Genomic DNA, 243,939 nt, shown 5'->3' on the forward strand with positions numbered 1-243,939 from the left:
GAGCTGGAAGGGGGAGAGGGGCAGTACAGTAAAAAAACAATACCCATAAAATGAAAGACCAAAGAACTTTGGATAGTGGTTTAAAGTTTAAAGCACAAGCCTGAACAAAGGCCAGCCAGTGGAGACATGTCTAGCCGCCTGTGGGGAAGAACCAGCCTTACTGCATTCTTTCCTGCCCACTAGAGATACAGTTGCTAGGAAACTGGCCCCTCTCCCCTGGGACAGCCAAACAAGGGAAGCCAGACCATTAATGATTTGGGGGCCTTCCTATAGCCAATCAATTCAAAATGCAACATCCCCTTTTGTGTTTTGACCAATAGATGCTTGCCAGGCAGGAATTCCCCTGCTTTGGGCACACTGGGAGGGACCAGATTCTTTTTTTTTATTATTAAATTTTTATTTTTTATATTAATTATAGTTTATTCATTTTGTATCCCAGCTGTAGCCTCCTCCCTCATTCCCTCCCAATCTCACCCTTCCTCCTTCATCTCCTCCCATGCCCCTCTCCAAGTCCACTGATAGGAGAGGTCCTCTTCCCCTTCCATCTGACCCTAGTCTATCAGGTCTCATCAAGACTGGCTGCATTGTCCTCCTCTGTGGCCTAGCAAGGCTCCTCCCTTGGGGGGTGTGGTCAAAGAGCCCACCACTGGGTTCATGTCAGAGATAGTCCCTGTCACCCTTACTAGGGAGCCCACTTGGATACTGAGCTGCCATCTACATCTGAGCAGGGGTTCTAGGTTTTATCCATGAATGGGACCAGACTCTTTAAATTACCTACCTAACCTGAGTATGAGACTCTCAGCTCTCAACCACTTTGGCGGTAAGAGCATGTGAGCCCAAGCTAGCTTTTAATAAAAAGATCCTCATGTGTTTTGCAATGAGCTCAACTCCTGGTGGTCTTTTGGGGTCTCACGAATTGGGCACAACAGTATCATGTGCTCAAGAAAATAAAAACTTAAATTTGAAAGGTTTTATTTACAACAAATAAGGCCAAGGTCATAAACTGAAAAGCCTGCTGATTTTCATGTACTTTGTTAAATTCTTATATGTAGTGAATCATTCTCTCTATACCTCGAGTCAGTATTATTGATCCTATTTTATGGGTCAGGAAATTAAAGCACACAGAGAACATACCATGTAGGTTGTGGTACTGAAGATAGGTCAACCAAAGGGTAACAGGGTTTTAATTAGGGAGGATGGTGTTTAATTAGGGAGGATGGTGTCTTAGTTAAGGTTTCTATTGCTGTGAAGGGATACCATACCACGGGTACTCTTATAAAGGAAAACATTTAATTGGGGTTGACTTACAGGTTCAGAGGCTTAGTCAACATGGCAGGAAGCATGATGGCATGCAGGCAGACATAGTGCTAGAGAAGGAGCTGAGAGTTCTACAACTGGATCCACAGGTTGAAGGAAGAGAGAATGAGCCACTGGGCCTGGTTTGAGCTTCTAAAACCTCCCAATAAAGAAAGGGAAGAAAGGGAATGCATATACAAAATAAACCTCTTAGGTCAAAAAAAAAAAAAGCAAGACCAAAGGTATTAGAAGAAGAACAGAGCATGAAGATATGGCTGCACAAACCAGATCATAAAAGATGACTGCTCTACTGTTCTTGACTGAGTCCATTCTACATAGCCAGAATTACACTCGGTGCTGATATTACAATTAACAGTCATTAGAACTACTTGATTACTATTGATTTCTTTGTCATGCTTATTGACACTGCAAAGCAGTCTGGTAATGAAGTGAAGGGGTTTATCCTTGATGTCTGATGAGGCAGCAGAATGTTCATTCAGTATCAGATGCCAAATTTCATGAGACAGATTGCCAAATGCAGAATTTGTCCCTACCCAAAAGTAGATAAATATCTTCCTAATATGTTTTTTTTTTACTTTGAATATATAAAAAGGGTAATAATGAGAAACAAAATGAATATGAAACCGAATTTGAGAAGAAATATCTGCAATGAAAGCTCTGCTTTGCACATCACCCCATTTACCCATGGCAGAAGACCCTCTCTCTGACATAATGACTGGACTTGTAAGGGCAATATTTGAAGAACTCAGTGTTTCTTCAAACAGTCATGGAACACTGAAACCTGAGCTAACTGTAGCAGTCCTTAGAAGTCTCATAATCAAGTTGGCCTGATTTGGGATTAAATAACCTCAGTGCATTAAGGCAAGATCTATTAGTTATTTTTTGTTGTTTCTGTGAGAAAAATGCCCAGCAAAATCAACTTAAAGACGGAACAGCTTATTTTGACTCACAGTTTAAGAAATAATATAGTCAGTCATGGTGCAGAAGGCGTTGTGACAAAACTGTGAAGTGGTTGGTGACCTTGGGTTCACGGTCAGGAAGCAGAAAAGGCAATGCTAACCCCTCATTTCCTCCTTTTTATTCAGTTTGGGAGTCCACCTAGTGAAATAATGCCATCCATATTCAGGGAGGGTCACACCTCTTCAGTTAAACCTCTCAGGAAATACTCACGGACGTGCTAACGGCACTTTTCTTAGGTGATTCTAAATACAGTCAGCTTGACAATGAAGATTAGCCTTCACACAATGGCTGTGTATTTCTGACACATCATATATATGTGTCAGGCACATCATATATATATGTTTTCTTAGTGGAAAGAGCTGACAAGAGATAAAATCGTACTCTGTGAGGAAGACACACCTCACATTTGATTCCTGAAGACTGAAGAAGGTAGTTACAAGTGGCTGAGAAATATAAAAATAAGTCTGACAGGGCTAACTGATGTAAAGGAAGTCTCCAGAAAGGAGATTCTCGAAAGATTCACAAAAAATAAAAAATGTCTACTTAACAATCACCTTGGGAATGAACTCAGCACAGGAGTCTGTTTGTATCCTTTGTGTCTTCTTCCTTCCTTTCCAAACCTCAATAGCATCAGAAAGAAGCACAAAAGCTTGGATGAGAAAATCAGCGTGTGGGGAGAACACAAAGATGAAGGCAGAAGCCAACCGTGTCCATCCTGCTTGTCTGCTGGCTGCAAAGAGGACCGTGCTGGGAGAAGGGACTTCATCTAACATTGAATCGAGCTCCGCTGGGGTGAACACGTTGTGCTTGGCAACCCTGGTTTATTCTCTGCTACTCGGTTTGTTTCTTGAAAAAGATGGTAAGACATGCCAGCCTAAGTGTGAATGAAAAAACTATGGCGCCCACCCAGGTTCTGACTAAAGCAAGAGGGAAATGATTTTTCATCAAATGTCTGAAAGGGAGCTGAAGGAGACAATGTAAGGTTGTGTTTATGTTACGTGTCTTGAGTCATATTTACATCACATGTCATGAGTCATGTTTTCCACAGAGGTATGAATCTCACAAACTAGTCTGTTTTGGCCTGTCCTCCTCTCTGTCTCTCTGTTTCTCTCCTTCACTTAATCCATCATTGAAAGTATGTCAGTTTGACCTTGTCTGTCTGTTGTATGACTCTGAAACTGTGCCTGTGTGGATCTCTTGGACCTGTGTCTGTCTTAACAAAGGGCTTTGCTCTCTCCTATTGACCAGCACAGAAGTTACAATCTGGGGAAGGAATCAGGGATAGACACTTTACAGAAATATTTAACAGAGTTTTACAAGGTATTAAGTAACTGACTCCAAGTGGCCAGATAACAAACAAACACAATCACATCATGTCCAAATGCTGCTTTCAACATTCATGGTGGATATTCATTACAGAAAGCCGCTTCCTGCCTACTTTCTGTGTCTATCACAGCACCCATGCAAATACACAAACATTAGGGTCGGGACATAGAAAAACACATAATTTTAAATTACAGTTTTGCCTTAGTTTATGTTGTGAAAGTTGCTTACTTGGGAAATCCGACACAAATAAGGTTGATTTTTGCATTGTTCTCTTAAAAGCAAATTAGATGGGCTGGATGTGCAGTAGGACAGCAGTCTTAAGTCTTAAGTGACCCCAAACTGAATTTCTGGAAAGTATCATAATTCTCTCCCTCATGACACTTTCTGTGCTGTTAAATAAAGGAGAAAGTAAAGCTCTTTGCTAAAGACAGACACAAGGACACAGATACACAGACATTCTGTCTATGAGGTCCAGCAAATGTTTCAGTCTGTTATAATGCAAGAGATATTCCTCCTCCATAAAAATGAATCACCACAAAAAAGAATTGAAAACTCATATTAAAACATGCCAAGATTGCTACACAAAGTGTTCAGCACAAACTTTCACCCTCTCTTAGTTCCTTTTGTTGCAGAACAGAGAACACCTACATTAAGAGCTTAGCCAAATCGTGCCTTGAACTTAGGAAAAGTTCAATAAATAAAAACTACTGTTACTTTAACCTGGCTCTTGAACATTGGTGAGGGTCAGGTCACTCAGAATGACGTCCGCGTTTCTGCTTCATACGCTGTCCTTCCTAGTGCTTCACAAAGAACTCTATTATGCATTCTCTTTCACTTCAGACCTTCTATTTGCAGACACAAAACTGCTTTCCAAACATAAAGAATAAGAAGTTACACTTGTACATTCCAAATGCTGCAGAAAGTTAAATATTTGCAAAGCTCAAGATGGTGTATAAAACAATTCATTGAGACAGGCCCTATGAGAAGAGTTTGTGGGGGTTTCAATGACAATGGCTCCCATAGGCTCGTATATGAGAACGATTGGTTTCCAGTTGGTAGAATTGTTTGGGAAGGATTAGGGAGGGTGGGCTCATTAGAAGAGGTGCGTCACTGGAGGTGGGCTCTGGGATTTCAAAAGCCCACACCATTCCCGGTTAGCCCCCGTTTCTCTGCCGCTTGCTTGTGGGTCAGAGGTAAGCTGTCAACTCCTGCTCCAGCACCATGCCTGTCTGTCTGCTGCCATGCTCCCTGACATGATGATCATGAACCCTAACCATCTGGAACTGTTAGACTGAGTAAACATTTTTTTATAATTTGTCTTTGTCATGGTACCTCATCACAGCAATAAAGAAGTAACTAAAGCAATGATTGGCAGGCTTTAGAACCTGTGGGCATGAGAAGAGGTCCAGTAGGAAGGGCTGGAGTAACGCCAAGCATACTCCGAACCTGTTTATTGGCTGCCTGTGATGTCATTCAAATGAGGTAACACCACTTCCTGAGGCAGCTAAGCTCCATTTTCTCCTTTAAACTAAATGGAAATGGAACTAGCTCTGGGAGGACATAAGCTGACATGAGGGTACCATTGCTTAGGAGGAAGAAAATGTTTTAGAATCCTGTGGAAAGTCAGAAAGATGAAGAAAAGAGTAAAAAGACATTCTTGTAAATATTGGGGTGAATGACTACAAGGAGCTGCTGAAGAGCCTTCAAGGCTCGGACTTAGGAGAAAAGTACTTACATAATTCATCGTGGGAGACTTTTCTCTCTGGAACCTTCTGGAAAGAAAGGGAGATACAAAACAAGGCCATGCTATTGTGACCTTCTCAGGTAAGTACTTGACAAGAGTGTTCACTTCCCTCACAAGTCACTGGCCTCATTTCCACACGCGTGAGGCTGAACACCCCAGAGCAGTAGACAGAGAAGGCAGATTGTTCCATGAACATGATCACAAGGTCCAGAACTACATGATAAACTTTCCTGGCAGAGTGAGTTCATCCAGGGACAGCATGACAAGCTTCAAGCCTCTCAAGTGCAACTTTTTAAATACTTTGTTCTACAAACCAAAGGACTATGTACTAGTGGTTCATTTTTTGTTTGTTGTTTGTTTTGTGTTTTTATGTATATGAGTGCTCTATATGCATGTAAAGTACCCTGCGTGCCAGAAGAGAGCTTTGGATCCCAGTATAAATGGTTGTGAGCCACTATGTGGTTGCTGGGAATTGAACTCAGGACCTCTAGAAGAGCAGCTCTTAACTGCTGAACCATCTCTCCAACCATCGTAGACATTTTCAACACTGAATTAGTTCCTGTTTGGGGACGCACACTGAGAAAATGGAGAAGCAAACCAAAAACAAATAATTCTCTTTCTACAGAGAAGATGACTCCATCTAACATACACTGCTGTAAAAAGGGTAGCATGGGCAGCATCAGCCAGGATGCCTGGATGCACTGTATTTGAACATCCGTTGTGCACTAGGTCTTGTAGAATAAGCTGAGGCCTGTGGCTATAGACTCCATCAGGTAGGCTGGCCTTCTGATGCAAGTACAGAACGCCTCAAAATCAGCTGATGTGGCTTCATTTCGGTGGAAAAGAAGAAGATGAACTTATGTGAAGACAGTAAGAACTCACAAGCCCAATATTTCTAGACGTGATATGTTTGAACTTAAGAACACTAAACACAGGTTGAATTTTGAGAATGAACCACCAAAAAAAAAAAATGTGTGAAAACATTAGATCTAATTAGGTCTAGACAGTGGTTTCCTGCTGAGTTTGGATGCGATTCCAGCTCTCTTGTTCTGTTAGTGTCTGTGGTCTGTGGCTCTTCAGAGTGATCCAGGTGCTCGGAAAGGTTTCTGTCAAGGAAGCAACCAGCTCTCCAGATGGACTGTTTCCTGTAGTTCAATTGGTAACAGTTACTCCCAGGGTTTTTGGGTTGTTTTGGTTTTTTTTCCATCATATAAATTAAAATCTTTTGGTATGCCATGCATACCTTGTTTTCCCAGTGGCATCATTATCAAGTGGTAAAAAACTGAAATATAAAAATACTTGAGTTTTTATTTTATTTTCTCATTTTAGGAAATTTCTGTTGTGGAATGCTTGCTTGATTAATCAAAAGTTACAGACTTGTTCTCCCTTGACTTTGCAGAAAAATGTTAATGATCCAATAGGTGTTTAACATAGAGAGAGCTGAGATGTATAAGGTTCCCTAAGGACATGGCACAATTTTTAGCATTCATTTTTACTTATTCTATGAATGCTACTGTTTATGACATTATAATTTTGATTTGTAGTTTTTCAGGTTTGTCCTAACAGCTATTTATTTTTAAATCATAATTCATAGAAAAACCAAATGCCTTCCTTTATAAAATACACACACACACACACACACACACACATATATATATATATATATAGTCTAAGGTCTGGTGCACAGCTCATAACTATTTATCTTATAAATAGTCTTTGTAGAAGCAGAAACAGCTTCTGATGTAGACTTTCTGATACAATGCAGAGTTATTTCTATGCAAAAAAAAAAAAATGGGACAGTAAGTCTTCAGTATCTTTAGAATAAACATTGGGAAAACATTTTCAAAAGCTCCCCTTGCCTGAACTCCTCATGAACTAACAGAAGGGATGGCTGTGCTAGTAGGCATGGAATTCCAGCCTCTGTAAGTGAATACTACTTGAAACAGAGTGTGGGTCTCAGGCACAAGGCAAAGTGATAGACCCGAAGCTCAGAAGGTGTGTTTAGAAGAAATGGAGATCCATATGGCAGAATTGGAGAAATGGGTTTTCCCTGATCCAGTTGGGCAGATGATTGCTGAAGAATAATTTTTGAATCATTGTTTTATGGTGTGACGGTTCGAATAGGGATGTCCCCCATAGATTCATGTGTTTGAATGCTTAGCCATAGAGAATGGCACTATTAGGAGGTGTGGCCTTATTGGAGGAGCTATGGCCTTGTTAGAGGAAGTGTATCACTGTGGAGGCGGGGCTTTGAAGTCATAAATGCTCAGTCTCCACCCAGTGAGGAACACAGTTCCCTTCTGCTGCCTGCGGATCAAGATGCAGAACTCTTGTCTCCTCCAGCACCACGTCTCCCTGCACACAGCAATGTGTCCCACCCTGAGGAGAATGGACCAAACCTCTGGAAGTGTAGGCCAGCCCCAGTGAAATGCTTTCCTTTTGTAAAAGTTGCCTTGGTTATGGTGTCTCTCCACAGCAATGGAAACCCTAAAACACATGGTTCCAACCTTCTTGGTTCCACACAATGCAACATAACTTAAAATGCCAGATGAGTGACGTCGATCTGTTATTATATAATTCCTCTGTGCAGCAGAGGGGCCTGCCCACCATCTTCCTTGAGATTTCCCGGAGAGTGTGGTGATCTATATGCAGTACTACGCTTCTATATGGAATTTTTAAATATTGCGTGAAATTGCTATAATGTACATATGCAAGCCAGTGTGGTAAAGATCTGTGACCATTGGTGTTTTTATTGTAAATTCTGAGAGCGCTTATTGGACTTTACTATAATATTTTTTAACTTACTGTTTTCAGACTATTTTGGATTAAAATCTATTATACTACTATAAAAATGGAGCAAGCCTTTATATAATTCTGGAAAAGATTATCAGGAGTTCTGGTCTCAGCAATGTACAAATAATCTATCTGTCCTTTAAAGTTATTTGGATTTTTTTGCATTTTCATGGGTCCATTAAAGAACAAACTACAATAGGAGATGCTGAGTGAGTGCTTATCCATGCTCTAAAATTTTGGCAGTGCCAAATATTATATTAATTACTTTTCTTGTTTCCAGTAACCAAATACCAGACAGAATCAGCTTCTACAAGAAATGATTTGTTTTGGATCACAGTTTCAATGATGTTAGTCCAGAATAGAAAGGACAGAACAAAGCAAAAATTATACCACAGCAGGCCTAAAGCAAAGAAAGATACTGCAGAAGTGACCAAAGCAAGATATAACACCAAAGACAGCCTCATTTACCCACTTCCTCTGTGTTCCAGACTTATATTTTACCACTTCTCAATTATGCCATCAAGATATTAATTCATCATATCAGAGCCCTCACTATCCAGTCCTTGGGGAAAACCCGATAGCAGCACTGAGAGGTGTGCTTTACTAACACCCTAAAAGTTGCTTAAGCCAGTGATATCAGCAATCAAAGTTAAATACCCCAACTTCTAAACCTATGCTTTGCTTGCTTCAGTATTTCATATTTTCTGTTTTCTCAAAGAACATGTCTCCCCGGGGTCCGAGTATTGTTCAATGTTCCTGAATAAACTGCATTGAAAAAAAAAAAAAAAAAAAGAACATGTCTCCCACTCTTTAATGAAAGCTGGCCATCTACAAAGATGTAACATGGTCTGACACTTAGGTCACATGAGGAATCATTAAATAACCAATAGATGCCTCAAATACTGTGAGCTTTGTTTCTTAGACATCCTTGCAGTCTTCCAAGAAAAGTAATTAGACTACAAAGGGAGAGGGTGAAGAGCAGTTAACAAATAATAACAGATCTTGCAAGGAAGCAGAGCTGACCTCAGCCTTTCCAATTGTGTGGTTAACATAAGGTCCTGGCAGACAGCATGAAGAAAGTCATAGTGGATATACAGAGATGACTGGGGAAAAGCCCATCCAAAAGCATGTCTTGCTAGCTCCAAGTTCTGCATGGAAAAGAGCTGGTGCAGCATCGTATCCTGAGTCTACAAGTGAACAGCCTGGCTGAATTCTCATTGAGAGTGATAATCTGGAGACACAGTGTGGGCTTTGCTAGGACAATAAGGGATCCAAAGAAGTGAAGAACTGTGATTCCACATGAAGGGCTTTGAGATCTATAAACGCTGCTCCTCTGAGTGCTGTCAGCAGTGGCTGTCTGTAGTACTGGGACGCTCACTATACATTATAAGAGAACCCACTGTTTGTGCCTGGAATAACAGGCACTGACAAACCTGACGCACCGGATAGACTGGGCTCTTAATCTCACTCTCACTAAGGAACATAGTGTTTGCTCTCTTCCTCTGCCATTCTTTGAAGATTATTCACCCCGTATCAGTTGCCCTGAAAGCTATTTTATTCTATTCCTTCTTTCCAAAGGCCAACAGTGAAAATATCTGCCTCCAAGCATTAGCTAGCCCCTTCCCCTATTAACTACCTCCTTGCCCTGTTCCTACCTAGTATTAATTTTTATTTGTAAATACAAAAGAATTTATTTTAAACTGCCTTTTCTTCTGAGCCCCACCCAATCCATGGAGATCATTTTGTCCTTGCCCCAGCAGGTCTAAAATTCCATTCCCAGGGATGCCATAGATAAGCTCTGTGGGAAGGGGAGAATGAGCTTGGCAAACACGTAGAAGCTAATTCCTTTATTAGATAATAAAAGAAAAAGTGTATATATTACCCTTATGAAAAGAATTGTTTTATACCTTCATCTTCCCTCTTAGAAGACTTTAAAAATTAAAAATAATCAAGATGCTTCAGATTACTGAATGGATATGAGGCCAAGATGAGGTCACCGTCTGGTAGCAAGAAGTTTTACAGCATAAGCGTTCAGTCAGTTGCCTTGTTATGAGAGTTAGAAAACAATCCTATGCCTTCTCCTAGGTTTTAAACCCAATGGCTTAGTTGGGTGGGGTAATATTCTCCTAACAACAAAATTCCTGTAGCATGTCTATCATATATACATTCTATTTCCTTAATATAAGGCACATGAAGGAAGGTATGTATAGCTTTTCTCATCACCTCAACACAACACCTAGCAAAAGGAGTTTGTGAGATGCTGGATTTGTTTTGGCTCATGGCTGCAGTGAACACAGATCATCATAGTGGGCATGATATGACATCAGTGCTCAGCCCCTAAAAGTAGGAACTTGTGGCTTCTTCATATGGTGGCCAAAGAAGAAGTAGAGATCAGGACTGGAAACAAAAAATGAGATTTTTTTTTTCCAACTTGACACAGGCAGGATCATCCAGAAAAAGAGAACTTCCATTAAGAAAATAGCTCATTCAAATTGGTAGACAAGCCTGTAGAGCATTTTCTTAATTAATGATTGCTGTAACAAGGCTCAGCCCAGTGTAAGTGGTACCATCCCTGGGCATAGGTCCTGAGTTGTATAAGGAAGCAGATAGAATAAGCCATAGGAAATAAGCCAGGAAGCAGTGTTTCTTCATGGCCTCCGCTGCACTTCCTGCTTGCCTTGACTTCCCTTATGATAGGCCATAAACTATAAACTGAAATAAACTCTTTTCCTCCCCAAGTTGTTTTTGTTTGTGGTATTTTATGTATATTTTATAATGTTCATGTTTTGTATTTTACATCAATATATATCAGACTAAAACATCTCCAAAAACAGCCTCACCATCAAGACACCAGTTAAGGACATTTTGTACTTAAACTATTACATTAAATGTATTTGGACCTACCATCTTTTTTTTTTTTTTTTTTTTTTTTTTTTTTTTTTTTTCCTATCCAGCTCTATTCCAGGATTCAGACCTAAACTATTGTGGCTTTTTCTTTCCATTTCTGGAGTCCGTCAATATTATTAAATATCAGACAGTACTTTGTTTACTCTTTCAGACATTCCAGGAAGACTGCCTGGAAGAAACCAGTCACCTTATGTTTTGATCTTTGAAAATCCTTCCATATCAAAGGAAGCTATAAACAGGGCCAGGCATACTTCACCACTTTTCTCCTACCCATATTTTGGCACAGACAAACACTTAGACTTAGGCCAAAATCATCCATATTTTAAAAGCTCAATATTGCATCTTCTCCCTGCTTCTTTTATACAACTCAAAAGACTGATGCCTCTTCTGTTTTCTTTCTTTTTGTTTCCGTTTCCTTTTCTTTCATGATTTCTCTAAATGTTCAAAGAACACAAAGGAAGTTCCTACACATAGCATGTTTTTTTCCCCTTTTTAATGTGTTTTGTATGTATGTATATGTAAATGTGGTGTGTGTTTATGTGTGAGTGGTGGTGGTAGTGGTATGTGGGTGTGTCCACATGCCCATGCACACAGGGAAGCCAGAGTAAAAAGTCAGATGTACTGCTGATATTTCACTTTCTCCCTTGCTTCTTTGAGTCAGGGTCCCTCTCCCAAACCTTGAGCTAGACAAGCAGCCAGGAAACTCCACCTACCTTCCTGTCTCTGCCACCCACTGTGCTGGCGTTACAGGTGCATGGCACCTGGCTTTTTTCATGAGTTCTGGGAATCTGAGTTCCCAAATCTTCATGTGTAAACAGAACGTACTCTTACTCACTGAGATATCTCCCCAGTCCCAATTTTTTTCTATGTCAAGATGCCATTTAGCAGTTAACAAAGTAAATAGTGGCATTTCAACAGGGAGTCTTAAACAGAGGGTTGACTGTCTAAGGTTTGGAGTCTAGAGCCAAGGGTTGGCAGTCTAGGAGTTCAGGACCTTTCAAACAATGAACAAAGAATTGAACACCCAGGAACAAAGAAAGAAAGACTGTGAGAGAGTGAAAGTAAGCAATAACTTGAAAGCAGAAAGCATCCTCTGCAACAGGTCAAAAATATTCAGAAAAATACTAAAATCACACAGACTTAATTGAGTTATCATTTCCTAAATAATACATGCGGGAAAATGCTTCATGCAGTACTTGCCTTGTGCCAGTCAGCATGGGTGATCTAGGAATGATTTAAAGTGCATTGGACGGTATCTATACATTACATGTCACATAAAGGTCTTGAACATTTGCAGACGCTCGTATCTGCGGGCCTTCAAACCAGACCGAGGGACAACTGCATTTTCAAGGTTTTAACTTCTAAAAAAGATTTGCTTTGAAGGAAGAATTTTACCATATTGATGTCTGTGATGTATATACATAAGTGAACTCATATATAGTCTAGATCAATCCTCCATGTCTTAATTTTACAAATGAAGACCCTAAGAGGAAATGCTTCTCCCAAGCCCTCATGGATGTGTAGCCAACCAAGGACTGAACCTGGAGCCTCTAAAGCTCTTTCTACCCTCCTTTAACACTTGTTCTTTTTTTTCACTAAATCAGTAACTCAAAGAATCACCGAAGTGTCTGTTCATGCTTTTTTTTCGTTAGAAAAACTAAACTTTAATACTCAGATCATTTTACAATGAAAATAGGTATCCAGAGACAGGTGTGAAATGTTTACAACTGTACAAAAGACATATACAAATCCCTGGTAGGCAGTTGCATCAGGTCAAGCCCTGCTGAGACCCTGGGCTGCCAGGGTCACCTTTGGTCCCCTCAACCTCATGAGGGAGGGCATGTACAAGCGGAGAAAGCCCTCTGAGCCAGTGCTTTTTTTTTTTTTTTTTTAAAGAAGAAATAAAAAAGGTAAGTCTAACAGGCACTAAAATTATGAAGTAACTTTTTTGGTTTGCATTCAAAATGTAATACTGAATCCAAAAAAAGTATCTTAATCACACAAAAAAACTAACCCATATTAAAATATAAAAAAATAAGCCTAAATTCCCCAGAGAAATGGCTGGGGCTCAGTAGCCTGTGGATGCTGGTGCTGGATGGAGCATATCCTTCAGTACCTGCTCAGATCGCTTAGCATAGCCAGCAAAATTTGTCCTCTGGCCTGGTGAAAAGCAGCAGCACAGACAGCACTTAGGACACATTGGTCATGGGCTTGTACTTCTTGAAGCGTGTCCACTGGCCTGTGGTGTAGTTCATCTCGAACACTGTGTCCACTAACATTGTGGTGCTGCCCTGGCCGTCTGCCTTGGGCAGATCCTCTGTGTGCTCGCTGAGCTTGATCTGGATCACATCTCCCTGCTCCGGGCATGGGTTCTCTCGAGAACCAGCCATGAAGCCCAGGATGAGGGCCTTCTCTGGCCGAGTGACCTTGTTTGCTGTTTTGAACATCTCCTGGGCAGCAAACATCTGTTCTCTCGTGAGGGACAGGTTCTTCTTAGGTTGCTGAACAGAAGCAGGAGCCTGGGTCTGAGGGGCCACCATGGCCACTGGGGGTGTCTGAGCAATGGGAATGACAACTGGGGGAATAGTAGGTGTCAGAGGCGAGGTAGGTGCTGCAGGTGTTGGTGTAGCTGGACTCAGGCCACTGTTATACATAAGTGCCCTTTGTTTAAACTGTGCTGGCAGTGTGGGACTTGGGGTGCTGGGTTCCTCAGGTGGTCGGCTGGCTTCCCGGGACGGTGGGGCTGGAGGGGTCTCAGAGCTGGGGATGTAGGATGAGGCAGGCACCACACTGGGTGTAGAGGGCAGGTAGCTGGTGGAGGGAAGTGCTGGCTCACTGTTCAGAGAGCCAAGCTTCTGTGTGGATACCAGGCCAGCAGCATAGTCAGGGGTAGCATTTTCAACAACTGTCTCTTCCTTGGTGGGCTTTTCTACCACTTCTGTGTCTAAAGTCTTTCTCCTCCTCTTTGCCTCTCGGCCAGCACCAACTGTATTCAGCTCCGAAATATCCAGCAGCTTCACACCCCTTTCTTTCTGCAGTGGTGTCCTTGAAGGTGGTATTGGCGTTCGATTCCCAGAGGGGCTGAAGACGCTGGGTGTGGTGGGACTTCTGAAGGGGGCTTGCTTCGGGATGCCTTTGAGAGGGGTTGTAGTGTCCATCTTGCGGAGCAGCCCCCGGCCCTTGGCATGGAATGGCACCCCAGCACTTCTCTTCAGCTGCTGGGCTGTCTCAGTGGACTTCTGTAGCAGTTCTGCCCGCAGAGTGGCGCTCTTGGGTTTCCGTTTCAGCTGAAAATGTTTCACTGGCGGGGTGAGGGGCCCAGCAAGGGTTGTCAGGGCATTCTTGTTCAGGTACTGGCACTCCAGTGGTAGCATGGCAGATGCCTCGCACTCGCTTACTTTTTCTCTAAGTTCTCCTAAGATGTCTTGAACATTGGGGTTCTGTTCCTCGAGGTCCAGATTCAATGAGCCCGTGTCAGGAAAGGACTTCAGGATGTCAGCAACCATGAGGACCCAGGGATCTGAGTCCAGGGTGGCCAGCTGGATGATATCCATCAAAGCGCACTTCATCCCGTCCACAGTGCGGCGCGGAAGATGCAGGGTTCCGAGCAGCAGCTTGAGCTTCACGGCGGACGAGAGGCGGTGGAAGCACAGGCGGATGTTGTCGATGACCGCAGCGGTGAGCAGGGACGCGATGCTGGGCGGGGCCCACAGCTCGTCCGTGGCACCCAGCTTGTTGTGCAGCCACAGGCCCGTGTCGCTCTCCCGCATGGACGCCATCTTGGGGACAGCAGCGCGCACCGGCCGGCATCTTACGCGGACGCCTACGTGTCCCCAGCGAGGACCCCCAACATGGCGGCGCCCGTTGGCGCGGGGCGGGGCCTCGAGCGACTGACAAGTGCGGTTGCGGACGGCCGCACCTTCTGGAGGCTTCCAGCCGAGGCGCGACAACGGGAGCGAGCCTCCTTGAGGAGGCCTCTGGGTTTCCGTATCTCACCGAGGCCTCTGTCCATGCTTTTAACTACGTCACTTTATTTAAGGCAAGATAACTTGCTATTAAAGTACATACATTAAATAAATAAAAATAAACTTCCTTCTTTCACAAAAACTTTGAAATTCTTTTTAATTTAAATTTATTTTTTATGATTTATTTACTTTACATCCCAATTGTAGCCCCCTCCCTCATCTCTTCCCTGTCCCACCCTTTCTCCCTCTTCTCCCCCATTCCCCTCCCCTATTCCTCAGAAAGGGGGAGTCCTCCTCCCCTACCATCTGACCCCAACCTATGAAATCTCATTAGGACTGCCTGCATCTTCTTCCTCTGCGTCCTGGCAATCCACGCCACCCACCACCACCACTACCATGGGGAAGTAATCAAAGAGCTGGCAACAAAGTCCATGGCAACAACAGCCCCTGTTCTCCTTACTAGGGAACCCACATGGGGACTGATCTGCCTTATTGGCTACATCTGACCAGGGGGTCTAGGTCCTCTTCATACATGGCCCTTGGTTGGTGCATCAGTCTCTGCCAGCCCCCTGGGCCCAGATTTGCTGGCTTTGTTGGTCTTCTTATGGAGCTCCTGTCCCCTCCAGGTCCTTCTATTTCCCCACCCTTTCCTACAACTCCCTGTGCTCTGCCCAAATTTTGGCTGTGAGTCTCAGCATCTGCTTCAATCCCATGCTGGGCAGTCTTTCAGAGGCTGTCTAAGGTAGGCTCCCATTCTGTTCCCTCTCCCCAACCACCTCCAGTGTCTATTCTAATTGCCCTTCTGAATGAGAATTAAGCGTCCTTCCTAGGGTCTTCCTTATTATTTAGCTTCTTTAGGTCTGTGGATTGTAGGGTAGTTATCCTTTATTACATGGCTATTATCCACTTATAACTGAGTATAGACCATGTGAGTCTTTCTGGTCCTGGGTTACCTCACTCAGGATGATCTTTTCTAGTTCCCACCATTTGCCTGCAAATTTCATGTTTTCCTTGTTGTTAATTGCTGAGTAGTATTCCATTATGTAAATGTACCACACTTTCTGTATCCATTCCTCAGTTGAGGGACATCTAGGTTGTTTCCAGATTCTGGCTATTAAGAATAAAGCTGCTACAAATATGGTTGAGCAAATACCCTTGTTGTATAGTTGAGCATATTTCAGATATATGACTAGGAGTGGGGGTGCAGCCTTGCCAGGCCACAGAGGAAGATGATGCAGCCAGTCCTGATGATACCTGATAGGCTAGGGTCAGATGGAAGGGGAGGAGGACCCCTATCAGCGGACTAGGAGAGGGACATAGGGGAAGAAGAGGGAAGAAGGGTGGGATTGGGAGGAGATGAGGGAGGGGGCCACAGCCAGGATACAAATTTAATAAATTGTAATAAATGATAATTTAAAATGTTAGAATTAAAAAAAAAATTGAAATTCTAAATCCTTAGGCAGACCTTGCCAACACTTTCTATCCTGACACATATCAATGAGATAGGAAGTTGATCAGTAAAGGGTCTATAATGCTTGAACATCTATCATGCATCTATTATGTAGTCAAAGGATGGTCCAGACCACAGTGGGTTTTTAAAAGATTTCATCTTTATTTTTAATTATGTATGTGTGTTCAGGGAGAATATGTATGTATGTTCGGGGGTCTTCAGAGGCCAGAAGGGAATGTTGAGTCCCTTGGAGCTGGATTGCATGACAGCTATGCGCCTCCCTAAATGAGTATTGGGATCCAAACTAGGGTCCTCTGGAGCAGTCAGCTATACATGTTCTTAACCTTAGCCTCTGAGCCATCTCTCCAGCCACCAGAGCAGATTTTTTTACATTCAATCAATGTTTCTTAAAAACAAGCTCTTGAGGATAGAGAAAAGAAGTGATATGACTAAGGCTTAGGCCAATGCAATTTATGCTGCACTCACAATGTTCTTGCTAAGTACTAACTAATCGTGGAAGAGAAACCAAGGCTTGCCTTCGGGTCACCCTTTCTGGAGCTTTCTCTCTCTTGCTGAGAAGAGGTTGAAATATTGAAAGCCTTGCCGGCTAGAGAAACAAACTTGCTCTGTTTAAAAGAAAGAAACAAAAAGTACACACACGGGCTAGCACCCCAGCCCTGAGATGTGGGAGTAAGAGTAAACAGGAAACGGTTCTTCAGGGATAAAAATGCACCTTCATGTCATGTTAAATTAATTTCTGTAATTATGGTGAGTGGTCTGGGAACACTGGTTTCATCTGTCTCTTGTTAAAAGCAAGCATACAATTAACAGGGCTTATAATGACCATATTTTTTTTTTCAACGCAGTTTATTCAGGAACCTTGAACAATCATCTGATCCTGGGGAAAGCCAGCCCACAGCTTAAATAGCCTCTGGGTAGCCAACCCCAGCGTGCCATGTGGGCAATGCAGATAGGTCCACATACATGGAAGCAAGCCAGATCCTTGGCCTTAGCCAAATGTGGAGTTGTTCGTGACAGAGAGCACTCACCATCGGGAAGGTGGAAGGCGGAAACCAGCTCCATCTTTAAGGCACGGCATTACGCAGCTCTCTGCAGTTCCCCCTTTTTGTTTTAGACACATCAGGCAAGAGTAGAGTTCTGATCTCTGATATTAGAAATAAATTGGGACTTTGTACTGATGTTCATTTAGGTGTCATTCACCCAAAGAGCATCAGACCCGTCCGATACCTTTTTCTCAGAGGTGGGACCTGGGGCATCAACCCGCATGCAATCAGACATGCTCTTCTCTGGGTCGAAAGCAGCTGACCCTGAGTGCAGTGCTTAGCCTCGCATCCTGAGCATAACATTTTAGCTTTTGATGGTAACCAACCATGCTTGGGGAGACTGTCCTGCTTCAATGGCTGTAAAGGCCTGAATGGTCATGGCTGAATTACGCTGTTGTGAGACTCTAATCTTGCATATATACCACAGGCAAACCAAGGAGACCAACACCAGAAGGCCTGCTAATGCTCCCATGCCCGCCCATTCCTTCAGATGATTCATGGCTACAGCAATCCATGATGATAATCCTGTGGCTAGTCCTGTGTCCACTCTGGTAGAATTTACCGTGACAATGGCCACTCTCAGCTGCTCCATCGTAGTATCGAATTCTCCAGTCCAATTACCTCAAATATAGCTAGACAATTGTTTAGACAGATTTGCAGCACAGGAAAAATTCTCATGTTGTATGCTAGCGACTCAAAGTCCAGCATACTTTCATACTTTCAGTTGAGCGATTTGCCATAGGGTATCAATTTGCTCCTACAAGAGGTCAATCCTCTGATTGAACACCATCAAGCCTCCTTTTAGTTGAGCATTAATTTCTTTTTGTACATCTAAGGCATGAGCTACATTGGCTAAAAGATTATTCGGGGTCTGAGCAGTCTGCACAGTATGACTCATGGCTAATGCCGCGGTGGTAGCTCCAACAGCCGCCAATGAGATGGCAGTAACAATGGCGGCTGTAATTCCAAGATCCCTTTTCTGTCTGAAGAGAGTCATAGCATGAGGGGCATCAACAGGCACAGGCACCCAGTGAGGCATGAGAGTAACCAGGGCATACCTAAATTTACTAGCATTCCAGCATTGGGCAAAAAAGCAAGTATCATTACCACAATTACTTGGCTCTATCTGGCTAATAATGAATAAAAATGGGGGATATAAACAACTTAAGATCAGGGATGGAGATACCTCCAGAAGATCTTTTATTGTAGAGGATTGTTTTAGCAATTCTGGGTTTCTTGTTATTCCATATGAAGTTGAGAATTTTTCTTTCCATGTCTGTAAAGAATTGTGTTGGTAATTTGATGGGCATTGCATTGAATCTGTAGATTGCTTTTGGTAAGATGGCCATTTTTACTATGTTAATCCTGCCAAGCCATGAGCATGGGAGATCTTTCCATCTTCTCATATCTTCTTCTAATTCTTTCTTCAGAGATTTGAAATTTTTTTCATACAAGTCTTTGACTTCCTTGGTTAGGTTACTCCGAGGTACTTTATGTCATTTGTGGCTATTGTGAAGGGTGTTGTTTCCCTAATTTCTTTCTCAGCCCTTTTGTCTTTTGTATACAGGAGGGCTACTGATTTTTTTGAGTTAATTTTGTATCCAGCCACTTTGCTGAAGATGTTTATCAGCTGTAGGAGTTCCCTGGTAGAGTTTTTGGGGTCACTCACGTATACTATCATATCATCTGCAAATAGTGATAATTTGACTTCTTCCTTTCCAATTTGTATCCCCTTGATCTCCTTCAACTGTCTTATTGCTCTAGCAAGGACTTCCAGAACTATGTTGAAGAGATATGGAGAGAGTGGGCAGCCTTGTCTAGTCCCTGATTTCAGTGGGATTGTTTTAAGTTTCTCTCCGTTCAGTTTGATGTTGGCTATAGGTTTGCTGTATATTGCCTTTACTATGTTTAGATATGTGCCTTGTATCCCTGATCTCTCCAATACTTTAAACATGAATGGATGTTGGATTTTGATAATGACCATATTCTATGCTCCAAGTTAATATTAGCTTCTCATATACATTGTTCAGCACAATAAAAAAAAATATTCAGTTGAGAAAAGATTCAGAGCTGTCCAGGACATGGTGATGCTCTCATGTATAGACTTTAAGTCTTTATTAACGTGCTCAGAAAGGTTCCATCAAAGCCGGGTGTCCTGATAAATACCTCTAATCCAAGCACTAGGGAGGCAGAGGCAGGTGAGTTCAAGGCTAGCCTTTTCTACCTAGTGAGATCCAAGACAACCAGGACTAGGAAACAAGACATGATAAAAATTTGGGATACTCCTCGGGTAGATGTTCCCATCAAAATAAAGATGACCGAGAGAATCCTGGACTTAGAAACATTTTCCCAGTGAGGTGGGACTGAGTTAACTGGTTTGGGAGACAGAAAGTTCCTGGAGGAAATTCCTAGTTTTAAAAGCCTATCTTTAATGCGGTAAAGTATTTAAACTTTACAAAGAATATCTCTAAAAATCTGCTGAGGGTGAGATTGGGAGGGGACGAGGGGTTGGGGCACAGCTGGGATTCAAAGTGAATAAATTGTAATAAATTTAAAAATTAAAACTAAATAAATAAATGCAAAAAATTTTTTGCACTCTCCCAGCCCTATCAAAGAATATCATGTGCAGACTGTGTGCATGCATATTTCCACAAGCCTAAGGTATATTGAGATTTTACCTTCTACAGCATAAAATGAGTGTGATTTGACCAGTGTGCATGTTTGAAGCTGGGGTAAGTCTGATCATAACTTGCTTTACTCATTTGACAATGAAGGTAGTGTGCCTACTATTTGGTGCCAACTTACTTGAAATGAAGTCATTCACTTCTAAAACGAGAGCCATTTACAAGCCACTCTCTAATAAGAGGAAGCCAATGCTAGTAAACATTTTTTCAACATTTTCTCAGTAATATTAAAATGTTAGACCAGTTCATGCAAGGTAAGACTTACTTGATAAACAGTAAGTTTTATTTTTACTTTGTACGTGGGTGTTTGGTCTTGCCTTTATGTCTGTGCACCACATGCATGCAGTACCTTCAGAGGCCAGAAGAGGATGTCAGAGCCCCTGGAAATGGTGTGGCCCTTCCAGATCAACAGCATCTCCCAATAACTGTTTTGTCAAACTTGATAAACTTTTCCCAACTAAAATACAAGCCACATAAAAATGTCTTTATAATCCCACTGTATTTTAAAGGTCACAGATAGGACTTTGTGAAAGTCACACGGGGTCCTTTTATATCATGTGGTATAGTGAGGGCACTATAATTTAATGCTGAATTAACTATGTAGGCAACTCCATGATAACAGTGAAATTAGGAATCATTCTCTTTGGGAAGGTGAGCTGATTCTCAAAGGCTGCAGAAAGCAAAGGAAAGGAGAGACAATCCTGAACAAAGGAAAGACAAACACCTAACCCAGCCACAGAGCATAGTTCATGGGAACAGCAACAAACAAGAGGTTGATGGCACTGAAAGTAAAATTCAAAACAGGGTTTGCAAACTGGGACAGAAGTCAAGCTCAAAAAGGTAAGCAAGCCCTTCAGACTTTCCACACATAAGCCTGAGGCTTTTAGATAGCATTGGGCAATCCATCTCTTTCAGAAAGGAGAGCTGACCGATACCCTTGGCCTTTGGATGATGTCAACGTGAGTCAATAGGTTTCTCTGAACTCATCAATCAAAGGGCCAACAACTGACATTTGCATTCTGTCCTTTTCAGTGTTAGCTCAGTGATTTGGGATCAAGCCAAAACACAAATTAATACAAAGTATTCCAGTGGACAGAAAGAGGAGACAAATCATACAATTAAAAGCAACTTTCCTTAGATCTGACTAACTAAACAGACTAACTAACAGAAACAGTAATGGGTAGGTACTTAGTGTATATTCCCTGAACGAAAGCTAGAAAAACAGAGCATAGCATCACCATACTACAGGTAATCACTACACAGAGACATCAGAGGTGATCAGATTCTCTCTCACACCTGCTGAAGAGATCCATCTTCCACTTGAATATAGCCCAGAAAAGGAAACTGAAAACTCTTACGGCTGCCTATCTTTCCTCTACTCGGAATCATCTCCCTTCTCCTCATCTTCCCTGATGCTTGAATCATTTACATCTTCCTCCTTAATTATGCCATGAACTCTGACAGCAACAGCTGGCTAATGCCTAACCTCCAAGTGTCATGGTCTCCTAACAGAGGCATTGACTGTGAAGTCTGGATTTTAATACAGTTCTTACCACATACTAGCTATCAGAAGCTTGGTTGTATTACTCTCTCTCTTCAAGTGACAAACTGGGAATAGGATGGACCGAGGGTGAGGACTGGATTTGGCTCTAGGTCAGGCCCCAGGTGCAGGAAGTTCTGAGTCTCCTAGCAGCCCCATGGATGGCTATCTACCAGTCCTGAGCTCTGTGTGGCTTCTTGGTTCTTGGGAGAACTCTGAAGCTTGCAGGGCGAGGTGGTCAGCCTTGTCTCTGAGATTCATGTTGTCAGGTACTTCTCCCGTTAGGTCTAACCACACTTTCTCTTCATTATCGTTCTGTTCTGCGGCTACTATGCTTATGTTCAAGGCTTTGCTATCCTCCCGGCCAAGTAGGCTGGGGATTAGCTCAGAACAAACAAACCATCAGCAAACAATGTGTACATCCGGAGCTATTTACAATGTCTATCTGTCAACTGCTTTCTACACTAGAAGCATGAATGTGTCCTTGTAAAATGGTAATATCCATCACCTTTAAACTTGGCCTTGTTGCTGACATCTATCATGGTGGGTGTGTATGACAAAGGATATCTGTGCCTCGTACAGGCTGGAAACACAAAGAAAGGCAGCTCTCAATGCCACCTTCAAGAACATGGTTCAGTGACACAACTTCCTTCCACCAGGCTCTGCCCCCTTCTTTTCAAGTAATTCTTTGACACTGTCACATATGTATATGATACTTTCTGGCCACATTCATCATCACACCCTTTCTTATCCTCCTCCTTCTCCCCCTCCTCCCACTATCATGCCATTTTGTTTTGTTTTGTGACCCACTGAATTGAACTAAGACCACCCACATGGGCATGGGTGTGGAACTGTCTTTCGAGTGTGACTGACTCACTAGTGGCTATATCACTGAAGACAACTAGCATCCGGCAACTGCCAATAGCTCCTCAGAGACAGGTTGATAGGCTTAATGGCTTCACCACATGCAAACAATTCGAGGCGCTGAAGACTAAGCACACGAGCGTGGTGGGGGGCGACACTTACCCAAACAACCTCGTTGCGAGATGAAGTACGCATTGTTGAGTGGTGTCGACTTCGGAGCCGCATGGTGTGACTCGGATCCTACACACTGGCTATCTAATCTTGGACAGGTGCACTCTAACTTCGCTTGTCTCTGTCCTTGTCCACAGTAATGACAACTCTCACAACTGGGAGATTGCTTGGAAGAGTTCCTAATGCACAGTAAGCTAATGACACACACATGCCTGGCCTTTCACACCCAGCCCAGAGCCTAGCAAAGACTGCCTCGGCAATGTTGCGTGGGTGAATAAATAATAAACAAATGAATAAATCAATGAATAGATTATGAAATAATTTCTATTTAAATTACTCCTTTCTATTCCTGTCAGTATAAATCCAAATAAAACACCTAATTGTGCCTGACTAATAATGAGATAATACTGAGCATACTTAAACCGATGTTCTAACTACTTATTCAGTAATTGCTATGAGGTGTACTAGTTATTTTCTGTTCCTATGAAAGACATGATCCAAAGCAACTTAAAAAGGAAAGGGTTCACTTGTCCTTCCCCATTGCAGTCAGTCATTTAGTGAAGGAAAGGAAGAAACTCAACCAGGTACGTGGAGGCAGAAACTGAAGCAGGAACCATGGATGGGTGCTGCTTACTGGCTTGCTCCCCCTGTCTTGCAGCCTGCTTTCTTAGATTACCCAGTTGGTCTAGGACCTCCCACAGAAATCACAGGAATGTCCCCAGGCCAATCTAATGGAAACCTCCTCAACTGAGGTTTCCTCTTCTGCGGTGAGGATTGCTTGAGACAAGATGACTACTTTACCATTCTGTCACATGGAATCATTCTTGACCTTCTTACACAATAAAATATAACGTATTGGTCTTAGAGTGTATGGATCTGGACCAGACAGTGGTGGTGCAGGCCTTTAATTCCTGCACTCAGGAGGCAGAGGCAGGTAGAGGTCTGTTAGTTCAAAGCCAGCCTGTTCTACAGAGTGAGTTCCAGGACAAGAAAGGTACACAAAGAAATCCTGTCTCGAAAATAAACAAACAAAAAAGAGTATATGAATCTGGAATGGGAGAAATGACTCAGCAGTTAAGAGCACAGACTGCTCTTTCAGGGGATCAGAGTTTGGATCCCACTACTCAGTTCCAGGGGATCGATACCCTCCCCTCTTCTGAACTCCAAAGGAACTGCTCCCACGCTCATACATACTTATGCACATAATTAAAAATAAAAATAGCTTGACAGTGGTAGCACACACCTTTAATACCAGCACTCAGGAGGCGGAGGCAGGGAGATCTCTGAGTTTGAGGCCAGCCTGGTCTACAGAGTGAGTTCCAGTACAGCCAGGGCTACACAGAGAAACCTTGTCTTGAAAAACACAAATAAATAAATAAATAAATAAATAAATAAATAGAATCTTTTTAGAGCAGTACATAAGTTTCCCAACATAACCTAACTTTAAATAAGCTTCACATACAAAATAACTTAACGAATAGCAGCACTTATATTTTCTTTCTTAATATGGTCTGTCTCACCTCCCACATCTAAATTCTCTATTTCTTGAAGAAGCCATGGTTCTATCAGATATCACCTTCTATATCTCACAAGTGTTTTCTCTTTGATGAAGCTTCATGCTGTTGCCTGTCTCTACCTAAACCCTTCATCCATTTACCCGTCTACATCACTCTTCAAGAATAAATTTATTACTTGTCATTTTATCCCTAAGGTCAGCACAGTATCTAGCACATTACAGTACTCGTTACTGTTTTGTTAAATGGGGTGGAAGAAAAGAGAATCTATGCTAACTCAGCCAGTTAAAGTCGCAAAACCTTCCCTGATGTCTCCAAAATACAGGATTTATATCCAGCCCCATGTGCTGCATTTGGTAATACTCTTGGGGTTTAAGTAGGACGATTGCTTTTAAGAGAGTTATAAAACGCTGCCATGCGAATCACCTAGGAAACTGAGTGTTTGTCTCTGACGAACTCAACTAACTTAGGTGTTAAAGGAAATTCCTTCATCTGGTTCCTCTTCTCTCTCACGCTCTGCCCCCAAATGGCCCCTCCCAGCCACCATACGCCTTGTGGCGTCCTGAACTCTCAGACTCACACCTCTGAGCCCACGCGTCTACTGAGGCCTTTCCGTCTCTCTTCACACTCATCGTTCTCCTTACAGAATACACCCAGCTATTTGGATGATACCGATGCCTTGGTGACTGAAACAACTGTTTTTCCGTACTTGGAAGGAATTCCTGGGTTAGCTTCATAAATCTCAGCCAGGAATTTTACCTCATCCTTCAAATTAATGCCACTCAGAACAGTGCCAGAGATGAGAATGGAGAGCAACTCTTCAAACTTAGAACCTGTACTTAAAAAAGAATGTGGAGGTGTTGGTTTATGATCGGTAAAACTGTTTTTGCTTTTAAGCCCAGGTATGGGATATGAGACTGATTCAGACAGTCCACGGCAGCAAACTATTTGCCTGGTGCAGGCTCTGAGAGGAGCTCTTGCCAGCTGCAGATAGTTTAAATCTGAGGACTCTGGAGAGGGAATAAATACCAGGGCCCCAGAGAGAGAAAAGGGCGCCACAAGGCGTATGGTGGCTGGGAGGGGCCATCTGGGGGCAGAGCGTGAGAGAGAAGAGGAACCAGATGAAGGAATTTCCTTTAACACCTGAGAAAGAAGAAGGCTGCTGGTGCTTCCCCCCGCTGCTCCTGGTTGCTGTTGCTGCAGTTTGACAGTAAGGAGTTGGAGATATCCTGAAGCAAAGATTGGCCTTGCTCAATGACCCTAACCAGCAGGAAGCAGCTAAGAAAAACTGTGACCCCTCTCCCCACTAACTTTCTCTCTCCTACCTGGTGTAGGGGTGTTGGAATTAATTGGGGTGGAAAAGGGAGAAAAAGATACAAAAAGTGTAAATAAAATAGAGTTTTAAAAATATACCAATAAAAGAAAAATATTTATAATTACTGCTGAGTTGAATCAAATAATTCTTAAAAGAAATTCATCTCTATCAGGATATATAATTCTATTTTTTTTTTTCAAGAGAGGGTTTCTCTGTGTAGCCCTGGCTGTCCTGAAACTCATTATGTAAACTAGGCCGGCCTCGAACTCACAGAAACCTGACCGTCTCTGCCTCCCACTTGGGATTAAAAGTGTATGCCACTACTGGCCAGCTTCTACTAATTTTTTTTTTTGTTTGTTTGTTTTCTTTATTTTCTTTTTTTTTTTTTGTTTGCTTTGTTTTTTGAGGCAGGGCCTCATGGAGTCAGCGCTGGTCTCAAACTTGTTTCATAAGGATGACCTTGAGCTCCTGATTCCCCTGTACCCGCCCCTTACTGAATTGTTTAATTTGCATAATTTTCTGAGTAGTTAAACTCTTCTCACAAGATTTGAACAGAGTTTCTTCAATCTTTTTTTCCATCTGAATTTTACCCTGTTCTGGTATCTTTGGAACATGTTCTGATGATGCTTTTCACCATTTAGGAACAAGAAATATAATCTAATATTTAAATCTGCATCTTTGCATAGAAGCCTATTTTTCATCTGCAATCTAAGCAAATTCCATAAGCCCCTCCTCCTAACATAAAGTTTCCACTCACAAATAAGCTCCACATTCCCCAGCTTCCCCACCCAAGGCCTTCGAGCCACACAGGTCAGCAGTGTCTCTGTGGAGAACCAACCATGGTGGAACAATGGAGTCAATGCTTCTCTACTTGAGTTTCCCTCTGAAAATAGGAGTCCTCGCGGATGCTTTTCAAGTTTTACAGTCTATGCTGTTGGTGAGATATGGCTTATGTTTTATTCACGTATGCTAATTATACATAATAAAGGATTTATTGTGGCATTTTCCTATATGTACATATTTCATTCACATTTGTGTAATCTCGTTATCCTTTCTCATCGCCCTCCCACTCTCACTAATCCACTTCCTCTCCTCAAGTAGCTCTCCTAGTACTCTCCTGGGGAAAGGTGGGTGTCTGTCTGTCTACCCAATCATTTCACTAGGATTGTTTGCAGGAATGAGTGTGAGTATATGAGCTTGGCACCTGTCAACTACCCTGACAGCTCATCTAAGCTATCCAGTACACCTGAACCCTATAAGGGAAAAAAGCTTAGGTTAAATTGATGCCTTATTTTATTTAACAATTAAGGAAAAGGAAATGAGTATGAGAAAAGACAAAATAAATTAATGAAGCCCTCTTGTGGATTTATGTTATTTTATTTTAGAAAAAAAAGATGTTTTAACACAAAAAAAGAAATGCTTAAGAAGAAAACTTACGGCAGCAAACAAGGAAAATGTTTTAGGCATTTTCTAACAGGGCCACACAATCTTATAGGGGTTCAAATGAGAAGTGGCCCACAGTCTCAGGCATTCAAACAATTGGTCCCCAGTTAGTGGTACTGTTTGGCACAGGTGGGTGTCACAGCCTTGCAGGAGGAAGTACATCACTGCAGGATGGGGAAGGGGCGGGACCTTCAAGATCAGAAGACTGAAGCCATTTCTAGTTTGCTCTGTGTGCTTTGTGCTTGCAGCCAAAGACCTGAGCTTCTGGCTTCTGGTGCAGGAGCCATGCCTGCCACTTGCTGCCATCCTCCACCCCATCATGATAGACTCCCATCCCTCTGGAGCCATATGCCAAAATGAACTCTTCTCTTTTAAGTTGATTTTGGTTATGGTGAAATAAGTCCTACTTGATGTACTCAGGAGTATTCTAGAGAATCACATGAGCCTGTCAACAGCTCCAGGATCATGTGGGCCTGCCAACCAAGCTCCAGGCCTGGCTCCTGAGGAGCCTGGTGACATCTTTCATGTCCCCCGAGCCAAAATCCCGGGAGCCGGCCAGCTCTGCCCACTGAGAGTGCCTTGGCACAGCCTTAGCATGGTGAGCACAGCATCCAGAAGCAAGCTGACATTTTTTTACCAGTAGTTTTTCAAACACAATCCACTCGGTTTTTTTAGATTTACTTCATTTCCATCCAAACTGTCCTCTCCTTTACCTGGTTTTCCTTTGGACAACTTTCCTTAGGCTCGCTTCTAAGTTTTTCTAACACTATTCTTTATTTTCCAAAACAGAAGAACTTTGCACAGTTGTTAGGCTGACAATTTGCTCAACGTGAGTATGTTTCTTTTCTCACTGCAAAAGCCCGACAAGAAGCAACGTAAGAGAAGAGAGGGTTTGTTTGCCGTATTGTTTGAGGAGATACAGCCTGTCGTGGGGGGAAAGGCACTGAGTCAGGAGTATGTGGTGGCTCCTCCCATTGTGTCTACAGTCAGGAACCCAAGAGAGAACAAACAGGAAATGGAGCCAAACTAAAATGCTCAAGGACTATGCTTAGTGGTATACATCCAGCAAAGGTCTACCTCGGAAAGACTCCAACCTCCTGAAACATCCTGACAGGCTTGTTCAAACACATGGTGCCCTTTCACATTTAAAATGCAACAGTGAGGAAGGGAGATATTGACATTTACGGAGCATTAGCCTAGTCCTAAAGACATTGCCTGCAGTTTACAAAGGAGAAGCCATGCACTGACAGGAAAAGCAATAGCTCAAGTTCATACCACTCTTAAGGCATGGGGAGTTAAGCCCAGAATTTTCAACCTTTTCCATATGGCAAAGCCCTCATGAATCAAAACTCATAAGTGTGTCTCTCCATCCCAAACAAGGACCACATTGCTCTCCATTTTCCAGCTCACCTCTCAATGGATGGTGCTGTATTCACCATGTTAGAAGAGTATTTTGTCTGTGTCTGTCTCCAAATGCATTGTGTGTGTGTGTGTGTGTGTATTTTAGATACACAGTTCAAAATTGATTTGATTCATATCTTATTGCAAAGTCCTATTCTTCAACCTACCCTCTTCTGCAGACTGACCACTTGGATGCAATGAATGTAATTAATTGAACCAAATTATAGCTATTGTTGCTATATGGAATCAGGTTGTAAGATAAAAATCTGCAATCACTCATGATTGTGCCTCTGGATGGTAAACTTAATTATCACCTCTTTCAAATTAGTTGGAAAATCTTTTCCACAGAAGGCAATTGGGGCACAATTAATTAGGAAAACAAAAGAGCTTAAATTCTAAAGAAATATGATAAGCCACAGTGAAATGGAAATTTAATGTTAATGTAAGCTGGCAAAGATTAATCATATGCATTAGGTGAAGTTAACATAGAATCAAATATTTGTATAAAACATGCCTAATATTTTGGATATTTATCTTTCCTCTGGAAACTAACCTGAATTTTGATTTGTGTGATGAGCATTGGAAAAGAACTCCCAAAAGAAATATTCCACCATTACAGTCAGCTATGTTAAAACTCTGTGGTTAGGAAAGTGTGTAGCTAAGAATATAGATCAGAGTCTGGAGTCTGCAGAGATGGCTCACTGGTTAAGAGCACTCACTGCTTTTGCAGAGGACCCAGGTTCAATTCCTAGCACCAATACAGCAGCTGATGACCGTCTGTAACTTCAGTTTCAGGGGATCTGACAGCCTCTTCTGGCTTCCACGAGTACCAGGCATGCATGTGATGTATAGAAATACATGTAGTTAAAACATGCCAACACATAAAATAAAATAAAGATAATTATTTTTATCATTACACAAATCATTGGGTCAACACTGTCCACAGAAAACCGTAGTTGTACACAAATATAACCGGACTGTTTCCAAAGTCTCGGGTAATTTTCAGCATATCATCTGGCTATAATAACCAACATGTACACAAATGGCAAAGTATGCAAGGTCATTATTCCTGCAACATCTGCATCACCTGGATTAATCCTCACGTGAACAATGGCGCTCTGCCAGCAACTAGAATAAATCTCGTTGGTTTTTAACTATTTAAGTTCTTTCCTGGTCCATCAGCCCATCCATCCTTCACCAAATACCCTTCTCCACTAGAATGAGCTCCACAACTTTCCAAAACAGAACTCTATCTGCTGCCGCTGTTACTCTCCCCATTGGCGTTATCCCTCACATGCATTTTAGTGTTCTTTATCCTACTAAGTTTCTCTCACATCTGATAGTTCATACACTACATGTATGCACTACTGAGATTAGTGCAGAGCCAGACAATCAGGGACAGATTATCCAACGCATTTACAGTCTCTTTGGTGTACAGCCTTCTGCCCTGCACACAGTATGTACCTAGTACAGAGATGTTGACTTACCTGGCATGGTTTTCTGTGCATTTTAATTTGGGTTTTCTTCCTAGATAAACAGGAAATCTTTTCACTAAGGCAATCTCTATTAATGTGGAAAGCAGAATTCTTTGCTCTAATCCATATATACTTACTTTATTGAAGCTGATACAGGTCTATTTCTGGTGTTGGGACAGTCACTAGTGAAAACTACTACATGAAATCTGAAAATAATATGCAAGATTTATAGAGCTAAAATTCCAGAATTACCTTTGATATGCTGTTAAGTCATCCTTCTGATTCAGCATAAGTCATCATTTCTTTGCTTCAAACCATAGTTCCAAACCACTGAACATCTAAAATAATCTTCATAGAAACTTTATGTGCATTACCTTTGTTACTCCTTAGTAATCCCAGTTCAGAGGAAATGTTTTGGTACACATCTATTGCTCTAGAGGTGACAGAGAGCCCAGCAGCATGAGTATTTCTTCCAGTCAACAGTTAATTTGCTGCTGCAGCAGAGCTTAAAAACATTTCCTGATCATATTATTCTGTTTCCATTTCAATGATCTCATGTCTCTTAGCTGATTTCATCTTGCTATATATGAATAGAAATTCACTTACATGCACAAGTTCTTGATTCTAATATTTAATGAATTAAAAAACTATGCTAAAATTGACAAGAGCCCCTGGATTTTGCCATAATTTCTGGATTTAAATGGGTGTGTGTGTGTGGTATTGTAGTATGTATGATATATATATATATATTACAGTATAGTATATATGTAATAGTAGCAAAAAATGAATTAACTAAGAAAATTATAATTTCTTACTATTTTTAAATGTACCAATCATTTTTAAGATTTATTTATTTATATTTTATGTGCATTGGTGTTCTGCCATATTTATGTGTTTTTAAGGATGCTAGATCCCCTGGAACTGCATATAGGTACTGGGAACTGAACCCAGGTTCTCTGGAAGAGCAGCAATCAGTGCTCTTACCTGCTGAGTCATCTCAAATGTACCAATCTCTAATAAGCTATAATAATGAAATGAAAGCTGAAAGTTCCCTCCTACCCATGTCCATATTATAAACTCATACATGTCCAGTTTGTAGATCTCAGAGGACTGGCTCTAAAACAACCATAGCATGCTTAGAAGTAAGAGCAGGGAGTCATTATTCAATCCAGCACCTAAATCTATGCTCACATCTCTAATCCTTAGCGCACAGTCTATGAAACTTTGATTCCACAGGAGTATTTTAAGGTTAGGCAGAATTGAGAAGACTTGATTGTTTAGGAAAGAATCTAGTAGACAAGTCTGAAGATGAAAATCTGATTTCTTAACTAAACTATCAGAACCAGGAAGAGTCAGGCAAGGGGAAGAAATCTCAAAAGCATCTCCTAGTAAGGAGGGGAGAACATAAAAATGAAAATGTGAAAGAAATAAGAAAGAAGAAGGAGCAATAAACCAAAAGAAGAGTTGGGGAGAAGAAGTCCAGGGCTAAACACAAGGAGGGGGAACAGTAGGAAATCCTGCTGAAAGCCACCTTGGAGTCTAACTTGTTCTCTTACACCTAGACCCCACGCACTCCAGGAATGATTAGACTGCCAAAGAGAGTTGACTACAGCCATCTACACAGAGATTATTGGCAACACAGAAAAAGAGTGACAAGAGAATGATCTTACCCTTTCGGTAGGGTGGGAGAGCATGATGAAATGGAAAGATTGAGAAATGGTTGCTGAACTCTGAAGGGGAGCTTGGAAGGGCACCAGCCCGCCTGTCAGATCTAGCATGCGCCTCCCTGACAGGCTGAAATTTTCCCAGGGCCTGATGTTTTTGTTTAGTGGTTGCTCGCCAGGATCATATAAGAGAAAGCTGTTCCTCAGGTGAGCTCATTCCTTTGATGAGGTACTTGGCTCTCCCTCTAATACACTTCTACCCCTTAAGTCTTAAACACGGGCCATTCAACTTTTGAAATTCTGAAAAAGCTTTGTTGCTGTCACTATTTATAACATGAATGCTAGAACAGGGATACTTCTATTTAACTTAAATGGATAAATTTTGTGATTACTCACCCCCTTATCTGAGAAAAATATATAATCTCTAAGCAATGTTTTACAATCACCAAAATATGCAGATCTTAGTGCAGTTAAGGGGGGAAAGTTTGTTAAATGGTAATTGAAGAGACAATATATTGCACTTAGTGGAAATGAGGGCTTCACCAGCTAACTTGTTCAAGCAGAATCTGGGTCTGAATTGTTGATCACAGAAAGTTCATGAATCAGACAACTGTGTGCTATCAACTCTACAGGGGGACATGTGTATGCTTGTGTGTTCAGAGAAATAAAGTAAACAAAGCAAAATCTCAGTTTTGAAGCCAGCTAGGAATTGCAAGGGCGTCTGTTAGACTTTCATTGCTTCTATACTCTTGAGAAGTTATATAATAAAACACAGCATCCCCTTAGTCAACAAGAGATCTGATATAATGTGTTGCTACCATGTGACCATAACAGCTAAAAATTTCCCATTTTCCAGTGTCACCTTTCTAACTAGAAGCACAGTGTTCTTCTCACTCGATAGCACACCTGCTCACCGCCAATCACAAAAGCATATGAGAGTATAATACTTATTTTTTTTAATAGTTTAAAACAGCACGCTGAACTAGCCACAGTATCCTGCATCTTGTGTTTGCCATGTCTCTTGACGGCATTCAGAGGACCTGTTGAACGACTCACCCCTATATCTAGGTTTGTGTAAGTACACTCTGTGATGTCCATACCAGATCTCTCAAGGAAATGTGTAAACAGCAGTTTTACAGTTTAAGTGTTATTTTGTGACTCTTTTCAAGCGACATATAATGGGTATTTCTCCATACTAAAAAAATGTCTCTTTACCTCATCACTTTCAAGGTAAGTACATCATATGGTTTGCTCGCATCTGTAAACTAATCCTGGATACAGATATTTTAATTCTTTCCATTTTTTTGCTATACTAAAAACAACATTGAGTAACTCCATGTCTGTCTTGATTTGTGTGTCCCTACATCTTCAGGTAATCCCTATGATCAAAGACACAAGGGAAAGGACTGAACAAATTTTGCATTTTGAGACAATAGTTGCAAGGTTTCTTCCTAGAATTTGAACTACTGTTTATTCCTTTCCACTGCTGCTGTGTCCTTTATTATGCTCTGATTTTTCTCATGCCCAGTAAGCTGAATATTTTTCTTTTGTGGTTCTATGGATCTTCTGTCATTTGTCAGCACTGTTAGGATAATTAATTCATCATCCTAGTAGAATGTACATAAAGATTCACCCCTAAATTTCTTCCCAATGTGTACATTTTTTATTCAAAAATATTCACACAAATATTCATACCATAGTATTTTAGGATGACCACACAATTTTCTAGGGTTTGGAAAAAATCATCTCAGAATGACCAACATGCTACACAAGTCTGAGCTTATCTGCCACTCCATTAGGAGTGGAGTGGCAGGAAATAACTAAATAAAAATAACATTCCAGCTGCCTGAAAATTATCACAGTCTCCTGTCCACACCATGAGTTTCCCATGAGACTGTCTTTACTTGCTCTCTACATGTGACAAGTCAAAGTGTAAGATTTTCTTGACGAAGACTTTTCAGGTGTCCTCCAAAGACAGACAACCTGACATTAACAAGGCATGGGAAAATGAAAGCATCTGGAACGAGACTCTGCCCAACTACATTGTCACAAATTGCTCTCCTTTCTCACTGCGTGTAGTCACAAAGACTGACCCTCCCCTCTGAGGCAGCTATCAGTCTGGAGTCTCTTTGTATATTTCACAGAACTGGGGTGAGGGATGACATCTTCCAATTTCCACAAAATAAAGTTCAAGGTCCTTTATTTCTTCATAGAATTATTATGAAATTGGAATACTTTAATGAACTACTGGATTTCCTTGAAACAGCAGAATAGACTTAACTGTATTGACTGCTTCTAAATCACAACAGCCCTGTTTTCTCCCTCAACTTAGAGTAAATAATCTCAATGTTTTTACCTCAACGAACTTGTTTTCTTTTCCATCATCTAGTTCAGACACAAGATTAAAGATCTTCTCATGAGTGCTCATCACACCTTCATTTCATCTCTTGCAAGTAGGTCATAATCTATCCCTCCCCAGCACTGGCCACCAATCCCCCAAGGCAGAGCTATCCTCTTGCATGTATCAGTCTTTTGTTCTCTGTTCCCCCTGAATCTCTAGGATCAGATGAAGTCATCTGGTTAAACAGGTTTGTTTGTTTTTTTCCCAGTCAGGAAAAGCCAAGCCACATCTTTCCATAGGATAGTCACTGTATATGGTGGTTGCTAAGCAACCTATTGTTCAATATGTGACTTATGAAACTGATCCCGAATGTACTAGATCATGGCCGTGTTCTAGTCACATGTTCAGTGGTGCACGTAAGTATGAAGGCTGCGAAACCTACACACTTAACTTTTACAATGTACTTGCACTCGGGGAATTCGCCATTTGAATTAGAGTTTACCGAGCATGGGATAGTTAACATACAGTAGCATATTTTGTGATTTTCTTTGAAGTGCAAGTCTTCTAATTGTGTACGCCTGAACTGTTTCTTCCTCTTTGGTCTCTGTCTTACCAGTATCAGTTCAAACCATGCTGAAAGATTGGCAGATATACAGATAATCGGGCGGTCCCATGGCTTTTGTAGGTTATGATTCAGCCAGGTAGAACCCACCCTGTCTCAGATGCAGAGGCTGCAAGCTTTGGCATGTCACCCTGTGCATGTCTGCCAGCCTCCACCCGGTATGCTTTGAAAGTGCTTCCTCCAACCGCCCCTGAATTGGCAGAATGGGCCTCCTATGAATCAGTCTTTCCATTCTCTCAGCCCTGCTTATGCACTGTATTTTGTTGTCTGTCAACCTTCTACTCCAGCCCAGACCCTGACGTTGTCTTACTAAGAAGCCTGGAAGGTGTGAGGAAAGATCACTGTCGAGAAGCATTTAGTCCTTTCCCCCCGTGTCTTTATGAACATATTACAGACTTTGACTAGGAACAGAGCAGAAGGCATATGATCATGTGATTTGTTTAAACCACATTCTCTTACTAGATGTATATTGGATACCTCACATCTCCTGGGCACATAACATGTAGCCAGAAGCTCTTTGGGTTCTAATGAAGCTAGATGTTCATCTCTTCCTGGACACAGCCCAGATCCATTTGTGATATTCCATGACCTGTCCTTTTGATCCATTTGGAACAGAATGTTTTTTCCAACATCTTTGAAACAAAAAAAGTAAAACATACAATTGTTTGTTTTTTTGATTTTTGTTTTTTGTTTTTTTGTAATCTAGTCTTTCACTTAATTCTGGGTAGAATATTTGAGATACTATGGAGGTAGTATGACATCTCTCTTCGAGGTACTGAATTCTTATAAGGATTTCAGAAAACACCCAGAGCCATGCATTAAAGAATAAGAAGTTAGAAAGTGCATATAATGTATATGTCTTAGTAATCTGAGTGATGGAAATATCAAGAAAGGGACATGGCTGAAATAGAAATTTGGAGATTATTTCATGAGAGAGATTGAACTTAAAGGGTGAATTTATGGTTCTTGACTTTGTACAAAAATACAGGAAATAGGAAAGTCAAATGCATCACAATGAATTTTGATGTTTTCAAGGGATAACTGAATCACAAGTACCTTTTGACAAGGGATATATTTACAATGATATTCGTAAGAGTTCCATGTAATGAATGCTTACCATGTATCATGACGTTACCATCAATGGCATCAGATCAGAGAAAGAGGACAACAAAGCTGTCTGAGAAGAATGTCAACTTCATCTGTGCAAGTGTCTGTGGGATCCTGTTAGATTAATTAATGTTGTGGACACCTATAAGGGATGAGAAACTGCTCATTATCATCTAAAGTAGCAGCAGAACTTAAATCCTGACTTTAGGAAATTAGCCACCAAAAAAAATCTCTTCAATTGCATGGGAACAACATTCACCTATGTCCCTGCATTGGCTACTTATCTTGTTATGATAAAACATCTGAGCACAGCAACTTAAGGGTAGAAGGGTTTATCTGGGCTCCATCATCGTTCATCATGATGGTGACGTCATGGAAGCAGGAAGCATAAGGCCACATTGCTTCTGAAGTGAGAACACAGATCCATGGAGGTTAGTGCTTACATAGCTTTTTCTTTATATTCAGTCCAGGACTCCAGCTCATAACAGGGCCGAACCCACACTTAGAGTGAGTTTCCCCATCTCAACCAAGCCAATCTAGATAACCCCCCACAGAGACCCCCAGAGACTTCTCTCCTAGAGCATTCCAGGTCTCGTCAAGACGACAATCAATGTCAAACAATACAGTCCCGAACTAGATCTTACAGACTCCCTAGCTTAGCTTTGAACAAATGGAAAACTCCAGGCCCACCGACTGCACCCAATCTGTATCTCCACTGTATGGCATAAGCTCCCAGCTACCTACTGCCAGGGCAGGTTTCAACATGGATCTCAATAAAGCCCGTCATGAGACCATGTAAATCTTCTTTCAATACTAACTCACAGTAATTTATTCATTTGTTCAAAAACACCTATTGCCTGCTCACTGCCTGTGAGTCCCTGTTGTGTCACAAGTGGCAAGAGGAAAGGCTACTTTCTCTGTTCATCTGTTTGGTTTTGACACTTGTCCTTCTATATCCTCCTTTTTGGTTGAAAGGAATATGTTGTCTAAGTATATGCCAAAGTTACGTCGTAAGAGGTGTGTTTTGCTCAGGGTTTTCTAGGGGAGCAGAACCAAGGAAATGAATATGTAGATGATATAAATATAGATATTGATGAATATATATTCATATTGTGTGAATCAAAGTTTACTAACTGAGCCACAAAACGACAGTGAAATCACACCTGAGATGCTGAAAACCTGGACATCACTCAGTCCTTGAGGTGAGTACCTCAACAATTAGAGTAGTGCCTGATAGCTGCTCTCCTGAGAGGATGACCCCTGGTAGTTGCTGAGTCCACGAGACAGGGTGCCTCAGTAGTCCCAATCTGGCACTGAAACCCAGAAGCTTTCTGAAGAGACACTGGTCCCTAGCCCAAGAAGAAAGCTTGGAAATGGTGGTTCTGATATCAGGGAAGAAAGCAGTGGCAGCCACAACCGTAGAGAAAATCAACCCACAGAATGAAGGCCACCTGATAAAGAGTCAAGTCCAAATGCCCTTCTGAAATACTCTTTTAATTTAAAATGTTTTCATGCACTATATTTTGGTAGGGTTTTTCCTCTCCTTACTCCCTATCCTTCTCACCTCCTCCCCAACCATCTTTCTCTCTCTCTCCCTCTCCCTTTCTCACCCACTCTCTCTCACACATACTATAGAGAGGATCATACATGAAAGGGAAACTTTCTCCAACCATTCTATCATCTGCACACCCTGTGATGTTAACATATATATATATATACAAGAGAGAAAGGATATATAAGAACTAATTTTAATAATCTTTTTGTAACCTACGTTCTTTTTTTATTATTGTTTATTATTATTAGTTACATTTTATTAACTCTGTATCCCAGCTGTATCCTGCTCCCTTATTCCCTCCCAATCCCACCCACCCTCCCTCAGCTTCTCCCTGCCCCTTTCCAAGTCCACGGATTGGGGAGGGCCTCCTCCCCTTTTGTCTGGCCCTGTTTTATCAGGTATCTTCAGGACTGGCTGCAAAGTCCTCCTATGTGTCCTAACAGGACTGCTCCTCCCTTGGGGGGGGTGGGAAGGTCAAAGAGCCTGCCATTGAATTCCTGTCAGAGATAGTCCCTGTTCCCCTTACTATGGGAAACCAATTGGTTATTGAGCTACCACGAGCTTCGCCCGAGCAAAGGTTCTAGGTTATATCCATACATGGTCCTTGGTTGGAAACAGTTTCAGAAAAAAACCCTGTGCCCAGATATATTTGGTCCTTGTGGGGCTGTAACCTATTTTAAGTACTTTCTCTCCTATTCTTCATCATCAAGGTTAAGATAAATAGCAGATGCTCTAATTTGGCTTTTATGAACAAAATTGAATTGGAACCCTTTTTTGTGTGATGTTTACATTGTTTGTGTGTGTGTGTTTGTTTGTTTGTTTGTTGTGAATTTTCCATATAGAATTTTATTAGTTAGGATCTCGTCACAGGGCTAGAGTGAGTGATAAAGAGACCAAACATCTAATAACTATGGGAGGAGCTGGTGTATGACTGTCACAAAGAGAAGGAAGTTGGGGCATGGAAAAAGTCACTAACTGTTCCCTTTAAAGTATTTGCACAGAAGAAATCAGAACTTATAGGGAAAAATCTGAGAAGCAATGCATATGAAATCACTCAAGTGGAATGAAGACAGAAACTCAAGTAAATACAAATCTACTGTATTCATATAGCTATGGTGTCTTACGGGTCAACAGACCAACATTTTTAAATAAGAAGGATTCACATTGATCAAGAGTCCGGAAGATGGGCTGGGTACAGAGTGAGCCAAAGCCAAGAAGAGCTGGAAACCTGTGGTGAGTTTTGCATCCTGCCCTTACAATACCTCAGGACAATGACATCCATAGAATAATGCTTCACTACCCCCTACCAAAAATCTGACAAAAATTTCTGTGTCTGCAAATGCTAATCTTGAATCATATGGAGTTCTTTCTGGAAACCTTATTTCTATCTTGTTGATGTTGACAATATAATGCTCTTGCATAGTAGTACTGTAGTCTACATAATACTACCTGTAGACCCAATCTACTGAAATTGTGCTTGGAATTTAGGAGGAAGCGTAAAAACATAGTTATTACACATGCTGGGCTGTTTGGTATTTCAATGGTATTCAGCATTGTTTATCACGTTTATTCCACATAATCTGTAGTAGTTCGAGTCCCATAGTCTTGGGTATTTGAACCCTGGATCCCAATTGGTGGCATTGTTTGGGGGAGGAGGGGTTGGGTGGTGGAGCTTTGCTGGAGGAAGAACCAGTGGAGATAGGCTTGGTGATTAAAAGCCTCACATTAGCCCCAGTTCTCTCTCTCTCTTTGTGTTTTCACTAAAGCACAAAGCATCCCATCGCTGCCGCATGTTCTCCTGCTCGGAGCCACACTTCCCACAGTGCTGCACTCCTAACCTGAAGCCCAGATAAAAATTCTTTATTTGGTAAGTTGATCTGGTTATGATGTTTCATCACAGCTCTGGAAAAATAACTAACACATCATCTTTTTACCACGTGGCCTAACTTGCCCTTACCAAGAAGGGATCTCTATGTCTTTATCCTTTTTTTTCTGGATTTGATCAGTTAGGGAGAGAGCAGTGCTTGGTGACTTCTGAGTTTAGATCAGAAAAAAAGTTAGAGCTTTGTTCCCCGTCTCTCCATCTGTCAGGATGCTTGCCTGTGGAACATAGCTATCCCTTGAAAAGAAGCTTGGATCAAGTGGAGAAGTTACATGTGTGTGCATGTGGGTATTTTGCCTACAAGTATGCCTGTGCATCATGTACACGCTGTGTCATAGAGTCCAGAAGAGAGCACTGGATCCTCTAGAACTAGAATTTCAGGCAATTGTAAGCTGACATGTGGGTCCTAGAATCCAAATCTTCTGGTCATCTTTCCATTCTCCGCCCCTCTTTGAGTCAAGGTCTCATGTAGCCCAGAATCTTCTTGTTCTTCCTACCTCCACTTCCCAAGCACTGGGATTGCAAGTATGTATCACCACATACCACCTTCTTTTCCTTTTTAGTGACAAATTAATCCTACAGATATTATTAAGAGCCTGTCTTCTTACCTATGACTAAACCAGGTTAAAGTTGAACAGGGAGATAAACAAGATAAGAACCTTACTAAGAATTTACAATCCAATAAACAAGATACCTAAAGTGTAGATAACTCTAATGGAAGATAAAAAAAAAAAAAAAAGATATGGTAAGAGTTGATCCAAGGTAATAGATAAGAGTTTACAAAAAAAAAAAAAAAGTTTACAACAAAATTAATTACATTATGCTCTTTCAAAGTCTCTGAATAAGGTCAAGAGAATTTGGTACATTATATCATTTACCAAATATTTACTTTATTTGATTAAGTTTGATTAAAGTCTGTTTACAGTAATAAAAGATCATGTTTTCTAAAGGTGCACAGCATTAACCACATAGCCACACCTGAAGGTGTGCATTGATAGTCAGAGCTTTCGGACTGAGAACATTAGGGAAGAAAAGAAGCAGGAGGTCCAGGGATATCTACCCAGCACACAACTGGCTGGAGAAGAGCGCTGTGCCTGCCACTCCCCTGCAGACCCTGGTAAAGGGAGGTGGTTCTCTTCTCTTCAAAATGGCTTGGGACATGGGTCGTGAAGCCCTGTAAAGCCAGAAAAATATAGAATCACACAGAGAGGAAGTTTGTCTTGGCAATGGACTGGTCTACAATAATACCGCTACTCATGAGCAGTGCCGAGTTCTGAAGGTCACAAAGCCACACCTTAGTTCATGGGTCTATTTAATACACAAGTGAACAACGCACTCAAGACCTGTGAGAAGGACTTGGCTAACAAAACAAGAGTAACAGTGAGTGTCTGTTAGAAAGCGCTTCCTCCAGAGATGAAGGAACAGAACAGAGCAGTTTCTATTGTGAGACCCGGGTTCTTTTGTACTCACTTTTGTCTGCCTGCTTTCCAGTCTGACTGATACCACGTTACGAGGTGGAACATCTTTGATTCTCGCAGACAAGAGCCAGAGAAAGAGCCTCTACCTCCCAGATATACCTCAAGGTGCTCTGCTCCCAATTTACAGTAATGTGCCAAGTATCTGCCTCTTGCCCAGTCCTCATTCCAAGACCAGAGCTTCTCTTGAGGCAGAGCTATTATTCCTCATTGCAAAATGACTCCATAAGTTCAATCCAAGCCTAAGTCTCATACAGAACCAAAACCAAAAATCTATCCAAGTGTGGTTCTAACACACACATACACACACAAACACACACACACACACACAGCTATGCTTACAAACTAGTAAGCACCCCTGCGAAACAGAATCAGCAGAATCAGCAGCAGATTCAGTGAAATGGAGAGCCTTCCCAATACTGGAATAAGTGCAGGCAGTGAGTTCAGTTTCTGTGAAACAATGAATAAGGTGGGAAAGAGGGAAAGGTTCATTGTACGATACAAGATCTTAAAAATAAATTAAGAAAAGCTACTACATGCAATTTGACAAGTTAAATGCCTGTGGGAAGGGGTGTGGCCTTGAGATTAAAGAAGATATACCCAGACTCTTGACCAAGACATACCACAGTGTACCTTGTTCTGAATCTGTAATATCAACCTGGGACAGGATTCTTTGCCACCAATTTAATATGTGGTGCTGAGCATTAAGAAGGGGTCAGGAACAGAGGCTACCAGGTAACAGAGAGTATAACAGAATTATTCTGCACACCAAATTTCTAAATGTACAAAGAAAATTCACACTTGGGCAGGGGAATATTGCTCAGTAGTAGAGTGTTTGTCTAGCAAACATGGAAGCTTGGATTAAGTCTTAGCCCAGAAGGAGGATGGGAGGAAGAGAAGGAGGAGGAGATTGTTTTTGTAGAAATCTACACATCATAAAAATTACTTTAGATCAATGGTCCTTAACTAGAGAAGACTTTAGCAACTATGGATTTGTAATGTGTGTAGACAGTTTTGTTGACTTGACTAGCAGAGGTAGAGGTAGTGGTGTCATTAGTAGCAAATGTAGCAAATGGAATCTTACTGAACAGTTCACAACAGCAACAACCTCACACAGCAAAGGAAAATCTGGCCCCAAAGTCAATAGAGCTTATGTTGGGAAATTCTTTCTATCAATCTGTCATATCTATCTATTTATCTATCTATCTATCACCTATCTGTTATCTATCTATCATCTATCACCTATCATTTAAATATCTATTATCTATTACCTAGATCGCCTACCTCTATCATCTAGTCATCTTTTCTATTTATCTAAGATCTATCCATGTATAATTGATCTAGCTAGCTATCAACTCTCTGGATGGCTACTTACATCTATAATCTATTGGTTCTGGATCTCAGAGAAGGCTCACAAATACATTTGTAATTTTACTCTCTTCTATTTGTTTCTCCTAGCCAGATTTTAAATCTCTCAGTATCATTAGTTGATTTAGCTGCCACTCTGCTTAAGGTTTTTTGAATTCAAGGTCATATTGTTAGAAGATTTCTTATTGACAGCAAAGGATTCCAGAAAATAGTAGGACAGTACCTTGTAAAGGTTTGAGAAAACGTTTAGATAATGAAAACGTTTAGAAAAACATTTTAGGTACTTTGTATTACTGAGTGTTTTTCAGGGGTTTTCTTTTTGCATCAACCAAAGAGCATTTATGGTCTGGACCTAGACTCCCTACACAAATATAACTGAGGGGCAGCTTGGTCTTCATCCCTTAGCATGTGGAGCAGGGGCTGTTTCTGACATTGACTCTGTCCCCTGTTTTGTATCACTTCCCCCTAGTAGGATGGCCTTGCCTGGCCTCTGAGAAGAGGGGGGAAAGGAAGAAGAGGGTAGGAGAGTAGGACCAGGCTGAGTGGAGGGAGGGGGCTGCAATCAGAATGTAAAGTGACTAAATAAATAAACTTAATAAAAAAATAATAATTCTACCACAGACTGTCTGTGGGGTGAAGACCTTAGGAGAATTGCAGAATGCCTCAGTGGAGCCTAACAACCTTAGCACAAGGTAAATATAAAGATAACTCTTGGTCCACAGCCAGAGGCCTGAAAACTCTGGCTTGCAGAATACTCTGGGGTACTGATGCCCGAGGGTAGAAGAAATGTGTCCCAGACCAGGAGAAAGAAAAGAGAATTAGCCTTTCTGCCTTATCCTTTTTTCTGGACCTTGTACAGTACTCATTTTTATGGAGGCAGGTCTCTACACTCAGTCTCCTGACTCATACCGCAGTCTGATCCAGCATCACTCACAGGCACACCCAGAAGCAATGCTTTAGCTCTCCAAGTAGTCCTTAATCCAGAAAGCTGACATGTAAAATTAATCATCCTGGAAAATGCAGAAAACACACTCTGGCAAGCTTTAATCTAATGACATGGATAGAACCCTATGCCTAACCTTACAAACAGGAAACATGTCTATGCATATATAATGTGTTTGCAAAAGAAGTTCTACAGAACTTTTTTATAAATCTAAGGACACACATAGCAACCTTTCATATGCTCAGCAATCATCTAGACACAAATTCTTGGGGAAAAGTCATTAGAGGGAAGACAGAAGTGGAAGGGACACATTCTAAGTCATTTAGTCTAAAGATACTTTAAAACCCAGATTATAGGTGGGTCATACCTGAGATCCCACTTGGAAAGTAGACACAGTTCAAGGTCATCTTTAGCTTCATAAAAACTTCCAGAATGTTCTTTACAGTTCCTACCTGTTTTTCCATACACCTGTCCACCTTTCCCCAGGCATAAATGAAGCAAAGACACATCTGGAAACTTACAGTCTTGGTTTTGCAGTGAGTAGGTAGGTGGTTCTTGTGTTTATTGAAGTTGTTATTTTAAACTAGAACAAGGCATGATGGCACATGACTGCAGTCTCAGTGCTTAAAAGGTTGAGACGGGATGATCATGAGTTTGAGGTTAGCCTGGGCTATGGAAGGAGTACCAGGCCAGCCAGAACATATCTCCAAAATAAGCAAACACAGAAGCAATTAGAGAGAGCTTTGTTGGATAAAGGAGTAGCTGTATCCTTTTAAGGGATTGACTGACTGGGTTTATCCCACCAGTCCATGGGGCCGTTCTGGGCCTTGTTCAGTTGAAGACATTTGGAGTTTAGTATAAAGTGCGTGGTTGCAAATCCGTTTTCCCCAACTCAAAATCCACAAAACCATAAACTGGGTCTTTTAAAACTATGGAGCCCGTTACCTCCAACATCAACAACTTTTGAAGGACCAATTAGTTCATGAACCTGACCCCAATATGGCTTTGTTGTTTTTGTTAAATTCAGCTTTCTTCTTTGTGTTTTTATTTGTGGTGTGTGTGTGTGTGTGCATAAAAGTTTGTGTACACAGGCATAAGGAGCCAAAGGTTGGTGTCTCCTCCATCACTCTTACTTCTTAAGGTGAGCCCCTCGCACTGAACCTGTTCCCCAGAATCAACTAGTCAGGCTGAACAGCAAGTTCCGGGATCTTCCTATCTCTACTCCTCCAGCTCAGCAAATACAGGCATGCAACACCACGCCTGTTTTGTTTGTTTATTTGTTTGTTTGTTTTTACATGAACAAAGTGCTCATGCTTTGAAGGAAGCACTTTAGTGCCTGAGCGGTCTCCTATCCATCCTTTTTGCTTTTTTGAGACAGAACCTTACCATGTGACTAGGTTAGCCTAAACCAACATTTTGCTCTCACAACCTCTGAGTGCTAGGATTGCAGGTATGTACCACCACACGCATCTCCACTGACTCTCTCTATGTAACTCCTAGTGAGTCCTTAACCTCTCTGATAGTGAATTTCCTTCTTAGTAAAGACAATAATGCATGTCTTCAGACCTGCTGAGATGATAAAATGGAATAATGTTCAAATGTGGAATGCTGGCATTATGCATTAAGGGTTGCATCTGTTAGCTCTAAATCTCACATCCTGAAACAGTATTCTAAGAGACCTCAAGCCAGCTAACAACTGCTCCTCCTCAAAGGAAACCTTATCCTATGAGCCATCCCACTACTTCCTGAGTTCATGAAACAACTTCCTTACTACTTCGCTGTTTCAAAGCTGGCAAAATGGCAGTGTAGATTCTGTAATAGAATGTGTGGTGGGTATGAATGCCTACCAGGGCTCAGTACGGGGACTAAAATGAAGCCAGAGGCCCCAGACCTCAAGAAAGTTAGTTATACTAACAGCGTCTTAATCTTAAAACATTCTCTTCAGTGTTTCAATACTACTGGCTGACGTAAATCCGAGTAAGAGACAACTTGAACCATGGAATAAAGGTGTAAGAGGAGGCCTGATCACACTTACATAACAGAATATAAGCCTAAAATCCTGCAGATGAAAACTATTAAAATTAGAATGCTATAGCTTTGAGAATGTTTAAATGGTAGTAGCTTCAGTCCAATAAAGTGGTTTATAACTTACCTTGAGTCCTTCAATTTCCGTCACGTGACAATAACTGTGGGTTACATTTGAAAAGGTCAGAGTAAGACCACACACACATAGAAGACATAGCACAGTTTTCATATCTTAAAGCAAGAAACATCTTTAGATATACATCTCTTTAGATATACAAGGCACCGGGTTTTTTTTTTCTTTCCATAATTTTATTTTTCTCATTAGTTACATTTTGTTAATTCTGTATCCCAGCTGTATCCCTCATTCCCTCCCCAATCCCACCCTCCCTCCCTCATCTCCTCCCTGCCCCTTTCCAAGTCCACTAATAGGGGAGGACCTCCTCCCCTTTCATATGACTCGCTTTTGTCAGGTATTTTCCGGACTGGCTGCAAAGTCCTCTGTGGCCTAACAGTACTGCTCCTCCCTTGGGAGGTGGGGAGGTCAAAGAGCCAGTCATTGAGTTCATGTTAGAAATAGTCCGGGTTTTTGGATCAGCTTTTGTGTATTTATTGTTCTGTTCATTTGTTCTTTCTTATCTTTTGAGAGATTCTATACCAGACATATTTTCTTTCATTGTCATGTCACATTCAAAAAAAAAAAAAAAACCAAACAAACAAATTTCCCATCATCTTCTCCTAATACAGAAACATCCACTGCTCTGAATCAAAGTTCTCCAACTTCCCAGGCAAACGGGCAGCTGGCCATTTGCTCTCACACCAAAGCATCACAGGAATTAAGCAATGTGCCCTCTGCCCTGGTTTCCCTTAGTGTTACAAGGGAGAATCACTCTTGCTTCCTTCTTGGGAAACAGAAAAAGCATAAAATGAAATCTTTCCAGTGGAAGGAACAGGAACAGGGAACGTATATCCCTGCAATCTGTCTCGCTCATCCATGTACTCTGTGAGGGTTCCAATTGGAACTGTCCCCCACAGGCTTCTGTCCTGAGTGCCCAGCCCCAGATTTGTGGCACTGTTCTGAAGTCTGTGGAGACTTTAGGAGCAGAGACATCACTGATACAAGCAGGTCACTACAGATGGGTCTTACTTGGTTCTGGTTCTAGCCTGATCTCTCTAGTTCCTGGTTCGTCACGTTAGACTCTGGATAGCAGTGTGGACCAATAACAGAGACAGACCATGAGGACATGAAGACATGCCCACAGGTTCAGACTAAGAAGCAACTGTTGCATTTGATCTCTTATCTCCAAAAGATCAAGCACAGTGAGACTCAAATTTAGAAATCAGAAGAAGAATGGGTCTAGCCAGTGAAGTTATTGTTGTCAATTCCGGGTGGATGGGTCATCTAAAAAGCCTATCCTTTGACAGAAAAATAAAGACAAACGTCTTTTTTGCACACATGGATTTCAGAACAGGACTCATCTCCACTACAAAAAGTTCATCAAAGAGAGATCCTAATATTTAAATATTCAAATAAAATTAGTTTCCAACCAGTCAACTTAAAAAGTAAAATTTCTCTCCTTTTAAAAAACTACCTATAAGAAAATCTATGAAGAAGGAAAAAGAAAAAAATATGAAAAGCTACAATGGTTAATTTAATATTAAATTGATTGACCAACACCGCTATTTTTATTATAATAGAAATTTTGATACTAATAATGTCTGAATATTTTTAATTCTTCTGAAATAAAGAATATTAATATCACCTCAGAATTAAGTACAAACTATCACTGAAAGTGTTTTTTCTTTTATTTTTCCACTCAACAAATATTACATATCTAGCGTATCAAGAATTAAATACAGAGAAAGAATATCAGTCATCCAAAACTGATAAATAAAAACTTAAAACTAATTAAATTGAATAAAATTTATATAGTAAAGAAGATGCTAGATACAAATTATAGATGGATAAATGATAGACAATAGATAAATAATAGGTGATAGATAGATACAGAAGATAGACAAGGTTGTATATAATCTAACATTTATTGTCGTATCTTACTAAGATTTATTGAGGAACTAGAAAGTACCAGACCTTGCACTAAGTATATGCACATATTATAAAAAGATAGACTCATTCCCAGATCACTTTACTAAATAAAGTGTTCTAGACTACTGACTTCTTGTATTGTCTGACATAGTTTCTTCCTATTTATAGTTTCTCTCTTAGTAACAAGAACTAGGGCCTCTTAGGGACTCTGTAACTATATATCTAATCTAGCTGATAAAACCTTGAGTTAATACAAATAAATAACCACGGACTGTCAGGCCATTACCATTGTCATCAGGTTGGGAAGCGCTAGATTCCATCAGGATCACAAATTGCTAGGCCAAGGTAGCTGAACTGCGCATCTTTCTCCCAGGAACTCACCACCAGCAGTCAGTCTTAGAAATGTGCAACATCACATGGAAACTTCAGAAGGTGCTATTATGATGGCCCCTGAACCCAGCCAGGCAACGTTACCTATACCAGCCTGACACCTTCCGTTCACTGCAGTGAGGGTCAAACAAGACAATCTAGGTGACTGTTGAAAACCTTCTATGCAATGTCAACCTTGAAAGGCACTGCCACACCAAGCCCCTTGGGCTCAGCTGTTAGTCCCCACTACCTACATAGCTGAATTTGACATTATCTACTATTCTGTTCCATTAGTCTACAGTTGATAGGCCCTTCATCATCGAGCCCTACTCTGTCAGAAGGTTTTGAGGTTTGCTTTGTTTGTTGTTTGTTTATTTGTTTGCTTCTTTGTTCAAGTCAGTCAAACAAGTCAAGGGAGGTCCTGAGAGGAAAATATATAATAAGCCAAAAACAGTTAACTATAACAATCACCAAATATGAGGATGTTAAGGAAAAGAGGACAGAGAGAAACTGCACAGAAAAAGGACACACTTTGGGGGAATGGCCAAACTCCCTTCTGAAAAGGTTATTGCTATTGTTTGTCTTTTCTTACGGCAGCTCTCTGACTGGAAAGTGATGATGCCAGCAGTGAAAATACAATGCAACCTTCTGTTCTAGGGAAAACGCAAAGAAAAAGAAGTCCAAGGGTGCCTCCTTCTTACCCACTCTTGAGGCACATTTCATACCATTGTTGGACTTTGTGCTTTCCCTCTGGTTACCATGGCATCAGAGAGGAAAATGCCTTGCTTCCATTTTAAAGCTGAATTCCCTTACAAACAAAATTGTTTCCATTTGAGGATATGTGCAGCCTCCCACCCCATCAGAGCCCTTTCAGAAGAGCACCGCTTTAAAATATGGATGGAATGCATCACTTCTCAGATTGGGTTTGGGGATGGGGGTTAGGGTGTGATGACATAATTTTTTTTAATGATAAAATGCAGAAGGATATTCTTAAAACAGAGTGGAATTGTTCTATGAGTCCCTTCCTCTACAGATATAAATGGTATTTGGCCATTTTTATCTCAGCCTTTTCATCTACGGATACATGGATATATTTTGTATAATAGATTGCAAAATTATAGCCCAATTACATATGTCATATAATGATGTATACTCTTTTTCTTTCACTTTGTAACCACAGGTGCCACCTCTTCTGAAATAGGGCTATAAACCCAGGCATACTCCAGAGTGTTGACAGCATGCTAATTTGCATCTCATGAAGTCCTTATAGTAAGAAATTCAGCAAGACAGAAGAGTGACATTTGGGAGATTGAGGCAGGGAGATTAATGCAAGTTTGGGGGCAGTGAGGGTTACATAGCAAGATTCTGTCTTAAAAATATAAAATAAAAACAGGGAAGAAGCAGAGAGAAGAAAGGAAGGAGGGAGGGAAGGAAAGAGGAAGGAAGAGAGAGAGGGAGAGAGAAAGGTATGCAGACAAGACAAGCAAAATAGACAGCTGTCTAGCCCTTATCACTATAAATCTAAATAGTTTTTTATCGTATTTATATATTTATTTATTACCACTTATTTACTTTGTGTCCCTGCTGCAGCCCCCTCCCTCATCTCCTCCCAGGCCCACTCACCCTCTCCCTTTTCCCCCTATTCTCTTTCCCTAGTCCCCTGATAAGGGAGGTCTTCTTCCCCTTCTATCTGACCCTAGCTTATCAGGTCTCATCAAGGCTGGCTGCATCACCTTCCTCTGTGGCCTGGCAAGGCTGCATCCTCTAAGGGGAGGTGATCAAAAAGCAGACCACTGAGTTCATGTCAGAGACAGCCCCTGTACCCCTTACTAGGAAATCCATTTGGAAACTGAGCAGCATATAGGCTCCCTATAAACAGGGGATCTAGGTCCTCTCCAAGCAAGGTCCTTGGTTGGCATATCAGTCTCTGCAGGCCCCTTGGGCCCAGGTATTTTGGCTCTGTTGTTCTCTTTGTGGAGTTCCTGTCCCCTCCAGGTCTTTCTCTCTCCCTCTTCATTCATAAGGTTTCTGGCACTCTCCCCAAAGTTTGACTATTAGTCTCAGTATCTCCTTCCATATCGTGGTGGGTAGAGTCTTTCAGAGGTCCTCTATGGAAGACTCCTGTCCTGTTTCTTGTCTTCTACTTCCAGTGTCTATCCTGTTTGCCCTTCTGAATGAGGATTAAGCATTGCAAACTGAATCCAAGAACACATTAAAGATAACATCCACCATGACCAAGCAGATTTCATCCCAGGCATGCAGGGGTAGTTCAACATAGAAAAATCCATCAATGTAATCCACCATAAAAACAAACTGAAAACACACACACACACACACACATATGATCATCTCCTTAGATGCTGAAAAAGCATTTGACAAAATTCAATACCCGTTCATGTGTCAAATTTTGGAGAGATCAGGGGTACAAGACATATACCTAAACACAGTAAAAGCAATACACAGCAAGCCTATAGCCAACATCAAACTAAATGGAGAGAAACTTAAATCAATCCCACTGAAATCGAAAGATTTAAGAGAAGTTGTTAGTGCTGAAGTATGAAATGACTATGGATGGAAATGCTTAAAAAGTGTTTTTGCTCCTTGCGATTGTGCTACTAAAGAGAAATCACAGATAGCCTTGTAAGTTATCCTGGCTTCCTTAAGAAAAAACATATCTGCATCAGTCACTATAAAGCCATGGCTTTTCTTTCAGTAATGACAGGCTCTTTATACTATGTAATTGGTAATTCACTAGCCCATTTATCTCACAAAACACATCAAGGTGACTATGCTAGTCTCATAAACCAGGGAATGAGGCTCTAAAGGGCACAAAAATATGCATGAAACTTGTACTATAGTGGCAATTAAGTGAATTTTTACATGAAGTTATTTCAAATTTAAGGCCTTCAATTTAGTAGATGTGACCTTGAACATGTTATTAAAATTCCCTAAGAATTAACTCCCTAATTTCTCATTCTTTGTATTGAAAAAATATACCCAGCTATAGTCTTGCACTGAACATTAAATAAAATATGAAAATGAAAGTTTTCTACGGTGCTTGACACACAGTAGGTGCTCAGCATATATTGATACTCTTCTTTCCGGGGCAATCTGATTAGAAATTAAAGGTGGCCTGGCAATAAGTTATTTCTGCAAACAGTGATGGGAACCATTGTAATAATACATTTAAAAATGCCGTGTGCACTCAACAGATCTGGAATGAAGAGATTTACTGCACAGGGGTGGTGAGGGAGACAGAGTGAGACAGTGGGGCAGCGTAGGAGAAGAAATGGAGAGAAAGATCAGAGAGGGGATGAGAAACTGAGGCAGAGGGAAGAGGAAAGAGAGTGCCTGTTAGAGTTGGCAGGCTACCTTTATAGGCTTGTGCCTCCATGGCCACCTGCACTTGATGACACCATAGGTTGCTAAGCAACCTAGAAGCAGGAAGCCTATACCCTAACACCCATTGCTTGCTGTATAACTGGATAGTGATTTTATGTTGCTCTCCATTTCTGTGTTGAGAAATTCTCAGAACATGGCTTCAATGCCTTTTCCAGTTTAAAAGAAAGAAAGAAAGAAAGAAAGAAAGAAAGAAAGAAAGAAAGAAAGAAAGAAAGAAAGAAAGAAAGAAAAAAGTTCTATTCTGAGAACAATGGCTCCTATACAACCAGCATTCAGGAGACTGAAGCACATTTGCCATGAATTGAAGACCAGCCTGAGCTACATAGTGAGTTTTAGGCAAGACCGAGCCACAACAGAACAAGACCCATTTCCAAAAAGCAATAAAAAGTTTTCTAATGAAACGTAAGTGTCAGGAAGGACCAGAGTGTTCGTAGGTCCAGAAGTTCCATTTTAGCCCAGCTTAGTAGCGGAAGTAAGTTTATTGCAAACCATCAAAACCGAAAACATCCCGGTTCACTGTTCAGGAATCTCCTTAACTGTTCTACCAGAGCTTTAGCTCCCAAATAAAAAGCAAAGGAAGAAAGCCAAGGATGCTTCCGCATATTTGGCTTCAATGGGCGGATGTGGAGGCTATGCAGGTAAACAGAGTCAGGAAGCAAAACCTCATTAGAAACTAATTGCTTTATAATTAACCACACAGGAGGCAAACGTCATCAGGGGCTCACTCAGGGGACTTTTAAAGACTGTGAGATTAAATTAGACCAATTATTTAGTAAAACCGTTGCTGATATATAAAAGGCACCAAAAAATACATCTTAATAGTGCCAGACTTAATTGTGACCACATGAATAGTAAAAGTGTGACATTTTTATTTTCTATACCAGATTCGTTGATGCTTGATGTCAACCTCAGGCCTCAGATGAATGCGCACACACACACTATTCCTAATGTTTGAGCAATCTCTCCAGCTGTATAGCTAGTAAATAAAGGGATTGTGTTTCAGGGCTCAGGCTCCAGCGTTTTGAACAGCTCTGTCTGCCTTAGGGTAGGTAAGACTTTCTTCCCCCCACCCCCGTCCCCCATGAAAATTTACTTCTTCTTTGGTGTGACACAGCAAGACAGTGCAAAAGTTCATGTATTGTTGCTGAGGCCATTTCAGTTTTAATGAATTTTTATCTCCTTCATGGAAAATCATCCACTCTGTCGTAGGAACCCGAGGTCAGGAAGTACTAGCTTCTGTTAAAGTGCCTGTTTATGCAGAACCCCCTCCAGCTAACTGCTTGTCTTCACTTCTGTTAAACTGTTTGCTTACACTAAACTGCCCACCCCACCTCCACTCATACCCTCTGCAGCTGCCAGCAAGACGAGATACCAGGATGTGTTTTCTGCCCTCAAAAACCCTGTGCTCTGGACACTCAGGGCTACACTTAGGACCCGAATACCTGAATGTAGTCCCAACTGACTGGACTAAAGACTTTCAAGTGGCTATAAACTGTGTCTGAGTGGTTATCTCTGGTGGGCTCCTAGTAACATTGGAACACAGACTTCAACTACAAGGAAAAATGAGAATTTAATGATAATGGGAAATGTGATATTTGTTTTACATATAATCAGTAAGTAAACTTGTATAAACCTAACAGGCAAAAATTATACCTTATGTTTGACAAAGTTCGTAGGCTTTTAAAACTTGAAAGGCATTTTAAGAATAATCACTGTAACTTTATCTCTGCATGAACAGGGGGAAAAAAGCTCACTGTTCTATAAGCACATAATTTCTTGGTGAATAAAATATAATAAACTAAAGAACAGTCCCAAATCTCCTCATAAAACTTTTTAAATACCTAGTAAATAGTTAAGTAGGTAGGAATTACCTAATCTGAAAAATGTTCAATAAGAAATGTTCTGTATGCTAATATGCTCACTGTGTTCTGGGATCTAGTTAGCATTCCATATTTATTAATGCCACGACAGGAGGTTTTTAAAAGGCGTTTTAAACCCTCCGGCACTGTTTCACATCACCAAATTGTTTTGAACTTCCTCATTGATTTTATTCCCCACTAAAGCACCACGGATGCAGAGGAGGCCTCCTCTGCAATTCTCAGTTTTGTATCAGTAGCTGTTTGTTAAATGACTCAACTACTAGGGTTTTAACATCAGGCTGCTGAGATGGCTCCGAGGGTAAAGGCACTTGCGGCCAAGCCTGGAGACCTGAGTACTCTTCCTGGGACCCACATAGTGGAAAGAGACGAGAGAATGAATAGATTCTCACAGTATGAGCGTGAGATGTACATACACGTGATGTACATACACATACATACGATGTACATACACATACATACGATGTACATACACATGCACATCTACACAATCATGGTGAACAAATTGCTTTACAGGATTTTAACATCAAAGCTGTGTTTTAAATTTTCTAATTTTTTAAAATAACCTTAGGCTTAGAGCATAAAGATGTACAAAGGTCCTGTGTAGATTTCCTCAGTTTTCTCCCCTAAAATCATCATCATCCTACATTTCCACCATCATTCGTCAACGTGGTGCCAACATTGCCATGTTGCTGTGAAAGAGGCTCCAGGCTTTTGTTTTAATCTTATTTCTCCAGATGATCTTCATCCAGGGATACCAGTGGTTATATAGCTAATTCATAAACACAAGATGATTTCAAACAGAAGTAATATTCTAGCAAGGACATTACAATTCCTGAATATATGAATGAACAGCTTTTCTCACTATAAAGCCTAATCTCCCTTGAAGATAAGATCAGCTACAGAGCCAGGGCAACCTATGCTATTGTATTGTCCATTGTTGTGTTTGTTGCTGTCTCTTTAAGGCCTGATCTTTTCTGAAGAGAAAATGGAGGACAAGTGGAGATGGGGATGGGGGAGTTGATGGGCAGCTCTGAGAAGTGGAGAGAGGGGAAACTGCTTTTTTAATGTATCGTATGAAAGAAGAATCTATTCTCAATTTTTAAAAAAAGCATACACTCAAAAAGGGGTGGGGGGAGCTGTGGAGACAGCTCAGCCTGTGAAGTGCTTGCCACACAAACATGAGGAGCTGAGGTCAATCCCCAACACCCACGTAAAAAGCCAGGCATGGTGGCAGATTCATATTCTGGTCTGGAGACAGTGAGCCTGGGAGATTTCTGGGGTTTGCAAGCCAACCATTTACCCCAGGCAGTGAAGAACCGTGTCTCAAAAGCCAAGTCACTCCAACATTCCTGATGATGACACCCGGGGTTGACCTCTGCCCTCTGCGTGCCATACATCTTCACACTCACACAGAAAGAGAGAGGGGAGAGGAGCGACAGAAGGAACTAAAAAGAACGAAAAGAAGGAAATAAATGTATTTCACTAATGGTTCATCTTTTGTAAACATCATTTTTCCATCTTTATGTTCCTTTAGGGGGTTTTGTTTATTTTTAATTAACATACAGATGAATAGGTCTTACTGTGGTCTATTCAGGCACAATTTGTTTTTGCTGAGTGTCCTCTTCACCCTCACCCTTGCTTTCCACATTTATGTTTCATTTGTTCTATTTCCATTCTTCAAAAACTTCATGGTTCTTAGCCTCAAGACCTATACCCAACTCATTCACATGCACACACACACACAGACATGCATGCACACAGACACAAAGACACTTGCACACATGCACAATTAATTAGTTATAACCGTTAACAATAGAATTATTATATTAACTGTTATTAACAGTATAATAATATGATTGCTGTTATATTCTATGTAATATATTTTATAGTATAATTTTGTAAAATAATTCTAATTATACAATATATGGTAATAGAATTATTATACTAACTGTTAATAACACCTACCTAGTTAGAATCTATGCATGAGAGGGAACATACTTTATTTGTATGGGTTACCTCACTTAATATAATAATTACAAGATCCACCCACTTTCCTACAAATTTTAGTTCATTTTTCTTACGGTTGGGTAAGATTCCGGTGTGTGTTACTGCGTTTTCACACCCCTCAGCTGTAGGTGAACATCTATGCTGATTCTACCGCCCTTCTATCGTAAGCAACAATAAACACAGATGTGCAAGCATCTCTGCCGTGGCATATTGAGTCCTTCAGCATATATAGATACAGAAAGCCGTGGGATGGTATAGTAGGATCATATGGTCTCTTCATTTATAGTTTTCAGAGAAGCCTCCACACTGATGTCCATAGTGCCTGTGCCAGTTCACACTCCCACCAGCAGTGAACTAGGATTCCACTTTCCCCCACACCCGTGTAAACTATCGATTTTAGGAACACTGTACCTGTTAGGCCACAGAGGAGGGCTTTGCAGCCAGTCCTGAAGATACCTGATAAAACAGGATTGGGTGAAGGGGAGGAGGTCCCCCCCTATCAGTGGACTTGGAAAGGGGTACGGTGGAGATGAGGGAGGGAGGGAGGGACTGGGATGGAATGAGGGAGCGGGACATGGCTGGGATACAGAGCTAATAAAATGTAACTGATAAGAAAAAAATAAAATTAAAAAAAAAGAACACTGCACACTCATTTCCCAGAATCACTAGTGAAATCCATCTTGTAAATAGTTTACACTACACCATTTCCACAGACATCTTGGCTGAGAAATAGTCCTGGGATATTTGAAAGTTATCCTTCGGTCATCCTCATTCTTCTTAGGCCTCAACCATGTGCTTTCTTAAGAATATTTCTAAATCTGTTTGCTGGAATGTAAACCAAGTGACCAGTTCTTCACAAGTGTTTCCTCTATTTCTTTTTCTGAAGCTCCAGAGTCATAAAAGAGAAAATGAGGAAAATGGTAAATTATCAATATAGAAAATGTGTTTTCTCAGCCCTGTGACCTTCTGTATCCACAATGTCATACTCAGTTCCTGCATAACTAAGCTAATTATGAACATCAGTCCTCCTTCACCGTTGAAATGAATATCTCCTGCTCTACATTTAATAAATGCATATAATATGTATACATCAAGATAAAATTAATGCAATTAATGTTTCCAATCCCTTATTATCATTTTGCAATTGGAGCCTTTGAGTTCTAGGACATTATATGTTCATGTGTGAGTGCATGTGTGTGTGTGTGTGTGAGAGAGAGAGAGAGAGAGAACCTATTTTTTCATTTCCAAAGAATAAATAACTTGTTTTACTCCAAAAAAGCAATCTAAATTTCAATGTCTTTATACTCAAAAATAATCAGGCGAAAAATCATCCCACACAATCATCAATACCAGATGATGAGCACATACTTCAAAGACATACCTCCAAAGAGGACGCTCCATGTCAAAGTTGTTCAGGTTCACTTACGACCAATTTTCAATTATTGGTGGGGATAAGCTATCTAATGTTTTATTAGACTCTGTCCACCAAAACCTCCCTGATGCCTCATAGACACTGAAACTGCGGCTCAGTGGCTTTGTATGTACCTGATGTTGACTCTGGCCTTGGAAAACAAATAACATTAGTCAAGAGGTTGGAGTGCCAAGGGGCTTAGCCTTAGAGCTGGCCAGTCCTCCCACTTTCCTGACAAAGTTCAATTCGCTCAAAGCAAGTTAGATTAGTTTGCCTTGTATGCCTTAAGGTTCTGAAGCCATAAAAGTCATTTCGGCATGTTTTTATTTTAATACAGCTCTATTGTATTCCCTAGAACATCAATACCAATTCTGTTATTTAGTGAACCTCCATTCCCATTAACATTGTCGCTGAACTTTAGACTCTGGTTTTGAAAAAAATGCCACATCTGCTCCCTTTACTTTACAGTCCAGAAAACAGACCAAATAATTTAAGTAGTCTAAGCCAGGATCTATCTTCTGCCTCCTGAACCCTGCCTCTTGCCCTCAGCCCTATGCCTCCTGCCTCCTTCCTTCTGGCTAAAATTCTTTCATTAAAAAGTGAAGCCACTCTTAAGCTATTTATGTTTTTCCATGTCCTTGGTAAAAACTGCCTCTTTGCAGAAAAACAAATGTTGCATGTTCTCATTTATAAACAGAAACTGAAAAGCTGGTCTCAAAGAGGAGGAAAGTAGCACACTGCTGGGTATGGGAGGAGGGTGCTTAGCAGTTGGGCACACAGGTGCAGGGAGAATATAAGGAGTGATTTCTAACATTCTATAACACAGTAGGATAACTATGGGTGACAAAACCGCCTGGAGAGACAATTTGAAGGTGTGTGAACCCAAGAAACGGCATATGCCTGAGGAAACAGATAAGCCAGCCATTCTGATATAATCATTACATATTGTGTACATATATTGAAAAAGCACATGATACCACAGAGCTTATAATTACAGAGTCGAGTAAAAATAAAAATAGAGTTACAAAAGGACTGTCTCTTGCTAGCTTTTTTCAGAATGTATTCAATATGTCAGAGAGACAAAAGATTCACATTGCAGCCAAGAATATCAGATACAGTAAGCTGTTCATAGTTATCTACAGATTTCTTTTCTCATTTAGATAAAGAAAGGAAATGGGTTTTTCGTTGGTTGGTTGGTTGGCTGGTTGGTTGGTTGGTTTGCTTTAGTTTCATCATTTGTTCTGGCTTTTGCTGTCATTTGTGTTGTTTAGTTTAAGTTAGTTCTTTGATGCATTTAGGTCTTTGAGTTGAGAACATGCAACTCACTCCTTCTAGATGTGAAGCACTTAAATGTCATTTCATGCTTAAACCCCGGCAGAGTCCAAGGTCAGGAGTTAAGATAAAACACACACACACACACACACAACTGCACAGCACAGTAGTTTCCAGAGTCCTGCACCAAGCCAGGAAGATCATAAACTTCTGCTCCTCATGTTGTCACCATCATCTCATCTGTGGTCAAGATGAGCATCCATTCAAGTACGAGATGCTTTTTCTTGTCAAAAACAAAATGAGCATGCCAAATTCTCGAGTTCTTCCAGGAAATCCACAAGGCCAACACTTGCAAGGAATCCATCTAAATGTTTCCAAGGTGGCCCTGTGGGCAGGATCTCTTCAGAGAGTTCATCACAACTCTGATGACTCACCCAGGCCACCTGGTTCAATCCCACCCTTGGGTCATAACTAACCATTGCAATTACTTTTACACTCTATGGAGACTTTCTAGAAAGATCGTTTCTCATGTTCTCCCTCCCTAGACATATTGAGTGAGAAATTCAGCCCATGGGAATAAGAAATCCTCCAAGTGGATCCCACTTGCATTAAGGCTTGAGAAACACTGAGCCGGTCTAAACCTCTCCACCTTAATTGCCACTGGCAATGGGGAGAAAACAACTTGAGCTGCAGTGAAGACTAAGAAAGTCTAAAACTAGTGCTGTAAGGCATTCAGCCAGAGCAAAGAAGGGCTTGGACTGGCAGGACTGGGAGAAACTCTGCTAATAAAAAAAGATTGGGCCAGTGAGATGGCTCAGCAGGTAAAGGCACCTGCTGCCGGGCCTGACAACCTGACTTCAGGCACCAGAACCCACAGGGTGGATGAAAAGAACAAACACCCCAAAGTTGTCTCCTCACCTCCACAAATGCACCACAGTACATGCACACCCCCACACACATACATACACAATAAACAAACAAACAAATGTAAAAGAATGAAAGTTAACCTTTTTTTTTAATTCCTGGATGTTAACTTTAAAAAGCACTAATTGAATTTGCACATTTAATCCAGTCTTCATAAACTCTCACATCTTATCATGTAATCCTTCAGTGAGTAAGAAATAAAACCAGACAAGAAGATGTAAAGACTATGATTCCAGTGGTGCTGGGGCAGAGGATTAAGACCAGTTCAAGGTACTTTGAAAGACTGCAGGGAGAGAGCCCTGAGTGAGTGGAGTCCTGCATGTGTATCGCTGACATCAGCCCAGTCATGGCTGCTACACCAATGCCTTTGCCCCACAGGAGTAGCAACTCCTATCTGGATGAGACTCAGAAGGGTGGCAATGCTCTTCTCCAGGGTCCAACCATGAGTGTCAATGGATGTTTGATCAGTATGTATGAAGACTAGAGACTGCAGCATCCTCCTGAATATTTACAGCCCAAGACTGGTCACCCACCAAGACTAGCTAACCTCTTCTCATGTGCTGTATGTAATAAATACATTGAGGTTCTAGGTTGCTGGAGGAGGTAGATATGTACCATCAGAGAGAGCACACACACACAAGGACACACAAGCACGTACACACACACATGTGCACGCACACACACACAAGCATGCCCACAGTCTAGCTTTCCTGAACATGTGTCTGTTCGTTTTTTCTTGATTCCTTCGGTGCTCCTAGACAGAGTTATAGGAGCAAAGCAGCATGCATCATGGCACAAGCTTTGTCAGAATGGGGAAGAGAAAAGGAGGAAAGGGATAGGGAGGAAGGAGTGAGGAGGAGAGGGAGAAGGAGGAGAAAGAAAAATAAGAAGAAAAATAAAATTGGGTAAGGATACAATAGAAAAAAGAGAGACTATTTAGAGGAAGAAAGGAGGGACAGGAGGAGGAGGACAAGGGACAAAAGAAGGACAATAATTCGGTGAACGTAAGGAAATGATAGTCATATATGAAGTTGGCTTCATAAACCCATTGTATATTATGCCACTTTCTAAAGTTAATTTTAAAGTATCTTTTTTTAATGTAAGATGGACAAGTGTACCAGACTTGTACCGTGCTGCCTTAATGAAATTTTCCAGCCTCCTCTCCTGGCCCAGAAGAATTTGGAGTACAAGAGACATAGCCACGGCAGGAGAGGAACTGCGGTCTCCCCGTGCTCTACGGTGGAGGGGACCCTGTTGTTGCCTCCCTGTTCACCTGCTTCGCTGGAGCAGCAGCCCAGCATGTGACTTCCCCTCTGCTGCTGAAACACCTGCTCGGGCTTCTCCAAGTCCTGAGGCAGGTGTGTGTTCAGCTCCGTGCTGAGGGCTGCCAGCTTGCCTTGCGGCACACGCCCATCAATCAAGTTAGAGGCTTAGAGACAGGGAACGGACGGTTAAATGCCAAACCGTCTTCAGGAACAGTTTGTGTTCTCTTCTCTTGCTGGCTGTGAGTCCAGCAAACTGCAAAAGCTCCATTGCCAGATACAAAAACAGCAGCTTCATGTGAATCCTGCCGTCAACCCCACAACTGCACACGCATTCTCTCTTAAAGATCCTTCCACAGTGCGTATGTGTTACTGACAATTATGCACAGTAAGGCATGTTTATATGTATGAGTGGTTCTCTTAGGAAATTCTGGCTGGTACAGATATTTTGGTGCCTGGAAATGGAATGCTCTGTAGCTAAAACCTAAAATATAAGGGAACGACTAGAAACTGGGTTCCCAAAAGAACTAGAAGGACCTTGAAAAAAAATATATTAATAAAACCTAATGGACTTGGAAGAAAGGGTTGGTGAAGTCCTGGGGTGCTTCAAAGAGGCTTTCAGTACACATTTTACAGAAATTGAGTGAACAGACCACTAAACTGTGACCCATCCAGATAATGGCATATTATTCAGGGTTAAAAAAGAAATGAGCTCTCAAGCACTGAAAGGGAATAGAGGAAACTCAAAAGAACATTAGTATATGGCTGAAGCCAATCTGAAAGGGCTGCAGACTGTATGAATCCAAATATATGCTATTCTGGAAAGGGAAAAGCTATGATGACAATAAAAGGAATCTATGTATTGTGATGGTTAGTTTTAACCATCAGTCTGACACAGCCTCCAATTACCTGGGGAAAGAGTTTTAGGAAGAAATTATACAAAGCAAGTTGGCATGTGGACATGTCTGTGGGGGAGATAGTTAACTGATGTAGGAAGGTCCTTTGTGGGTGACACTATTCCCTACGCAGGAGAGTCCTGGACAGCATGACGGAGGAGAAACTGAACCTGTACAAGCAAGCAAGGATGTACTTGCTCTCTCTGGGCTCCTGAGTATAAACATGATGTGAACAGCTGCTCAGGTTCCTGCCTTGACATCCCCAAATGATGAATTATAACTTGAAGTTGTAAGCCAAATAAAGCTTTTCGTGTTTTTTGTTGTTCTTTGTCAGGGTATTTGTCACGGTAACAAAACTGAAACCAAAAGACACAGGTGTGTGTGTGTGTGTGTGTGTGTGTGTGTGTGTGTGTCTGCATGCATCTGTACTCTAGATAAATGATACTATATGATATTATAATATTAGATACATAGCTACATGTTTGTCAACACAACAAACATAAACTGTGGACTCTGGTTGAGAATGCCTTGTCCATGGAGTCTCAGTGGTTATAGAAATGAACCAGTCTATTTAGGGAGTTTATGCGGGAGGCTCTCTGCATGTGTGGGGGAAGGCATATATGAAAACACTACTTCCCATCCAACATTGCTGTGAACCTACAGTGCTTCTAGAAAATACAGAAGAAAAATTAAAATGCAGGAAACACTCCTGAAAGCTGGATAAAAAGATGTCCTACCCACACAGCAACAAAAAGGTTAGCAGTGCCGCTGCCTGCAGTAACAGGCAAAGTGGAAAATGTATTTAATGAACTGGATGATCCCACTAAGGAGATTTCCAGGCAGGGTGCTAAAAGTGCCACCTGGCTTCTTTTCCATGCTTACAGTTAAATAGCAGAGGATGGATGAGCTGAAGAAAGAAGAAACACTGCATATAAAGAAGCCAGGATTTGCCGAGTTTAAAAATGAAACTCTCAGCTCTCCCAGAATTATCAAATTAAGGGGATGAATTTAAATCAAAGGCTAAATTCAGAAAAGGGAAACAAAAAAACTTTAGGATCTTTGGCAAAAACCTTAGACATACCTCAGGGGGTGTCCAAGGAAAACATTCACTCAATCAATAGGCCTAAGTTCTAAAAGCTGAGTCTTGCAAACGCCCTCCTTTGCAGAAAATGTGTTCTTAAACCCTTAAAGGTATTCCCCATTGGCCCTGGGGGAAGATCACAGTAAAAAGGGGAAAGGTATGTCTTGAAATGAATGCCTACTTGGCTTTTGTATAGTGGAGTAATCTGTTCATTAATGGCCTACAAACATTTAATAAGACTCAAAAAGATTTTGTATTCATATTATCAAAGTTGAGAGTTTGTGAGCTTCAAACCACTGTGAGCAAGAAGCACGTTTAGAAGACCATTTAGCTATGAGTTCTGGCCTAATGAAGAAAGAAAACTCAGGAGATGGAGCCAAGGCCCCATAAAGACACCTTCCCAAGAAGTAGGATGAGCACTCCTTAGGAGTTGGCAAGAAATGTTTGGCTGCGTTTCAGAATTACAGTGGGCCAGTGGATTTCATTTTCTCCTCCACCTATTCCATAATCTACAGATTCTGGGTGTATAGGAAAGAGATGCCCAAGTCTTTAGATCTAGAAGAACAATACTCAGGGAGCCACACCCTGATCTGGCTTGTGTAATCCTATCATAGACTTTGAGAGGATACTCTAACAGCATAAGACTTGAGAGTCTTTAATAAGAAGGTCAATACTTTTTTAAGTAGGGGGCACCTGAATCATTGGAGAGCAGAGGAGCCTTGGGTAATCAGTTTTAAACATAATCTACAGCGTTCCTGGCCTCCAGGTACTCCTGCCTCTGAACATTTCCCATTTTTTGGATGAATTGGGACCACCTCTCTGTATGAGCAGTTCAATATGGCAGAAGTGACAGTGTGTGACTTCTAAGAATAGAGAATAGATGCCATTTAGCTTCTATCTTGGTCTCAGTCCATTTGCTTTAGGGTAATGCAGCCATATACTATAGAGAAAATTCAACCTCATGGGCAGCAGCCATTACAAGAAAAATAGAGGCTGCTGGCCAGTACCTACCTTCAGAGGATACCTTATGAATGGGATTTAACCAGCCCCTGCCAAGACTTCAGGTAACTGCACCCTCAACTGCCATGTGACTGCAATGCTGTGAAATGATTCTGAATTCTTGAGCCAGAGAACCATGGGACAAAATTTCTTACTATAAGTGATGCTTAACTATATTAAGTTACTAAGGTTTTTTTAAGGGGGTTATTACATAATAAGAGAGACCAAATATAGCAAGTTTGAAAGGTTAGATCAGTAGGGTAGGGGTCTCCAACACAGTAAATAGTTCCTCTCTGTGATGACCAATAATAGCATCCAGGCCACTTTAGAAAACAACTGACATTCAGAAGGAAGGTCATAGTTTGGCAGAGAAATTGAAGGTGAAGTTTAAACATTTTGAAATACTCTGGAATTCTTTAATAAAGTTACTGAAATGGTTTTAATTCCAGTGTTTAGATAAAGATAGTTGTGGAATTTACCATTTGCTTGAAAAAGACTTTATGAATAAATAATTTACATGTGTTTCATACTTAGACTGTTACACTCACATTAACCCTTTGAGACTGTTATTAGTCCAATTTAATAGCTAAAGAACCTAAATGCTGAAAAAAGAAAGAAAGAAAGAAAGAGAGAGAGAGAGAGAGAGAGGAAGAAAGAAAGAAAGAAAGAAAGAAAGAAAGAAAGAAAGAAAGAAAGAAAGAAAGAAAGAAGGAAGGAAGGAAGGAAGGAAGGAAGGAAGGAAAGAAAGAAAGAAAGAAAGAAAGAAAGAAAGAAAGAAAGAAAGAAAGAAGTACACAATGTAAGAAGTAAGGTCACAATGGCAGAGTCAGAATTGAAATTTGAGTCTAAGACAATCATGACTTTCTTCTATCACGTCATCATGTGGTAGATAAAAAGAAAGTTCAAATCCTCATTTTGATTTTCCAGATTTCAAGTTTGTTGAAAATAAAAGTTGTAAATATACTGGGCTGGTTACTTTTCCATTGCTATGGTAACACAGCATGATCAACTCAAGTTAAAGAAGAGTTTGTATCAGCTTACAGCTCCAGAGGGCTAGATATCCATGGAAGGTATGGAGACAGAAAGAAAGCTGAGAGATCACATCTCAGTCACAGACATTGGAAGTAGAAAGGAGGGCAAGGCCATGCACCCCCAGAGTCTGATCCCCAGTGATTTACTTCCTTCAGCAAGGTATACCTCCTAAATATTTCCCAACCTCCCCAAACAGCACCACAGGGGAGAATCAAATACATGCGTCGATAGAGACATTTCTCAATCAAACCACCACACATACCAAGTAGGTATTTCATGAAAAGTAGCAATCTTTTCTTATAAAGGCGAAGGAACCATGTAAACAGCAAATGCCACAGAAATTCATAGAAGGGGGAGATTCCCGTAGACTAAAGAAAAGCTTCATGGAGAGAAGTGTGGTTTAAGCAAATGAAGGATACAGTCAAAACAAGGAAGGGAGAGGCTCATGCTAAGAACTGTTGGATCAATCTCAGCCAAAGCTCTGCAAACCCGCACAGGTCCTGGACTCCTAACTGTGGGAGCGGATGGCTCTCTGACTCTTTGCCTACTCTTGGGGCTCTTTTCTTTGATTGCCATGTCCAGCTTCAGTGAGAGAGCTTTTGCATTGCTTTATTGTATTTTGTTTTCTCATGTTTGGTTGTTGTCTCTTCAACACTCTTTTCTGATGGAAGGATGGACAAAAGAGGTGTGAGAGAGCTGGGAGGAGTAGAGGGAGAGGAAACTGTGGTGAGGATCTACTGTATGAGAGAAGAATCTATTTTCAAAAAAATTCTCAGCAAAAGCTTCAAAGTGGGAGGCATATCAAAACCCAATGAGACTGCTTTGTTCCAACAAAAGATCCGTGTTGGATTCCCAAAGAAGAGCTGGAAGTGATTCTGTTAAGAGAAGGGTGAGCCTGCTGCAGAATGCAGTGAACAGTCACTAGTATATTCTGAACAAAGCAGTGACCCACACAGGCATTGATTTGTAGAGGTAAGGCTGCCATTCAGTTTCTAGTATAAATACAGTCATCTCTGTTATCTTTGCAGTTGGCTGCTGGACCTGCTCCAACAGGAAGCCTACCATTGACACCTCATTCTATCCAAACTGCCCCAATCCAATATTGGATTCCAGGGGATTTCATGGTGCAGTGAAGGGCTCAGTCATTCTTTCAAGTTCTAAGAGAGAGAATGGGCCTCTACCACCAGACTTTGTCTCAACATTATAGTCCCAGCACTACGAGAAAGACACTGTCTACTGCGAAGGTCACAACCAAACTCACAGATGAGAGTTATGGCCATACTGTTTCCACATGTTTGCATTTCGAGCTTATTTCTCTTTAATTCTCATCTTCTTAGGCATTGTCCTGCAGTATCACCTCAGACCAGAGCTGCTGGATCCAAGGAGGCACTCAACACAGACGAACAAGTCAGTCAGTCAATCACTGCCATGTTATCTCTCAGTTCCCATGTGAAATTCAAATCCCTGGTCATTCAGCCCTTCCATCGAAGTAACACAAGCGGGATTTACTACCTTTAAGTGATATTGAGAATTAAGTGTGTTGATAAAAGCAAATCATTTATATGGTCTAATGCTTAGTGGGTTCCCATTAAATGTTGTTATTCGTGTTATTTATATCTGAGGATTCCTGCTAAGTGGTAGAAAATGTCCCAAAGACATAGACTAAAAACATCATGGTTACAAAATTATTTCAAACTCTTCTTGGTGCCTTAGAGCTGAGATTTGATCTCCTTTCTCACAGTGAATACTGAGCACTATCAAGAAGGCAAATGTTCACACTAGGTAGTTACTGAAAGTGAGAATGGATGAGTCAGGGTTTCCAATCCACAGTGAGCTATATGTGCTATAAATAGACCTTTCATGTTAGAGTGAGCAAGTCAGAGCAAGAAACCCTAGTAAAGAGAAAGAACAGCAGAGTGGCTTTAAAAAAAAAAAGTGGCTTTAAAAAAAAGTGGGGGGTGGGGTAAGCTCACTGATGTACCATAAGGGATTAGGGTCGCATCATAGAAAACAGTTCAGCTTTTTTTATGTTTTTAGTGCTGCTAACTTAACATATGAAGCCCTTTCACATCCTGTCTTCCAGCCAGCAATGGGACTGTGCACGTTAGTATACATATGAAACTCTAGAGGAGAGTATTACTTCACGCCCATTTTCTCTGCCATTAAGAGCCACAAAGAAGGTCTGGCAAGAGGACTCAGCAGGTAAAGGGACTTGTCACCAAGTCTAATGATCTGAATTGATCCCTAGAACTCACACAGTAGAAGGAAATAACTGACTCCTCCAAATTGTCCTTTGACTTCTACTTGCATACCAATGAGCATGCGCGCACACACACACACACACACACACACACATGTACACATTAAGAGATGTAAATGATTCTCTTTCTAATAACTACAAAGGAGAGTAGGACAGCATAAGTCTCCTGGGAGAATGTGATAGGCGGGTGTGCAGGGCAGTGTCTCATGTGGACATGCTGTCACGCACATGGATCTCTTTTCTTTCTTTTCAATTACAGTCTCTGCGTATCAATAATGCCACTGCAGAGGCTACTTCTTAAGGATCAATCCCTGTGGAAAGTGGCTCCAAGGAGATACTGGGGTCTGCCCAGGAAATCCCAGCCTTTAACAACTATTACTTAAATAGATACAACCAAAGTTGCTTAACTTCTAATTAATTTCAACTCCTCACTTTTTTTATCCATGACCTGAGATCACAGTTGAGCAACAACAGTATTTTAAATTTGTCATCTTCTGACTCCCAAATCTATCCTGAACCATGAAAGCAGCATTTCATGCTGAGAGACCTTGAACCAAACATCCCTTCTCCTTGAAGAATTCATTTCCTTCTCTGGGGCTCTTTCGTGGCACACCGTGCCTCTTTTCTTTATGGTATTTCGCTGGGTTTCGGTACTAAGGATGCCTTGGTAACCAAGAAAGCTATGCTATAATCAAGTGCAACTGTGGGTGTCTGTCAGTCACAAGGAAACAAAGAACATTCTGGAAAACAGCAGGAAACTTGGTGAGTTTCCTCTGCAGGGAGCCAGCCTTCCTGTGCACTCACCCCAGCGGGTGAGCGCTGTCCTGACTGTGCACTGTGGAGGCACACCTGTCACACCTGTCACACATCAGCCTCCTTGGGACTCACAGCAGGATTCAAATGTCCGAGTTCTTCAGTCCTCCCACACTGGCTATAGCAACTGAACTGGCCCCGAAGCAGAGACAATGGACAGAGAACGGAAGGTCCTGTGTTTCAAAGCCTGTTTTAAAATACAGGAACTATGTGTGAACAGCAAACAAAATGTTGGGGGCTGGCCCCTAATAAACAGCTGCTGGCTCTCTCTCTCTCTCTCTCTCTCTCAAAAATGACATGGCTTTTGGTGATGTGTCATCTAAGTCGCAGATTTGGAATAGCCAGACTCCCTGGAACCAGAGGGTCAGATCCAAGCAAAATTAGCTCCCTGGAAGCAGAGGGTTAGATCCAGGCAAAATTAGCTTGGCTTTCCATCGGGGTAATGACTGTAATCTTTAGCACTCCCTAGGGTGCTTTATAGTCAAGGTCCTGGGGAGAACTGGCCAACAATAAATCCCAGTAGAGGCCTGCCAGCTTCAGAGTAGACAATAACACTCATTTACTCTGTTCTCCTCGGTAACATGTCCTCACATGGAGCTGCTTGTGAGAATGAGTCTATCAAGCCACACACAACGATATTACACCTTTTAATAAGCTGGTTCTATGGAAGATTTGATGGTTCACACTGAGTACGAAAGTGGGGAGCTCATGGCAGAGCTGGCTATAAAACAGAGCCTTTAACAAGACTGTTAAATTTGTGTCTACTTAGCTACCAAAACCCTTCCAGCCTGTTAGGGACCTGAAATTCACAAGCAGAAACTAGGCTTGGAGCCGAAACACCTTATGTGAAATGTGCTGTAAGCACAATAGTATTTTTTGTTCAAATCAGAGTTCCTTGGAGAAAGAGAAAGCAACAAAAGAAAAGGAGTAGCCCCACAAGCAAAGTTCACTTCAGCCAGCTTATTATCAGCACTGTTCAATTTACTCACAAAAAGAGAGAAAATTGTACAATAATAAATATTTTAAACAGAAAATGATAGCAACATAAAAAAGAAAGTAAATAAAGCTTTGATTTCACCCAAACAAGAATAGATTTGCTTCAGAATGAGAGAAGGTACACCCAAGCGTTATTTACTCACAGGAGAGACAGACTCTCTGGGAATCTCCAGGAATAAACCAGAAGCTAGGCAAGGTGTTTTAAAAGGAGAAATTAAGGTCCTAGAAGGTCAGGTAGGCAGGAAGGCAAACCCAACACTACTTCAATTTCCAAATTCAGACAAAATTCCACCTACCCTGAAGGTTGCAAACAAAAAGAAAGATCCCAGCTTTAGAAGAAAGCAAATGAATTCTATAACCTCATGCTGAAAAAACTGCCACGTACTTTTCTAGAGAGCCTTGAAAGTGCTTCCATTAACCATGGCAATAAACACATGACATTGATCAGACATATCCTCTTGCCCTGAGCTCTCACATAAGAAAGTTAAGACTTTCAAGGTCTGTAAAGAAAATTATGTTGGAATTTGGTAGGAATTGCATTGACCCTGTAGACTGTTTTTTATAAACTGTCCATTTTTACTATGTTAATCCTACCAATCCATGAGCATAGAACATCTTTCCATCTTCTGATATCTTCTTTAATTTCTTTCTTCACAGACTTGAAGTTCTTGTCATACAAGTCTTTCACTTGCTTGGTTAGAATTACACCATGATACTTCATATTATTTGTTGCTATTGTGAAGGGTGTAGTTTCCCTAATTTATTTCTCAGCCTGTTTGTCGTTTGTATGCAGGAGGACTATTGATTTTTTTTTTTAGTTGATTTTCTATCCAGCCATTTTGTTGAAGGTGTTTATCAGCTGTAGGAGTTCTCTGGTAAAATCTTTAGTCACTTATGTATACTATCATATCATCTGTGAATAGCAATACTTTGACTTCTTTCTTTCCAATTTGTATTCCCTCGATCTCCTTTAGTTGTCTTATTGCTCTACCTAGGACTTCAAGTACTATGTTGAAAAAATATGGAGAGAGTGTGCAGCCTTGTCCATTTAATTTGATGTTGGCTATAGGCTTGTTGTATATTGCCTTTACTATTTTTGGGTATGTGCCCTGTATCCCTGATCTCTCCAAGACTTTAAACATGAATGGGTATTGGATTTTGTCAAATGCTTTTTCAGCATCTAAGGAAATAATCATGTTTTGTTTTGTTTTTCTTTCAATTTGTTTATGTGGTGGGAGCGATGGGGCAAAGTGTTCTACAAATTTACATATTTGAAATTACAGCAGTAAATACATCATTAAAAATAGCCACTACCTAAAACAATAGAGTGCCATTCCCCAAGCTTTCTGACAATGCTATATGGTCTTACTCTGCTTCTAAAAATTCTTTTCACAGCTGACTCTATAGACGTTTACATTCTGAGTTATTCTCGGCTGTCAGCTAGATTTGCAGCAGTTTGAGAATTCCAAGGAGTCCTCAACAGCAAATTCCAGGACACAAAGCTAATGCCACTTGCCTTTTAAAAATAAATGCATGTTATTTAGAATGTTCCAGTTATCAAAAGAAAGATATTAGAAATATAATGTAAATTTAAAAACACAAAGATTTTTATAACAAATGCTTAAAATATATATATATACAATGTATTTGATATACACATATATGCATTGTACTTAATAAGAATTCCAGCACCAAAACTTCAAAGGCAGTTGGTATTTAGTAGAGTAGAATAGTAAATTTAACTTAGTTGGTAATTAGTAGAGTAACTTAGAAAATTAGTAGAGCAATTTGATCAACAGATTTAATAGGCTGTACTGATTTCAGGCTCAAGTTCAGATTAATCTACTGATCAAATATTTGCTGAGCAGCTTCTGTAAGACCACACTTCTAGGAAAAAAACAGTTAAAATCCCCAGGCCTTATAAAGCTAACAACACAGTGGGAACAGACAGAAATGAAAACACATGGCTCTCTCTGCGTGTATATTATGTGTTGTGGCGTGTGTTTGCATAGTACGCTTACACGTTCAGGTGAGTGTGTGCAGGTACATGTGCACGTGGGATCCAGAGACCAACATGGGTGTCTTCTTCAATCATTATCCACCCTTTTTTTAAGACAGGGTCCCTCACTGAAACTGAGCACATCAACTTCGCTAGTCTGACTGTCCAATAAGCTCCAGGGATCTACCTATGTCCACTTCCCCATGGCTGGCCTTTACCTGGGTGCGGTGGATCTGAAATAAGATCACCATTTTTTGTACGGCAAGCACTTGACCAATGAGACGTCTCCTCAACACTAAAAGTAAAGACTTTTAGAATAGGGAAATGATACAGTGTATCTAAAAAACATGATAACAAAACACTATGGGAAAACAACTGGGTGGAATGCAACTAAGGTTGTCTGAGTAAGAAGGAAATATGGAGAAGTCTTGCAGCGCGGGAACTGAGAAAAGAGCAGCATTACAGGTGGAGATCTGTGTGAAGACCCTGAGGAGCAGCCTGCTGAGTCACGTGACTAGAAGAAGGTACAGAATAATAAGACATGAGGTAAGGGTTGAAGGGAAATTCAGTCTGTACAGGTCATTGTTGGTGTTTTGGCTTTTACACTAGAGGCTTTGCACAGACAAAAGAAATATCTTATGCTATGCAATGGCTATTCCCGTTGTATTATTATTAAATCCAGATGGTAATCAGGGAAAATAGAATCAGAGAAGAACAAATTTTGGAGTCAGAGATAATAAGTGGCTTGCAGTGTTGTGCTGATAATAGAGATACAGAGAATTGATCATATAAAGCACTTAATGCAATTTTAAAATGGGCAAATGGGATTTGCTGACTAGATATAAGGTATGAAAAATAAAAATGTGTGGTAATAAGGGATATTGTTCCTGAGCAATTAAGAGAGTGGCGCTGCTATCACCTGAGAGGAATGACTGGTGGTGAAGGATTTTAAAGTTGCGGCTTGGATGTTCTGCACTGACAAGTTGGGCTTGAGTGTCATTTGCTTTAATAGCAATGATTTCAAGGGGCCACAAAGGCAACTGATTCTAAATGTGACAACAAATGAAGGCCCCATGGTTGATGGGTAACCATCAAGGATGTCAGAGTCGGCGCAAGACTTTAGTTCTTAGTGCTTTAGGACAGGAAATAAGGCCAGGCCATATATCAACTGGAAAAATCTTTGATCAGAGTTCCATTCCCAAAAAAAAAAAAAAAAAAAAAAGCTGGGCATGATGGTGTGTTCATCAGTGCTCCCTAGGACCAGCTGGCTAGCAAATCTAGCCTACTTGGCAAGTTCCGGGACAATAACTCCCAAGGTTGTCACCTGGCCTACACACATTTATAGAACATCTCTCTATTCACATTGAAAAGTGATAGCGGTCAAGCAAACTGGAAACTTGTTGAAGCAGGAGAGACGACAGGTGAGAATGCACGAACAATGGTTTTTAGTAACTGAGAAAAGATGAGCTGAACAGACAAGGGGAAGGATCAGCCTTCTCAGTAAGAAAATCAAGAGAAGCAAGCACTCACTGATGGCACAGGAGTGTATGAGCATAGACACTGGCGAATGGGTAAACAGTGTCTGGAGTCTGGATGATTCTTTGTGTCGTAATTGAGGATTGTAAAGACAGAGCCGTCTTGAAAGAGGTTATAAATAAAAATTAACAAGGAAATGGGGAAGTAAATGAACTGGGAAACAATCATTCCAGACAACGTGAGGACCAAAGCATCAGCATCGTCTGATTCACTCATCTGTAGTGAGGTGGTGCTTTCTTGTCCCACCCAGATGCATCCACACAGACGTGCAATGGAGAGATACGCAGACTTAGTGTCTAGCCTCAGCAAGGAGGAACCTAAAACTAAAGCAGACCAGGAACTGCTAGTATGGTTGACAATGGAACTTAAGTGTGCAAGAGAAAGGAGGACATAGGACCTGGGAGCTGGGAGGGATTTGGGAAATTTTGTTAGGACCATGGCCCTGGAAAGAGACACAGAATTGTCTCACGGGGAAGAAATTGAGGAGAGGCCATGGTTTGAGGCAGTAATAAAATTCAAAACAATGATCTTGTGGCTTTCCCAGGAAAAAGCACTGTGGACAAGAATAATAGGATGTGAAGAGAAGAAAATGAAAATGGTCTTAACACAGCTCTATGGATTAAGAGCCTCCCAGAAACTTCAGACTGCTGAATTGCTTCTCTGGGCATTTTGTGGGTGTGGAGGACATGACAGATGGCAGACAGTGTCAGCAGAGGCCCTGCAGGACTTCACTTCTCTAGGGAAAATACCCACAGTAGTTTTACAGACTAGAGATGGACTGAGGTCACACACTCCCCCTTTGAAACACCTCGAGCAACATGAAAAATGTATTTGCATATTAGTGTACCAAGTCAGCTGAAAGCATTACTACCGTGTAAACATGAGAGAGTAATTACCATGGTTATATAATAATTGGTTCTTGGTTGTTGTTGTTGTTTTTTAATAAGCTGAATATAATGGGGGGAAATAGACGTGCCAAACAAATTATCATCAAAATTAATATTCAACATAAAATAAGACGCATCTAGTGTATGTCTTAGTTTCATTCTGTTGCACCTTGGAGGAAGAACGGATTTATTTGGCTTATACTTCCCAGTCACAGTTCACCACTGAAAGGAGGCAGGACAGGAACTCAAAGCAGCACCACCTGAGAAAAGCTGCTTGTTGCTCACCAGAAGGATTATGCTTAGCTACCTTTCTTACACAGTCCAGGACTGTCTCCCCAGGGAATGGTGCTGCTCAAGTGGCCTGGGCCTTCCTGTATAAATTAACAGCCAAGGCAATTTCTCCCAGACACACTCACAGTCCAATCTGGTCTAGGCAATCCCTAGACCAGAAGGGACTGGATGTCCCTTCTCGGGTGACTGTCGGCTGTGTCAATTTGACAGTCAAAGTTCATTTATACTATAAAGCAAGTTGTGATAACTAAACTGATCAGTGTTCTCTAATCCCTGTACACAAATATGCAATGAGGAAATGGGAGTGCTTAGTAGAAAAGCGAAAATACTAATGGATGTTCCTCTAAGTATTATCCCAAATTGTCGAAACGTAGAAACATTCCAAACGCCCACCGACTAATGAATAGGTAAATAAAATGTGATAAATCCATAAAATGATGTCTTATTTGGCAATAATAGGTATAAAGTTCTGATATACACCACAACAAGAATGAGGCATTACGCTAAAGAAATAAAATCAGACGTCAACTAAGCTATTTATTACATAATTCCATTTGTGCAAAATGTCAAGAATTGGCAAATTCCTAAGACCATGAACACAGAAAGATTGAGAGTGACAGCTCAGAAGCAAGTGGTGTCTTCTGGTAGGAATCCGAATACTCTGAAACTAATTGTGATGCAAGTGTCCTTTTAGAAAACAAACTATCTGATACAATTAGCTGAGTGGGTTGTATGCTATGTGAATTATATCTCAATAAAACAATTTCTAATTAAAAAAATTAAGATAGGGCTTGGCTCAGTGGCAGTGCATGTTTAGCCTGCCTGAGACCCTGGGGTCAATCCTCAGAACAACAAAAGAAAACAGGAAAAAAAGGGGGAAATGAAGGAAACTCTGGATGAGGTCAGGTGAGCTTTGGACAGATGAATGGTTAAAATGCTATACAGGAAAACCTCGTCAACCACTCAAAGAAGGCCTGTCTATCTTGGAATTTAACCCAGAGGCCAGCTGTTATTCTGTGTGCCTTGCTAAGCCATCTCTACCACCACCTTGGACCCACTACTTCCTGAGATAGCCAATGCTTCCCCAGGAAACATCCCAAGCCAACCTGAGGTTTTCAGAACACAATGTATAGAGATCAGTGTCTAGTTTCGGGCTGGAATGAATCGAAATCTTAGTTCTGCTACAGGCTGTGAGTGTGCCTCTAGGTGATCTCTGTGTCACTCTTAGTCTCGATATCCAAAGGGGGGAGAGAGCACCAGAGTACCTCGTTTATAGTACCATTGCAAGAATTAAAGGAGCTGAGCAAAGCAAGCAAGCACTTGTGGAGCAGCTGTCACATACTGCCTGGTTAGTCATAGTAATGACACAATTATAGGATTGGGGAAAGAGGTGGCTAGAGGTTCTAATAAATTTTCAGATTCATACTCCAACACTCCCCACTCCAGGTCATGGGAAAGAAGGAAGGGAGGGAGAAAGAAAGAGAGGGAGGGAGGGAGACAGAGAGAGAAGAAGGAAACAGAGTGCTTTCAAACCCTCTTCTGTTCTCCCCCAGCTAGTACTTCTCCTGTGACATATATTCCTGTCTTCAGGTGAAATTGATTCTTGCTTTCAAAAAGAAATGATGCTGTTACAAGGATGGCTACATCTTGACCGAAATACTCAGACCTAATGTAGAACAACTGCTATATTGACTTTGTGAAATGAATTAGGCTCAATGCTGTCAAAATGGCCTTTGTAAATTCACAGAAAAAATTCTCCAAAAAAAAAGGTATCACATGAGTTGAACATTAATAGTGCAACAAGTATTTGCTACCAGAAATTATAACTTTCTGAATTTGTAGACCTATGTTCTAACAGGCAGACAGATACTCTAATTGGTTGAAATTACAATTTATGAAGTAGTAAAAAAAAATAATAGTTACTTCACCAGGACATATTATTTCTTACAATCACAGAGTACTTTTTAATAACAAAATTAGGCCTAATGTTCTATGGAGACACATGAGACAATGATTAATTCTGTCTCTCAAGGTGGGCTTCACAGAAGTCTCCCCTCAGCAAGGCTTACAAGTGTAAGGAGTGAAGGAGTGGTTGGTTATAGGAGTTGCAATTTATGACATCATCAGTGTGTCTCAGTCAGGGATTATGGAATGGATTAAAGAGGGAAAAGACCCTGACACCCTTGAAAGGTTAAGTACAGTCCCATTCCCTATGTAGTTAATCAAAATGAATAAAGAGCAAACATCAGTTGATGTGGCAGGAAAGACACTGAGAGGAACGTGTTTTCTAAGGAGGCTGTTGGCTCCTCTATGGGTGGGTAGACATTACCTCACTTAGTACTCTTTTTCACATAACTAATTTCTGCAGAGCTGAGATAAATTATTTCATAACTTCTTTGAATGGGAAGCCACCATAATCACAAAAGTATATGGAACTACTAAAACCAAAGGTAGCTTCTCACTGGAGGAAAATATCTATTATCTCTGAAAATAGCTATGTTCACAGGTAGACCATAGCTATTATGGTCTTGAGTCAACTTTTTGTAAAGTAGCACCAATTACCTGGAGGCAATTTTTCCTAGTTGGAAGACATTGTACTTATTAAAAGGGAACAAACATGACAACAGGAAAAAAAAAGTTGCCTTCAGCTAAAGACATCATACTCTTGGGCTTTGGGACATAGGAAAATTGAGGAGGAGTTGATCTGGAAGCTTTTTTCTTGATGGTAATGTGTATCATGCTGTACAGAGTATGAGAAGGAACTTAAGCAACCCTCTTACTTAGCTATGGACCCTGCATGCTATAATCCCAACTCACTAGACAAGATATACCACTTTTATAATTATGGCTTGAGTGTTACAGATGACCAACAGCTTTCTAGATTGTTGTTGTTGTTGTGGTTGTGTCTGGTCTATAGGTGTGAAATTCATATCCAGTACTGTAAACCATGGTCAGAAGTCTGTGGCTGGGAAGGTCATAGGCCCTAGAAAGGAAGCTACTGCTCTCGTTCTATTAAGTAAGTAAAACATGTCTGTCAAATCACCTTCTAAATAGTTATGTTTATGCCTATACATGAGTGTGCTTATCAGCGTTAGTCAAAGGTGCTTCCTTTCTGCAGTGGGTGGCAGTTACTACAGAGATTCATAACTGATCCTGGAGCAGAGAGTATGTGATGTTGAATGTTCAGCCCTGCACAGGATATCTCTGTATGTCCTCCTCTGAGGTTCAGAGTGAGGGAGGAATGGTTTGCCTAATTTAAAAGATGTAAATAAAAATAAAATAAGTGGGGCTGAAGAGATGGCTTGGTTGTTAAGAGTACTTGCTGCTCTTGCAGAAGGCACAAGTTCAGTTCCCAGCACCCACTTTGAAGCTCATAATTATTACCTGGGAATCCATCACTCTCCTCCAGCCTCTAGGGGCACCACACACACATGATGTACACCCATCATTGCTGGAACAACACTCAAATGTAAAATAAAATAAGTATCTTTCTAAACTTCATGGGTCTATAAGTCTGTAATGAAGAATCTGACTCAGAAAGAACCCAAGTTTTTAGAGAAAGCTCAAGGATTACCTCTTCAGAAAAGCCTTCCATCTAAACTAGATACATCCCACCAAAGTCACTGCTCAGCTACTAATTCTGTATGAGCTCCTGCTTTGTTTTCTCTGTAGCACTTAACTCGATCTAATACTTCATTTCTGTCTAAAGTCTTCTAGCACAAAATCTGAGGTCCAAGAGAGCAGACAATGTCTCTTTTTCTCTTTAGTCTATCACTACTCTTTGTCCAGAACTTGTTCATGGTAGACAGGTCATAAAAATTTTTTTAATGAACAGACTCAACTGTTCCACAACAATCACAATTTTAAGATACTCACTTTGTGAACAGATGCTCTCAGAACTTTCCTTTATTATTTGGTTCTAATAAACTTTTATCATTTTTTTCATTTATCTATTTCATTTTATGAGTGTGAATGTTTTGCCTGCATGAATGTCTTTGTACCATGTTCGTTCCCGGTGCCCATGGAAGTCAGAAGAGTGTGTGAGAGTCCCTGGATCTGGTGTTATGTGTGGTTATAAATAGTCATCTGGGTGCTATGAATTGAATCCAGGTCCTCCTAACTACTGAGCCATTTCTCCAGTCCTGCAACAACATTTTTGAAACCAAGTTAATTCAACAATGAAATGGATTCATCTTTTCCAGCTAACCATGCAGGCACTAACACATGACCTACTGACACACAGATGGTAGGTAGAATAGATGGCCCATTATAGCTCTGCCCTCAGTCTACTTCCTTAGGAAAAAGATTGCTTTTTAGTACAAGACTTGGCTACTCAAAATATGAGTGCTTTATTAAATACACAACTCATCGAGATTATGGGAAGTGTTTTCTCCACTGCATGTATAATTCAAGTTAACCTAAATGCTTAGAGAAATAGTAGACTAATAAATATACCTAGGCTTGTTTCTGGTTTTCTTTAAAAATGAAAAGTCTGTGGTTAAGTGGAGAGAGGGGCTTCATTAAGTAGGAGGGACACATGAGGTAATGACCAAGAAATCTATGCACATTTGGAGAAAAGAGAATAAATGAAACCAGCCATGATATGAGATTAATTATGCATGCCGCTTGAGTCAGTATGTTGGCTACAAGATCCAAATGTGTTAGCACTTCTTGGTTTGGCAAAAAGACCCAAGAGCTATTAACAGAAATGAGAATAAAAGCTGCAGTGCTTAATTTTTATTTTTATGTTACAGAGGCCATTGCCCACTAAAAAGAACTTTCCTCAGGCCACAGTCCAAGGTAGCTGGGGAGAGCATAAAGGAAAAAACACAAGTTGCAATTGCCTTTGACTCTCTTGTCCCTAGCCAGGGAGAACATAACACCCCTAAAAGCCCTAGTCCTCTCTTTTGATCCAAGGAGGTTCCTATACTCTCCTGCTCCTCTGCTGAAATTCTCTACCTGTCCATTTCCTGGTGATCTGCAACAGCTGCTAATTCAATGATGCTGGTCCCTCATGATGGAGTTTTCTCTCCTCTCTACTTAGAGTCACCAACGCTGGAAGGAAGGTCTCTTATCCTTTGTCTTTAAAGGCAGGACAGTGTAGTGATTTCTTGAAGCTTATTTTTATTCTATGTATATATGGATATACGCAATGCCCATGGAGTAGAAAAAATGGCATTAGATCCCCTAGAACTGGAGTTACAGAAAAGACTTGGCTGATTAAAAAAATAATAAGTAAACTAAAATCAACGGTTTGGGTGAGTACAAAAAGAAAGAGCCAACTAAGTATCAACTAGCATTTAGGTCCTCTCTGTAGGAGTAAATAATTCTCCCAAGTAGAGAGGGCAATAAATAGGCTGTCATGGAACACGCATTCTGACAGCAAGAACATTTTGCTTTTTAGAATAAAGAACCTTGTAAATATAGTTAAATCCTGAGTTGTTCCCCAAGGGGAGAACAAACAGTCTGCTTTGGGCGGAATGTTAAGACTTAAGGGGGGAAAAAAGAGATCATCAATAAACAAATGCACAGAACTGAATTGTCACATTCTTTTGGGGCACAAGCCCGTCTTTATTCAGTGCCCTATGCTAGCAAGTCACTGCCTCTCTTCTTTATAAATAACTTGGTATTTGGCGGCTGCCATTTGTAACAGTGTGTAAGGGCTCTCCCTCACCCCTCCGCTTGCCATGTCCCCTGCTGTGTACCCATTGCATACCACTTGTTTGCCTTCCGTTGGTCGGCTGGCCGGCCTGTTGCATCTACACTTGTAGATTTGTAAGGAAAAGGAAAGACCCCACAGTCCTGCAAAGCTTAAGAAAAATGAAACTATTCACATGACCTGACAAGCTTACTCCCTTCAACAGCTCCAGGAAACTACTGCATTAAGCCACTGAGAAGCACTTCCTCTCCTCTCCACACAGATGAGCTGGCGAAGTTCGAAGAAGGAAAATGGACCTGCCTCAAAGGCTGGTTTCTTTTTTTTTTTCACCCTTGCCCATTTTCAAAAATAAGATGCAAACAAAAAAGGGAGGTAAGGATAGAACTTGATAAGAATAAAACTGTCAAATGGAAAAAGCTTAGCAATAAAGTCTTAAACAAATTTAACAGAAGATACTTATCTGGGTGGGCTTTTGTTTCCCAGTTGAACTGCTATTGTTATTCTACTCAGGAACTACCTTCCATGGCTGCTTAGGATGTGGGCATCCTAAAGGCCTCAGATTTCATCTTCAAGAAGTCCAAGTTTCCTGAAAAGGGGAGGGGGGATGGGGAGACCAGTAGACTGACCTTAGAAATTCCACAAAGAGCAAAATTTATATTTATATTTATATTTAAAATTTATAAATTGTTTTAAAATTTCCCTTCAAATGATATTTATTTAGCATTTCAATTAAAATATTTAAGAAGGTATTTTTGTTGCTGCGATTTTAAGAATTGGGTGACATGCGCGTGATAAGAATATAAATGGGCAGCTGCCACTATCACTGTTGGATAAATTGCACAGGAAACCTGGGCTCTGGTTAAACTCTAAGGAGTCCTCTACAGATCTGTTTGTGGTAATTCTATTTTCTTGGAGCTCAGTGCTGTTTAAAATCTCACCCCACCCACAGCACAGCATGGCTGGATAATGTGATCCTTTCAGTCTTTGCCCTGAGCACACATTAAGCAATCTAACTCCTACACTTAGAAACTCACCAGAAAAGAAAAAGTAACAGAAGAAGAGGGGGAGGGAGAAAGAGAAAAAGGGAAGGGAAGGAAGGAAAATAAAGGGTATGAACCCAAAAGAATTTCACTTTGTATGATAGATTCAATGACGGAACAACAAAGATGTTTCCTTCTATTTTAGAATATAACTTCCAAGTGGAAAATGATGAGGATTTTGAGGGAGAAGGGTATTTTTTTAGGGTCTTTTCTAAAGGTCTATGTGTGGCATATATATAACAAACACTAGCAAAGCATCCATCTCTCTAAAGAGAGATCCATTAAATATTTTGGAAGTAAGCTTTCAGTTGGCATCTTTCAAAACACTTGTTTCCAAAAATCTTAAAGCTAGAATTACAATTGTCTGGAACCCAATCTGTCAGTAAGCAAACCGCCACCCAGCCTTCCCTCTCCCCAGTGGAATGGGCTGAGGGGCAGACACATTGACAGCTGGCTCGTCCCTTCTTTTGCCATGTAAATCCACTTTAACATAACTGGCTCACAGCCTGGCTCTCAGAGTGATGGTTCCGCCTAGAAGCTGAACTAATTGGATGAGCTTATAGAGTATTTCCATAATGACAAAGAATCAGACCCAACCTTCCAAGATTCTCAGCCCAGTCTAATGGAAAATCTGCTGGACAAGGGGTGTCACCATTTAATGAACTGGCACCCTGCCAATGTTGGCTTTGGTTTCCCCAGGTAGGAAATGAAATCATTGGAGAGCTTTGTCGATCAAGGAAGAAGGAGGAGTGTGCTGTTCTTCTTGTACCAATCAGTTACGGTACTGACATACATGTGAAAGGGGATGCACTCAACAAGGCACTAAATGAAATACAATGTGCATTCTAGTTTCCTTCTTGTTGCTGTGAGAAAACACTCTGGGAGGAATTTAGGGGAGGGAACAGTTTACTTCAGCTTCCACGTCCAGGTCACAATAGACCAGGAAGGAAGGAATGCCTTCTATTCCTACGGAGGTCCTCACTTCACAGCCAAAGAAGCAGGAACTGTGGAAGAGGTGGCTTGCTAGCGAGCTCACAGGCCAGATTATGCAAAGCTAGTTTTCATGTATAGTTCAGGACCATCTGTCTAGGGATGGTGCCACCCACAGTAGGCTGGACCCTCCTACATCAACTAAAAATCGACATCAATCTCCTACAAAAATGCCCACACGCTGATCTGATCTAAGAAGTTCCTCAGTTGAGACTCACCTCTCAGAGACTTTAAGCTGCGTCAAGTTGACTGTTGACCAGGACGTGTACTTCCAGAACTTGATGTACATCTTAAAGGATTTGTATTGTGTGGTATGACAACTAAATACTAACAATAGTGATTATAAAGTAGCCACTTGTGAAGTATGTGTTAAGCTCTGTCACCACGTCTTTGTAAATTCTCTATCTTTTTATTTCTTTTGGCCAAGGTCTCATGACATAGCCCTAGCTGGCCTTGAACTCACAGAGACCTACCTGCTTCTGCCTCCTGAGTGCTGGAATTAAAGGTATATACCTCCAGGTGCGGCCTTCATTTAATCTCAATAGCAAAACTTCATGAAAGACTGGTTATTCCTGGCAGATTCCAAAACTATCTCCATTTACAAATTTCCTCGTGAAGAGAAGCAAGATTTTGATATGGGATTTGGGTGTCATTATAAAATACGTAGAGAAAAACATTCTTATCAGGTATGTGTATATATTCATGTGTGTTCATAGTGCCTATGCAGATATATTATACAGAGAGACATACTTTGTGTTAGGACCAACGCACCAATGTTGGGAGATGTAGGAATGCAGAGAAACGTGCGCCTGTGTGCCTGTGAAGGTTACACGCGGGTTCACAAATCACACCACGAGATCGGTTCCACATGGGAGGTTTATTAGGGGAAGAGGGAAAGGGGGGCACCCCAGAGAGAGAGGGGGGGAAAGCAAGAGAGTAAGGGAGGAAGAGAGAGAGGACAAGAGAGAGACCACGTGTCAGGGTGGGCCCTTTAAGTCAGAAGGTAACCACGTCCTCCAGGTGTGGTCACCTGGCTGGCTGACAACACATGACAGGTTGCTGGGCAACCCAGAAGCAGCAAAATACTAACACTTTGAAAGCCACGTCTTAAATAACTAACTGACATTTATAACCAACCTTGTATGTAACAACTTGGTAAGATGTCATCCATCATCTTCTACAGAACCTGGAAAGATTAGCTTGTCTACGAAGATCTCAGAAAGCAAGGGTTGTGACTATAGGATGTCCCCTTTGCTTCCCCCATTGACAATCCTGACACATTCTCGTCATTAATTCTGATTTGTACAAATCTAAAACTTTCAAACAATCTAGCTGTTCTCTGTAGTAGGCTGAACCTCTACGCTGCCTCTGATTTCAATGATATTTTCATTTTTTTTCAGTGTTTGCTGTCTTCCATTTGGCTCCATCTTCTTCAATAAAATGAGTTCACTGTCTTATTTATCTTTGCCTGTAGTGCACAACATGCCATTACTTAGTCAGTAGATGGTTTATGAAGTGTGTGATGTACAGAAAGAAGAAAGAAGTGATTGGCATTCAGAATTGTGAGCTTCTGCTCAGCAGTACCATCCCTTCACATTTCAGCATCCAGTTTCCAAATTGCTCACATGTGGGGTAGAAAAAATGTTATATGAAACTTCTTGGGGAACACAGTTATTTAAAGAATCCCTGAGTCCAATTTCGAGAGGCTAATAGAGTCATAAAATCAACAATTTGATTGTGGGCAAACAGCTTTTCAAAGATCTATTCCAGTTCCTTCGGTAGCATTTATTGGCTCGTATAAATGCAAGGGTGTTGTTTTTGCCATACCATCAACAAATGTAACTCAAGCTACAGGAAAAATGAAAGGGGAAGGTAATATATTTAAGCACATAGAAGGAACTCCACTCAATAATTATTTTTGCAAATCTAGAGCTAAAACTTCCAGCTACTCAAATGCTTAAAAGTATACGCAGTTACCCTTCAAACTAAAATCACAGACTTCTGGAGATGAAAGAGAAATAACTTTTCAAAACCAAAAGCAAAAGGGCTGGAGAGATGGTTCAGCTGTTAAGATCACTTGGAGAGGACCCAGGTTCAGTTCTCAGAACCGGTATGTTGACTCACGACCTCCTGCAACTCCAATACCTTATTCCAGAGTCTGCCTGCATCAGGTGCATATGTGGTACATAGACATACATGCAGGCAAACATTTGCACACATGAAAAGTTTTTTAAATATTTCTAATTAAATTTTTATTTTTTTAATATTAGTTACGGTTTATTAACTTTGTATCCCAGCTGCATCCCCCTCCCTTATTCGCTCCCTAACCCTTTCCAAGTCCACTGATAAGGGAGGACCTCCTCCCCTTCCATCTGACCCTAGCTTATCAGGTATCTTCAGGACTGGCTGCAAAGTCCTCCTCTGTGGCCTAGGTGGGGCTGCTCCTCCCTCGGGTGGGGGGAGGGAGGTCAAAGAGCCAGCCATTGAGTTCATGTCAGAAATAGTCCCTGTTCCCCTTACTAGGGTACCCACTTGGATACTGAGCTACCATGGGCTACTTCCGAACAGGGGTTCTAGGTTATATTTATACATGGTCCTTGGTTGGAGATACAGTCTCACAAAAGACCCCTGTGCCCAGATATATTTGGTCCTGGTGGAGCTTCTGTCCTCTCCAGGTCGTACTAACTCCCCCTTCTTTCATAAGATTCCCTGCACTCTGCCAAAGATTTGGTTATGAGTCTCAGTATCTGCTTTGATACACTGCTGGGGAGAGTCTTTCAGAGGCCCTCAGTGGTAGGCTCCTGTCCTGTTACTTGTTTTCTCCTATATCCAATGTCCATCCCATTTGTCTTTCTAAGTGAGGGTTGATCATCTTACCCAGGGTCCTCTTTCTTGTTTATCTTCTTTAGGTGTACAGATTTCAGTATGTTTATCCTATCTTATAGATCTAGTACCCACTTATAAGTGAGTATATATCATAGGTGTCTTTCTCCTGGGATACCTCACTCAGAATGATCTTTTCTAGATCCCACCATTTGCCTGCAAATTTCATGATTTCTTTGTTTTTGATTGCTGAGTAGTATTCCATTGTGTAAAAATACCACAATTTCTGTATCCATTCCTCTGTTGATAGACACCTGGGTTGTTTCCAGGTTCTGGTTATCATGAATAAAGCTGCTACAAACATGGTTGAGCAAATGTCCTTGTTGTGTACTTTTGGAGCATATTTTGGATATATGCCTAGGAGTGGTATAACTGGGTCTTGAGGAAGTGCTATTCCTAATTGTCTGAGAAAGTGCTAAGTTGATTTCCAAAGTTAATTTTTTTTAAGTAATAAAATAGCAATACTTTAAATCACTTATTTATTTATTTGTTATTTACATGTACATTGATGTTTTGTTTGCATGTGTGTCTGTGTGAGAGTGTCAGATTCCCTGGAACTGGAGTTATAGAGAGCTGTGAGCTGCCATATGGGTGCTAAGAACCGAACCTGGGTCCTCGGGAAGAGCAGCAAGTATCTTATTCATTGAGCCATCTCTCTAGCCAAAGACCAATGTTTTTAATTAAAAACTAACTAACACAGAAGCAATCTAGCTATTAAAGTTTTAAATTTTAGTTTTTTCAATTATTAACTCTAACGTTTTCATTCATTTAAGTTTTTGTAATTACTCAGCCAAAAACAAAACAGAAACTCAACAACTTTTTCATGGAGAGGCACACTGAAAATTAGTTTCTTGAACAGGATGAAGATTATCAACCCATGGTGTTCTGTAGGGATCTAACTCAATGACAAAATGTAGAAAGGATGGAGATGCCCTTACCAAGGACAGCTTAATATGAACTATCCCATATGATGAACACAATTCAAACTACATTTTATCTCAGAAACTTTATTTTCTGGTCCAAACATTTCAAACGTTACATTGGATTGGCTGGCTAGAAATGAAAGTGTCAAGTGAAGGTATCACAGTGGACCAGCATTTTGGAAAATACCCAAGCCCCAAAACAATGCTGAGGGAAGGGCAGCTTCCTTCCCTGCTAACAAAGGAAGGAAAGTGAGTAAGGCAAAGGGTCCTCAGTGAATGCTCCCACTCAAAACACATACAGTTAGATTTGGACCAGGATGGTCCTTTTCATCTTCTTCTTCTGTGCACACTTTACAAGGATCCGGTATATGAATAGTAAATTCATGGAAGCTCTCAAATATTCTAAATATTAGCATCTCATTTACGTAGACAAGAGGAGAGAAATAAATAAGAAAACATTTTCACTTGTCTTAGCAGCTTAATGGGGGAAATTGCTGTATAAGTTTTGCTTGTTTATAAGTTGTTTTTTTTTTTTTTTTTTTTTTTTTTTTTGTCTGTGGTTGGTTATTTATAGTAGGGTGAAAACAGCTGCACCTTTTATCTCTACACAGTCAAACAATTGGTTTCATTAAATATCCTTTTCCACCAGTTGTTTGACCTCTAGGAAACCTAGTCTGAAGGAATTAGTAATGTTCAAAGAGAAATAATGCTGCTTAGGCACACACAGTATTCTAACAGTGTAGACATTTTTAGTGTATTAGTATACTTTCAGAAAACCTCCTTTACTGAATAGTTACAGTCTGTTTTCCAATAAATGTCTAAGAAAGATGGTTATGGGTTGTGTCCAATCTTAAAAAGTTTAATTCACAAATCATCAAAATGGTGTAATTTGCATGTCATGCATAATGCATTATTCTAGGTACATGATGTATGTTGTTTAACCTCATGGTATCGCATCTCATTATGACTATGTAAACTTAGAGGTGGAATGGATTATACCACTGAGATGGAGCTTTGCGACCAGATGCTCCTAGATTTAAATCCTCATTTCATAGTTTATCATATCTATAACCTGTTTGTACTTTAATATTTTTGAGCATTAATTTCCCAGGCCATAGAAATTTTAGTACACAGCAAGATGGCTATAATTAACAATAATGTGTGTTACAAAATAAGCAAAAGAAAATATTTTTCATCTTTTCATCTCAAAGAAATGGTAAATGATTGAGGTAATGACTGGGCTAATAACCCTGATTTGATTCTTGTGCAATGTATACAGAAACAAACAGGATAGTGTACCTTACACAAGCACAACTATAATGCCATACACTCCCAGTCAACTAGGTAGGCCTATAGAGCGCTTGATACATATTGAAAATCCCAACGAATCAGATGACCATCATTTGACAATTAATGGTTGTCCATTAATCTTACCGAATCATTTAGAATACAGACAAAAACTCTTCATTATATGGAAGCTATAGTCTAGATAAAGAAGACAGATAACAACAAAAGCACATTCCATGATGTTGCAGGAAACAATAAAGGCTGTAGTGAAGACAGAAAATAAAGTGGAGTGTTGGGGTTGGTAGTACCAGAAAACCTCAAGTGTTCTATTGTGAGGCCAAGGTAGAGTTCTTTGAAAAGAGATCATCAAGAAAGATGTACGGTTAAAAGGGAAAAAAATGACAGGGCCATGTGGGAGCATGAACTCCATGCAGAGAAAAGAGTCTGGAGCCTAGGGCAGAAGTCTAAGCTGGGGTTATAAGTAAATGTGAATATCTTGGCATCTAACTGGCATAAACTCTATAAGATAAATAGAGAATAGACAACAGAAATGTCACCATTAACTAGACATCAGCCCATGGCAATTTTAAGAGAGAGAGAAAGGAACTAGCAAAGAAGGCTAGTAGAGAGTCAGATGTTGGGTGGCCAAGGGAAGAACAAGAGAGGGAAGGTGGACTTTGCACAATATAGTGGACACTGTAAGTAAGACGGGCATCTGCACTGTGGACCATACCAAAGTTTGTTTACCCTCTCAACCTTCAAGGTCAAATTACCTAGCAAAGAAATAAATAGTACTGTGGTCTTGACAACACAGTGTGTCCTGGAGTTAAAAGACACCAGTTTCCAAGATCTCTTGTAACACATGTGGTTCCCCTAGTCACAGCACGCCATGTTCTTGCTCTTGAGGGGTCCACTAGAGAAGGGTACCATTGGGGACTGTAAGACAATAAGAGTCTGGAAGAATGAGGAAGGACAGGCTAACATGAAAACCTGTGTGCCAGGACTGTCTGAGTGAGCCTTCTTGAGGTTAGTGTAAGGAGGAAGCCCATGAGCCAGCTGTGGTAGCATGCCTGTGATGCCAGGGGTAGGCAGATGAGGCAGAGGATCAGAACCTAGACACTAGCCTAGGATCCATAACAAATTCAAAGCCAGCCTGGACTAAGGCTACTCCATTCCAAACAAAATCTAAGGAATTTTTCTTCAAATATAATAAAAAGCTTACAGTGAACACTGAGTGTGGTGGCACATGATTATGATCCCAGCACTCAGGGGCCCACACTGGAAGACGGTCACAACCTAAAGGTGAGCCTTGCCCTTGAACAGGCTTCAGATACTGAGATCTTCTCTGAAGAAAAAAAAATATTAACTTGTATCCTTAGGCTTACACAAATTCTGAACTCCAGAAGTCTGAAAAAGTTGGAAGTCAACTTCCTAACACAAGACCTAGTTTAAAAGATTCTAGAAAGACCTACGGTTAATTGCTTTAAAAAAAAAGAATTAAGTTGTTGAATAAATGTATAGTTTGTCATATTATTAAAAAATATTCTAGAAAGGATGAAATGCCCACCCTAGGTGTGTAATTACCTAACACTCACATTTATATTCACATGCATACCTAAGCATGCAGATCCCATCTGCTCTATCCTTTCTATTTATCCACATTCGTTCTATTTTATGCTTTCATAACATCTACCACAGACTGTAAATTATAAACAACAGAAGTTTATTGGCTCATAGCTACGGAGACTGAGTATTTCAAGGTCAAGGAGTTGCATCTGGAGGGTCATTTGGCTACGTTATAAAGCACAAGGGAAGGCGAGAGAGAGAGAGAGAGAACACACACACACACACACACACACACTTTTTTTTTTCTAACTAGCATAATACTCTCATAAAGGTGCCCTCAAGTCTAACCACCTCTCAAAAGTACACAACAGAATTTCCCCTGCATTGTGGAAGGGATGTTTAAACCAAACCAATGCCTTCCTGGCTTCTAGGTCAAGACTGTGAAGATTAGGAAGAATTCTAGGGATTTTACTTAATGATCATCAGCTTTGGTATTTTCCCATAGGCAATCATTCCTACAGCCTATTTCCTATATCATCATCATTACTGAAAAATATTTCACACAAAGTATTTTGATCAGCCAGGCATGGTGGCACACTCCTGTAATCCCAGCCCTCTGGGAGGCAGAGGCAGGCAGTATAAACTGCCTGGTGGTATAAAGTGTCTAGTCAGACCATTATCTTCCCTACTATTTAGTAACTCCATTTGGATTATTCTCAAATATGTACACATTTCAGGAACTTTAAACAGTAGAAGGCATATAGAAGGTTTCCATATGATTTTTTCAAATGGCCTATATATGGTTAGTTGTCTCTCCCATATTCCCTAACATCCACATATAGGAGAAAACATACATTATAAGTCTTTGAGGGTCTGGGTTATCTCACTCAGGATGATTTTTTTTTCTAGCTCTGTACATTTACCTTCAAGCTAAATAATATTTTATTTTCATTCACTTCTAAAAAGATTAATTTCCTTCTTGACTTCCTCATCGGTTTTTTACTCGGTTGTCAGTTCTTCCGTTTCCAGGAGCTTGTCAGCGTTCTTGTTTGTTTGTTTCTATTTTGTTTCTTTCGTTGTTCATCAGCCTCATCATTTGTTGTTTCTATTGTTGCTTATGTCTGTATTTAATTCACGGTGTTCAGATAGAATACAGAGTGTTATTTCAATTTTCTTATGTTTGTTGAGATTTGCTGTGTTTCCAAGTATGAGGTCAATTTTGGATAAGTTCCCACAAGCTGCTGAGGAGAAAGTATATTCTTTAGTGTTGGGTAGAATGTTCTGTAGATGTGTGCTTCGACATTTCCTCCAACTTGTCCTCAAGATCTGAGACTCTCTCTTCCATTCTTGTAATTTGTTGGTGAGGTTTACATCTGAGGTTTTTGTTTGGCTTTCTAAATTTTTCATTTCCAGTTTTATTTCCATCTGAGGGTTTTTTTTTTCATGATTCTGTTTTTTTGTTGTTGTTGTTGTTAAATTTTACTTTCACTTCTTGAAATGCTTTCATTATTTCATTTAACTATTTGTGTTTTCATAATCTTCATTAAGGCATTGATTAGACTCACTTTTAAGATCCTTGAACATATTCATGATTGCTATTTTGGAGTCTTTGTCTTATGTTATGTTGCAGCTAAATTGCTTTTCTCAGGGCCTGTTGCAATAGGGTTACTGAATTCTGCAAGAAGCATATGGGGTTAGCTATGCATGCTTGTTTTATGACAGGCAGCTATTATCTTTGTTTTGTTGCTGTTTGGTTTGGTGTCTTTGCTGGGTAATTGTTTCATTCTTTGGTTGCAGTTACCCATCCTGGATCTTCAACAATGTGGTGGTTGTGGTGGTATCCCTGGTAGAGAGTGCTTCTGCAGGTCAGAGGTGACACAAAGGAATGCAGATAGCCTAGAAGAAAAAGCTGAAAGGACATGGAAAAGAGCTAGGGGGACTGGGACCCACACCAAGAGGCAGGGTCCTCAGGGAATCTATTTCCTACATTCTGATGGCTCTTCTTGCCTCATTTTTCCTTCTTCCTATGGGTCCTGAGAAAAGCTGACAACTTTACTCTCCTGAAATATGAACCTGATCTTTCCTCTCCTACTTCATTCATTCACTTCCCATGAACGTTGAGCTCTGTGTATAGATATATATTTCTGTCAGTCTTTCTAATACTTCTCTCGGCTTGAGGGATAATCTCCTTTCAGTCCTCTGACCCTGGGAATCTCTTTTCTGCTTTTAAGACCAGCTTTCTCCTTGAATCTTTGTCTTCTTCCATCCAGTTTGCATGTACTATTTGTGCCCCCCTTGGCTGTTACTCATGTTCTCTGTGGAAGGGGCCCAATGGAAATTCCAAAACCATAGGATCTTGCCAAAACAAGGTAATAAGGTCTCAAATAGTGTGATAGCTAGTACTTCATTACAGCAAGCTACAATGGTGATTAGCTTATTGTTCTGTTCTGTTTTGCTTGTTCACTTATTTCTTCAAACACTTATCTTACTTCTCCAACCAGACAGTAAAATTCCTTGCAAGCAAGAGGAACTGTTTCAAATCTCTTATACACCACTACCTCCTAACAAAACTCAGCCAACGCTGTAGTCTGAATGTGCAATGCTCCCCATAAGCTCATGTGTTCCCTGGTTGATGCTGTTGTTTGGGGAGGTTGTGGATCCTTTGAAACAAATGGTAGAGCTAGCAGAAGTTGGTCAGTGGGGACGGGCTTTTAAGGGTTATACCTTATCCCTGCCTCTGGCCTATACTCTTTCCTCATCCTTCAAGATGCTGCAAGCCTGAGGACAAGTTACTGCCACCCCAGACCAAGACACCTCATCCTACCATGTTGACCCCTTGAACTGTGAGTCAAAATACACTTGTCTTTTTTTAAGATGTTTCTGTTAGGTATTTGTCCTGGTGATGAGGAAGGTAATTAAAATTGGCAATGAAGTGTAGCTTTTAACTTCATCCTCATCTGTATTGATTAACAAACAACAGAAGATCTGGTTAAACTGTTTTAATAAAATCACTGAGAGCAGATAGAGCCCTACTGCTATTCTGCAAAGGTCTCTGATCATAACTACATACTTAACATTTAATGGGTGCTAACTCACTAGGCTACACTGCTTTATGAAATATAACTCTACATACCTTGCAATCCAACTTACACTTCTAGGAGTATTGCAAATTTCATAAATCCACATAAGCCATCTTTCCTTAATCCCAAAGTCCATAGCCAATTTCTTCTTCAGTTAGGTATAACTAAGGACTTTGCGAAAACATAAGCTCTTGTCATCCATATTCACCCCCCCCCCACAACCCCAACTACTCTCCACAAAATTTTTTTCACTAATTTCTCTGCCTCAATTGATGGGTGATATTATATTTCCTCATATCAAGAAACCTAAAGTTATTCTTCTCCTCCTCTCACATCCTATATCCCTAGAATCATTTTTATTGTGCCCAAAAGATTAAAACATATACACAATTCTAACAATTCTCACCACATTGACTGTTATCACCTTGGACCAAACCATATCTCTCACACAATTGTATTCTACCTATTCTCTCTTCATCCATCTTTGGGTGAAGATTATTGGTGGCTGCTTATTCCACACAGCCTCTAGTCATTACCATGGCTTACAGGCTACTACATGGATTGAGAAATATCATGATCCCACCTACATCATCTGCCACACCATTCCCTCGGAGCCAATCTCTGATGACGCTAGACTGATGCTACAGCATGCTTGCGGTGGGGCCTCTGCATGGACTTTTCCTGATATGTTCTTGCCCTTGGTACCTTCATAGCTAACTCCTACTTCCCCTTAAGGTCATATTTTAGTGCTCCCCTCTTTTCTAAACTATCAGACTTACCCAGTTCTAAACTTAAATCTTCATTCTCTTCCATGCTCTTTTCTCTACAGCACTATCACTATTTCTTGAAAAAACAATCCTTCTTCAACATCAAGTATAGAAGCATGAATGATCAAGAGTGTCATTTGCTGTTCTCTGAACCCATCTCTGTGTTTGCATCTAAGCCATGTTTCCCAGGGACTTATTACCCAGGACTCCCAGACAGTCATTGACTATGGCAGAAACACTCACATGAGCTTATTCCTCAAGGACACAGGACCACTCTGATACTGACCTTGGCTGCAGGACTCTCAAGCGCTATGGCCAATACCCCTTCAACAACACTACAGAATCAGCTGCTCTCATATAACCTTCCCTCTCCCTTCCATTCAGATTCCCAAACTCTTCCAGATCTAGCCTTTTCTGTTTACCTCCCAATTTTTCCTCATATATTCATTTTTCGTAATAAAATTTTGTCCATGTAGCCTTTCTTGGCACTTGTTCCTCAGAGGACCCAGAATAATACAATCTTCTTATATCTTGCATGTTATGTTTTGTTTTTTGTTGCTTGCTATAATATAAATTTCTAAAGAATAAAAGATTTTGGTTTATTTAAGAATCCCAAACACCTTGCTAGCACAGTAACACCCAATGGGCTCAATAAACGAATGCAGGATGACTGACTAAAAGTACTTTTAAAATATTATCAGTTTTAACAATATCCGTTATGTGAATGAACAAACACAATACCTATCAGCTCTCACAGCTCTGCTTTCTCCTAAATTCTGCTTGTTTGTGCCCCACAGCCACCTCCCTAGAAAAATCTTTGCGTTTTCCTACAGCAGGAATGAGATTTGGGTGATAAATTGATTTTAGGGAGAGATCCAGATTATTAATTGGATGACTGCCCATTAGCTTTGGCAAGCAAATGCAGAATTCTGACTGAGATATTCATTGGCTTCCTCGTCCTTAACATCAGTCAGGATCTGCAGATAAACAAAATCAATGGCTTTGAAGATTTGATTTTTTTTTTTAGTTAAATGTCCATCAAATAAAAATCAAATTTGACCCCTGCCAAATTCACGTTCTTATTCTCTGCTCTAAAATGTCTCTTGAGCATGGAAGAACAAAGGCCAACATTTCTCAAGTATGACTTCAGGCTCTTTTTGAGATATATTTGTAATCAAGTGTATAGGGAGTGCACATGAGTGCAGGTGTCTTGCAGAGGCCCATGGCGTCAAATCTCCTGGATCTGCACTCACAGGTGATTGTGCGCCCCTGACGTGGGTATTAGGAATCAAACTCAGGTCCTCTGGAAGAGCAATAAGTGCTCTTAGCCCCTGAGCCAGCTTTCTAGCCCCCAAACTATTTCTATCTTAGTTTTTTTTAATTAGCTTACAAAGTAATATATTTCCATGCTAGGTCTTCAAACCTAACTCATTTTTATTTGTTCCCCACCTCCCCACTCCCTGCACCCATCTCTGTTCACTCCCATTTCACTTAGCTTTATTTTCTTCCCTATTTCTCTCTCTTTTTTTCCTAGTCATATGGGACCTGTGGTGGCTTCAGTAAGAATGGCCTTCATTGGCTCATATACTTGAATGCTTGGTCTCAAGTTGGTGGGACTATTTTAGGAAAGATTAGGAGGCGTGGCCTTGCTGGAGGAGCTGTGCCACTCGAAGTGGGCTTTGAGGTTTTAGTCCCACGCTTACTCAATCTGCCTATAGCCTGTGAAGAAGATGTAAGCTCTTGGCTGCTACTCTAGCACCAAGCCTGTCTGCTGCCATGCTCCCCACCATGATTGTTCATGATAGTCATGAACTCACCCTCTGAAACTGTGAGCAAGCCCCCGATAAATCTGTTATGAGTTGCCTTGGCCTTGGTGTCTCTTCTCAGACATAGAACAGTGGCTAAAACAGAAGGACCCTTTCTATCTCCTCTAGTTTACCCATATTAACTCCCATCTGTATTTATAGATGTTTAACAGTTAGAGGCCGTGATTCCCATGTGAAAGAAAGAACATACACTATTTGGCTTTCTGAGCCCGGGTTACTTTGCATAAAATGCTTTTTTTTCTAGTTCCACATATTTTCCTGCAAATTTCATAACTTTGCTTTTCTTCATGACTGAATAAAATGCCACATTTTCTTCACCCATTCATCTGTTGACAGATATGTAAACTGATTCCATTTCCTTGCTACTATGAAAATAATTGTATTAAGCATGAGTATACAGGTGTCTTCAGAGGAGGAGTGGAAAGTGGAATAGCTGGATCACATGATAGTTCTATTTATTTATTTGTTTGTTTGTTTGTTTGTTTGTTTTACAAACTTCCACAGTGATACCTACCGTGGCTACACTAGTTTACACATCCACCAGCAGTGTAAGACGTGTTTTTGTCTTCCCCACATCTTTAGCAGATTTGTTGTCACTTCTTTTCTTGATGGTGGCCACCCTCAGTACTTTAATTTCTGTTTCTCTGATGGCAAGAGATGCTGAAAACTTTTTCAAATACTTGGTGGCCATTTATATCTCTCATTTTGAATGGTATTTCTTTTGTTTAGATCATGGGCCCATTTATCGACTGTCAACTTTATTTCCTTGATGTCTAAATTTTGCTGTTCTTTATATATTCTAGATACTAAACCCTCTGTGATTTCAGATGTTTGAAAGTGATAAGATCCCTCTTCAGGTGACTGACTCAGGGTGTGGCCTCTGTCGTTGGAGAGATCCAAATAAAAGTATGAAGCAATCTGATTTTACTAAGGTCTGTAAGTTTCTCTGGAATAGAATAACACAGGCTTCTGCCTAAAGTTTTTCCATCCATCTGTAAGCATCCTGGGAGCTTAAGGGAGGAGGATTCTGGGGTCCACCTCCCCCATACAGACTGATTTAACCTTCAGCCTGTGTCTCTTTGCCCTGTGTCCTTGGGCATTGCTTAATGAATGGCTTTTACAAACTTAGACAGCTGACATTCCCGTCCCGGCTTTGCTACTTATTAGCCAGGTGGCAAATGATCTCCCCGAGCCTGTTGCCTCATTTTAAAATAGGAATAATAGCACCTATCACTCAACACCTCTAAGATAAATAAGATGAAGTGCATTTGTCTATGGACAAATATTAGCTACTACTATTACAAATATCACAAACACAAAGAGACGTAAGCCATGTATTCAGTGTCAGGCTTGTTCATTTCACCTCTCTGGCTGAATGGTGATATTAAAGGGTTGATAGCATCCAAACACGTAATAACGTGGTTGATGGTAATTGGTCTTCACCACATCAAAATGTGCTTAAAGGATAGGTAGGAAAAAGAAAACAAAGTCAATTGCTAAGCTTCCTGTTCTCTGCTTTGACCTGAGCTTCACCGGGCTTCACTGCCTTCCTCTAAAGGGTAGGGATGGGGTTAGAGAATTCCTGAGCACACTTTCACAGGTTCACTCCTTTCTCTTGCATAACTGCTGAGGTCAAAATGGACACCTTCCCGAAATTGAAGACTGTCATTTTTGAATGGGGTCCAAGATAGGTGTCAAATTCCCCAGACATCCGAGGGTGGCACCAAGCACCCCCAGAGAGCCAACTTCGTAACATCAGTACCTTAACACCTCTAATTTTTGCAAGACCTAAGATTCCAAGGTCTGTGACAGAAGTCTGGGGGTGGGACTTTGAGCCAGGAGCTGAGCTTGATGCAAAAACTCTACTGTAAGAATTTTTAGGTAACTACAGGAGCCATCATGATTACCTAAAGCCAAGCAGAGAGAAAGAGAGGATGACAGACAAACAAGTTACTTGGCACTTCTGCCCCAGTCTCTCTCTCTCTCTCTCTCTCTCTCTCTCTCTCTCTCTCTCTCTCTCTCTCTCTCTCTCGTGTGTGTGTGTGTGTGTGTGTGTGTGTGTGTGTGTGTGTGTGTGTGTGTGTGTTGTGATCTCTAGGGCCAGAGTGAGGTAAACTAAGTGAGGTAACTTTAAACACACAGTCTCACAGGAACACGGGCTGCTCCGACACTCAGCACGGCAGTTGCCTGTGCCACTCCTGGAAAATAATGACTTGGGTAAGGAACAGTTAATAAGAAAATGCGCCTCGCTAACCGTGCACAGTACAACAAAGAGCTGGCAGCCCCTAAAGGAAAAGGGCTTGTGCGGCTGCCGTTCAAACTTGTCAGTCAACTCGTGCCAGCAGCCGCAGCGTCTGCCTCCCCAGCACACCCTCATTACATGTGTCTGGCCTCATCTGTGCACCGGCTCAGAGACACTCCTGACAAGTCGGGATCCTCTCTCCTTTCTCCCTGGTGCAAAGAGCGGATTTCTCTTCTGTCTCTTCTGTCACCTCCAGCTCCTCTCCCCAAGGAGGCACCTTGATTTATGGTAGCCTGGGACTTCCGTCAGCGTCTGCCCGTCCTTCACTTCTAGAATGGAAGAAGCTGAGCTGGTGAAGGGAAGACTCCAGGCCATCACAGTAAGTCTGCGCAGTTTTAAGTCGTTGAGGTGGTTGCTTAGACGAACTGCACCATTGCTAACTGTCCTTATCTCCCAGTACTCCCAAGTGGAAAAACAGAACTGTCAGCCTTCATGGACTCCGGTCTGTTTCTCTTAACCCTTGTGACCCTCCATGACACTGGGGCTTCAGAGCCTGAGATGAAGGGCAATGTTTCTGGAGTTTACAGATGGTGTTTGCATTTTAAACGGCAGTGAGTTTTGTTTTGTTTATTTTAAGTAGTGTGTAAACTCTCCTTCACCTTTTGTGAACATTAGAAATGTAGTTTTTCTTTCAAGTTCCTCCTATCTGAAAAAAAAAAATTAATAGATACCCAACTGGAAAACTTTTCAGAGCAATGACTGTAACCCTCAAAAGTTCATTTCTCTTTAAAGGGGAAACCAAAAGGGGGAGAATCTGAAACTTTTAAAAATTCATAGTATTAGAGCATATTCCAGGAAACCTAAGCAAATTACTGCAAAGCTTGGTATATACTCAAATGAAGTGTTAAACGGCAAAAAAGTAGGGGAGGCACGCGTTGCAGTAATTCTCAGAGATCAGTTTTCCAGTGCAGACGTAGCCTGAGTAAGATCTCAATAAAGGAATGCCATGCATGAGATGGATTTGGAAAATATTTCCCTAAGGCCGGGAAGAAACGTAGTACATTTTATGTTTGTTCTGGGAAAGAATCACAGCGAGAAATAAATTACTTCTCTTAAATGATACCATGCTTTCTGATTTGCTTCTGAATGTCGTATCTGACAGTAACCTGGAAGTCTGAGACCCAGCCATCTCTCATCATTTAGCTGTAACTTTTGATAGCATTTTTGGAGAAAAAGCAACTTCGCAAATCCACACCCCCCTGTGTCACATTTTCTGCCACTAAAATTAACTGTCAAAACAGCAGTAAATACTTTTTGAAAAACTGATACTAAATCAAGGTAGGTAGGATATTAGTCAACTCTTTGCTCTTCAGATTTTCATAATTAAGCTAATTCTACTTTAGTGTTTTTTTTTTTTAAACTAAGTGAATATAGTGGGGGTTTTCTTCCTACCCAGAAGGGATTCGATAAATAAAAAATATTTTCTTCACCAGTGAAAAGGGGCCAAGAGTCCACTGAGAAGACTGGTCACCTCTCTATAGACAGTACTTTTTAATTTCTGAATACTAATTACTATATTTTCCCTTTCATTAAAAAAAAAATAGTTGGCCTGGAATTTTTTTTATTTGTTTTGTTGTTAAATCCAGCCACAGCTTCAGCTGTCCTTCTTGAAGGGACAGGAGCCGTACTGTGCTCTGTTGTTCTTGGCATGGCCCTTTCCCATTACAGCTGTTGGCTAAAGGGTACTTCACTGCACCCTGTGAGTTGCTCAGAACTAGGTTCCATTTTTCTCCCCATAGCTTCTGTCTCCTGAAGAACCAAATGAAACAATGTACTCAGTGAAGCACACAGGTGGACTTTCTTTTGCATGTGTGTTATTGAGCTGGGAAATATCTTAAGGTCTCATTATACATGGTTTGTGGCTTAGGCCATTTAGTGAAATAGTGCATGGTCCAAACAGATGCCTGCATACAGTTATTCAGAAAGCCAGAGAGTTTTCATTGAGGGTTCAAATGCAATTAAAGATAGAACAAGGTCAAGATGCCTTAAAGGGAATTGAGTAGGTAGTTAGTTTCCTGAATATAGAGATATTTTTATTATTAAAAATAATAAACTTTTAAAATTATCCCATGAGCCTAAACGTATCCCATTAGAGTTAATTAAGTCTTTGAAGTAAGGTCACAGAATTAGCTTGAAAGTAAAATTCTTGCTTAAAGCCTGGAGGGTAAAGACTGGCAAAAGTTTATAGGAATGAATTTCCATTAGCCTACACCTCACAGGGCACAGTCACATTTGTCACCACCTAGAGGGGAAATGGAGCAGTGCTGTGTCCATGGAAACAACACAATGGCTCTCCCCCTGGACACCCTGGGAAATGCCAGCTTTCTCCACCCTGGCCTTGCCCAGGAAGCCACCCAACTATTCCTTCTTCCTAGGAAAAGAAAACACACAGTACACAGGGTAATTCAAGAATTGTCTCACTTTTGAAAGGCATTAAAATTACAGGACTCTGGTCTAGACAAAAACTCAGAGATAATCATTTAACTGTTCTCCTACACTGAAATAATTTTTTATACGTCAACGACAGCATCAGACGTCAATTCCCTAAGACACCAAGGCACAGCCACACACAGACTTCATTATGGAAGGACATAAAAAACAACAAACTTGGACACTGAAAGAGCTGTTTGATATTTTTAATTGAATTATGATCCTCTAGCTTATAAGCAATAAAAATAAACTTCATTATTGTACTTACTACACAGGATTTCAAGTGACTAAATAGCTATTCTTTTTACTGCAAATAATTGAAAAATATCCATCTGCATAAAATTTGGCTAAACCAAGTGACAATATTATTCTAAAAATATTTTATCCCTGTGATGATGCCATTCGTTTCTCCTATCAGTAAATTTCATTTTAAGATTAGTCATAAATTTTCTCAAAGATGTAAACACAATAAAAGCTAAATTATGAAAATGCTCAGAAAGAATTATTTAAAGGAGGGTGTGTCAGTCTGGGTGCTCCAAATAGGCTCTGTTAGTTAATAACCTTCATTCACATTCTGCCTTCATTGCTCTGCCCCTGTAGTATCTCTTCATTTGGTAAATCGATAACCAAAAAACTCTAGTCAACAAGTTTTGTTTCCAACCGCAATTTGAAAACAGTGCAACTTTACACTGAGTTTGAACATCAAAAGTCTCTTGCAGCTATTTTCAAATTAGTACACATTTAACAAAAAAAAAAAACTTATTTTTATACAAAGAGCTGTTGAAAGAGACTTTTAAATCTTTTTTAATGGGGTCCCACTATTTTGCCCTAGATGGCTTGGAACTCACCATGTAGACCAGGCTGGCCCTGAACTCATAGACATCTGCCTGCTTCTGCCTCCAGGGTGGAGGGAATAATGGCATGCGCCAACACACCCAGCTTAAAGCTGATGATTTAGCGTTCCTAGAAATGGGGATACCAATTTCTCCAGTACATTGAGAGGTGTGGAGGACAGCAGGTCACACTGACAAGGAGATCTCTACAGAGCTACTCTCTGGACTTAAACAGAGTCCACAGGAAAGAACAAAAACAAGTCCAGGTGGGTTCCTAGAGGACAGAGGAGATCCCCCTTACATAAGTAACACGCAATCAGCCCGCATGTCCTTCCACGGGGAACACATTGCTGCGTCTTCCTTCCTCCGGGAATGTTGGAAAATACATCACCTAATATAGCAGTACTCAAACTAGATCTTAACTATCTGGAGATCATAGGGCGAACACAGGGTGTTTCTGGGAAATGTCCTGATGAATTCTGAGAGCTAATAATGTCAGTTTGCAGAGAACATACCTGATTAGAAGAGGTAACAAGGATTAGAGAGCTAACAAGTTAGCTGGTATGTCTCTCCTCACTTAAAGGTTTAACTCTGATGGTTCAGGATGTGCCTAGCAACTCATTTGTTCACACCTGTATTCAATTTATGATTATGTATTGAGTTTTACATATTTAAATCGAAGTTTTATGAGAAGACTCTGGGACATCAGGCGTGAAGATGGAAGGGGGCTACAGCTGTGAGTGGAGCGGAGTGGTTTGGGCGGGTGGGCCTCCCAAAGAGGGTAACACCTGGGTACAGGCATGAAGGAGGTGGGCTCTGTCAAAAGTTAAACCCCAGGAGGACTCTGGAGCCAGAGCACCTGCCGAGGCCTCCCTCCGTTTGGCAAGGGGCCACAGAAAGGCCTGACATTGCAATCTCAGCATCGGAGCCAGATTTGCGGGCCAAAGCTGCCCATGACGCAAAACAATAAGGCTCTCTCACATTTCCCTGGACCCACTCCCTATTTCTTTCCACTCCCAGTGAATATTTTCATGACTTGTAACATAGGAATTTAGGAGGCAAGAAGGTCTTGGATAAAACAGAGGAAATCTCCCAATTAAAACAAAAAGCATATTAAAATCATAACATAATAACTAATTCCCAATAGCTCTTTAGTTCATAGTCCCTGTCCCTGGGCACTCCCACTCATATTGTTGTTTTTGTCAGTATTTGAGACTCATCTAATAGTCACTAACTGATCACCCAAAAGCAGGTCTTCCTGTTGATGTGTGAGGGTTCCATTGCACAGCCAAAATGCAAGGACCCAATATTTGAGATGTCAAGGTAGTGACACCAAAATGTTAGAGTCAGAGCTGGCCCCTTCTGGGCACTGTCTCTTGTGACTTCACAGGCCACATGGCCAAGGAGCCGTTCCCATTTGTGTATTCCAGGCCCAGCATATCCACCTCCCTGTTCATTCTACAGAGGAAACAGTAAAACTCGGAGCTAGCCAAACTGGTTATTAACTAGTTGTGTATCTCTTAATTGTGTCCGGGCCACTGGATTGTGTAGAGGTTTGAAGACTTGGAGTTGACAGGAGTGTGTAATGTACCATGGTTAAGCATACCTCTGAGTTCAGCCCTTGCTACAAAGACAACTTCCAGTTTTTCATGAGTGTGAAGACACAGCAATCTAAAGAGACCCTATGCCAGAATGTTCAAACAATGAGGCTCTGCATTTTTCTGCGGTGCTGTACCAAGATCACATGTTTTTTCCAGAGAAGGAGAGGTTTCTTCACACAGTGTGCCAGGCCCTGTTTCTTTGCCAAACCTAACGGCCCACCTATATAGAAGGTCATGGAGTGAGGTACAGTAATTTTGATAGCTCATTAGGGAAAATGTCTTTTGATAGTGGGAAGATGTTTCCAATGTGCTACTGAATGATAAAGTTACTCTGCTAGAACTTCTACTGACAGGATTTTCTTGACCTCACTGGATGGTCTAAAGAAAAATATGTTTCTTTAGAAAACTATGATTAAAACAAACTCCAGTCTTAGCGTTTAACTACAGTCTAAACAAATATTGCATATTTCAGTGTTAACATCGAAACAGAGTTTCACTTTCCCATCTCCAAGTCTCAAACGATATTCGTGATGAATGTTTTGGGTGGGGGAAGAAAAATACTTAGTGAATTCTCACTGAATCATGTTTATTTTCTTTCTCTTTTCTTTCTTTCTCTCTCTCTCTCTCTCTCTCTCTCTCTCTCTTTCTGTGACAGGGTTTCTCTATGTAGCTTTGGCTGTCTTAGAACTAGCTCTGTAGACCAGGCTGATCTCGAACTCATAGATATTCTACTGCATCTGCCTCCCAAGTGCTGGGATTAAAGGTGTGCACCACCACCACCCGGCTTGAACCATGTTTTCTAACACAAATTATTGCTCTTCCGCCTGTAGTCTTCCCCTGCCTTCCTTGGTGAGCCATAAGTAGAAGCAGGCAAAGAGAGTCTAGTGCCATTTCAGAAATACTTGGTACTGTTTTACAAAGGTTTGACGGCTCAAAAGTCAATTCTCAGGGTATATACTGTTCTAACCTCCATTACCTCCTCCCCACCTCACGCCCATTGTAGTCATTTCCCTCCTGCCAGGACTGATTAAATCTTTGTATCTTTTTGCCAGCCCAGCAGTTAACTCAACAATAGCTGATATACAGTAATAATAATACTAATAATAAATGATAATATTATTATACAGTAATAATAATACTAATAATAAATGAGTGAATACAATGAGCTGTGAAGGGGAGAGACAAGCTAATCACATGGCCTCCTAAAAGATTATTTTTTTCCCCACTGAAGACCCAGCCAATTTTACATAGCCTCATAATAATTCAGGGACTTGTTTGTGTTTGTTACCTGTCCATATTTGTGATGTCACTGTTCATTAGCATAAACCAGAAAGATTAGACAGAGGAGTAAAAGAGCAGAGCACTAAAAAGTTAGAATGTACTGTAAGATTAGGGAAAGATATTTAATTTGCAGAATACAATGAGGTTTAGAAAAGTGGAGCTTTTGAACTTGTCCTGTAAATAGTAGTGATAACCCAGAACCCTATTGCCATGGCTGACATGAAAAAGAAAGTGCAGGGCCTGGGAAGATGGCCCAGCAGTCAAGAGCACTGGCTGCTCTTCCGGAAGACTTGGGTTGGATTCCCAGCACCCGTACGGTGGCTCACAACTATAGAGGTCAACCAGGAGAAGAACGATTTATCACAGCTCACAATTTCAGCGGTGCAGTTTTCTGGTCCTTGGCCCCATGCACTTGGGCAGAGTGATGGCAGCAGTATGCAGCAGAGGAGCAGAGAGTAAAGGACTGAGAACACAAACAGTCTTCTCAGGCATTACCCTCAGCAGCGTGCTTCCTCTAGCTCCGTGGTTCTCAACCTGTGGGTGGCAAACCCCTTGGGAGTCGAACAACCCTTTCCCAGGAGTGGCCAAAGACCATTGGAAAGCATTGATATTTTCATTATGATTCATAACAGTAGCAAAATTACAGTTGTGAATTAGCAACAAGAATACGTTTATGGCTGACGGTCACCACAACATGAGGGACTCTATTAAAGGGCCTTGGCATTAGGAAAGCTGAGAACCACTGACCTAGCAAGTTCCCACCTCCTGAGGCTCCCATCACCTCCTACCTCAGCACCACAGGACTGAGGGCTGAGCAATCACCACAGGAATCCAGAGAGAACATTTCATATCCACACCATAACAATGAGGGTCTGTTTAAGGCCACAGGGAAACCACGAAATACTGCAATCCTATGAGCTAGGTGTGTTGGTCCCTGTGTTCTTTCACATGCATGAGAGAAATAAACATTGTCTCATTCTCACAGAGATCTGAGGAAGACTAAATAAATTAATGTGATTGTGTGTTTCTGTGCACTTAGTGGTTTCTGACACAAACACTTAGTCAGTGTTAGCCATTATTTGGACTGTCATAATCCTCGTTATCTCTGGATCTTGGAATAATTAAATCACATAGGGGGGAAAAAGTGAGTTTCAAATATTTGGGTTTGTTTTGTTTTGAGCTGAGGATGAACCAAGATCTCACACATACTAGGTAAACAGTAACATTGAGCTACAGCCTCACCCTTGACTATGTAGGATCAAATCCTGCCTCCTGGACATTCCTGTCTGAAGACACTATCCCTTCTCTAAATAAAACTCATTCTACAATGTTGCCAGGGAATAGCCAATAAATGTATTGGTCTTTAAATACTTATAAATCACCTTTTTATTTCTTCCAAAAAGTGGGGCATTTGCCATTTTGTGTCATTTGATATCTTTTACTTTGTCCAATATTCTGAGGAGTTTGTGCCATTTTTATAATCATGTTTATGCATTTTCCTTCCCTCTGAAGTGAAGCCCACCAGAGACCGAAACCTAGTGTCAGAGGACCCATGTCCACTCAAGCGGCAGCTTCTCCTTATGTACTAATGTTGTGCCCTTTCTAGGATCAAGACTTTTCTCTTAAGTTAAAAATATGAAAACAAACCATGAGTGGAACACTGTTATTTTATCTGTCATCCTAATAGGTGTGACAATGGATATATCATCAGTAGTTTTACTACCTCTGTTTTGAAATCAGCGTAATACACACATACACACACACACACACACACACACGCACACACACACACATGCCTGTTGTTCTGTGTTTCCCATCTTTATGTCATCAGAATTTTTGCAGTATTTATACTATTAAAAATGATTCCTACCCAGGACAGGAGCATACATACCACAGAGGGCCTCTGAAAGACTCTACCCAGCAGGGTATTAAAACAGATGCTGAGACTCATTGCCAAACTTTGGGCAGAGTGCAGGGAATCTTACAAAAGGAGGAGATAGAAAGACCTGGAGGGGGTGGGCGCTGCACAAGGAGAGCAACAGAACCAAAATATCTGGGTTCAGGGGTCTTTTCTGAGACTGATACTCCAAACAAGGACCATTCATGGAGATGCATGGAGATAACCTAGAACCCCTGCTCATTGTAGCCCATGGCAGCTCAGTCTCCAAGTGGGTTCCCTAGTAAGGGGAGCAGGGGCTGTCTCTGGCATGAACTCAGTGGCTGGCTCTTTGATCTCCTCCCCCTGAGTGTGGGGGGGGCAGCCTTATCAGACCACAGAGGAAGACAAAGCAGCCAGTCCTGATGAGACCTGATGGGCTAGGGTCAGGTGGAAGGGGAGGAGGACCTCTGCTATCAGTGGACTGGGGAAGGGCCATGGAAGGAGAAGAGGGAGGGAGGGGCTACAGCTGGAATACAAAATGAACAAATTGTAATAAACAAAAAAAATTTTTTTTAATTTAACCAATTCAGAAAATATAAACTATACCTAGGCAAAAAAAAAAAAAAAAAAAGGTCCCACTATTTTTTCTTTATTTTTGGTAATGTGAGGTCATTGCGAAGGTCCCAGCTAGATATTCAGCTACTTAATCTTGCTACTTTTGTTTGATTCATAGCTTTCGTCTCTTCGTTTCTGAGATGATTTCTCATCGTGTTTAGATATTTACAAGTTACCCACGCCTCGTGGTCTGTCTTCCATAGTGCTCCTTTTCCAGGAATTCTTTTCCTCTTTTCCGGGGCTGGTACGAGAGCCTTGCAGGCTGGGCATGTAGGCCACTGTGCTGTTCTACCACTCCTCTGGAAAATGTTTTAAATAACTTTTTCCAAGAATCCTTTAAGGCTACTTTCGTTAAAATTGAGTAAACTTCTTTATGGAGTCCGAATTTGTTTTTAAGACGTGTGTGTTTGCATATGCTTTACTCTCAAGGCTATCGTTACACATCTCCAGGAGCTCTGCCTGTTGGTAGTATCTAAGTTTAAATAAGCAACTTCAGCCAAGCCCATGGGCACATGCCTGTAATCACAGCACTCTGGGAGGCAGAGGCAGACAGATCTCTATGAACTGGAGGCCAGACTGGTCTACAAAGTGAGCCCAGGACAGCCTACGCTACACAGAGAAACTCTGTCTCAAAAAACTGAAGAAGAAAAAAAAAGCTTCTGATGCTACTGAGGAAAATAAAATCAAACAGGTCACAATCGACTCAGGTTCTAGGAAAATGAATCACATTTGACTAATCGGATTCTGTCCTTGTTCTAACCTGCCCCTTCCAGTTTCTTCAGCTGGTTTAGGAAAAGAGCCCCAACGCCCTCTTTCTGTCCAAGAAGGATGTAGTTAGTGCAATCACAGGATACCTCTCTCTGTTCACTTTAACCTAAATTTACCTCTGTGCTCTCTCATTCATGCTTTTCCCTTGTTTTGTGGAGAGAGTGCAGAGAAGTGAACGGAGCCCAGGGCTGGGAATTCGTGAGAACTTCTTACTTATTAAGAAAAAGCTTATTAAGCGAGTTGCTTTACTACTTAAGGTAAACTCTTACTTGTAAAATGAAGCATTTGGACCATGTTAGCAATAAATCTCTTACAACTTGCAACATCACAGCTCAGTTATTGTTATCACTTCTTGTTTCTTGTAAACTGTTTATATTTCCAATTGCTTCTTTTAGTCACACGGCCCAATTCATCAAGTTTCATTATAAATAATATCTGACTGAATCTAAAACTTCCACTTGAAAGTCTCTATTCCCGAGGCCAAGTAGCTTCATGGAGGATCTTCCTCACCCTTCCTTCTTGAAAGGAAGTTCTTAGCACATAGGAGCTTTTTTTGCCCCAGAAAGACAAAGGGCAAGGAATATGAGACAAAGGGGAGGGGAGAAATGGGGCAAGGGAGAAGGGGAAGGGATATTTGCCCCAGAAGGACAAAGGACTGCCTCTGGACAGAGGAGACAGACATGCCCATAGGCAAGTGGCACTTTACAAAGGGAAAAGGGAAATCCTCTGTTAGGATGGGATGTTTAATTGGGCACATTAACTAGGTGAGCCCAAAAGGGGACTTTGATTGCTGAATTTTGGTACTTTGATAGTTGGGCCTTGGTGGTCAGTCTTAGGAGAAGAAAGTGGCCAAATTAGGGAACAGACCGTATAAAGCGGCTAGCTTTAAGAATGTAATCTAACGGTTTAGGAGAAGGGACTGCGGAGAAGGGTAAAGGGCAGGAACTGCAGGCACCACGTCTGCCATACTCGCTTCTGCCTGCTGGAGCCCTTCAGTTCTCTCCAGGAGAAATTATGCTCTCACCCAAAGCTCCCCACCTGTACCTCTAGCTAAGAGTCTAACGCCTAGCTCCCCCAAGTAGTCCCAAGGGCACCTACAGCTCGATAGGAATCGCAAAGTTTTCCCTCCACCCGAACGTCCGGTTTCTGTGAATGAATCTGCTCTTCTCCCCGACTTAGCACTTTATCTCACGTGATCTCTGCCTCCCCCTCCCTCATATTCCTCAGAATCCATTCATTCTGCTTCTTCAGTCCCAGCACTCATGGGCTTTCTGTTGTTGGAATAGTCTAACCAGGCTTCTCCTTTCAACGTCTCCCCGACTACACCATGAGGCTGTGCTCAACTTCTAAAAACAAAGTTTTAATTGTTCTTTTTTTCCTGAAAACTCTTCATTGCTTACTATCCCAAAAATAAATAAGTTCCAAGCCCCTTGTCACGGCAATTCAAGAGTCTCCATTAGCAATCTGTTCTTGGCCTGTTATTTATTCTTAGTGTATTACATGCTGCTCTCTATATAGCAATCGAGATTCTATGTTTGCTGTTCCAAATAACGACCAATGTTCCCGTTTCAGACTGTGGCTCCCACTGGACTTTTGACCTGAGTGACCTTTCTCCCCATTCTCTAGTCCCCAGCCACCACCCACCTCACCCACTCAGAGCCTCTTCTAATCATGGCAGCTAGAAGCAACCTCTCCCTTCTCAAACTCATGCCATCTTCCTTTAGCCTAACGACTGTCACTATATTTCTCAGACTGCAGTTTCTTGCAGAAATTATTTTTTTCTTCATGAGACTGTAAGCATCTTAGAAAAAGTATCTACTTCTAGATTATTTATTTATTTATTTATTTATTATAATGTGTGTATCATGTGTGTGAATGCAGGCACTGCACACATCTGAAGGTCAGAAGACAAATTTCAGGAATCAGTCCTCTCCTTCCATCGTTTTTTGTTTTTTGGTTTTTTGTTTGTTTGTTTGTTTTTTGTTTTTTGTTTTTTTATGACAGGGTCTCACTTTATATCCCTGGCTAGCAAATAGCTCATTATGCTGACCAAGCTGTGCTCACACTCACAGAAATCTGCCTGCTTCTGCATCCTGAGTGCTAGGATTAAAGACATGTGCCATTCTACCTATTATGACTTTTTTTTTTTAAGCGGGGGTTTTGTTTTGTTTTGTTTTGCTGAGTAAACCTGGCTGTCCTGTCCTGAAACTCATCATTTAGACCAGACTGGCCTCAAACCCACAGAAATGCCTGCCTGTGCTGGGATTAAAGGAGTGCACCACTGTGCCCAGCCTAAGTTTTGTTACTGTGTTTTTGTTTGTTTGTTTTTAAATGTGGTTTCTGGAGATCAAACTCAGATCATCAGGTTTGCACACCAAATACTTTTGCCCACTGAACCATCTTGCCAGGACCTCAAAAGTTTCCAAACACTGTAAAACTCCTACTGATATGAATATTATATTTGTACATCAGCATCTAAGTATCGGATAAATTAATAATAAAATAACTTACTATAAATCCTGCTTGGAAGAACCAATCATACATGAATATTACTGATCAATAATTAATCAACAACATCTCCACAACATATTCTTCAGTATTACACTTACTTTTAAGAAGTACGAGATTGGGTATCTTTGTGTAGTACGTGGATATCATGACTTTCAGTTGCACAAAGTGAGGAGATTAATTTTCAAGATAAGAGGTAGTCTTTTACAGAATTGGGATTTGTGGCTCTCAACTGCTGAAATGAGCTAAGTAAAGCAGCCAAAAATCCAGGCAGCTGCTCAGTGAACAAGTAATTGAACAAAAAGTCTAATTGTACACTGATGAAGTAGTCAACAATCGAAGTCATCGGAATAGGCACAATAATAAATGCCCCGCATGACAAGTCTCATCTGGGGATCGCTGGTACTACGCATCTCTGTTTCCTGCTAGGTTGGAGAGGGTCTAGCTGGCTGCTAACCACTGGTACAGAGCAGTAGGCTTCCATATAAAACTTAAGGTCAACTCACAGGTTATTTGGTAGTATTGAAACTAAATTATTCCCAGAGTACTTTTCAGGAATGCTTATATATTACTATCAAGCTTAGCAAAGGAATAATAATCTACTGCTCATTAATACCTTATAAGGAGAAAAAAAAGACAGTCTTATCTTAAAATAGGAACATGCCTATAACATTATAAAATTACCCTTCCCACCTGCCTCGACTGAGGGGAGACAGGCATCACATTACGGCCAAGTGACAAAACACTGATATTCCTAAGCAACGCTCCTGTAATCTCCACGTTACCAAAACATTTAAAAGTCCCACCTCTAACCACCCTTTCCACTACTTGATTACTAACCCCAAGAGAAAATCAGCAGAAACTGGCAGCCAACAGGAGTAGGGAGCTATCGCTGGCTTCTTGGGCGGTCACTGGAGCACAGGTCCTGGAGCCCCTACCTGGGGCTGCTGGAGAAGTGGGGAGCTCATCACACCCCCCCGGGGAACCGAACTAACTAACTAACAGTGGGTCCCACTCCTGACTCTCTGTCCTGAGGCTGCCTCCGAACCTGAGGGCTTCAGATGGCAGAGAGCAGAAGAGAGACAGTGCTGCTCGCCTAAGGAGTTTCCCCCTTCGGGAAAATGCTGCAGTGAGCTGATTAAGAGCTGGTCGCAAGTTGTGTGGGTTCAAATCCTGACTCTAGATAGGAAAAGCGTCCATTTCCCCTTTTGTAAAAGAGAAAATGATCATGGCATGACTTTGTTATTATAACTTATTAAGTGAAATAGTGCCTAAGAGGCACTTAACAAGATGTTTGGCACAAACAAAATGCTACTAATATTTGCTCACTCACAATAGAGAATTGGGCCACAGAGGTTTACAGAATTTTGTGACCGAAGATGAGATTGCATTCCTGCCCCCAGCCAAAACAAACAAACAAACAAACAAAACCTAAAATTTTTAAAAGTCATTCTGAAGGCTCAAGCTTGTTTGTTGCTTAGTTATGTTTTTTTTTCCCAAAAGAATTGTTTATAAAAACTAAAAAAGCAATGTTGATGAAATCACGTATCCTTCCTACACACAAAGGGAAACCCAGCCTAACAGCTGGGGACAGTGTGTTGTTTTTCTTCAAATGCACCTGAACTTACACATCAAAAAAGGAGAGTTTTTAATCTTCAAAGGGACCACATCAGGAAGCTGTGTACTTGTTTCAATAAAGCTGCCAAATATTTTCATAATCTTCCTTCTGCATGAGCTCCTGACTAGGCCTCAGAATTTTTTCAGGTGCCTTTGTTGGCAACAAAATTTTATGCACTGAAAACTTTTAGTGTGAAAGCAGAGTTAAGACCAAAAGAAAGTAGAGTTAAGATGGATAATAATATCACCTCAGGGTTGTTGTTGTTTTTTTTTCCTTTCTTTTTTAATGAGAAAATATGATTTTTTTTCCCTTTAATTTGGCTAATCAAATGTAAAGATTTCATCCAGTGCGTCTTTTAAGTCAGTTAGGATCAGGGGAAGTGCTTTCAGCAGGAGCCAGTTGCCTTCTATATGAATGCTAATTTATTTGTTTATTTATTTGTTTGTTTATTGAATGTTGCTAAACAGACACTCTTGAGCACTGACGAGGAATATGCCCGGTGTTCATATTTTATAAGGTAGATGCTTTCAGTTACCCTGTTTCACAGACAAGATTATTTAGTTACCATGGGATTTTATCTAATGACATGGAACAGATTAATAGAAGAGTCAGAAACCAAGCACAGGCAGTGTGGTGCTGTTTTCCAGAAAACAAAACCTCTAAGCAGCAATGGCTCTGCTCTTCTGTTGTGGTAAGGCTGCTGCTTGATTGGCTCAAAGATTCAACCATTGATGAAAAATATATATATAATCTTGCCATGAATTATTATTTTTCACCTCAGCTAATGGAGAGTAACATCTAAGCTCCCTGTCTTCATTGTCTGCCTGTTATACAAGGAGGAAGCTGCTCCACTTTCCAGCTTCCTCCCTCTCTGAGGATCTGCTCCCTGGCTATCCTGTTTTCTGCCTGGGGAGGCCTTTCACCCAGCAATGTCTTCAACCTGTGCCAGGAGCAGTCTCCCCCTTAAAGCTCCCTCCTTAAAGCTCACCTTTTTTCATTACTTCACTCCTAACTCTCTTTCACCAGCCTAATGAGGAGGGGAGAAACAGGGTGAAGAGAAAGAAAGATAGTGAAGCTTGTCCTCCTCATTAAAACACACTCTCGTGTTATTTTCCTTAAGCTGAATCTTTTCTGTCACTCCCACCACCACCACCACACCATCATCACCAACCTTTCTCTCCTTTGTTGTAAAACATAAGCTTCCAGGGTGGCTTCTCATCAGTGTATCTGAAGGGTGTCTACCCCTTCAGGCAATAATGACCTCCAGTTCACATACCTTTGTAAACTTCTAAAATTAATTACACTCGAACTTTTCTTTGACTTCAGGATAAAAGAAAAATACAGGAAGAAATCTCACAGAAGCGTCTGAAAATAGAGGAAGAAAAATTGAAACACCAACATCTAAAGGTAATATCTGACTTCCATTTTCTTTCAGTGGTTTTGTGTTCAAATAGCCTGGCACCACTTACAAGGCCCTCCACAGTAAAGATGCTTTAGGAGAGAAAGGTTTCCCAGGTCACCGGAGAGGAGGCCAGAAAGCCACTAATATTTGCAAATGAGATTAATACCTTTTGGCAAACCTGGGGAAAGCTGGGAACGTGGTTTTGTTGCTTCTGCGATTTAATGAAGAGTTCCCAAATCTTCCTCAGTAACCTTGAGAATTTGGCCCTGGAGCGGCCTTGCTTACCACCCCTGGGGAGTGGAGCCAGCTAGGAAGTCCCCTTTGAAATCAATGAAAGGCCAGTCCTTCCCCAGGGGCTGCAGAGCAGACAGTGTCTCGCCTGGTCAAGGGTGCCTGTGTTCCAAAGCTCCCTGCAATGAGTCCGATGTTGTTTGCATATGGTTGGGTTTCTATTTTATTTTGTTTTGACAGAACATGAGATCATAACCATAAATAAATCCCCGTCTGAAAACTCAGACTTTACATCTTCCACAGGGTGTGGTCATTTTGTAACTAAAGCACATCGGGTTTCAACATTTTATTACATAGCTTTAGTCAGAGGAGCCAAGTAAAGGACAAACAGGAGCTCCTTGTGAATAGGCCCAAGCAGGAAACTGTTCTTATCTGGCAGGGCTGCTATCAACAGATCGAATGAATTCTCTCAATGAACAATGGCATGCAGTCATAAGATCCACAAACTTAAACTTGCCAGATTCAGCTAAATCCATTTTTCTAATGGAAAAAGTATTGATCTCTGAAAAGGAACATCATTCAGGATTCTGGTTAGCCTCTGTCCTCCTGTGCTCCTATGGAAGGTGACGTTTCCACTGTTTGATGGATGGCTGAAAGTCATAGTTAACCTGCTAGCCTTACAAACTGTCACACTGAATTTATGTTGCATAGTAGACACACTCAAGAAATACAACATGTACACCCAGAAAAATCAATGAAATAAGAGCAAAACTTAGCAATTTGGATGAAGTCAGTCAATTCTCAAATAATGTTTGAAAGAGATCCAGAATTATTTGTTTTTCCTCTCTCTCTCCTCTCCCTTCCTCCATCCCTCCTCCTCCTTCCTTCTCTCTCTCTCTCCCTCCCTCTCTCTCTCTCTCTCTCTCTCTCTCTCTCTCCTCCCAAACACACATACACAATAATTTGGAATTGATACATCTCTGGCACTAAAGGACTGTTAGCCTTACAGTATGGAAGGCCACGTAACTGCTAAGCTCACAGTAACAGAAAGAATTTAAATATCCCCTCAGCTTGTTTGAGGAAGAAAGTTTCACACATGAAAAGGCTGACTCATTCAAAGATCCATTTCCAAGGTGGCCTTCATAGCAGTTCATGTCAAAAACAATACCAACAACCATCTATAAGCTTTCCTATCAATGTGCTTTCTGGAACCAAGGAGCATCTTCTAATGCAATCAATGCATTCACCAAGCTTTGGGCTGCTGTCTACTGTCGTACAGACTGTCTCCTGCAGCTTACAAATGAGCTGCTGAAAACCTACCCATGCCCTCTTACTAGCTGTGCACTCTATCCCAGGGCCTAACGCAACAGATTTTCATTTTTTTCTCTTTGAAGGTGTTCTCCACTTTCCTTCAAGGACCCAAAAGGGAGAAGGTGAGGGAGAGAAAGAAATAGCATGGCCTAATTTGATAAATTAAAGGACAAATTTAAAAAGACAAGTTAAATGGTAGTGTTTTTATTTAGACTATAAACATTGACTGTGTTAACTGAGGTGGTCAAATAAGATTTCTATAAAGATGTGGAGTTTAAGTGGAGCCTTAGATGATAAGTAGGTTTTACAGAGGTATACATAGGACCTTTCAGACATGAACGAAGCACCTGCTACTTTCAAGGTACTATACAGGACCTAAAAAATATAACAAAGCTTGCCCTGTACCTTTAAAATAAGTGACATATGACTCATAACAGCATTTGTCCTGTACTGAACACTATTCAGGGGGCATTGACTACACAGGGAATGAGGGCAAAGAGTGGCTATTTCAACATTCTTCTAAGTTTGCAGAAATCGTTGGCTCTTCCAACAGAAACCAGGCCCAATTCCAAAACCAGGCTTAAAAATGTGCAAAAGTATTTTTAAAATCAATCTTACGCTATTTCACCGTGTTATGAAAGTTCAATTGGTGTCTATAGTTACCAGATTATCTATTATCTTTTTCATCCAGTTGTCCCAGGTCCCATTACCCTTCATTGCTTCCCTGATTGCAAGCCAGTTCATTACACCACAGTGGCACACTTTAAACAGCATACACATAGGTGTTTGCAAGCTTCTCCTCCTGGACATGCACACACACATACACATACATGCACACACACACAGAGTTCAGACTGGTTGGAGTACTCACTGTGATCATTCATTCCTGATGCCTAGACCCACAATGCATGCGCAGTTAATAAATGTTCCAAGAACATTTATTAACATCCCAATCAAACAACTCTGAGATGTGTGGACTGCAGACCTCCTTGCTATAACAGCACCCATAAGTAAAAACAAATTACAGTGGCTATAGACATTTTTTTTCTTTTCTATAAGTCCATTCAACCCATAGTAAGAAAAATCAATGTATTCCAAGTCTACTGTAATTGCTGAGTGCAATATAGTAACACTTCGGGAGACCTTTCTATAAAAACTGATGAGTATGGCTTGCATGTCACTGTATCACTTGTGTTTTCATTTAGTTACTAGAGATTTTGGTACTCTTATCTGCCTTAGTGACAATGACATTAAAGCCAGGGCCTCATACATACCAGGCAAGCAGTCTACCAGTGAGCAACAGCAGATGCTCATACAGCTTTTGATTCTGAACTTCACTGTCATGAAATAGTTAAGCTGATAGTGTCACAAGATTACTGTCTGGCTCATCTGGCTTAGGGTCATCCTACAGCGCCATCTGGATGTTTCTTAGATCAACAGGCAAGCAAGTAACACTGTCCTTATGGATGATTCAGAAAGACAAGAACTTGGTGAAGTGTAAGAATGCATCTGCATCTAAATAAGACTTACAGGGCGAGACTTGGTTAATTGTTTGCCACAGAAGCACAGTAATCTACACTGAGATCTTCAGCACACACATAAAGATCCAGGCACACCAATATCACCTCTAATCCTAGCTCTGAGAAAGTGAAGACAGGGGCTTGCCGTCAACCAGTCTGGCTAATCAGTGAGCCAAATCCTGTCTCAAAAATAAGGTAGGGAGCCAGCAAGATGACTTACTGGGGAAAGCTGCTTACTGCCAAGCCTGCTGACCTACATTCCATCCTGGGACCCACAGGGTCGGGGGAGAGAAGACAGGTTGTCCTCCAACCTCCGTGGACACTAGCACCCAGGGCATGCGCACCACCCCTGCACACAAAATAAATAAGGAAAATGGAATTTCAAAATTACCAAGGTTGAGAGTGAGAGAGGAAGATGCCAGCGGTGACCTCTGACCTCCACATGTTCCAGCACATATGTGCATGTGTAGTCAAGTGAGATTTGGATGTCTAGAAACTAGTTTCAGGAAAGAATCTACAGGTTTCATATAAGGAATACATCAAATTTATAGAGAAAGGATAACAGGAAAAATGAGTCTCTCCACTGTACCCAACTAATACAATTCATGAAATCTGAAAGCAACAAGAGATAATTGAACTTGTTGACAGATACAAGAAAGTAAAGATCTTCTTTACTTTCCTGCACATTAGCAATTCTCAAATCCCATCAATAAAAATAAGTTAAAGATCCAGGTAATGCTGATCTGTGCAGTTTTCTTGGTGTCATAAATCCCAGGAGTCAAATGCAGGCCTGTATTATTATTATTCACAAGGTCTGGAGAGAGAACAGTTTTGTAAACAGCTAACCAGCTATTATAAAGGTCCAGATTAACTGGGAAAAGACTCTCTGGCCTCAGAACAGAATAACAAAAACAGCTCTTGTGGTTTGTGTTGCTGAGATGAAGTGAGTGAAAATTCCGAAAAGGCCAACAAAACATGATACGCAGGGGCCTGCTTCTTAGAGTGGCCTCTAACTCATGTTCTCTGCATCTGTCTATAACCTTCAGACCTCCTTGTTTTCACAGGTTTTTACATGATTATAAGTTATTTGTAGTTATTGAAATACTGATTTAGCTTCTTTTTAAAGAAGAAAGGGGCCAGGAAATTTACAAAGAAGGGAAAATGTCGTATGCATTGAGCTAAGTCAGTGGGGAAAAAAAAATAACGCCTCTTTAATATTCCCACTGTTGCCATTCATGAGACTTGTAAGCAATATGAGATTCGGGTAATTGTTGGCAAGTATAAGAACACGTGTCTATATTTTCTGACATCAGAAAAAAGCCTTGAGGGAGAAATGGCTCCTGGATGGAATCGGCACTGGAAAAGAACAGGAAGAGATGAAGAAGCAAAATCAGCAAGACCAGCACCAGACCCAGGTTCTAGAGCAAAGTATCCTCAGGTACAGCCCTCACAGGGCATTTCCCAAATCAGTTTCCTTCCCTAAGAGTGAGCTGGGGCTCATGAAAAGAATTGGAAAGTGCAAATAGAAGATGGAATTATTAGTGATGCCGCAAAATAGATATCATGGGAGAAATGTGTAAAGGATGGGAGCCAAAAGTTATTTTTAATTATACACAGAAGATAGATGGCATTTTTCCTTTTATATGTGTGTGCATGTGTCTATAAGAGCACAGGCATGCTCACACATATACAAGCCAGATGTGCGTGTTGACAAGTTTTCTTCGGTTGCTTCTTCCCTTGCTTTAAAATATTATTATTGACTTTTTTTCAGAATGTCATACAAAGTATTTTGATCATGCCAAGTCCTTCCTACCCCCTGAATGTCGTGTCTTTTTTTTTTTTTTAAATAAGCCATGGGCTCTGATGCATGTTTTCCTGGGTGTGAGGATCTCCACTGAAGTGTGGTCAGCCTGCCAGAAGCTACACCTTTATAGAAAACTGGTTCTTTCTCTCACAGAAACTATCAATCACTCACAGTTCCCCAGTGAGGGATGTGAGCTCATGGGCCCTTTCCCATTCTATGCTAGAATATTGACTCTCTTGTGTATCAGCTGCTGTGTCCAACGTGTCTTGGTTCTTGGAACCTGACTCGGGGTGCTGAGGGAATAGAGAAAGGACAAATACGCATACAGAATGGCTGTGGTCAGGTGGGTTATGTGTGTTCTGAAGGAGCAGTACCAACTGCCACAATGGCCTTGAATCTCAGAGAGCAGATTAGCTTGTCTTGGTAGGAGGTGTCTGTAGGGAAGCAGTATCAGGCTGTAAACATCCAGGAAGAGGATGCTTCCGTTACTAGGTTTTGCACACACTGATCAATCGTTTGTAAACACTCCAAGATGGACCAGAGGAAAGCTCTTCCATTCCTAAGCCTGGCCTGTATGAACAAGGCTTTACCAATTTTCCACAGGTCTAAGGCATTGGTCTGTAGGCTTAGATTTTCCAAACATCTACTTTATTTAAGGTTCTTAAATGCCTCTACCTCCCTCCCTAACCCTTAGGTAGGAGATTAGTAGGGAAAGGGGCTGTAGACCTCTTTTATCTACTTCCTGCTGATGAGGGTCATCCGATCCTTTGGGGACATACCAATCTCAGTCATCAGAATACTAGCAACCTAGTCAAACAGCAAAGCACCAGGAGCAACACTCAGCAGCAGCAGCTGAACGAAGGGACTAAACTCAGCCTAAGTGGCATGAGTCTGCTGAAACAGCAAAACTCCACCAAGACAGCCTGAGAAGTTCTGGAGCATTTCTCTCTGTGAAGACCATCCAAGGATGTGAACCGTAGCGATGCAAAATTGTAGAGATGCAGAAACAGTTGTCTCACTATTTGTGGGCTTCTATTTAATCCTCAGAGTACACCCAAGTATGTTTTGCAGCTCACAAAAATTATGCCCCTTGCATGAGGTAGATTTCAGCTGACCAACATCATGTACCCTCTCACTGGGGCTGTTTTCCTCTGGGGCAAAACATTCCCACATCCCACACTTGGGACCAAAACAAAAAACATATTCACATGACATAACTGAGTTTCCAAAGAAACCAGAAACTTCCACTTTTTGGTCCATGATGTGGCTGTTTCCATATCAACGACACACATTCACTTAGCTTTCCATCTTCTCTTTCCATATTCACTCTGGGCTTCCTCGGCTCCACACAGGCAATCATAGCTGCTATGTGCTATGTGCTCATGAGCACACTGATCCTGTCATGTCCAGAAGATACTGCTTAACTTCAATCCTCCCAGACATCTGGCTCTTAACAATCTTTCACTCCCCTCTGTCTTGGTCAGTGTTTCTATGGCTGTGATGAAGCACCACAACCAAAGCAACTTGGGGAGGTAAGGGTTTGACTGAGGAGGAAAGACTACAACATTATTCATCATAGACGGAAGTCAAGACAGGAACTCAAAGAGGTCAGGAACCTGGAGGCAGGAGCTGATGAAGAGGCCATGATGGGTGCTGCCTACTGGCTTGCTTCCTGTAGCTTGGTCAGCCTGCTTTCTTATACAGCCTAGGACCACCAGCCTGGATGGCACCACCCACAATGGACTAGGTTCTCCCCATCAATTACTGATTAAGAAAATGCCCTACAGCCTGATCTTATGGAGATATTTTCTTAATTGAGGCTCCCTGTTCCCTCGTCTCAGGTGACTTCAGCTTGGGCAAGCTGACATAAGCACACACTCTTTCTTGATGGTCCCTGGCCTTGGGAAGGGGATAGAGATGTGGTGTTTGTGGCTTAGTTCTCCAAGAACACGTATTCTCTGCCCCTTGACCAGTTCTCACTGTCTGCATTAATCATTATCTGCATTACAAATAAGTTTCTCTGATATAGTCTGAGATCTGTACTCAGCTCTAGGTAGAGAGATTCATATTTTGAAGGCAATTCAAAATGTCAATTTCAGCAGAATAATAATCGTTGGTTCAACCCTAAGGCCTGTGAGCTCCCCAACCACGAGCTCTTAGCCAGATTTACAGTACCAGGCATGGGTTCCCCCCACCCCTCCCCCCATGGAACAGGCCTTAAATCCAATTAGAAGATAGTTTGCCCACCCATATGTTTTTAAGACAGGGTATCTCACAGAACTTGGCTCTCAGAGCATCAACTAGACCGCTGCCCAGCAAGATGCCTGAATCATGAGTGTGTACCATCATGCCCAGCTTTTAAATAGATGCTGGGGGACTTGAACTCAGGCTTTCATGTTTACCCACCAAGCACTTTATCTACTAAGCTCTCTCCCTGATCCCCAAAAGATGAAACTTCTCATGGCTTAATCATGACAATAAGTTAAAGTCTACCCCTCCTTGAAATATTGGGAACTTCCGGGATCTCCCTAAAGTGAGAACCGTGGGAAAAGCACGGGCAGGAGGCGTGCTGTTTGAGTTCTACTGTGAACAATCCCGGAGAAAAGCCTTATTTTCTTCTCTGATGACGTCCACTGCACTTGCTCATTTACATGCAGCTTATGTTGAATAGGTTAGACTGTTGGCTATGCTGCCTTACTTAGATGGTTTTAAATGAACAACTCTCCGAAGATAATGGGATTGAGATTTTTAGTTTTGTCACCCCCAACACTAGTTGACTGCTCAGTGTCCAAAGAGTAGATAATAAACATTTTCTTAAAAACCAAGAAACATCAAGGACCAACTGCCTCTACACTCCATCCCTTACAAGGCCTCCTTTTAGCTCAAGCTTTGTACCCAGAGCGCATCCAACCTAAGCTCATGATTTCTTTCTCTGTTCCCCAACACAGACAGACCCCTTATCTCTAATGACTCTCAGGCTAATCCCTGCAAACCTTCCCTGCCATGCTGACACCTCCTGGCTGCACCTCAGAACCTCCTATTTGAGCCTTTCCTCATATTGAACACCTACAACTCCTCTCGTACCTCATGATAACAGAAGTGGCTGTGTACAGTCAAGATCCCCAGACAGGTCGAGGCAGCAATTCTGTATAATCCCAGAATATTTACTAGGATTCTCTGATTGCCTTTCGGCCTTGCCTGAATGCTCCAAGAAGCACAGAGCTTCTAGCCACACTGATAGTGGCTGTCTAGACAGAGCCCCTGTCTGAGCAAGAATTTTAAAGAGAGAAGAGATGTTTAATGAGGTATAGAGGATATGCTATCCCCATTTGGTCTTAACAACCTTTAGAGAAAGACATCATCCATCACTTTTGCAAAGAGATCTGGGGGGAAAAAAGGCAGCCAGACAGGTGGTATTCCCTCATGGAACCCTCTCAGTGCCTACAAAATGTCACACAGCAACCTTTGGGGACTCAAAAGGTCTCTCACGGAAAGGTATTATCTCTCATAGAAAGTCTTTAGCCATGTTCTGTCCCTTTGGTATTTCTCCACATGCTGCCCAACTCCCTCTATTCGCTTTATCAAATTGTCACTCAAATGTCCAGTTTTCAGCATCTCACTGTAAGTTACTTTTAGACTTTCAGGAGGCTGTTAAGCCATCAGAACTTAAGGAGCACCAGGTGAATTTAGTTCACAGATATTAATAATAATAATAATAATAATAATAATAATAATATAATTTTTCTTTTTTAAATTTAGTTTTTATGTGTACAATGTTCTGCCTCCATGTGTGGCTGCACACCAGAAGGGGAACCAGATCTCACTATAGATGGTTGTGAACCACCAGCTGGTTGTTGGGATTGAACTAAGGACCTCTGGAAGAGCAGCCAGTACTCCTAACCTTTGAGCCATCTCTCCAGCCCAGTCATCATTTTTCAAAAAGGGCTTTGTACAATTTATGAAACATTTGCCTCTTTTAACAGTCACAGGAATCCTAAAAAGAAAACACTTAATAACTCCATATCATAGATAAGGGAATGGGCTCAAAAAATGTAAGGGACTTTGTGCCCAGCCACAGGGTCCATGAGGAACAGACCCCTCTCTAAAACTCTCTCTCTCTCTCTCCCCCCCCCATTCTGCAGGGAAAGAGATAGAGAGAAAAAAAACTTTAAGTACAAATGTTTGGAAGTAATGATATAGCTGATATGGGCTAATACCTAGAACAACTAGCAAACAACTATTTCAAGGAACTATCCTAAAGAGATGCATGTCCAAGGAATTCGTAAAGAATCTCCATCTTTGCTGGCCTTTAGAGGAGCGTTTATCTGGTTTTTTAAAAATGTGCAAGAACAAAATGTCCTGAAACAAAACATGAGTGTGAATATTATCTGTGTCTTATCTATATTTCAGCAGCCCCACAAGTGCCCTGCACTGCAAAATCATGTTGCCAAGCAGCTTTACCTGGCTGTGGAATCGTTTTTTTTCTCAGATCTTTCTAAAGCTGCTAAATAATCAGGTGCATGTTTTCAATTCGCTCTTCCACTTACCTAACTACCATGGTTCATAAGAAGCTTTCATTACCAATGAAATCAGAAGGTTCCTGCTAGTTCTCCAAAGCCAACTGATGCAGTGAAACTGAGCAATGCCATATCTCCTTCCCTGAGCAGAGAAAGAATCCAAGTGCTGCCTGTGATTTATCACCTAGGTGCCTGCTTGGGAGTGACATTTGCTTCTCTGCCAGGCCCCTTAACAAAGGGATAAAAGTTAAATGGGAACATCAAAATAGAAATGATGCCATTACCTCAGAGTTCGCAACGGGGCCGGGCCCTCCTCATGAAGTGTTCATTCCTTCTATGTTCATGGTTTTTCATTCCTTCTATGTTCATGGTTTTATGACAGCGCGCCTTTGGCGTCTAGATCTCTTCCACCACACACAGAATGTGAACTTAGCTAGCCTTTTTTCACCTCTCTCAGCCTCAGTTTCCTTGCTTGTAAGTTGGGGAAATTGGAGCCAACCACAGGACTCTTGGGAAAACAGTGATTTCCCTGGCATATGGTAGGTGATCAATATATACATACATATATATACATATATATGATATTATTCTTCATTTAAAGTATAAATCAGAGGGCTAGGGAGCTGGCTAATGTCATTTCTGCACAAGTGTTCTAGTTTGATTCCATCACCAAAAGCAACTTGAAGTACTTAGAAATTACAGTCCATCATTGGGGGAAACCAGCGCAGAAACCTAGAGGTAGGAACTGAAACAGAGACTGTGGAGACTGTGCTGCTCACTAGCCTGCTTCCCCTAGCTTGCTCAGCTACCTTCCTTACAAAGCCCAAGCACACTTCCTATCAATTAACAGTAAATAAAATTCCCCACAGATCAGTCTAACGGGGGAAATTCCTCAACTGAGGGTCCCCTACCCAACTGTGTCAACCTGACAACCAAGATTAGCCCTCACAGCAAACATCATGACCTGCGCTCAGATCCTCAGCACCCATGTAGTAAGCCAGGCGTGCATTCCACCCCTGTAACTGTGTCTGTAGGGGCTGACCCTGATGCATAGGGAGGGGCCCTTGCTGGCCAGTGAGCCTAACCAACAAACTCCAATTTCAGAGACCACGTTCAAAACACAAAGGAAGATCTAGGGAAAACATCCCAACATTAACCTCTGGCATTCATAAACACTCATGCACATGTACACACACACACACACACACACACACACACACACAAAGAGAGAGAGAGAGAGAGAGAGAACATACGTTAATTGGAAAAAGGTCTACATAAGGCTGAGCACAGTGCTGCTTACCTATAACCCCAGGACTTGGCCATTCTCAGTTTGGGGGCCAGTCTTGGCAACATAAGACCCTATCTCAAAAAAAAATTATTTTTAATTAAGAAAAATTTAGCAAAATTAGAATGTTGCCTAACACTTTGTCCAAGTGGGCTTATCATTAGTCCTCATTCTCTCACTTATTTCAGTACAATTTTTTTTCCTTTGTGTAACAGAGTTCCACTGAGTTAGAATTCCTTCCATTTGGAAGTAACTAATGAATATTCCCTGTCGTTTATACGCTAAAGCGTTAAGAGAACTTAGTTTCTCTCTGACACCTACTATGTACCAAACACCATGCTAAACATTGATACAGATATGTCATTAAATTTCACAACCACCTGTGGACAATCAACAACCAGAAAAATTAACATTGATAAGAGCTAACTCACCTCCATCGCACTGCTAAAAAGCTAACAGCTCGGATTTTAATCTGAATTCAGACTCATTGTCATAAATCAGAACGGTGCCTCCAATCCTACAGAAACATTTTACACAAGTCCTGAAAACTCTGACTTAGCATTTTTTTTTTTTTAATTTCCGATGCAAGCCTTGGTTTCACCCTTAAAGGCATCTCCTTTTGTAGACAGTCACCTGAGCATTTAACAGAGGCGAAACGGCTCATGGGTTCCCTAACTCACCCACGACCTTTAAGGGAACCACATCTTTTATTCATTCTTGTGGGGTTTTTTTCTTCCAAAGAGAAACACCATTGCACAAACTAAGTGGGTTTCCATGGCTTCCATCCCTGAATCACAATATAGCCCGAGAACATATGCTGAGGTAGTTCTCTGCCTGGTTCCCTGATGCCTACCGGAGGAGCCACTGTTCCCCAGAAAAAGCAACATAAGACAGTTTCTAAACTGCTTTGCTCAGAGTTTCTGTTTGCCTCTTAAATGATCCTTATTTATCTTGGGACCTCTGACCTCTGAACCACAACCTTCATGATTGTTGACGTGGGTGCTCTGACCTCTTGGTCCAGACAGCCAAGCACAGCATATGGGCTGGTATAGAGACCCTACTCTGACATTTCACTGCCGTCCTGCACCCCACACTGAACAGGAAATTAGGGACATCTCAGGCACACTCAAGAAGCCTGTACAGAAGCTGTGTTCCCAGCAAATTTCCATTACCAACCTGGGTCCTTTCCTGTACCTGCCCTTCATTCAAGCTTCTCTCCAGAGTCTTTTTACCTCTTGAATGGTATCCAAAGACCTCTGACTTTAATTGGCATGTATAGAGTGCCTGGCAGAAATGTCATAAGCATAAAATGTAAAAGGTTAACTGCCAAGGAGAATGATGCAAACACATCACATTCCCTTCGAGAAGGATAAGCTAAGCTACTTATGATTAAATGTTCCCTAAGCTTTTTTTTTTTTTTTCACATTCCCAAGGCCCCTTCTAACCTTTTGCCTTCTGTTAATAAGCTTTGGTTGGTGCTCAAATAGTTAGAAGCTGTTTTCTGCGTACAGTAGAGTTGGGCAAAGGTACATGTGAAATCTTGGATTTCTGTGTGACTCTACATCCTAAGAAAAGCCAAGAAGTGGGCTGTGATGACAGCTGATGCTGCGTCCCACAGAACTCAAAACATCCCTCCGCAAAGGGAGATAGAGTATGAGACAATACGTTCTGCTGAATACCATGTAACAGGAATCCAACTGGTTAACTCAGAAGATTGGAAGCAAGACTCGGCTTCAGAAAGCAGCCCAAGCTGTTGATGTCCAATGGAAGGGTCAGTGCTTCTTTGTTGCTGAATGACCTTATTTGCCTAATAGGGTACCTGTACTGCCCTTGTGCCTTCAAACTAGCACCTCATCAATTAAGCAAGAGACTTGGATGAAAACAGCACTTTCTAAATGCCTTTGCCTTCCTACTGTGACCCAAATAAGTACCTAACACCATATCGCAGGGACAGAGTCAAGCTGTTCTCTGTGACAACATAGGAGAGAAGAGAATGAAAAAAGAGGGGGAGAAACCCGCCGCTCGTCTCTTCTGGAAGTTCTGTTGCCTAGGAACAGTCAAGAAGTTATTCTGAGGCAATTACGTGAGTCAAGATCGTTCCAAGCGTGTTTTTCACTCTCCATATTTGACTGATTGGTTTACCAGATTTGTAATAGCTCATCTGCTGTTGTTTTTTAATTTTCCAGATAGGCTGATTATTTTTAATTCAGGAGCCTCGGTTTTAACTTAACCAAAAGAAGCTAAGTGAAACCCAAACTTCAAACAAACAAAAAAAGGAAACAAAGGCTGCCCATTCCACCAAGTATGCACACAAACCTCCACAGACACACTCCTTTGTGTACTAAGAATAGTTCTGAATATATAGGTTAATATATTAATAGGGGAAGTAGCTGATAAATGAGTTGATAGGTGAATGGATAGACTTAAAACAGAATAGTGAATAATCTGGATAATAATGAACTGAAAAGGTGAGGGGGGCCTCGGACTTCTTTCAAAACCAAAATAATAACCACATAAGTATCTTTGGGTCAAGAGAAAGTCATATGGTAGCAGTGCCCAGGGTTTTGCTGGTGCCATGTTGTTGTTGTTGTTTTTAAACATTTGTCCTCTTAACTTTCTTTCTCTCTCTTCATGCTTTTTATTTCTCAGCCCATCCCCATGCCTTCTCTCGTGCCCATACCTAGCAATCTCATCTCATGTCATTAGAAACAGAGATTGAATGTTAACTGACCCAGAAAAAAATACCCACCACCATGCTAGGTTGACAGGCAGATTATTCCAACATCTAAGGGTCCTTCCATGCTCAACACTCCAACCAATGATGCCAGTGCCCCAAGCACTATTCTGAACCATCCTCTGAAGGCAGTCCTAGTTAAGGCAGGAAAGAACAGAATGTTGTAAATGTGGTAACAGCCAGACCGTGAGAAGGCTGACTGGAGGCCCACGGTTCCTTGAGTCATTTCACTGAATTTGCCATCCACTCTTCTGAAGTTGACTCCAGAGCCAAAGCCCCCCACCTCCAGAGGACACTTGCATTTATATTTGTCTCTCTTTAGATCCTTCAACTTTTCAAAGTATTTTTACATTTATTTTCTCATCCCAAATCGCATCCCATGCCTTAAAACACAAATTTAATAACCTTTGCCAGAATGTATGGATCTTTGGCTCAGACGATGTAAGAAAACACAGGAAAAAAAAAAAGGAGGTAAATTGAGTTCAAGGATCCAACCTCTAAGTCTCGATTATAGAAAATAAAATCTTATAGAAGAACAAGAGACATTGCATTGGAGGATCTGTGTTGTCATGGGGACCAGACTTTTCTATTTCCAGGGAATATTTACCAACTTGAAGATGAACCACACACACTCATCCTTTGCAAAGCATCCTTTCTCTGTAATCAGACAAGTATTGCTGAGTCCCTTTGGACCACCCACAATAAACTGGCCCCTGCTTTGTTATCAAATGTTATATCAGGATTGGAACTTATACTTGTTGGTCTTCAAATAATAAAACCCTCTTCTTGAAGTCAGTAAGTACAATTAACACAGCCAGGCATAGTGACGCACATCTTTAGAGACAGGACACGGGGAGGCAGAGGGTGGGTGGATCTGTGTGAGTTTGAAGCTAGCCTGGTCTACAAAGTGAGCCCAGGACAGCCCAGGCTACCTGGAAAAAAAAATACCCTGTCTCAAAAGAACAAAAAATAAAAAATAAATAAACAACACCAAGAAACAATGTAAAACTGAAGAGCATAGACAATATAGAGGCTATTCTGGAACATCATTAGGGACAAATGTTAAGGATTACAGGGCTCAGAGGCAGTGGTCATTTCTGAGTGAATAAAGTCAATGGCTGTGTAGATCCCTTAATATCATTTTCCAGGCCATTGAATAGTCTCGAATGGCTTCTTTACTAGAAATACTTTTCTCCCCACCCTACCATAGCTTTTTTTTTTTTTTAAGATATATAGCTGTTTCTGGCACTCACTATGTTTCACACTGGCCCTGAAATCTCAGAGACCCACCTACCTCCGTTTCCCTAGTGCTGAGATTAAAAGCCACTGTGCCCGACCCTCCTCTAATTTTCTTTTCCTTTTAATCTCATTTATTTACTTTATTCACTTTGCATCCTTGTAGCTCCCTCCCCTCCTCCCCTCCAAGTGCCACCCTCTCTCCTTCCTCCTCCCACTCCTCTTTTCCTCAGAAAAGGGCAGCTCCCTTTCCCCACCATCCACCCCAGTTCATCAGGTTGCATCAAGGCTGAACTTGTCCTCTTCCCCTGTGGCCTGGCAAGGCAGTCCCGCCAGGGGAAGTGGTCTAAAAGCTGGCAAGTGAGTCCTTTTCTGATGCAGTCCCCACTTCCCTTACTAGAGGACCCACACGAAGCCTAAGCTGCCCATCTGCTACATCTTTGTAGGGGGCCTAGGTCCAGTGCATGGTTGGTGCTTCAGTCTCACCAAACCCTCTGGGCCCTGTTTAGTTGACTCTGTTGTTTTTCTTGTGAAGCTCCTGTCACTTCTAGGTCCTTTTCTCTTTCCTCCCACTATTCCCCATGACTCCCTGCGCATCACCCAAAGGATGGCTGTGAGTCTCAGCCTCTGTTTTGAGGTGCTGCTGAGTAGAGCCTGTGACAGGCTCCTGTCTGCAAGCTTAGCAGAGCATCGTTCATAGTGTCAGGGGTCGGCACTCATCCGATACTGCCTCTAAATTTTTAACAGTTAGGGAGAAAAGGTTAGCTGAATTATGGCTGGGCAATCTTGAGTTAATTTACAGTGTACTGGCCACAACAGTACTTGAAAGTCAGCTGGGAAAGTCAGGACACCTAGGCAGAGATCAAATCAAATTATTATCACAATTATTTTGCTCCTGTTAAGTGTTTGGCAAGTGCTACTGTATTCTCCACATGCCCTAATTAAAATCTACACAGTCCACTTGTGTCCTCCCAGATCATTTGAGAAGCCCCAACCTAACCAATTCCCTTTTGTCACACCAGCCTACAATGTGTGTTTATTGGCATTCATTTGAAAATGACTTCTCTAATAACCTGCACACAGTGCAGATGACTCTCTAAAAACCAGTTTTGTTTCTTATAACCCATGACAAAGGACACTCTTTTTTTTTTTTTAATGATACCTTTGATTTATTTTTGTTTTGGCTAGCTAGTGCTGGATATGCAGCTTTTTTAAATATAATTTTTATTTTTTTACAATTTATTCTCTTTGTATCCCAGCTGTAGCCCCATCCTCATCCCTTCCCAATCCCCCTCATGTCCTCCCATGTTCCTTCCCCAGTTCACTGATAGTGGAGGACCTTCTCCCCTTCCATCTGGCCCTAGTCTATCAGGTCTCATCAGGACTGGCTGCATTGTCTTCCTCTGTGGCCTGGTAAGGCTGCTCCCCCCTCAGGGGGAGGTGATCAAAGAGCCAGCCACTGAGTTCATTTCAGAGACAGCCCTTGTACCTCTTACTAGGAATCCCATTTGGAGATTGAGCTGCCACAGACTACCTCTGTGCAGGGGGGTCTAGGTTATCGCCATGAATGACCCTTGATTGGAGTATCAGTCTCAGAAAAAAACCTCAGGCACAGAATTTTTTGGTTCTGTTATTCTCAAAGGACACTCTTAATATGTAAAACCTTACTCTGCTTGAGCAGGTGGACTTCTCTATGAACTCATTCTATTCTAAGGTCACCTGTCTAGGCAGCCGTGGCCAACCACGGCCAATCATCAGCCCATCCAACAGCTCTATTTACAGAGCTCTAGTAGGAGCCCAGGCCCACCCACCCTTGCACAAGCTGTCTGCATATGATTATAAATTATTTAGCACAGACATTTGTTTCCACACATTGCCTTGCCTCTTAGCTTCTAGTCATCTGAAAGGTGCAGTGTGTTTCCTGCCCTATTCTTAAACGCTCAGGATTAGAGACAACAGAGCCAGCTCCGGACAAAAGGCATGTGTGCTATTATTCTGAGTGTCCTTTCACTCTCTGACTCATAGCAGGTGACTGTTACACTGGTGGGCGGGCCTTCAGCAGTTCATGGCTTTTACCTACGTGTCCATGCCATGTGTATCATCCTTTTGATGTGCCTTCATGTTAGGTAGGCAAAACAAATAAATATGACATGGAATCACACTCTCAGTAAAGATGTTAAATATTCGGTGAAAATTGTTAGCGCTTAAGTGTTGAAAATAAAATACATTTTTAAATGTCTCTTTGATTCGATTACATACCATCAATTTTATTTTTGTTTGCTTCTTTTTGAGATGAGGGTCTCACATTATAGCCCAGGCTGGCCCTGAATTTATAATAATATTCCTGCTTCTCATCTGGGTACTAGGATTACCAGCATGAGCCACTGTGCCTTGATCGTATTCTCAGTTTTATTGGCATCACAATATGTTTAACCTTTCACCTGTTAGTGGTAATGTTTCCAGTGAAGATTATCTGACTAAGGTTATCAATTATGTGTTAACAATAACATCCACTGAGTTTCCAAAGGGATTCACTCGTAAGTTTTGATTTAAAAAATAATAATAAATTAGCTGGTGGTAGAGCACACCTTTAATCCCTGCACTCAGGAAGCAAAGGCAGGCAGATATCTGTGAGTTTTAGGCCAGCCTGGTCTACAGAGACAGTTCCAGGACAACCAGGGCTATACAGAGAAACCCTGTCTCATGAAAAAAATTTAATTAATTAATTAATTAATTAATTAATTAATTTTAAAAATGTTCTTTTTCCATCAGAAATTTTAACCATTAATATTTGACATGTTAATTTTTCCTAATTAAAAAGTAGCTAAGCAAAAATATATGGGCTGTCCATATAGACCATCACTAGTAGAAAAGTCTTGTTTTTCTCTGCTAGTTCATTACCCGAAAATGCCAAACACTACTGAAGAATTCTGCAGCTCAATGACCGAAATCTGTCCTATCTTTATTTCTTACCCATGAAGTTATACAATGGTTAGTACATTAGTTCTCTTGGTTTAAAGGAGTCTACCTAAGTGCTGTTTAGTATGAAATAAAAGGTCTCATTTATCTCACACTGAAAAATCTTAACCAGAAAACATTCAAAAAGAGAGGACACCACTGTTCCGAGAGCATGGAGGCACCTTGCTCCTTTCTGTTTGTTCCTTTGTATATGCTTGGCAGTATACTCAAAGCCATCTCACTGAGGCATTTCAGGTTCTGCAGGAAAGATAAATGGAGTGCAACCTGCTCTATTTTAAGAATATGATCTGAAAGATCCAGACACTTGCTGATATCCTACTGGGAAAAAAGGAAAAAAAAAAAAGCTAGTCATGAACACCATCTCAATACACGAAAGAATGGGAAATCTCGTCTACCTCCAGATATCCATCGAGGCATAGGGAAAAGTATTAAAATAAAAAGAAAGAGGAATGGGTTGGGGGATAGGGGGAATAAGGTTATCAAGATAGGTTCAAACCAGGCATAGTGCACCTCTGTAATCCTAGCACTGGAAAATGGAAGCTGGAGGATTATAGGCCAGCTCAGTCTATAACGGAGTTCAGGCCAGGCAGAGCTACATAGCAAGGGAAAAGAAAAAAAAAAAAAAAAAAAGAAGGAAGAGGAAAACTCAGATTACGATAATCTTTGTGTCAGATTTTACTAACTCTACCACAAATAGTTTATCAAAGTTGACGAAGCTGGGGAGGTGTTATGGTTTCCTGGGTATTTTTTTAAGGAAAACACTTAAGATGTCCTTAATAAAGACAAGGTAGTCTTTTCTCTTCCTCCCTCTGCTGAGAAGGGGTGGGTCATCTGTCACAAGTCCAGTGGGTGAGGAAGGATGGGTAGCTGGGGCTACCTCACTCTTCACTTTGTTACCACGGACACTGACACGTCTCTTCTATGCTGTCAACCAAGATGAATGTTACATCCAAGTTCACAGAAATCAATTTTCAATTTTAAGACTTATTTCCACTGTGGCTAATTGGGGAAGAGCAGGCAGAGATCTGCTTTTAAATTCCATCCAGCCTCAGACTGCCTATGAGCCTCCAGAGCAGTTGCCTTTGTAGGAGCCTTGCTTGCTCATGTGTTCAATGGACCCAGAAAGCTGCCCACAGGTGGCTATGAGAACTAATTAGGCCACAGTTAGTACCATGACAGTAGAGAGCACTTGTTGAACATTTTTCTAACCACTAACATGTCCAGTACCGAAAGGTGAAAGGTTTTGGCTGTAAACTTTTGAATTGAATTTGTGGTTATTTTTTCCCCATGAAATCCAGTCTGTGTGGCTCCTAATGGTGAACTCCATCAAACCGTTAGTTCCTGTTAATGCCACCAAAAACTGAAAGAGATAAATGGACCCTTAGCTGTGAAAAAAAAAATTGTCTTCTGAAATAATCTCGTCTTGACATATCCAGAATGAAGGTACAGTCTTTTTCTCTAAGACAAAAAAAAAAAAAAAAGTTTTCTTGTTGGAATTGGATTGAGGATATTATCTCCCAATCATTAAGGGAGGTTATTACCACCACAGAGATGAAATGGAAGCCACCTGTTTTCACATAGGGAGCTCTGAGAAATAGCCCTTTTTTCCCCCTGAGCAAATAGGCAAGAAGAAGAAAGCCTCCAATAATGGACACCATCAAGAATGCTTTCCCGTGTACTCTACTTATCTAAATTGGCGCATGATGACTGGCCACCATCTCTCAGAAGTTAAAAGAGATACTGACTCATCCATCAGGCCCCAACTCACAGCCCAGAGGCACAGAAAGGAGATTTCTTTTTCCTCTGTTGCCTGCCTCTCAACAAACTGAATCAGCAATTCAAGGAGCTGAATTCCCTTTCTGAAAGGTTATACTTTCTAAAGACCAGAGAGCAGCACTTAAGGAAATTCTAAGCCACCCACTGAAACGCAGTCAGGTGATGGTTGGCGTGAGCCCCAGCAGTATCCCTATTTGATTTTCTTCTTTAAAAAATTAACTCTTATGTGTATTGTGCATATATAGCAACATGTATATGCACACATGTACCGATACAGGGATATATAGCTCTAAATACATGTATGTGCATGTAATGTGTACATATGCACATGTATATAGCTTCTCAATATCTCAGGGTTTTTTTTTAGATTTACTTTCTTTATTTAATGTGTATGTGTGTGTTAGCTTGCATGTATAGATGTGTGCCAAGTGCATGCTTAGTACTCAAAGAGGTCAGAAGAGGTCATTAGATTCCCTTGAAGAAGAGTTATTATGAATGGTTTTGAGCCACCATTTGGATTAGGCAAGCTAACCCAGGTCCTCTGCAAGAGCAACAAGTGCTCTTAACCACTGAGCCATCTCCCTAGACCCTCAATACCTCATTTATAATAGCTAATTTCAGCCTCAGTCCCTAAGGTAAACATTATATTATTTAACCTTTAAAACAGACAACTGAATGGGGAGGTGTTGGCACACAGGTGCACACAAATGTATATCGGAAAGGGGGAAAAAATAGAAGGAAAAGACAATTTTAAAACCCCAAGCAAACAGAACCAGGAAATTTGAACACAGGGGTCTTCCCAGAGACTCATACCCCAACCAAGTACCTGGCATGGAGATGGCCTAGGACCCCTGCGCAGATGTGGTCCATGGAAGTTTAGTGTCTGAGTGGGTTACATGGTGATGGGAGGAGGAGATAATTTTTTTTTTTATATGACAGGGATATCCTAAGAAACCAGGAGTGCTATAATTCATTTGACATTGTATGGTGTTCAAGAAAACCTCCTTCAAGAACCTCCCCTATCAGTGGGACTGGGGGAGGGGCATGGGAGGAGAAGAAGAAGGGTGGGGTGGGAGGGGACAAGGGAGGAGGCTACAGCTGGGATACAAAATGAATACATTGTAATTAATAAAAATAAATACATTTTTTTAAAAAAAGAAAACCTCCTCAGCTATATGTGGCCTACACATGGCCAAAAGCAGCATTATTTCCTCGTTTTTGATTGCTGAGTAGTATTCCATTGTGTAAAAATACCACAATTTCTGTATCCAGGGTCAGATGAAAGGGGAGGAGATGAGGGAGGGAAGGTGGGATTGGGAGGGAATGAGGGAGCAGGATATAGCTGGGATACAGAGTTAATAAAATGTAACTAATAATAAAAAAATAAAAATTAAAAAAAAACACATCACTGTTAGTAAAAATCAGAAATAAAAAATTTTAAAATAAAAAAAAAACAGAGCAGAGGGTGGGGAATGTTGCTACACAATTAGCTCTATCCTTTTTCCATCTCTATTCAGTCTGTGTCCTCAATCCTTGCTATGGGGTGGGGCTCCTCATCTCAGTTAAATGTCCCTGGAAATAGCACATACGCACACACGCACACATGCACACACACACACACACTCTCGCACGAGCCCAAAGGTATGCTCCGTTAATGCCCTGGGGATGCTTCAGTCCAATTGGCGACCAAAACGATCCTTTATACCTGGGAAGTACCTATGTAAAAGATAAAATAAATAAACATAAGCAGAATTGGATTGAAAAATGTTCAAGTGTCAGGAGCCTTCTATTCATTATTTGTGGCACTTGGTAGGAAGCTGTGACGCTCAGTGGGATGCTACATGCTTAGGAGCCAGACATCTCCTAAGTCTGCATCTGAAAAAGATGCGTCTGAGACCTTGAGCATTAAGATAGGTGTCCCTTTTATTGTCAGGCTTGAGAAAGAAATCCAAGATCTTGAAAAGGCTGAACTGGAAATCTCAGCCAACGAAGAGGCAATTCTAAAGAGGCTAAAATCGATCGAGAGGACTACTGAAGACATAATAAGAGTGAGTGTAACTAGGCTTTAAGCTCTGTTTTCCTCCCAAAGGAATCCACAAGTACTATACTCCATAAGTCTTTGCTGCTTTACATATTTTAGTTTTTAAGCTAAGTTCATCATAGAAGTCTTTTTATCTTACAGTCTGTAAAGGTGGAAAAGGAAGAAATCCCAGAAGGTATGTTTTTTTAAGCAGCCTGTTTCATGTTGAAGCCAGATAATTTTCATAAGATCGCTGGCTTTGTTCCACTATTAGAAATATCTGACGTGTATTTGGAATTCATATAAACTTTACAGAGTCGATTGAAGACATCTACGCGAATATCCCTGACCTTCCAAGTTCCTACGTACCCTCCAGGTTAAGAAAGGAAAAAAATGAAGGACAAGACGACAACGAACAGAACAGAAAAGGTATTTGAGAACCAACATCCAACAATTTCAGGTTCCTCTTAAGATTAGTGCATGTATTTACAGAGTGTGTGTAAATGTGGGTGCATACCTGCTGTGGCATTTATACACAGGACAATTTTTAATGGTCAGTTCTTGCTTCCTCCCTTGTTTGAGGCAAAGTTTCTCTCGTGTCACCCATGTACAGCATACTGCAGGCTAGCTGGCCCATATGTTTCAGGCCAGTTTTCCTGTCTCTGCCTCCCACCTCACCTAAGACTAGGTAGGTGCATGCCATGACACGTAATATTTTTAAATGTTGGCTCCGCGGGTGAACTCAAGGCCTCAGGCAGCAAACATCTTTATCCACTGACCCATATCCCTGGCCCTCTCAATTTCAGATTTTATACTAAGTCTTCACAGCTTGCTCATGTTTCCACTTTAGGCATAGGTCCATTTTTCAAAGTTTTCCAGGGCTGTGGGACAAATTAGGGATAATAAGAGTAAAATATCCACTCCGTACATTTTGCTTCCTACCAAAAGAAGAAGGAATAAGTAAAACAAGGCCCGGAACAAACAAGAGCTGTTTTAAAACTTCTCTGCTCAGAAACTTCATCCGGTAGATATTGTTACTAGAATATTTTTAAGTGAAGATATCCCCTGGGGATATTTATCGTCATGGGATGATGACTTTCATAAAGCTAATACTTTAAAGGAAAATGAAGGTCTGGGAATAGAGGAGAGCTTTGAATTTTAGAAATGAAGGAAAAGCTAGTCTCTGTCTGCAGGTGGTGGTCCTTTGTTCCCTCCACAGATATTTAATGAATAACTACTGCACAGCAAGTTCACTTAGACCCATGGTAGGCAGTCACTAAATTAACCATTTAGGGAGTGCAATGCGGAAGAATGAGGTAAAGATGTGAGGCAGGGAGAAGATGAGTAGGGGTATTGCAGGCTTAACCGGGTACCCGGGGAAAGCCACACCCCATCAAGCAGCAGAGGAGGCAAGGAATACGGGAAAATATGCCAAAGCAAGCACTGGCCATGCTAATTCTACGAAGACTGCCGTTCCCTTCAGCTGTTAGAATTCCACCCACGGGGCTCTTGCCTGGGTCCTGGGACAGACATCACACACGCGAGTGCGCTGACCCGTCATCTCCAGTTCCACTGTACTCAGTGCAGTTGCCATTGCTCTTGTTTAAGCCCTTCATCTGCTCGAAGGTGGTGTTAAAATAGGAAGGTAACAGGGAGGTGGCTGGAGAGATGGCTCCGCAGATGACGCGGGTTCAATTCCCAGCAGCCACGTGGCAGCTCAGAAATGTCTATGACCCCAGTTCCAGAGCATCTGAAGCTCTTTTCTAGCCTCCACGGGTACCACACATACACGCAGGCAAAATACCTCAAATACAATATTATAAATACAAAATACAATAAAATACAATATTTTATTGTATACGCTCATACAATAAAATACAATATTTTATTGTATACGCTCATACAATAAAATAGTTTTTTTTTTTTAAGAGAGAAAAATGCCATTCTGGGCCTCCAGTCTCCTCACTACTAATGCCATCTCTAAGCTCCCTCTACAGTATGATAGACCTTAGAACGCTTTACAGTTTCAGCAGGCAGCTGAGCTTCCAACAAGGATGTAGCTAATGAATTACACCCCTAGACGCTTCACCTGCCGCAGCCCACAGTGTAACTGCTCTTCCTAAGAAGGAAGACATTCTTCTTCATAGGCAAACAAGAGTGTCTCAGTCTCGCTGCTCACTTTTATTGATTGGAAAAGGATGCCTTTTGGTTCTCTGTGAAAACACCAGCTATGTGGCTCTATTTCTCTTACTCGCACCTTCAAATTATTTTTCCAAAATGCTACACTTTCTGTACTTTTTTTTCTTTTGTTTGCATTTCTTATATCTCTTTCTCCCTAGTCCCCCCAAACCCTTCCAGCATCTCAACACCAGGAAGGAAAAAGGGTTAGCGGGAGAGGGGGCACAGTTCTCTTTCTTAGCTGCTTCCTGCTAGTTAAGGTTCTCAAGTTCCTTGGAGCCAATCGAATCCTTGTTTCAGGAAATCTCCAACTTCTTGTCTCACGACAGCAACCAGGAGCTGCAGGAAGCAAGAGCAGCCTTGATCTTTCTCTTATCTCCATACTCTCTGGGCTCTGGCGTTTACTCTCCCTCCAGAGTCCTCAGACTTAAACTATCGGCAGCTGGCAAAGAGCTGGCACGAAGCAAATAGCTGGCTGCTATGGATTATCTGAATCAGTCCCACATCCCACACCTGGGACCAACACAAAACTATGTTTATATCCACAACTTTCTGAGACATCATGTTACACAGTGTCAGATGTTAGAAAACTAGGCAAAACCAGAAAAAAAAAATTAAAGATGTATTTTATGCGTGTGCCTACATGAATTTTTGTGCACGGCTTCCATACAGGTGCTATCTGGGATCTGAGGGGTTCAGATCCCCTGGAGATGGAGTTAGAAGAGGTTTTGAGCCTCTTAACATGGGTGCCAGGAATGTAACTCAGGCCTTGAAGCTATCTCTCCAGCACCCAAATCAGAAGGGGGTTGAGGGTTTGTTTTTGTTGTTGTTGTTGTTTTGTTTTGTTTGAGACAGGGTTTCTCTACGCAGCACTGGCTGTCCCGGAACTTGCTCTGTAGACCAGGCTGTCCTCAAACTCAGGGAGATTCAGCTGCCTCTGCCTCCCTAAGTGCTGGGGTTAAAGGCATGCGCCACCGCCACCACCGCTGGGTTAGAGGTTTTCAAATGCCACATAAAGACATTTGTAAAGTAAACAAATTAGTTTATAAGAGAAGTTGGTGCTGAAGTGTGTGTCCAATTTGTCTCTTAACAGCTTTGTATGCCATGGAAATTAAAGTTGAGAAAGATTTGAAAACCGGGGAGAGCGTCGTTCTGTCCTCAATACCGCTCCCTTCGGATGACTTTAAAAGTACGGGAATAAAGGTGTACGACGACGGACAGAAGTCAGTCTACGCAGTCAGCTCCAATCAGAACACAACCTACAACGGCACTGATGGCCTCGCACCTGTTGAAGTGGAGGACCTCCTAAGACAAGCCTCCGAGAGGAACTCTAAGTCACCCACAGAGTACCACGAGCCTGTGTACGCCAATCCGTTTTGCAGGCCTATTACCCCACAGAGAGAGAGAGTAAGCCCTGGGCCAAACGTTCATGAAAGGATAACAGTGAAAGCCAACGGACTGGGTAACCGCGCAATCGAATCCACACACAATATGGACGATGGGCTTTCAGAGGGGAGAAGCAACGGTCCCGCTCACACCAGCCCTACTCAACCAACACCTCGGCCCCGATCAACGGTTCAGCAAGTGGAAGAGATGGTCCACAGCCAGCAGATGAGGACGGCGACCCCTTGGGAAGAATCCAGCATCAGGCAGAATGAACATGAGGTTTCTCCAAGGATGGGACTGAGCCCCAGCAGAGCAAGCCCTGGGAAGTCAGGACCCAAGAGTTCTTCACCCACTTGCCAGGAGGAGGCGGAAGATGTCAGATACAACATCATTCATTCTCTGCCTTCTGATGTGGACGACACCGAACCTGTAACGATGATTTTCATGGGGTATCAGCAGGCAGATGAGAATGAGGAAGAAAAGAAGCTTTTGACGGGGTACGACGGGGTCATCCATGCTGAGCTGGTTGTGATTGATGATGAGGGGGAGGAGGATGAAGGACAAGCAGAGAAGCCATCCTACCATCCCGTAGCTCCCTGTAGTCAGGTTTACCAGCCAGTCAAACCAACCCCACTCCCTCGAAAGAGAACGGAAGTTAGTCCTCATGAAAACACAAACCATAACTCTCCTCACAAAAATTCCATATCTCTGAAAGAGCAAGAGGAACGCTTGGGCAACCCTGCCCAGCACTCTCCCTCGGGTGTTCCGACAGCTGGAGATGGGACTGAGGATCCTTCTTTAACAGGTAATAGAAACGACAAGGCATGTCACTGCTGTTTACTCATGTGACAGTTTTCTCTGTGTTCAAGAGCGCTCTGACTTTCAGCACCTGTGACCACCTCATGAACTAATAGGCAATGACAGCTTTTATTAATGCTAATCCAAATTATTAGCAGCAGAGCAAAGTAAGTCACTTCAAAAGATAACGGAAGTGAAAACGCCGTCTTGCTTTGTTTCGATATTGCATTGACTGCCTTTAGTAACTGGAAACATGTCTTCTGTGAGGGAGCAATTCCGTAGGTGAATAACCCTACTTGGGGTTGCTAATTAATGTGAGGATCATCAAAATCATATTTCCCCTGCAGAATGCAATGACAACTACTTGCCTGTGCCTCTCTGTGACTTACATTTTACACCTAAGTTAACAAGTAGCCTTAATTTTGCAAGGAAATAGAAGGCACATACTATTTTCCTTGCGTTTTATTACTCGCTGTATCTCTTTTCTCTATAGTTTTGTAGTTTTATTATCTTTGGCTCTTTAATTTTCTACACTTTAGAATGTGATTTGACCTTGCATCATCTATGACTCAATTTTTCATAGTCTTCTCCAACTTGGCATATTTATTTTTTTCTATTTTCTATATAGCTGCATTTCTCGTTCTCTATGAAGTTTTTATGGCTTTGTATCTCTTTAGCTATTTTAACATTGAATGAAAAGTAACACTGTAACACTTTTTCTACAAATGACAGCTCTTTGATTTCAAATTCCTTGTTATCACTCAAATATAGTAAATAATTATCCTTTATAGAAAAATGAATAAGAACCTGACAAAAACAATTGGATTAACAGGGCTTACCTTAGCTAAAAATCTAAGTCAAATTATACAAATGCACAGGTCCTAAATGTTAGAAATGGAAAGTAATTTTAAATGCCGCTAAGTGAAGAGTGATCATTAAAAAGCAATAACAACTAAGTACCAACCAGCCCAGCAAGCAGAACCTGATAGTTCTATAGAAGTGTGGCAGGACCTATACAATTAAAGATATTTCTTCCTCATCGAACCATACGCCCAATCTTGTGTTGTTAATAACACCATAATAGGGACATTCCTCCATTCTTTTTAAGTCATCGAGCTGGGTGAACCATTGTAAGTTTAATCATCTGAAGAATTTCTACCCCCTTGGGAAATATTCAATCATATATCTTCCACCAAAGTAATGTTCCCCCATATGGAAAAAGTGTAGATGCTAAGTTCCCTTCCTTTTGGAGAATGAGCTTTGTTTGCTGCTCAAATGTTTCCTTTGAAATTCATTCTTAAAACAATGCATGAGACACAAAGAAAAGAATCGTTCTATTTATGGTCAGCACTGGCATGGCCAACTGTAAAAACACACACACACACACACACACACACACAAAACCTCCCTGTTTTGATCTTGGCTATTAGCCAGCTCCTCCCATACACCTCTACCCCTTCTCCCCTTACCTTGTTAACACATTTATCCCAAGAAAAATGACAGGAAGTGAGCAACATTTCCAGACAACACTGACCATGCTACTGAACTAAAACTATGAAAACAGGAAAACCTATTCCAGACAAAGTAACAATACAAAGTCTTGAGCTAGCAGACTAAGTATCTTGTAAAGAGAATGCTCCAAATTCCTCACCTTTCATTGTGCTAGTATTTTACATCGTCACCTTCCAATTCATCACATAGGTTACAGAGTGGAGGTGTTAGTTTGAATGAGTTTTAAAAATAAGTCAATCATAGCATCATATGCTTTCAGGGGCCATCTATGTACATTAAGAACATAGCTACCTATGTACTTCAATTTCACAAGTACATTGTACATTGTGCTTTTCAATATCACACACACACACATGCATACATACATAGAGAGGAGGGAGAGAGAGAGAGAAATGCTACAATGCTTAAAGACCCACAAGTTAAGTCAATTCCTTTATTATAGTACAGATATCCTGTTAAATACCAATGGTTCTGGTAGACACAATAATTAAAAGTTGCAAATCTCTTTTCATTTGTTATAAATATAAGAATGGAGCAGACAGCTTGGTGGGTAAGAGCCTTGGTCTGCAAAATAAAGACGCGAGTTTGAATTCCAACCACCCATATAGAAAGCCAGTTGTGTGTGTGTGCATGCCTGTAACCCCACCATTGCAGGAACAGACCTCGGGAGTTCACTGGTCACACAGCTGAGCCAGAACTTTGAGCTTCTGCATCAGGGAGAGACCCTGTCCCAAGGCAACAGGCATGGAGTAATAAATGAGGACACCTGATGTCCTGTTTAGCCTCCTGTACACACCATTCACTCAGTGTGTGTATCAGACACACACACAAGCAGTTTTTAACTAAAAAATAAAAAAATAAAAAAAAACTGTATAAGGAGAAAACTCATCCAGCATGGATAGTCTAAAATACAGTATATTTTAGTAAAATTTGGAACACTGTGAATCATGACAGAAAATTTAGGTAATCTGTCTATCTGCTTGTATAAGCATGGAATGGTGCAGACACGCCTGCTATTATATGGCTACATTAAGCTTTTCATGAGATCCCAGTACCCCCCCCCCAAACAAGTGCACAGCTAGCTTCCTTTGGTAGACCTCACGTTATCTATTCTTGTTTCAGCTCAATTCCATGATCTTAGAGATAGCGATTGGTACTTCAGGATAGAGAGGTAGAAAAAACTTTAGCTCCCGGAGAAATTACACACCCTTGAGGTGGAAACTACCGGCGGGAGTCAAGGGGGATTGAGAGTGAAACACAAATTTGTCTCCCACCAAGTTTAAGCAACTAAAACTGTCTGAGTGGTTGTAGGAAAAGACAACTGGGAGGAGAGAAGAGCAGAAAAGCGGGGTCAAGAGGAGAACTAAGGGCTCGGTGTTTGGGAGCTGCTCCTCGCATTGCCTGGGCATTGCCCTAGTTCCACACCTCCACGTGGAATTAGGACTATTGCCACGGGTTTGGAGAAAGGAGAGAAAGAAATGTCGGTGCTAGCTGACATCATTGTGTGTCCTGGGACACAGGGTGGACTCTGTCTACGGACTCTCAAGATAAAGCCTAACTGTAGGGAGCAGGATTTTATCCCTGCCTTAAAACGTACCTTTAAACAATCTCTTATCCCTGCTCTCTCTCGGCACTGGTAATAGAAGAGGCCAAACCCAAGAGCAGCCCTTCCTGAAGCCTTGTCTGTTCTACTGCAGGACTGCAGGCTCCTGCTCAGAGGCCCCAGAACAGAGCCTACCCATGCAGCTGACTGAGCAAAGGAAATTCTCTCAGCACATCCTGAATACAAAGGAGTGATCTTGGTCTTGCTGTTAGAAGTCATCATTCCTATTCACTGGAGGGAAAGCCATGCTTTTTACCTCCCTTGACATGAAACTATCTCACAGAGGTTGCATGGGGATGAAAATGACTTAACAACAGTAGCAGCTCCCCATCCCTTCTCATATTTTTGTGAGAGGCCTTTTGGAGATAGGATCATTTCTTTATGTAAGAGGTAACTAATGTGTGACATAGAGATGGAGGGGGGAAAAAAGGACATGTCTACCCTTTTATTGTTTCATTAAAACAAAATTGTGCAATTAGCTAAACGGCTGCTTCTCGAGCCATTTTACACACAAACGTAATATTACATAATTAATATAATGATTTGCTCAGTGCCTTGAAAGCATCTTAACAACTTTTGGGACATGACTGAGGCAGCTATACTCAGAGGCCCTAAATATTAAGGCATGATACAAGAACACCAAGGGACTATTATAAATTCTGCTCCTACATCTTTTAAAATGTTTTCTACAGCCAACACTTAATCAGCAGCAGAGCACACTCAAAGGTACATCTTCCATCCAAAAGGACAACTACACATTCATGTTTAACTATTCGTTCACATCATTTCATACATAAATTTATTCATGCCATTGCAAATCGAAAGGTCAGAGAGACTTTGGACAACCAAACTTAATGATTTCTTTTTAAATCCAATCACTAAATATAGCTAAGGTCTTAGTATCTTTTCTTTGTTCAGCGGTACATGGTTAAGGATGTGCACAAAAGATAGACACTGACTAAAGGAATATATATATTTAAGCTGGTAGCAAAAGTCTGTTCCATCCACCTGTACTGTGTTTGATCTGCTCATTTTTCTGACCTTTGTAGACATAGGTTCCTCCTAGTTCTGAACCTACCCCTCCTGCCCTAAGTTAACCATAGCTCACTATTTCTACTATCTTTTTATGCTACTAAAACAATGCTCACGCTGTTGGATAAAACCATCTGAGGTATGTTCTCAACTTTCCTGCCTTCTATGAAATGGTCATTTAGAGCAAAAAATTTTGATTCGTTTATAACTTGCCTTTTTTTTTTTTTTTTTACTTTAATCTACAGCTTTAAGGATAAGAATGGCCAAGCTGGGAAAAAAGGTGATCTGAGAGCCGTAGTGCCCACCTGAATAGCCTTTGAGGAAGAAGAAGCCAAGAAATGCCTGAAATTTTCTCTCCTGAATACTTTCATTTCCTGTTCCTAAAGTCCAAAAATATATATCTATAATTATACCCACAGTAAGCCACATAAATAAATAGTAGTCATTATTTGTGGGGGGGAAAAGCTGGGGATGACAAATGCTAACTTTTCCAGTTAGCATTTGTGGCTCAGCAGGGTCAGGGAAACAAGTATATTTTTATTGTATTGATACCAAAGCATTTCTAATAAGAGCTTGTTAAATTTAAGAATAAAGTTATTTAAAATACCTTCACTGTCTTAACTGGTGTTGTAATGTTGCTAACATAAAGATCACACATAGGTGCCAGATATACCAACCTTCCACGTGGACACAAACTCTCTAAAAAATCAGTGACACCTTAAGGTAACTGCGGAAGATCAATCTAGTTGGCTCCGTTGAGACTCCAGACTATTGCACACAGCCAAAAGGCATGCGTGCGTACAGTTCTGCTTGTTCAGAGAGTGTGCTCAGGTTGGTGACCTTGTGAATGCACGTGGCCTTCCATACACACTCATTCTTTCTCGGACTCCATCACCTCTTTAACTCAGTTCAAGGTGGGGTAAATGACTACAGCTTAACTGCACTAGGAAAGAACTTCCCATATTCTCAAAGGGCACAAATCTGGTCTAGATGACTAAGTCAGAATCTTCACATTAAAACTAGGAGGAGAGGTTAACGGGGTCAACTCCGTTGGTGAAAGCATTTGACCTGCAAGCCTGAGTTCAATCCCCAGAGCCCATGTAAGAATGCCAAGCATGTGCGAGGCTAAGCACTGCACTCAGGGTCAGCCCCTTTGGACCCAGAGAAGAGCATGTCTGATTGCATGCGGGTTGATGCCCGAGGTCCCGCCTCTGAGAAAAAGGTATCGGACGGGTCTGATGCTCTTTGGGTGGATGACACCTAAATGAACATCGGTACAAAGTCCCAATTTATTTCTAATATCAGAGATCAGACCTCTACTCTTGCCTGATGCGTCTAAAACAAAAAGGGGGAACTGTAGAGAGCTGCGGAATGCTATGCCTTAAAGATGGAGCTGGTTTCCGCCTTCCACCTTCCCGATGGTGAGTGCTCTCTGTCACGAACAATTCCACATTTGGCTAAGGCTGAGGATCTGGCTTGCTTCCATATATGTGGACCTATCTGCATTGCCCACGTGGCACGCCTGGGTTGGCTACCCAGAGGCTATTTAAGCTGTGGGCTGGCTTTCCCCAGGGTCCGAGGATTGTTCAAGGTTCCTGAATAAACTGCATTGAAAAAAAAAAAAAAAGAAAACAATAGGGCCTTATTATATCGCCAGGATTCCTCAAACTCAGACTCTCTTTTCTCAGCTTCTCGAGCTCCAAAAGAATATGTGTATATTACCATACCATTTATCTTATATTTTTTAGAAATATATGTTTACAATTTTATATGAATTATAGTATAAGTGTTACTTTTATCCCTAGCATTAAAGAAATAAATGCATCATCTGTATATGAAAAAAAAAAAAAAAAAGAATGCCAAGCATGGCGGTGTTGGGGAGGGAGAGACAGGAGCATCCTGGAGCTCATTGGTCAGCCAGAACAACCTAACTGAGGAGCCCCAGTCCATGGAAGACCTTTCTCAAAGGAGATAGACGGTGTTCCCGAGGATGACAGTCTAGATTCCAGCCTCCACCTACACACATGAATGTGTATCTGTACACACACAAAACAAACAAACAAACAATGAGCATATATAACATGTTATTCATAGGTATTTTTCCAAGGTATTTATTCAATCATGATTTGAAAGAGAATAACTCTGTGCCGGTGATTATCCTGTCCGTTATCTAACATCCTCTAGATGGATCCCACACGGGAGTGGAGACATGGATCAGCAGTTAGAGAACTGGCTCCTCTTCCAGAGGACCCAGGTTTAATTCCCAGCACCCACGTGATGGCTAACAGTGCTCTGTAACTCCAGTTCCAGGGAAATAAAATTTCTCTCCCAGCCTCTGTAGGTACTGTATGTATGTGATACACAGACAAAGATGCAGGCAAAACACTCATACACATAAAAATAAACTTTTTTTTTAAAGACTGTTTCCACGTATCTTTCCCTAGGCCACCATATAGTACCCAGGTCCTCCAAGTTGAGCGACTAGCCTCCCAGTCCAGGACAGACCCTGACTTTCCCTGCTGGACGCTGTATGGTAAGGCTTTCTCTTAATTATTAGCCTAGAGGCAATGTTAGGTAAGGCCAGCAGGTCCTTGCAGAGACAAGCATTAGCCGGTGAAACATCTGTTTCAGGTGAGTTGTCTTTCAAAGGCCATCTGTTCTCTGGCAGTAGAGAGTTTCTCTGCTAGCCTGGATGATTCTGGGCAGTCTGAAGGTTTACTCTCAGAAAGCACCTTATTCTGTGCTTTTCATGGTTCTGGTTTTAGCAGGAGTAACCTGGCAAATTACCCTTTTTGTAGCCCTGCCACTTTCAAGCTTGCAGTATGAGTTTTATTTTAAACACAGTCTGCAGCACATGACGCTAAGTATGCTTTGGAACCTCTCTGGCTTCCTGGCATGACCCAATAGTTGGCTGGTCTTGCCTGAATTCTTTTTCTTCAAGGGTTCTGAGACAATTATCAAAAAGGGGCCAGCTTCAGGATACAGATCAGGATATGGCAATACATTTTTCCCAACCAGTCAATTTCAAAGCTACTAACTAACTCTAACTCTTCTGGTTTTTGTCCCCACCATCAATTCAATGCAACTGTGATTCTTGGAAACTGTCATAATACAGCCTGCCAGTGGCTGTCACCATCCACTTACCGCATTCATTGTCATCTGGCCAGTGGCTGGACAGTCCTACTGGAACTAGTGATTTCTCTGAGAAATGATCCCCAAAGCAGAAAAACATAGGCAAGAACGGCCGTGTTATAGTGCAAAAGCAAGACAGTGCCTCAGGCGGCAAGACTGACTCCAACACTGCGCTGAACACATCTGAAAGTGTCTGTATTAAGAATGCTAGAAAACTGGCCCACATCTCCCCTCCCTCAGTGAGGGTAGTTACTGTAAGGACTGACTCTGCCTCGCTTCTGAGTTTCAAATACAGGGAAGTGACACAGGCTCCTGTGCCCTTGCTGATGGTTCAGAGTGAGCAAAAGACACCAGAGGGACAGTGACGGCATCTCAACTTACGCGGGGCAGTCCACTGGGGTCGCAGCACTGACGCCAACAGCGTCTGCCACAGTCGCCGTCAGCACTCACGCAAACAACTCTCCTGGACTTGGTTTCTTATCTCTAAAATGAAGTCAGTTGTCAGTCAAGGTCACATGCCCTGCAGGGTTGTCTGAGGACTTAGTAGGGCAGTCGCGGAACCAAGTGTACCAGCCACGGTCAATTTCGGCTGAGGAGTCACGTATTTAAAGCTAACCCCACAGCACCTCTCACTGCACACCTTGATGTTTCAAAGGTTTAGCGCTTAAGTTAGAGAAGTAAATGTTTAGTGAAGGGCAAATGAGACGAGAGGTGAAGTAAGCCAGGTATGGTGCATGAGCCTGTAGTCCTAGCACTCAGGAAAGCAAGACAGGGGGATCACAGGTTCAAGGCTAACCTGGGCTGCCTTGTGAAATTGTCTCAAGAAATAAATAAATAAATAAATAAATAAATAAAAACATTTTAAAACAAAAGAGATAAAGATAATTTTTCCCGAGAGGTATTCATTCAGTTGTTGTCTTAGTTGGGGTTTCTATTGCTGTGAAGAGACAGAGACACCATGAGCATGGCGACGCTTGCAAAGGTAAACATTTAAGTGGGGCTGGCTGACAGTTCAGAGGTTTAGTCTGTTATCATCACAGTGGGAAGCATGGTGGCATGCAAGCAGACATGGTGCTGGAGAAGGAGCTGAGAGTTCTACATCTGGACACACAAGCAGCAGGAAGACAGACACACTGGGCATGGTTTGGGCTTCTGAAAAAGCCCAAAGCCCACCACCCCCAGGATATACTTCCTCCAGCAAGACCACACCCACTCAAAGAAGACGCTCCCTATGAGCCTATGGGGGCAGCCAGTACTGTCGTCCCATAGTTCTTTCAGATAACCTTAGTGCTTCTATAATATCCTTTTAGACCTCAGATTTGTCTCTAGTTACCATGTGCCCTTGGCTACCTCTTGTCTATGGCCATTGGTACAAACTTCATCTGTTTTTGATTAATCTGCCAATTTTGAAAATTACTGCCTAGGTATTTTGTAGGATACTTACCTACTACATGTTTTCATAGATATATTTAACTGGAGCTGTGGGTTTTGAAGAAGCTAAAAACATAAACTTAAGCCTCCCAAATGCTGGAATTCCAGGCATGAGCCACAATACCTACCTAGTATTTATAGTCTTGATACAGTCATTTGAAGCAGAAAAGCTTTCTATTTCAGTTTTCTCTTCTTTCATCTTTTATGCTATTGATGTTACATCTAAGAAATTAATGTTTAATCCAAAGCTAGGAAAATTAGTCTTGTGTTTTCATGTAAGGTCTGTGATCAAATTTGAATGAATCTTCGTCTCTCCTGTGAGGCAAAGGTCTAAAGTCATCCTGCTGCACATGGATATGTCTTTGCCAGCACGTTTGTTGAAAATGTCAAATAATCATCCTTCATATTGCCTTGGTGCCTTGTTAAAAATGTTCATGTGAGCGAAAGACATGGCAGCAATTAAGAGGACTGGTTGCTATTGTAAAAGACCCGTGTTCAATTCCCAGCACCCACACAGGAGCTAACAATTGTCTATAACTCCAGTTCCAGGGAAAACCAATATCCTCTTCTGCCCAGGTATGCACATGGTACACAGACATACATGCAGGAAAAATACCCACACAGAAAACAATTTTTTAAATATTTTTATTATCATTTATTACAGTGTATTCAATTTGTATCCCAGCTGTGGCCCCCTCCCTCATCTCCCAATCCCATGTTCCCTCCCTCTTCTCCCCCTATGCCCTTCCCCTAGTCCACTGATATAGGAGGTCCTCCTCCCCTTCTATAAGACCCTAGCCTATCAAGTCTCATGAGGACTGGTTGCATTGTCTTCCTCTGTGGCCTGGCAAGGCTGTACCTAACAGGGGGAGGTGATCAGAGAGCCTGTAACTGAGTTCATGCCAGAGAAAGCACCTGCCCTCCTTACTAGTGACCTCACTCAGAGACTGAGTCTATGGGCTACATCCGTGCTGGGGTTTTAGGTCCTCTCCATGCATTGTCCTCGGTTGGGGTATAAAAACAAGGAAATCGAAAGTTTAGGGTAAGGTGCCGTAACGATGGCTCAGTAGTTAAGAGTGCCTATTGCTCTTTCAGAGGACCTGAATTTGATTCCCACATCACAGTTCACTGCCTGTAACTCCAGTTCCAGGGGCATTCAATAGCTGGACACCCACATTCACAGTCACATACTAACACACTAAGATACTTATATAAGATGTTTTTTTTTTTTTAAGTTCAGGCTCAGTTTTACCAATTTCTATAAGAGAAATTCCTATAAAAAGTCACGGCAGCCTGGTCATGACTGTGTTGACTCTGTAATATTATTTGGGGGGGGAAATGCCACATTGCAATGTTTTCTGATCCAAAACACAATGTCTATTTCCATTCCATTGGACTCTGATTGCTTCCGGTGGTGCTTTCTAGTTTTCCATGCAGCCTTGCATTTCTTTTGTTAAGTTTATTCTTAGGTTTTTCGATGTTATTGTGAAGGAAACTGGGTGTCTCAGATCTCAGGTCATGCCTAACATCTGGAGACGCTGTTGATTTCCATGCATCGCTGTGTACCTTACCAGCTTTCTGGATGCCACCAGTTGGTTGGTTAGTGGGTCCCTTCGGTCTCTCTACACAGAAGGTGATGGCATCTACGCGCACTTGCTTTGGCCTCGATTATGCAATACAAAGTGGAGAGACTAGATGCTCTCTTTTTCCTGTACTGCATCACAGGGAGAAATGTTCGGTCATTTGCCACCATGTATAAAGTCACCATAGACCTGCACCAATTCCTCTCTTATGAGCGGTCAACCAGAGATGCGAGCAGACATCTTGTGCCTCTATCAAACTCCAAGACGTTTTTGTCAGATCAAAAAAAAAGTGCACACCCACTGAGGAATCACCTCCCCATCCCTCCCTCCACCTAGCCCCTAGCAGGCACCAATGCCCTTCCATTTCTACTGACTCAGCTGTTCTGAATAGTCCATATATGTGGACCCATACAACAGACAACCTTTGTCTCTGGCTTCTTTCACTTAGCATAGGATTTTGAAGGTTCATTGACATACAGCAGGAGTCAGTGCCCTATTGCTTTGTATGGCTCAACAATATTCCACTTCATGTGCTGTCTACAACACATTCATCTGTCAGCGGACATTTGATCTGAACAGTGCTGCAATGAACACTTTCCTCAGTTTCCATTTGTTTACTCCCATTTCAGTCGTGTTTCGGTGCAGAGTTCAGCTCACTAGATACATCCAAAACATTTTACAACCACCGCTACCCATCCCCCAGACGCAAACTTTATATTCATTAAATAACCAATCCCATCCCCTGGCCACCCTGCATTCTGCCTTGGTTCTCCACATATTTGATCCTGCATTCTGCCTTGGTTCTCCACATATTTGATCCTGCTGGGTCCCGTGGCAGGAGAATCATTTAAGAACTGTCCTTTGTGTCTGGACTGTTCCATCTGGCACAGTGTTTTCAAGGCAACCATCATACATTCTTATAATTAAAAATACACATTTCATATGCAAAACTGTTACTGTTTAACACTGTCATCAAGCGGCGGGGAGCTTGCCAGAAACATGCACAAGGCAAGCGCCTTTGGCTGGCATCAGTCAGCCTCAGTCCTCATGAAGTTTAGTGGGACAGTTTTAGAAGATGACAAAGAGGATTCCCGGGAGACAGAGGCCATTGCCACAAGCACAGAACTCAGAAGTAAATGTGGCTACTCAGGCTTCCCAGCTCCTGGCCCTTTCTAATTTACAGTGGCATCTACCACCCACTTACAAAGATGCAGGACAAGGAATGAACAGAGTTGGAAACAGGACAACGAGGGCACCAGGAAGAAGAACGAAGTGGAAGCAAAACAAATCAGCCAGCCCTGACTACAATGAGAACAGAAAGGCAGTAAGGTGGGTGAGCGCCAATGTTGTGGACACAGGAATGAGTGTGGCAGGGGTTAGACAAGGAAGGAAGGAGGACACAGGAGCTGGGAGAGGGCCGATCCAGTTTATAAAGAACTTAAAAGAATCGCTTCTCTCGTTCCATTAATAATGGATTATCTTGAACAAGGGCCTTTGTCCTTTGTTTCCCCTTGCTTTACTAGAATACATAGATAAATAGACTTCCAGCCAAGAGCCACACGGCCCCCTAGGCTTCCTAGTTGGCATCTGCTGTGTTATCCTTCCCACGGCCTCCTATGGAGCCAGATATGGGAAGGGTTCACCTACAGCTCCAAATCCTGACATAAACTGAGAAGTGCTAACTCAAATGCGATTCCCATAGTCAATAACAACTTACAGGCCACCTGTGTCCTGCTCTGAGCTCTCAAACCAGAAGCCAATAAAAACAAGAACAGGCGACTCCATTTATGCACGCTAGCCTGACCATGACTTTCTAGACTATATTTTTATTTTGTGAAAAACATTGATCTCTATTTTACAGACTATCCCTTCTTTAAGAAAACATGATTTTACTGTTTTGACAATATGACTAAGCACACACACACACAAAAAAAAAATCATTTCATTATCCAGATACATATGTATATACACGTTTTAGATATATAAATATACTTTTTATCCAGAGAGTTTATTACAGAAACAAGAAGAAAACCTGAAGGGCAAATAGCAGCCTTTGTAATGTCTGGAAACCGAGCACAGGGAGAGAAACTGTGGTGTTCCCAAGGGAAACAACGGGCATGCTACGATCAAGTGGCACAGATTTCCCGCACCAGCCGACGGAGGAGCACACCAGAGCAAATACCACTCCGTACAAAAGAACATGCTCTGCAGAAACTCGCAGATGGCTGAAACGCAGAATAAAGTGTCTGTGGGGTGATCAGCCCCAAGTGGGACATTTGTATCACACCCTTTCCCGAGGCTCAGGGACCAACTCAGAGGAGGGGGCACAAAGAGCCAGGGGCTGGGGAGAAAGAAAAGGGGGAAAACGGTTTCGTGAGGAGCAGACAGGACAGCTCTGCTCCCAAGCTCACGGCTACTGGGGGGTCACCTGCACAACACCTGCCCAAGTTGCAGACATCCTCACTCTAGTATGAAGTGGGAAGGGGTCCTCGAGCCCCATGGACCTGAGGACCGATGGACAGTTGATGGCTTCTCATGGGAGGGAGTCAGTTTTCTTTGGGGGATGCAGCTTGTGATAAATGGACCTTGCTCCCCAGGGAACGGCCCAAAACCCTGGAGTGTAGACAGTACAAATTATTTAAAAAGTAAAAAAAAAAAAAAAAGACATGCAGTCTGTGAGTAGGGACGCAGTAGAAATCTGAGAAAGGCTGAGGCGGATATGATCAAAATACATTATATGAAATTCTGAGTTAATAAAAAAATATTTCTTTGGCAAGAACACATTATAATACTGGCTTAAGCATTAGAAATCCAGGAAGATCACCTGTCTGGAAACCGAACCCAAGCAAATTCCACCTTTTCCTGAAAAGAATTTTTCCTTGTCAGATATCGAGCATGATTTATTAAGGCACGCTTTAGCCTTTAGCAGCTTAGAATGGAAAAACTGAAAGAAAGTGTTTGCGTGTAGATTTAACCTGTTCCCCCATTGTTCCCCTGCGCTAGGATGGAGCCAGGCCTCACACGTGCCACTCAAGCCTCGTGCTACTGAACTGCATCGCCAGGCCTTGTTCTTCTGAAATAAAGACATTCCCCAGGGGTAGAATAAACTGTAACACAGCATTTGCTGAACGTGAACACAAGGAATTGCTACCTGAACCCTAAGCTAGTTCCAACTAAGACGTAGAGAAAAATAGAACGTTTCCAATTTACTGATTAGAAATAAAATCATGAAGCTGAGGTCGTTTGCTCAGAGATAAAAATACGGTTCTGGGGCCAAGCAGAAATTATGTCACAATCCAAAGGAATATCCAAAGAAGTAAAATATATCCTCACAATTGTTTTGTTTTGTTTTGTTTTTTAATGTCCAATTTTGTTTGCTTACTTTGCCTAAGAAAATTATCTTCATTTGCTACAGGGTTGGAAGAATATCAAAGAAAATAAGTCATTATAAATAATCAAAGAGAACAAAATATTAAGTCAGAAAGTAATAATAGCAGTCATTAATTTAAGTTTCTTGCAAATACTACCCCAACCCAAAAAGCAGGGAAAAAAAAAATCAAGAGCCATAGAACATAAGAAAAATAGCCCCATAATAAAAACACTTATTGCGAGCAGAGCAAATGAGTCCTCCGGTGTTACAGCGCCACCCACTGGCTGTAAGTCCCCATAGCAAACATTGAGACAAAATGACAAAATGAGTAGGAAGGAAAACAGCACCTCCTGTCACTAGAGCACCGGGAATGTCTTCCAGAGGGAGCCATCCGTGTTATTTTATCCTCACAAGAGATGAGAACCCCCTTCTCTTGTGTTGGACAAGCTGGATGCACTCACAAGGGTGAGTCTTAGCAAATGTGAAGGTCACAGCTTTGTTCTTTAAAGCTCCTGTAAGAACTGACATCAGAGCCGAAATGACACAAAACGTCCTTTCAGCTCTCCCAGGATGAAGAAATAGATGAGATCTCTAATTAGGAGGTGCCTACTTGCATTTCACTGCTAAAAGGAGGAAATATCATATCCATGATATAATTAAATGCTAGTGAAACGTCCAGTGAATAAATCAAGCACACATCTACCTTTAACCAGAAGCACTGGTTAAACAATGAAAAAAAAAAAAAAAGTCCCAAATCCTGGGCTGGAAAACACATTGTTTTCCAGGTTTTCTTTGTTTGTGTGTGCGTGTGTGTGAGAGTGTACATATGTATGTGTGTATCTATGTGTGTGTGTAAAAACAACACTTAAAAGAAAAAAAACAACTAAGATGTCTTAAATAAACTAGTCACCATGAACATACTCTTTAAAGTCCCACAGCAGCATTGGCACAAAAGTTACAGTCCCCTTAAAACCAGATAATGGCATACACCTGTCATCCCACCACCCAGGAAGCGGATCAGAGCTTCAGGGTTATACTTGCTTACACAGCCAGCTGGAGGCCAGCCTGGGCTACACAGAACCTGTCTCATTCCCAAAGATGCAGTCTCCATCTATCCTTTGCCTGAGATAATTATCTTCATTTGTTTCATTCACTGTTTTAAATCCGGATGTCCCCCTTGACTGAGCGGGAGCTGGAAAAGGCAGACTTGAGAATTCCTCCACAGCGACGTCCACGGGTCTTCCTGATTGAAACACGCTTCGGCCACTCAGGACAAGCTTCAGGTCTCCCTTCCTGTTCTGGCAGTGACCGTGACCCAGGCCCACAAAAAAAATAAATAAATAGATAAAGTCTCAGCGTGCTCATACGTGGTTGATGGCAGAGAGGAATACCACGAGGAAGGTCACGTTCCCACACACGTAAATCGCCAGCACCACCTTCTTAAAGACATGGCCCTGAAAGAAAAGCTGAGATTTAGCGGAAAGCACCGTCATGAGGGCCCGTGTCAATAAACAAGGGACTCTCACCTCTGCTTCTGCGACCGTCAGGGATTGAAGGATCTGAATTCTGTCGTCATCCAGTATTTCAACTGCCAAGAACAACGCACGCTTATGAGAATGGCGACACTCAAGTAAACTTGTTGTCGCGAAAAATAAGATAAAACCTGAGTCCTGGCGTTCCCCAGTTTTCCAGGATATAGATTTGGCCATTTCAGTCTACTAAATGTTGCAAATATTCTAAACGTGGAGTGTGTGTGCACTTGTGTGCATGTGTGTGCATGTGTGTGTGTGTATGTGTATGTGGGTGTGTGCATATGTGGGTACGAGCATACAAACACACATGGGGACTCTTTGCCTTATCTCCTTCACTCAAGGTCTCTCACTGAACTTGGAGCTAGGTTGGCAGCCATCAAATCCCGGCAATCCTCCTGTCTCCATTTCCTCACAGCTCAAAGGTTTATAGACACACACACCCATACCTGGCTTTTTACTCGGGTGCTGGAGATTTGAACTCAGATCTTCATGCTTGCACAACATGCCCCATCTCTCCAGCCCCACAATAGGACATCCCAAGTGGGTTACCTTTTCGGGAGAGCCGGTAAGCGTGTATCTCCAGAACCACCTCGGTGGCAATGTGCCAGACCACAAAGCCCATCATCGCATAGGTCTTCTGTGGACCGGGGAGTTTCAGTCCTGGTAAATCCATTCCTAGGAACATTGCTGCCACTGTGTAGAAAAAAAAAAAAAAAAAAAAAAAAAACTCAGTGCCCAGTGAAAATATAAATGTTGCACATTACATCAACTAAAACATACTAACAGCTGGGCAATCATGGCGCACACCTTTGATCTCAGCACTCAGAAGGCAGAGGCAGGTGGATCTCTGAGTTTGAGGCAGCCTGGTCTACAGAATGAGTTCCAAATAGCCAAGGCTACACAGAGAAACACTGTCTCGAAAGGCAAACATATATACATATATATGTACATATATAATATATATACACAACTATGTATTATGTATACATATATTTTATTATATTTAATATAAATATGTATTTAATGTCTTATATACATTAAACATTTATAAAAAGAATAATCTTTAGGGCTACAATAATCTGGTCTTCTGTATTGTAAGACGTTATAAGACAAGAGAGCACATTGCGACCTATAATTGTTAAGACAGCACACACAAACTAAGGATGTGTGGATCATGGGTAGAGCACTAGCCAGCAGGCCCAAAGCCCTGGGTTCAATACCCGACACGGATAACAACAGAGATACCTAATCTTTCCAGAAATGTAAGCCTGCAATAAGAAAAGGGGGGGAGAATTGAGGAAGTGACTGCTGGTCCCACACTTCATCCCACAAGCAATAGAAATGAACACGTGACTCATGCCTCCCTAGGGGTTAAATGGAAGATGTGCCTGGCTCGGCTTACATGCCCAGCTGTTTGGGAGGCTGAGGCAGGAGAATCACAAGTTCAAGGACTGTGGGAGCTACAGAGTGAGGTCAAGGCAAACTGGTGAGACACAGTGTGAAAATAAAAACTACGAAAAGGCCTGGGGATGTACAGTGGTGCTGCATTTGCCTACCGTCTCTGAGGCCCTGGGTCCAATCCCTGGTACTGAAAAGAAAGTATGTGTCAGATAATACCGCCTGCCTTCTGGAAACCACCTGCCCCGCAAGTACAAACAGTAGGGAAATGGCCTGGAGTTGGAGGGCTTGTTCGAAACTCATTTCACCCATCTCAACCCAAGGGACCTTAATTTGACCTGCTTCATGGGTCACTATCATAACCTCATTTACTTGCAAAGGCAAATGTGGGAAAATGACAAGGGGAGGGGATGAAGCAGTTTTAAAGACGCTTTTTTAAAACCTTAAGCTTAAATAATGACTTAAATGGTTACTTGTAGAAATTACTTTCTAGATTTCAATACTCCGGGCTGATTTCTCCTCAACAGCCAATTTCTCCGACTACTAATGCATCTGAAAATCATTTAAGCCAAATCACGCCTTGCAGTGTAAACAGCCAGCAATTACGTATGAGTAAGTGGCATTGCAGTTACTTACCTGCTATTATCCTAGCTGCCGTGCCCACACTCCAGTGAGTCCAGTTAAACACTTGCCTCCTACCAAAATAAAGAACCAGTCAGTAGTCTTTAAAGTGATGGAATAATAATTAATCCCCAGGAGATTACGAAGCATGCGATTTCTCTATTGCTGGGGAATTGGGTATCAGCAACCCGTTTTAAAATCCATCACTGTAAATGCAATCCATCACTGCATTCTACAAAAAAGGAAAGTGTTTCTGCTTTGAAAAAGAATCAGTTGCCCACTGAACGACACACACTGAGTGTTTATATGTCAGAGCTGCCCATACCTTGGGTCGTGTAAAGGTGGTCTGAAGGTGGCCAGCAGAGGCTGAAGGACAGCTAAGGTCATCACTGTACAACCGAGGTATGGGTGGTAGCCTGCACGCTGAACAAAGGACATCGTTAAAACAGTCACGGCCCTTCCTGTCCATTTAAATCTAACTTAAAACCATGTACACTGCAGATGAGGGCGTGATAGTAAGAGCCAGAGGACCAAGAAGTCTGCTGTGAGATTACGTGTTCTAGAAATGGCATAGAAACTATACCTCATGACACCCCCATAGTAGGGCCGCCTATGGCTGGAACAGTGCCACCAAGAGCCATGCTAACAGAGAAGGGGGTAAATGTTCTTATGAACTCCCAACTCTCAGACAAAGAACTACAGGCAAATCATAACTGCTGTATGAGGGAGCATTAGTCTCTCCCCGGGATGAGTCCCCAATATAGAGCATCAGCCCTGGAGACATATACACAAGATCAACACCAAATGGACACAGCAGGATACAGTTATACACTTACATTTGTGGTATGTGTGTATGTGTGTGTGAGGGGGGAATACATAAAGAGTTGGAGGGAGAAGATATGGAAGAGTTGAATGAAAGAAAGGGAAGGAAAGGGGGGAAGCGATGTGAGCATCATATTCTAATTCATTTATTTAAAATTGTATATATAAGGTACTTAGCACTGTTGGTCATATAGTAGAGATGCAACTTCTGTTAGCTTCATGATAATCATAAGAGATTTAATTAGTCGTGTTTCTTAAACATCACGGTTGAGCTGGAGAGATGGCTCAGCATTAGGAGTACTCACTGCTCTTCCGGAGGACCCAAGTTCGGTTCCCAGCACCCACATCAGGCAGCTCACAACTGCTGTGCTTGCCCCTGGTGCTAGAGTTACATAGATTCACACCCATAAAACAACAAAAACAAATCTTAGACATCATACTTTCAATTTCCAACATTCTATAAGGAAAATACACATTCTGAAGGGAATGTGTAAAATATAATGCAGCCTGAAAATACATTTAAGTACCAAGTAATCTGTATTCGTGGTCTCCTTTCATTCCTGATCCCCAACCAGGCGAAGTCATCAGATAACTCAAAAAAAAAAAAAAAAATGGAGAATAGGAAGGATAGACACAGAAATCCCTCATTATCCGCCTTTGAGAATAAAACAGCAATCTGCTTTGACATCAGAACAGACTTATAGGGAAGCATCTGGCAGAAGGCATACTTACCTGACTCCAGCCCCCTCTGTACACAAAAGGCATAACAAACGCAATGCAGGTGAGCACAGATGTAGCAAGCATGAGCAGCCGATGCACCTGCAAGGGGAGATGGCAAGGTGAGAGGATGGCTAACAGCCTGCCCCGGCTAACTTCATAAAGGACAGCTGGTGTCGCAGTGGGCGATCACGGGGGGTTCACCGGAGGCAGACATTCCACTTATGTGGCAACAGCAGAAATAAAGTGTCGTAGAACATTAAGCTAAGGAAAACTTAGCTCACCACTATCTATAACTCCAGTCCTAAGGGATCTGATGCCCTCTTCTGGCCTCTTCAGGAACACAGGTGATGCACAGACTCACACGCAAGCAAAACTCCCATACATAATAATAATAATAATAATAATAATAATAACAATAATTTCCAGAAAGTGTTTTAAAGAAGAATAAGTAACCCTGTCAACCAAGAAGAGAAATGAGGTAAGATAAGAGAAACCTCAAAAGCAACAACTCCTCCATTTTTTCCTAATACCACACATTTAAGAACACTTCCTAGATACAGGCATCCGCACTCTCATGGCACATACTTCCTGATGGACCACTACATACACACATATGCACAAGCTACAGTCCTTGAAAATGAAGCTGCTCTGCCTGCCTTCCTGTGAAAGGTTCTTGTTGAGCCTCACTGTGTTCCAAAGGACCCCATCTTTCCACCCCCAGGAAGGCTCAGCGTGGAAAAGAGCACTTCCGGTTTCTCTCCCCACACAGAATCAGATGATCTTGACTGTTAGGTAAGGAGAATCCATCTCTCACGGGCACACCCAGCAGAGGACAGGCATGCAGTGAACACCATCCTGTGCTTCTGTTTTCCGGCGCTCGGTGACTCAAACTCACATTGTGCAGTGGGTGACTCTTTCTCAGCTCCTCCCACTACAAACCAAGGGGTAAGGAAGAGTCCTTTGATAAGGGCCCTGATATGTTCCCTAGTTCATCCCGCTCCTTGAAAAGCCATGCTTTTGTAAGTAATCTTGCATCGGCTCTCAGTTAGTTAGGAAATTGAGGGGATCTAAAACCTACAGGAGCCGAGGAATGAAAAACGAAAGCACACGTGGGCCTGCAAGATGGCTTAGCAGGTAAGCATGATGACCTGAGTTCTATCCTAGGAACCACATGGTAGAGCAAAACTGACTCCCAAAAGTTGTCCTCTGACTTCCACACAAACACTGTGTGCATGGCACACGCACGCGCGCACACACGCACACACACACAAGCACACCAAGTAAATAACATAAAGACCAAAAGCACAAAAGTCTCATGCCATAACGTCCGAGCGGCACGGAAACCGCTTTAAGCCTTTTCTGCAGCCTACCTGAAACCAAGCCGCTTCACCGAGGAAGAAAGCTTTCGACCAGACAGATCTGAAGAAGCGGGCAACGAGCACTCCTACGCTAACTGTGGTCATCCACGCCACAAACATCAAGGCACCTACAGGAGGGAAGGAAGCAGTGGTTCACGTTACACAGCAGTAAGATGCTGCGTCCGCGGTCAAGCCGAGTGGTCAAACAGCCAGCCAAGCACATTAGGGGGATCGAAATATGATCTCCTCCCCCCAAAAAATACCCACTATACATCATAGGTCTTAGTTCACCACCGCTGTTGCTGATAACAACCAGCAAGGTCGTTGGCCTCGCAGGCTTTACACGTATTAGTCAAACTGGCCTTTGCCACGGTCTGATGGGTCTTATTACGGTCTTATTGTTCCCATTTGAACGGGGAAACAGCTGACTACTGAAACTGTGTTCCTAACGATCCTTCTAACAGCATGTCTGCAGCTCTCCTCTCCGTAATCTTACTCCCAACAGCAGACGAAAGACAAAAAGACACGTGACCTCCAAATCTACTTCCTGCCCAGCTGGAGGCACAGCAGAAGCAGAGTCCAGCTGAAGCCAGGACAGCGGCTCCCAAGGTGCTCTGTGCTGGGAATCACAGGGAGCCATGGAGAGCGCTGAAGGATGTGAAGGGAACACGGTAAGGAAGCGCCTGACAGGTTAATATTTCGGAACGGTACCGTTCGCACTGCTTCCCTACTTTTGAACCCTTTTCAGCAGTAAGCCAGGGTACTTCGAGAGTGGAATCACCTTTTTAGACTCAAAGCATCCGAGAGCCTTTTGTTCAAGCGGCTACTCTCCCAGCTCCGTGACACTGTCACTCAAATGCCCATAGCCTAAGCACTGAGTGCTTCCTACGCTCAAATTCTAACACGTCAGCAGGATCTAAGGGCGCAACTGCGTTTGCCAAACCAAACTGCTGTTACAACTGAACAGCCGGAACTACAGACCACTTTTTAATTTGCATTTATTTTAATAAAAAAAAAAACTATCAAGGATTCGGAAACATTAAATTAACTAACCCAGGAATACTCAACCCTAGCTGTGGATAGCAGTAACTAGAACAATGTTTTAACTATAGACGGATGAATTTAGATGTTTCCATGGCTGATTTTAATGGGTCACCGGTATTAAACACCGGTGAATTAAATTTCCTTTCCACTTTTAATAAAAATTGGCAAATATCGAGATGGGCCGTCTACCTGAAAACGTTGATGTTTGTAGGTAAGAGTCATGAAAATTTGCTAAGTGACGCCTGCCGCCATTCCCAATCCAGCCAACACCTGCTCGTTGGTTAGGGTATTCCACAAAACGTAAGAAAGGTGCCCCATGAACTTACCATGAGCCTTCAAAAGGGGTATGGAGTGGGATCCTCCTACGTTCTTTGGAGCGCCTGTCACGTCATATTTTTCATATGTTATCAAAGGCTGCTGGGAGTGCCTAAAAATTCGGCCTGAGACATGGACACAGAATAGAAAGAAAATGCTTTACAGTAATGAAAAATAGTCAAATGGGAAAAGTTGGCATGCCCATGTAAGAGCTGCATAAAGATATCTGTGAGAACATGTGGCTTTCCTGAAAATTAAAGAAAGAATTTAGACAACAGCAAGGTGAATCAAAACAGGGACTAGGAATAGAAGAGTTTGCAGTGACAAAAACCAGCGTGTGCTATTAACAGGTTAAACAATGTCGAAATAATGGCTGATGACAAGCCACTGAAAATACCCAGTGTAATTCTTGAATACTAACAGATGTGTCTTAAAGCTACCCACCTTTAACCATGCCTGCATTCTAACAGATTCCGGGCCTGGGCAGAAAATAGGCAGACAACTGAGAAAGGCATTTTGATATAGGACTCGGTTTAAATGACAAAGAGAGATGAAGGAAAGGGCTGGAGACTTGGCTCAGTGGTTAGAGCATTTGCTCAGGATCTGGGAATCTGACATGCTCTTCAGACCTCTCAGGGTAGCAGGAACACTATGGTGCAGAGGCACACAAGCACACGTATCCTTTTATACGTAAAAGGATAAGAGAGATGTGGTAGTGGCACATGCCTTTAATCCCAGAACTCGGGAGGCAGAGGCAGGCTGAGGCCAGCCTGGTCTACAGAGTGAATCCTAGGGCAGCCAGGGCTACACACAGAGAAATCCTGTCTCTAAAAAGATGTAGCCCATGGCAGCTCAGTGTCCAAAAGGGTTTCCTAGTCAGGGGAACAGGGACGGTCTCTGATATGAACTCAGTGGCTGGCTCCTTGATCACCTCCTCCTGAGGGGGACGCAGCCTGATCATGCCACAGAAGAAGACAATGCAGCCAGTCCTGATGAGACCTGATAGGCTAGGGTCAGAAGGAAGGGGCAGAGGACCTCCCCTATCAGTGGACTGGGGGAGGGACATGGGAGGAGAAGAGGAAGGATGGGTAGGATTGGGAGGGGACTAGGGAGGGGGCTACAGCTGGGATACAAAGTGAATAAACTATAATTAATAAAAAATAAATAAATTTAAAAAAAAGAAAAAATAAAGGCATATGTTACCATGTCTGGCCTTATTTTTTCTTTTATTGCTAGGGATTATTCCAAGTATGTACATATATATGTGTGTGTGTGTATATATATACACACACACACATATATATGTATGTATGTGTATATGTATATGTGTATGTATGTTTATGCTACAGGAAGAAAAAATTTTAAACCCTGACATCTGGTTGATATACCCAGTGACACTGCATTGGAGAAAATCTATTTCTCCTTTCCCAGCAGGTATCAATTACAATTAGCTTCTTGGTTAAAAAATAAGGCTCCATGTCCACCTCCTCTTTTCCTTGCTGAGATGTTGTCTGGTTTGAACATGTGCAGGTCCTGTTCGCGATGTCACAGTCTCTGAGTTCATATGTGCAGCAGCCCTATGTGTCTAGAGGATGCTGTTTCCTTGGAGTCATCCATCTCCTCTGGCTCTTACAATCTTTCTGCCTCCTCTCTGCATAATGATTTTGAACCAAAAATATATGCACACAAATATTTATAGCAACAGTTTATGTTGTTTTAAATGAAAATGTAAACTAAATGCCCATCACTACAATAGAATAAATTATAGAGTATACATATATTTAGAAAACTATGCAAGTACAAAAATAATAAGAAACTCGATATAATAGATATATAAACTTTTGTCGAAAACAAATAATAGAAATCAGGCAACAGCCTATATCACAGTAATTTTAAAAGGACAGGGCTTGTGAGATATCTCAGCAGGCACAAGTGCTTGTATTGCAAACCTGATAATCTGGAAGAACTGACTCAGCAAAGCTGTCCTCTAACCAAGAGCAATTGTGTATACCCATGCACACACACACACACACACACACTAATTGAATTAACTAAATTAACTTTAAAAAATATATGAAGGATAAATAACCTGTATAACAAATTAAAAAAAAAAAAAAAAGAGGGAATGTCTTGCCAGATACTTTTAACAGGATTTTTTTAAACTATTGGTTTAAATAGGAAATAAAAACTAAAATCACAATGAAGACACATCAAAACACCTGCATACAAGCCAACAAAGTATGAGGTGATCATTTAACTGTGGCTTAGTGAAAACAACAAAATGTAACTGTGCTGGTTAGTTTTTTATCAACTTGATATAAACTAGAGTCCCCTGGGACGAAGAAACCTCAGTTCAATTGGACTTTAGACATGTCAGTAGGTCTTTTGCTTGATTAATGGTTGATGTGGTGGGGCCCAGCCCGCTGTGGGCAGTACCATCCCTAGGCAGGTAGTCCTGGGATGTATAAGCAGCTGAGCAAGGCAGAGGAGGCAAGCCAGTAAACAGTGTTCCTCCACGGTCTTTGCTGCAGTTCCTGCCTCCAGCTCCCACGTTGGCTCCGCTTGATGATGGACAGTAACCTGTCAAACACAACCTTTCATCTCCCATAAGGTGCTTCCGGTTGGAGCAACAGAGAAGCAAACTTAATCGGTAATGTATCAATTAAGTGTTTGGTAATCCTGACCACAGATAAAAGAAGTGTCGTGTTGGAATGAATGTTAGAAATAAACAAGGTGGCAAAGGTGCTCATACTGAAGATACTGTTTAAGAAAACAAAGATGAGGCTGAACAGGGTGGCACATGCCTTTAATCTCTGCCCTCGGTAGACAGAACTAGGCGAACCTCTATTAGTTCAAGGCCAGCCTGGTCTACAGAGAGTTTCAGGCCAGTCAGGGCTACATAGCAAGACTGTCTCAATACAAGACAAAACAAAGACAAGACAAAACAAAGACAAATAAACAAAATAAAACTAAAACTAATTGTTCATATTCCTAAAGAATACTGGGATCACAGTTTCCATTGTACTTAGGAAGATGCCAGATAGAAAATGACACAGCAGAGAAGCAAGCAGGCACAACCCCCTTCTACCTTGATTCTGCTGCCAGGGCTGTTGCTCTGCCTCTTCCCTAAGGCTGTTGCTCTGCCTCTTCCTTAGGGCTGTTGCTCTGCCTCCTGGAGAAGCTCATGTCTAAGGAGACCAGATCCAGATTGGATAGACTGTCCCACTCAAGCTGGCCTTTCTTGCAACAACCCAAAGGCACTGTTCCTAGGAACAGCCCAGTCACTACATCCAGCAAAGCCCAAACACATACATACATACATACTTCTTACAAGGCACTTACAGTTCTGGCCCAAGTTCATTGCACAAAGCAGGGGCCACTGAAGTCATAAGCAACGCTGCCTTATAACCTGGCTGACATTCTGTGTGGTTTTCAGAGCAACAAAGGCAGAAACGTAACACAAAGTCAAAAAGAACACCTTAAAATGAGCAACTGTAAGTCCTGTCCAAAAAGGAGAGGGGAATGGGCGGGAGAGAAATAGTGTGCAAACGCAGATTCAAGCCAAGTGCTTACCACTGTGGGCTGCACCTTCTGCGAGGAATATGTAGTAGCTTTCATTTAGCACAAATCTATCCTTCACCCCAGGAAGGGTGATGTTTCTTCTGAAGGAGCACTGCATGACGCCATCCGCCAGCCGCCAGGCCATATCCTCAAGAGTCCCCTACAAACACACAAAGGGGGCTTTCTCAACACTTCCCAAAGGCTTGCTAAAAAGAAGACAGGCTCAAACCCCTGACCTCTTCCATTTCCTTTCTCTCAGGTTGGGGATGCAGGTTTTCATTGCTCATTTTCATGTCCTTGGTTTTTTTTTCCCCTTCAAAGAATACCAAGATTTTTTTCATTATTATTCCGCCGGTTGGTCTTTATGCCTCTTGGCTAACATTCTTAAAGCTACTTTTCACTCTGAGCCAGAACCTCCCAGGTCCTCCACCCAGGTTAGAAAAATCTAGCTGCTGTGCTAGCCCCGACTGGCCACCAGCACAACAACGCAGAAGTGCTGAAGAGAAAAAAGCAGCAAGCAACACCCGGGAGACCAGCGTGCAACGCGGAGCCAGAAGAATCCCAGCAAAGCTAGGCACATGGGGGCGTCAGGTCAGGAAGGCGCTGCTTCACCACACTTCACTCGTGGTGACACTAAGGAAGAGCCACCACTCCTTCACAGCACATTTGAGTACCAACTGTCCTACGAAAAAAAATGCTTCACGTTGGCACAGATCTAGCGAGGGACACACAAGGCAACCACCTGGACATCGGTGCTTACACATGTCCCTCCTTCCCGGCAGCCGAGAAATACTTCCGCAACAGAAGTTTGGCTGTTTCTCTGTTGGACTGACTGTTTTTTGAGACAGGTATAGTCCAGGCTAGCCTTGAACTCACTATGTAATAAAGGGTGGACTTAAAACTATTTTTTTTTTTTTTTGGATTTAGAATTTACTCATCTTCTTTTATGTGTATGAGTCTTTTGTCTACATGTATGTATACGCCTGGTGTCTACATGGGTCAGAAGAGGACACTGCATCCCTTGGAACTAGTGTTACAGAAAGTTGTGGGCCACCACGTGGCTGGTGAGAACAGAATCCTAGTCCTCTGCAGCAAGTGCTCTCCAGCCCCAGTCTCGAACTTTTGATCCTCATGTTCCATAGGCTAACTGCTAGTTATATGCCACTACACCCAAATTATGTATGCTGGGGGTTGAACCCAGTGCACCCTGCCCAAAGTCTCTTCTAAAAAAAAAAAAGAAGAAGAAAAAGACTGACCTATAAGCTTTTGGAAAGGCGTGAATGCTCTGATCATGCCGATAAGCCATAAAATACTTTTTCGTAAGATGTAGTGAAAAGGATTTAAGTGACATGAGCAAGAATTAATCATCTCCAAGTAGAAAACTTTCGTCTTGCGCTTTTTAAGTGCAGAGTGTTTCTTGGCAATCAGGAGAAGATCATTTTCCAGGGCCACCAGGGCCGGAGGCTCCCACACACAAGCAGGCAGAGGCAGCCACAGAGGCGCAGGGAAGTGGGCCAGGAAGACGGGTTCCCAGCCTCTTCCCACTCACCCTGGACTCCATCACAGGGTGACTTCGCCCTGTCAAGCGGGAAGGCTGTATATCCACTGTCTGGTCTTCACAAATGCACAAGTAAGCGTCATCGTCACCCTGAAAAACAAGTGTGTTATATTTAGGAGTCCCTGATCGAATAGCATTTGGTGCTTTGAAAACATGATTGACTCAGGAGCAAATGATCTGTTTGGAGTCTAGAGAACTGATGGTGCAGTGTATTTGATCCCATTGTGAACCCTGAGATTGTACACTGTAAAAACCTGTATCTTTCTTTGTGTGGTTCAGCCCTAGTACACACTTTTAATCCAAGAGCTTTATGTACTTGGGATTTAATAAAGTTAACCCTAGGTCAAGAGGTGGAGCAAGAAACAAGCTGACAGGAACTAAATAGAAAGGAGGGGCCTTGAGTTGAAGGGTATTTAAGACATCGTGGAGAAGAAGGGCTCTTGAGCTTTAGCTCCTTAGATCTTTAGATCTTCAGCTCCTTAGCCTTTAGCTTTTAGCACTTTAGCTCTCTAGCTTTTGGGCTTTTAGCTGTTGGCTCTTCCCTGGGCTACTGAGTGAGCAAGCAGGCCTTTTCCCCCTGGGCCATCAGCTGAGCTAGCAAGCATTCGGCTTTTTGCTTTTTTGGCTTTTTCCTTCTGGGACATGAGCTGAGAAGGAAGGTCAGCTGGGTGCTTTCTCTGCCTCTCTGAGCTAGCAAGTTTTCACCCCACCGTCTGGCTCCTGAATCTTTATTGGTAAAATTGAACAGTTGGGATTTTCTCTCTTTAAAACAACATCTGGTTGCTTATTTTGGTAGCTAAAAAAATAACCACTTATCTACACACCTCTATCTTCAGCACCCGAGAGGCAGGGGCAAGCAGAGCTTGAGGCCTCTGAGAGCTTGAGCCTGCTGGCACAGCTACACAGCAAAACTCTGTCTTGAAAGTAAATAAATAGCTGGGAGTGAATCTACCATGTAAATAGCAGAATGCTCTACAAAGCTACTGGTCTGAAAGAAGAAGGGGGGAAAAAAATCAAGAAAAAAAAAGTGGAGTAACTTCTAAAATAAAGCAGATCAAGACACATACATGCATCAGATGACAACTGCTTGAGTCTTGGATGAGAATTTTCTCTTAAAAATTTTTAAAGAAAACATTATTGGGACAATTGGGGGAAACAGAATATAAACTATTTGGTGCACAAAATGATTGTATCATTATCAAATTTTCTCAATGTGATAAAATTGTGGTAACTGCAAGAGAATGTTCTTGTACTCAGGACAGATGTACCAAAATCTTTGGGATAAAATGCTGTCATATCTACTTACCCTCAAAAAGTTTAAGAAGGAAAACTGTATATACCACAAAAGTTAACTGAGACAGAGGAATGGACCCGGACATACAAGAATAAAGGCAAATGGCAAATCTAGGCGAATGACTAATGGCATTTATTGTACTATTCTTTAGGCGTTTCTGCAAGTTTAAAGTTTATAAAAGGAACAGTGGGGTTGAAGATGTAGCTCAGGATAATATGTAATGAGGCCCTGAGTTTGATCCCCAACACCACAAATAAACAAATAGACAGGTAGATAGATAGATAGATAGATAGATAGATAGATAGATAGATAGATAAAACAAATAAGTGAACGAGTAAATAAATAAAACAAATAAATAAGTGGAGGCGGGAGAAACCACAGTAAAATCTACAATCTAAGGTTCAAATAAGATCAGAAGTGGGAATAACCTAGAGAGTTTGGTCAATGAAAAATTATGTGTGCAACAAGATAATATGTGGCAAGTACAATACACCAAAATACATAAGCTGCCTTCATCCCCATCTCCTAGTATAGGACTCCTAAAGATTTCTGGACTCTCCAAAGATTTGTTGTTGTTGTTGTTTGTTTGTTTGTTTAATGTTGTGTTAACGGGTTGACTGATGACTAGTAGCCCCTGATACCTATAAGATTCAAGGATTAAGATCCTAACCTCACTCCCAATACACCGAAAGTGTAGAAACTGCTGAAGGTCAAGTTAGTCATCAACAGTCAAAGATTCAGTCGATCATCCCGATGGAAAGAAGTATCTACAAAACCCCAAAAGGACAAGGTTTGGAGAACTTCCAGATAGCTGAACTTGAGGTTCCTAAAACGGGCTGAAGAGATGGCTCAGTGGCTAAAGGACCTGGGTTTGAAAAATGGTGTACCCAGGAAGCCATGGAGGCCCCTGCCACTTCCCACACACACCCCTTGCAGTGTGCACCTCTCTTTTGGTATCCTTTGGAATATCATTTATAATAAACAGGAAAGCATGCTTCCCTGACCTTGTTTGAATAGCCCATCCCCAGGAGGAGGTATTGGAAACCCTGGCTTGTCATCCCAGAGTCAAAAGCACAGGTTAAACAAGCTGGGGGTTGTGATTACCATCTGAAGTAGGAGGCTAGGCAGTCCTGGAGACTGAGCCCTCAAGCCCTGAGATCTGACACCATCACCAGGTTGAACAGCAAAAGCAATTGTTTGCTTGGTGTATGAGCAGACATTCCACACTTCGGAGGATCACAGAAGCAACCTGTTCTGTGTGTGTAAATTGACTTTGTTTTACTTAAGAGGGAAAGGGGGATAAAATGTGTCTTCCTGATGGACTTTATACCATATAATAAAAATTGCAGGTAAGGAAGACCAAAACGAAAAAATAAGCAAGCCACTGTCAGCAAAAATTCAGAAAATTATATGTTTCACCAATTTTAGTGATGAAAGCAATTGCTGTCAATTTATGGGCTAATTTTTTTTAAGGTAGAATTTAGGTTATCCAATCAGCCGTTAGAACAGCAAACATTTTCAGTATCTAAATTTATATTATAGTCAAAAATAACAGGACCCTGAGTGAAGTGTCACACGCCTTTAATGCCAGTGCTCAAGAGGCAGAGACGGGCAGATCCATGGGCATTTGAAGCCAGATTGGTCTGCGAGTTCCAGACCAGCCAGGGCTACACAGTGAGATGGGCTAACCTGTCTCGAAAGAAAAAAAAAAAGTTTTATAAAAATACACTGAAGTGGTATTTTTATACAATGGAATACTACTCAGCAATCAAAAAGGAGGAAATCATGAAATTTGCAGGCAAATGGTGGGATCTAGAAAAGATCATTCTGAGTGAAATATCCCAGAAGGAGAAAGACAAACATGGGATATACTCACTTATATAGATCTATAAGATATGATAAACATAATGAAATCTATACACCTAAAAAAGATAATCAATTGAGCGGACATGGGGTAAGATGATCAATCCTCGTTTAGAAAGACAGATGGGATGTGCATTGAACGTATGACAGGAGTCTACTGAGCGCATCTGAAAGACTCTAACTAGCAGTGTTTTCAAAGCAAAGACTCATGACCAAACCTTTGGCAGAGTACAGGGAATCACATAAGAAAGAAGGGGAGTTAGTCTAATGGGGAAAGGATAGGAGCTCCACAAGGACCAAATATATCTGGGCACAGGGTCTTTTCTGAGACTGACATTCAACCAAGGACCATGTATGGATATAACCTAGAACCTCCACTCAGATGTAGCCTGTGGTAGCTCAGTAACCAATTGGTTTCCCAAAGTGAGGGGAACAGGGACTATTTCTAACAGGAACTCAATGACTGGCTCTTTGGTCTCCCCACCCCCGAAGGGAGGAGCAGTCCTGTTAGGCCACAGAGGAGAGCTTTGCAGCCAGTCCTGAAGATACCTGATAAAACAGGATCAGATGAATGGGGAGGAGGTCCCCCCTATCAGTGGACTTGGAAAGGGGCACGGTGGAGATGAGGGAGGGAGGGAGGGACTGGGAGGGAATGAGGGATCGGGACACGGCTGGGATACAGAGTTAATAAAATGTAACTGATAAAAAAATAAATAAATAAATAAATAAATAAATAAATAAATAAAATAAAATAAAATAAAAAAATAAAATATTAGCAGTCAATTTAAAAAAAAATACACTGAAGTTTTGAAAATAACAATCTTAAATAGAAATAAGCCCTTTAAAACTGTATTCTGAAGATGATCCATTGCCACCAATTTAGGCAACCAGGTGTCCGTCTGATTTTAATCAGTAAGCAGGGCTCCTCTGTAAACCAGCTGCACCTGCAGAAGTAAATCTTTTTATAAACACTTTTGATGAGCACTGTAAGAGAAATAGGTAAGATTTCTAAGTGAGGTAAAAATATCTGGAATTAGAGATAAATGCTTTTGTCCCATCTCGCCTACAGTTTGCAAGAGCTAACGTACCTGTGGGACACCCATGTTCACACTCAACACAACGGAATCCTTCCCTCTCAGCGCTCACTGGGGCCAGCAGGAGAAAAATGAGCTGTTTGTGTTATAGCATGCATGTGAGCTATATAGTTATAGAGATAAGGTTTTTAAGTTTCAATGACAGATAAATATGCTGTAACAGTCATGTATAATAATACATAACTGACAGATATAAGTTAATGCACCCCAAAGATGCACCTTAAGGGAATTATGTGTTTATCCAACAAGTCTTTTTAATCCTATCTGGACTCATCTTCAGAGTTTGTTTCATAGCCAACTCCATGCCATTCCCGTAACAGCCATTTCCACCACCTTGCCTTATTGCTTTAGAGGCACATTTGACTCTTAACTCGACCTCATTATTCATCTCAGGCACCAAATTTGATTCAGTTTGCTAGTGCTGAGAACTCCCAAAAGAATAAGCTGCAGATCTGATGGTAATTACAGGCAGAAAGCAGAGGAAATATTTTGCACAATTACAGCATTACCTTCCATAAAAATGTATAAAGCTTTCCATAAAAGTAACTCTGTAGAGAAGAGGTTGAAATTTTCTTACTTTTGGAAGTGCATGAGGTAACTTGTTGCTTTGATACTATTGCTCTATGGTTTTTGTTGTTGTTGTTGATTTGGTTTGGTTTTATTTTGTTTTGAGACCAGGCAGCTGGCTTCAAATTTGCCATGACCTTGAACTCCTGATTCTCCTACTTAATCCCCTGAGTGCTGGGGTCAAAGACGTGGGCCACCATCTTAAGTGGGATAAACCTTGGTTCTTCCTTCATATTTTATTGTTTTGAGCTAAAGTTCCCTTTTTTAAAAAGCAGTGTCAAGTTGAAACGCTGACATAAAGAAAAGTCTCCAAAGACTTTACCTTTCCTAATGAGCAGGTTACACTGGGAGTCATCCACTCTGCTCACTGCCAGTCCTCCATGAAGAGGACTCAACATTTGCACAAGCGTCCTCTTTCCTCTCAGCATTTGCTTTTCCAAAACCACCCATACAATCTCTGAACCTGCCCAGCGACCCCTGCCCAGAAAGAGCAAGACTCAGGAAACATGTATGGGACAAAGGAGCAGTCAGAGCACATGGCCTCTCTTAAGACACTGTAACAGAAAGGTGGTGAGGCATAGGCCCCTGAATGGTCTGAAGGGCATTCCAAACATGACATTTTATGCGGTCGTTCCTTTCACCTCTGATTCCTGTGAATCTGCTACAAATAAAATGACCTTCCCAGCTGTCATTAGGATGCTCTGCTCTTAGAATAACCCTCCACTGAAAGCAGGAAACAGCCATTGAAATTCGGATGTGGTCTTCCTGTCTCGGCCGCCATCTGGGAGCAGCAGCCATGCCCTGTGCTAAACCACGGATGTGGGCCTCAGCAAGCAGAGGCACAGCCAGCGCCCAGGACGGCTCAGCAAACACACCAAGTTCCTACAGGGCATGATCAGGGAGGTGTGCGGCTTCACGCCCTAGGGTGCTGTGCCGTGGAGACGCTCAAGGTGTGTAAGGCCAAGTGCGCGCTCAAGTTCATCAAGAAGAGGGTAGGCAAGCACATCTGTGTCAAGCAGGAGGGGTTGAGCAACTATGAGGAAGGCAGAAGAACTGATGCCCCCTCCCCCAAGAAATATCGTGCCGCACCAATAAATAAATAAATAAATAAATAAATAAGAAAGTAAGTTCAGATCTGTTCTTAGTGTTTCCTTTCCTAATCTACCCTTAGCTGTGATCACTCAACTCTGGAAGACACAGCTAATCTACTGTTGATGAGAAGTCACTCTGATGGCCCTCCTGCTATGACCCCGAACAAAAGCACCAGGTACGAACCATCCACCGGTCGTGAGAAAATGCAAACGAAATGTAGCCTTCACTGGGACCGCTCATTTCAACCATCACCGACTGGTCATCTCTGGTGAAGGACAAAAAGACACAGGCAGGCTCCTTCTCTGGGTCACAGGTCAAAGGACTCCGAACACAGAACTTCTTTCTCCCACACTCGGAGGCACTGAACTAGAAAAATAAAAAGGACGGGAAGGTCTTCCTTGTGAAACAAGCAGTTTGCTACTGAGAACTGAACAGCCAAGAAAAGCTTTCCATAAAAATTCTAAACGGGGCCGCGGGGGGGGGGGGGGGTAGAGAGACAGAAGATGCATCACAAATTAGAAATGATCAGAGCACTCTTCGGCTGTGGAGTTTCAAACCTAATTAGTTTTAATTACAATTTGGAAAACTACACTAGTTGGACTGAAGTGGCACAAGAGTGCTTATGTTCGTTTAGTATACAAAACACTTCACACCAGCCAAGATCAGGAGCAAGGTTCCCCGTACATTGAGAAATTTCCCAGGCATAAGTCCACACTGCCCATCTTGCCTCACTGGTTACCCTCCAGTTTTCAGGAGATGGTATTTTTAAAAAGCAGGCAAGCCAAACATGGGCGAGTCTTTATGATCTTGGGAACAGCTTTGAAAATCCACATTTAGATTTGAAGTTAAATGAGACAGGGAAAGATGTGAAGCTTGTTTATTCCACCATTCCACACAACAGCAAAATTAACTCCTGTTGTGTCAGGAGGCACAGCCAAGTGTTCTACGCTGAATGAACTCAGAGCCTCCCAGCACGGCGCTGAAGAAGACCCTCCGAGCCCAACCCCACCCCTGAAAAAAATCAGCTCTATGACTGGGCACAGAAAACAAGCAGAGCTTGTCAGGGTGGTATGTGAGAATGGAGGAGGGCTAACGATTCTGAAACCAGGCTTAGTGGGGACATAAAGACTCGCCACGGTAGGGCAAAGACAGAAGCCACTAGCACCTTGGAAATGTGACTGGTCCCTGAGCTCCACTTTGGTCTATTCCACCTGTCAAAGAACCTATTCTCGAAGGGTCTCTCCACCTTTGACAATCCAAAAGGAACTGAGGTCACTTCTAAACCTAAAAATGCCGCGGCCCTGAATGAATCGCCCTATAGTTACAGATTATCACCTTGGCACAGAGGCATGGTAAAGATTACAAGAAGAACCGGCCCCTCTTATTGACCATGTGCAAAGGCAGTATTTTCTGTTAGGAAGCTGATATACAAACTGCTTATTCACTTAGGGCAGCTTTTAAATAAGTATTAAGAGTGAAGTGAGAACTAACACAAGATAAGAACCTCTTTAATAATCGTACAGTCGAGCAACATTCCTTATAGTATGACCAAATACGTGGAGGTGTTTAAAGCTGCAGAGAAGGAGGCCAAATAAGACTACTCTTACATAGGGTAAGCAGTTTATTTAGCCATTTTTAGTTTTATTTGTGTATGTGTGTCCGTGTGAGTGCATGCTGGGGATGCAAGGACACCAGCGAGGAGGACATCATATCATCTGCAGCTGGAGTTCTAGGAGTTGTGCACAACAAGCTGTGGTTCTAAACTCGTGTCCTCCAGAAGAGCACCATGTGCTCCTGACTGCTGAGCCACCTCTCCAGCCCTTATTTAGTGAAAGAAGAGATAAGTACTGACAACAAGAAGATAGAAAGGGACCCAGAGAGGTGGTTCTCAACCTGTGGGTTGGGAACCCTTTGAAGGGTCAAATAACCTTTTCACAGGGGTCACCAGAGACCATCAGAAAACAAACATTCGTGTTACAATTCATAACAGCAGCAAAATTATTTAGGAAACAGCAACAAAGATAACTTTAGGGTTGAGGGTCACCAAAACATGAGGAACTGTTTTAAAGGTGGCAGCATTAGGCAGGTTGAGGACCACTGACCTAGAGTTTACCCCGTGTCTGTGAGGCACAAGGCACAGATGGAAAAAAATGTATTCACAGTTTTGACAGCTATTCTCGGCAAGGAAGAGCTGCACATGATCGTTTCTCATCCTTAAGTGAAGTTGAAACAGGAATAATTTCCTCCACAGACCCACGAAAGGCAGGCAAGTCGGCACTTGGGCACAGCCGTGTTCTCTCAGCTATGGCGATGCTGACACCTTTTCATTCTATACATGCACTTCTGAAGCAAGCGGGCTAATTCAAAGTTTCCTTCCGTGAAAACCTGCCCAGGGTTTCAAATACGCATTACTCTTGCCAAGATTTTTTTTTTTCAGTCATCGATCTTTTGAATCACAAAGCCTAAATGGATTTCCAGCTGACACGATTACAACAGATTTCTTTTTTCCTACTAAACATCCGGCTAGTGTTGGTGCAGGAGCTGGGGGGCATAGTGAGCAGAGCCTTTTGTAGCTCAGGCTAGCCTCAAACTTCCTACATTGTTTCATCTGCTTGTTTATTTGCTGAGGGGAAGAGAGTTGAAATAGTCTTACTATATAGTTCATGCTGGCCTAGAACTCACCATGTAAGTGAGACTGGCCTCAAATTTGCAAACATCCTCCTGCCTCTGCCTCCTCACTTCTTCCAGGATGATGGGCAGCTACTGTCATACACCACTGAGTTCTTAGCAAAATAAAATCTATACCATACTGCCACCTCAAGACTCCTCTCCAGGCAGTAGTTGCTCACACCTTTAATCCCAGCACAAGGAAGAGATAGGGAAGATCTCTGTGAGTTTGAGGCAAGTGATTTCCAGGACAGCCAGGGCCACTACAGAGAAACTTCCTCTCTATGTAACAGTCAGCAGGAAGAAAAAAAAACAAACAAAAAAGACAGAGGAAGGGAGGGGTAAGCTTTTTCAACTTCATTTTCAAGTGAACACACACCCTCTACTTGCTATCAAAACTGCTTGTGAATGTTGCAACTATACTTTGAATGTAGACTCTTTTATGCCCTTTATTCAAACCTGTAAACCATACTGTTGTAATGAAGACTTCCTTCAGATTTCTACAGAGAACCCAAAAACTCCCTCCCATGGCCCAGTACAGATAATGCAGACTGAACCAGACTCAGTTGCCAGGAAAGCTACTCAAAATCATATTTGTTGGAGATGTTACTTACTGGCTTGGTTAAGTGCGAGGCAGAAGATGACGTTGTCAAAGGCTGTGTTGTGGCTTTAGGCGTTGTAAAGGGAGGAGCATTTGGTTGGGAAATTACATGACTAGGAATCCTCACCCAATAGATTTTATACTTCTGAACAACTGTGGCTCTGAAAGAGAACGCCCATGGGATTAGACAAGAGCCCACAGTGGCCCATCACAAGAAATCAAATCCGAAAGTGAAAAATACGTGGGAAGAGGCAAATGAAGAACACGCATGTATGTGGCAAATCTCTAAGGACTGTCCTCCACCCATTACTAGATGAACCTTATTACTCTCTCACTCCCTCTTTTTTATTGTCTGTTCTTTTATCAACAGCAGCCACGAATGATGGACTGCACAACTAAACTCTGTGGGTTTCTCCACCCTGACCCAAGAGCACACTCCTAGCCATTTCACAGTGAATGACTAGTCACACTCCTCCAAAGAGCGTGCATTAAGAGGCAGCCACCCAACGAAGAACCACAGAGGCTGCCTGAATCCAAGTGCTCATTCGGGTCCGCCTCAGCATCTTACACATATGCGCAGAACAGCGCTCCAGAGCGCTGGAAGCCTGCGGACAAAGATAAACAGAAGAAAATCCTCTCCTGTAAGGTACGCATACATCCGGAACACCACTCAGGCATCATTACATGGCTTTTAAGACACCCCATTCTGTCTAATGCAGATGAATAGGAAAAGGACGCTCTTGTAATTCTGGTTTCACAACTCCAAAAGGCATGCAGCGCTTGATTTTCTGATAAGCTATCTACAAGTTGTAGTGCCACCAAAGCAGTCATCCAACTCTCAGCCCTGTTTTACTTACACTCTCGCACTAAAGCAGGAAGTGTTACTGTGCATACCACAGACTCAAGTACTAATTGATGGCTCTTAGGAGTGGAACACTTCACCCACTCAGCAACATCTAGTAAATGTCCCTGAAGTACCAGGTTCTACCAGGCTTGGTGATGCATGACTGTTATCCAAGCACTTGGAAGGATAAAGCAAAAAAAGAAGCTAAAAAAAAAAAAGCCAGGTCCTTTCAAGAGTCAGAAGCAGGAGGGTTGCTACAAGTTCAAGGCCAGATTCATCTGCATAGGGAGTTCCTGCACAGCAAGATGTCTCCAGTACCAATATAGAAAAGAAGCAAGACGGCTCTTGTATTAGTAACTACTAAAGCTCTCCAACCCAGGCAAATATTTGGGGGCTAAGCAGTATGCTTTGTTATGGTTGCTGTAGGCAGTGACTACAGAAATGTGAGCTCTTGTACTCACAAAAATTGTATGTGATTCGGGGCACTGCTAGGAGCATTCCAGTAGACTTTAATTTCTGTCTTCTTGGATGAAGATGTATGACTCACAGCCAAACCCTGAAATAAGATAGAAAAGAACAACCTCCTGTCAGACAGCTCAGCATGGTCAGAACTGCAAACATTTGCAAAATGAACGGTAGCATTTGAAGGAAGAACATTCTGTGTAGAGGAAGGCCAAGACCTCAATAAAGTCATACCCACTGGCTGACAATGTATTATCAGTCGTATGTATCAGTATAACAAATTAGCATCCTCAAAAACTTAAATGCCAGCTGGGTGCAGTGGCATACCCCTATAATCCCGGCACTCAGGGAGGCAGAGGCAGGTGAATCTTTGTGAGTTTAAGGCCAGCCTGGTCTACAAAGTAAATCTAGGACAGCCAAGGCTACACAGAGAAACCCTGTCTCAAAATACCAAAAGTAAAAAACCTTAATACTGAAGGAAGCCATGAATATTAGGTGTATTAATATTATTTGAAGGTTCTTAGTCTTACTTTACACTTTAAATTTATATTCCTTCCATTAATGAACATGAATAAAATGCAAAAGACTCCTCAAAAGGAAAAAATACAATTTAAAACCTCCAAACATATATCCTGTTTTAGCAATTCCTTTTGAACAGTCCTGTTTTCCACTTTCTTTCACCTGACAAACTCCTACACATTCTTCAAACCTAACAGAATTCCCCTGCTGCAGTCTGTGACTTCCACTGCTGTGTCTCCCACTGACTTTGTACACACTCCAACCTAAGCCATCATACTCTTCTACTTATGTGTCTGTCCTACCCTTGTGCCAGCTACCCAGAGTCCATGGGCTCTCTACTCAGCAAGAGAGTTCAAGTTTTCCAAGGAAAAGGAGTAAGTCTTTGTTTGTTACCACATCTCTTGCACACAGCAAAATTCCTGACATAGTCTTTACAGAATGAATGAATGAATGAATGAATGAATGAATGAATGAATAAATGTCAAAACCTACACCCTGTCTCATTATAAAACTGTCTCCTCAATACTGAAATCGTTTAAAAATCAGTACACTGGGAGCCAGTAAGACAGCTCAGCAGGTAAAGGCACTTGATCCCCAATGACATAAGCCTGACACTTAAGTTTGGTTATCAGAGCATATATAAGGGTGGAAGGAGAGAACTGACTCCATCAAGTTCTCTCCTGACCTTCACACGCATGATGGCATGCCCGCTGCTCCTCCTCCTACACACACACACACACACACACACACGCTCACATGCACATATACACTTAAAAAGTTATTTTTGTTTTTCTGGAGACAGGGTTTCCCTGTGTAGCCCTGGCTGTCCTGGGACTGTCTCTGTAGACCAGGCTGGCCTGGAACTGAGAGATCCACCTGCCTCTGCCTCTGGAGCGCTGGGATTAAAGGCGTGCACCACCATGCCCAACGTACTTATCTTAAATTTTAAGTCAATATTTCGAAATGTAACATAAACACGACCACATAAGCTCTTCAAGCTATTACCCAGCCTTTCCTAGATGCTGCTATGTAAACCAGTGGTAAGGTATGTTGACTGCAAATCTATTCAAATGCCCGCTACACATGATGATGCCATCACTGATCATGCAATCACCACCCTAGACTGAAACCATCCCAAAAGAAACAAGAGAAATGAACTTCAAACTACACACAAACCTGTACGTCTTCACAAGTCAGAAGCTGTGACACTTCACTGTCAATCAGTGTGAAGGAGCCAACAGGAGGGCCACTCAGATCCTCAGCATCACGGGCTTCTAAGAGAAAGCCTTTAAACGGTGGTCCTGATAGAGTAACTGAGCAACAGACAAAAGAGACGTTGGGGTAAAAGGTTTAAAAATATTCCATGAGAGAGCATTTAGAAGAAGCTCAGTTAGTTAGAATCAGGTGTGTCCCTGCAAAACCACACAGATTAGAAGCCATCTGCAGAAAGACGGACATCTAAACCATGTCCCATAGAGCATGTCTGCCATGTTTTGGGGTTTTGTTTGTTTGTTTGGGGTGGGATGGTTGTTTATTCTGCAGCACCAGGCATTGAACCTAGGACCTTGCATATGCTAGGTAACCACTGCACATGGAATTACATCTTCAACTCTCTTGTGCTGTTTATTTTGAAACCGGTTTTCAGTGAGTTACTCAGGCTAGCCTTGAACTCATTCTGTAGCACAGGCTGGCCTTGAACTTACGATCATCTTGTCTCAGACTACTGAGGAGCTGAGATTATAGACCTGTGCCATCAGGCCTAGCACCATTCCACAAGGGGGTTAAAGCATGAGTGATGGCTAGGTAACAACCTATTGGGAAAAACCAATTTCGAAAATTCTAGATGGAAGCAAGAACTTGTTTCTTCACTACGAATCTGACCGTATTTAATACTCTCTTGTGTGGAGTAAAATTCTAAGAGACAACTTGATCAGACAGGGCATTCCAGGTTTATTTCTTCATACGTTCTTTTTTGTTAAGAATTTCTATTGAGGCTACGCTAATTTCGGGGTGTTACTGCTTAGGTTTACATTGTTTTAGCTCAGCTCCTCCACTTTCCCCAGGGAGCTGTTCATTAATGTGAATCAGAAAAGAAGCCATTCTGCCCAAGTATCCTCACCACCCTACAGCTCTCAGTAACTGGCCAAGAAAACTTACCGCTCCATAAAGACTGTTACCTCGGTTCCTTTTTTTTTCCCCAGAGCTTTAAACTTATTCTTTACCCTTATAAGGCCAGGATTCCTAGCTAACCCAAAGTCTTCAGTTTAGCCTTTTTGTGTATGACTTGTTCCTGTTCAGAAGCACCATGATAGTATAGTAGATAATGGATTACCTGACTACATCTCTAAGTAATTTGACTGACATATTCAGTTGAAGTTTTGCATGTATAAGTGTTTTCCCCGTGGTTCTGAATCAGAGGGTTTGCATGTTTATTTAAACCAGGCCTGGTTGAAAGTGTCAGTAATAGTGGCAGGCCCATAACTGATTCTAGAATGCTAATATGCTAACCCATGGCTGAAATTTTTCATTCTTAGGTAGTTACTACTAAATTTATATCAGCATTTATTAATAATGAAGCAATAGATACTTAAACCGATAGCCTTGTTTTATCGTTTGAATTATTTTTATTTTCTAATTAAAGAGTGTCTTACTTCCATTGAAAATTGGAAGCACAATTAAACGAGGGGCAACAAGAAGACATTCAAACTGTTAGGAACACAGCAAGCGGCGCTGACTCTGTCTCCTAGCTCTATTGATTCCAAGCATGTTTGCAAATAAAGGATAAACTAAGCATGCTGCATAAGCTGCTGTCATCAGGATGGTGCAGGGTTTCAGAAGAGTGGAGAAAGGCCAAGTAGGGTCATCTTCCTCCAGAAACAACGGTATTCAGTGTAAAACAATTAGCGGTGGCACTTGTCTGATTAGGTTTCTGTAGACTAATTTGGGGTTTCTTAAAACGATAGATCGAGCCAGGTGTATGGTCTGCAGGGCCTGAACAGGCAGAAACCAGCCTGAGTGCCATAGCCAGGCTCCCTCACAGAAGGCAAATTAGTATCCTGGAAGTGACAGGCGTCGTTGTGCACATACTGCTGCTCTTCAGTACTGAGGCATCTGTTCCAGAAGGTACTGACTGACGGTCTGTAAGGGACCTGCCTGCAGCAGGAGGGTCTTCGTAGAGCTACAGAAGTTCTGCCATTGCCGCTTTGGTTGCGCCTGTGGCTGTATTACAGCTGTGGAGTTGGAGTTTTTCTTTAGAGGAAATGGTCAAAGTTCGTTTCATGCCTAAAGCTTGATTCCTGATGAACAGGACAAGTTTCTCTTCCAAAAAAACACACTTGTTTGCATCAATGAGCATTGGTTTGTTATAGCAGAAAAAGGAGCAGAAATGTGATCTAGTGGCAGAGCGTTTACCCGAGAGAATGGGCTCAATTGCCAGCACTACCACAAAAAAACCTCATGGGGTAGCATAAAAATTTCTTGACTTTGAAATGATCCAAATAACAACAAATGGTTTTGACAAATAATGAGAAGTGTTCATAATGTCTGGAAGACCTAAAGAGAATTCAGATAAAACTGTTTCACTGGGTCTAATCCAATGTTATATGATGGAAGATAGTTTCAAATTTATTTTTACCTTTGCTGTGGTACTCTGCTATGGATGTCAACTAGAATGGTAATTTCCATCCTTCAGAACTGAATTAGAGTTGTGAGCGTGATGTTTGCTTTCCTATGAAACACAGGAATAGGATGCATCCCAAATAGAAATGTTCTTTGCCACTGACTGATACATCTACCAGCCAATAAAGATGTAAGGTCAGAGTTCTTCCTTCTAGCACTCTCTTCCTAACAGTATAGTAAACTCAAAACATCACACGGGAAGATTAGATGTATATTTGGTAGAGCTCACACTTAATAAAACACCCTTAAATTAGAATACAGTTATGATTACCGGTAATTTTGAAAACATTTTGACACCTTTGGTAGTGGTTTGCTGTGTCCTAATTTAAATATGCTTTTGTGCTTGGGATATAGCTCTTGGAGAACACTAGGGCCCTGGGTCTAGTCCCCAGCACCAGCACCTTACCCCAAGGAGCTGTTTTATACTGGTGTGGTATCAGTCTTTAAGCAACATTATTAGCCAGCCATCCCTTTAATGAAAAAGCTTAACAATATTAAAGGAATCTACTCGAGAGTGGCGCGTTTTCTGGCCTTCAAGCACAGGTGACACCGTTCGCTTGCTCTTCCTTGTACCTTCCATTGCGCCATCAGTGTATGAGGTGATGTTCAAAGAGCTTCACTGAACGTGTGAAGCTCACTACGAAAGGCAGCTTCTTAATCTATGCATCTTTGGGAGTTTTCAAGAAATTTGACTTCCTGGAAAATGAACTGTTGTGAGAGCCTGAAACTGTGCCAGTGTGTGTGTGTGTATGTGTGTGTGTGTGTGTGTGTGTGTGTGTGTGTGTGTATGTGTGTGTGCAATAAAGCATGAGCTGAGAATGCATAAAAAAGGAATTCCTATTGACATGATGCATTTCTACAATTGCAAAATACAAGAATTTCAAAATGTTATCACCGATGTTTTTGTTTTGTTTTTCTGAGACAGTCTTGCTATATACATAATTCAAGCTGTCTCAAGCCATCTTTTCTCAGCCTCCAGAGTGCTGGAATTAAGGCGCATACTACTACACCTGACTACAAATAAACCTTAATAGTCAGCCTACATTTTACCAGAAGAACCAAGCCACATATAAGAGATTGAGTTACTTTTTAAAGGGGTTCAAGGAGTGAAACAACATAAAATAAGTTTAGTTTTCTGTTCCATTAAATTAATAGTGTTCAAGACACAATAGACAAAAAAAAATGGACCATTAATGCAAATAAAACTAACAAATATATACCTTGGTATCCTCAAAAAACTTATTTTAGACCTTGCCTTTAATAACATATAGATTGTATTACATAATACAGACACCTGTAGCAAACAAAAAAAAATGAAAATAGATGATGCTACTGTGAAAAACGCAATGAATAGGTTAAAATGAAGGTATTTCATTGTGGTCACAGCAAAAACTCGACAAGTAGGAAGAGGCTCTAAGTCAAACGCACGTCACTATCTCCAGCACACGCACCTTGGATCTGGTCTCCAGGCTGGAACTTCACCTGACTCGCTGTGATTTGGTGAACAGGCTCGGTCTGAGGGCTGTGGCCATGCTGGGGAATCATCCCACCGCAGTACTTTGTCACTCTTCCATTGGGGTAACTAGCCACAGAACATGCGAGTAGCACAAACATGAGGGCGCTGAAGGCGAACCGGGAAGCTGCCATCTCCAAACAAAGCCTAAGAACACGTCACCTGCAGATGTAATTAAAATATGATATAACAGCTTTTATAACACAAGGCAGGAATCCTAGCTTTCAATGCTTGGTTCTCCAGATTCTCAAGATACATAATAAAAAAGAGTATGGAATGTGATCTAAATCTCTTTTACCAAACACCACCTGTGAGACTTCAGCAAGATTCTATTTCTCGACCTGAAAAATGACTTATGTTGCTCGAACAAAATAAAAATACAACCCAAAGTCCAAAAGGGCAGATAGTAAGCACTTTTATCAGTAAGGTAGAGCCAGGTGTGCTACCAGCACTCAGGAAGCAGAGGCAGGAGGATTTCTATGTGGTGACACCAGCCTGTTCTACATAGGGAATCCCAGACCAGCCAGGACAGTGAGACCCTGTCTCTAAAGAAAGAGAAAACGGTATGATCAAAGAACAGTAAGCTCATCCAATAAAAACAAAGGGTCTGTTATTCCACCTCACCCCAGACTTAAAGGATGCCTCTTCTAGATTTAACAAGCATCATCTGAGTAGATTTCTGTTGTAGCTTCTTCCTATTAAGCTAATAATAGCAGCAGGCATATCATTTAATTTATCATACGGAAAACAGACAAACAATATACGGAAACACTGTGTTTTTTTTGTTTGGTTTGGTTGGTTGGTTGGTTGGTTGGTTGTTTTTTATTTTTTGGGGGGGAGGGACAGGGCTTCTCTGTGTTGCCCTACCTGTCCTGGAACTCACTGTGTAGACCAGGATGACCTCAAACTCAAGATATCTGCCAGCCTCTGCCTCCAGAGTCCTGGAACTAAAAGCGTGCACTACCACCACCTGGCCAGAAACAGTATTTTTATCATCTGTAGTTTCAGACATGCCTGGATTAAGAAACGACTGTCAGCTAGAAGTAACCGGGCAGGGTCATGTTATATGGCAGCATGTGAGGTCAACACTGTGGACAGACTGCAGACGGAAAAGCCCAGGAAGAGCTCATTCTCCACAGAAGTGAAACTTTCTTCCTTCCTTTCTTCCTTCCTTCCTTCCTTCCTCTTTCTTTCTTTCTTTCTTTCTTATTTATTCATTTATTTTTTTATATAGTATACTGCCTGAACATTTGCTTACAGGCCAGAAGAGGGCACCAGATCTCATTATAGATGGCCATGAGCCACCATGTAGTTGCTGGTAATTGAACTCAGGACCTCTGAAAATACAGCCAGTGCTCCTAACCTCTGAGCCTTCTCTCCAGCCCGGAAATGAAACTTTCTATATCGCATATCTGGCCAGAAACAAAAATCTGTCCTGGCATGTACACGCTTTCTCTCAAGAGCTACCAAGCGCATAGCCCAGAGTCCAACTGTCCTGTGTACCCCTACCTTTCCTCAAACATCCAAGTTACATGGACTTATTCCCCGTAAAAGTGGTAAATGGAAGCAACGAACCAATCATGAGCTTCAGAAGAGTATAAGAGAACCACGATACTTCTACGCAGACTTAAAGGAATAATGTAACTTTGAAAATGGTTGATGACTACAGGAAGCAGAATATTAAGCAATATAACTGTTTATTAAGCAGAGCACCTGGAGATTTTTTTTTTTTTCAATTAAATCGTGGCCTCTAAGACCTTCTATCATGAGCAAACCTGTTACTAGAATTTTCGGGGAAAGGCACTCAGCTCCAGGCACCCCACACTAGGCTCAACCACCCATCCCAAAACTCCAGCTGTGTGTAATAGCCAAAAGCAGAGACAAGGGCCTCAATAATGCATGCATCAATAAGAGAAACAGCAGAGCAGTGCAGTGACCTGAATTGGAACTGGGGCAGTGAGCAAAAGGTACAAGAGTGGTCTGGCTCTCCTTATGGTCAGTTCTGATCCAATGACGTCATTGCTGTCACTGCTGGGGAGGAGCAATCTGGTACTCCTGATTGCTCCTACTCCAGGGCACAACTTCACCATCATAGACCATTGCCCTCACCTGCCCTCCTAAACTGAACTGTTTCCAGAATCCGAGGTGAATGCAGGTTTAGGACACTGATTCTTAGCTCCCTGACTCCAGCCTGGAGGGTTTTATATCGAGTCTGTGAGCCCGAGTGAAGACTCAAAGTTGTTAAGAGGCTGACTTGCTTTAACAACCAAGCAACAGGCCCAGAAGAAGGAGGTGGTCACAGCGTAAAGTATCCGATCTTGGCCTGAAGTATTACAGCAATTAGACAAAGTTATGTGCCATTCAATAACAGGGCTGATGTCATGGCTCAGCAGGTAAAAGCACTTGCCCCCATGCCTATCTGAATTTGATCCCTGGATCCCATACAAAAGTAAAACGAGAGAACCAACTCCAAAGAGATGCCCTCTAACCTCTGCACATGAACATTCACAAGGTGCACTCTCGCTCTGTCTCTGTCTGTCTCTCTCTCTCTGTCTCTGTCTCTGTCTCTCTCTCTGTCTCTCTCTCTCTCTCTCTCTCTCTCTCTCTCTCACACACACACACACAAACACACTAATAAGTTTTAAATATTTTAAATTTTTTTAAGGACTGGGAGTGTAGCTCAGTGGTAAAGACCTTGACTAGCTAGCATGCAGAAGTCCCCAACCCCCATAAAAAGCTAAAGTTGGGTGATTAATAAAAAAAAAAAAAATTACTAATCAAGTGCAGTTGTACAAAATTCAAGTTCAATACACTGTACAGACCTAGTTGATGCTTGAGGTGACAATCTGTCTTAACTATGAAGAATGAGCTTCATTTGACAAAAAAAAAAAAAAAAAAAAGCAAAACCCAGGGGGCTGGAGAGATGTTCCGTAGCTAAGAGCACTTTCTGTTCTTTCAGAGAACCAGGGTTCAGTTCCCAGCACCCACATAATTGACTCATGTATGAGTCAAGGTCATACATTCTCCAGAGTCACAGAATGAATATATATATGGGATTTATTAAAATGACTTACAGGCTGACTAGCTGTGAACAGAAAGTCCAAGAATCTAGTAGCTGTTCAGTCCTCAAAGCTGGATGTCTCAGCTGGTCTACCGTATACACTAGAATTCCAAAGAAGTAGGCTCTAATGCCAGGAAGGAATGGATGTGCTAGCAAGGCTAGGGCAAGCAGGCAAAGAGTAAACGCCTCCTCCTATCTGTACAAATGCATCCTTAACAAAACACAAGAGAAGCACTCTGCCAACTATCATCCTCAGTTCTGCAACTGGTCACACGGCCTTTGCTGGTGTTTATAATACCTTCCTCTGCTATCCATTCTGTGTTCCCTCCATCCTTAGCAAGCACCTCAGCAGGACTTGGTAGTTTTCCTGGAGGAGTGACCCATACCTTCATTCCTGATGGGTCTGTGCCTCATCCTGCCTGGCTTAGGCTGTTGTATTTTCCACTGACTTTAATCACAGGACTGAGACACCCTAAAGGATTTCCTACACTCCAAACATGAACTTTCTTACCTCCATTGTGGAGAAGCAATCCTATTTCCCCTTGGTAATCTGGATCAATCACCCCTCCTAACACTGTTATTCCTTTTATTTCTTTTTTGGCTTGTTGGTTTGGTTGGTTGGTTGGTTGGCTGGCTGGCTGGCTGGCTGGCTGGCTGGCTTGCTTGCTTGTTTTTCTTTGTGTAACAATCCTGGCTGTCCTAGAACTCACATTATAGGCCAGGCTGGCCTCTGCCTCCTGAGAGCTTATCCTGTTGGTTTAAGGAGATCAGAAGCCCAAAGCAGCCAGGGGGTTAAGTCTGAGCTTCCAGTTCCATGTAATGTTTGTTGTGACTCCTGGGAGGAGCACTCCTCCCCCTGGAACCAAAACCTCTAAGTTATTAGAACTTAGGGTAGTGGGAACAGAAGCAAAAATTTTCCTATGGGTCACTACAAACGGTAGTGAGTGGAATTATTCCCTTTTCCCCCCCTTGATTCCTGGCAATGAGAAAAACAATACCATATACTGGGTGCCGAGTCAAAGCATATAGTGCCTTCTGGAGAACCCTGCCCCAGCCCTGCAGACTGCAGCCACCTAACTACAGCTGCAACTGTGTCTTCAAAAAGCCGTGTCATCTTTCTGTTAGGCCAACTTATCCAGAACGGTGGGGAACACAGTAAGACCAGTGGATTTCATGATGGTGAGCCCACCGTCACACTTCTCTAGCTGTAAAGTGAGTTCCCTGGTCAGAAGCAACACTGGGTGGAATACCATGACTACCATGACGGATGGGTAAGGCATTCTATACGCCATGAATGGTGGTTTTGGCAGAAGTATTACATACAGGAAAGGCAAATCAGTGAGAACAAAGTGTTGTGTTTTCCCCAGAGGAAGTGGTCCAACATAGTCATCCTGCCACCAGGAAATGGTGCCCTATCATCTGGCGCTCAGTGTTGGTCTCCTCTGTTGACACATCTGGCACTCAGCAGCAGCTGAAGCTAGGTCAGCCTTGGTGGGTGGAAGTCTCCATCTCGGTCACCACGGCCACCCTGTCATGTGCCCACTGGGTAATGACGGGAACTGCTGGGGAAAAGAGGCCGACTGTCCTCACGACAGATCTTCCTATCTACTTGATTACTGAACTCCTCCTCAGCTGAAGTCACCCTTTGATGAGTGTTTACATGAGACACAAGTATCTTCACATCCTTTGCCCACATGCTTCTTCCCCGATGACTTACTATTTTCCAATCATGCGCTCTCCCGACCCATTGGATTCCACCCAATCCATTCGATGCAGCCCATGAATCAGTGAACAAAATTGCACATCTGGGCCATTCCTCCTTCCAAGGAAACTATAACCTCGTGTGCGCTGCCCAAAGTTCTGCCCGCTGTGAATATTTCCCTTCCCCACCGTCTTTCAGGATAGTCTCAAAAAGGGATTGTAATGCTGCATCCGTCCACTTCTGGGTGCCTGCATAGCACACAGAACCATCAGTAAACCAGGCCCTGGTCTTCTCTTCCTCAGTCAGCAGATCATAGGGCACACCTTGAGCATATCTATAGGTGTGTGCTTGGCAGCAGATGGCATTGTAACAGGAGTAGAAACCACAGGCATTGGGCAACTTCTTCATGTAACTCTCTTGTGCCTTCAGGACCTGCTCGGGCCCAATCACATATATACCATTTGATAATAGATTGCTGCTGTGCGCGTCCTACCTTATGACTTGGTGGGCCTGACAACCCCCAGCTCGTGCTCAAGGTGGCGTGATAACTTGGCAAACATTCAGTGTCCACCAAGGCCTGACAGCAAGCTAAGAGCTGTCTTTCAAGGGAGGATAGTAGCCAGGCACAGTGATGCACCCCTGTAATCCCCGAGTTCAGGGAAGCAAAGGCAGGAAGATTTCTGTGAGTTCAAGAGGCCAGTCTGGTCTATAAAGAGAGTCTAGGATAAGACTACCCAGAGAAACCCTATCTCAGAAGAAAAAAAAAATCTAAAAACAAAGTGTTGGGATCTGTAAGCAGGCATCTCTACGGCCAGCCCCAAGAGACCTGACAAACCGGATATCAGGCATCTGTGAAGCCACCTACGGACCACCTGGAACCACCTACGCATGCCCTGGGTCACCTTATAAGAGAACTCGAAGCTCCTCCTCTCTTTCTCTTTCTTTTCTGCTCTGCCAAGAGATGGTCTCTGTGACCCCTTTTCCCTTCCCTTCCTCTTCCCTTTCCCCTTCCCTTTCCCCTCCCCTTCCCCCTTCCCTCAATAAACCTCCCGCGTGGAACCAGTCCCTTGGCGTGATTTGTGAACCCAGCATGTAGCTCTGTTGCACAATGCTAACACAGAGGGAAAATAGTTACTGATAAGGTCTTGACAAAGCTCCCAAACAGCATCTGTATCTGGCACTGATGCCTCAAGTACCGTTGGGTCTGTTAGATCTTATGGTCCAAGTGGTAGAACAGCCTGCACAGCAGCCTAGACCTGTTAAAGAGCCTTCTCCTGTTCCAAGCCCCACACAAAGCTAACAGCTTTCCAAGTCACTAGGTACGTGGGCTGGAGTAACACCCAAGTGAGGAATGTGCGGCCTTCAGAATCCAAATAGCTCACTATTTGGATAATAGCTATTCTTCTTTCTTGGTGTTGGGAGGGGCCAGGTACAATAACTTCCCCTTCGCCTTAGAAGGAGTATCTCTTCAGGCCCCACACCACTGGGCTCCTATGAATTTTGCTGAGGTAGACTATCCTTGAATTTTTGGTTGGATTTATTTTCCATCCTCTGATACACATACGTGTTACCAATGAGTTCAAAGTGGTTGCTGCCCCCTGCTCACTTGATTCAGTCAGCATAATGTCAACAATATATAGTGCTCAAAAGGGAAATTTTTGTGAAAGAGAAAGACTGATCAAGATCCCTTCTAAGTTATGACACGGGGCAGAATTAATATATCCATAAGGTAAAACTGTAAAGGTTTTGCCTAACGAAAGAAAATTGTTTCGGGTGGTCCTTAGGGCCGGGTATGAGAAAAACGCATTTGCTAGATCAACAGCTGCAAACCATGTACCAGGAGATGTGTTAATCTGCTCGAGTAAGGACACTATACCTGGTACAGCAACTGCAATTAGAGACACTACCTGACTGAGGTTTCAATGGTCAGCTGTCATCCTCCTCAGTCCATCTGTCTTCTGCACTGGCCAGACAGGAGAGTTAAAGGAGGATGTGGTAGGAACCTCCTCCCCTGCATCCTTGATGGTGGCACTACATTTCTGCAGTTCCTCCAAGGATGTGATGTTGTTTTAGGTTCACTATTTTCCCTGGCAGAGGCAACTCTAAACCATTCCATTAAACCTTTCCAACCACAACAGCCCTCACTCCACAAGTCAGGGAGCCAGCGTGAGAACTCTGCCGATTTCTCAGTATTCTATCCCAATTGTGCACTCTGGGACTGGAGAAATAACCACAGGATGAGATCAGGGACCCCGCGGACCTGTGAGTTGGACTTCAGCCAAAACTCCATGAATTACCTACCCTCCATAAGCTCCTATTTTAACCGGAGGGTCACAATGTTTGTTGGGATCTCCCAGAATCCGTGTCATTTCAGAACTAGTGTCCAGTAGACCCCAGAAAACCTGATTGTTTCTTTTCCCCCAGTATGCAGTTACCCTTGTAAAAGGCAGGAGATCCCTCAGGCCAAGGACTAGAGAAAGGCTAACAGTAAAACATTTGGGGTTTTTGTTTGGTTTGGTTTTGGGTTTGGGCTTTTGTTTTTTTAGTGTTTTGGCTTTTCAAGACAGAGATCCACCTGCCTCTGCCTCCTAAGTGTTGAGATTATAGGCACGTGCCCAGCTCCTTTAGGTATCTTATCAACGTCCTTCTTCGGAGAAACCTGTAAATCCCTGCATTCAAGGGAATCTTGGTTAGCAAATTAGCTCAAGTCTGGAAATTGATTTCGAGAAATGGGACCATCCCAGACTAGAAAGAAAAACAACTGGACCTTGAATAAGGGCCAGCTAAGAAAGAAGAACAAGTCAGGCAATTAAGGGCTACTAAATCTTGAGCAGAGGCCAGACCAGATGGCCCTACTCAAAAGACTGGATGAGCTTGTTTTAAGATAAGGAACCTGGGACTGGGAGGACTGCCCTTGAAGCTGTAAGCTGCCAGCTGCGAAACTGCTATTTTTTTTGCTGACTAGTCAATGTAAAGATATATGTGTGGCCTGATTTTTAGGTATAAAAACTCTGTACTTTGTACGCTTGGGGTCGTCTCCTACTTTGAAGGGACGACCCCCATCGCGATCGGAATAAACTGCCTCTTGCTTTTGCATCGAACCTCGGTCTGTGAGTCTCTTTAGGGAGGGAGCGGTACGGAGCCCCTGCATCGGGAGTGCAGGTTTTGCAATTTCCTGGCTGAGACTCCCTTTTGCCACAATTCAATGTAGCCCTTCTTTCTTTCATTTGTCTGAGAATTTTTCTGCTAATACAGATCAAGCAAAAATTCAGTAGGCTTCTTATCTATTTCATGCCTGGAAATACCATGATTGATTAGCTAGCACCAAAGGTCCGTATGGGTCATACCACTGTAAAACTCACTTTGCCTGTGCTGACCGTTATGGATTAGGCCAGTATGAACATTGTTCTGTCCATTACAACTACGAGCATCTTGCCTTTGGTGAGTCAATGCTGCCACCTAGTCCCTGCTTCAGGACCCAATTAAACCCATTGCATTTATTCATCCAAATGAGCAGCAGCATCTCCAACCACAAGATCTAATACAAGGAAAAGAGCAACAACAAAACTCTTCAAACTGCTGGTTCCCCTCTCACCATATTGTGCCCTAGAGGATTAGAGAAGGGCATGTCTCCTGGGCCTTCCATTGTGGAGGGTTAGGTTCTACACACTGTACCCACTCTAACATTGCAATTTCCCCGAGCCTTAAAAATCCCTTCAACCCTAAAATCCCTTCAACAGGGGATATCGGGCATCTCCAACTCCTTTTCAATAAGACATCTTTGACAAACACTTCAGCCAACTATTTAAAGTCTTGACACCTTTTCTTAACTGTGAGAGCTTCCTATTAAACCCAGAATCTCCACTCAAAGGGCCCGTATCGATAAACCCAGCCTGATCTAGTTTCATGTTCCTTCCACCATTATCCCACACCCTTAAATCCCTTCCCACACATACTGCCCAGACTTCTGCTTGAATAAATTAGCAAACTCATCACGCACTTCCGTAGTGTAGCACACCTCCTCATGGACAGCACTTTCTACCTCCCCTCTAGAAGCCTGCTTTGCCTTGAGTCTGGTTACAGGTCGGCAGGCAACTACTGGCCGGCCTTGAGGGACATCAGGATTGCCCCACCTGCCATTTCCTTCAGAGAAAGTCACCGCTGGTTTAACAGACTCTGAAGGATTTGTTTCCTCGGTGGAAGCTGTAAAGGGCTGTATTTCATGGGGTGGGACTGAGGGTCCTATTCCTCAGGTGAGATAAACCCTGGAGAATCCCAGGGTTCAAAGTTCTCAGCTTCAATAGGGTCTCCCCACACATCCTCACCTTAAGTTACATGACCCATTCCTCACCAATTAAAGCCCTTGCTTTAACTACTGATGCCCTGAGGCTAGGGCTAGAATGAGGGTTTGGGGTTGATTTTTCAATAACCCCTGTCGTTGCTGGAGAGAAGATTCTCTTCCAGGTCACACTTAGAAAACTTCAGACTGTTTATGCGAACCCGAAACTGGTCAATTTTATCTCGTAGGTTGTCTTCTGCCCACCACAAACATGCAGTGGAATATCCAAGTGCACACAACAGACAGACAGACAGATAGATGACAGGTGCATAGATAAGCAGTTATATTTTAATGAGGAAAGTAGGGAATGGACAGTAGAGTTGGGTTAGGATCTACATGTAACTGCGGCATGCAGTCTCTTTCACTCTGCCGCTGTTCCTTATTTGGAGAATGAATGCTGCTAGTAAACATGCCCAGCAAAACGCTAGATTTCACAATGAACACAATGTGAATGGGGAGTTCACTGTGGCAACTGGTGACAGCGAAATAGCTGTGCTGCTAGTTTTACATCGACTTAACACAAGCTCGAGTCACTTGGGAAGAGGGACTCTCCGTAAGATTGGCCTGTCGGCAGGTCTGTTGTACGTTTACTCAATCCATGGTCAATGTGGGGGAGTGTAACCCACCCCTGGGCTTGTGGTCCTGGACGCCCTAAGAAAGCAGACTGGGCAAGCCTTGGGGAGCAAGCCGGGAGGTGGCAACCCTCCATCCATGGCCTCTGTTTCAGTGTCCGCCTGCAAGTTCTGTGATTTATTCTGAAATAAACGCCGCTTCCCTCCCCAAGTAACTTCTGGTCATGGTGTCTATTGCAGCAATAGAAACCCTAAGACAATAGACTTACTTAGTATAAAATGTTGAGTAACTTTATGAATCTGAGGAACGACATGGAGATTTCTTATAGAACTAAAGCTCCAGGGAAGAACTGACATAGAAACAACTAGTTCAGTGCTTCTGGGGCAAAAATGTTTATTAGAAGCTGCAGAGAGCAAAGCAGTGATATCGAGGGTCTTTAATCCCATCATAGGATAAAGGGAGGCGGAGGCAGAGGAAGGCAGATTCTCAGGGCTACATAGAGAAACCGTCAAAAACACACACATACACAAGCCGCCAGCGGTGGCTCATGCCTTTGATCCCAGCATTTTTTATCCCAGCAGAGGCAGGTGTATCTCTCTCTAAGTTCAAAGCCAGCCTCATCTACAGAGTGAATTCCAGCACAGCATGGCAACACAAAGAAATCCTGTCTCAAAAAATTTTAAAAAGAAGTTTTAATTATTTTTTAAATATTAAAAACAAGAAGAGGAAGAGGCAGAAGAAGAAAAAGGAAGAGGAGGAAAAAAAGAAGAAAGCAGCTGGAGAAATGGCAGCAGTGGTTAGAGCTTATAACGCTCTTGCAGAAGACCTGAATTCAATGCCCAAAAGCCAAATCAGACAGCTCACAACTGCCTTATAACTTCAGTTCCAGGGGCCTCTGATGCCCCTGGCTCCTGCCAGCGCCTGTACTCAAATGAACAGACTCGGAAACGTGCATAATTAAAAACATAAAGGAATCTTTTCAACATGGACAGTCACAGTTGCCACTGTGTGTCATCACTCTTAACTTCCGGATCAGAAGTAAATGCTAATTTTTTCCAGAAACTGCAGTGGTTAACAGCTGCGCTGTCACCAATCTTCTGCTTAAACCTTCTAAAATATTTCAGAAACTGTGTTCCCTTCGTTCTAGTAACTTCTCTTTTCCAGAAAACTTCCATACCAAGGAATAAACTGACTTTAATAGTTAGATCTCAAGTCATAAGGAAATAAAAAACTGGGTCAAGTATTTCCACTTACCCAAATTAAATTTAAAAAGAAAAAAGAAACCCACAATGTTCCAGAGTTCATTTTCACAGAAGGAAACAAAACAGGAAGGGGGAAAAAACGACCTTTTAAAATGAACAATTGGAGTTATGACATTTTCAGAGAAGGTTCTGAAAAGCCAAGGGTGTAAATGGCCCAGTGAATGCCAATCTGAGATCTGTGAGATGTAACTACTTAAGATAGTTGGAAGGATTTTTGAAAACAGTGGTAGAGTAAATGCAAAATGAAGATGAGAGGTGAGAGAGTCCCGGGGTCGGGGGAGAGGGCAGCATGCCGCAGTCTAATCTTGCTTATTTCTGCTGCTCCCTCGGTCATCAGCAAGTGGTTTTCCTATATCCCTTGCTGATCTGGTTTAATGACTAGAAGCAAGTATCTCATTGTATCTCATTGTATCTATAGGGTTTTTGTCCGGAACATTCTATATGGCTATCGCAACCATTCTCTTCTCAAAAAGGAATTAGGTGTTAGTGAAACAGTGTGAAACTAGAGGATGAAACAGAAGCAAAACCCACTAATCTATAATTTCCTGGTATAAATATTTATTAGCCATGACCCATACCCTTTGTGCATTGGACATGCATGAACTCTAAACATGCAAACAAAGGCCTTTATACTGATGCACAACATGAAGTTCAGGGAGCTTTTAAAATAAAACCCTGGTGGGGACATGGTGTTGCACGTACTCAGGAGGCAGAGGCAGGTAGATTTCTGTGAGTTCAAGGCCAGCTTAGTCTACATAGTGAGTACTGAGTTTCAGGATAGCCAGGGCTATGGAAAGAGAAACTGTCTCAAAACAAGAAAAAAAAAAACTGCCTAGGATGACAAGGGAACAAACTAACTGGATTCCTTATAATAACTTAGAGGTATGGGAGAAAATAATAAGTAATAGAAATATTAAGAATTTTTAAGGGGCCCGAGCATGATGATGCACGCCTGTAATCCCAGCACTCGGGGAGGCAGAGTCGGGTGGATCTCTGTGAGTTCCATGCTAGCCTGGTCCAGGACAACCAAGGCCACACAGAGAAACGCTGTCTCGAAAAAACAAAAAAGAAAGAAACAAACAAACAAGGCATTAGAGTCATAGAAAATGAGTGATGAGAAATGGGCTGGCCTACTTTCTGTGGCCAAATTCTTAGGTAGATAAGGCAAATGAAGGAAGTGAGTGTGGTTTGAATAAGAACCACAAAAAGAATCACAGGAAGAAAGAAAATAGTAAAAATGAATTTTAGGGGACCAGTGGAGGACATTCTTACTAGCACAAAGGCCAAATGTCACAAAAGTTACTGTAAACTATTAGGGGCTACGTATGTAGCTCAGTTGGTAGAATGCTTGTCTACCACGTAGCATGCCCGGGGGCTCCACCCACATCACTGCATGAACCCAGGCATGGCGGTAACATCTGTAATCTCAGCACTCAATATATAGAGGCTAGCTAACGAGCTTGCTCCAAGGATCCCATCTCTTCCTCCCAAACCCTGGGATTACAGGGAGGGCACCATCCCCACCCAGCACTTATATGAATGTCCAGACTCCGTTCCTCATACTTCCACAGCAAGTACTGTGCCCACTGAGCCACCTCCCCATCCCCATCCATCTCTTGGACTTTCTACCACGGCCCTGTCTTCCTATCTCCTCACCTGTTTGTCACCGACTCATCACCCGATGCTCTTTGGGGTGTTCTGTAATCTTTCCATGGTCCCAAGCCCCCATCTATCATCCTCCTACTCAAATGCCTCCTTGAATGTCAATAAAACTCGATTTGCTAAATGCAGATCTTTCCCTCCGGTCTGATTCTGGTGCCTGGTTGACCTAGCCCGATTACAGCCTCTCCACTTACTTCCAATCAGAAAGACTTGAAATGCGAGAACATTCATCTGCACCCAGACTTCTTCCCGTGTTGTGCAGAGCCTGCCCTGACTGCCCGGCCCTTTCCATCTTCCCTCTGCCATCATCAGTCTCCTGCCTCTGTTGCATCTGTCTGTTCTTTGCCTCTGAGGTTCTTCTCATCTGTCCCAGGTTAACGAAGCACTCTCATTTCCGTTCTCTCTCCAACCTAAGCTTACTTTACCCATCCAGATGGTTTTTTAAAGAACAATTTTCATCAGTCTTCTCTTTCCCCATTCACTACCCACTCAGAATTACCAACTAAGAGTGACAGCTTTAGCCACATCATGTATCATGTTTCCCGACTTTTTAGCATAACTCAAGTTTGAAGGGTATTTTTCTCTATGCTATACTGATGGCATAACACACTCACTAGATTTAGAATAAAGATCACTCCTCTTTTTTTTTTCTGTTCATATTCTACCTTCTAACTGGGACATCTTATCTTCTCATCTGTCAGTTTCCTACCTACATAAAAACATATATATATATATATATATATATACATACACACATACATAGGGCCTGTGAGGTGACTCAGCTGGTAAAGGTTCATGTCACAAACTCTGATGACCTGAGAGCCCAATCCTAAGGACCCATGTGATAGAAAGAAAAAAAGTTCTTTTAAAATGTTTATATACATGTATATTATATAAATATAGATAAAACTCTCCATATACTATGTTTATACACAGAAACACACACATGCTCACAAACACACGTAAGTGCTATCATTTCATTTAAAATCCAAAAGACTCTTGGCCTTTAATCCCAGCACTTGAGAGCAAAAGCAGGCAGATCTCTGAGTTCAAGGCCAACCTGGTCTACAAAGTGAGTTCTGGGACATCCAGAACCCAGTCTCACATAAACAAAATACAAAAAATAAACAAGTGATAAAATGCAGAAGACTGATAAATCTCCATAGAGCCAAGAACTTACTCACAGAAGAGAGCAAATTGTCACAATATTTTCAAAGAAATTTTCACAGCACCCCATTAAGCTTAACACCTGACAAAACAGCCACTACTACAAATTCATCCTATAGGAAAAAAAATTTATACAGTTACTCGGGGATATTTATAGTAGCAAAACTTAAAAATAATTTAAGCACTTACAAGAGTAAACTGTGCTATACCTAAATTATAGAATACTATTTAACTAGAAAAAATAAAATAAAAGGCAGGCATGACAGCACAGGCATATGAAAGAAGCACTTACCAGGGGGAGGTGGGAAGATCAGGAGCTCATCCTCAGCTACACAGCGAGCTTGAGGCCGGCCTAGGCTACGTGACACATGAGACCTGTCTCAAAAGCAAAAGAAAAGATGACATAGTTCCTAAAGACAAAAACAACAACTAATTGCTTCGGAAGGATTAACTCTTGACTCACAAAAATCCTGAAACATATCTAAGTAAAAGCACAAGCGTGGTGGCGGTAGCACATGACTTTAATTATACAGCACTTGGGAGGCAGAGGCAGATAGATCTCTGAGTCTGAGGTCAGCCGGGTCTACAGGGTGAGTTCCAGGATCGCCAGGGCAACACTGAGAGACCCTGTCTCAAAACAAACAAAAAGAAAGAAGAAAGAAAGAAAAAAAGCACAATTAAAAAGAAAAAGGAAAAAAGGGAGAAGCACATTCATGCAACATTGAGAAATGAAAACAGAGCAAACTACAAAACGCTACATGGCATACCAAAATGTACGTTGCTTAAAAGGAAAAAGAGAAGGAAAAAAGCCTCTATGACATGCTTCTAACGGTTCTCAACAGTGGTCGCCCTTAGAACAGGAAGTACTAGGAAACAGAGGGCACTTCCTCGCTTTAATGCCCTTTCTCAGATATAGACAGACAGACAGACAGACAGACAGACAGAAATAGAGACTTGACACAAGCTAGAGTCATCAGTTGAAAAAAATTCCTCCATGAGATCCAGCTATAAGACACTGTCTCAGTGAGGGTGGGCCCAGCCTACCGTGGGTGGTCCTATCCCTGAGCTGATGGTCCTGGGTTCTATAAGGCAAGCCTCGCAACCCATGTGAAACAAGCCAGTAAGCAGCACTCCTTCATGGCTTCTGCATCAGCTCCTGCCTCTGGGGTTCCTGCCCTGACTTCCTCCAATGATGAACAGGACTGAGGAAGTGTAAGCCAAATAAACGCTTTCCTTCCCAACTAGCATCTTGGTCGTGGCATCTTATCGAAGCAATAGAAACCCTAAGACAGGGTGGTATCGGGGAGGGAAAGAGGGAGCGGGATACAGCTGGGATACGGAGTTGACAAAATGTAACTAATGAGAAAAATAAAAAAAATTAAAAAAAGAAACCCTAAGACAGACATACAGACTTACACGAACTCATATCCGTCTGAATATGTGTGTGTGTGTGTGTGTGTGTGTGTGTGTGTATAAAAAGGAGATATGTATCCTTTTCCTTTTCAAAATCTAAAGGAGTGCTATTTTATTGTTTTAGGTAAGTATTGTTTATACTTGTCATTAAAATGTTAATTATGCTAACATATATTACTTGTTTAAATTTCAGTTTGACTGTTTCTGTTTTGGGGGGATTTATTTGTTTGTTTGTTTGTTTTTTGTTTTTTGTTTGTTTTTTTTTTGAGACAGAGTCTCACTCTGTAGCCTACAGTGGCCTAGAACTTACTATGTAGCTCAGGCTGGCCTCAAACGCAAGTCAGTCCTCCTGCTCTTCCTTCCAAGTGTTAGGATGATAGGGGTAATCCACCATACCGAGTTTCACTTTGAATTTCTAGTACGACAGATACCCAAACTGACACAACAACCCACATAAACAAAAGCCCTTTGACAGCTTCAATAATCTCTAAGCGTACAGAAGTCCAGCTTGGGAACCTGCTGCCAGCCGTCAAGGCTGTGAACTCAGTCAAGGCTGTAAACTTGTGGGAAACAATCCTGGGATAGCCCAAAGCCACACTTCTCTACTGAGAATTTCATACATGCATGTAACATATCCCTATTTCCTCCCTTGAAATTCTTCCACTCTCTCCCCCACTTTTGCTTTCCAATTTCATGTGCTGTCTGTCCTTAAACCCGCTGAGTCCACTCAGTGCTGCTTATAATTGCATGGGTGTAGGACCATGGACCATCTACAGAACAGTAAATAGATATTCAGGGTCCACATCCCTGAAGAAACCCCCTCCTTAGTTGCCAGTAGCTTCTGAGCTACCATGGGACTTCATAAGTCCCATCCATGCTAGGAGTTGGGCTAGCTTGATCTTAAATACTATTATTCTGCTATAGATATGGTATAATATAAATTGCCCCTTGAGTTCTTATCTTTTTACCTATAAAACAGAGCATCTCTCAGTCCTTATCAGAGAATTTTTTTTTTTTTTGCAGGAGCTGGTGATTTTCAGAGGCCAGTCTGCAGAGAATAAAAGACTGTGGGTTACTCAGCACCAAATGGGACTTCTGTATTATACTTAACCCTCCCCACCCAAGAAAAGATGTTGGGATCTGGAATCTAACAAAGATTATAAGAGCCAGAGTTAACGGACTGTCCACATCAAAGTAGCATTTGCCAGACACGACAGAACCATGGTACACATAGACTCACAGTGGCTGCGTGTGCAAGACCAACATTTGCTCTTAAACAAATTAACTGCGAATATTTGGAGATAAGGAAAACTCATAAAGAAATCTGCTGTACCTCTGGCTTCTTCTGAAAGTCCAGCCACACGGGGACCACTGAACCCGTATTCCCACATGACCAGCACTGGAGAGCTGGCAGAGGGGTTCTGCTCCCCCAAAACGGCCACACTTACTAGCCACCCAGGCTCCGCAAGCTCTAAAATGAAGTTTCTCTGTCTCTCCTTCACTCAGAACCCACCCGGCATTAATGCTGTTCCTTGCTAAAGTCTCTGCAGGTTTGACAACTTTATAGTTTAAGACAAAAACTACAAAGTACGCATTAGATAATTATATAATAACGATTCTGAAATAAATTGATGTCACACCGTTAGCCCTATCACCTGAGAGGCAGAGGCAGATGGATCTCAGCAAGTTCAGGACACCTGGGGATACACAGAGAATTCTCAAAAAAATAAGAATAAACGGAAATAAAAGAAATATATCAAATTGATCACATAGGAGTTAGATTTGTTTCCTACTTTCAAACACTGTCACTCTACTTTTTGTTTCTGTTTTAAGACACCTACATTTCGCAATGTTCATTTTAGTGCCCTTAACCACTAACCCCTATGACACAACATATTGAACTGTACAGACTTTGATATTTCTGTGTTTCAACCGGTCCTTTAATTTTTAAATGCATTTTTTTTTTATTTGGGGGGAGCGTGAACATGCCTCAGCAAGCATGTGGAAGTCAAAGGACAACCTGGAAAAGTCAGTTCTCCCCTTCCATCCTGTGCATCCTGGGGGCTGAACTCTGATCATCAGGCTATCCGATCCATCTCCCCAGCACTGAACCGATCCATTTACCCAATATGATCTGGCAGGGACCAGTGCTGTGACCCAGAGCAAATTATCTACGCACATTCTCATTTAGTCTTCTCATTTTTAGAGGCGGTGCCAGCGATACAAAGACTTTCATAAGAATTAAATAAAGCATCTAACCAGGCATGGAGGCACACAGTTTTAATCATCGTATTTAGAAGGCAGAAGCAGGTGGATCTCTCTGAGTCTGAGGCCAGCCTGGTCTACACAGAGAGTTCCAGGCCAGCCAAGGACATTCCATAAACAGGGAGGTGGAACAAAGAGGACACATTTGCCTACTAAATGGCGACTAAAACTTTTCCTCTGAACAAAGTCTGCCTCCACAAACTGTTGCTTTGTTACCAATAAACCAACGGATTAAAATCCCACCTCTGCGTTAGCCAAGTATAATAGACTCATTCTACTTTTTTGTTTCTTTCTTTCTAGTTCAGGGGAGGAAGAACGTGGCTGAGCTGAAAATTTAAAAGTTTGGCTGTGTTAGGAAAAAATTCAGATACTAGTTGAAAATTTCCCTTTTACCTTAGACATCTCGACAAAAAATGGAAAAAAAGTAACCTTCGCATGGCGATTATGATACTAAGTTTAAATGTAAAAGCAAGCTGCCGTCGTTCAGCTTTTCTTAATGGTGCACAAACTAAAGTCGATACTTTTCCGGGCTCTCATCCCTGTCGGTCCTTGCAACTACCCTTTTCTTGGGATTAGGGCTCCTTAGTCAAAGTCACGAGACGTGTTAGGAACCAAGTCGTTAGGGAGGTCAAGGAAACGCTGCTGCTGGCGAGCGCAGCCCTCACCCAGCCTCCCGACTGCCCCCGCCAGCGCAGGTGCCTGCGCTCACCGCGGTGGCCCAGCTGGCTTCGATTTTTAAAGGCTTTGCCCAGAGTCTGGACACAGAAAACCGAACAGAACGGCACTCCTACCTTGAGCAGCAAAGGCAGCTTGACCAACTTCCGGCTTGGCTGCAGCCGTCACCGCCGAGGAGCCGCGGGGCGGAGCCAGGTTACCGTGTCACGACCGAGCTGCGCTACCTGATTTCCCAAGCCCAGGACGGGTTTTAGGACTGCGTGTCTGAGCTAAAAAAAAAAGTGTGCACGCGCACATGCACTTGTGTGTATATATGTAAAACATGTTCTTTGAGCCTGTTATTCGGCAGTTATTGTTGCACTGGGGAGATGAGGCTTTCTTTGATTGTCTCTACAACCCTATTGGAATACATACCTGTTGCCTGTAACTCTCGAGACAAACGGCGTCTGCGAAGTCTGAGCGAGGTGGCCAAATTCAGCACGGGTCTAAGTGTTGAAGCATGCGGTCTCAGAAGCACGCTCAAAGTTCTGTTTTGCTTCGTTTGGGTTTTAATGACCGGTTGACTATGGAATTCAGATTTACCGTGAACACTTACAGAACCAGACCCCCGCCCCTTTTTTGGGTCCCCTCCCCCAGGCAAAGTTTCTCTGTCGCAGGTCTAGCTGCAGCTCCGCCTCCGGAGTGCTGGATTAAAGGTGTGCTGCCCCACCACGCCACGCCTGGCTTTACAGTGCCCCTCCTCCGCCCCTGCCTTTTATTTTTATCTAGCAGCGCTCCACAGACTATTCAGACGTCTACAAAAAGTGGTACTGGAATCAGAGTGCACGGTTTTCTTCTTGTTGTTGTTGTCATTGTTGTTTTGGGGAAAAGGGTAGGGTTCAATAGAGGGTTTCGCTGTGTAGCCTTGACTGTCCTAGAACTAGCTCTGTAGACCAGGCTGGCCTCGAACTCAGGAGGATCTGCCTGCTTCTGCCTCCCTACTGCTGGGATTAAAGGCGAGTACCACCACCTCCCAGAGAGCACAAATTATAAGATATAAAAGAACTTTCTTTTTAATGCAACCTGAAATGCATGAGGTTTGTTGCTTTCTATTTCCTCTTAAGCTTTAAGTCTGTCTCGCATTATTTGGGGGAGAGGGGGTTCAGGGCTAAGGAAAAAAAATGTATTTGAAAATGTTAGCCACGTCACTCGCCAACCTTGACTAACCTGTGCCGACTGGGGAAAAGGATCCTGAGGCATGCTGCGACCTGCGGTTACCCATTGCTCAACACCAGTAAATTCTTTAAATACATTTCAAGAGGCGAGAAGCGACGGGAAAGGACACACACCTCTAAACTGTCTAGTTAGAACTAGTAACATTTAACAAACACTCCACCCTTCAGCCCCCACCACCACCCAGGAGATTAAAGAGAGGCTTTAAGTAAAGGGAGTCCAAACCCTGTTTTCTAACCTGAAGGAGCATTAAAGCTTTTCAATGAAGGCGGCTGATTTTCAGTTCAGACTTGGGATCCAGTCTGTGCCTCTACAAACTACCTTTAGCCACCCATCCTCCAGAAGCCAATTTAAAAAGCCAAACTAATAATGGAAAGCAAAAAAAAGATATTTATTCAATGTGGTTGGCTACGCAGGGAAAATGAACACTCTCTCTCTCTCTGTCTGTCTCTCTCTCTCTCTCTCTCTCTCTCTCTCTCTCTCTCTCTCATCTGTCTTTCCAGTTTGATACAAATAGGAAGCAAGAAATACAGACAGCTAAGCAGTCAGGTCATGGCATGGTCCTCGCCACACACACACACACACACACACACACACACACACACACACTGATAAGCTCCAGGATTCTCTTGCAAGATCATCTGAAAAGTTCTTCATCTTTCTCTAGGAGGCAAATTCCTCCTCTGGAGGCCCCCAGAGCTTCAACTGTTTCAGCTCCCTGCAGGATATTCCTGGAGAGACTCTAATAGTTAGCCAATGACAGGAGCCCAAATGTCTCCTTAGAATGTATCCATTCCAGACAGAGACTGGCTGCTTCAAGGTATGGCTTAGCTTTCTGTGGTTATAACTAGACCCTGCCTTGCTCACTTTGCACACCAACAGTATGCTCAAAGTCCATAGAATGAATAATGTTTTGGATAACTTACCACAAAGCACTCTTAGGAAGCTGAGGCTAGCCCTTTTCAGTTCCCTCCATTCTTATCACCCACTCCCAGTTGTTCAACTCGCCAGCCCGTTTCTTCTCCCACTGCTTATCAGTTGTCACAAAAGAGGCCAAGTTTATTTACAATGTCCGGTGGAGCCTGAAATCGAAGATGCTAAAAGACACCCACGGGCCTCCAAACCTGCACTTCCTCGTGTGCTTTCGGGACCCCTGACAGCTTTTAGCTTGCCTTGAGTCCCTTCTCGGACTACTGGGACAAAGGACCCAATGAATTAGTGTGCTCCCAGGAAACTCCTCCAGGGAGTGGAGAGGTGGGTACACCAGGGGAGGAACTGGTCCCCAGGAGACATTTACAGCTTGGCCTTGTAGCCCTGGCAGGACAGAATGGAAACCTGGCAGCGAGCGGCAAACGTGACCGTGCCTTGGTTATGTCTATCTCTTACCTTCAATTTAAATTTTCCCTTCGTAAGAAACACCAAATGAGTCTTTTTTTACTAAATCTATAAAACTGTATTTAGGACAATGATAATTTTTTTATTTCTTTCTATTTTTTTTATTTTAAGACTTTTATGCAAATATATAATCCCCCCACCCCAACTCAGTAAAACCTTTTTTTACAGAAAGGTCCCCTGCTCTGTGTGGCCTGGAGATGTGACCTTTTTCTCCTTGAATCACTGAGCCTCCTTGGCCTTTGTTTTTCATTTTCTGTGTACCAATATTTTTCAGACTAGTCAGTTGAATAGGATTGTGAGGTCAGAACCCAGCCGATGGGGAAAACACACAGCTAACACCTGAGTTAGAATAAAAACCAAACGTGCTTTTAGTCTAGGTATGTTCCTTCTGAAGATCAAACACACCCTCTTAATAAGAGCCACATTTGCCTCTCGAAGACACTTCGGCAGGAATGGTATCTGTTTCTTTGGAGAGCTCACTCTTTACTCCTCTTCCCAAAGTTGCCACATAGAGTAAATCTTTCTGCTTTTCACTATTTTTTTTAAGATTTATTTTATTTCTTATGTATACAATGTTCTGCCTCAGAAGAGGGCACCAGATATCATTATAGATGGTTGTGAGCCACCACGTGGTTGCTGAGAATTGAACTCAGGACCTTTGAAAGAACAGCCAGTGCTCTTAACCACTGAGCCCCCTCTCCAGGCCTACTTTTCACTATTAATTTGGCTCTTTTAATTGATGTACTGAATAGGCAAATCTGGCTTTGGGGGAGGCAGAGCCTGAGACCCTAAATCTGGTAACAACCTCAAAGAGACATTTGCTTACTGAGCAACATCGGTCAGTATATTTGCATACAACGTGAAAACAAACCAGCCAAATGACTCAGTTGGTGAAAAGGTACCTGCCACCAAGCATGCTGACCTGAGTTTAATTCAAGAGCTTGAATGGTGGCACTGTGGAGCATAAACACACACACAGTTAATCCCACTGGGCAAGAATAACACCACTACCACAATTTTTGAATTAGATGTTCACTGTCCAGGAAGCTGGACACTGACCAGGTCCATACCCAGGATTTCCAAAGAATGACCATGAGCTGAGTTGGCCGGGTGCTTCTGGTTGAAGTGTCTCATCCGCTGAGAGGCAAGAATTCCAACACACTTAATAACACGTGCAGTGAAGCCTGCCTACTGTGATGGCTAATCTTGGTTGTCAACTTGACTATGTCTGGAACTAACTAAAACCCAAGAAGCTGGACAAAAACCTATGAGGGATTTTCTTAGTTGAACGATTTGAGATGGGAAAAGCCCTGATATACCAATGGAATTTTCCTGGTAACTGGAACCAGGTATATGCCTATAATCCACTCTGAAAATATGAGGCCATGCTGGACTACTCAGCAAGACCCTCTAACAAACAAAGAGACAAACGTGACTTCTCTGCCAAATAAAAGATCATGCCTTCTAAGTCAATCCCATTTGGGTTGAAATCTCTGCTTTGCCGATTAATAACTGGCTGTCAGTCAAGCCATTTAACCTACTAATCTCATTTTCTTCAGAAAAATTATAATCTATAAATAGGATGGTTATAAATATTATTTCATGATGTAATATTTCACCACGTTAGAACCTCTGTGATCTGAAAAACTGGCTTCTAACACAATCTTTATAATTACCATTCCAGTAAGACTATACACATATATAAACTGCCACTCCCACAGCCACCACAGTCACCAAATACTCTGCATTGTACTCCTGCACCAGAGCATAGCCTCAGGACCCTTCCAGCTCATGACCCTGGGGAGTCAACACCAGGGGATGAAAACACTCTCCAGAGGCAATGCCTGGATCAGGGGCTAGGTCATTACTTTCAATTTTCTTTTCTAGGAACAAACCAAAAATCAGATGTTAAATATAAGGTCTTACTTTAATTAAGTAGATGAGAGATAGAAAGCTCTTGTTTTACTTTTCCCCTGCTCAAACTCATTTTGAATTTCAGTTCATTTGAAGGACAGTGTTATTGACTATAATGAAAGCATAGTAGACATTTTCAACCTCTTTTAATTGTGTAATTCTCTTTTTTTTTTTTCTTTGCCATTTTAATTTCGTGGCGGGCAACATGAATGTTTTGTAATGAAATACTGCAGGCACGGCATGGCTGATCAAAGTGAAATGTGAAAGGCTTGACTCTTCTTAACCAAGGAGATAATGAAATCTCTGTTGATTATCTATTTACATGACATAAAGTAAAAAAATCTTCGTGATAGTTGTCAGTAGTCTTCTATTTCTTTTTTTTTTTTCCTCATTTACTAGCTTTATTCACATCCTTACTACATCCTTGTAGCCCCTTTCCTCCTCCCCTCCCAGTCCTACCCTCTCTTCCACCCCCTCCCTTTTTTCTCAGAAAAGGGCAGCTCCCTTTCCCCACCATCCACCCCAGCTCATCAGGTTGCATCAAGGCTGAACTTGTCCTCTTCCCCTGTGGCCTGGCAAGGCAGTCCCGCCAGGGGAAGTGATCTAAAAGCTGGCAAGTGAGTCCTTATCTGATGCAGTTCCCACTTCCCTTACTAGAGGACCCACACGAAGCCTAAGCTGCCCATCTGCTACATCTTTGTAGGGGGCCTAGGTCCAATTCATGCATGGTTGATGCTCAGTCTCACCAAACCCTCTGGGCCCTGGTTAGTTGGCTCTGTTGCTTTTCTTGTGAAGCTCCTGTCACTTCCGGGTCCTTTTCTCTTTCCTCCCACTATTCCCCAAGACTCCCTGCGCATCACCCAAAGGATGGCTGTGAGTCTCAGCATCTGTTTTGAGATGCGATGCGGCTGCATGGAGCCAGCCTCTCAGGGAATGACTCTGACAGGCTGCTGTCTGCAAGCTTAACAGAGCATCATAGTGTCAGGGGTCGGCGCTCTCAATAGGATGGGTCTTTGGTTGGGCCAGGCTTCTTCTATTTCTTATCAATTAGGGTTACACTACATTAAAATTTCTGTCGTATTATTATTAAATCTGCTAAATCAAATGTTAAAAAAAACCAAAAATGTAATAAAATAAATGAAATGTAAATCTAATCAGCATTAATCTCTTCTTTTAACTTAGCAAATTATAACAATGCAAGAATGGTATGATTTACTACAGAACTTTGCTTAGTGGTTCTTGAACTCTGTGAGAAGGGTCATTTAATTATGAGGTGACTCATCTCATTTTGAGGGTCCTTAATACATAAAGAAATAAAGCAGTCTCAAATACTGGAAAAAGACTACATACTGTTACAGTAATAACAATAAGGAATAGATTGGGCTAGAGAGATGGCTCTGAGGTTAAGAGCACTGTCTGCTCTTCCAGAGGTCCTGAGTTCAATTCCCAGCAACCACATGGTGGCTCACAACCATCTATGCAGGGATCTGATGCCCTCTTTTGGATTACAGGTGTACATGCAAATAAAGCATTCATCTTCATAAAATAAATAAATCTTTTTTTAAAAAACGAAGTATAGAATTATCAGTTTAGTAAAGTGTCATTTTTTTTTAGCACAAACCATTAAATAATCAAGGCAACATTTACAACCAAAGCTCCTGTAACTCATTTAGCCATTTCTCTAATAATCTTTTTATTCTCCTCGATTAAGTATGGAATTTTAAATCTGACTAATGGTAAGCACAGAGGTAATAGAAGCTCTCAGCTCCCAGGAGCCCCAGTTCTATGGGACAGACAAAAATGTATTAACCAGTGTAAATGGTTGCTTCTTTGTTACAGCAACTTCCATATAAAGGTGTGGAAGCCAAGAAAAAAGTCCTTGTGCTTGTGAGTGTCTTTCCCTGAAAGGGAAAAACAAGGAATTCCCCAGTGGTTAGGAGGGCAGGCATCCCAGACAGAAAGCTTGGGGCTGAGGGAGGTTGTGTGTCTCACTGAGTGAATGGGAATGGTCTTAGGATGAACAGTGATTCTCACTCTTCAACCTCACAAGAGAAAACACTTGTTCTGATCTAATTGCATAAAACTTAACAGCAGATACAATCGTGGGATCCTGAGAGGGCAACAGTATCAAACTGAGGAGAGCAAATCCATTCTGCCCTTGGTCAAAGCATTGTGGAAATGTGGGTTTAAACAAAAGAGGAAAATGCAAGAGTAACAGGAGTGAGGCATAATGAATGGGCTGAAAGCGGTAACATGGATAACATGGGTAACAGAGCAAGAACTCTGGAATCGGGAACTGAAGCAGAAGCCGTGGAGGAGCGCTGTTTACTGGCTCGCTTGCTCCCTATGGCTGGTCAACCTGCTCTCCTCACAGCCAGGACCACCCACCCAGGCGTTGCACGGCTTACAAAGGGACAGACCCTCCCACATCAATCATCAAGAAAATGTTCCCAAAGACAGACTTGCCCATGGGCCAAATGAATGGAGGCATTTTCCCAAGTCTAGTTCCCTCTTTCTGGATGACTTTGGCTTGTGTTATGTAGACAAAGACTCAACACACTACTACAATACAACAAAACACTACTAAACAAGAACATATATCTTCTTGTGTAGCCGAAGAATTTCAGATTAATATCAATATCGCAAAAAAAAAAAAAAAAAAAAACATTCTAACTTTTAAGTCCCAAAGTCTTTAAAATTCAAACACTCTTTTTAAAAAATCCAAGGTCTCTCTAAAAGTTCAGAATCTCACAATGTAGGCCCTTGTGAAATAAAAAAAAAAAAAAACAAGGTAAGTACTTTCTTATTACAAGAGGGAAGAGTGTCAGGGCACAGTCTCAACAAAGTCTAACGGTGTAAAAAGCTCAGCTTTATCCACAAGGAGAGCAACAGAACCAAAAAATCTGGTTACAGGGGTGTTTTCTGAGACTGGTACTCCAACCAAGGACCATGCATGAAGATAACCTAGAGCCCCTGCACAGATGTAGCCCATGGCAGTTCAGTGTCCAAGTGGGTATTCTACTAATGGGAACAGGGGCTGTCTCTGACATGAACTGATTGGCCTGCTCTTTGATCACCTCCCCCTGAGAGGGGAGCAGCCTTACCAGGCCACAGAGGAAGACAATGCAGCCACTCCTGATGAGACCTGATAGACTAGGATCAGAAGGAAGGGAAGGAAGACCTCCCCTATCAGTGGACCGGGGAAGGGGCATGGGTGGAGAAGGGGGAGGGAGAATGGAGTTGGGATGGGAGGAGGGAGGGAGCTACAGGGGGGTACAAAGTGAATAAATTGTGATTAATAAAAATTACAATTAAAAATTTAAACAAAATGCTCAGCTTTAGATATCCAGGATCACTCACAATCTTCTGGCTCGGGCATCCCCACTTCCCTGGTTCTACCCTCCACAGCACACGTATGTCTCCTATGCTCAGGCCAGCTCCACTCCACAGCTGCCCTGTCTTTAGTGGTCATCCCACAGTCAGTCCTGGTATCTCTAGTATTCTAGTGTCTCCACTGTCCCTGGGCTGCAGCTGGGAAAGAAGCCTCTCCAGGCTTCGAGACTCTGATGCTACCACATGTGCCAAACCTCGGCATCTCCCCACGAACCCTTCAATCCTGGAGCATCCACTGAAACCAAGGTTGCAGTTTCACCTGCTCTGTCCCACAGCTAGGAGAACTAGAAGGAAACAGGCAAGACCATTGCTCTCAAGCTAGATCTTGCAAAGTTACCAAATGGAAATAGCTCTCAGAATAGAAGCATGCAAAGAGTAGAGAGAGTAGAAGAATATGGGAAAGAGGAATAGAGAAAGAGAGAGAGAACTCTAAATAGGCTCATTTGAGGCAGGGACTGAATGCTAACCTAAATGAAATGCCATTGACTGGGCTACATAAGTGTGCCTCAATAGTGGCAAGAATTAAGATTTTTTTTTTAATGATACCTTCCAGGCATTGCAGGACATTCATGAGGCTGCATACCCGTTTTCACAGAGACTGAAACCCACAAAAGTGTCCATTTGTTGCTTTAGCAGCAAAGACACACAAATTCTTGTGCTCTTAATTTGCATAATCAAAATTCATTTGAATCATTTGCACCCACCCCCTGCCCTTTCCGCCCAGCTTCTGGCTTTGAGGCACAGTTGATTCAGCTCTGCTGACTTTCATATAAAAGAGACTCAACAACCAGGCTCATAGATTCATGCTTCTTTTTCTCTCTGTCTATTTATTACTCTTTTTTTTTTTTTTTTTTTTACCAACTCACACTTTAGACATCATGACACCATTTTTATTTTATTTCTTACCAGGGGGTAGGGGTTGAAAACCTGGCCCAATAAAGGAAAGCCCAAGCACCCCCTCCCTCCCTCACATACATAATACACATACAAATCCACACCACATCAGTAAGGTAGATAAAACTCGAGTTTTTCAGATCCCTTGACTCCTTTCCTCTGGCCCTGTAAAGTTACACACACCAACACCTAGTTAGTTGCAAAGGAAAGTGTCCCTGTGGTAGTTTGAGGCCAGCTGTCTTCTCTCCATGATTATTTAGTTGTTCTTTTCCTCTTCTCTCTATCCCTGGACAAACCAAACCGCTTAAAATTCCCCACATGCATCAGCTCATCAAGAATTAGTGCCTATGTCTACCCTGCTCCTCTTTCTTGTAATGACTTCTCCTTTCCCGACTCCCACACTGAATACTGCTGAAACCATTAGTCAGAGTCCACTTCCGAGGTCATCTCCTTGGCCCTGTGCGATGGCTCAGAGGGCCGGGCCTCAAGGCCTCACAACCCGAATTTGATTCTTGAGACCTCCCTGGTAGCAGGAGAGACTAAGTCCTGAGAGTTGTCCTCTGAACTCTACATGTATGTTGTGACACACATGTCTAAGAAATGAATAAGTGAAATTTAAAATGTCAACTACTTACTTGGGTTTTTAAATTTTTGTTATTTATTTTACATACATTGGTGAAGTGGAAGTTTCTGGTTTCTTTGGAAACTCAGTTTTATCATGTGACTATGGTTTTTTTTGTTTGTTTTTTGTTTGTTTGTTTGTTTGTTTTTGCTTTGGGTCCCAAGTGTGGGATGTGGTAATGTTTTGCCCCCGAGTAAAACAGCCCCCATGAAAAGGTATGTGATGTGATGTTGGTCAGCCAAAAACTACCTCCCTTGTGTCAGGGGTGTGGTTTTTGTGAGCTGGAAAATATCCTTGTGTGGACTCTGAGAGAAGATAAAGAGAAACTTGCAGACAGTGAAACATTTTCTTCACCTCTATGCTTTTGCATTGCTGCTCTTTGCAGTGGTTCACATCCTTTGACGGACTTCACAGAGAGAAATGCTCCAGAGGACTCCTCAGGCTCCTTTGGCTGAATTTTGTCACTTGGGTGGACCTGTGCCATTTGGGTGGAGTCTAGTCGCTTCTACTGAATCTTCTTCCCCTTGCTGCTGCTGAATGTTGCTGTTGCTGCTTTGCTGTTGCACTAGACTGCTGGTATCCTGATGACCAAGTTTGGTAATCCCCAAAGAACCCATTGACTTTATCAGCAGGAAGTAGGTAAAAGAGGTCTACAGCCCCTCTGGTGGCTGCAGTGTAGGGAGGTTGGAAGGGAGGTAAAGACATTTAACAACCTTAAATAAAGCAGGTGTTTGAAAAATCTAAGCCTGCACATCCGTGTTTTGCCTCCATGTATCTGTGTGAGGGTGTCCGATCCCTTGCAAAGGGAGTTACCATGTGAGCTGCCATGTGGGTGATGGGAATTGAACCTGGGTCCTCTGAGGGAGCAGCCAGTCCTCTTAACCCCTGAGCCATCTCTCCAGCCCTTCTTATTTTATGTGCCTACGTAGTTATTCCCTAAAACTTAGAAACCTTTTATTTTGCCTTCATTTACTTTTACATTGATAACAATGTCAGCTCACAGTAAGCATAGCTATCTGTTGTAACAAGTATTTAATAAATATGTAAATGAAAAAGTATGTGTTAATCTCTAAGGACTTAATCTTGCTCTTAAGCAGCAGCAAAAAATTAAAATAAAAAAAATACTTATTGCCTGCACGAGTGAATGATAAAAGAGAATATTCCTTACCAAACATAGATAGATGATAGATAGATAGATAGATAGATAGATAGATAGATAGATACATACATACATACATACATACATACATACATAAGTTGATAGGTACACAGATTTATAGACAGATAGATAGATAGATAGATAGATAGATAGATAGATAGATAGATAGATAGATACATTTGCATAGTGGTTGACTCATACAAGTTTTGTATTTCACACTACCATCTACCTCTGTGGTCCCCAAGTTTGGAAGCATGATGAAGAGCACTTGACAAGAGATGTTTAAAAAGCAGAAAGAGTGGGGCTGGAGAGATGGCTCAGAGGTTAAGAGCGCTGTCTGCTCTTCCAGAGGTCCTGAGTTCAATTCCCAGCAACCACATGGTGGCTCACAACCATCTATAATAAGATCTGGTGCCCTCTTCTGACATGCAGATGTACATGCAAATAGAGCACTCATACGTGAAATAAAGTAGATCTTTAAAAAAAAAAAAAAGCAGAAAGAGTGATGAGTGATGCCCCAGTAATTAGACCAGCCAGTTAGACAAGGATGAAACACTCCCAGTAGAAATCACAAAAGCAACACTAGACTCTGACACAGTGAGCACATCAACACATGACTCAGAAAAGTAGGAGGCTAACTGGTTCCTTAACTTGACAATTCCCTTCTTATATTTCATTTCCCCTGGTTTTTATCTTGGTCTTCGTGGTCTCATTTTACTATTTCTTGACAAATCTGCTTTGACGCCTAACGTGCATGCCAGAAGTGAAAAGTTTATACTATATTTTCCTGTTCCCATCCTGACCCAGCCTTGTCTATCCTTTCATCACTCACCTTTGCCCCAGTCTCTTACCTCCCATCAGCCAACAGCAGAGCAGATGACTGTCCATACCAGTTTTCTGGGCTTTGAAAGATTGTGCGGTAATTGTGTGCTTGGCTGTCCATCATCTCTGGACCAATGAGATGTTTCTTGAAGATATTGACATGAAGGAACTAGATTTCTGGGTTCTTCCTGTGTGTATCCTATAATCTGATGTTATGCCAGTGTCTTTACTTTTGTGCCTCAGTGTCCTCCCTCAGTAAAGACTTCTAACAAAGAGACATGTCGAATTCTGTGGAAGCTTTTGGAGAGCCACTGAAGGAATCACCTCTTTCCAGGAAACTAACATTTTTGGTCGTTTTTACTGTGTCTTATCATATTGTCCAGAGATTTGAGAGCTTTTTTTAATGATTAGTATTAAAGACATCCTATTTTAAAAGAAAAAATATATCTTGGTGATGACACTGCAAAACTGGGTAAATTCTTAATCTGAATTACTGACAACCTTTCCCAGCTAAGAGCAAAGACAGCAACAGCACCATGGCAATCTCTCTTAATCCTGTGGTTCTTAGCTACTTTTCTCTTGCTGTGATAAAACATCATGGCCACAGCAGCTTAGAGAAGGAAGCTTTCATTTGAACTTACAGTTGCAGGGGGATAGAAGTTCCTCACCTTCACTCTTGGGAGACATGGCAGCGAGCAGGCACGGGAGAAGGAACAGCCGCTGACTTGTAAATCTTCCATTACAAGCAGAAAGCAGAGGGGTTCACTGGGAATAATGCAAGCCTTTAAAACCTCAAAGCCCTCCTTCAGGGACACACTCCATCAAGTTCCCAGCTCCTAAACCTGCTGAAACAGGACGGCCAACCGGAGGTCAAGTATCCAGATGCACAGAGACAAACCACCAAGCTGAACGACAGGGAAATGGTAACCAGACAATGTTTCTCTCTGCAGCTGAGACATAAACTCCACTTTGTCTCCATTTTAGGATCAGGCCTAAGTTTAAAAGAAAAATTAGGCCGTAGGTCACCAATTCCAGGAACAAGACCATAAAATCCTCCCACCCAAGAATAACCACAAGAAAAGGGAAGGTATCTTATCTCAGGGTGGGGCATCTGTGCTGGGAAGCTCAGAGACCTTGTAATAGAAAAATTCATGGCACAGAAAATACCTAACATTCCTGAGGGTTGTAGATATCTCACTCCAAGTTAGCTATGTTAATCAGCCAATCACTTTGAAACAAGTTTGCCCTTGCTGAATGTCACCCAATCATAACTGCTAAGATGGAAATGCCCGGTCCTTGCTCAAACTGAAATAAAAACCCTGCCTTGCATCTGCTTGAGGCTCTCCTCTCTGATCCACCACATTGGTGATGGTGGAGAGACCGAGCTTAAACCCAAATAAGCCTTTTTGCTTGTATATATGTGGTCCAGTTCCTGATGGTCTTTGGGGACCACGATACAACAGTCTCCAGCATTCAAGGAAGTATTTGTCCTTGGGCAAGTGGGGTTTACAGGTTAGAGGCATTTTTGTTTTATAGATATCTTAAGCACAGTAATTAAAACTTAAAACATAACTTTGTCCTCACAAAAGTACTGCTCCCCAAGCAAAAGGAAGAACAGGCATTTCCGGAGAATTTAGAAATAGGACTCCTCAGGTTGATTCCTGTCTTCTGGATCAAGAACTCTGGGGTGCCCTTTATAGGGTCTACCAGGTGATACTGATGCAAGCTAAGATGTGCTGAGGATTAATGTAGATTAAAAATTGGTAAAATTGCTTGAGAACTTTGTGAGAGCAGCTCTCAGGTTCCAAGAATGTTGAGAGCTTGCTTGGATACTGGTTCTCAGGACTCTGAAGTAACAGGTGCTTGTGAGCTACCATGTGGGTGCTGGGACCCAAACTCAGGTCCTCAGAAAGAGCAGCAAGTGCTTTTAACCACTGAGCCATCTCTCTAGCCTCATCTATCTTGTTTTTTGAGATTAGTGTCACTGGCCTTGAGCTCACCTATTGTGTTTGAGTGGTTGCTGGGCTAGCTGAACCAGCTCCAGGGATCTGCCTTCCTTCATTTCCTCAATGCTGGAATTTCAGGCTCACAGCACCATCTTCAACTTTTAACTACCCACTGAGCCATCTCTTTATCAACAATTATTTCTGTTCACTACTGTTTTTGTTCTGCCCAGTTCATGACCAGGAATAAACAGATGCCGCTGTAAATACATGAAGTTCTTTTTATTGTAAATTACAAGCTGCAGCTTGGGCCCACACTCCCCCACCGCCAAAGCGGTGGGAGCCAAGCGCCCCTCGCCCAGGTTAGTCGGGTGATTTAAAGATTTTGGTTCCTCCCAGCATGCCCAAGGCAGGGGTGATTCCTGCCTGGTAAGCATCCATTAGTCAAAATGCTACATTTTGAAGTGATTGGCTATAGGAAGGTTCCCAGACCGTTAATGATCTGGTGTCCCTTCCTTAGAGGGATGGTCCAGTTTCCTAGCAACTGTATCTCTAGTGGGTGGAGAAAGAATGCAGTAAGGTGGTCCTTCCCCTCAGGGCATTATTGTACTTCTTTACCTATTAAGGCCTAGTTCAGGCCTTAATAAAGGCCTTAATAATAGTTGCTAATTTTTAATCTTTTGGTCTCTTATTTTCTTCCTGTTCTGTTGCTTAATCCAAATTGCCTGCCTTGAATTTGTTTCTTCCCCACCTGTAAACCTCAGTGCTCTGAGTGCTCCTTACTTGAATTTTACATCTCACCTTTTCACATCCTGACGGTTCCAATTGAAATCTCCACTAAATACTACTTGAAGATACAGCCAATTAAACATTTCACTAGTATCTGAAAGTTAATATACCCAACACTGAATTGCTGTTCCCCACCCTGCAATATTGCACCTAACTTCTCAACAACTTCCTCATCAACAGCTTCTAACACTGCTTCCCAAGTGCTCAGGCTAGAACCCTGGAATTGCCTGTCTTTATTGCACTTGTCTTACTCTGTCATCAAATTCTGGCCCCTGACAAATCTTCCTAGCTCTCTCTCTGTGACTTTAAAATATGCCCAAAATTTATTTCCCTTTAGTTACTTTTGTTTTCTTGAGACAGAAATTCTCCAACCCAAGCTGGCTTCCAACTCTCCATCCTTCTACTTTCTGAGTGGGAATAAAGTAATCACTGAGAGGAGCTGACTAACTCCATTTTTGAGGCTGGGTCCAAAGCTGGGCCAAAATTCTTGCCACCTTTCCCCCTTTCCTGCTTGATGAATTCCTGAAAAAATAAAAACAGGAGACGGCCAGCCAATCAGCAACTGCCCCGACATCTGGCCTGGGGCTATAGGGAAGTCTATTCCTTCCCTAAGGTCAGAATCCATGCATTACTGGGAAGGACTGGAAATCTCCTAGCTGGCTTTAAAAGAGCCTTCAGGCTCCTCTTGTGGTCGCCATTTTGTAAAGTGGCTGACCTCTGCAAGCAGGATTCTTGCTTCCTTGAAATAAAACCACTCTTGCCAATTGCATATGTGAGTGGTGGTCTCCATTCAGCTATTTTGGACTTAACAATCACCAACACACAAAAGTGAATCTGTCTATTTCTAACCTCCTCACCACCACCTCTTTATCCTAAGCCACCCAAAATTTCTTCAATCTACAACAGTGATGTGTTATGCCAGGTTCACGGGACCCTCAGAGACCACCAGGAGATGACTCGATGCAATTGCAAGAGAGCTTTATTATGAGAGCGATCGAACTCGGGACCCAAGTCTCACTGGCACAGCAGTAGAGAAGTGGGACCCCGAGCTCTGAGTGAACAGGATTTTTAAAGGGAAAGTCTGTGAGCAGGGTGTTTCCATGGCAGCAAGCAGAAGGGAACAAGCCTTGGCGTTACAGAATTGGGTGAAGTTTAGCAGGGCGGGGTGACCTTTTCTAAGGCACATAATCACAATGGCTATTTTTCTAAACCATATCTGAAACATTGGGGAGAATTTTCCCACCCGATTCTCAACCGATTCCCATTGATTATTGCCAGGGAGTTTGTCTCTATTTTCTATGAAGCATTTATTCTGTTATATTTCCTGAAGGCTGTTGCTAGGAGAGTTAACTTTGTTTTCTGCCAGGTGTACATTCTGTGATATTTCCTGGTGCCTGAATTCAGTTCCCAGTCAAGATCTTTATTTCAAAATGGAGTTATATTCAGGCTATCTTAAGCTCTTCAGATGGTCCCTTGATTTACCTTCCATTACAAAGCAGTTCAGGTGTATCTTCAAAATCCTCATCACCTTCCATTTCTCTGAAATAAAATCAAGTTCTTGTCTTTTCTTAAAGATTTTTATTTTTAGTTTTGTATATATGTTTGTGAATGTGATTGTGCAGTGGATACAGTGCCTTCAGAGGCAAGAAGCAGGACAGCCAGAACGACAACATAAGACACTGTCTTGAAAAACAAAAACAATAAAAACTAATTGTTCTGGGTCCCCCTATGTTCCATCATTAGGCTTCAAACTCAGAACAGAAAAATAAAATTTTTTTCTCTGTCTTCTTTAGTTCTTTATAAAACAAAACAAGGTCTTTCTATGTAGCTCTGGCTGTCCTAGAATTAAATATGTAGACCAAACTGGCCCTAAACTCAAGGAGAATGGCCTGCTTCTGCCTTCAGAGTACTGTAATTACAAGCATATACCACCATACATGACTTCTCTGGCTCTTTTGATGATGACTCCCAGTTCTCTTATTACTAAGCGTTTACTGATATGTTTAATATATAATGCAGCCAGGTGTGGTGGTACATGCCTTCAATACTAGCACTTGAGAGGCAGGTGGAGCTCTAAGAGTTCAAGGCTACCTGGTATACAGAGTGAGTTCCAGAACAGAAAAACCTATCTCAAACAAACAAACAATATATATGCCCGTGTGTGTGTGTGTGTGTGTGTGTGTGTGTGTGTGTGTGTGATGCATTTGGATGTTTTTTCAAAGTTCCTGATACCTTCTCTAACTACTACCTTCCATTTGCTCTGATCTCTGATCTTATTCCCTCACTGGTTATTTTTGTGAAAGAAAAAACACACACACACACACACAACAAAACACATATTTCATCCAATGACCAAGACAGCAATTAATTTTTTTCCATAAATGGCTTTAAAACCTGTTCAGTTTATCATTGTCTGCTGATTTCCTGCTGTATACTGGATTGATCTAGGATGTTTCTTGAACAGTTTTTGTTCTGGAGATTTTAGTTGCCTATCCTCATTTTATAGATGCACCGTGACGTGCATGATAGCCTGCTTCTTATTAACTTTGTTTACAAATTCAATTGTTTCATAGATTTTTGTGAGTTTAAGTAGTTTTGTTTTTATATTTTTCTGCTCTGTGAATTGTCTATTTCCTCAAAAATCTTTGTTTCATTTTCTCTTAGTTTTCCTACTTTGTGCTGTAAGCTTCCTGTAACTGTGGAAGGATTAAGGAACCTGTTGCAATTTAAGAATGAGGCCATGAACAGTCTAACAGGGCACATTGTGGAAGAATCAAGTTTGTCATTAAACCAGTTTTACCTTGAGTAGATAACTGTTTTTAAAAAAATCAGCCCAGCCAGAGGAACAGCCTCAGGTTACGAGAGTACCACCATTAGCTTTCCCAGTAGCAGAGAAAAACCTTAGATATCAAAATGCTCGGTACTTCAATTTCGGAAAATTCAAGTCATTTGAAAAGAAACTGTGACCAAGCCACTAAAAGCCTAAAAGCTCAAAATGGCTGGGGCATTAAATCTGAGGAATACAGTGTGGGGTATGGGACTGATTCAGAGTGTCCACAGCAGCAAACTGTTTGCCTCCTGTGGGCTCTGAGAGGGGCTCTTTGCCAGCTGCAGATAGTTTAATTCTGAGGACTCTGGAGAGGGAATAAAGGTCAGAGAACAGAGAAAAAAGGGGGCTCAAAGAAGAAGGTTTGGTGCTGCTGCTTGCTGCTCCTGGTTGCTGTTGATATGGTTGGATGACAAGAAGTTGGAGATAGCCTGAAACAGGGATTGGACTTGCCCCAAGGAACCTGAGGACCCTAAACAGCAGAAAGTAACTAAGAGAATTCTGGTCCCTCTCCCCACTACCCTTCTATCTCTTCTACCTAGTGTTGGGGTGTTGGAAGAGATTGGGGTGGAGAAGGGAGAAAGAGATATAAGAAACCAAAATAAAATAGATTTAGAAAAGAAAAAAAAATTAGCCCAATCAGCTCCCACAATTTTTTTTTTTTTTTTTTACAAAAATAGGAGGTAAACTTTAAGCATTGTGAAGGCACAAAATAGAAAAAAAAAAATGTAAGTGCAGCCGCTAGGACAGGTTAAATGATGCAAACCAAAGGTAGGTGATCCATTAACAGAAGTTCTGGGTGAGCCTCAAGCTGCAGTCAAGTCCTGGACACAACCAAGCGTAAGGCAATGTTCTCATTAGCAGCACAAGCCCAAAGTCACCAATCGATGATCCTAGGGCGCCTCAGACAGGTGAGAAGAGAACCAGGGTCTCAAAGCGACCCCAAGGAGCATGAGCAACAGCGTCTGCCAGGTATATTATCATGTTCTCTGTCATACCCTGTCCCCAACAGTGCCTGATGCACAATTAGTGTTTTATTAACATAATTTGAGAACCTACCACAAGCCAAATTCTGAAGACATAATCCAGTGCAATTCCATGAAAACCAGGAAAATGTGTCTACAGCATAGATTACCTAGGTAACATAGATCGTTACTGAGACCTCCAAGAACTCATCACATTATCCAAGAACTCATTACTTTTCTTTCTGGCCACAGTCTTCCACCTTTCCAGGTGAGTGAATGTTCACTTCTTCCCTCCCCCAGATTTACACCCACTTTACAGCTGGAGGCTTTGTCCCATCACTTCCACCATTTTGGCTTGATATATGTGTCTTAGAGCTCTAAAGAACTACCCAAGTCATACTTTGTATAGCCCTACTTTGCTGTAAAACTAAAAGACATCACGGATATTTTGGGAGCTCAGTATCATGAGTGGTAGGATCCAGGTCTAAACTAACTATCCAACATGCCCTGGGCATATGTGTTACCATAAATATTCTACCCTTGCTTTGTTAGTCAAGTCTGCCTATTTATCTCAGATGTCCTTCCTTTTCTTTCACAGATATATTAAACATCTGTCATGGAAGCTTTAGATACTTATTTTAAGTTCTATTGATGGGATGGAAATTATCTCCTGAGTCTAATCACACTAGGGAATTCCCCTAACTGTCTTTAAACTGAACCTTCGGGGTAACCTCAAGGCTGCCATTTTATGGAATGGAGACCCCCCCCCCCCGCCCATTGCTGAAAATTTCTGCAGAATAAACACTCCTTGTTTTCACATACTACCTGAATCTGAGGTCTTCTTTCAGCGATCCCCAGACCTAACAACTTTAGGCAGGACATTGGGACACATTGTACTTTGGACCACAAGTTACCCAGGAGTGTTGATTCTACACACTGATAAATTCTGCACCAGGCTTTTAACAATAACCTTGCTTCCTTATGGACCACTTCTTTGGTTGAATTCAAACATACAAACTAGCTTTATAAGCTAGGTGGTGGTGGTACTCACCTTTAATCCCAGCACTTGGGAGACAAAGGCAAGCAGATCTCTGTGAGTTTAAGGCAAGCCTGGTCTTTTACAGAGTGAGTTCCAGGACAGCCAGAACTACACACAGAGAAAACTTGTCTTAAGCAAACAAACAAAAAAATGCATCATAGCTAAGTTTGTTTCAACTATGTAAAGAAAAGAAAAAGGACCTTTACACATAGGTCTGCCTTTGGACCAGAGCTGAACTAATGAAGTTCCGATTTTCAGAAAAAAAGAGGCAATTAGGGCTAGGCTGTAGCTCAGCTGGTAGAGCACTTACCTGGCATGCATGAAACCCTGGGTCCAATCACTGCCACAGCATATAAGCAAGAGGACCAGTTACACAGTTCAAGACCAGCCTCAGACAAGTGAGACCATATTTGTTAAAAGACAAACAGAAGAGTAAAATTAAATTCTAAAAGCTAAAGACCTTGGTGATGACCCCTTGTAAACTCTAGAACAAATTGAAATATGTTTTAGAATAGAAACAAAAAAATTAATTAAAAATTTAAAATTTATTTTCTTTTTATATTACATAAAATATATTTGATTTCTATTTAATTATTTTTAAATTAAAACTTAACACATAGACATATGTAAACATACATGTCTCTGTGCACACGTGAAGGTCAGAGGACAACTTATTTGGGCACTTGTGGACTTATTTCTTCTCACCATGTGGAACTCAGGTCTTAGGTTATAGATTTGGTTGTAAGTTCCTTTGACCTGCAGAGTCATCTGCCAGCCCCAGAACATGTTTTTGACTAGACACTAATTCATAATTAACTAATCATTCTAGATGAATTGGCTTGCATTTATCAGGATGATCTGTCAGAGGCATGCTATTGAAATAACCAACTGGCTCTCCAATGGCATATATTAAGCTTAGTGACTTTTTTTTTTTTAACCTCCCGGTTGTATCTGAGATTAAGCCGATTGTCTATGACACTCCAGTCCCCAGCTTTGCCTTTCAGCACCACTCTGATGTTGTTACCCAAGTGTTTCCTAAGAACAAAGCCTATGGGAAGCTGCTGAGGTATGTGCGAAGGTCTGAGGTCTCAGGCTCAGGTTGAGCCTAGACAACTGCCCAGCTGGATTTCAGCCTGTCTAATCTTAGTTGGTAAATCACATAGGCAGATCCCTCAGGACTCTGTGAAAAGACCTGGGACACCTCCTGACGGAGAACTTGCCTTAAAGGAACCTGCATAGGAAGCAGTTTCAGTGCCAGAGTCTTGATGGGAGGGAGGGAACAGTTCTAAACCAAGTAGCCATTTGTTGATTGTATTTATTTTCAAAAACTTACTGTGCTGGTTAGTTGTTTTGTTGTTGTTCTGTTTTGTTTTTATCAACTTGACACAAGGTACAGTCATCTGGGAAGAGTAAACTCAACTCCAATTGCCTCCATCAGACTGTCCTGTGGACATACCAGTGGGGCATTTTATTGATTGATAATTGAGGTGGGAGAACCAGATCACTGTGGGCACTGTGGGCAATTGTCCTGGGGTGTATAAGAAAGTGGGCTGAGAGCTAGTTGTGGTGGCGCACACCTTTAATCCCAGCACTGGAGAGGCAGAGGCAGGTGGATTTCTGTGAGTTTGAGACCAGCCTAGTCTACAAAGTGAGTTGTTCCAGGACAGTCATTATTATTGCATAGAAAAACCCTGTCTCAGAGAGAGAGAGAGAGAGAGAGAGAGAGAGAGAGAGAGAGAGAGAGAGAGAGAAAGTGAAAGAAAGAGGGGGAGGGAGAGAAAAGAAAGGAAGGAAAGAAGGAAGAAAAGGAAGAGAAAAAAGAGAGAGAGAAAGGAAGAAAGGCAAGAAGGAAAGAAAGAGAGGGAGAGAGAAAAAGAAAGGAAGGAAGGAAGGAAGGAAGGAAGGAAGGAAGGAAGGAAGGAAGGAAGGAAGGAAGGAAGGAAGGAAAAGAAAGCAAGCTATCAGGAGCAAGCTAGTAAGCAGAGCTCCTTCATGGTCTCTGCCTCAGTTCCTGCTTCTGCTATTGCCCTGACTTTCCTTCATGATGGACTGTGACGGGGACATGTGAGTCAAATAAGCCCCTTCGTCCCCAAGCTGCTTGGTGTTTATCACAGCAACAGACAGAAAACTAGAATACACACCCTAAGGATGCGTGGTGCAGTCCCTGAGGACAGAGAAGTGACGAACAAAACCAAAGAGCCATGTTCCGGGTAAAGGTCCTCCTAGCGCTGCTGGTAGAAAAAGCGCGTCTCCTCCTTAACAGAATCTGGGTCCTGCTTCATGCAGCCCTCTGGTTTTTAAGTCTTCAAGGCTGCCATCCAGTGTCATACAGGGCTAGGGTAATCCTTAACTGGACAGTGGTCCGCTTCCAAGTTCAAGTGGCTGTTAGCAAAATGGACTGCCAGGTCCTGCGGCACCACCGATGGCTCCATTCCTTCCAGGCGGATGCTGGTCACCCTCCGCAGCTCCTTTTCGCTGCACTTCACAGCGTGTCTACTTACTCACACCCGCGAGCCCAATCGAGACAGCCGGGACATTATAAAGACCTCATGATGAAATGACAGAAAAGACAAGCCACCCTCTCTGCCATATCCCACTAATGACAAACTAGTCATAGGTGCCATCTACAGTAAAAGCAAAGAGAAAAGAGGATTACGCAGGCCATGAATATCAGAGGTCAGAGATAATTGGGGCCTCTCTGGAGGTTTCTGTGCCTCAAGCTTTCTTCAAAAACTCTAAATAAAGGTCAGGGTTGGGGGTGAGGGAGGCGGGGGTGTACAGCGTGGATTTAGTCCTCAGGACAGTGCCCCGTGAGGAGAAAAAAGGCGTTTAACAGTGTGAACTTGTGAGCCTGAGAGAACTGGGAACCTAGAGGGATTTAGGGGACAAGCTAAGGCCAAAGGGCGCTTTAAATTCTTTGTATCTTACCTACTCTCCTTGAGCATAGGACCGGCCTTGGAAACCCCAAGATTAAAGTCAACAAATGCGAATGTCCACACGGTGGCAGCAGACACCAGGACATTGTGTTCTGAGTGCCTGCCTCCGAGTGAGAACAATTTTATTTCCTTTCATGGCAACTCAGTTTTCTCTGTCTGGTCCTGGAATGGGAGGGGAGGTGCTTAGAGTGGTTCTATTCCTCCGTTCCCAAAACACTACCCGTAACGTGTTACCCATAAAGGGCAAGGGCTGGATCTTCCACAGCTCCTCGAACAACAGCAAAGGCCCTGGGGAGGAGCCTTGAGGCCCCCTGAATCGGGGACTTGAGAAGACTTCCACAATACCAGACGACTAAGTCACAACTGCCTCACAGTAGGTGTTGGTGTAAAGCCAGTCTTGTTCAGACTTAGTTCAGGATCGGTGCCCTACACAGGGAGCTTCAGAAACTTGCCAACTTCCAGCAGGTGAAGACTCAGAGAGAAAGGTTTCATCTACGAGGTAGGAAGTAAGCCCTCCTTAGATATCGAATCTTCAGGAGCCTGGATTGTGAGGTATATAGCACGTGGCATTTTGTTATAACGGCGTGAACAGAGAAAAGGGAAATTGCAGTGATATATTTTTATGAAAATATCTCTTGCATTAAAAATAAAAAAGGTGTTTCCCAGATCTTGCAGCCAAATTAATATGACGCCTTGAGGTCATTCAAGGCTACTTAACCTGCTCTCCTACTATGTGCTTGGCCTATCTGGGTTTAACTTGCACTTGAGAGAACAATGCAGCCAGCCTTGCAATGCCTTGGATTGTGCATGCAATCAGCTTTTGCAAGCTAAGTTTAATGATCGTTTTAATCTACTTTTTAAAAATGTATTTGTTTTTATTTTCGGTGCATGAATATTTTGCCTGCATGTATGTGCCCCGCATGTCTGGTGCTCACACAGACCCACAGAGAGGGTCAGATCCCATGGAACTAGAGTTACTGATGGTTGTGAGCTGCCATGTGGGTGGTGGGAATTAAACCCAGGTCTTCTGCAAGAACAAGCACTATTGAGACATCTCTCCAGCCCTCCATAGCTTTAATCTTTTTTTAAAGATTTATTTATTATTTATACCGCATTCTGCCTGCACACCAGATCTCACTATAGATGGCTGTGAGCCACCACGTGGTTGCTGGGAATTGAACTCAGGACCTCTGGAAGAACAGCCAGTTCTCTTAAGCCCTGAGCTATCTCTTCAGCCCCATAGCTTTAATCTTAAATTAAATGCTCTTCCATGCCCCTGACCAAGAAGTATGTACGTATGTACGTCTGCATGTACATACGTATGTATGTTTTATGTATGTATATATGTATGTGCTGTGGTAAACACTTGCTGAAACAGCAAATAGGTTAAAAGCAACCTTCAAACAAATACCTACCATAAACATTGCAAACAGTATGTATAAAGCTTGATAACTTGTGTTTGCAGTACTGAGGGCTTCTGGGTCAGCTGGGTTGGTTACATGGCCTCTTCCCTCATAAAACTCTGTCAAAGATTTCTGTAAAGAAGCCTTTGTCCCTTTCTCACACCTTGTATTCTGTATTATTCAATAAATGTGGAGCAAAGCCCTTTGTGAGAGACAAATGACGGACAGACTACAGACCAGCAACCATAGACAAGCGACATGAGGATTTTAAATTTGGGCTTTCCCTTGGTCATACTCCTCCAAGAGGAAATGACTTCATTTCTTAACATGACATGGATGCAGTTGGTGCCTCTGAGGTTATCTGTAATGCATTAGAAAGATGCGAAAGAAATGAGCGGAGACGAGAGCATGGGAAGGAGTCAGCCATGCAAGTTCTATAAATGTGAAATTTGAGGTGACCAGATTGTTAGGATCATTATAGACACAGAATCCCAGAGCTTGGCAATAGTCAGATTGAGTTAGCAAGGAGAAAAGCAGCAAAGTAGGGACATCAAATGTCCCTTCAGGTTTCTGTGTGTCCAGTTCCTAAAACCTTCAGGTTTCACCGTGTTGGTTATAACCAGTGAAACCAGGGCTTTACATACTTGTTGTTTGGTTTATTTAGTTAGTTATTTTTATGCCAGGGTCTTTTTTAACCCAGGCTGGCTCAGCCTCACTAAACAGCTCAGAAGCCTCCTGCATTTACCTTGCTTGTGCAGGGATTATGGACATGTGCCACCACACATAGTTCATGCAATACAGGGGACTAAACCCAGGGCTTTTTTTTTTTAAGATTTATTTATTTATTATGTATACAGTGTTCTGCCTTCATGTACCCCTGCATGCCATAAGAGGGCACCAGATCTCGTTATAGATGGTTGTGAGCCACCATGTGGTTGCTGGGAATTGAACTCAAAACCTTTGGAAGAGCAGCCAGTGCTCTGAACCTTTGAGCCATCTCTCCAGCCCCAACCCAGGGCTTTTTAACTACTAGAATATCCAGGCACTAGTAGGTAGAAAGCTCAGTTTCTCCGCAACATAGTTTTCTGCTTTAACTCGAATACGTGTGTACGTGCTGCAGGTGTCAGCCCCTGCAGGCATTCTGAAACCGGTTCTCAACACTGCCGGGTTTCCTGTCCCTCTTCCTCCAGCGGTCCCTGCTTATTCTTTCTTTTCTTCTTTCTCTAACTCTTGCCTGAGGTTGACACTGGGGGTGGAAAGAGAGCTTGATGATAAGAAACCATGTCAGCCTCTCCGGATGTCTTTTCTTGGGAGTTATCACTAGAAATGTTCTATAGTAAAGTTTTGACCTGAGTCTAAAAAAAAAAGTTTTCACAACTAAAAATAACTGAGTTAACATGGTGTTCCTCCACACCCGCAGACAGGCTGTGTCCATCTAATACAGCTGTCGGCTGCAGTCTGCCAACAGGACAGTTAAAAATAGATGGCCAGTCTCCCCAGTAAGGGTGTCGCATGACTGATTTATATGGTTCCACATTTATTCAGCTATATCAGTTATCTTCAAACATCCTTGCTTGTGTTCCCTGAAGAGAAATTTGAAAAGGTATGTGTCCATCACATTCTTCAGGATGCCACTTAATGCTTTTTAAAATGTTTCAATGATTGAGAAGTTTATTTGTCCCGTGGGTCATTATTACATTATAATAAAAATAAAGACAGAATTTTGCTCTTCCTGCTGTCCAGTCATATTTCCAGTACCAAAAATGAATTCTGTTCTTACAATGGAGACTCGATTAAAAGTGTTGCTAGAAGTAGGCCCCTTTTCCTTCCTTTTCCTTCAATCCCCTTCAATTAAAAGTTGATTTTTAATGATCTACTTAGCCAACAAAGTAGTTAGCTACAATTTAAATTTTAATAAAAACAATGAACTGGAAACCACCTGGTTTACAAAAATGTGCATTACTCTACTATTCAGATAACTCATTTCCAGACTTTCTTTTGAGTTTGCATGTGTGCATGTATGTGTGTGATGTGTGTGTGTGTGTGTGTGTGTGTGTGTGTGCATTTTCTCTAGACAGGGTTTCTGTGTAGCTGTGGCTGTTCTGGACTTACTCTGTAGACTAAGCTGGCCTTAAACTCATAGAGATCCTCCTGACTTTGCCTCCCGAATAGTGGGATTAAAGGCTTATATCACTCCACCTAGGCTCATTTTTAGATTTCTCAAACATACTCAAAAAGTCTTATCTAGGCTCACCAAATTTTTATTACTTTAATTTTTTTTTTTGGTGTTGTTGTTTTGTTTTGTTTTGGGGGGGTTGTTGTTTTGTTTTTGAGACAAGGTTTCTCTGTGTAGCCCTGACTGTCCTGGAACTTGCTTTGCAGACCAGCCTGGCCTCCAACTCAGAGATCCACCTGCCTCTGTTAAGTGCTGGGATTAAAGTGCATGCATCACCATGCCCAGCAATTTGTTTTTCATTGATTTAGAAACACTTTGTTGCCTCAGTAATATCAGATGAAACTGATGTCAAAATAATATTAAATCAGAAATTGTGAAAACAAAAAAAAACTTTTTGAAGGGACTACAAATTTAAAACAATTTATATTCTTAGGACAAAATGAAGTGTGTTTTAAAACAGTATCATGGGCCAGGTGTGGTAGCACATGCCTGTAATCTCCGTCTTTGGGACGCAGAGGAGAGAGAATTAGAAATTCAAGACCAGTCCAGGCTATATAAGATCCCCTCTGAGATACAAAAACACAGACAAGCAAGGGGCTGGAGAAACAGTTCTCCAGAGGACTCAAGTGCATTTTCCCAGCATCCACACCAGGCAGCTCAAACAACCTCCTATAACTCTAGCTCCAGGTGATCCTACAACCTCTTCTGGCCTTTGGACACACACATACACACACACACACACACACCTTTGAAAAATAGAATCACAGGGCTGGAGATATATTCACTCATGCATGAGTCTCTGTTTTTGATCACCAGTACTGTTAAATAACTAATTAAAAATGTAAATAAAGGAAAAAGGAAAGGAAATCATGGACTTGATAAATAGAACAAATAACTGAATGGATTCATATTTTTTCCTTTTATTGAAAATAGATTCTTTTCTCATACAATCTATCCTGATTACATTTTCCCTCCCTCTGCTCTTCCCAGTTCCTCCTCACCACATCTGTCTTCTACTTCCTTTCTGTTTCTTATTAGAAAAGAACAGTCTTCTAAGAGATAACAACCTGCCAGCATCCGTAGTACATGCCTTTAATCCCAGTACTTGGGAAGCAGAGGCAGGAGGATCTTTGTGAGTTGGAGGACAGCCTGGTCTACAGAGTGAGTTTCAGGACAGTCAAGGCTAGTCAAGAGAAATCTGTCTCAAAAAATAAAAAAAATTTAAAAAATAAAAATAAATAAATAAATAAAAATAAAACAAAAAACACAACAATGACAAATTAAAAATTAAATTTAAAAAAGAGGAATGTTGACTAAGATTAAAAAAAAAATTCCAGGGAGACAGAAAGACCTGGAGGGGGCAGCAGCTCCAAAAGGAGACCAACAGAGCCCTGGGGGCCCTGAAGAGACTGATACCCCAACTAAGGACCATGCATGGAGAGGACCTAAAACCCCAGCTCAGATGTAGCACATAGATTCAGTCTCTGAGAGAGTTCCCTAGTAAGGGGAGCAGGGACTGTCTCTGACATGAACTCAGTGGCTAGCTCTTTGATCACCTCCCCCTGGTGGTTGCAGCCTTACCAGGCCACAGAGTAAGACAATGCAACCAGTCCTGATGACACCTGATAGGCTAGGGTCAAGTAGAAGGGGAGGAGGACCTTCCCTATCAGTGGACTAGGGGAGGGGCATAAGGGAAAAAGAGGGAGGGAGCATGGGATTGGGAGGGGACTAAGGAGGGAGTCACAGCCAGAATACAAATTGAATACATTGTAATAAATGATAATAATAATAAAAAAGGAAACAAATTCCCGCTTCAGAGATAACCAAACATGAGAAGATAAAATATAATAAGATAAAACAAAACCATCACATATATTCATATTTCCTTTTCATGATTTAAAATGATTATATAGGTTGCTTCTGATAACCAAGAAAACATTAGCACTGGAAAAGAAGGAATTTATCTTTCTTGCTTTAGTTCGTGTGTGTGTGTGTGTGTGTGAGTGTGTGTGTGTGTGTGTATTTGAAAGTCTATCAAATTCCAGGCTAGTCAGAGCTATGCAGTGAAGCCCTGTCAAAAACAGAAACAAAAACACCTCCAGAAACTTAAAGTGTTTGGAACAAGAAATAAAATGTCACAAGAAAGGTATGCAGTGGGCAGGGCTAGCTGATGGATTCCTCTTCTAGTGTACCAAGAAGGAAATAGCACTCACCATCGCCAGTGTGACAGCAATCTTAACAGCCTGAACTCAAAGATAGATGTCTGTGCCAGTTAACTAGAGGAGGTGGCTGGAAGCTAACCGATTACCTGCTGACAGGAGATGCGGGTCCTGACAGTTTCAGTGAGACAGAAACAGCATCCGTCCCACAGGAGTCTGAGTTCAGCTGCAGTTTCTCCCACCGGTTGCAGGGTGATTCCTGGTTCCAGATGGCCCGTTGGTTAGAAGGCCAAGAACTAGCCACTGGGATCACTGGGAAAGAAGGGAACTGCTTGTGTATAAAATCCCACACAACATTCAGCGAGCGGCACTGTTGCTGGGAATCTTTTTGGAATAAGCGCTCCACTCCCACACCAGTGAGAGTGTTCAGAGACGTCACCAGCAGACAGAAGCCAGGACGGCTCCTGAAAAGCCTTTAAACCCCACTCGTAACAAAGCGGGGAGTCCACTTGGCATTTTTATTTTATACTCTTAAAACCACAGTGTGGGGCAGGCAAACAAGATTGTACAGGGGCTTACGCAACCGTCGGCAGGTAATAATTGTTTTAGCTGGATTTCCAGGTCATTCTGTTCCAGGCAGCGCGTCAGGCTTGGCAAATGGGCAGAACCAGCAGCGCTTTAAGTAAATTACTAAATAAGTCAAGCAGTCAGTATCTAATCATGGCCTTTCCTACCTTGTTCTGCTTCAGCCTGTCAACTAACTTGTCTCAAGCGTGTTCCAGCAAACTTCTCTCACCGTTGCTTCATCCATCCTGTGTGGTCTATGAAGAAAATGAAGAAACAGAGGATATGGTTTCAGAATGGAGGAGTCTTAGGAAACAAGCTATGATGTCGTTGGTGATTATCACCCCAAATGGGTTAAGTTTCATTAACAGACAACAATTCTGAATGAGGTTTTGGTTATATTAAAATATTATACAAGCAAAAACAATGCATACAGAAATATCTAAATTTCATGATGCCAGTATGTTCCATCAGGGTTTGGTTTTCTTTGTTTGTTTTGTTTTATCAATACAGGGTTTCTCCGTGTAGCCTTGGCTGTCCTGGGCTCCATTTATAGACCAGGCTGGCCTCAAACTCACAGATATCCACCTGCCGCTGCCTCCTGAGTGCTGGGATTCAAGGCGTGCGCCACCACTGCCGGCAGGGATTCTTAAACCCCATTTCTAACAAAGATGATAAAAGTAGAAAAAGAACCTGAGGTGAAGAGGACCGATTTCACAGTGTCATTCTCTGTCCCCTACCTGTCTAGGATGCCATGTACTCCTACATGTCAAAAACAGTAATAAATAAAACCTTTAAAATAATAAAGCAAAGTGACAAATTTTTGAAAAGATTTTTTTTCCTTGCTAAGGACTGTGATCCAATGTTTATAATCCCAACTCTTTGAAGACTGAGACAAAGGATTGCAAGTTCAAGGCCAGTCTGAACTAAGCAGGAATTTTCAGAAGAGCCTGGGCTCCACATTGTGTCCTTGTCTCGAGAAGCAAACAACACAAAGGAGGAAGGAACAGAGAAAGAGTTTTTCTTTAAGTGGTTTGCATTTGTAGAATAAAATGAGAAAGTCCGGGGCTGAGACAGAAAACACGGCTGGTGCAGAGAGAACAATTCTAAGACTGGGAATTCCTGTGATGTAAGGCATTAAAACCAAGAACTGAGCTTGACAGAGACAGCCACAAACTAGCTGATTTCTTCATGGAAAAGGTACTGTGAACCTACCAAAAACCACAGCACTGAAATTAAGAACAATACACTCTTTCTGATAGAGTTCAGCAGTAGGCAGAAGCTCGGACACAGGAGTGCTAGTGAGAGAGGTACCATGGTCCGTCGAGAAAGGGCCTTCAGGATAGTCAGAGAGCAAGTGTCTCCCCTGAAAGCTGAAATGATGCTTTGGAACCACAAACAAAACATTTCTGGACAGGTGTGTAAATTAGCCAGGGGGCAAAATGGCTGAAGAGGATGAGGGAGGAGGATTTCCATCTTAAGGCCAGCCTGGGTTACATTTTTCCTTTCTTTTTTCTTTCTTCTTCTTATTATTTTTTTTAGATTTATTTACTATATATGCAGTGTTCTGCCTGCATGTACACCTGCATGCCAGAAGAGGGAATCAGATCTCATTATAGATGGTTATGAGCCAACTTGTAGTTACTAGGAATTGAACTCAGGACCTCTGGAAGAGCAGCCATTGCTCCTCCGGAGCCACCTCTCTAGGCCCCTGGGCTACACTTTTAATGCCAGTTGTGTCAATTCGCAGCTGTAGTTCCAGCAGTTAGAGGGATGCTGCAGGCTGATCTCTGCAAGTTTGGTGATGTAACCCTTCATAGTGATTTCCAGGCCCGCCTGGGATAGACAGTGAGACCTTGTCTCAAAAAACAAAGCAGAACAAAAATCAATGAAGAGAAACATGAAAAACACAAGGGATCTAAAACAAAGAGGCATATTGCTGTGGCAAAATAAGAGAGGGACCGCTGAAGGTAAACCAAGTGACAAGTTTAGAATTAAAAAACAAAACAAAACAAAACAACTATTCATCCCTTAAAATGGTCAGCAGACATCATAAAAGTAGAAAGCTGAGGTCCTAAAGATGAAAACAGGGAGTCAGCAAGATGACTCAAAGGGTAAAGAACTTGCCACCAGGCCTGGCAACCTGAATTTCAAACCTGGGACCCATGTGCAAGAAAATCAACTTGTGCAAATTGTCTTCTGACCTCTACACATATGCTATGGTGTAGACGAAATATCTTGTGTATTGAACGGATATAACACCTATCAATAATAAATCTCATGACCTACAGCTTAGGCAGGAAATAGGAGGTGGGACATTCTGTAGGCAGAAAGGATTCTGGGAGAGAGGGAAGCACACAAGATTCAGCCAGGCAAGATGTGAAAACGGACACATGGTACCTGAGCTCAGGTAACCAGCCATGTGGCAAAATGTAGATCAATATAGTGGGTTATTTCAATGTATGAGCCAGTTGGAGAAGAACCTAGCTATAAGGCATAGGTGTTTGTATAATATGTAATGAGTCTCATGAGTCATTACCATAGGAGCATGGAGTCGGGAGCAACAACTTCCTACTATGCTATGGTACACGAACACCCATACACACACATACACAAACACACAAATAAATAAATAAATAGGTGGAATGCTTAAAAAATGAAGTGCTATGGCACACCCTTGTAATCCCAGCACTCAGGGAGGCAGAGGCAAGTGAATCTCTGTGAATTCAAGGCCAGCCTGGTCTACAAAGGGAGCCCAGGTCAGCCAAGGCTACACAGAGAAACAAACAAACAAAAATGAAGGTGTAAGTAGACATAGGTGAACGCATAAAGACATGTCCTGCGCCTCTCACATGTGAATATGTGAATGTGTTATAAACCATCTGAAGACATTGTTAAAATTGATTCTGACTTAGCAAGTGTAGCATTAGACCTGGGATTTTGTCGTCTTCTTCTTCTTCTTCTTCTTCTTCTTCTTCTTCTTCTTCTTCTTCTTCTTCTTCCTCTTCCTCTTCTTTCTCTCTCTCTCTCTCTCTTTTAACACACATTGATGTTTTGCCTGCATATGTATGTCTGTGTCAGGTGCCTTGGACCTGGGATTACAGACAGTTGTGAGCTGCCACGTGGGTGCTGGGAATTGAACCTGGGTTCTCTGGAAGAGCAGCCAGTGCTCTTAATCACTAAGCCATCCCTCCAGCTTTGGGATTCTGTATTCTTAGCAAACTTATAAGTGATGCCAGTGCTGCTGGGCCCAGCATGACTCTCTGAGTAGCAAAATCTGATAACTGCCAATTTTTTAAAGCTCCCTGGGAACCCAAACAGAAACTCTCTGCATTCAACTATGAACTCCATAGACTGTACCAAGATTGGGAAGTGGGGAAAATGAACCTTTACTAATTGTTACTTTTCACTAATCACCACTATTGTAACTCTGCCACGAGAATGCTCATGCTACTTCCCGGATAGCCAGTGTATGCTCACCTGGTGGCATGCCACGAAAATACATGTGGGATTATTGTAAAATTCAGTAGCGCATGTTTACATGTGTTGGACATGGAAATGTCACAGTGGTGCATCTGTGGGCTTCCATGAGTAGAACTGCTAAAGTCTCAGATAAAGCACAGGTTTTGTAAGTTGAACCATGTACCCAGGTGCCAAACAAAGTGTTTCCTGCTTTCTGCCCACGTGTCCATCAGAGAGGACTAAAGACGTTCGATCAGCATACTGAGCCCTGCCAATAAGAGTCTGGAATGCATTAAGGAATCTAGAATTAGTAGGCTTCCTCCATGTGTCATGCATCTACGTAGGTGACATTCACAGACTATTAAATAGCAAATATTTTTTCTAGGCTTCATGCCTGTTCTCACCATGTTCTCCATTTCTCCATCTTCTACATTGAGCAATCACTGAAGTTGTTTTTGTTTTTGTTTTTGTTTTTGTTTTCAAGACAGGGTTTCTCTGTGTAGCTTTGGCTGTCCATAGAGACTCACCTGCCTTTGCCTCCCTGAGTGTTGGGATTACAGGTGTGTGTCACTGCACCAGGATCAACCATTTAAGTCTTAATTTGTATTCTAATTCTGCAGCAAAGTTTGAAGAGTAGCAAAGAACCCTAGACAGCATACCAGGGGTACTCTGCAACCCTGATATTATACCCACCTCTTATAGCCCATCACAACCTATTCACTCTAAATGCTATTTGTATCTGGTACTTGTGGTCTGATGGCAAGCCTAACAACAAAGGTGACAGCATTTGTCTAAGGGATGAAACTTAGGGCTAGAATCACCACGTCAGATGGAATTCTTGCCTGTGTGTGCCTGCCTTAGTGTCTCTGACACTAGGTATTTTTAGTCCACCAAAAAACAAAACAAAACAAAACAAAACAAAAAACAAAAACAAAACCTAGTCAGTCTAATCCTTACCTTCAGTCCTATATTTTTCCGTAATACCTTTCTGACCATGCCAGAAGTTTAAGAAATCTGATTTTTAGTTCTCCTCTATTACTGACTAGCCACTTCACATTCTAGACCTCATTTTTCTACCAATAACATGGAGTTGAAAAATACCTTTTTTTTTACAGGATTGTAGTGGTAATTAAATCATAAACATCACACATTTGGAAAATCTCTAAAGTACTAAGTATCAAATATTATCACTAAGATCACAGGTTTAATTCAGCAGATGAATAAACTACCTTAAATAGCAATGTCTCCCAGCCAAGAAATGAAATAACTGTTATCACCCTATTATATCTCTTAAACCCCAAGAACTAAGGGAGCTACTTGATATCTAATAAAGACACCAAATAAAATGTAACAATTTTATGGGTCTAGAGAGAGCTGACTCAGTGGCTAAGAGGATCCAAGTTCAGGTGGTTTACAACTTCCTATAAGGCCAGCTTCAGGGAATCTGAGGCCTTCTTCTGGCATCCATGGGCAACTGTACTCATGTGCACATGACCACACACAGATACACATAATTAAAATTAAAACAAATCCCCTTGGAAACTGTAACAAACTTGTATATGTTTAAGCCCTCTTATAGGCACCAGTACCATTGAACCACATGTCTCCTTGCAGGAAAGCAAATCCAACACTGTCAGCACTAGAACTGTGTCATATATAATGGAACAACTAGGTTGTTACAGTATATAAGGTAATTAAATTCACTAAAGAAACATCTAGGAAATACACAGTAATTAAACTGTTAAGGAAATTGGCCAGCTCAGAAATGATACAATCTGTGGTAAATTTAGCATATAAAAAAAAGACAATTTATTTGTGGAAAATTTAGGAAATATATATATATATATATAAATTATAAACTTCCCCCATAATACTCATAAGCTAAAATATTTAATATTTCTTATAGAACCTAAGAAATTCCATTTTGGTATAAGTTCACATAACTCAAATGCAGACATGAATACAAGATACCCAGGAGGCTAGGACTAAGAGGTTTGTGTTTTATTTGTTTTTAATTTTTGAGAGACATGTCACTGCAGGCAGGCTAGACTGGAACACATCATGTTGCTCAGGATGGCCTTTTAATCAAAATCTTGCTGCCTCAGCCTTCAAGGTCCTGGGATTACAAATATGTTCCGCCACACCAGTCTAGGGTCATTGTTTTGAGGGTAGTGACTAGAGTCCTTGTTGTGCTTCTGATAAGAAAGGGGACATCTGTGAAAAGCATCCAGAAGCTTCCCACACTGCCTGATCCATAGTGGAGGACCTGCTCCTCATAGGAGAGCTATGTGATACAAATTGCCCACACTAGACTAAGGATCAAAACTTCCATCCAAGGCTCCAGGATTTGATTTCTGTAGGTTCTATAGGGAAGAGTGACTTGGTAGAAGACTCTTATTCCAGAAGGTTCTCCCCATGCCTTTTTGTCGTGATGAGTGGGGATATGCCAGAGGTTTCTTTTCTTTTCTTTTCTTTTCTTTTCTTTTCTTTTCTTTTCTTTTCTTTTCTCTTCTTTTCTTTTCTTTTCTTTTCTCTTTTCTTCTCTCTCTCTCTCTCTCTCTCTCTCTCTTTCTTTCTTTCTTCCTTTGTCACTACCCCTTAATCAGTATTTCATGAATTAGGTTGCCCAAAAGCCCCTTCCCATCCCAGTCGTTCTGAATGTAGTACTATCACTTGTGTATATCCCAGAGATACCTTTGATTTTTGAGATGGGTAAGGTCTCTGTGCATTCCACCCCTGGTCCTGATTTTTGGTTTTTGCATTCTATATTTGGAATCATCGTGTTGGGCTGTGTGTGGTGGTGCACATCTTGAAGATCGGTACTCACTCAGGAGACGAGGACCCAGGAGGCCAGCCTGATCTACATAGGGAATTCCAGGATGGCTGTGATTATACAGTGAGACCCTGCCACAAAAAAATAAAAATAAATAAACAAAAATAAATTATTGTGCTGATACAAAATTAAGGCCAGAATGGCTTGTCTATATAACTGGTGTCACAGTGTGTTCTGGATTGTCTTTCTGACACGTGGTCTACTGTTCTCTTTATGCTATCCTCCCTTTTAGACAATATAGAATTGTAAACTGGACAAAGTCCTCTGGCACTAGGGTTTTAATGCTACTGTTAAGATGTAACACAAGAGGTGCGGGAGAAATGACTCAGCAGTTAAGGGTATTTGTTGCTCTTGCAGAGGACCTGGGTTTGGTTCTCAGAACCCACATGGTAGTTCAAAATCACCTGTAACTCCATTTCTAGGATATTTGATACTTCTGACTTCTGTGGGAGCTTGGCACACACATACTTCATATACGTACATATAATGATTGACACATTAAAAATAAACAAATAAATAATTTTAAAGACATAACAAAAGAACTATAGCATGTCTCAAATTTTTCTTTGTTTTTTAGATTTTATTTTACTTTTTCTCCAGAACGTGTTTTTTGTTTTTATTTATTGCTTGAATTTTTCATACATGTATACAGTATATCTTGATCATATCTTTCCCCTCCATCTCCCCTAGGAACACACACACACACACACAGAGAAAGAGAGAGAGAGAGAGAGAGAGAGAGAGAGATCTCATTTTCCTCACTTCACATCCTTTGTCTACAATTTTTTTAATTTTTAGATTTGTTTACTTTATGTGTGAATGTTTTGCTGTGTGTGTGTACACCATGTGTATGTTTGCTGTCCAAGGAGGTCAGAAGAGGCTTTAAAGCCCCAAGAACGGGAGTTATCGATGGTTGTAAGCCTTATCAGTTAAGCGGTATTGCCAGCCCCAATGTTTATGTATTTTTTAACCCTCTGAGCTCAATCAGTGCTGCCCCTGTGTGCATGTGTGTGGGGTCGTCTGCTAGGATACGGGGAACCTACAGTGGCCGTGCTACTAAGGAGAAGTGACTCTCCCTCCCTTATTAACCATCAGCTACCAAGAGCTCCTCTGCTGATGTGGGGCTTTAGAGGCCCCTTTCCTCTTCATGCTATAAGTTTTAATTGATTTGATCTTATGCAGGTCTTACATAGCTGCTGTGAGTTTTCATGTACAACAGCACATCATTTCAAAGCCCTCCTCCCCATCCTCTGATGCTTACATTCTTTCTCTCTCCTCTTCTGTCATTTTCTTTGAGCCTTCAGGGGAAGGTTGATACAGATGTGCCATTTACTTCAAAGCACCCACAGTCACTATTCACAGCACTTAACAGTAATTCATCTCTGCTCTAACTGCTATGCACCGGAAAAAGAAACTTTTCTGAACCAAGCTTGGGAGCCCCATAAATCTGTGGATATAAGCACAAAAATGTAGAAGGCCATTTTGCAACATGACCGGTTAGAAAAACAACCTCAAGAAGCTCTCCCCTAGGACCTGACTTCCCAAGTCAGGACTTTTGACCACACTCAGAATATCAGGCATGGCATAAGTCTCGCTGTGGAGAGGGTATCAAATCCAATCAAAGGAGCACATGGTTACCCCATTAAAAGTCTTTCTGTTATTGTACCAATGGACTCATCTTGCCTAGCTGGTTGGTATTGCAGCATGCAGGGTTCAATGTGGGGTCAGACCCCTGATGTCTTTTCTACCCCAGTAGCCTGGACAGCACCTTGAAGTGCTAAGAAAGCTAGCCAGCAGGGAGAATTTTCTGGCCAGTTCAATAGTGGCTTTTCTGTTCCTGTAACCAAAAGCATGTGATGTCTTCATCAGTAGGGTCTTACCGTTTTAGTTAGGGTGGGCAACCAAGAGCAATGGTAATAGCCTTTATTGAAATTTTGTTTTATAATGTCAAAGAATTAATAAGCATGAGAAAGGAGAGATAGATCAGTATGGGTCCTAGGGAATATAATAACTAAATGTGGCATGATTAACAAAACACACACAAAGTCTAAATTTTAAACTGGTTCAGAATGTAATACATTTGCATTTTAAAATACACATCATTACCAAATTAGAACTTCATTACTTTTTTTTTTTAACAAATATAACTTCATTGTGTTTGGAATGCTACAATCTTTCTAATATAATATTTTAAAAAGAAAACAAAACCTTATTAGTATTTATTTAATGTAATCAATATACCTGCACAGGACAGGTAGCCCATGCTGGGGGATAAATTTCCCCAAGTGCTGATTATCCTAACCTAATGTTTTGCTGATTTTCTACTCTGTTTCATTGTAGATCTACCACTCCTTTGCTACTGTGTAAGCAAGAAAGTGACTCTCACAGTCACAGTAAATTGAGAAGAGGGCTTTTTATAAACCTCCAGCAGTTAAAATAGATTGGCCTTTGTGGTTACACCACTGACCTTTTCTGAGTTTACTTGACTGGCAGTGAAATACTCCTGACAAGTGCTCTGCAAGTTCGTTTATTCTGACCATCAAGTCATGTAGCAGGTATATCACTAATATATACTTCATCTAATTTTATTTTTATATAACATACTATGTAGCAATCTATATAAAACAAACACCTGCTTCGAGTTGTTAAGCAAAGTACCTTTAGTTCTAGTTCTGGCTTTATATGCTGCTTTCCCATGTGCTCTCAGTCTATCAACTTAACCATTAAGATTTGAATAATTCAGGAGTTTACATTGCTTTGAAAGAAGTGAGCAATCAAAATGACATGGTGAAAAGAAAAACTACAGTCCTCTCTTATCATCAATTCTAAATCTCTCAAAAGTCTGAAGCTAAATGGTGTATGCTTACTTTTGTATTATTCATAGAGTTCAATTTCATATTTATATTTCTCAGTCAGTCAAGTATAAAACATACTGAGTCTGATGCATGTATTCACTTGAGATAAAGAGAGGGGAGGAAAGGCCAACTGTTTGATTCATTCCCAAGAAAATAAGTGTTTGCCACACGGTACCCTCTATAGGTAAGTAGATTCAGGAGAAAAGATACTTTGTCCTTTCAACTTCACTCTGAGTAAGAGACAGATGCCTAAGTCAGGAAACCTGATGGACAGTTCTGCCACTGTGGCAGCTTGGTTTAGTTTTCCATCCTTCTGACATTGGCAAAGAATTCACGCAATTAGTTATTAATTCATCTCCAAGTCATTGCTGAGAAAATTAATTTAAAACTGACCAAAATAATTAAGAAAGGTGCTGCTTTCAAACACTTAGTAAATGCGTATGTTTAGCACCGTGCTAGCCATAACTTTATCAGGAGTTCCACAGAAGGAAACTAGGGAGTTAACTGTTTTTAAGTAGAGTGTTGCAAACTTAGTGCAACTTAGGCAAAGTACAATATTAAGCAAACCGATGGAGTTGGTGGGTCCAAAGGAAGGGTCCCTGGATGGTTAAGAAGATAAATCAGGGGTCAGTTACAGGCAAGACCAGTTTTTCATCTCCAGCACACGATTAAGGAAACTATGTTTTAGTCCTTTTCTGATGCTGGGTTAAAATAGCCTAACAAAAACATCTTGCAGAAGAAAAGGGTTTTTCTTAGTTTACAATTACAGTCCATCATAACTGGCAAATCAAGGCTGCCTGAACTTGAAAGAGCTACTCCTATCCACAGTCGAAAGCAGAGAGAGAGTGAATGCATGCTTACATGAACTCAGCTCACTTTCTCCTTTTTTAATACAGTCCAGGACCTGACCCCAGGGAATGGGGCCTCCCACTTTTAGGCAAGGTCTTCCTACATCAATTTGCATAATCACGCACACACACACACACATACACACACACACCAACAAACATGTCTGTCTTTCTTTGATTGGTTGGGGCTTGGTTTTCAGCTGGGGTCCTGGAGTTCAGCTTCTGGAAGGAGAATAGGGGTTCCATTTCTTTCAGGGACAACTAGAGCACTTTAGAATGAAGTCTGAGTGCTCTAAGCCAGGTTGTGGAAAAGGCTTGAGAGACCAAAGAATTAAAAATTATTTGGGGGGTGGTGGTTATAGGTTTAAAGTTTAAAGCACAAGCTTGAACAAAGGCCATACAGGTGGAGACATGTCCAGCCACCTGTGGGGAAGAACCAGCCTTACTGCATTCCTTCCTGCCCACTAGAGACACAGTTGCTAGAGGCCCTAATAGCCCCTCTCACCTAGGACAGCCAAACAAGAAAAACCAGACCATTAATGGTTTGGGGGCCTTCCTACAGCCAATTAGTTTAAAATGCAACATCCCCTTTTGTGTTTCAAACAATAGATGCTTGCCAGGCAGGAATTCCCCTGCTTTGGGAATGCTAGGAGGGATTGGAACCTATAAATCACCCACCTACCTTGAGCTCAGGGCTCTACCCTCAACCGCTGTGTTGGTGAGAGTGTGAGCTCAAGCTCTAGTTTGTAGTGAAAAGATCCTCATGTGTTTTGCAACAGACTCAATTCCTGGTGGTCTTTTGGGGTCCCATGAAGGGGGCACAACAGGTTTTCCACAGTGTTAGTTACAGTTTAGCTCTTTTGGCAATGGAAGTTTGGCCTAAGTTCCAAAAGAAGTGTTACAACTCTTGGTCAAGCTGCACAGCAGAGGTGCTGGCCAAGGCCCATGCCTGGTCAGTTTGCAGCCAAGACACAGGCTTGGTGAGGCCCAGGCCCCGTGGGCCAGAGGCCAGACCCAGTGAGATGCAACTGGACCAGGCAGAGGATAAATGATGAACCTCAGATGGTCTTGAAATGAGAAAGAAGGTGCCTTTATTCCTGTGAAATCAAGAGCAATATAAACCGTAGGCAGAGGAAATGATTTCTAGAGTGAATGTGTTTGATTAGCTGGGGTCAGGGGATCAGGGTACGTAATTATCCTGTGGGGTGGGGGAGGGGATATCTAAGTACAATTGAAGGTCACTACTAGACTAAGATCCTTAGCAGGGTAGGGCATTTCTAGGAATTCCTAAATGCTTGCTAGAGCAGTTTCCTTCTTAGGGAAGGGTCCAGCCTACAGTCAGCCCTCATGGCTATGAGATGCTCCTTATAAGACTTGAGATCACACAGATCAGGAGAGACTTTTTAAACCCCACTGAGAAAAGGGAACCTGTCATTAGAGACCGAGTGCAAATAATTGGCTATCCAGAGACAACTGACCTCAACCTTATTTAGCAGGGCCTCACACATGCCCACAGGTCAACCTACTTTAGACAGTTCCTCACTGAGATTTCTTTCCCAGGTGATTTTAGATTTTACCAAGTTAACGGTTCAAAACTAACCATCTGAATCTACCATGGCAACAGTGAGCTGATTCCAGCACAGGCTAATGAACACAGAGGGCCCTCCAGCCAAACCAGGATATCAGAGAGGCTGAGGAACATTTTGGGGAGTCAGTTCATACTCTGCTGAAGCCAATAAAGAATAAGAGCATTATCGTCTGCAGACATCAGTAGCTTGTGCCAACTGCACAGCCAGAAGCACGGCTAGATAGGCATCTTCCTGTGATGCAAACCCTAATAAAGTCCAGCACATTCATGTTTATAAAAGGCTCCTCTCTGCATGCCAAACACCTTTCTGTAGAGACAGGGGGCCAAGGAGCAGGGAGAACAGCACTTACTGAGTATGATGAGAATTAGCTCTAAAGCAGATAAGGCTCAGATGGTTTTTGTTTTCTGATCTATAGCTGGGGAAAGGCATTCAGAATTTTGTTGTTGTTGTTTTACTTTTGTTTGTTTGTTTTTAAGACAAGGTTTCTCTGTGTAGCTTTGGCTGCCCAAGACTCACTTTGTTTACCAGGCTGACCTGTAACTCACAGAGATCCACCTGCCTCTGCCTCCCAAGTGCTGGGATTAAAGGTGTGTGCCACCACAGACAGCATCAGAATTCTTATGTTGTTAGGGTCCAGAGCCGATGAAAGAATGGCCCCAGGCTCAAGTAGCATGCAAGCAACAAAAGGCATTTATTCTGCAGAAGACCAGCATGCTGGGGCCACCATCCAGGCAGAATGGCAGCCCTAAAAAAGGCGCACAGACCTTTTTGTAAGAAACTAGAAATTCTAGCAAGGATACGAATGTATCTATGATTGGCTAGGGCTAGCTGGGGTTTGATTAGGGGTGGGGCTCTCTAAATATTGTTCAAACCAGTCCAAACTGGTAGGTGCCTGGGAAGTCACAAAGGTCAATTCCTGACTGGCTTGTATCCAGGTGCTCAGTGGGCTGCATTCCTGAAGAGGCTGCTCAACACAGATGCCTCACTCTGAGAGATGATATCTTCCCATTTTTGTGGTTATCTCCAGGCTATTGCTTGGGTAGGGAATTTTACAGTCTTGCTCCTGGAATTGGTGACCTATGGCCTAGTTCCTGGGACTGAAGACTTTTGGAGTGGGGGAAGAGGTCAGGCCTGGTCCTCTCAATGTATGTTCATGTGCATGCACATACATGCATAAGGACACCAGCAGTCACCTCTGGTGTCATTCCTTGGGAGCTTCCATCTTTAAAAACAAGTAAACAAACATTTTTCTCCTATTTATTTGTTTGTTTGTTTGTTTGTTTGTTTGTTTGTTTTGAGACAGGGTCTCACTATGTAGCCTGGATGGCTGGAACTCACTGTGTAAATCAGGCTGGCCTCAAACTCACAGAGATCTACCTGCCGCCATACCCAGCCTAGGAGCTTCTATCTTATGTTTTGAGACATGGACTTTCACGTGGACGTGGGGCTTGCCCATTAAGTTAGGCTAGCTGGCCTGCAAGCCCTGGGAATCTGCCTGTTTCTGTTTCCTTAGCATTGGCATTATAAGCAGGCACCACCACACTCTTCTTGCATATGTGTCAAGCATTTTACGAACTGAGCTGTCTTCCTAAGCATAAGAGATGTTTTTAAAATGAAATATACATCGAAGGGCTGCAGAAATGGCCCAGCAGTAACAGTTCTTGCTGCATAAGCATAAAGACTTGAGTTCAAATCCACCCCCCCAAGCACCTTCATTAAAAGTTGGGTGAAGTTAGCCAATAAGGTCATCTGTAATCTCAGTGGTGGGGAGAAGAGATAGAGATAGAAGGATTTCTGGGCTTGATGGCTACCAGCCTCGGTCCAATTTCAGCGACGAGACCCTGTCTCAAAGGAGTAAGTTAGATAGTGATAGAAAAGACCAAACAGCTTCTGGTTTCCATGTGCACACACATCCATACATATACCCACCGAAACACACACGCACAAATTTAAAGAATAAAATATTCGCCTATATCCATCCAGTCAATATTTGTCTCAAAGCTTCTTGCAGAAATGGATAGAGTTAAACAGTTTGTTAAAGGCAAACACAGCACAGCGGGAAGGGGCTAGAAGAACACAACCCTACCCAAGGAAGGAGAACACGGCAGAGGGACTTCCTGAAGGACCTGAGATGTCTACCACAAAAAAAGCCACAATTTCCCTAGAAGTAAGAAAGCAAACTCTTCTTCTGATGTCCATCCTCTTTGCCTTTCGGGATGGGGATTGAGCATTTTAGTCAGGGTCTTCCCTCTTGATTAGTTTCTTTAGATGTACAGATTTTAGTAGGTTTATCCTATATTACATGTCTATATGAGTGAGTATATACCATGTGTGTCTTTCTGTTTCTGGGACAGCTCACTCAGGATGATTTCCAGGTTCCACATTTACCTGCAAATTTCATGATTTCCTTGTTTTTCATTGCTGAGTAATATTCCATTGTGTAGATGTACCACAATTTCTTTATCCATTCCTCCACTGAGGGACATCTGGGCTGTTTCCAGCTTCTGGCTATTACAAATAAAGGTGCTACAAACATGGTTGAGCAAATGTCCTTATTGTGTACTTGAGCCTCTTTTGGATATATGCCTAGGAGTGGAATGGCTGGATCTTGAGGAAGCATTATTACTAGTTGTCTGAGAAAGTGCGAGATTGATTTCCAGAGTGGTTGTACAACAAGTTAGGAACCTGCCACGGAGGGCCTCTGAAAGGCTCTGCCCTGCAAACTATCAAAGCAAATGCTGAGACTTAAGGCCAACTGTTGGGCAGAGTGCATGGAATCTTATGAATGAAGTGGGAAATAGTAAGATCTGGAGAGGACAGGAACTCCTCAAGGAGAGCAACAGAACCAGAAAATCTGAACACAGGGATCTTTCCAGAGACCCATACTCCAACCAAGTACCATGCATGGAGATAACCTAGAACCCCTGCACAGATGTAGCCCATGGCAGTTCAGTGTCCAAGTGGCTTCCATAGTAATGGGAAGAGGGACTGCCTCTGACATAAACTGATTGGCCTGGTCTTTGATCACCTCCCCCTGAGGGAGGAGCAGCCTGACCAGGCCACAGAAGATGACAATGCAGCCACTCCTGATGAGATCTGATAGACTAAGATCAGAAGGAAGAAGAGGAGGACCTCCCCTATCAGTGGATTTGGAGAGGGCCATGCGTGTAGAAGATACAGGGAAGGTGGGATTAGGAGGAGAGGGGGGAGGAGCTTATGGGGGGGATACAAAGTGAATAAAATGTAACTAATAAAAGTTTAAAAAAAAAAAAAGAAAGCGAACTCACTCTTGACACCATTGCAAATAAAGTCAAAGCACCCTGTCTAAATGTATGACGTCCTTATTGACAAGAGGTCTTTGGGATCATGTCAACGCCCTCAGATAAAGGGTTTACTGAGTCAGAATCACAAGGAACGCCGCTGAAGTCACACTTGCCCACTTGTTCACTAGGTGGACTTGTTTAAGTCCACCTAGTGGACTTAACCTTGGGGACTTTGTTTCCTTATCTTTCATTCAAGGATGACAACATTGTTTGTCTGCAGCATTTAGTCCGCTCATATATTGGACTTAGAAGAGTTCCCGGCAGCCCCGGCTGCTCCTTAAATTGAAGCCGTCATTACCTAGTTACAGGGTACATATCATATTTCAAAACACTTTCATGTGTTTTAGTTTTGGGGGCCTTAGAAGGTCACATGACTTTCACAGTGTTTAAGGAAGCTGCCTTTTCCTAACTTTGCTTTACAGAAAGAATTTTGCTAAACATCGTCCCAGACCCTCTTTGCTATTTCTACTCCTAAGGTGGAGTGAGCCCCCTGGTTGGTGCACTTTTGAGGGATAAATGGCTCACCTCTGCCCAGGCCTCTGGGAGTAAGCATGCAGCAAGCATGACCATCAGCCCTGTCGTGCCTGGGCAGTAAGTTGGCAGCAGTTTAAGGTTAGTTTCAGCAAGCTCTTTTGACTAACAGATCTGAGGCTGCTTCCCACAAAAGGGCAGGGGTGAAAGCATGCCTGTTTAGTTTCAGTGTCAAACATTGATTCAAAACTAAATAATGCTTTTTCTCCCCCCACACCCCCATTTCTTTTTTTAAAAAGACAATCCCTAGTCATCTTCCATTCTACTGTTACAAAGTGTATCTTTTTTGGTAACAAAATTTAAAACATAATGCAAGGTGAAGCAGATTATTAGTTGTGTGAGGAAGCCATTCTCTCTTAATAAAACCCAGGCTTTGCCTAGCTAGCCTCATGGCTGCCTGAAGACCATGAACGTCTATCTTAGAGATTCTGATGAGCTATAAACAGAGATGCCATGCTTTTTTAAGAAATTCTTTTCAGAAAGCAGTTTGTTCTTTTATTTCTCTTTTCTCTGCTGCATAACTTGGCTATGATAGTCACAGCTTCAGCAGACTTATGTCCTGAGTTTGGCCCAGGAGGAGATTAAGAAGGAGTCTGAGTTCTAGATATCACAGGGATCCCATTAGCGTTGATCTCTTTACCACTGGACTGTTATGTTAGGCAGGAATAAGCTGATCTAGTATTTAAGCTGCTGCTATTTTGCTTTTACTACAATATATCCGAATTAACCATGGCAAATATAGACAACCAGCTTCAACAACCTTCCTCTTCCTGTTTCCTTCTCCTCAAACGAAACACCGCCTGTAAGCCCTGAATTGTGGAAACTGTGGGATCCATAATTTTAACAGAAAGTTAAAACTTCTTGAAAGGGTAACAATGGTTGGTTTTTAAGTGGAGGAACACATATAAGGTTTTTCATAAGGGAGAAAACAACAACAACAACAACAAAACACCACTAAATCCTGGTGTTTGCAAGGACCCGTAGGCTCTTTAGTTCACTTGTTATACCAGTGCTTGGTAATTTTTTTAAATTATTTTTCTTTTTTACACTTTCTTTTTTTAAAGGTGTGCGAGTGTTTGCCTCTATGTATGTGTGTGTATTGTGTTGTGTGCCTGGTGCCCACTGAGGCCTGAAGAGGGTGTCAGATCCCTTGGAACTGGAGTTACAGACAGTTGTGGGCCTCCATGTGGCTGCTGGGAATGACACCCAAATCCTCGGGAAGCACAGCCAGTGCTCTTAACCACAGAGCCATCCCCCAACCCTCTCTATATTTTTTAAAAAAACATATTTATTACTGACTAATCCTTATACTCTTCTTAGGCTCTGCCCCTCCTGATTTCAGTGGTTTAGGATCAAACACTGAGAATAAATTTACCCTGATACTCATTCTTCACAAAGTAAGAAACTTTTTGAACACTTTTGCCTCTGTCATTCCCCAGGGCCTTTTCATCCCATTTGTTTGACAGCATTGTTGACCCAACAGGGACAGCCATTATTTATTAAAAGCTTACTCTACGCAGCTAATTGATACTTAAAGACCAACTTTGCTTTTTTATTTTTATTTCTGTTTTCTTGAAATGGAGTTTTACTTTGCAGCCTTAAATTTACTATGTAGCCCAGGCTTGTCTGGAACTCATGGCATAATCCTCATACCTCAGCAGGCCAGAGGTTGGCAGGAGTCATCAACCTTGACTTCATTTGCATTCTGTATTTCATCTAATTCCATGTCTGATCCTGAAAATGAATGTTCTCTCGATTTCATAAGTTAATTACTCATTCAGAGTCATTTAAACCAATCCAAGGTTTGCTCGTCTCCAAGGTCCATTATCCTTCAATGGTGTGCTCTCCACCTTGGAAATCACCTCTGTGGTTTTCCTCACCTCTTAACATTATACCGAGGGTCCTCCTGCTTCTCTGACATCAATCCTACTTCCTTTGCCTGTGTTTCCCTGTTTTGTTATTGGCTGTAGCTGGGTATTGAAAAAAAAGCAAAATAAATCATCAATTTTAGAAGAAATTTGGGTACCAAATTCAAAGTTTTATATATAAAAAGATGACATTATATTCAATTAAAAATACTGAAGATTATAGAAACTGAATAAGACAGGTCATGCATTTTCAGATACAAATGATTCCAGGGCTAGGACCTAATCATACCTAATGCTCCCCCCCCCAAAAAAAAAAAAAACTATTTCATCTCAGAAAACAGAGACACGTATGTACAAGCTTGGAAAAAGCCTCTTCTGATCACTGCCTTTCTCCCTCCCACACACCACTGTTTGAGGAAACACCAGTGTCCCTACCAAGGAGTGATGAACCAGCCTGCCTCCATCTTTGGCTTAAATCCATCTCTCCATCTCTCTCCCTCTCTCGCTCTCAAAAATTTTAAAAATTTTATGTATATGAATGCTCTCTCTGCATGTACACCTGCATGCCAGAAGAGGGTATCAGATCCCGGTATAGATGGTTGATGAGCCACCATGTGGTTGCTGGGAATTGAACTCAGGGAGTCTGGAAGAACAAACAGCGCTCTTACATACTGAGCCATCTCTCCAGCCCTTAAATCCATCTTATAGTAAAGACAAACTAGGTCCATTCCTGTTTATGATTAAACCTGTGTTTCTCAAGGGCTATGCCCCATCTATAACCATAACTACTAACGGTTCCGTACTGCCTGTTCCAGGTTGTGGCAACCGCGCCTTTGTTTCTGGAGGTTGTTATGACTACCTTACAACCATGCCTTTGTTTCAGGAGGTTGTTATGACCAACTTGCTATGCTTATGTTCTGCTTCTGTAACCCCACCTATTTTCTTGCTGAACCCCCCATTTGGAAACCTCCTATTCCTGAGTATAAACATCAGTATCTTCCCCCGTCTCCCATCCAGGCTGATCTCTTAAAGCCTGCATTGGGGAGGGGGTAGCTCACGTTCATGAACAAAGCTTGCTTTAATTACCTTGTCCACGATTTGAGTCAGTAACCGCCTCGAGTGAGTGAGACTAACAGTAACTGAGATGATCTATCAGAAGAGCTTCCTCCTGGCAGTTACAGCCTGAGACTGTTGTGTCTATCTATATAGATCTTGCATGCACAGGATACCACAAATGTGACAAATGTTCACTGGCATGCATGTGGCACTCTGGTGCTGTGGACTGCAATCCACTGGCATTTCAAGAACTTCAGAGATAGCACATTCTTGTGATTGCGCATCTTAAAGAACATACCACGTGACTTGTAAAACTATTCTTTTAGGTATACCTTACCAAACCAGCTGTCCATATACCATTCCCTTTATTTCGAAATATGAAACCTTCAGAGCTGAGTTGAACGAATAGATCTTGGAAAAATTAAGCACTTTCATAAAAATAAATCACTGCTAAGAGAATTTATGTCCTCAACCTGTTTTACTTCTTATATCTATTTGAGACATTGGGCACCACCGTGAGATTTTTGCTGGAGGCAGGACCACGGGAAAGGCTAGTTCTGGAGTCCTGGAGAATATCAGTCAACAGGGAGCAGAAAAAATGAGCAGGCCATAGGACAGTGTGATGAATCTGTACCAGAAGAAAACTCAGAAAATGCGGCCATGCTCCTTATTTCAGAGGGAGAAGCCAAGGATCAGAAAACTTAAGTTAATTTTAAGTTTTTTTTTTTTTTTTAAATCAAAGAAACCTAATGTACAGCAGTAGAGTATGGTATCTGGGTCACCTGCTCCCACTACTCAACCCTTCCCTTAAGAAGGCCTGTGGTGTTGCTCAGCCTCGTGGTTGCCTTGAACTGGGGGATTTTAAGATCAAGCAGGAGTTTATAGCCTGTTCACAGAGGGCACACTCTGGCCTCCACACATCCTTGGAGCCCAAGAGGAGAGACACCAAAAGAGCATCAAATATGCTCATGGAAGAAGAACAGGGCAGGCGGACTTCCTAGAAAGCAAACTCAATCTTCCAGTTTACCAGATCTCTATGGATGTCAAGCCCCGGGGAATAATGTCAACGCCCTCGATAAAGGGTTTACTGAACAGAAATCAGCAAGAATGCCCTTGAAATCCCATCTGCTCCCTTGTTCAGTCGGTGG

At 42.0% G+C, this 243,939-nt stretch overlaps 3 protein-coding genes and 1 long non-coding RNA gene across 5 annotated transcripts; 1 reads left to right on the forward strand and 3 right to left on the reverse strand.

Moving 5' to 3' along the window:
* Nucleotides 1-12,672: 12,672 nt before the first annotated feature.
* LOC110559819 (negative elongation factor A-like) lies at nucleotides 12,673-15,250 on the reverse strand. Its single transcript, XM_060392826.1, has one exon. It carries the CDS (start codon nucleotides 14,824-14,826, stop codon nucleotides 13,237-13,239), a length of 1,590 nt encoding a protein of 529 aa, XP_060248809.1. The 5' UTR covers nucleotides 14,827-15,250; the 3' UTR covers nucleotides 12,673-13,236.
* Nucleotides 15,251-39,969: 24,719 nt separating this feature from the next.
* LOC110559818 (uncharacterized) lies at nucleotides 39,970-56,146 on the reverse strand. The gene is made up of 3 exons (XR_002477092.2): nucleotides 55,999-56,146; nucleotides 45,043-45,076; nucleotides 39,970-40,278 (listed from the first exon to the last, which is right to left on the reverse strand). It is a non-coding gene; the product is annotated as an uncharacterized LOC110559818 (long non-coding RNA).
* A 38,235-nt stretch (nucleotides 56,147-94,381) lies between these two features.
* On the forward strand, nucleotides 94,382-140,064 carry Palmd (palmdelphin). Of its 2 annotated transcripts, XM_021655440.2 has the most exons (8): nucleotides 94,384-94,918; nucleotides 109,459-109,539; nucleotides 113,910-114,034; nucleotides 130,861-130,975; nucleotides 131,110-131,143; nucleotides 131,263-131,376; nucleotides 134,219-135,316; nucleotides 139,702-140,064. In XM_021655440.2, the coding sequence occupies exons 1-8, from the start codon at nucleotides 94,874-94,876 to the stop codon at nucleotides 139,743-139,745; spliced, it is 1,656 nt and encodes a 551-aa protein (XP_021511115.1). In that variant the 5' UTR covers nucleotides 94,384-94,873; the 3' UTR covers nucleotides 139,746-140,064. The 2 variants fall into 2 exon arrangements, with proteins under 2 accessions (XP_060248810.1, XP_021511115.1); XM_060392827.1 differs by lacking the exon at nucleotides 130,861-130,975 and having other exon boundaries at nucleotides 94,382-94,918.
* Nucleotides 140,065-147,386: 7,322 nt separating this feature from the next.
* Frrs1 (ferric chelate reductase 1) lies at nucleotides 147,387-196,434 on the reverse strand. The gene is made up of 17 exons (XM_060392828.1): nucleotides 196,331-196,434; nucleotides 192,154-192,236; nucleotides 178,034-178,257; nucleotides 174,081-174,217; nucleotides 172,385-172,479; nucleotides 171,093-171,240; nucleotides 167,995-168,177; nucleotides 161,893-161,991; nucleotides 160,356-160,503; nucleotides 156,794-156,907; nucleotides 155,436-155,551; nucleotides 154,078-154,164; nucleotides 152,849-152,946; nucleotides 152,539-152,597; nucleotides 151,054-151,197; nucleotides 150,499-150,560; nucleotides 147,387-150,426 (listed from the first exon to the last, which is right to left on the reverse strand). The coding sequence occupies exons 3-17, from the start codon at nucleotides 178,227-178,229 to the stop codon at nucleotides 150,334-150,336; spliced, it is 1,779 nt and encodes a 592-aa protein (XP_060248811.1). The 5' UTR covers nucleotides 178,230-178,257; nucleotides 192,154-192,236; nucleotides 196,331-196,434; the 3' UTR covers nucleotides 147,387-150,333.
* Nucleotides 196,435-243,939: the final 47,505 nt, after the last annotated feature.

The sequence above is a fragment of the Meriones unguiculatus genome, chromosome 10 (genome assembly GCF_030254825.1).
Source record: "Meriones unguiculatus strain TT.TT164.6M chromosome 10, Bangor_MerUng_6.1, whole genome shotgun sequence".
Lineage (NCBI taxonomy): Eukaryota > Metazoa > Chordata > Mammalia > Rodentia > Muridae > Meriones > Meriones unguiculatus.

Excerpts from the sequence above, each read along its gene's own strand:
- Palmd (XM_021655440.2), top strand. The coding sequence starts at position 94,874 with ATGGAAGAAGCTGAGCTGGTGAAGGGAAGACTCCAGGCCATCACA. Across the intron at positions 109,540-113,909 it reads TGAAACACCAACATCTAAAG|AAAAAAGCCTTGAGGGAGAA; the intron begins GTAATATCTGAC and ends TTCTGACATCAG. Across the intron at positions 131,377-134,218 it reads CAACGAACAGAACAGAAAAG|CTTTGTATGCCATGGAAATT; the intron begins GTATTTGAGAAC and ends GTCTCTTAACAG.
- Frrs1 (XM_060392828.1), bottom strand. The coding sequence starts at position 178,229 with ATGGCAGCTTCCCGGTTCGCCTTCAGCGCCCTCATGTTTGTGCTACTC. Across the intron at positions 172,480-174,080 it reads TGACTTGTGAAGACGTACAG|GGTTTGGCTGTGAGTCATAC; the intron begins GTTTGTGTGTAG and ends ATCTTATTTCAG. Across the intron at positions 160,504-161,892 it reads ACCCTGTGATGGAGTCCAGG|GGGACTCTTGAGGATATGGC; the intron begins GTGAGTGGGAAG and ends GTGTGTTTGTAG.
- LOC110559819 (XM_060392826.1), bottom strand. The coding sequence starts at position 14,826 with ATGGCGTCCATGCGGGAGAGCGACACGGGCCTGTGGCTGCACAACAAG.